The sequence below is a fragment of the Leptopilina heterotoma genome, unplaced genomic scaffold (genome assembly GCF_015476425.1).
Source record: "Leptopilina heterotoma isolate Lh14 unplaced genomic scaffold, ASM1547642v1 Lhet_16, whole genome shotgun sequence".
In the NCBI taxonomy this organism is placed as follows: domain Eukaryota; kingdom Metazoa; phylum Arthropoda; class Insecta; order Hymenoptera; family Figitidae; genus Leptopilina; species Leptopilina heterotoma.
The window spans coordinates 150,390-409,814 of NW_025110874.1; the positions used below are offsets into that span (position 1 = coordinate 150,390).

The 259,425-nt window shown below is 29.8% G+C and overlaps 10 protein-coding genes and 1 long non-coding RNA gene across 20 annotated transcripts; 3 read left to right on the forward strand and 8 right to left on the reverse strand.

The window, feature by feature from the left end:
* Window positions 1-969: 969 nt before the first annotated feature.
* On the reverse strand, window positions 970-106,352 carry LOC122498817. 2 transcript variants are annotated; one of them, XM_043606750.1, is made up of 8 exons: window positions 105,772-106,352; window positions 91,253-91,348; window positions 89,592-89,775; window positions 87,343-87,505; window positions 14,974-15,109; window positions 12,005-12,219; window positions 9,587-9,697; window positions 970-1,662 (listed from the first exon to the last, which is right to left on the reverse strand). In XM_043606750.1, the coding sequence occupies exons 1-8, from the start codon at window positions 105,922-105,924 to the stop codon at window positions 1,515-1,517; spliced, it is 1,206 nt and encodes a 401-aa protein (XP_043462685.1). In that variant the 5' UTR covers window positions 105,925-106,352; the 3' UTR covers window positions 970-1,514. The 2 variants fall into 2 exon arrangements, with proteins under 2 accessions (XP_043462685.1, XP_043462686.1); XM_043606751.1 differs by lacking the exon at window positions 91,253-91,348.
* LOC122498825 lies at window positions 24,695-35,544 on the reverse strand. Of its 2 annotated transcripts, XM_043606769.1 has the most exons (5): window positions 35,126-35,544; window positions 32,872-33,208; window positions 27,663-27,820; window positions 25,241-25,348; window positions 24,695-25,103 (listed from the first exon to the last, which is right to left on the reverse strand). In XM_043606769.1, exons 2-5 carry the CDS (start codon window positions 32,983-32,985, stop codon window positions 24,989-24,991), a joined length of 495 nt encoding a protein of 164 aa, XP_043462704.1. In that variant the 5' UTR covers window positions 32,986-33,208; window positions 35,126-35,544; the 3' UTR covers window positions 24,695-24,988. The 2 variants fall into 2 exon arrangements, with proteins under 2 accessions (XP_043462704.1, XP_043462705.1); XM_043606770.1 differs by lacking the exon at window positions 32,872-33,208 and having other exon boundaries at window positions 35,126-35,182.
* LOC122498822 lies at window positions 47,439-58,040 on the reverse strand. The gene is made up of 4 exons (XM_043606763.1): window positions 57,725-58,040; window positions 53,263-53,558; window positions 47,773-48,066; window positions 47,439-47,693 (listed from the first exon to the last, which is right to left on the reverse strand). The coding sequence occupies exons 1-3, from the start codon at window positions 57,911-57,913 to the stop codon at window positions 47,913-47,915; spliced, it is 639 nt and encodes a 212-aa protein (XP_043462698.1). The 5' UTR covers window positions 57,914-58,040; the 3' UTR covers window positions 47,439-47,693; window positions 47,773-47,912.
* A 2,962-nt stretch (window positions 106,353-109,314) lies between the features above and the next one.
* LOC122498821 lies at window positions 109,315-125,810 on the reverse strand. Its single transcript, XM_043606762.1, has 3 exons — window positions 125,613-125,810; window positions 119,746-119,923; window positions 109,315-109,963 (listed from the first exon to the last, which is right to left on the reverse strand). Exons 1-3 carry the CDS (start codon window positions 125,769-125,771, stop codon window positions 109,653-109,655), a joined length of 648 nt encoding a protein of 215 aa, XP_043462697.1. The 5' UTR covers window positions 125,772-125,810; the 3' UTR covers window positions 109,315-109,652.
* An 88-nt stretch (window positions 125,811-125,898) lies between these two features.
* On the forward strand, window positions 125,899-166,856 carry LOC122498820. 4 transcript variants are annotated; one of them, XM_043606758.1, is made up of 6 exons: window positions 125,899-126,071; window positions 126,603-126,729; window positions 127,018-127,211; window positions 128,044-128,151; window positions 164,729-164,845; window positions 166,183-166,856. In XM_043606758.1, exons 1-6 carry the CDS (start codon window positions 126,052-126,054, stop codon window positions 166,346-166,348), a joined length of 732 nt encoding a protein of 243 aa, XP_043462693.1. In that variant the 5' UTR covers window positions 125,899-126,051; the 3' UTR covers window positions 166,349-166,856. The 4 variants fall into 4 exon arrangements, with proteins under 4 accessions (XP_043462693.1, XP_043462694.1, XP_043462695.1 ...); XM_043606759.1 differs by lacking the exons at window positions 164,729-164,845; window positions 166,183-166,856 and adding an exon at window positions 138,427-139,126 and having other exon boundaries at window positions 125,921-126,071; XM_043606760.1 differs by lacking the exons at window positions 125,899-126,071; window positions 126,603-126,729; window positions 127,018-127,211; window positions 128,044-128,151 and adding exons at window positions 151,808-151,908; window positions 152,598-152,821; window positions 154,602-154,792.
* Window positions 157,103-166,223, reverse strand: LOC122498826. Of its 2 annotated transcripts, none has more exons than XR_006301262.1 (2): window positions 162,572-162,772; window positions 157,103-159,533 (listed from the first exon to the last, which is right to left on the reverse strand). XR_006301262.1 is itself a non-coding variant. In XM_043606771.1 (2 exons), exon 2 carries the CDS (start codon window positions 159,362-159,364, stop codon window positions 158,954-158,956), a length of 411 nt encoding a protein of 136 aa, XP_043462706.1. In that variant the 5' UTR covers window positions 159,365-159,533; window positions 166,200-166,223; the 3' UTR covers window positions 157,103-158,953. The 2 variants fall into 2 exon arrangements, 1 of the variants encoding a protein (XP_043462706.1); XM_043606771.1 differs by lacking the exon at window positions 162,572-162,772 and adding an exon at window positions 166,200-166,223.
* Window positions 166,857-167,618: 762 nt separating the features above from the next.
* On the forward strand, window positions 167,619-192,693 carry LOC122498816. 3 transcript variants are annotated; one of them, XR_006301261.1, is made up of 6 exons: window positions 167,619-168,331; window positions 169,139-169,348; window positions 183,060-183,268; window positions 189,434-189,541; window positions 191,068-191,800; window positions 192,295-192,693. XR_006301261.1 is itself a non-coding variant. In XM_043606747.1 (5 exons), exons 2-5 carry the CDS (start codon window positions 169,202-169,204, stop codon window positions 191,222-191,224), a joined length of 621 nt encoding a protein of 206 aa, XP_043462682.1. In that variant the 5' UTR covers window positions 167,619-168,331; window positions 169,139-169,201; the 3' UTR covers window positions 191,225-192,693. The 3 variants fall into 3 exon arrangements, 2 of the variants coding, with proteins under 2 accessions (XP_043462682.1, XP_043462684.1); XM_043606747.1 differs by having other exon boundaries at window positions 191,068-192,693; XM_043606749.1 differs by lacking the exon at window positions 167,619-168,331 and having other exon boundaries at window positions 168,937-169,348; window positions 191,068-192,693.
* A 675-nt stretch (window positions 192,694-193,368) lies between these two features.
* LOC122498784 (myosin regulatory light chain 2-like) lies at window positions 193,369-213,901 on the reverse strand. Its single transcript, XM_043606696.1, has 5 exons — window positions 213,752-213,901; window positions 212,442-212,681; window positions 211,135-211,316; window positions 199,497-199,574; window positions 193,369-193,874 (listed from the first exon to the last, which is right to left on the reverse strand). Exons 1-5 carry the CDS (start codon window positions 213,752-213,754, stop codon window positions 193,724-193,726), a joined length of 654 nt encoding a protein of 217 aa, XP_043462631.1. The 5' UTR covers window positions 213,755-213,901; the 3' UTR covers window positions 193,369-193,723.
* Window positions 195,113-196,774, forward strand: LOC122498785. The gene is made up of 2 exons (XM_043606697.1): window positions 195,113-195,493; window positions 195,721-196,774. Exons 1-2 carry the CDS (start codon window positions 195,385-195,387, stop codon window positions 195,960-195,962), a joined length of 351 nt encoding a protein of 116 aa, XP_043462632.1. The 5' UTR covers window positions 195,113-195,384; the 3' UTR covers window positions 195,963-196,774.
* A 3,330-nt stretch (window positions 213,902-217,231) lies between the features above and the next one.
* LOC122498786 lies at window positions 217,232-224,005 on the reverse strand. Its single transcript, XR_006301260.1, has 3 exons — window positions 223,706-224,005; window positions 218,842-219,455; window positions 217,232-218,472 (listed from the first exon to the last, which is right to left on the reverse strand). It is a non-coding gene; the product is annotated as an uncharacterized LOC122498786 (long non-coding RNA).
* A 495-nt stretch (window positions 224,006-224,500) lies between these two features.
* On the reverse strand, window positions 224,501-236,734 carry LOC122498787 (pyridoxal phosphate homeostasis protein). 2 transcript variants are annotated; one of them, XM_043606699.1, is made up of 4 exons: window positions 236,586-236,734; window positions 233,872-234,232; window positions 232,585-232,826; window positions 224,501-224,731 (listed from the first exon to the last, which is right to left on the reverse strand). In XM_043606699.1, exons 1-4 carry the CDS (start codon window positions 236,664-236,666, stop codon window positions 224,705-224,707), a joined length of 711 nt encoding a protein of 236 aa, XP_043462634.1. In that variant the 5' UTR covers window positions 236,667-236,734; the 3' UTR covers window positions 224,501-224,704. The 2 variants fall into 2 exon arrangements, with proteins under 2 accessions (XP_043462634.1, XP_043462633.1); XM_043606698.1 differs by lacking the exon at window positions 224,501-224,731 and adding an exon at window positions 230,383-230,591.
* Window positions 236,735-259,425: the final 22,691 nt, after the last annotated feature.

The window sequence follows — 259,425 nt, forward strand, 5'->3', positions numbered from 1 at the left end:
TTCAATGTTGTTATTGTTTATTGTTAAACAGGTTGATGATGGAGGTTTTTAAAAAATTTTCAGTTCGTTAGCTTAACAACACGACTATTAATCTTTATCACGTACAGTTAATTCATAATTTTTAGAATATATAAGACCTATACAATTACACCTTCACAATATATAAGACCTAAAATGTTGGAGAAATTAGTTTCCTGCTTATGGTAGTTTACTTTAAGTGATAACAAATGGGGATTATTGCTGCAGCAGTTTAGCAGTGACAATATCATTTATGAAGATAGACTTTTTAGATGTAACTTTTCTAAGATTTATTTTTGTGATTTTAGTTAATTGAGTTGCACGAATAAAATTCTTGTAAAGCGATTTTCAATGCAGAATTCAGTGATGAAGACGATGTTGTAAATGGAATTGCAATATTTTTAATATTACGGGTTTTGTGAATGTTTTTTTAAAAAAGTACTCTTGGGGTTAGTCAGCCAACGCTAAATTGTTCGTCTTTTTGTGTTGATTCTATTAGTTTTTTTAAATGTTTTTCCTTTTTTCCTACTCTAATTTAATCCTACTCTAACAAGGACAACTACCTTGTTATGTTTCACTAATTTTAACTTAAAGTTAACCGACAGATTAGCTTAGTCGGATAGATGCCTCGCTTGGCGGTCGTTTAAGGACCAAGGTTAACTACCCTTGGTTCGCGCCCATTTGGCTTGGTATTTTTCCGGCACGTGAGATAATCTGAGCGGGAGGTTTGACGTCGAGGTATAATGATGTGCACTGTCGATTATTGTCCGGTACACACCACTAAAACTCGACTGTCGATAAACCGGTTGTACTCAGGAGAGGTTTTCTACAGTTTCCCTCTCTACTGGCGAGAAAACCCATTAGACGGGTGGTCCAGGCAAATGCGAGTACTTCTAATTTTCAAGTCGCTCTGTAGGCGCAAAATTTAGTATTTAAGTTTGTCAGGGAAAATTTGTAAGAGAAATTTACGAAAAATGTAAAAACACTTGTATAGCCAAGTATGTAAGGCTAAAGACAGGTGTATAAACCAATAAAACTTAAAGTTATGTTTTTTAACTATATTAAAACAGTTGGCCGCCTCACTCCACGTTTTTGAAAATATGCCAAAAACGTGGTCCTTTGGAAAAACGGTTGTAGAAATTTTAAAGTGCAACTTACGTCAAAATGTTCAATGTTGATAGATTACTTTATCAAAACTATTATTTAAAAACAAAATTTTAAACAAATTTCAAGAAATATTGTGCAAGACAGAATGCCAAGTCACAACACATACATGGGATGCAACATGATTATTTATATTTTCTATCTTTAGAATATATTTGTAAAATTTATTTGCAAAATACAATATGTAATTGAATCAATATGAAAAAAGTAAAAACATGAGTTTTGTAAGCGATGTCCCTTAGTATGTGTATATTTATATATTTCGAAAATGTTCGCGCGCAGTTAGAGTGTTCTTAACATATTTATTCAGCAGATGTAGGTGTACGGCCTCACTATTCGCCAGTGGTGAATGTATCCGTTATGTAGTCATAAATTGTAAAGGGACAGCGGGAGTAAATTGTTTCACAATCGCCCTCAAAGCCCACTTGCTCTGCCCTGACGTACTCAATGGGTAGACCCTCGTCACTGGTAGAAGATGGCCTGAAATTACACACCTTCATAAACATCGATCACTCACTCAAGTCTAATTGATGTGTTAAACTCATCAGCATATACCAGACGGACGGTAATTCAATTAGTTAACCAATAAATTTGCATATATAGACACTATCGTACACACATAAATGAGTTCTCCCTAGTCTATTATTTCGATTCTCACTGACTCCTCTGTATATTTGCGCGGTCGTTTTAATATCCGTTTTCATATTCTACCTTTTCTGCGTCAAATGTATAAAAGGCCATCTATCAGAAAATATCAACAGTATTCTTCAATAGCTTTTAACGTTTATAAGTATTATTCTCATGTTTCCTACTAATTTACTGGTTCTTTTTAGTTACTACCTTCTTTTACATTCTGTAACAACTTCTGTTATCGAAATAAGATTAATATTGGGGCCGGGAAAAAATGTAGAAATCTGACGTGTATTGAAATTACAGAGGGTAATGGATAACAATGACTTGGGTAGCTGATTAAATGACGGTCACTTTTTTGAAAAATTCATCGGGTTTGTGTGAATCAAGTTATTTTGGGGTGTTTCGGTGTCGTTAAATTCGAATTCAATGTCCATTAAACTCTTTCTCTTTAGGATTCATCCATATCCGCTGTACATAGCGAGGAGATTGCATAATAGAATTTGGATGTCATGTAGCTCTTAAAAGGGCTGATTAGTAATACCAATGACAACGGTAAATTGTTTTGTTGCATAAACGTGAAAATATGGACACTTGGATTTTTTGAGGATATGGTTGAATCTTTAAGTAATGGAGATGAATGGGCTTCGGATTCAGTTCCACCTTTCCCAAAAACCAACGAATAACGATTTGTAAGCTAATGCAGGGGGTCAATTATGTTAGTTGATTTGACTTTGAAAGGCATTCAATTTTTTTCGTCAGCCACGAGGAGAAAAATGTCAAAATAATACGAATTGTTATTAAAAAACTACATGTCTGACGAAAAAAATTGAACGCTGGTCAAAGTCAAATCAATTTACATAATTGAGCTCCAGTTTATTATTTGAAAAAGTGTCCATTGTATTAGATTCTCCATTTTCAATTTTCTGAAACGAAAATTAAATTCGCAATTTGCGACCCTAAAAACTCCCAAGGTCACCAGTCTGAATCAAATCCGATGAAATTTTCATAAAAATTTTCTCCATTTTGAATTTTTATGGTTCTGTTATCCATATTTTAAATAGTTCTTTGAGTTAATTGGTTGCCGGCACTGTGGTGTCATTAGTGAGTTTTAAAAGTATAAGTTGGTAGTCATGTGTGGACGAGAGAATCAGAAGGTCTAAGATAGACTAGCAAGCGAGACGTCGCGCAAAAAGAAGTATCTGTAAAGCAGAAGGGCAATCGTGCCGTAATTTGTAACAGTAATCGTAATTGTTGTTGAGTGTGAATTGCGAGAATAGAGACCAAGTTGGGTCGTAATCGAGGACTTTAAAGTGAACGTTGTATAGTATCGGTTAACCAAATTCTTAAGTGTATATCAAAACTGAGCACAAGCCACCTTTGTTGTCAATAAATATTAATTCCTATATTACTATTCTTACACACGAGGCTTTTAATTAAAACAAAACCATCCTAACAATTCAGAAGTGGGATACGGTGGATGCGGTTATGTGAATTCTTTGTGGATGTGGATTATTATTGAATTGTGCGAACATGTGCTCGTGGAAAAAGAAAAATGGCCGTCGCGAAAAAGGTCTTTCTTTCGGCGACTGCTAAGAAAGTGTTACTGTGTTGTTCTGAAGTTCTGTTGATAATAGTGACGTATGCCATCTAGTGGTAAGAAGAAGAACTTCTTAGAAGTGTACAGTACCTGTCAAAATGTCACAACAACAACAACAACTTGCTGCCAATGCTCTTGTCGAATTATCTTTATCAGACCAATTGCCACCGGGAGCAATTCGCAGAGAAGACGGAACTGTGGTATTTCTAAATGGAGAATCTATTATTCCGGAAGGCCCCAATACTAGACCAGGACAGGGAAGTAACGGAGGCCCGTTACAAAATAGTGTTGTTTCTCCGGGAGTGGTAGATCAATCGCAATTATTGTTGGCATTGACTACTATTTTGCAGCAAAATGCAACATTAATAGATAGAGTAACTCAGAGCCGAGATCAACAGACACATCATTACAATGTATTACCGGATTTGTCCCACAATATCGTCAATTTTAATGGAATCTCGGGTGCAGCTAGTGCGAGAGTGTGGATTAAGCAATTGGAATCGACGGCAACATTGCATAAATGGACAGAAACGGTTGCTTTCGAAACCGCCCGTAGTCACCTAGAAGGTGCTGCCAAAAACTGGTATTTGGCCAATATCGATGAAATCAGAGACTGGAAATCATTCAGAAAAGCATTCTCGAATACTTTTTTATTAGAAAAATCACTTACCGAGAGATTTCAAGAAATGCAAGCTAGAATTCAACAACAGCAGGAAAATACCACGGAATATTTTTTTGACAAGTTGCGACTATGCAAAGCATTGGGATTTACGTTGGATGAAATAAAGAAGCAAGTCGCTATAGGACTACGATCACGAGATTTGAGTGTAGCTGTCATGAGCAAAAATCATGTGGATGTAGACGACTTACTACGTAACATAATCGAATTTGAATCATTGGATACGGCAAGAAGACAGTTGGCTGATTCGTCGAGAGATCAACGTCGAGCACCAGAGAGTCAACGCAGAATTGGATCGAACTTACCACGACAGTCTTCCTATGTTCCTGAGCATCGTGGAGCAATTCCAAAATCATCAGGTAACGTCAAACAAGAGGAATCCAGCAATATTGTTTATTCGAATGAGGTAAGCTCTGAAAGAAGTTGTTATCGATGTGGTAAAAAAGGTCATTTCGCGAAAAATTGTTTACAAAAACCGATTAGAAATTGCTTTAATTGTTCGGAACCCGGTCATTTGGCTAAGGATTGCCTAAAGCCAAAAAGAATGATGAAGGCTGAAACTAATATTATTTCGGAAATTGAAAGTGTAGAGACGATTAATAAATATATCAAAAATGTAAAAATTGGCGGGAATGAAATATTAGCTTTTATCGATCCAGGCAGTTCAGATAGTATAATGAAGGAATCCGTTGTTGAAAAATTCGAATTTTGTTTTAATAAACAAGAGAATGAAATTGAAGGTTTTGGTGGGGGAAAAGCATACTCAAAGGGAATAACTAGACAAGACGTGAAAGTCGATAATTGTGAAATTAAAAATGTACTTTTCAGAGTTGTGAATGATATGGCACTGCGTTATGATGTCATTATCGGCAGAAATTATACTGAATTACCAGAATTAGCTTTTTATCGTTACGGAGACAAATTTGAAATTATTTCTAGTGAAAATTTTCCCTTTTCTCATTTTCCTGAATTACCAGTGTCAGGAAAACCTGTGGTGAAAGAATCAATATGGTTACCACCTGCGTCTATTAGTTTTATTCAAGTGAAAATCAGCGATTCGAATGAAATTTTACCTGTCAAAAATTATAGTAGCGACGTGATCAAACTTGATAAAGGTTATGTTTTTAATCAAAAAGTGACAGTTTCGGAAGTTAGAGAAATGAAACCGCGAAGAGAACCGATTACAGAGAATGAAGTAGTAGATATATTAGAATTATCGAAAGAAAGAAAATTAGAATTGCTCGAGTTGTTAAATAGATATAGAATGTGTATAGCCCTTAATCTGTCAGAACTAGGTTGCACACACTTAATTCAAATGGACATTATAGAAAAGCCAGGGACGCAGCCACCTTATTCGAAACCGTATATTACAAATACTGAGAAGCGAGAAAAAATAAAATCAAAGGTTGCAGAATGGAAACAAAATAAACTGGCAAAAGAAACTGTAGCTGCTTATGCCAGTCCATGTTTACTCGTTGAAAATCCAGATGGTTCTACACGCGTTGTAGTAGATTATCGAAAAGTTAATAAAAATACAATTCGCATGAATTTTCCTTTACCAAATGTAGACGATGGGTTGGACGCGTTATTCGGGGCTAAAATTTTTGCGGTTCTAGATTGCGCACAAGGATATCTGCAGATTCCCTTAACTGAGTCGGCTAAAGAGAAAACGGCGTTCATAACGCAAGATGAAACAGGGCAATTTGAAAGGGCGATGTTTGGCCTAATGAACGCGCCCTTTTATTTCGCTAAACTCATGAAAATGATTTTTGGACCGTATGGGAATCAGCTAGCTATAACGTACTTTGACGATATTCTCGTTCACGCAGTATCGTGGGAAGAACTTATGTTAAAAATCGAAAAAATTCTAATTTTGTTGCGAGACGCGGGACTAACCTTGAATATAAAAAAGTGCAAATTTGGTCTTGACCAGGTAGAATATCTAGGATATTCGTTCGGAAAGAACGGTATGAGCCCGGGAGACAAAAAGATACGCGCGATTCTCGAATTTCCGACACCCACCGATGTTCATACTGCACGAAGTTTCCATGGGTTGGCAAGTTTCTTCAGGCGATTCGTGCCCGGATTCGCAACGATAGCAGCCCCCATTGTAGAATTGTTTAAAAAGGACGAAGTTTTTCTGTGGAATGAACGACGTAATAACGCATTTCAAGAGCTTAAATTGAAACTTGGGTCACAACCGGTTGTAGGATATTACAATCCACAGGCAGTTAGGACGGAACTACATACCGATGCTTCGTCGTTAGGTTTAGGTGCGATGCTACTACAGGGAGATAAGAGCAATGAGTTAAAATTAATATACGCTATCAGTAGACGCACTTCGGAAACTGAAAGACACTATCATTCGTCTAAATTAGAACTAATGGCTATAGTCTGGTCGATGATTCGACTTCATCGATTTTTGATAGGAATAAAATTTCACGTGATAACCGATTGTCAGGCCCTAGTGCACATTGATTCTTGTAAAACAAATAACCCTCAGATAGTTAGATGGTTAAACTTAATTTCCGAGTATGACTTTGAAATTCATCACCGTTCGGGTGAGAAAATGAATCATGTAGACGCGCTGTCACGTGCACCAGTGGAAGAAGCGAACGATAATTTGATAATGGCTACGAATTTTAATATTTCTGTACGCGAGGACGAAATCATGATGTATCAAAGATGTGATGAATTGCTTGAAAGAAAGATTAAAATTTTAGAAAAAGTCGAGAATACAAGAACGCGTCGAGAGAAGGGGGAAGTGGTCGATTATGTTCTGAGAGATGGTATATTATTTAAGAAAGACCCACGAATTACGGAAAAAGAATTGTACGTTGTTCCGAGAGCGATGCGCAAAGCGCTCGTGATTAAAAATCACGATTTATCAAGTCATTTCGGTGTTGACCGCACGATAGCTAGAATAAGTGAGCATTATTATTTTGCACGAATGCGAAATTATGTGCGCAGGCATATCAATGCATGTGTGGAATGTTTATTTGCGAAACGTAAACACGGGAAGCAGGCAGGGGAATTGCACCCTATTCCTGCAGGAAAGAGACCTTTCGAAATCGTGCACATAGATCACCTCGGACCATTTGTAACATCGTCTAGAAAGAACAAATACATTCTCGCGTTAAACTGTAATTTAACAAAATTTTGTCAATTATACGCAGTTAAAGATACTAAATCTAGCACGACGGTAAGAAAAGTTGAGGAGTTTGTCCATCGTTTCGGAGCGCCGAATCGAATAGTAACGGATCGTGGGACAAGTTTTACCGCCGAGAATTTTAAACACTTTTGTGAGTCTCATGGGATTAAATTGACGCTTAATTCAAGTCGACATGCACAGGCAAACGGTCAAATCGAGAGACTGAATCAAACCATTTTGCCTGCATTACAATCCAGTATAACGGATACTGAAGGTCGTTATTGGGACGAAAATGTCCGCAAATTAGAGCGTGATTTAAATACAGCTGTATGTAAAACAACAGGGCGTACTCCGTTCGAAGCTCTTTACGGATATGTACCTCGATTTAATGAAGGGCTCGCACGAGAATTATCTGAGAGATCGGAAACGTATTGTCCGCCGGAAGATGTTCGGGATGAAATTTGTGATAAGATTGAGCGTGAAAAATTGATGTGGAAAGAGCGATATGATAAATCCCGATTATTAAATGTGAAATTTCAGTTAGGTGATATTGTTGCCGTACGATCTTCGAAAGTCGCTAGTGGAGAATCAACCAAGTTGCAAGCCAGGTATAAAGGACCTTTAGTTATAACGCAAATTCTTCCTTCCGATACATACAGAGTCCAGAGTCTTGCTGCTAAAGGTGATTCGAAACGAGCGACTACAGCTCACGTCAGCCAAATTAAAATCTGGAGTGCCTTTAATAGTGTAAGTGATGATGAGAGTAGTTCCGATGAGTCAGATCCAAATGTAAGTGAGCAATCGATGAATGTTAATGATAATGTGCTCGAAAACATTGTAAGCGACGAATCGAACTTAAGAAGTAAGCGTATCATTCGAAAACCTCGACGATTGATTGAAGAGTAAAGTACGTATGAGTAATAATTACATTGTTGTGAATGAAACATATTTTTATTGCAGCTTGGAGGACCAAGCTTAAACAAGGATGGCCGATTGTTATCCATATTTTAAATAGTTCTTTGAGTTAATTGGTTGCCGGCACTGTGGTGTCATTAGTGAGTTTTAAAAGTATAAGTTGGTAGTCATGTGTGGACGAGAGAATCAGAAGGTCTAAGATAGACTAGCAAGCGAGACGTCGCGCAAAAAGAAGTATCTGTAAAGCAGAAGGGCAATCGTGCCGTAATTTGTAACAGTAATCGTAATTGTTGTTGAGTGTGAATTGCGAGAATAGAGACCAAGTTGGGTCGTAATCGAGGACTTTAAAGTGAACGTTGTATAGTATCGGTTAACCAAATTCTTAAGTGTATATCAAAACTGAGCACAAGCCACCTTTGTTGTCAATAAATATTAATTCCTATATTACTATTCTTACACACGAGGCTTTTAATTAAAACAAAACCATCCTAACAGTTCCGTACACCGTAGGTGTACCGACAGAACCCTATTGGTTCGTGTCCCTCCCTAGCAAGTGTACTATTTGACCTAGAGAACTAAAATTTGGTACATATATGTATTTTCTCGTGTAGATTATAGGAAAAATATAGCGAATGTGAGTGAAGGTGACAGTCATACTGTTGACAAGGAATTTGTACGATTTTTGGCCAATAATGCATAAAAAGTGACCATTCCCCCTTTAACTTCTTGACTATTCAAGATGGAGAACTAAAATTTGATATACTGGTGTATTTCAACGCGAATTTTACAGGAAAAATGGAGAGAAGTCGCTATCTATATAATAATGTCAATAGCGTTGTCAACAAAAAACTAAAAAAAATTTGAAGAAACATTTTTTCCCCTAACTTCTACGTTTGAATAAAGTTTAACCCAAAAGTTCTGGCACATCCAAAACCATAAATATGTATGTTGCCAAGACAAAAGATGTTAAACTATGTTAAACCCCGTTTAAACTTTAACTTTTAGGTGGCACGGGTTAATATTGATCGATTGGGCTGTCCTTGTGCGTAGCTCATTTTTTTACATTCTAAAACAAATTCAGCCCGGCAACCTTAGAAATTCCAACTTTCGCAAAATAACGGTCACCCTACAGGACAGAAATGAATTCATTAAGGACAAAATACGTATTTTGTAGCGAAAAAGCTTTTGGTAAACTAAACTTTTTGTGAAACATGTAGAATAACCTAGAAAATATTTTTAAAAAATAAAATAATTTGAGTTCTCCTTCATCGATTATTTTCGTTTATGTCTTAAAATCATTGTGAGACATCACAGAAAAAATACCAATAAAGAACTGCCAACTTTCAGAACTTTTGTGTTAAACTTGGTTCAAACTCACTGTGTAAAGATAATATAAAGATGAAATCTTATGCATTAAATTAAGTCTTACGTTAACGTGATATGCAACAAATCACCGATGAGTCCATTGTTTTCATATATATTCTGTTGTGAAGTTTCACAAATGCACCTTAAGAGACAATGCTTACCAGGAAATCCTAATCTGTAATGCAGAAAAGCAATCGATTAAAATGTGTCTCACTAGGGTAATGAAAAAAAATTATCAAAGAAAAAATAATATTATTTTTAAAAATATAGAGAAGAGTGAGGCAAAGCGGCTATACTAAGGATATTGCATTGTAGTGATCAATGAAATTTTATTCAATGTTAGGTTGTTTGACAAATTTTCTATTTACGCATCTTTTTCCAAAAACAACTATAGAAAAGGTGATCCGGTTTCGTTACTACAATCTTTTAAAAAAACTCTCAAAGTGAGCGGTTTGCCCCACTCTTTGAGGAAAAACTGTTATACTTAGTTTTTGCGCTTCTTATGGCGCATTAATATATTTTTCATTAACAAATTTCAAGAAAAGAGATATAAAGGGTCAAAATATGTTTAAATTTTGATTTTTTACACTTTTAAATAACAACAGTGTATATTTTTTTATATTTAGCTTCTGCTTATTTCAGATTTTTTGCAAGAAATGGGAGCGTCATATAGGTACAATGTATAAGAAATCGAATCTATAAAAATTATCTGAATTTTCTAAATGCGTATTCTATAACGTGTCTCAGTGCATTCGAATTGTTAAAATTAATGGAAACTAACAATAAAATGCTGTTCAACTTATTACGAAAAAATCGGGGATTACAGTATTATTAAAATAATATCAATATATAATATATAATATATTTATATTATTATTCTATGCGTAACACGCAATCTAGGTCAATTATCCAATTTCTCGCCGTTTTTTATTTTAAATTACGTACAGGAAAATCAAATAAACTTCTTGCCTCTATATTAAATATAGAAAATGAGCAAATAGTTTCTGATTATTTTTCGAGTGTAATTAAATCTTTTGAAAAATATATTTTGCCATCTAGATTTGGCATAACGTTAATTGATCGAAATAACGTTATTAAAAACCATACAACTGACATTGCCTATTCAGGACAAAAAAGTTCTCCTGTGCTCGCCTTTTACTGCATGCACAACCGATAGGTTTCTCATAGACATGCTTGTGTCCTATATTGCTAATGCAAATGATGCGGAGATAATGAGAATTATTATTGATGATCCAAACGATTTATGTATGTTTCTTAAACCCAGTGACCTTTTTATAGTTGACCGTCGTTTTAGAGAAGTTTAGAACTATTTAGAAGATAATAATTTTTAAGTTCTGATGTCAGCCTTGAAAGAAAATCGTTCACGGTATTCTTAAGCAGAAATATCGATCTTTAGATCAGAAAATTGATAATAAGTTGTTGCCAGAAATGTGAATCTTTTTAAAATTGTAGTGTTTACAAATAATAAGTTTGACAAAATACTGCAATCTGACGCAGAATTAGCAGATGTTATTTTAACAAGAGTGCACTGTCAAAATAATGTGCAACATACTTTATCCATAAAAGAAGAAGAAGAGAAATGATGGTACCGCCAAAAAACTCTTCTAAAACCTATTACATCTGATGAAATTCCAAGTTTTCCGGCAATGACAAAGAGTGATTTAATTTCTTTCTTTACTCGATCCTATCAGTTTTCACAGACAGTGTCCTATGTAGCGGAAATGGTTAATGATGACGATAAAATAAATATGGAGTTGAAATCTTAGATGACTCCACAAGTAAGTCAGGATCTGACAGCGATTGAAGCCAGAGCCAGAGAGAGGATATGAGGACAAACACATCGAGGTCAGGTTGAAGATCTAAATAGATCAAAACACTAGAAGACTGGGACCTAAATTTTTTTTTGAGATAATTACAATAACGAAGGATTTTTAGACCGGTTAGAGGACTGCAAATCTTGTTCAGATTTCTCTGATCGAGAAATCATACAAGCATTGCCCTTTATCCTCCAGAAAAACGCCAGTAGTTGGTTTAGGTCGTTAGGCAGGAGGTATATTCATGATGATCGTTCCAGAGGGCATTCAAAAATAAGTATCTGCTGACGGTCGACGATGACAATGTGATAGACAAACTAAGGGCCACAACACAGGGTAAAGGAAAGAAAATATCACTAAACCTGGCCATCTTTAGGTTAATCTTGGGTCACATGAAACTACCTTTAAGACAGAAACAAGTGTATAAATAAAAATTTATTGATTGAATGTTTAAGAAAAATTTGAAATGAAAGTTTTTTTCTTGAAATGAAAGAAATCGTTTATGAAAATAAGTATGAGCATATTTCCCAATTTTTTTGTTTTCAAACAACTATTAGTGATGTTTAAAACAAAAAAAATAAAACTATAGTTTATATTATTCAAGATAATAATAGTTATATATCGTTCATAGCACACAGAATACTGACGACTTGAACTTGGACTCCAATACAGCGTAGATCGTTTTGCGATTTATGAAATATCGTTGACCTGCAGATCGTTTTTTCTGATTTTTCTTTGTTACTTTGGATTGAAATTCCGTGTTGTTACTGCGTAATTGATAATTTGCCTCGAAGAAGAACGCAACGGAAATCGCTTTCGTCGAAACAGGGTCGTCCAAGGGAATAGCAAGTGCAAAAAATAGCTACAACACACACAAAATTTTGGAATGTGATCAATAATTTTTAGTATAAAAATATTTTAATAGTATTAAAAATTTCTGACCCATAAGCATAGAACGTTCAAGGTACTAACAGACAGCGCAACTTGGCCTTCTGGAAACCTCTTTTTCAAAACGTTATAAAATTAATATGAGTTTAGTTAAAAACAAAGTTAAATATATGGTTGAATATGAAATTTTACAGACTTTTTAAAGGAGGTAAAGAATAGAAGAAATTAGAAGAAGGTTTTAAAAAAATTATAAAGAGAAAAGATGGCATAAAGTGATTAAATCAAAGTATAACAACTGGTAAATATGATAATGAAAATTTTTATCAAACATTTTTTTGTGAATTTTTGTTCTATTATTCTTATAAATTTTTTATTTCTCTAAATAAAACATTATTTTACAAATAAACTGATATTGTGAATAGCATGTATTATTTAAATTTATTATTGCTTCCTCATGGAGGAAGTATTATAATATTAAAGTTTTTTAAGTTCGATTTTTTGACATAGGTATCTTTATGATATTTGACCTTAGGAGTTCAAAACCGACATTTTAAACAATGTCATTCCGCATGTGTGTGTAAGCATGACATTTTCATAAATATCTGGAGATCATGTAGAGCTTTTGGGATAATTTTTTTTTAAATTTGTAGGTCTCACGTGCTAACATAAAATGAGAGTACTTTGCGATAGATTTCACAGGACCACAACATTTTTTTAAAGGAAGTATTGACCGTACCATGTTTTTTATATGTTTTTTGGGTCGCTGAATTCAAATCCGAACTCAGTTTTCCGCCATCACGTCAAGTTTCTTCACAAATTAATAAAATTCGCAAAAAACTAACTGTAAACAAGATATTAATTAAAATAAGCAGAAGAATCTATTAAAAAACAACTTTAACGCACTTGAAAAATATTATATAATGTTAAACAATTAAAAAACTCGTAAATATTCAAAATTTAAGATGACGGATCCAATATGGCGTCAATTTTTTTTAAATTCACCCAATTCACATGAAACTTGTTACTCGGGGGTTTTCAGGGTTGCTAAATACGAATTTCAACTTAGTTTTCAAAAATTCAAAATGGCGAATGCAATATGGCTGACCAATTTTTAAAAAATTTATTAGATTTACCTGAAACGTTATACTCGGGGGTTTTTGGGGTCGCTGAATATGAATTTCACCTTAGTTTTCAAAAATTTAAAATCTGCTAAATTTTTAAAAAATTCGTTAGCTATATTGGATACGCCATTTTGGATTTTTTAAAACTAAGGTAAAATTCGTATTCAGCGATCCCAAAAATCTCCGAGTAACAAATTTCAAGTAAATCTGATAAATTTTTAATAAATTCGACATCTATATTGGATCCGCCTTTTTGAAGAAACTTGACGTGATGGCGGAAAACTGAGTTCGGATACGAATTCAGCGACCCAGAAAAACATATAAAAAACATTGTCCGGTAAATACTTCCTTTAAAAAGAATTTTGTGGTCCTGTGTTATTAAAGTTTAACTATATTTTTTTGGAATTTTAATTTTGCAAAAAAAGGTTTTTGCCTATAACTTTAAAAAAAAGTTAGGACACCTATTAATGTTTTTCTCTTATTTTGTAGAGTTTTTTAGACGCATTTTTTAGCCATAATTGAACATTTTTCGTCCATATTAACCGAAGATATTAAACTTTTAAAAATCTAAAATTTTGGAAAACATGACTTTTTGGAAATTTGGTTGGAAAATGTAAAAGTAACTTTAAACTTATCATCACCATCTTGTAGAGCATAAAGAAACGCTTCGATTGACCTATTTTTGAACCTAATTCAATCATAAATTTCGAAATTATTGGTATTTTAAAAACCAAAAATTATGGAAAATGTCATTTTCTTAACTTTTTGGTTTGAAAACTTTTCTTTAACTATTAAACTGTTTAAGTATCTTCTGGGGTATTAATAAATACATTGATTTATTCAAAATTTAATAATTTTTACCATATTTATAAGTTATGCATATATATTTCTATTATTATTATTATCTTTGAGGAAGCAAAGTGTTAATGAAATGAGCACCAAAATTATAACAAAAATGTTCAACTTGGCAGCGGTTTTTCAATTATTATTATTATCTATATGAGGAAGCAAAGTGTTCATGAAAGGAGCACCAAAATTATAACAAAAATATAGAACTTGGCAGCGGTTTTTTACTAATTTAAAGTTCGACATATTAGATCAGTCATTTTAAATTATTGAAAACTGACTTCCGATCCATAATCATCAATTCAAAAAACATCTCAATACTAGATTTTAAAAAAATTCACTAATTTTTATAATTTAATGTTTGCGTTATTCGATCTACGATTTTGAATGTTTACAAACTGATTGTAAATTCGTAATCAGAAACCTAAATACTCCTAAGTAACAATTTTTTTCAAAATGCATTGAAGAAAATTTTTTTGTCCAGCTAAAATCGAGTTTTTAACCATTGTGTGATGTGTAAATTACTCGTACAAATAATTTTTCTGCTTCTAGGATGAAGTGTAAATTATAAAATTTGTAAAATATCGATACCTATTGATGCCAAAAATACATATCGAAAAATAAATTTCTTATCAAGATACAAAAGAGTGCCCCGCGGCAAATTCTAATTATTTTTCGACACTAAAGTATGTGATAGAGTGTAAATGTATGTGCGATAAAATTTCATATTATACATCAAACGTGTTATTAAATTAACTGACCCCCATTTCGCTCTCATCCGGAAAGGACAAAGCTCTGATATTCCGGTGCACCGCATTCGCAAACGAACTTTTCAAAACATCTGCTCTGGAGGACATTAAAGTTGCCATTATCAGTTTTATTAAAAGCAGCTTCATCCTGTAACAATATATATATGTATGTAGAAAATAAAGCAACATTATACAATTTATCAAACCATAAAATATTGCATTTCAACTCCAACAATATCTCGTAGGTATAATTATAATTTACTGCATTTCGATGAAAAAAATTAAATAACTATAATTACTTTTCAGCATTTTGAAGTACAAAAAATTAAACGAAAAAATGTTTGTTTGAAAGAAGCTTATTATTCTTCTTTTACCGAAAAAAGTATACAGTGTCCTCTCTGAACTGGATATACCACGATATTATGAAAACAGACTGTCGATATTCTAAGGATATTGAACGAAGATTTCATTTTTTGGAGTAAATGCACACTTCCGATTTTTTGTATTTAGATTCCTTATCTTCTCAGAATTTAAAAAAAAATTCATGGAGACTTTAAAACTAACCGAAATATTGAGTTTTTTGTCCTGCAGTGCATATACTTGCACTAACGCGAATGCGTCACATCTGAGTGGTTAATTCTTCATACCCTCTAAGCAAAAGGATATCCCAGGGATATCCTAGAGATATCCCGCGGGATATTGAGATATCCCAGGGAGATCCCTGGGATATTTGTGACATCTCACTCTCTAAATTTGAATCAGCGAAAAGTCGCTGATTCACCAGCCCAGAGTATGCAGCTGATGAAACAGCGTATATACGCTGGAAAATCAGTGCATATACGCTGTTTCATCAGTGTATATACGCTATTTCATCAGCTGCATACTCTGGGCTGGTGAATCAGCGACTTTTCGCTGATTCAAATTTAGAGAGCAGAGATATCCCTGGGATATCCAAATTTCCATCCCATGGGAGACTCGCGCGGGATATCCAAATATTCTCCACACGGGATATGCTACGTGGTAAATAGTAATATGTTGAAAAATAATTAGAGCTTTAATGAGTTGAAAAACCATTATTAAATTATAACCAGAATGAGAAAAAAATTATTTCAAAAATAAAAGATTATTTGACTAATATCAAAGTTATTTTTTTGTAATTTAATAAACATTAGTTGAATTCAATAAAATGTCTTTTAAACGCTAAACATTTATTGTGTGTGGGTTTAAACTAATTTTGGTCTATTCATTTTATCTATTACTGATAAATATTTATTGGTTAAATATATTTACAAGAAACTAAACAAGTTGTTCATTTCATGATCATTAAGCTTCCTCAATATAATATATACCAATTGTTTAATTTTTTATTTTACAATAATTATTTTAAAGTGTTAAGATAAAATGTCAAAAAATACAAAATTTCAATTTTTTGTGAAAATTTAAAATATTTATTAATTCTATAAATTTTGATAAAATATATACTTTATATACATGAATCGATTCGTTTTTATGTCAGGAATGCAATTTTGACAAGAATTAATAAAAATTTTAATATAGAAAAAAGTTACTTCAAAAAATCCAAAAATTATTTTTTCAAAAATTAAAAAATTGTTGAAAATTTTTTTTTTTTAGATATTTTTGAAAATCCTTTTGTCTAATTTTTGGTATTCGTGATCGTAATACACCTACAAAATTTTATCAAAATCCGTCAAGACGTGTAAGAGAAAATTTGTCCACAAGAATCGGTGACATACACACACACACACACACACACACACACACACACACACATACACACACACACATACATACACACATACATTCGGACATTTGTTCCTCTCGACGAATTATATATACTACACTTGAAAATTTGTAAAAATAATTGGTTCTAAAAAATTCGGAAATCGACATCACTATAAGGCTTCCTTTATGAGGAAGCAAAAAATGTGAAAGTTAAACATATTAAACAGCAACACTTATAATCACACACTGCAAAACACACGCTTCTGATCTAATGACGCGACGCCATGATCGCCATGACACTCAACAGCTGGGTAGGTCGACGCCTGCGCGTGTAAGATTATATGAGTACATACATATAAAATTTTATTTCTTCTTGTTTAAAGGGAAAAATATACTGGATTTTCAGTAATTAATCTAGTAATTCATGCATTATTTGTTTAAAATGTAGTTAGAATAAATATTTGAATAATTTAATATATTATCTACCAAAAAAAGTAACTAAAAAATCGTACACTTTAAGCTGAGTTTATAAATACACTAGCGCCTCCGTCGACCGCTACGCGGTCGACTACGTTGCTTCCACTTTCCATTTAACACGTAATTATTCTTAAAAATTTTTAACACGTAATTTGCTTTTTCATGTTTTTCCTACCTTTAAATTATGATTTTATTGTGATAAAAAAATGTAAAAACAACATATTTCATTTGTTTAAATAAATTTTGAAACAAAATGTTTTTGTCAAAATTCAAAAATTATTATATTTGTTCAAAAATAATAAAACATTAAAATATCACTTCGAACGAAAACTGGTTTATAAACAATAATAAAAAAACTGTTACCCTACGTTTTTTTTAATTTTTACTCATTCTTTAGCAAATAAATGTTTATTTATTATTTATACGTATAACATATATGGTTATTTTGTTGTATTTTTAGTCGGTTGTTGTTGTTTGTTGTTTTTAGCAACAACAACAACAACAGAAATTTGTTTTGTTCCGATTAAGGGAGTATTCTGGTCTATAGGCCTCAATTTCAGGCGTTTTTTCGAGTAGAATAAAAAAGAAAGTTTAACATTTTTAGCATTTACTTTTCTTGCAAGTTGTTTATTAATGTTTAAAGAGTACAGAAAAAAATTAGGAAACAAAATAATAAAAAAATTTAAAAGTTATAAACTGATGAAGTGGGGACTGAAAAAAAGAAAGTGCGTACTGGTTGACAGTGTGGAGACTTTTGTAATGTTCTAAAACAAAAAACTCAAAGAAATTCTTGATTATTAAAGGCTTCGCTATGATCGGTACCTTGGAAAAAAAAATAAAATTTTTTAGCAAAATGGCGACGTTTTAAAAAAATGGTGTTTTTTGATTCTGTTTTTTAACTTTTTTGAATTTTTTAAAAATAGTAAAAAAAATATTTTTCAAATCCAAGGTTCCGACCATAAAGAGATATACAAAGAACATTTCTGCAAAATTTGAAGTAAATCGGTTGAGTATATTTTGAGTTATCGTATTAACAAGAATTTTGTTCAATTCCCACTTCACCAGTTCATAACTTTTAAAATTTTTGATTATTTTTTTTCCTAATTTTTATCTGTATTCTTTGAACATTAATAAAGAACTTGCAAAAAAAGTAAATATTAAAAATGTTAAACTTTCTTTTTTATCCCACTCGGAAAAACGCCTTAAAATTGAGGCCTCTAGACCAGAATACCCCCTTAAGTAACTAAGTTAGTGAGGTTACATTTGTTTACAAAGTGCATACCTTGTACATTTAGCACTAACCAGAAATACTACAACATAACACATTCAACACATTATTTTTCAATTGTAGACGCAGCCCAAAAATTACAAAATTAAAAAACATTTAATAAACTTTTATTTATAATATAATATTAAAAAACAATTATTTGCCGAAAATAAAATAAGAGTTCAAAAGAAAACAAACAGTGGCCATCTTTCTATCTTGGTTTGACGTCATCCTGCATTTCACGCGTGCGTAGTCTTTTTTAAGAAAGTTCTGTGATGACGTAATATCGATATATCTCTAAGGTTTCGAGAGAATCCGAGTTTCAATAGAAATAGAGTTTCGAGCTAGTTCTTCGATTTTTCTCGAACTTTCTTTTTTAGGAAAGGATTTATTTTCCACTTTCGTTAATTTAATGCAACAAATATCTAAACAAACTTTTTCTAATTTAAATGCGTTAAATATAATTTCTCAGCCCTTTGACACTTGGAACGATTGCATTTCGTTTCCTGCGCATGCGCTGACATATCCCATGCGGGATATCCCACACGGGATGACCCACGAAAGAAAACTCTGCATATCCCGTGGATATCCCAGGGATATCCAGTGGATGTCCTTAAGATATCCAAATTTCCGTCCCGTGAGATATCTCATGGGATCTCCCTGAGATATCCTACGGATATCACAGGATGGAAATGGGATAATCGCAGGATATCCCGTGCTGTGAGAGTATTATCTTGATTATTAAGTTTTTTATGTTAGTATTAGCGGAAAAGTATTTTGCGCCCGCTTGTTAATTATTCGATTTTCTTCATTAAAATGCGACATTTTCGACTTTCTTTTTATGTTGACTATAGAACTGCAAACATTTTCAACTTGTTTTATTTTGTCTATAAAAATTTGCAACTTTTTTTTATTTTCTCTAAAAAAATTATGAGACATTTGGTTTTGTTCTCATTTCGTTTATCAAAATTGTCAATTTTAAAAGTTCTTGTTTCAGTTTTGTTTAATTATTAATTACTACGTTCTAAAAAAATACTATGTTTCCAGAATACATTGTTTTTTATTTCTATTTTAAAACTTCTATCATTATAAACTTCATTCGATATAATGTTTATATAGAGCTTAATTTTTAACTTATATGAGCGTTTAATCGGGCGTGCCCTCAATGTCATACTTTCCATGCAGTTAGTACAAAAAATTATGTTCGCATCATGGGCGCAAAGGTGATTACGACTTTGGCGAAATTTCGGGACCTCGGGGACACTTTCGCTCCTTCGGCATCGCCTCGAGCGCGAAATTGTGTCCCCTCGGTCCCTTCATTTCGCCATCGTCGCAATCACCTATTTTGCGCCCTTGTTACGAAAATAACTATTTTATGGTTGATAACTAATGAATTATGTGACTATTCTCTCTTTACTTATAGGAAAAATACGCAATCTCTTTTCCGAATTCGATCTCAACAATTCGATATATTTGCGAAAAATGTATGTTGTGATCTACCTATTTATCTTTCTTTTTTTTTTGTCTGTAAATTTTGCGTGCAAGCCATGGGACAGCGGCTATTCATGGACCATCGGAAGACCAAGGATGGAGGCGTCCTCAGCTCATATTAGACTATATGTTCTTGTTACTCAACTGGTACTTTTCCATCTCGACTTTCAGTTTTAAAGAATGATCTCATAATCCAATTTAAAAATATTTTAAACCATTTTTATTGTATATGATAATGTAAAATTTAATTTTCTTTTTTACATATAGATTGATCATAATCATAAGATTTTATTTTACCATCTCTCTTTATCATTTACTCTAACATATTATTATGGTTTCATATTGAGAGTACCTGATTTAAAATTTAAAAAAATTGAACGTCAAATTGAGAAAAAAATTGAAAATTGTAATGTAAAGAATTTTAAAAATAGATTATATCAAAATGAATATTTTCCAAAATGGAAAAAATATTCTTAAGAAATATTAAAAAATTACTATTTAAAAAAGAAAATAAAACAAAAAATGTTGAGGAATTTACAACTGACAGAATTTGGTAATATTTATCAATTTGTATTTGATACTAATTAAAATAAACCTAGTATGCTTACTTACTATTTTACTGATTAACACTTTTTCCTCTCTGAACTTTAAAATGTGCATATGTTTAAAATATATATTACTATAACATCCAAAAGGTAATTTAACCTTTGCAGTTTAGTTCCTGACACATAAATGTCTGCAACATACAATTAACTTATTTTTTGAAGAAGCGAAAAACTCAAAAAGGATGATTTACTAATTGAAAAATTTACTTTTTTACTTCACACGAATTCCTAACCCGTTATTTAACTAAATCTTTTCTTTAATTTCTGTCCGAAAAAACCGGTTTCTTTGGAGCGCTATATTTAGGTAGAATTTTTAAATTATTTTCACTATAGTTAAAAAATAACCTTTAGTTAATGTTTTGGGGAAAATTATTAGATTTTTCTCAATTTTTTCATACTACGCCGCAAATTGTTATATTTTTTTATTTAAATTTTTACTGAAACGTGACTGAAATTAATATTAAATAACTCTTTTGAATATTTAAACAAAAAATTTTACTCACGTCAAATTAGTGTCTATAAATTTCGTTTTGGAAACTAAAATTGCAATGTTTTAAGGTTTTTGGTCTATTTGGAGAAAAATAGCACTATAAATTTTTCTTTAACTTTATCACTTGAAATTAAAATCTTAAATTTTTATTTTAATATAGTATATATAATTTACGTAACATTATTTCGAAGCTAAATTCGATTACGTGGTTTTTATCGCCGAAATCAGTAGAAAAGTAAGAAGTATCACATTTTTTAATTATTTTGTTGTAGATTAAAATTATTTTAAACATACTACATTTATTTGTAAATATTTATTACCAAAGATATTTAAAACATGCGCGGATCTTAACTAAAATAGAAAAGTTGTCAAAAAGGCACGATTTACTGACCAAAAGCTGATTAGAGCGATTATTCAATAAATTACTGAATTATCAAAATTTAAAATTACAATAAAAAACAAACGGATACTAATTTTTCAAAAACCTTTAGGGGTTTTACTCTGCTGGGTAGTACTTTCATCCCATTATAGTTAAGTCTTAACCCAAAAAAATTTTTCAAAAATTGTTCCACTGTGTAATATACCTATCGTAATTGTTATATTATACATAATTAATTATTTCTAAATAATTAATTCTAAATATAAATAGGGAGCTTAATTTTAACTTCAAAATACAAACGGTATTTTCAAATATTTTTGCTATACACTGAAGTCTTGGTTATACGGAATGTGATGGCGCTGAAACGGGATGAGGGGTGAAGGGAAGGGTCGTGCTTGACTCGATGATGTCAGTAGCGCACCTATCACTGGATCCTTTTTTCCCCTTGATATAACCTAACCTCAAAATTGTTAGTGAGCTATCAGACAATATTAATTAATTTATTTATTTGTCTACAAATGTAATTTAATAAATTCAAATTATCAATTTTACACTATATTAATAAATTTCAAAGATATAAAAAAGATTAGCAGGCGATTCTATTTCAACCGAGGGCAAAAAGAATCTTCGTACTGTCCTGCATATTTATACTTTTTCGTCAAGGTGACCTATTTGGATTATACGGACACACACCCGAGTTGTCCGTATAACCAAGACTTTAGTGTACTATGTTCCTTTTAAATCTAGCTCAGTACAATTCCTCCTGTACAATGTTGTCCATAATAGTTGATTTGTTTATTGTTGACACTTTACCAACGATCAAATCAAAAGAATAATGATTAATAATTTCAATTATAAATTGAAAACGATTTCAGTATTATAGCAAATTTATTCGAAGGTACACGTAAATATAATCATGGATACTTTTGACATGAAAAATTATTTTGAAAATAAATTGAAAGACTTGCCCGTTACAGATAATTCGGTTTCAATAAGTGACGAAAAAATGTATAATAAAATAATACAAAAAGTGATCGATTCAAAAAATAAAATTAAAAAAAGTTCAAGTGATTATCGGCGTTTGAGAAGATATGACGTATTAACAATTGAAGATGAAAAAAATTGATAGTTCCTTTACATAATAATGCCAGCGAAAGTGTAAAATATTTCGTTCATAATAATGAAATTTTTAATATACTAAAATCTGCTCATACTATTACTGGTCATGGTGGAATACATAAAATTCATAATTCGCTAAAGGACAAATATGCCAATATAACGCGGCAAGTTATTTCATTGTTTTTAGGCGGTTGTGAAACGTGTTTAAAAAAAAGAGCGCATCCAAAAAAGGAGTAGTCGTCAAACCAATTTTATCAAAAGAGCCTTATGCACGTGGTCAGGTGGATTTAATTGACATGCAATCTACCAAGGACCGGGATTATAAATTTATTTTCAACTATCAGGATCATTTGACAAAATTTACTGTATTGAAGCCGCTGAAAACAAAAACAGCGACTGAAGTCTGTTATAATTTAATCGATGTATTTTGTACCTTCGGCGCTCCTTCGATACTTCAGTCAGATAATGGACGAGAATTTGTAAATTCTGTAATAATCGAGATGAAATTAATGTGGCCTGATTTGAAATTGGTCCATGGTAAACCCCGTCATTCTCAAAGTCAGGGCAGCATAGAGAGATGTAATAGAGATGTTGAGGAGATGATTAGAGCATGGATGATTGACAATAAGACTAATCAATGGAGCGAAGGTCTGCGTTTTTGTCAGTTTCAAAAAAATAATAGCTTACACTCCGGAATAAATCAATCGCCATTCAAAGCTTTGTTTGGGAGAAAAGCACTTGTAGGACTGACAAGTAGTAATTTACCAAATTCGATTATTGAAAAACTGAATTCTGAGGAGGACTTAGAAGCATATCCATTATCTGCTGTAAAGACTACAACGCAAAGTATTTTTACAAATAAAGAAGTTGATTTCACAGCACAAGCTTCATTAAATTTGTTCTTGACTATCCATATATTTTTACCAAGATGGATCTGAAATGAAGAGAAATTTTATTAGTTATTTCATAAAGTTATTATGACAAGTTACTTTAGTATGGATAAGGATTTCGTTGACTGCTTGATTTTTCTCATAGTTTTACTAATAATATTAAATTATAAGAGTAGAGATGATTCTATCACTCAGTCGTATTTTCACTATTTATTAATATTAAATTATGTTAAACTAATTAATTTCAACATATGAAATGCAAAAATATATTTTAGCATACCTTGTTATTCTTCATATCGGTTTTCAATTTTTGTGTGGAGTTCGTCATTTCTCTCTTTTTCTAGACGCAGTTCGATTCTTTGTTTATCTACAATTTACAATTGATGTTCCAACAACTTTGTTAAGTTTTCAACTGCTGCCTCTGTTCTCAATAACCTTAAAATGCAGTGGACATGAGCAAGAAGCTAGTTGCTCTGATTGGGAAGATAATGATTCTACAAATACAACTCCATCAAAACATACTTCTGGATTATTTAATTTTTCCATTGGTGGAACTAGTAATAATCCTTTCTAAAATGTGATATTTCGCTAACTGATTAGTGTTTGTAGAGTATTTATGATCATTATCTGTCAATTGTTGCACCTTTTCCAATGTACTTGAAAGGATAGTTAAATTCGAAGATAAAATTTGCTGTTCAGATTAAAAAGTAGTTATCAAACGCGTTAGTGAAATATTTTCTTTTTCTTCAAACATTTTTTTCATAGAATGTGAAGGTAAGGTTCTTTCTGAAACTGAAACTTGCATTAATTGATCGGTATTTGAAATAGATTCATAAGCTTTTCTTTCGAAACGTTGAAAATTTTTTGAGGAAAATATTTCTTCTTTGATCGAAGTGCATTTATGACTATTTTCTTTGAATTCTTCTGTATGTTCTGATTTATGTACTGAAAAAACTGAATTTATTGATTTCTATAAATTCTTCTTTTTTGAATCAACTAGAATAAGATCATTTTGCTTTCGTTTCGACCGCAATATAACTTGTTTTACAGCAATTAATTTATTTATTTCTAATCCTCTATCATTATTTCTTTTTCTTCTGCAAACTAAAAAAACTAAAACTAAAAACTAAAATTTCAATAAAATTTTAGAAAAAAAAGAAAAAAATGTTAATTATTTTTTTTCTAATATTTGAAAATGGTTAATTAATTTTAACTGGCCATGTATATATATACAAAAAAGATACAAGTCTTTAAAGTTGATATCTGCTCCGAATAGCCCCAGTTTACGGTATTACTTTTGATCTTTTTTGAATTATCAACGAATTCTAACAGAATTAACTAGTTGATCAGTAATTTTTAACAAATTTTTCTCATATATACCGCTCTTGAACAAAGTCAGGTATGTTTATTGAATAACTTTTTCAGTTGATAATGTCATTTTTTCTGGTAATAATATTTCATGTCGATTTACAATATTTTATATTAAATAATTCGATATTCGATGTTTGATTTATATCTAACTTGTAACTTTATATTCGTTATGTTACAAAATATAAGTAGTTTTCTCTATCGTTCATACTGTGAAAAATCATTAATTCCAATAAACTGTAACGGACACTGATTGGCATAATGATCGCATGTGAGTGGATTTGCATTCATAGTTCCATTTTCAATGAAGGACCTAAAACCAATTCGTTTAATGCATGACTGCTTCGATAGCGTGACAAATAATTGACATGAACTTTGCATCTTTAAACAATCAAATAATTTAATTAATTTTTAAAACCTTATTATTAAGAATTGTTCTATTATACCTACCGTAATAGTAATTTTAATATTTTTTCAATGACTCCATCTTGTTTTTTAATATATTCAGTTGCTTCGCAAAAATTCTTCATTAAACAAGCCTGCCCATTAAAGCCATGACTGAAATTAAGAAAAAATTATTAAATTTTTTTAGTCAATTTATTTTAAATTCGACGAAAATGAGTGGTGTTAAATTGATTGTTTGCCTTACTAAAAACGATTTTTATATTATTAATTTAAAGTTAAATGAGAAACTAGTCTAACTGATATTGATTTTTACTACCTAATTTAAGTGTTTTAGCTAATTTTTATCTACACACAAAGAAAATTGGTTAATGATGGCGACTGTTGGTTCGTCTCCGATAACTGAACATTTTAGTTAATATTTGACGGAAAAACTGTAATATTCGGATTTACTAAACGAATGATAGGACATAGTGAACCGACAGAGGCGCTATTATCGCTTTCCCTTGTACACTCAATAACATAAATGCTTTCCTTTCGGTTTGGACAACTTTTTGAAAATTGGTGTGCCTTCTATAAGAATGTTTTAAGTCTATGGCGTATGATGGAATTGAGACGCCATAAACTTAAAACATTCTTATAGAAGGCACATCACTTTTCAAAAAGTTGTCCAAACCGGAAGGAAAGCATATATATGTTATTGAGTGTAATTTCGTGACTAAACATGTTTTGTAGCCATACCATACAAAGTTGCTTTGCGGTGTACGCTGTAACTCGCAACATAATCATTTAAAACAAAATAATCAAAGTGTATTTATTAAAGAAGTTGTTTCTTGAGGTGACCCTTGGAGGATTTCTTTTCATTTTTCAATTTTTCCTGACACTAGGAAGCTAAAATGCCGATTGTTTCTATAAAAAATTACTTGAAACTTTTTAAAATCGATTTTAATTTTTGTTTCATGAATTTAAAGCGTTTTTCATGCACTTTATAAAAATTAAAAAAAATTTTTTTTAAACTTCTACTATAAGATACAAACTATACAATGACTCATTAAAAAAGTTATACCAAATAAACTAAAAAAACAGTCCTTTGTCACACACGAGAAACTGTCGTTCCCTACCTAATTAAAAAGATTATTAATAATAGTAATAGTCATAATAAAAACAATAATAATGATGGAAGGAAATTAATTTATTAACTTCTTAAAGTAAGTTAACTTCTTTCAAATTTAATAATAATGATATTTTTATTGCTAATTTCTATTTCTTTTTTATACTAATAGTTGTTATTATTGCCATTACAATTAATATATTTGAATTTTGCCTTGTTGTTTCTGCGCTTCGGTTGAGACAGAATTATACAATGAGTTCCGAAGTTGCGATTCCACATGAAGATCATAAAGCCCCCCTAGATTATCACTTTGTTTATGCAACAAGAAATATAGACGCGAAGGTTATCGAAGGTTTGGATTCACAAAAGTAATAATTAGAAAGCAATATTTTTTAAAGTTTAAATTTTACATATCGCTAATTTAAAGGCTAACATTTATTTATTTATAGGATTTTGGTCCAGGCTTGCTTAATTGCAACATAATAAATTAATTCAAAGATTTAGGAGATTTTTAACCCTCCATCCGTAGCATCTTTTTTGTAACGCGGTTGGTCGCAGGTGAACAAAGTGCTCACCATCATAAATTAGTCCAAAAATTTTAACAAATGCCAAATTTTTTTGGAATGTTCATTAGAATTTCTAAAAACAACCTATTAGCAGTAAAATTTACTTTCCTTTTCTATTAATTATTTGAAAGGTCTTGTAACTTTTTTACCTCTAAAATATAAAGATTTTAAAAAAATGTTTGCTCAAAAGTTTTAAAATATAATTGATCAAAAGTTTTTAGATGTCATTGTGTCTGAATAGAAGTCTTAAAAAAGAATTTCATATTTGAAAAAATATAGGTATATTCCTAACACGAAAATAAAAATATAAAAAACACAAAAATTGGTTTAATAAATAGAAGAAGAGTGCTGTGAGAGGTACTGTCAATTTGGAATTATAATTTTATGTATTTTTAAATTTATAAATAAAAAAAAACTGGGTGAGGAAACTCCTCATCATGCGACGGACGGAGGGTTAATTATATTTTTAAATTTTCGAGTTAGAAGAATCGTTACAACGTATACAAAAGATGAATATTACAAAGCTGTTCGGCGTCTTGCTTTAAGTTTCCGGAATGTGTTACATTGTAGCAAAACTGCAAAAGAGAGATATTCATATTTTACAGCGAGAAAAAATACAATAGAAAAATTGCAATAAGTTCCCGAATACCACAGCATTGCAGCATTGGCCAATGCAAGAAGAAGTAACTGTATCTTGCCAGAAACTTCTCTTCACACTATTTCTCTTTTTACCACTACCATTAAGTGGAAAGCATTCTATACATTATTCACTGACTATTAAACTATTTATTACCTTTCGTACATTAGCTTTGCGTTTTCATGAATATCTCGAATGGATCTATGTTCTCCAAATCCCAGGCCATCGGGAAGTTTCCAAACAAGTTTGAAACCAGTGGCTTGTGCAAAAATTGTTGTGTAGCTAAAGGAATTGATTTTGTAGTTCATACGATACTGAAAATTTTAATAGGGTAAATTAGATTTTTATTGCATCTTTAGGATAAAACAAACATATTAGTTATTAAAATGATAGTTGGGTATGTGTGCGTAGATGCCGTTTTTTGTAAACACAATAACATAAAGAAGTTTTAATGAAATTGCGTAAAAATTTCTAGATATACATCACTCCACTGACACGAGCAGTTGAAAAGTAAGCTAAACGTGACTGACGACCACTAGGGGCCCTAGTAGAAAATGAGGCCTGGTACATGAATGTGATTGGTTATTTAAGTTGTCCATAATCATAGAAATTTTAAACAACCAATCACATTCATGTACCTAGGCCTCATTTTCTAGTAGCGCCCCTAGTGGTCCCAGTCACCTCTCATCATACTTTTTGTATTGAAATTACATTACCGTGTCAGAGGGGTGATATGCATGGAAATGTTTTTAACCTGCTGCCATCTCAAATGAGGTAATTTGTTTTTTTGTATTAAATTTTTGATTTAGATTAAACGGTCTAGCCGTAATCTTGTCCAACGATTTACCCTGCAAAGAAGCGAGACCAACTTTGTCGCCCTTTATAGGCAACAAATTGAAACTTTTTAAAGTATAAATATATATTGTCGTAAACATAAAAAATTCACAAATAAAGTCCTACAAACCAAATTTTATTTACTTTATTCCCGCCTCTTAACAAAATTAATGAAATACATGTTCAAAAGACATCTCAAAGTCAGGACTTTAAAAAAAAATTAAGGATGTAAGAGCTGTTATTGAAAAAAAACTTTTAAATAACTAAAAATTGATCTAAATCCAACGGATGATATGCGCATTTTGTTACCAGGGTGTTACGACACTCTTGCTTGGGGGCATTATAAAATAAAGGAAAATTAAGTTTGTAGATATTATATATGTCAGTTATGAAATTGTTGTAAGTATAAAACCAAATAATACTTTACGTAGTGAAATAAGAAACAGTTTTAAAGTAAGCTTTTAACAAAAAAATACTATTAGAGAATTATTGGGGTTTGCAATACTATCACATAATAAAACGTATATCTCTGATTTACCAGTAGCTATCCTCAAAGTAAATTTGATCCGTGTTGAATGCAGTATTCTAACTGGTGCATACATTAATAATATAAAAGTACAAACTATTCGCGAGTATTTTCTAATAGTCCCTGATAGATATTATTTATCTCCCAGTTGCCGTGAAGAAAATAAAAATGAAAAACTTTATCTAAAATTTTTCAGATAAAAGAAAAAAAAGGTGATCAGTTTTCAAAATGAATTTCGAAAAGTGTTTAACTTTGTGAAATGAGTTTGTTTATTCTTTTGTCTATCAATGACTTTTAAACATTTTTATCATTTTAACATTTTTAAGCATAACATAATAGTTAATAACTACAGAACAAATGCTGACCTATTTTCAACACCCTAAAAAATGTAATCTCATAGTTAGAGGAAAAATCCTCTTCTAATATCCTCTCAAAACAAAAGTATACTACTTGAATAAAGCCTATTTTTATTCTTCGGTGGTTAATAATAAAACAATAGTACATTTCGTAACAAGTTTAAGCAGAATCATATGTTCTTGAATTTTTTTGAGAAGAATTTCTCGTTCTCAAATCTATAAACGTATACACTTTACGTGATAGTTTCAATTTTTTGTTTTAGTTTTTGCGGTAAAAGGAGATAGAATTTTATTGGTTTTTCATTTCATACTTAAACTTTTTTATTTTAAACATTTACAATATAAAATTATTATAACTAAATCTTCTGTCACAAAACGTGTTCTCTTTGCGAGAACTCTTTCAATTCTAACATTTTCGTCCACTCACACATCTCAGTAAAAAAAGGTGGCGGTACGGTCCCAAGACGCTGCGCAAACAATCGAAAATGAAATTAGTGGGAAAACATTTAAATTCAAATTATTGCTTTATCACAATTAAACATTTTAGATAGAATATTTTATAAATTTTTATTATCTTAGGTCAATTACACTGTGCGACACATTTTTCTTTCCCGGTTGGCTCTTGTGCTAAATGATAGTACAAATAAACAGTAATTTAACCCTCCAAGGGTTTTTGAAATGTAGCTCAAATTTATTTTTTATAAACCTTTGAACTTATGCTCATTTTTGTGAAATTTTCAAAAATTTTCAATCTTTTGCTATATTTAAGTAGAAATATGAATTAAGTAATGAGTAAAATATAAGTATTAAATAAATTCTAATTAAAAAGGTGTAATTATAGTACTTAATTGGAAAAGTGATTATAAAAGCTAATTTATCGAATTTTTCTGTATTTTTTTAACAAATTTTTTATAACCATAATGTAAATAAATAATAATATTTAAATTGTTTAACAATTTTCCCAAGGAAAAAATATTCAAAACAATTTTTTTTAACAAACTATTTTTAAAATTATATATCACAAAAGGTGCAAAATTTTTTTTTAAATATCACAAATTGTAACTTGAAATTTAAAATTTCATAAAAATATGAAATGAACTAAGTTTGCAAAATCCTTTTGGAGTTTCATTATTGGATACATCTTCTTCAATTTAAGCCAACACTTATTTGGGAAAGAAACAATAAACTGAAAATTGTTGCACAGTGTTATTTATCTTATCTATCTTAGGAATCCATAAGTTCTCGCTTTTTCATTCAAGGATCACTTAATAGTATAGATTTCATTACTTTAGATTTATAACTGATTACATATTGCCTTTGGGGTTGTCCATAAATTAAGTAAGACATTTTTTGAAAAATTTGACCCCCCTTCCTCCTCGTAAAATATTTTACATACATTAGCGCCATTTTTTGTATTGTTCGTAAGAACATTATGGACGGCCCCATTCTTCTTTTTTAAAATAATTTTTTCCCATGGTTAATTATCAGTTAAAGAAAAAAAATAAATTTCACTGTGTAGAGAATTATACTTTTCATACGTCAAGATATCAACTGTGTGCTTCCAAAGGGATTTACACAGCTCACTGTTGCCTGCTGACTGTCCTCTGTTTCAAACATTGTATCCAGGGCTCCGGAAACATTCACATCATCTACGACGAACTCTGTAGCGCTGTAAATTATCTCCTGCATATCATTTGGAAAACTAACATCGTCGTCATCGGAAATTAAAATAATAGTATCAGCTTGGTTTCTCTTTCGCTTGCTCCACCAATGACCATCAAACCTGGTTCGATCAGGTTCTGCTAGACCAACGCTTCTGCTCCTGTTTATATAGGCAAATCTGCCCTTTTGTCACTAAACCCACTCACATAAAAATATGTTGGTAACACATTACCGACACTTGGCTCGGAAACTCAAATTCAGTAAGCAAATAATGTGTTGTAAAATAATTTAAAAGTCCCCAAGCAAGAGTAGTCCAATTGTACAATCGGTCAGTAAAACAGTGTCATACCCTACAGACCAATGTGAATTTACCAACAGAAATCTACATTACCAATCGTCGATGAGGTAGGAATCTTCATCACCGACATTTGATATACTGACGACAGGCGACATGACGTCATAACATTGCCGTGTTTGCACTTTCGGTATACGTGTGATAGGAAAAAAAGTGTGTGAAACTCTGAAGGAAAATGATTTCTAACTTGTGTTTTATAGTTTTTGGCTTAGCTCGCAAGTACTGGCCTTTAAATTATGCGCTCACTTCGCCTCGAACTGCAACCCTATACTAATGGAAATAAATTATTTTCCACCCTAGATTCACAATATACTATTTCCTACTATATCGGAAAAGCGGCGTATGAACGTATTTTCAAGAAAAATTTTTTTTCTAAGGTGTAAATCTACCTTTATGGAGCATTTACACCTTCGGTAAAAAGTGTGCAAAATGGAAAATCTATATTGGAGTAAGAGAGGCAGGCGGTGCATCTGTCCCTATTACTCCAATGTAGATGTTCTGTTCTTGACAATTTCTACCGAATGTGTAAGGGTGGAGTCCCACGTGAACAGAAAGCAGAAAATAATGAAAGAAAGAGAGGTAGCAAGATAGTAGTAAAGCTGTTTTTACAATGGCTTAAACTTGTTAATTATGGATGGACTACAAATGGCTACAGAGAAGACAGAAGCTTTGCTTGTCACAAGCAAATAATTGTTTAAGTTCCCGAAGATTCGTATAGGATAGACTGAAGTCTCCTATGGAACTAACGGAGAAAAATCTCGCAAAAGCGGTTATCCGCAAAGAGGCGAAATGTAGACTCGTTGAAAGATGGCAAAAGAGATGGAATAAGGTTCCCAAAGGAAGGTGGACATATTGCCTGATCCCCATCCTCGACATTTGGCTCGGAAGAAAGCACGGAGAAGTTGGCTTTTAGCTGACACAAGTGTTGTCAGGTCACGGATGTTTCAGACAGTACCTTCATAGGTTTAAAATTAAGAGAGAAGCATAATGCCATGTTTGCGTCAGTTCGCTTTGAAATCAACGTCGATAACATGGTGTCTAACAGAGTTCAAAACGTGGTCTCCTGGAGGCAAAATGAATTCTTTATTATTAAAATAATGGGCGAAAAAGATAGAGATGGAAGACAAGGTTGAACTGAAGAATCCAGTGCTTAGTAGTGTGTGAGCGTGGAAGGAGGAAAACATTTAGCTTTTCCTCCCGCCCTCGCTCCCACATTGCATAAGCGGATTAATGACAAGTTAAGGAGCAGGACAAGTGGACCACCACTTGAGAAGTTCAAGGCCTGACGGTAGTACCACAGGTGGATCAAGTGTCCCAGAATAAGACGAGAGTAGTTTTCAGTGGATCGACCAGAACAAAAGCGATCATCCCCACATAACCGAGGATTTATTTATTTTGTTTTTCTGAGACATGAAAATCATACATTTCATTTAAATTGGATTTTGATAAAGAAAAATGTACCTACCTACATATATTATCAATATCAACAGTCAGCCTGAAAATGAAGGAAATTTGAAATTTTTGACCCAAAAAATCGGATTTAACGCGGTAAAATATTTAACAGCCTAGAATGAAGCATATGAATTTTATTTGCTAAAGCAAGCATCTTTTTCATCATGATTGGTTACTCACAAAAAACGTGCTACCCTTCCTAAATGCAAGGATCCTTTTACTCCTTGCATTAGCTGCAGTGTCATTGTATGACGTCATGATGTAAAGTAGAGTTGTCCAACATAAAAATCTCATAACTTTTTTAAAATAAATAATAATTTATATTGAATTTGTAGTTCATCCGTTTTATATTATATACCAATTAGAATCTGATGGTTGACGTTAATTCCTTTAGGTACAACTAGACAATTAATTTAATCGAATTGCAATTAAAAACCACGATGTTATATTCCCTTTACAGTGCATTTTAAAACAAATCAGTTTTTTTAATTTCGTGAGAATTTTTTGCACGTTATTTCTGTAAAAATTAACAATAATTAATTCTTGTGAGAATAAAACTAAAAAGAAGAATAAAAATGTATTATTAGTTGTAAACAGTCTTCTTAAGTTCTATAAACACTTTCCATCGTGATTTTAATATAATTATCCGAAAGTGTAGGAAATAAATGTTTTCCTTTTTTGAAATAATAATATAACATTTTTATTATTTTATTTTTTAGATATAAAATTTAGACAGATAAAATTTTACATTTTATAAAAAAAATTTTGTGGTCCTGTGTAATTTTTAAAAATCAAAGAAACACATTATTAAAAATATTTTTTCAATTTTTATGTATAGCGTACATTAATCAATTTGATTACTAGGCAACATTAAACAATTATAGTAGAAAATTTTAAGGTTTCAAGGTTATTTTTAATATACAAATAGAAAATCATTGCAGGGTAAAAAATGCCCTGTCTTTTGCTTAGTATTACAAAGCTGAACCTAACGCTACCCAGGTTAAAAATTGTGTACAGCCTACAAATCATAATGGATTTTTGAAATTTTTTTAAACACTCAGCACTAAATTTTGAAGAGATCTCTCGAGGCGGATTTTAAAATTCTTGTATATTGTTTAAACAAACTTCTTTTAAATCATGATAAAATGTATTTTCGATTACCGTACATTTTCCCGATTCTGATTCCCCGAAAGACGTCCTCCCGAATTACAATTTTCCCCAATACATTTTTCACGAATCTAATTTCCCGAATAATAAATTTTCCGAATAAGTAATGTCCGTTTTTTTCCGAGAAGGAAGAGAACAAAATTGAATTTGAAAAAATTGTCAATAGAAGAGATATTTGTTTCCATAGCAACGAAGCAAGTACTTTGTAAACTGTCATAGTAGCGAGTCATTTATTTTTTTAATTATGTCAGTTTTGTAAATGTTATTTTTTATTTGCATGCCTTATCTTATTACATAGCACTGTAAAATTTATATGTTCATTTTTATAGTATTTTATTTTTGTGTTGTCTATTTTTATAGTATTTTATTTTTATAGCTTTGTACTGTATGTCATATTATCTAATAACTTTTTTACTTATTTTTAATGAAATATTTTTTTTTATTTTTCGGGAACATAGACAGTCGGGATTAGTCGCTGATTAGGACTTCAGTGTTCCACAGTAGGAGATTTAGTGTTTTGTATCAAAATCATAGAACTCTAAATAGAAACATTATAAATGGATAAAAGCTTTTGAAATAAGTATAATATATTAGAGTCTAGATAAAAGAGGAAAAATCGGGAGAATCAGCAAAAAAATGTTATAACCTCAAAAATGTACATGGAAGTCATCAGTTTTGGTATGAAATCTCTATTATCCATGATTGTGTAAGTTTTAAAGTTGTGTTTCTTGAAAACAACTTTAATAAAAATTAATAAAATATTCTTCTGTTTTAAGGAAATGAAATTATAAATACCATACTTTATCACTCCTCTCTTATGCACTGTAACGACATGTCTTGTGCGAGCAACTTAAACAAAACGAATCAAATTCTATCTCAGACTTTGTTAGATTTGGAGCAGAAGTTGTCGGTTTAGATATGACAGAACATAAAAGTCCTTAAATATTCTTTATCAAAACCTGACAGATTCTAAGTTCTAGTTCTATTTTAATACCGAAATCAAATAGAATTTTCTATCCTATTGTTTTCAATTGTTTTTAATCGAGTTTTTCGCTTTATAATAAATATAATCTTATTAACATAATAATAATATTATTTATATAATAATTTATATTTGTTTAATATTATTTTTAATAATAAAATAATATTAATTAATATTAGATTTTTTACTGCATTAATATTAAGTAAGAATAATTTTCCTTTTTATTTTGTAAGATTTTTTCTATTATAATAGAAATGGGAAAGTGAAAGAAAATTTTAACTTTACCGATTGTGATGTTTATTTCCGTGAATAAGAACTTAAATTCTTTTCTCCTTTTAAAATATAGAAGAAGACAACTAAAGCAAGCAAGAAAATTTTCGTTTCTTTATTTGGTCGTTTCGTCTTTCATTGATGTAAAATTTATTGTACAAAATTATTAGTATTTCCTTGTTACTAAGTAAAAAAAGGCTGTTCCTTTTGAGTACTGTACTCGTTAGACAGTCTGTAAATGCTAAAGTTAAACACCGTTGAGAGAAGGAGACTCCCGTAATTTCTTAATATTTACCAAGTCACTATTCTACTGGAAGCATCACTCGACAAACAATAGTAAATAATAATTTAAACACATTATTTATCTTATTATATTTAAATGTATTAACAAATTTGATTCTTATAAATGGTAATTATGCTTGCATGTTTTTGTACTAGAAAAAAATGTATTTTATTATATTCCTTCGAGTTTAAGGATTCGGAAGTATATCTGGAAACCATATTGATAATCTATTTATTTGCACTTTTACTTATGTAATAATGGCACTATTATTTAGGGGAGACCGGGGCTAAACCGGACGGATTTGGTCTTTGACCAGAAAACTCATCGAAAAAATATTTTTTGCTAAAGAGTAATATACCGTTTTGAAGCTTGTACCTTCACCTACAAATCGCACTTCTTTGATTTTGAAAAACTACAGTAGCTTTGGAGATATATTGCTTCAAAGGTGACTACCTCAAAAACAAAAATCCGAAAATTGGTGGGGCTAATCCGGACACCCTATGGGGCTAAATCGGACACGGCTAATTAATTAAAGAATGAGACACAAATTTTCGTTTTTTTGTAGAAAAGTCAAATCAATTCTTTATTTATTCATTTGTAGATAGTTCTATACAAAGAATATAATATAAAATGTAAAATCGGTAATTAATATAATATAAAATGAATTACTGTTTTCAGACTTGTCTGTTTGTAGCAACTCGCTTGCGAATTCGAGTTTTAAAATAAATTCTTTATTTATTTACTTATGAAGTGGTTCTATGCAAAGAATATAATATAAAATAAATTAAAGAATTCAAAGATTTGGTTGTTTTTTTATCACGATGTCCGATTCAGCCCCACATCGTCATCTAATAATTAACCTGCAATATATTTTTTCCTCTTAACGTTTTCCATTAAACTTTTTTTCTACTAAACTCAGTACACCTTGGGCTATAAGAAAAATTGCCGTATGATATTTGCACTTTAATTATAACGATAAAACCTCATGCAGCATATGAGGCATTCCATTTCAAAACGACCCCCTTCGTAAACAATTGCCAATGTAAGACTATTTTTAAATGAATATTTCTTCCATTCTGTAGAACCAAATTACTTTTTATATTAGTGATTTCGAAAGTAGAATTTCTGAACTTTCTGATAATAAAAAAATATATTTTTTATATAATTTAATTTAAATAGAAAATTGAGTTTAAAAGTTAAACTTTGAAAAATCTCAAAACACGTTACCTCCGATTTTAATAAAATTCATATCAAACGAAAGCTTGAATATTCTTCTTTTTATTTATCAAACGATAATAATGGACATTTCAGTGGATTTTGAGAAAATAATTAAATTTCACAAACATTTCGAAGGTTATATATGAGAAAACCATTTATTAAGTATAGGGCGGCATTTGTTTTTCCCAATTTATGCATAATAACCTTCGAAATGTTTGTGAAATTTAATTATTTTCTCAAAATCCACTCAAATGTCCATTATTATCGTTTGATAAATAAAAAGAAGAATATTCAAGCTTTCGTTTAATATGAATTTTATTAAAATCGGAGGTAACGTGTTTTGAGATTTTTCAAAGTTTAACTTTCAAACTCAATTTTCTATTTAAATTAAATTATTAAAAAAATATATTTTTTTATTATCAGAAAGTTCAGAAATTCTACTTTCGAAATCACTAATATAAAAAGTAATTTGGTTCTACAGAATGGAAGAAATATTCATTTAAAAATTGTCTTACACATTGGCAATTGTTTACGAAGGGGGTCGTTTTGAAATGGAATGCCTCATATGCATCACGAAATTGCGCGTTCATAGGTTATTTACACGATTTGAAATTCTTCACGGTTTCGGAAATATTTGACTTGTCCGGTTTAGCCCCGGTCTCCCCTACTTCAAATTTTAATATATATATTACATTTTTCCATATTATAGAATAATATTATTGTATCCATTTAAATAGAGTTTGTACAAGAAAAGAAAATTATGATTCTTATACAGTTAACATGATCAACCCATTAATGCCCATGAGCATACTGATAAACACTGACGCAAACTAACTAATGAAATGAGGATATTAGGTCATAAACGACAAGAAAAACAGTTAAAACAATTTTTTAATTAGCTTAAACAATTATTTTTTGTTTATGTACAATTTTATACCTTGAAAAATGTTGTTTCTAGTACAGTTTAATAAATATAATTATCATTGATTTTAATTAACTGAATTTCTGAACTGGAATAAAGAAACAAAAATTAAGCCTTTGTAACCATCCCTTGCCTATAAAACCACCCTCAAATTTTGTTTAAAAGGGATTAAAAAATATTTTTTAAAAATTCTGCTAACTTCAAAATGATTTACGAACATTATTTTGTTGCTTTAAAATCTATAACAAAGGTAAAAAACCCCTGAATTACAAAATTACCGATAAATGTTTACAATTTATCTTACTAATAAAAAATATTTATAACATCCAGATGATTTAAAATTGTAAAAGAATATTTATTTAAAATTTTAAAAGTCTATTAATAGGACTAATTAATCAATAACAGTGTAATTTAATTAAATGCCAATGTTTATTTATTTAATGTATATACGGGCTCAAAGGCCCTTTGAAGAGTAATATATATATATAAAAAAAAGAATACAATGATGACTTAATCCTAAACGTACTAATACGCTCAAACACAACACACCGCACACCAATAACACATCTATCTAGTGCTGTCCATAGACAATAACAATCGGCGCAATGAGGTTCTAAAAGCTGACAGAGAGATCCCAAAAAAATCAATTTTATCATTATATACATTAGCCGCTCTATGAAGCCTTTCAAAAACTGAGTAATAACCATAATTAGTTCTATGGAAATTAACAACAAAAGGCGAATTATATCTTAATAACCCATTAGGAGCAGAGAAATTAATTCTTTCAAGAATAGAAGGACATTGAATAATATTATTAACCCATTAAAGCCCATGATTAGACAAAAGAAAATATCATCAAAATTATTATTGGAAACAGGACTGCGGATCAAATAATGACTTTTGACGTCAAAAATTGTTTAAAAAATAATTTGTTTATAAAAATTGTTATAAACAAATGAAGAAAATTGATAAAATTTTAAAAACTATTAGCGCCATTCGATTCTACGTGAAAAATTACTAAAGGAACATGTATGACTTTTTAAAAATTTTCACTCGATTTGTTGTAAATAATTTATAAACAAATAGTGCACTCTCATGTACCTATTTGGGCCCATCATTAGACAACTAAAAATTTCAGCAAAACTATTACTGGAAACAAGACTGCGGATCAAATGAAGACTTTTGACGTCAAAAATTGTTTGAAAAATAATTTGTTTATAAAAATTTTTATAAACAAATAGAGAAAATTAATAACATTTTTAAAACTTATAGTGCCATTCGATTCTAAGGGAAAAGACTACTAGAATATTTTTTAAATTTAAAAAATTATGAATCAACAAATTCTGCCTGCATTTGTTCGTATGAAATATTTAACCTTTAGAATTACTGTCACTATTGTTAATTTGTTTATAACAATTTTTATCAACAAATTATTTTTTAAACAATTTTTGACGTCAAAAGTCATTATTTGATCCGCAGTCTTGTTTCCAATCATAATTTTGATGAAATGTTTAGTTGTGTAATGATGGGCTCAAATAGGTACATGAGAGTGCACTATTTGTTTATAAATTATTTACAACAAATCGAGTGAAAATTTTTAAAAAGTCATACATGTTCCTTTAGTAATTTTTTACGTAGAATCGAATGGCGCTATTAGTTTTTAAAATTTTATCAATTTTCTCCATTTGTTTATAACAATTTTTATAAACAAATTATTTTTTAAACAATTTTTGACGTCAAAAGTCATTATTTGATCCGCAGTCCTGTTTCCAATAATAATTTTAATGATATTTTTATTTGTCTAATCATGGGCGTTAATAGGTTAATCATTTTGAACAAAAACAAAAGGTCATTATATAAAAATCTATTCTCAATTTTAGGTAAGTTCAGCTGTGTTAAAGTGTTTAATGTTAAAGTGATATTAAAGTAATATATACTTTACAGATGCTATTTTGCATTAAGACATGTAACAAAAAATTTTTTATGAACAAATTAATTTTTTTTAAATTTAGTCAGGATTTAAAAAAAAATTTTAAATTTATTTATATTTTATAATATAGAGGAGATTTTTCAAAAAGTCCCAAATTGTCCCTGACGAGTTTAATGAGTTTTACAAAATTGTATAATCAAATCCAACTTTTGTAATTTCGTTTTTTAATGTTTATTTCAAAAATTACTTGCAATTTTCGAGAATATTCTTTATCATCATGGAATCCCCTAATTATCATAATAAATCAGAACTAAATATCTCTAATTATTTAGAAGTGAGACGACATGCGGGAAAACACTTTTGGGGGGCGATTTTTCCGAATGCCCTTAAACATAAACATTCTATCAACAAAACAATTTTGGGGTGGTCGTCTACCCCAGTTGTATTTCTACGTATGAGTCAGCTATGTTGTACTGTCTAGGGTTAAGACCTGCGAGATCCAAAAGAATCTTAGTATAACAATTAAGGAGGGACTAAAAAGTCTAAAATCGCTCATTCAGGAGGTGAGAGAAAGGCATGATGAAGCGAAGAGGACGGATGAACGTCTCTATCAAGGATTGGTCTGGTCAGAGGAGGCTCGACAAGACCGTAGACTTACAAGAGATAGATTCAATGCAAGTGCATTAAAAAACGATCCTATGGTTTCATATAAAATAAGATTAAGCAGTCCTGAAGCGTCGAAGGACCTTCAGAAGAAGAAGAAGGAAATGAAACCTCCTAAACTGTCTGCACGTAAGGTTGACAGGGATTCTAACGTAAACCAAGACAGGAAGTACCTAGGTTGCCCCTCGATCAGCTATGGATGTAAAGGTGGCTAAGGGTGTTAGTTATTCTGATGTCTTAGGAAAGCTCAAAAGAGAGGCTGCACCTGTTTCCAGCCAGACAAGAGTGGTGAGGGCAATGCCCACAAAGAAAGGTGACCTTTTTTTAAAAATTTAAGGCTCACTAGGGAAAAAGAACTTCACCGAGGAGGTGACAAGGATTGTGGGTGAGCTTGGTAAGTTGCAGATACACAGGACCTACACAGACTAGAAAATCGCTCAACCTTTAAGGATCGGATGACGCATCTCATGTATGATATAGGTGGATAAAATAGTTGCACTTTCGAACTGTGTACTTGAGAACTTATAGTCTTCATAGTTTTAAGCAAGTTAGACTGTATTTTATTCATTTTTTAGTAATCTGTGTATTTCCGTCTAGATTTTTGGGTAAGTATTTGTTGGTTTTATTATAGTATAATTATTTTTAATAAATCTTCGTAAGCAAATGTCATTCTTTTGATGAATTATTTTATCCTATTATGTCAAAACGTATCCTCAAAAATTCGGATGAAATTACTGCACCTAATCAAGAAAGAAGGAAACATTTAACACTTAGTTTTTAATATGAAAGATACCAAGCAAATGATAATTATGGCACTGCAAGAAATTGTGCGCATCCACAATCCGCGCGCACTTGAGTACCAGTCCTGGGACTGATGGTGAGATTTCCAGTTTCCGGCCTGCTCACATGGGGGTTCCTTCTTTGAATTTTGTGAATCCATTTTTTCTTGCTGTTTGGTTGTCCTTTCGTGAAAAGCTCCGCCACTACGGCAAGATCTACCAAACATATCCATGATGTCAGTCGTGCCTGTCAGCGGGCCCACTTCTCCCAGTACATCAAAAACATCATTGATGTTTGGCAGTGGACCCGCTTCTCCCAGCACATCAAAGACATCAATGATGTTCGGCAGTGGACAACCAGAGGCGGAGATTACTATAATCATTATTGTTCTTTATATCTTTGTCCTTTTTATTATTAATATTATTATTACGACCTTATTATATTATATTATTCTTCGTTTCTTTTCACAGAGCAAATTATGTTAATAATTCTATGTTTAATAGAATCACTAGAGAAGCAAATTTAATATAAAATGAATTAAACTTCTTTGATAATAACGCATTGAGATTTAACACAGCACTGCGTAGAATTGTGTTCGGTACTAGTCATACATAAGCTTGCCTAGCGTTTGGTAAATATTATTGAGTTTGTATATTTTTCTTAGATTGTAAGAGTACTTAATGTACGAAAGGGCTTGACCCGTTTATTCTGAATAAATAAATAAATAAATTACTTGATTTTTAACGAGAAATATATGTACGAGCATGGTATGAAGACCGGCTGGCAATGGCTAATTTCTGATACCAGTTGAAGTATGCTGGGCCGCTATCCAATCGACTTTTTCAAGTTGGTGATTTAGTTTACGCAATAAATCATAAAATATCGAACGCAACAGAACGGTACATCGACAACCTGGATTTAACCCGAACAAGGCGAAACCAAATCATCGAAGTAGCATCACCAGAAGTATACTGGATACAGGAAGAAGGAGGACGGCACAAAGTTCACCAATCGCAACTTGTTGCCGCCCCTTGTGTGGAAAGGATGTCAGTTCAGGAACACTACGTTTTGGACAAGGCCAGCAACCACAGAATCACCATCAACCAAATCTGCAAGTTGCACCATTGGTCAGCTCAGAAGAGATGCCCGTTGAACCAGTGCCTGTGTCTGAAGAAGACACTGCACAAGAAGAGGAGCAGTCCTGTGAACCACCATCTGCCGTTATCTTAAGAGAGGTAACTCGATCAAAGCCTAATGTGGCTAAAAAAGCCGAAACCGGAAAAGAAAACGACGAGGAAGATCCAAGTGATAACGTCCGGAGAAGTTATCCCCGTCGACCACCAGAAATTGTCAACTACAGGGACGCACATCAATATGAGCCAAGGAGAAATAAAATAGTTACAACTTGTAGTTTTGCGATTAACATTACCTGCAAAAATAAAGCAATTAACCCAAACATCCTAAGCTGAAGACTAAAAACATTTAGAGCGTCCCCAAACATATATTGTTATAAGCGTCGACAACGACGCGGGGAAAACCCAAAACAGTCTGGCGCGCGGTGAGGAAAACCCGTGACGTAAGCTGTAGCATAAGGTTTTTTCAACTTTGCATTTTTATTAGTTGCTTTAGTTGATTTAATTATTATCCATAATAATATTCGGTTTTATTTGACGGTTACTGGACACTAGTTTATTCTGTTTAGAATAAACTGATAAATTGCAGGATAAATTATCTTTATAGAGAACATTAATCAATATTCTACTATTAAATGTTATTTAATCTCTCTTTTAACTTTATACTTTATCGTTTTATAATTATTAATATTCATTACTCTTATTATATATCGACATTTATATTAATACTTGCTAATTTAATATTCTATTAATTCAATCTTTTTTCTTACTATTTTCTTTATGAATTTTTCGACGTTTCTAATTATTTTATGTTTATTCCAAATAATTATTCCTATGGCATTTTAACTGTGAAGAAAGCGCGTCTGACCAGTTTCGCTGCTCCCGCTCTCGGTTTTTCCACCGTACCGCACATGCGTTACCGAGTGGGAGTACCTCCCGCGCTAATTGGCTCCTGCCTATTAGGAAAGGGAATCCACGGATGCGAATTAGTAGTGGCGCATAAATACGCTGCATTTTCCCTGTCTGACTCTTACTCGACCATCGACTCCCTAAGGAAGACTACCGCCACGAAGCCCTTGCGAATCACCGCTGCCGCCTACACGCTACGACTTCGCAGGAGCGAATTCACTTGTTTTGCACCTATACTGACCATGACGCTCTATTCGTTCTCATCGCCACGGACAACGCTGTTTCTGTACTCTCGCCAGGGCAAGAGACCACCTTCATCACTAAATCTGCCCTTTTCAGGGCAATTTCTACGTTTGATTCAAGACAATTTGCTCTTTTCAGGGTAACAATTTTACGTCAGAATATTTTCACTCCTCTTCGGGAGCTATCCGAGGTTCCGAGTTAACGCGCAACTTCGTTAACTTCGCAACAAAGCCTTAAGGCTTTGTGACTTTCTGAAACACTTTCGGGTTCTGTGCCAAATTAGACTGCCCCTGAGTAAACGAGCTTCGGTGACGCATGGCCAAGAACTCTCGTCAATGTCGTGAAAGAGCTGTTGCTGAACCGCCGCCTGTAGCCGATGCCTCCAAAATACTGTCCGCCACCGACCAGGAGCCGACCGTCGAGTCAACCCCGAATCGGACATCATCACCGGGTCCACCGAAGACGTTTGCCCGAACATTTACTTTTACGCCTGTGTTCAAAACCTTTGCCTCTTGGATGGATCGAGTAGCCTAAGAGAAAGTTGGGTGGACGCAAGCTCCATTTCCAAGCGCCCCGAGCAACCTTTGCCTCTTAGGCACCGGCCCTTCTCATTTTCAGGCAAGTTAAATCAATTTTTGAATATTGATCATATAATTATTTTTTATTTATCAAGTATTTTGCACTAATTTTTCTGCTAATTTGGATCCGACATTTTAAAAATGTAAGTTACTTTACTCTCAATAAATTTGTAATAATTTTTCTTTTACGCAGGAAGGTGTGAATAAGGAAAATGAGGAATTCAGATTTCAGGAAAAGGATATAAAACGAGAGCAGGAGCAGTTGCGGCAAGCAAAAGAGATATGGCGGCAGGAACAGGAACAATGCGGCTACAACAGCAGCTACTGCATGCAAAAAATAAAGGAACAGAAACAGTCTTCTTCTCTTTAACCGATTTTCATACCATCAGCTTTCACCGTTTCCAAAGCAGTAGTTGACAATCTGATACCAACCAACCATTTTATCTGCCATATTGGCCAAATATGAACCATATGTCTCAGGTTCTACCGCCGTAAGAACAGTGTTGGCACTGGTCTTCATATTACCAAGACTTAATTCTTCTTGAATTATAGTTAATTTGGGGATATCAAAATGCATTGCAGATCATATTAATTCAAGGAAACGATCAAAATGATCCATATATCGTATTAAGTAACTACAAGAGTTGATAACATTTGTTTGTTTTGAAGTGTCATTGTACATCTGTTAATATGCAAAAGTATGTGCTCTTGAATATTCAGGAATTCTATTTTTTGTTTTTAGGAATATGAAATAAATCTGTTTTTAATAGATCATTTTTCAAAAACAAATTTCAAAAAAAGATGAAATTAAAAAAAATTTGTGCGTGTCAAATTGCTGCGTCACATTTTATAAAGATAGGAATTATTATTTTTTTTCGGACAGTTTTAAAATCTCTACAAATTCGTCTTGTTTTAATATTTATGCAATAAAACTCGTATTTTTATTAAAAAAAGATATTTATATACAATAATATATTTATATACAATAATATAATACAATAATTATAATAAGAATTATAACAATAATATTAATTATTAAATTTGAAGAAGTTAACAATTTTTCCGAATCAATCTACACATATAAATTAAATATCTTAAATAAACTTCTTTAAATTTAATATTTAATCACCGAATGATAAATTCACTTCCTTCAATTATAATTTGCCTATAAATTGTAAAATTAGGCTTACCATCTTTGAGAACCTTCCTACGTTATCATTAAAATAATGTAGGAAGGGATAGTATATTTCAAGGAACTCGGAGAGTCTCGGGGTGCATGTAGCTCAGTGGTCAGAGCAGTCTACCGGCAATAGAAAGGTCGTGGGCTCGTATCCCACCATGCTACCGTTTTTTCTGAGTTCTTTGATAATTTTGAAATTATTAATTAATTTCGAAAATATTTTTCAAATTAAGCAGGTTTCTGTATTAGGGCAGCTGTGCTGTCGATACATTGAAGCCCATGAGCTTATCGAGATTTATTTAAGATATTTTTTTTTTTTACTGTTTATACTCCTGCCCTATTGGCCTTACGCACTTCGACAAGAGTCCCCGAGAAATACTTTTTTGGATTAAGCATAACCATTCTACTTTAGAAATTTTCTATATAGGGTAAACGTACCAATTGTCGAGGATGGTTCCTGTTGTCGAGTAAACAAACTTTGAATTTTATTTAAACAGTGTAGCACATTGTAAATTAAAAAAAGTAATAAATTTTAATTTTTTTATGCGTTATAAATGTGAAAAAAATATATTAATATTATATAAACAAACAAATGAGACATTTTAGACAATATTTTTTGGTTATTACCATGGTAACATCGACAAATGGAACACCCTCGGCAATTGGTACACTTACCCTATTAACCTAATTTTGCGTCTACAGCCGACTTTATTAGGAGTACTCGCATTACGCCTGGACCACCCGTCAATGGGTTTTCTCGCCAGAGAAGAGGTTAACTGTAGAAAACCTCTCTGAGTACAACCGGTTTATCGACAGTCGAGTTCTAATGGTGTGTACCGGACAATAATCGACGGTGCACATCATTATACCTCGACGTCAAACCTTCCGCTCAGATTGTCTCACGTGCCGGAAAAATACCAAGCCAAGTGGGCGCGAACCAAGGGTACTTATACCCTTGGTCCTTAAACGACCACCAACGCCAGGCATCTATCCGACTGAGCCAATCTGTCGGTAGATTATTTAAGATATTTAATTTATTTGTGTAGATTGATTCGGAAAAATTGTTAACTTCTTCAAATTTAATATTTAATCACCAAATGATAAATTCACTTCCTTCAATAATAGTAATTGTTATTATTAATAATTATTATATTTTATTTATTAATTATTAATATTTATTTTTTATTTATTACATGATTATTATTATATTATAATATTGTATATAAATATATTTTTTAAATATAAAATATGAGTTTTACTGCGTAAAAATTGAAAAAAAGTAGAACGCTATTTGTTGAAAAGTGGTAAAAATTAATTATTTTAACGTTCGAAGAAATATTGAAAATCTTAAAAACTGAAATTTTTATTGTATTAATCTTGTTCCCTGATGTCTAAACTATAGAAATATTGCTTTGTAGAAGTTAAAAGTAGTGTACACTCTTTAAAAATTAAGTTTTATTAGCAACGCCATTTCGGTGTTGTTGCCAGTCTGGGCCTCGGTGCGTGGAACGCCATTTGGAACACCCTGCCAGTGAAGTGGTTAAAATTGTTAGTACAACAATTATTAGTCTTATAAATATAAATAAAATCAATTAAAACGATCAATTTACACCAAGTTCCAGAAAAATTTACAGACCCATTGCCAATATTGATTCTTTTGAAAAAATTAGACCCTATTTCTACATTATAAGATTAAAAATTAAGCACATTATATAAAAGAACTCTTAATGTACTTAATACTAAGTAGTAATAATTTATTTGATTTTAATTAAGATAATTAATTTACTCTGATATTTTTAGGGCTTATCTTTATGTCTATATTTGTTGCTGGTGGAGTTATTCGTGTAGGTAGAATTGGTCACAACCCAATAAAATATTTAATTTTCATAAAACAAACAAGTATTTATTCCAACAATAAAAAATATCTTAGTAATTCGCGCAAAAGTTACAAAAAAATCTTTTTGGCGATGATCGCTTATCACAAGTCTCTCTGCCCAAGCGTCGCCAGAACGTGCTTATTGCATTTTTATCTGTGAGACGCTCTGCGTGTCATCTATAACTTTTTGCGTCATTTAGAATAATAACTAAATCTGTTTAATAATAGAGAACCAGAAGCAGCATTTTACTTTCAATAATTTTGTAATTTATGGTGTATGTCACATTATATAATCAATTAATATAAGTTAATTAGTTATCAATAAATATCAATCAAAAATTTTTACTATCTAAATTATTTTCATGCTTTTCAATTAAAAATTCTACAGCAGCCAAACTGAATTTTTTTACATTACAACTCTACTCAAAAATTAAAATGTTGATAATAATTGTGTGAATATTAAAAATCAATTATACGAATAATCAGATTTTTTAAAAAATACGACACAACGACTTTTGGTAAAATGTAATGAATTAAAAAAATAAATATATAATGAAATATATTAAAATTAATATAATGAGAATTCAAAAATATTATAATGAATTGACCCTATTGTATTTATTTATTTTAATTCTTATGTACTGAGAAATCTATATGAAATTATTATTTTTCTAATCAAAAATGCAGGCGCTAATTTTAATTTTATCTGTTGCGAATGCCGTAATATACAAATAAATGCAAATATCTCGTAAGTAAAAGCTACAAATATTTTTCTTCTGAAGTGTGCCAACAATGGAATTCTATAATTTTTGATTTAAAACAATACTAGCGCGTTGGTGATGCTTTCACTCTATGTTCTCTCCTTGACCTGTACGAAGAGAAAAATTAATCCTTAGGGAGAAATTCCATGAACCAAAATGAGAAGTTTAAAAAGAGTCGATATATACCTGGTGATAACGATCCGCAAGGAAGCTTTAACGCTGCCAGTGTAGATGTGGTCAGAATTCCGTCCGCTTTTATTGCTCTCACTTCTACTTTCTACATTCTTCCTCTATTTTTCTTTATATTGTTCTCTTTCTTACGAGTCTTACAAGTCTACTCTGGAAAATACGTCTAGAATACTTCTCTCGCATTCTGTATATAGGGCGTGGCAGTTTTCACCCAAATGTTGTCCTAGTCGTTCTGCCACATGATATTCTCTATCCTCGTGTTGCTCGTAATTCTCGTTTGTGCTGGAAGGTCTGAAAAGGTTTTCGATTCGATTCAACGAACAAATACAGAAAAGAGAAACATTTTTCAATTTAAATTCATAAAAATAACGAGAATATATTATATAGGACAAAATGTATCAACTGTAGCAACCTCAAATATAGATATTGTCGAAACAGCAGATTTTTGACAATTTATATCTAATATATACTAGCATGAAACAAATTTTCGACCTTTAAGTTTGTTATTAAATTCAAGATTTAACTCTTTTTTCTAAATTAAAAATGATTTTGACTTTTTTAAAAGAAAGGACCCATTTTTCTATTCTTAAAATTAAACTGAAGATGTTGTTACGTTATTTTTACGTTTTTCGTCACAATAGCACTAATATAAGAACATTTTTCTAGTATTTAAATTTTGGTTATATGAATTGTTTAAGCTCTCGTTTGGAGTTAATTGACAGGTTCCTATGGTCAAGAAGTTCGCAATCTTGCCATAGGAAAAGTCGTTTTAGTTTAGGTGCCGTAGTATTAGTTATACAGAATTCTGGGAGAAGCAAGGTAGGATAAAAACCCCTTTTTGTAAGAAAATATCGAGAATACCATACGTTTTTATGTAAAATCACTTTTGAATTTTTTTACAATGTAATATTTATCAAAATATATTGTGAAAAATTTTATAATTATGAATTTAGTTTATAATGTATAAAATAGGATAAATAATTAACAATATTTTAAAATATCTTTTTATAAGCTAAAAACAGAGTATGCAACTATTGATTCTGTGATTCTAAGCCACAAACAAAACATTTCATATAAAATTACCTTAAATGGATTTTTGCAACTATTTTTTTAATTTTTCAGGAAATTTTTTAATTGTGGCCACATTGGGACCACTTTTTTTAAAGCAAAATTTCAGCTGCTTTTCCAAAGTCGTCTAAGTTTTATTTTCCTTAGTAAAATATAAATTTTTTTGATAAAAAGTTAGCTAAGAAGATACAGTTTCAGGGCATATATTATTAATTATATGTTAATTATGAATAATTGTTTATGATTAATGTTCTATATTTAGTTTCCGTATAATAGGCTAGAAAAAAAGCGTTACAATTTGGCGCCCAACGTGGAGCGCACAAGTTAATATTTCTGAGAAGGTAGTCCAGCAAGAAGTAAAAAAAATATAAAGAGTTTTAGAGAAAATTATTTTTGGTCATATTTTTAAAGTATGTTACAGATAAATAAAACAAGTAAAGTAATTAATCTAATTTTTTAAAGTATAGAGGAGAACAGGGCGAGGCAGCCAAGATTGCACATTTTGGTTTGCGAGGCAGTTATTTAAATAGGTTTTTTCAATTTTAATATCGCGTTAGAAAGCTTGTCTTATTGGCTAAAAAATTGCCATAGAACATTTTGACGTAGGTTGCACTTAAAAATTTCTACAACCCTTTTCCCAAAAGACCACATTTTGGCATATTTGAAAAATCGTGGGTTGAGGCGGCCAACTATTTTAATAGTTAAAAAAACATAACTTAAAGTTACAATTAGTGAAACATAACAAGGTAGTTGTCCTTAACTTACTTTTATTTTGTTAGTAAACTTCAAAAATTTACATTTAATAGTTATTTTCGTAACAAGGGCGCAAAATAGGTGATTTCGCCCAAGTCGGAATCACCTTTGCGCCCATGATGCGAACATAATTTTTTGTCCTAACTGCATGAAAAGTATGGCATTGAGGGCACGCACGATTAAACGCTCATATTAGTTAAAAATTAAGCTCTATATAAACATTATATCGAATAAAGTCTATAATGATAGAAGTTTTAAAATAGAAATAAAAAACAATGTATTCTGGAAACATAGTATTTATTTAGAACGTAGTAATTAATGATTAAACAAAACTGAAACAAGAACTTTTAAAATTGACAATTTTGATAAACGAAATGGGAACAAAACCAAATGTCTCATAATTTTTTTAGAGAAAATAAAAAAAAATTGCAAATTTTTATAAACAAAATAAAACAAGTTGAAAATGTTTGCAGTTCTATAGTCAACATAAAAAGAAAGTCGAAAATGTCTCATTTTAATGAAGAAAATCGAATAAGTAACAAGCGGGCGCAAAATACTTTATTGCCCGCTCGGAGGTAGAGGAAACGGGCGAAAAATACTTTACCGACCGCTGACGTCATACAAGTGGGCGCAAAATACTTTTCCGCCCGCTTCCCTCACTCCCGGGCGTAATGTGTTACTTTGCTCCCGCCTTAAGTGCCCGAAATGACATACTTTCATACACTAAATTCTGCATTAAAAATCACTTTACAAGAATTTTATTCGTGTAACTCTATTAACTAAAATCACTAAAATAACTCTTAGAAAAGTTACATCCAAAAAGTATGTTTTCATAAATGATACTGTCACTGCTAAACTGCTGCAGCAATAATGCCCATCTGTTAGCAACTAAAGTAAACTATCATAAGCAGTCTACATTATCAATAGCGCACGATTTGAAAAAATTATGCAGAAATAAGAAGCAATTGGCTGACTCACCCCGTTGGCTGCCTCGCCCCGTTCTCCTCTACTACATAAGAAAATCCGTCAATCTATCCATTTTTTATAGGTAAATTTGATTTTTTTAATTCATAAAAATATATTATAATTGACTAATATTAGTCTCGTGAAAGAAAATTAAAATTAAAAAAAAAAATTTAATATCTTTTGAATCTGTATTTTTCTTTCTCTCTAAAGAATTTTTAATTAGAAAATTTTATTTTGGAAAGAATGATGATTATTTTGTTGTTGGTCACATGACTCAATCCTACCTCTAAAAATTAAAAATTTTGGGAAAATTTGAGAGTGGGTACACCCCTCCTTACCTCAGGAAGGACCGTACCCCTAACAAGTTTGTCGAAGACATGAATACCTAAGGAAGGACCGTACTCCTTACAAGTGGTCGAAGTCATGATCATTAGTTTTCCGGATTACTAAATTGAATAGTCGCGTTTTTGCACTTTAAATAGTTCTCCTGAATACTCCCGTACTACAGTCATGACTAATAGTAATTAATTAAAAATTAATTGATTTACTTGCCACAGTGGTGCTATTCTTTTTATTTTTTCTTTGAAGTTACAGTTAGTGAACAATTAAATTAAAGATTTTTTTGGCTATAGACCATAAAACTTGTGTGTGGTGCATCTAGTTACTTGCTCTCTAGTTAGCATGTAGTGGTTGATATTGGTAGAGATTCCTACTTGTTAAGTCAATATAAAAAGATTTCATTAACATTTTTCGTGGGTTTAATTCAATTTAGTTTATAAATTTCCGTATATAAATTTTCTTTTTCTCGACATGTGCTAGCATCCTACTTCAGCGTTATGGCTGATGAGAATTTTTAAGAACAATTGTATTCTCTTGAAACTGGTCACGCAGGTGTTTTTGAAGTAGCTGATTACGAATCTAACCTCAGTTTGAAAAAATTATAAATGTTGCATCCAATATGATGGAAAAAAATATTTAAATTTAGTTTATATAGTAACGTCCTTCTTCCATTAGAATATTTAAAATATATTTTTTAATGTTTTCTTATTCTCACTGCGTCAAGGTAAAAGTATTTTGGGTAATCTTTTTTTAATTTTTTCATATTTTTTTTGCTTTTATACATATATTTTTTTATATTTTTTGAACATTTTTTAGGAAAATTTAAATCTATTTTTACTTTTATTAAATAATTTTTCCATGTGATTCTAAAAAACAATCTTTTCAAAAATATCAATTGCATTGCTGAAATAATAAAAACGTTCTTACTTCACAAGAATCCTTAGAGCAGTATTTCCTCTTTTGCGACGTTTCTACATTGTGAATTTTCATACCATGAGTTCCACATTTTGTCAATTTATGTCTGACAATATCTAACACAAAATATTTTCTGAAACCTTTTTAAGTTATTTTCTAACAGCATTTGACAAAATGTAAAACTCATTTTGTTTTTAAATTTTTATCACATAGCATTCAAAGCCATTCTCTCACAGTAAATTTTTCACTTATGGAAATTTTTTTTATCAAAATCTGTACTGGACAGAGAGATGGCATAATTGATATGGAATGACTCATATTCAAAACCGTTATGTCTTAACAAGTTGATAAATAATATCAGTTTGATAAATTGCAAAAATTCGAATAATTTCTCAAGATATCCCTCCAAGCAAACTTTAGAATTTTTAATTGTTTATAATTTTTTTAAATTAAAATTAACAAATTAATACTGTACTTTCCTTTAAAAATAAAAGTTTATTTTTTATTCCGTTACTACACATGTCTTAGATCAGTTTAAATTAATATAATAAGACCTTCCTATAAATAGTAAAGCATAAAATAATTTATATTATCTGATATAAACAATATTAGTTAACAAATAAGTTAACTTTGCTTTCTCTCCATCAACAAATTTTGTTCTTTCATATTTATATTTTACTTTAGGTTCATTTAATAAATATATTTTCTTTTTGTTACAAAGGAACTTTTTTAAATTGTTACAAACAATATTAGTTATATATAATTAACTTTTCTTCCGATGCACTAAGTTACTTATTAATTTAAGGGGGCTGGTTAAACCTAGGGTTTTTACAAATGTGTTTTTCTAGTGATATTATTATATTTTTATTAACTAAATTTTTTTTACATAAAAGTAAACATATTGAGAAGAAAATGTAAGCAAAAAAATTAAAGGTGGAAGAAATTAACAATCTCTTCAAATCAATTTCTCACTTATAAGATTCTTAAATTTCATGTATCAATAGCACCGCTGTCCGAATACAGAAACCTGCTGCTTTTTCTGAAAAATATTTTCGAAATCAATTAATAATTTCAAAATTATCGATGAACTCAGAAAAAACGGTAGCATAGTGAGATACGAGAGAACGACCTTTCTATTAATTGCTGCGCCGGTAGATTACTCTGTCTACTGAGTTACATGCTGGTATCCCACTATGCTCTCGTTTTTTCTGAGTTCTTTGATAATTTTGAAATTATTAATTGATTTCAAAAATATTTTCCAGAAGTAGTAGGTTTCTGTATTCATACAGCGGTGCTGTTGATACTTCCACCTTTAACATTAATGTCTCTTGAATGCAATTAAAAATGTTAGAATCCTTTCAGTGTTATTGAAAATTCCACGTACTTTTTTCCGTGTAGTGGAAGAATTTCTTAAATTTGATAACAAAATTTTTTATATATACTTACGTTAAAAATGTTTGGACGAGTTGTCCTAATATGCCGTAATGTATGTTAAAAGGTGCGAATGCAGCTTCGCATATTGCACGGAGCATACACTCTTTACCTTTAAATCCATAATTCTCTATTACTTTTTGCACTATTTTGTATATATTCCATCGACTTTTACCAGTCCGACTATAGTGAACGCCAGGCTCAGTGAAGTCCGTCGAGTTCACAGGTAAATTATAAATGATTTTTGAAAAAGTTCCAACAATTACACTTTCTCGTCCAAGTTGTAGTGGAGTGCCAATGCCAAAAATAAGCTGCATTCGAATCAATAAGTAATTATTTTATTAGAATTTAAATCTCAACAAAAACATCTTCAATGCAAAAAGTTTCGCCAAGTAAAAGTTTTTATAATTGTCCAAACAACTATTGAAATAAAAGTTTACCAAGTAAAATTTATAACCAAAGTTTTAATATTGATTAATTTTATTTAGTGATGCACTTCGAGTCAGTCTCGTCTCGGAAAATTGACAATGAAAACAATTGAATGTTATATTTTGATCTCTTTTCTTTAATGAAAGGACAGAGTCTCGTTGTGCATAACTAATAATATTATTAATATTACTAATTACGTTTCCGAATTGAGACAATGTTTCACGTTATATTTTGAATTGCAATAAATATGAAATTTAATTTTATGATTAACATAAGCTAAAAATGAAATCTAATTATTTTTCCTAATAAAAGAAAAGAGGCTCGAAGTGCAACACTAAATAAAATCAATCAATATTAAAACTTTGGTTATAAATTTTACTTGGTAAACTTTTATTTCAATAGTTGTTTGGACAATTATAAAAACTTTTACTTGGCGGAACTTTTTGCATTAACGATGTTTTTGTTGAGATTTAAAAACTTTTTGCGTCATTTCAACTTTTTAATAAAAGCATAAAGTAATATTAAAAGGGAAACATTATTACAAGTAATTAAATGATATACTATAGTATAGATTATGATGACGTACAGCCCTGCTCAGGAAATTAAATTAATTTAAAAAATTGGAGCAATAGTTATGCTCATAAGAAATTTAAGCATTAATAACGTCTTTGTAATGAGACAGGACTTAAAATTTTGGAGTTATATAAATTTAATATAAAAGTTGAGATAATTACAGAAATAAAAGCAGGAAATACAGCTGTCATTCCTAGAATAACTTTAGATACAGGGGAATTTTCTTCATTACCTTATATTTTATACAGAAGAAAGTTTCCAGTAGTTTTAGCTTCTGCTATAACTATTAATAAATCACAGGGATAAAGTTTTGAAGAGGTAGGTATTTATTTTCGCAGACCTTTATTTTATAATGGCCAAATGTACGTAGAATTTCGAGATGTAAAAACCAAAATAAATTATTTGTTGAAATTGATTCTGAAGAATTTACAGAAATAAAAAATATTGTATGGAAGGAAGTATTTAAATAAATTATTTGAAATATTTCAAAAAATGTAACTTAAATTTTTATTTAATTTTACAATATTATTAGAATATATTTACATATTATATTATTAAAATATATTTACTTCGAAAAAATTAATAAATATTTTTTACTTTAGGTGAGATGCTAAATTAGTTTGTAATAAACTTTAACCAATTTTAATTTTATTGTACCTGCTCGCGGTGCATCTTGGAAACAAATTTATTAAAACTCAAATTTCGAATTTTAAAATACGTCTTTAATTAGGGGAGAGTGGGGCAAACCAGCCATACTAATTGTTTTCTTACTCTTGTGACTAAATGAATCAACTGATTTCATTTTTCATTGGCTTGTTTGAAAGATCATTTAATTAAGCAACTTTTCCCAGAGATACCTGTACTTTATCTTTTATTAATAAAAACGATGAAATAGTCGATCACTCCTAGTCAGGATTTATCTTTTATTGTTTAGTTGCTGTGTTAACTTTTAAAATTTTTGCAAACTGGCCCCTTGGGGTAAACCGGCCAATTAGGTTTTTTAAATATAATATTGCATTTGTATAATCTCCAATAACAACAAACATAAAGAATCATGTGAATAATGGTTGTAATAATGTAAATAATAATACAGGATTAAATTTTAATGAAATAAATATTTTTTTAATAACAAAACAAAAATATTTGAAGTTTTCAGGGAAACAATATTAATGGGTATAATATTCTTATTGGAAGATAATTATTTTTCATTGACACTAAATATTTTAATGAAAAAAACATTCTAACTAATAATAATTTTCGTTACACTCTGATAAAATCGAAATATTCTATCGCCGGTTTACCCCACAGGCATATTTTGAGAATTAATATTTGTCTATAAGAAATTCTTTGTAAATTCATCAAAGTATTTAGTGATAAATTATTCTGAGGTGTGTAGCTTCAAAACCTAAGACAGAATATTTGGAAATATTACATTTTTTTCAGAATTACCTTAAGAACAAGTTCGTAAAAATGTATAACGGAACTAAGAAAAAAACTTTTGCTCCCAGCGTTGCCATTTCGTAGATATTGAAACCTGGCTGGTTTGCCCCACTCTCCCCTACATTTTATATAAATAAATGTACTTGACTTTGAATCGAAAATAAAATTAGAATAGTATAAAAAGTTTTTATGTATAAATCTTTATACATAAAGAATTAAGCATACGAGATTTATATTCACGCGTTAAAAAGAGAAGAATATTTCAAAGAAAAATCTTATTTATTGAATATATCTTATTTATATGAAATTTTGAAGTAAACACAAACTGCTTTTTAATTATTAACAAAATCATATATGTGAGGGTAAAACTGGAGGAAATTGGATAACTTTGTGCCGTAGAGCATATGGGAACAGTATATAAACATGGCGTGATAGAATAATTTAAAAGACATTTCTCATTGGTATTTCACGGTGCTCTTGCTTGGTTATCTATCCTTTACGAATAATTAACGAAAAGATTACGTATATGAAAGCTCGCTCTCCCACCCATGTTTAAGTAACATACTTTGTCATAAGGGTTCTTGAGGCTTTTAAGCATCCTGTATCCTATATATGGGATTTGGATTATTTATGTCAACAATAGAAGAAGATTTTTTAACTCGATTTTGAATTTAAAATTGCAAACTTCACTTTCTAAAGTATTACAAAGACAAAAAAATATGAGAGAAAAAGTTTTTTCATATGTGCCCTGACGCGGTGAAAGGGACCTTACACCCAAAAATTTAATTTTCTGTCCTTTTTGCACGGAAAGTATGTCATTTCGGGCACTAAGAGCGGGCGCAAAACAACACATTACCACCCGGGAGTAGGGTATGTGATCACAAAAGTATTTTATGCCCGGTTTCTCTTGAAAATGTAAAAACGCATCACGATAACATAAAAATCAGTTTTTACCTAAGTAAAGAACAACTTCTTTCACCAGTAAAAAGAATTTACTGCTCATGCCTTCAATGCCATACTTTTTAATTTGCTCCATCACGTCAGACATTTTATTAACGTCAAACAACATTCCTAATCAAACAAATGACTCAAAATTTTTGTGGTCTTGGGATTTAAGGTTTTTTAAGAAATTATTATATTTTAATGTAAATCAGTATCTAGGGGCTTTTGGTTTTGCTGATTACAAATCTGTTCTCAGGTTTTGAAAATTCAAAATGGTTTAGTAAAATATATAAATTTTGTAGATACATAAAAATTCAAGAAAACTTTTTAATAATGTTCTTATTTGATTTCTAAAAGTTACACAGGACCACAAAAAATCAAACTTTTTCCAAGGCAAACCCCAAAAACCCTAGATACTAATTTGCATGAAATCAGAACCCAAGTCCAAAAATTTTTGAATTAATTGTTTAATTAGGTTTTTTTTTTTAAATTAGAAAAAAATCCTAACGTAATGGTGCAAATAGGACTTCAGATTTGTGTTCAGCGCATCAAAATAGGTCATAAAATCATATTTCCGGTTGACTTGGAAAAAGTTCGATTTTTTGTGCTCCTGTGTAATTATTTAAAAATAAAAGTAACAAATTATTCTTCTTTTTAAGGTTTAAGTTAATTAAATATGGGAATTTTTTTTTTATTTCTAATAAAATATTATTAAATATTTTTATCATTTAGAAAATAAGAACTTAAACTATATTTAAAAAAATTTAAGCCAATTAAAACATTAGAAAAAAATGAATACAAAGTTATGTTTTGCAAAAATGAAAAATATGAAAAAAAAATTTCTCAATTTAACTTTTCAATGAAATTATTTTTTAACAATTAATATAAATTTTTTCTAAATTGAAATTAAAAATTTTTTTTAATAATTAGCTTAATTTTTATTTTTCTTCTTTTTCCAACAGAAAAACGAAACAAAACACCAAAACTGTTAATTAAAAAATCAGTTTTATAACGTCGTATTCAGCGTAAAACAAAAAAACAAAAAAAAATATTTATGAGGAAAATTTTCCGGAAACAATCATCAGTTACGAACCAATAGTGTCGAAGGCTTGGGATAAATCAAAGTTCTTCTTTTTCGTGTAAAAACCACATTGACTGTATCGTATTTTAACGCAAGATCGCGTTTGTCAATGTACGTCACATTGTTATTGGAAAACTGTTCACATACAGTTTTCAACATGCAAATAGAGAATATCCACGTAATGCTCAATGCTAGCTTCATAGTCTTTGTGAATCGTGATATGACAAATGCGTGAAAATAAAAAACGTGTGTGCTAACGAATTGTTAACTGAAAAAAAATGAAACGAAAAGCAAGATAAAAAATGATTTTTTCTATTAGAACCTGATCGTTACTTGTTTCAGAAAAATTAATATTTATTTACAACTTAGCGTGTGTTGCAGTCTCATTATTAAACTAAAAATTTGTAACGGTAACTCAATTTAAGAAGAAGGTAACGAAAAGATTGATAAATGTTGAGAAATTTCTTTTGCTTTTATATAATAAAATATTTAAAAATTATGACAAGCAGTAAATTTAATCTTTTCAATAATAGTTAATAATTGATTTTTAATTATAAATTCACTTATAATTATTTTACTAATTTACTAACTTAATAACGTCTTGAGCAGAAATTGACCTACTTAATTCGTATTTCTGATGAGAATCAAACCAAAGTTGCCAAATGTGGCTCACATCAGAGAAATTTTAGTGCTCACATCAGATCGGGTCCATTCTGTCGAAAATGTGACTAACAATTAAGTTTCATAAGTGTTTGAGAATAGTTATATTCTAAATAAACAATAACTTCACAGACTATTGATCACTTCACAAAAAACATACATCAAACTATCTTTTAACACAAATCTTTGTGTTTTAACAGTGATACTATAAACACATGGATAAAAACGTTTTTAAACGCACTTTAGGTTAAAGAAACAAACTTTTAATATAGGATCAATGCACAGTAGTGTAAAACCCCGATCTAGCTGGACAAAACTGTTTCCTCCAAATTACTTTGATGAATTTTTATGAAACTTTTTACACGGGGGTTTTTAAGGTCGCTGATTACGAATCTGAGGTCAGTTTTAAAAAATTTAAAATGGCGGATCCAATATGGCGGACAAAAAGTTTAAAGAATTGATGGATTTTAATGAAATATGGTACTCGAAAGATTTTTGGGTTGCTGATTACGAATCTGAGATCAGTTTTTAAAAATTCAAAATGGTGGATCAAATATGGCGGACAGTAATACAAAAAAAATGATTGGATTTTAGTAAAACATGGTATTCAAAGGTTTTTTGCCTTGTTGAGTGCAAATATTAAGTTAGCTTTTTTTAATTAAAAATGGCAAATCTAAAATATTCAACGATCTTTTAAATATATAATTAAAATTCATCAGATTATTAATTCTGTGCTTAAGTTTGGAGTATTTATTATATTAGATGTAATTTATATAATTATGTTTATTTATAATAAAGTTTATTAGTTAACTGTCGATCATAACATTCTTAATAAGATATAATTATTTTTTTAATATTATAGTCTTAAAAACTTGAATTCCTAACATTTAAATTGTTAAATTTGTAAAATGAAAACACTTTTTTTTGAATTTTCTTTACATAGAAAGTTCTTTCTAACATTACCTTCCTGAAGAATTATTTTATTTGTAAACATTAATTTTTGAACTTACTGTCTGACATATTGGATCCGTACTTTAAAATTTTTTAAAACTAATTTCAGATTTGTAATTATTGATCAAAAAACCTTTGAATACCATGTTTTATTAAAATTCTTAAATTTTTTAAACTTACTATCCGCCAATTTTAAAAATATTACAATTTTTTAAACAATATTTTTAGTTTTAATCATCAAATATTTTTATATAGATTACATATTGTGGTTAAAACGTTAAAAAATATGATGTTATTATATAGAAAACGAGACTTTGGAGATGAATTAAATTTTAACTCTCATTGATAATACTATTTTAATTAATAATTATAATAACTTTTTATATATCATATTTTAAACAAATAAAAATAAAAAATAAACGTTATATTCTTAACTTTAATTTGATATATGTGACCGGGTCTGAGAAAAGGGACCTACTTACCAAAATCAACTTTTCGAGAAAAACGCGTTTAAAGTTTTCTATCCAAATAAATTAGATTTCTTGAAACATTTTACATTTTAAATTAACATGATGAGTGTTCTTTATGTATTTTTTTGTGCTGAATCCGATTTTCATGGTTAAATAATTGTTCAAATAACCCTGTAATTGTTATAAACGATTTACTTTGCAAAAGTCAAATTATGGAATTTTCAAAATTAATTTAAAAGACTTCCGGATGTCCTAGAGGTCTGAGATTTTTTATGCAAGTTTAGAATTATACAATAATCTGAATAATTTTGAACTCTACAATAATCCATAGTTATTTTTTGACTTGCACAACCAGGTTGCCGATGACGGGTATACTTGGGGATCATCTTCGAGGAATTAAGTCGAATTTTTTGTAAATGGTTAAGGCATTCAATTTAAGATTAAGGGGAAATATTCTTGACACTTAGACAACCAAAAAAAAATGTTTAACAATCGGGACTGATTGCATTGTATTTCTAGGACCTTAAACTGTAAGAAACCATAATAAAAAAATCGATTTTTTGGTCAGTAGGACCCTTTTCTCAGACCCGGTCACATATATTATAAATTTGTTGAAATTATTTAATTATGTTAAAATATAATTATAAAATATATATTTTGTTTAACAAAAAATTTAAAGACAAAATTATATGTTTTTAAATAGGAAGAACTTTAAATATAAGCATTAGAAGATTATATAAAGATAGATAAATCTTCGCAGAATATAAATAAATTTAAAAAAATTTAAACTTAATAAAATATTAATAAAAAATTAATTAGAATAATGAAACTCATGTTGGAGGCACGTGAAGTGGTCCCTTTTAGAAGAATCACCCATATACTTCTTAGAACAACCTCTATATTATCCAAATACCTAAAAAAATTTAAGACAAAAGTAATGGGCCCTTTAACTGAAGTAAATTTTTCTTTGCTTTATAAATTTTGACCTGTTATGCTGGCATGTCCACTTTGACGTTCTGTTTCAACGTTTATTAAGTGAATCTTACAGGGTCATTAAATGCTCGTTTCGGTCTTAGGGCGCCTACGGCGCTCTCGATCTCCACACGTGTCACAAAAACGACCGTAAACAAATGGCTGCCTTTATCCCGTTATTGTTTAATATATTATTTCCAACGATGAAAATCCATTTAATAAACTTTGGTGAAATAAGATAAAATTCCATTTTCACATTCAGGAAATATAAATTCACATTGGTTTGGATCTTTTTTGCCAATAAACTCCGCTGCATGGTATTCTTGATCGTAAGAAGTATCAAATTTCTCACTTGTAGTGGAAGGTCTAAAAACATTTAAATTCAAAATTACAAAATTAAAAAGTTACTTTATATGTGTGAATTAGCGGAATGTCGCCGAATGAGTAGCGATAAGTAAGCGGCTAAATCCGTCATTGTATATGTCGTAGGCGAAAAGAAAAATCCTTCGTTTAGCTTAATGCCTAGGCTTTAAACTAAACGCGGTCAAATTGGAAAATATACATAAAAATTGAAATAGATGCAAATATTTCTTATTAGCCTGGATTTATTTAGTCTTATTAAAAATTAAAAGAAAAGACTAAATTTTTTCATATAATGTTAACATTAATTTTATTGTTATTAGTTACATATGCACAAAAATAATATGTATGTCAAATTATTTATTGTAGCAAGATATATTTTGGTGGCTTCGCGAGCTGCAAGTTAATTTAAATTTAAAGTAGGTACACCTGTTCGTTTTACACTGATTTGCAGCCACTTTGCAATTGCATTTTTTAAAATCCTGTCCACCACACATTGATTGGTGAGCTGCTGCTTCTCTTAAAGTTAATGTAACATTTTTATCAAATTCTTCGCTTTTTACAATTTCTGTCCCTGACTCTTTTAAATCTGTACGTGAAAACCACCCTTTAATAACGCCGCTTTTTGTCCCAATTTTGATTTTGGATGTCAAATATGATGCCAACAATTGTACCAAAATCTAGTGGCCCACGATCTACACCAGGAACTGACAAAGTGACGCAAGTACCGATTGTTAACAGAGGAAATTGTATTTCAGAGAAGGTTTTTATTTTGTCAGCTGCAATTTTTTGCCGATTATAACAGTCCTGTTGATTACTAACTAAATTTGTTCCCCGAATGCAAAAAGAACATATGAGACTATTGTCAGTTTCTAAGTTTAGTGTTCCGCAATGGATACTAAAGTCACATTTCATACAATTTATGCTTTCGTTAGAATTTTAATTATTAAAAAAATAGTTAAAAATAATAATGCTCTTTAATAAAAGATTGTAAATTTTGTACTCTTTAATTTACCTGAACTTCAAAACTACCGCGGGACCAGTTATTTGATTTGTGGTCCACTATCCAAACTCGCAATATATTCGGCCATTATCGCTTTGGAGGATAGATGGAGCGCCAAAATTAATTTTTTTTAGATAATTCTTCTATAACGTTGGCAGCATGCTTTGATTTTAATGTTCGCAATCGTAAGAATTTGGTCGCATGGTCCTGGTAATTCTTCACTTCCTATCACAAGTTTGGCAGCAATTGACAAAAATTTCGACGGACAGTCTAGAAATGCGCCATTTTTTTGACAAAGTATATCATTTTGTCCCGTCCTCCATATCCAGTACTATTGTGCGCTTCCAATAGTTTTGGAAAGAAATCTTCCATCGGCACCATGTACACTAAATTATCTTGTTCACTTTTACGTTTCATAATCACGTGACATTCATCCCCGATTTGCAAAATTTCTTACTTTTTTAAATAATGGTAATGAGCCGGATCTTTTTTCCACTATTAAAATACTTTTTACTTATTCTAAATAATTTCTACTCCACATATACCGGTTGCTAAAAGTTTTATTAAGTGCGTCCTTACATTTCTTTTCAAATTCATCTCTAATTACCGAAACGTTTTCCATTCTCAATAAAATATATAAATTATAAAATTCGACAGTCACTTGAGTAAAGCAGAGTGAAACTTATAAAAAATACGCATCTATTTCATATACATTTTCCTATTCGACCGCGTTTAGCTTGAAGCCTAGGCATTAGACTAAAAGACGGATTTTTCTTTTCGCCTACGACATATGTAGACTGAAAAATCAGTGATTTATTCACTGTTTTGTTAGTGTATACAGTAATGTATACGTTTCATGTCTGACAAATTTACAGTTTAACCTTTACGCTGCTATGCCGGTCTGACAGACAGTTACAAAAATTTTCTTTGCTTGTAACTTTTTTTCAAAGTACAATAAGAACTTAAGCTTTTCAGTAGCTTCATATTTTATAAAAATCTGTTAAATGACAACTTTTTCAAAAAAAAAATTTCGTTAAATTTTGTTTTGTAACATATGTAAAAATAAAAAAATTGAATCAAAATAATAAGGGAGATTGGGAAATTGTGGGCCATACTTTGTTTAAGCTCAATATATTACACACAAAATTTCTTTTTTTAAATTTTTCGTGTCAGCAGGAGATATAAACTAACATATATCAGTCAGTATCATATATTGTGACGTGACAATTTTGGCACGTCACATCCGAGTAAAATTGTCATTATTTAAATTATTAAAGTTATAAATTTTGACCTTTGACCCTCCTGTTGGACACTTTTAAAATTAGAATCTCCGTTCCACAATTCGACCTCGACTAAAGAAATTTATTTTGTATTTTGTTTATTGCCTTTGCTTTTCTTTTTTTTTGAGCGATTTTGGACTACGCTGTAAACCTCGACGCTGCTGACGGAACTTTACTGAAATTGGCCGTCCGAAGACCTATTACACTGACACTTGGCTGTTTGATGCTGTACAATTACAATTTTGACGCCACTTTGGATGTTTGATTCCACCTTACTTGGCTGTTTGATGCTATTTTTGCTTTTGGCTGTACGTTTGCTGCACGCTTTATTTTGCTGTTGGACGCTATTTTGTTTTTGGCTGTATAATTCCAGCACGCTTTTTTTTAACGCTAATTTCGCTACTCTGGATGTCTGATTCCGCTTGCACTTTGGCTATTTTACGCTATTATGCTTTTGGCTGCACTAGCGTGCATTATTTATTCTGGCTGATTTGATGTCGCCATTACGCTATTGGTTTGGCTTATCAACGTTTTGATGTTCGACTGCACGCTTATTCTCACACACACGAGTCAATGGACATCACCCTGCTGGTTGTTATCGCCAAATTTACCGTTGGACGTTCCAACTATTTCGCTGGCCTGAATAACTCGCCGCGATCCTACTTCGAAAGCATCGACAAAATTTTGGTGATTAATTTGGTTCACCAACTGACGGGATGACGACGCCAATTAAAGTAACTGTTCCGTAGTCAAAAGAAGAGTTCCAGAATCCAAAATTTGTAAAATCGCTCATTTCAATTTTCTAAATTTCTTTTATAGCAATTATTTTGAATATAATTCGTTATTTTTAGTAATTATTGTTTATTTTGCGTTATTCTAATATTTTTTATAGTTAAAATTATCTAAAATATTATATTTGCTGATTTTGTGTTACAGTTATCAAAATACTTTATATTCTGTCATTTTGATTAATATAGTAATTTTTTATTTGAATCAAATTTGCCGCCACGGCGCCGCTACGAACTTAATGCGCGCGCGAGCGCAATCAGCTTAGGTTAGAATTTCTGTCCCGCCGCGACCGGCAAAAATTGTCGAAAACGTGCTCGACACTCATAGCGACGACCCGGTAGCGACCACTTGTTTTTCTTCGAAAACTGTTCTCTACGACAAAGGTGTCCAAGACGAGGAAGCCGTTTTCCCCTACGCGGACAGGTCGCCTCCTGGACTCCTTCTTTTGTTAAATTATTGGTGAGTTGACAAAGTTTCCTTTTAAGAATGCACATTCTCGTGTAAAATTTGTTTATTTCTCGCGAAGAATGTGAATTCTGTATTCGAGTGAAATAACGCCACTATTGACCGTTAAATTTAGCGTAATTTGATTATTTGTTATTATTTATCGTTTGTAATTTTGGTAATAGTCTAAAGGCGTTCATTTCTAAAAATTATTTATTGATCTTTTTTGCTGAAATTGTTGATTTTGTGAATCTCTTATGTGTCTCTCACCATTTTTCGTCATCGCTTCCCTCGCGTGTTCTTTATTGAAATTCGAGAAATATTTCGTAGTTTAGTTCAGAATTTTTGATTTCTTAAGAATTGTGGAAAATAAAGGGTCGTCTTGAGTCCGATAATTTTGTATTTGCGTTAATTTTATAGTAAACTATTCTTTTTAGAACTTTTGAAAATTAGCATTGAAATCCTAATTAATGATGTAAATTAAAAATTTCTTTTGAATCTTATAAATTATATCGATCGTGGAATAATGTCGCGTTACGAAAGAATTGAATAATTTAATTATGTATTTTATCAAAGAAGTTTCTCAATATTTTATTATCGAAAAATTGAATAAATTTAGTTGTTAATATTAAAATGTCGTTTTATTGAAATTTTGCTGAGGATTATTGTCGTTAGAAACCCTAATCCAAATGTTCTTGGTAATTTGCTAGCCGAAATGTGATTTTATAATATGTACCGGTAAACAATTTTCAAGCCCAATTTTTGTTGATAATTTGTTACGAGTTTTGCAGAATTTTGATTAATTGTAGTTCAAGTAACGTTAATTTTGATTATTATTGTTATTGGATTAACCTGGTGGTCTCGTTCCTTTAAAATAATATTCTGTTTCAGTTTTGTAAAAACCCTTTTTTTTATAATTTTTGCTGACGTGGTTCACTTTTGAACCTGGCGCTCAACATTTTGTAATTTAGTTTCTTTTTTTTTAATTGAGCTTGAATTTTGTTCCGAAGGTGATCGCTTAAATCTTTATGGCAGAAAGATAGCGGTAATATTTTGATTTTGCAGAAAATGGTCTTAAATTATTGATTTGAAATAAAATAAATTTCATTTTGCCATTGCGAAATTAAAAATATCTCACAATATATCAGTCAGTTTCCCAAAATTATCACTTACCTTAAAAAATTTCAAATTTACCAAAGAGTTCAATTTTATGATTTTTAAAAATGTTGGGAACTTGTGAGCCACTGCCTGAATTGAGTTCAAAATCGAAAATAACGATGAAATATATTTATTAAATGGTTAGAAATATTAAAAATGTTATAAATGTTTAATTATTAGTTTAAAATTAGAAAAGAAAAAGTAAAAAAATGAAATTGATCGTAATCACAATTTGGACAAGTAAAATAGGCTCCATTAATTACAAATTTTTAAGTGAACAGCTTTATCGCTTGAATCGCAATGAATCGAATTGTTTTTGTTAAATTACTACACTGAAACCTCTGAACTTTAGACTGCTCGGTACTTGTGTCTAAAGTTCAGAGTGGACACCTTGACGATAAAATGTATAAACACTCAGAGCCGTACGGTGCATAATTGCAAAATTGTGTTTAATATAAATTTTATTTTTCTTTAAAATGTTTTTTTTATTAACTCTCTTGTCTATTTTCTTTAATATTTCACTTTTCTTTTCAATATCGAATGCTACGTATTTTTTTTTTGATTAATTTTTAAATTTTTATACGCAAAAATAATGCCACAAAAAAGGAACACTTTAAATTTACGCTACTGGTCCTATCCTAAAATCCGCCATTACATTTCCTCGACCTCTCTCCCTGCCTCGCCCATACTTGATGTCAACACAGTCTAATGTTCGGAAATCTAAAGTTCGGGAGTTTCAGTGTATAGCTATAAGTGAATTTAATAATATGAACCTGCATTGTGCAATTAAATTGCCAAAAACAAGCATTAAATACTTTCCTAAAAAAGTGGCTCACGATTCCCCAAATGCTTCATTTTACAAAAAACTTTGTATTATTTATTTATTTTAATTTGATGCAAAATTTCTTTTGGGAGTCAAAGTACCAATGCTACACAATAATTAAAAAATTATTTTCCATAATTTATTCTTGAAAATCCTTGTAAAAACAATAAAAACATGAAGGACCAGAATAAATAATTGAATGCAATTTTTCAGGTGATTTTTGTTCACCGTTTTTTAGGTAATTGTAATGCTTTGTAAAGTAATGAAATACTAATGAAAAATTTACTTTGAACAGAAAAAAATTGGGTGATCAAACTTATAAATATTATTACATAATTGAGGTGTCCCACAATTCCCAAATCTCCCCTATAGAAATGACTTTTTTATGTTAAAAAGTAAAAAAATATTTACAATAGTTGTCTTTAGAAAATGTCTTACCTTGAAAGGTACACTGTAAGAAATCCATATTATGAAATATGTAAAACTTTACTAGGAACGACGAATTAATGAAATTTAAATGGTCAGTTCATGTAACTTTCAATCATTTATTGAATTTAATCACTTAATAACGATTGACTTAAAATTACAACGGAACCATTTCAAGTAAATGTACGCGAGCAGTACAAACGTAAAACGTAAATATGTGGTGACACACCGTGCAGGAAGACGAATATTATCAACTTTCTTTGTGGCAACTTTCTGTTATTATTTTATGATTCTACAAACCTTCCTGATGAAAATGCTACTTTGACCAAAATCGTAAGAGCTAATTTATCGAAAATAAATGAATATGAATGACTTTTATTTTAATAAGATTGCGTAAAAATGTATTTTAATTATATTTACTATTTGTACTTTGCAAAAGGTTATTTTCTTTATTTTAATTACAAAAAACTTACCAAATTTTACAGATTTAAAGATGAAAATGAAATGACAGCGGACTTTAGTTGATTAATGTAGGATGGATTATCAAAGGAAGACACTTTTCGGCGATTCCAGTGAATTAAAAACTCATGATGGATCGATTCGCCGGCTTGTTCAGACCAATTTCCCAGTCCATCTCCATCCAAAAAATTGACACAGTCCATAAAATGATCTAGCAGAACATGGATTTTTAAGGTCTTCGAAATTTCCGTTGCTGGTAGAATTTTGTTTAATTTATTTAAATTTTGAACAGTTTCTGGTTCGATTTTCTTTGTTGAAAAGCAGTTGCCAACTATCTTATCCATAGCTTTAAAAGCGTTGATGAATGGTAATACACGTAGCTCACCAACTTCGCCACATATGTCCTTGTCCTTAAGCATATCAGCCGATTTAAGCAGAACACGACAGGCGTTACCTTCAAATTGGCGTCCATGGTAATTTTTAGTAACAAGGTTAAGTTTTTTCGGCCATAATAGTGCCACTGGTTCTGTTAAGATGGGTACGAGTCCATCCCAAAACAAATGATTAACAAAGCCCAGAAGAACATGTAATTCGGGTATAATGCATTTCTCAAGAACGCATACATCATCAGCTTCGGTGAGAAGAGGCAGATTTACAGTGCTGTGGCACTCAGGAGCAAATTTTTTAACTTTCTTCATACTCTCAAATTTATAAAAGTCTTTTCTCAAATCTCCGTATGTTTTAAGAGAAACCGATTTTTCGCAATCTGCATTTTCAGAATGATCCTCTCCGATACAGCGCAATTCTTTCAAAGTAACGAAGCAGTACGGACACGGAAATGTAGATGTTGCTGTTTGCATTCCGTTGACTAACAACATTAATTTAAAATCGCAAACCATTTTGAATGAAACATCATTAATTTTCGTTAAATCAAATAAAATTTTCACATTTTCATATGTTTCCTTTATGTCTGGAACGATACCAAGAATAATAGTTCTTTTCACACTCGTCAGTTTTGCTTTGCAACCAGCGGACCCACCCTCAGCGTACAATTTCGTTCTTTTTTTCGATGGTTCTTCGAAGCAATCTTGTTCACATTCTTCAGAAGAATAATCTTCTGGAAGTATGGTTAGGCAAAGTTTGAAAAAATCCCCACCCCCATCTGCCATTAATTTTACGGAGTAAAATCCAATGAATTTTCTTGCTTCTACTACTGCTTCTACTAAATCTGTAGCGTCAGCCCAAATTACAGGCCTCTGCTCTTTTGATTTTGACGTATCAAAAGAAAACGTATCACTTTTATAGAGGTAATCTAACTTTCTTTGCTTCTCTGTAAAATGCTCGGCATATCTTTTAGGAACTGAATTACGGCCTACCTTAGAACGTATGAAATTGGTTAATTTTCTGAGTCCGCGGACTGAAGAATTTGAGTTAACTGCGAAATTGTCTAGATCATCGTTAGAGAACAAGTCATTTTTATTTGAAATAGATTTTGTATAAAGAACTGTCGGTTTACCTCTTTCATTACTCAGCACAATTGACGATTTTTCTGGGACTTCCTTACTTTTTAAGTCTTTCACAACTGAACTAACCACTTGTTCCACTTGCTTTTGAGGTAAATTTTCTAAAATATTTTTTATCGAGGCTACAGACATGCTCTTATCACTGCAAGAATGCATTTTGCCTTTTCCAAATGGTTGATAACATTTACTACACAGTGATATACTTTTCGAAATTTTATCAATTTTAACGGGATTGTTGTCGTCAAATGAAGCAATCGATAATTTACTATTTATTTCTTTTCCGTATTTTCCGTTATGCTCATCAATTATTGTATTAAATTGGCGACCTTCATGACGAGAATATTCTGGTTTTTTGTGATAATTACATCTTGCCGTCAGACAAATGTAACATGCGCAAATTTCAAAAGTTCCCGACCGCGTATCCTTTTTTAGATGAATATCCTCGTAATTTATCCTTGGTGGTAGAGGCCTTTTATTGATACCTTTTTCGTGTTCAACCAAAGTTGTAGAACATGTTGCACAAATACCAATTGGAAATTTACTGTTTTGAGTAGAGAAATCAGGATCGATGAAACATTTTATTCTTTCACAAATTTTATCAGTTATAAGAAAACGATTTGCACTTTTTCCTCCGTATTTGATTTTCTTACCACACGGAGCGCACACTTTCCCTCTATTTTCTTCATGAGTTTTTCCAAGAAACTCAGACATGTTAATAACTATTTTAGAACTAGCTACTTTATAGAATTAAACGAGCGCTACTCAAAAATATTTCACAAATTGATTTAATTAACTACAGCAATTGCCATTTTTAATTTTGACAACTAAACCATAATTTTTTTGTCTAAACACAAAGAAACATTTGACGAACGATACGATCGATATTCGAGACGTTTGTTTGTTTAAAAGACATTAAAAAACATATATATGTATATAATTTTATATTCTACGCTAACTTGCATCGAAAATTTATATAAATATTCAAATATTTTTGAAAAATTAGCTCTTACGATTTTGGTCAAAGTAGCATTTTCATCAGGATGGTTTGTAGAATCATAAAATAGTAACAGAAAGTTGCCACAAAGAAAGTTGATAATATTTGTCTTCCTGCACGGTGTGGTGAATTTTGAAGCAAAACTTTTTCTTAGTGTCAATAAAGATCAATTAAACAAAAAGGAAAATGCAAACAATAAAGTAAGTTGATGAAATTTATTCATTAGAGTGTTTTAATACTTTGGTATGTTATTTGGTTTTTATATCGTGCGTTTATGTCTGTGTACTAAGAAAAGCAAAACGACGCGAAACATATATTAATTTTTTATACGATTAATAAAATAAAAAATTGGTAAAGAGTAATTTTTATATAAATTTTATATTTCTTTTTCCCATTGTCAAGTGCATTTTAGCATTCTTCTGTAAATTTCGGGACGTTTTTAGTAATATTCCTTCATATCACATTGATTTTCTACGGTGGCCCGACCGTAATATTTTTTTTCTTTTTTAAATGTTTATAACTTTTCCAATTTTTGTCCACACATTTTCTGATGTACAGAAGAAACATTTCACTTTAGAAGATGTTTCCAACCATATGTCAGAAAACGTGAAATTCGGCTTAGAACGGAAGTTATAGGCACAAGTCAAAAAGTGGCCCAACCGTACTGACTCTCTCCTATAAATATTCATTTATATTGAAATAAAGGTAAATTACTTTCAAAACAATAACTAAAATGTTTAAATTAAAAATCTCATTTTCATACAGTATTCAAATTTGATTCATCTTCAAACATTAGATTAGAACACTAGATAAAAACAGAAATTAACAAAATTTTTTGTCCTTTTTTTTAGATAAAATAACAAATGCATATCCGATTTAGAGTAAATGATATATTTAAATTGAAATTGTAAAATTCCAAACAAGTTTATTGGAAACAACTAAATTATAGTTTATTTTATTTTCGTTAAAAATGTAATAAAAAAATAGATTAAAGGAACTACATATAATTTATATTTAATATTGTAAGACTCAATGTAACTCTTTTGTGTGAACCTGTGGTTCAAGACAAATAAACTAATAATTTATCTTATTTGATTTAAAAAACCGATTATGATTTTGATACCGGTCACTGTGTGGAGGGTAGTGACTGGCTCAAAGGAGAGAGAGAACAGTGTCTGACGGCGGCAAGTTAACCTTGCCGCTATAAGCGGCTTCAAGTTGCAGAGCCGATCGGTAACATTCGTTATAGAACCCAAGCATGGTTCGAGTGCCGAAGTCCCGTTCAACTTAAGGTGTCGGGCGGTTGCAACCTCTGAGGTGACGTCGTAGGTTTGACCAGAAGTTCAAACGGTCTAAGGCCTTGAGTATCTGTCCCTGGTTAGCAACAAATCAAAAGGTCACGAAGCCTTGAGTCACGTCCTATGTGTCAAACCTAGTCGGTCGATGTTTGATTAAAACAAAATTATTCTTTCGTTAAAAGGATTGACAATTTATCCTGAAAAGGACTAATTGTCAATGTTTGCGTTGTTTGTCCTGAAAGGACAGGTCGGTAGAGATGGTGAGAGGTAAGACTTCCGCGGCCAGTGGAAAAGTGATAAGACGTTGTTTTTAAATCCAAATATTTATTCCCAAATATTTCCTAAGGAGGACGGCAGGCAGTTGGCAAGGCTGGTGGCGACAAGCGATGGCGTGGCAGCGCCTGAGAGCGTCACTCGGCAGAGTGACAGTGGCAGGCAAGAGAGTGTGGCATCAGCGACGCCGATGCAGGCAATTCGTAAAAATGATAATTCACAAAAATGATTTTTCTCCAAAGTGACAATTCGCAAAAATGATATTTCGTAAAAATGAAAATTCGAAAAAATGACATTTCGAAACTATAGCGATTCGTAAAAATGATATTTCGCAAAAATGACTTTCCGTAAAAGTGACATTTCGTTAAAATAACAGTTCGGTCAAATGACATTTGGAGAATAATCAGGCACCTCATATTTGTCAATTACACTTCGAGGAAATTTGTTTTTATGACAATGAAATAAAAGTTTTAAGTGATATAAATAAAGTAAACTTGTCGGAAAAATTACTACACAAAATTAAAACCTGGCTCTGCCGCTGGTTGTCCACTGCCGAACATCATTAATGTCTTTGATGAGCTGGGAGAAGCGGGTCCACTGCCAAACATTATTGATATCTATGATGTGCTGGAAGAAGTGGGCCCGCTGCCAGACACGACTTGCATCATGGATATGTTCGGTAGACCTTGCCGTGGTGGCGGGGCTTTTCACTAAAGGACAACCAAACAGCAAGAAAAAATAGATTCACAAAATTCAAAAAAGGTACCCCATATGAGCAGGCCGGAAACGGGAATTCTCACCATCGGTCCCAGGACTGATGCTCAAGTGCGCGCGGATTGAGAAAAGAAAGCGCTTCGAGTCTTCTAAGTGTGTCAAGAGAGAGAGAGAGCGTTCCTATAGGAAACGGAAGAGAGAGGGTGACAGTCTAGAGAAGACTTAAATCCAAACAAATAAGAGAAAACAGGAGGAAGCTCTTCCAATGGAAACAGAAGTACCAGATCCAAAGATTCATCACTTGGAAAGAATGAGTTTAATAAGATCCGCAGTTCTAATGCGAGTCGATCAAGGATTAACGTAAGCTGACGTTCTAAGTAAAGTTTGCAAAGAGGTCAACCCGGACGACTGCCATACAAGAATAATTGGTTTTATGTGTTGCCCAATTAATAAAAGAGTAATGGTCGTCCTGTGTCATCGATGCTTGGAATACGGTGATATTGGAGCGAAATGCCAGAAGTACAGATTGGCTGCGTGCTTTAAGTGCGGTGAAGCCGGTCACAAGTTCTCCAATTGTAAAAAGAGCCCAAGCTGCTTTTTGTACAATGAAAAGTTTGGCAATAAGATGTCTACCACCCATATTGCAGGCAGCGGAGGATGTGGATTCTTTAGAATGGCCCTTGAGGAGGCGAAGAAGACTCTCGCAAGAGCTAAAAGTAAATAAGAAGTATTAAAAGGAGCAAATAATTTTGAATAATTACAACAGTTCCGAGGGTGGGTAAAGGGCTTCAAAAGCGGGTTTTAGTGGGTCGGGGCTGGCAGTAGGTCACCAGTTTATTAAATTTATTATTTTATTTGGATTTGTAATTTTAGTGAGATATTATTTTGTTTTTTAAAAAAATCCAAACAAAATAACATCGTAATATTTATTATTTTATATTTTCTTTTTTTATTCTACTAGCCCCGCATAGCCTTGGAGTGCAGAGTCCAGGGTGTCTGTATGCTGATTTTCCAAAAGTTCCTAAGCAATTAAAAAAAATAATTCAAACCTGGGAGCGAGCCATCAATATTAAAGGTTTCTTTAAGGTGTTACGACACCCTGATGGCTACTCACTTTGCTCAAAATTTATCCCTTTTTAGGAAAATTTTTTTTTACTTGCTTAGATAAAAATTGAAATGCTAATCATACACAAAAACAAGAAACCTTGCAACCTGAAAATAAATAGTTAGATGTTGATTTGTTTTTCGTCCATCAACGATTAAAAAATAATAAACAAATCAACATCTAACTAAATTATAACAATCCAAAAAACAAAAACATCTTATATATATAATTTCGACATAATATAATGAAGACAAGAGTTTCTTGTCATAGTACAAATATAAAAATTGTTATTTAATTGACGATTTTTAAACGAAGAAAATTCTGCATAATTAATTGACTTTTGGAATATACATGCAATTTTTAGACTTGGATTTTTATTGGTCTTTTATTTATCACTGACATTATGAATGCCAATGATTTAAATTAATGTTTTTTGTATTTTTGTGATTTTATTTAAAAAACCTTATAAAATTATTAGTAATATATAATGTAATTTAAATCAGAACATCTTTTTGACATGTAATTTATGAATGTTAATTTTAAGTGTAAATTGTTTGTAAAAGTTAAGAAACTTTTTACAGATTTTGAATTTTCGAATTTCACCTGATGAGGTCCATCGTTGATGGACGAGAAGCTTCGTGCTTGAAAATGATTTTAATATGGATTAAAAAATAATAAACAAATCAACATCTAACTAAATTATTACAATCCAAAAAACAAAAACATCTTATATATACTGAAAATAAATACTTAATAGAAAATATAATGAACGACTGGAATTTTAGAAATTTGCCTTACTTTCCAGATCATTCGGCTATGCACAACGATAATAATAGAATTTTATTTGTTTACATTGGAGATGTAAATTAATTTTGAAAAAATTCATTAAATCAGATTTCAGAAATTACAAAAGACTTTAAACATATATGAAACTTACGAAATATTAAAATAATATAAACAATTATTTAGATTATTCTCATTTTATTTCAGATTATGGACTTACAATCATAGGGGTCGTCCATAAATTACGTAATACGTTTTTGGGGGGGGAGGGGTGGGTCTGCTAAATCTTACGAACCGTAGAAAAAATGGCGCTAATGTGTGTAAAAAATCTTACAAAGGGGGTGGGTGGTTAAATTTTCCAAAAAAGTGATTTACGTAATTTATGAACAACCCCATAGTAACAAATGTAAAGATTGCCAAAGAATCTTGAAAAGAGATAAATATATATTTTACGCCAAAATATTAAAAACTTTTCTATTGAAAATTGTTGAGGACAAGTTGCTCTACAATATTGGTCTATATATTTGCATGTATTTGCATATATTTGTTTATTGCCTAAAAAATATTTTTGCAAAATTTAACATTTAGCCCCAGTCATCCCTAAGATTTTTAAAATAAAATTTCTTTTTTAACAATGTATATATCGATCAATTTTTTAAAATATTTTTTGTAAGAAACTATCACTAAATTAACCATTTTTAAGCCTTGTCTGATTGTAGAAAATGTGTAATTTTCAAAGCAATGATTTGAAAGTACTAAAAAGTCATTTATATGCACATTTTAAAAAGATACAATATATGTGTATTCTGCCCAATTCCAAATTGTCCTATTGCAAACAAAAAATGTTTGTTCTCTAACTCTTTGCGCATTCACATTTGCAGAATTCATCGTAAATGTGATGATTTAATTGTGACAAATTTAAATAGTAATGTTTTGTCAAACAGAAAGTGAAATTGCATTAGAAGATTTTATTTTACATGTAGCAAATGAAAGTGAAAGTAATATTACATTAGAAAATTCAATTTTGCATCCAGCGAATGAAAGTGAATACTGACTTATCTGATAATCACAAAGAAAAAATTGCAAACATTTTTAAAAATAGTTTTTCGTCTATTTTCGAAGCTCACAATTCCACAACTGGCTTATTAAGAACAACTTTTTGTAGAAAAAATATTTTTAAAAAATTTCAATACATTAAACCCGTACACTTGTCTTTTCCAGTTTCCGAAAACGAAAAAATATGTTAAAAAGAAGGATTCTGCGAAGAATAATGTTTTTTCCATACATAATGTAGACAGTTTAAAAATCTTATTAAATCAAGATGCTTTCGAAATTTGCAACCCCATAGGGTCTTCAAAAGGTAAATATAATACACGGTGGTCCTCAAGCACTTTTAGGTTTACCTAAAATGAGTCAAAATTGTGCTAACGCAGTTTTATCTGGAATCGGTCCAAGATTACAAATTTTCATTTCCGAAAATCGTAGCTGATTCTTTTTTCGAAAAAAAAAACCAAAAAAACATATATATATGGGAAATTGCACGTGAGATTTTAGTCGACCTCTTAAAATCGGCCAAACATATTTTTTTATATTTTGTATAGAAAAAAACAGATACGTGTTTTTAAATTTTTGTTTAATTGTCCAAATTTTCGAGTTATGAATTTTCGAAATTTTGGACTTGTAATTGTAGAATGTAGATCTTATATTCAGTAGCTTATAAGTCCGAAAATATTGAGTTTAGGAAAAAGCTGTCAAAAAATGAAAGTTTTCGTTTTCTTTCGACTTTTAAGAAATGTACATAAAACATTTTTTTTAATTCTGTATTAAAAATTTTTTTTTATAAACAAATTAATTTTTTTTAACTTTGGGCCAGATTTTTTTTATTTTTTTAAAATTTATTTATACCTTATAATATAGTTTTGTAGGATAATGAAAAGGCCTAGATACGGTTATTTTATATGATGTTTATTTTATAATCCCGACTAGTTTCGAACCATATGGTTCCTCATCAGGGGATGAACAATTTTACAGAAAATTATCCAAATATTGGACACATCATAAAAAGATTTCAAAAAGGATTAAAATATATAGAGAAATTTCCTTTGGTTCTTCCTTCGAGCGATCCTATAATTAAGTTTAATCCAATTTTTAATTTCATTCAGAGTGTGTTGTCCAAATTGATGGAGAATTCGTTCGTAAAATTCTTTATTCATGTTGATTGATGTAGAGTCTTATTGGTTTTAAGGCCAGTGTATAATAGTAGTTTTTGTTTGTTTGACCGTATTATATATTTTGTAGGATAATGAAAAGGCCTAGATACGGTTATTTTATATGATGTTTATTTTATAATCCCGACTAGTTTCGAACCATATGGTTCCTCATCAGGGGATGAACAATTTTACAGAAAATTATCCAAATATTGGACACATCATAAAAAGATTTCAAAAAGGATTAAAATATATAGAGAAATTTCCTTTGGTTCTTCCTTCGAGCGATCCTATAATTAAGTTTAATCCAATTTTTAATTTCATTCAGAGTGTGTTGTCCAAATTGATGGAGAATTCGTTCGTAAAATTCTTTATTCATGTTGATTGATGTAGAGTCTTATTGGTTTTAAGGCCAGTGTATAATAGTAGTTTTTGTTTGTTTGACCGTATTATATATTTTGTAGGATAATGAAAAGGCCTAGATACGGTTATTTTATATGATGTTTATTTTATAATCCCGACTAGTTTCGAACCATATGGTTCCTCATCAGGGGATGAACAATTTTACAGAAAATTATCCAAATATTGGACACATCATAAAAAGATTTCAAAAAGGATTAAAATATATAGAGAAATTTCCTTTGGTTCTTCCTTCGAGCGATCCTATAATTAAGTTTAATCCAATTTTTAATTTCATTCAGAGTGTGTTGTCCAAATTGATGGAGAATTCGTTCGTAAAATTCTTTATTCATGTTGATTGATGTAGAGTCTTATTGGTTTTAAGGCCAGTGTATAATAGTAGTTTTTGTTTGTTTGACCGTATTATATATTTTGTAGGATAATGAAAAGGCCTAGATACGGTTATTTTATATGATGTTTATTTTATAATCCCGACTAGTTTCGAACCATATGGTTCCTCATCAGGGGATGAACAATTTTACAGAAAATTATCCAAATATTGGACACATCATAAAAAGATTTCAAAAAGGATTAAAATATATAGAGAAATTTCCTTTGGTTCTTCCTTCGAGCGATCCTATAATTAAGTTTAATCCAATTTTTAATTTCATTCAGAGTGTGTTGTCCAAATTGATGGAGAATTCGTTCGTAAAATTCTTTATTCATGTTGATTGATGTAGAGTCTTATTGGTTTTAAGGCCAGTGTATAATAGTAGTTTTTGTTTGTTTGACCGTATTATATATTTTGTAGGATAATGAAAAGGCCTAGATACGGTTATTTTATATGATGTTTATTTTATAATCCCGACTAGTTTCGAACCATATGGTTCCTCATCAGGGGATGAACAATTTTACAGAAAATTATCCAAATATTGGACACATCATAAAAAGATTTCAAAAAGGATTAAAATATATAGAGAAATTTCCTTTGGTTCTTCCTTCGAGCGATCCTATAATTAAGTTTAATCCAATTTTTAATTTCATTCAGAGTGTGTTGTCCAAATTGATGGAGAATTCGTTCGTAAAATTCTTTATTCATGTTGATTGATGTAGAGTCTTATTGGTTTTAAGGCCAGTGTATAATAGTAGTTTTTGTTTGTTTGACCGTATTATATATTTTGTAGGATAATGAAAAGGCCTAGATACGGTTATTTTATATGATGTTTATTTTATAATCCCGACTAGTTTCGAACCATATGGTTCCTCATCAGGGGATGAACAATTTTACAGAAAATTATCCAAATATTGGACACATCATAAAAAGATTTCAAAAAGGATTAAAATATATAGAGAAATTTCCTTTGGTTCTTCCTTCGAGCGATCCTATAATTAAGTTTAATCCAATTTTTAATTTCAATTTTTCAATTTTTATAGGATCGCTCGAAGGAAGAACCAAAGGAAATTTCTCTATATATTTTAATCCTTTTTGAAATCTTTTTATGATGTGTCCAATATTTGGATAATTTTCTGTAAAATTGTTCATCCCCTGATGAGGAACCATATGGTTCGAAACTAGTCGGGATTATAAAATAAACATCATATAAAATAACCGTATCTAGGCCTTTTCATTATCCTACAAAATATATAATACGGTCAAACAAACAAAAACTACTATTATACACTGGCCTTAAAACCAATAAGACTCTACATCAATCAACATGAATAAAGAATTTTACGAACGAATTCTCCATCAATTTGGACAACACACTCTGAATGAAATTAAAAATTGGATTAAACTTAATTATAGGATCGCTCGAAGGAAGAACCAAAGGAAATTTCTCTATATATTTTAATCCTTTTTGAAATCTTTTTATGATGTGTCCAATATTTGGATAATTTTCTGTAAAATTGTTCATCCCCTGATGAGGAACCATATGGTTCGAAACTAGTCGGGATTATAAAATAAACATCATATAAAATAACCGTATCTAGGCCTTTTCATTATCCTACAAAATATATAATACGGTCAAACAAACAAAAACTACTATTATACACTGGCCTTAAAACCAATAAGACTCTACATCAATCAACATGAATAAAGAATTTTACGAACGAATTCTCCATCAATTTGGACAACACACTCTGAATGAAATTAAAAATTGGATTAAACTTAATTATAGGATCGCTCGAAGGAAGAACCAAAGGAAATTTCTCTATATATTTTAATCCTTTTTGAAATCTTTTTATGATGTGTCCAATATTTGGATAATTTTCTGTAAAATTGTTCATCCCCTGATGAGGAACCATATGGTTCGAAACTAGTCGGGATTATAAAATAAACATCATATAAAATAACCGTATCTAGGCCTTTTCATTATCCTACAAAATATATAATACGGTCAAACAAACAAAAACTACTATTATACACTGGCCTTAAAACCAATAAGACTCTACATCAATCAACATGAATAAAGAATTTTACGAACGAATTCTCCATCAATTTGGACAACACACTCTGAATGAAATTAAAAATTGGATTAAACTTAATTATAGGATCGCTCGAAGGAAGAACCAAAGGAAATTTCTCTATATATTTTAATCCTTTTTGAAATCTTTTTATGATGTGTCCAATATTTGGATAATTTTCTGTAAAATTGTTCATCCCCTGATGAGGAACCATATGGTTCGAAACTAGTCGGGATTATAAAATAAACATCATATAAAATAACCGTATCTAGGCCTTTTCATTATCCTACAAAATATATAATACGGTCAAACAAACAAAAACTACTACTTATAATATAGTGTGGAGATTTTCCAAAAAGTCCAGAGATGACCCTGATGTGTTAAATGAGTTTTAAAACATTTTCAAAAATCACTTGGAAGCATCACAGTGGGATTTTTTTACAATTAACTTTTTAAAAATGTTTACAGCGTATAATTTTTAATCAATTTAAGTGTTCTTTTTTCAAATGAAAGGATCTACGCTGTAGACAGTTTTAGAAGTTAATTGTAAAAAAATATCCCACTGTGATGCTTGCAAGTGATTTTTGAAAATGTTTAAAAACTCATTCAACACATCAGTCCCACCTCGGGATTTTTTGGAAAACTGCGTTAGCACAATTTTGACTCATTTTAGGTAAACCTAAAAGTGCTTGAAGACCACCTTGAATAAAGTAGTAGGAGTGTATATGATGCTAGGTAATTTACCGCGTTATTTAAGATCTAAAACAGATAATGTCCGCCTCGTATTATTGTGACCTGAAAAAGATCTTAAACGATTTAGTTGAGGTATATTTTTGAATCAGCTAATAGAGGATTTAAAAATGTTAGAAACTGTTAGGGTTAGGATGTCAGTAGATGACCAGGGAATTCTATTTAAGGAAACTATTGTTTTTGTCTACAGTGACAACTTGGGCAGTAGGGTGGTCCAAAAATACATGGGAAAAAAATAAAATCGGCTCTCACCCCCTAGGAATGTTCTATATGGAGAAAAAAAATACCCCTATTTTTTTTTATAAAAAAATATTTAGAGGTCGCTTAAAGCGCTCGAAGTTTCCCTTGTAAAATGCATGGGGAAAAAACACTTTTTCGTAGAATTGGTATAGAATCCTTGAAAATCAATATTTTTCATTCATCAAACTCTGTTTCTCTTCAAAAGACTTCAAAGAATAGTGCTAAATTGTTTATTTAATAATTTTACAAATTAACTATTTTTTATAATGCCCCAAAAAAACTCCATAAATTTCAAAATTACAAAAAAACCATTAAAAAATATTTTTTACTATTTTTATTATAGTTTTTTCCTAGATTTTGAATTAATAACACAAATATTGATTTTTAAACATTATTCCATGTAATTGCTAATTTGTTTAAACAAATTATTATTGTTTATTTACAACTTTTTATCAAATTGAGCTAAAAAGTTTCGATTTTTTCTCAATTTTGCAACTTTTCAGGCCGAATGTAACCAGTCACTATCAACTAACTAAGAATATTAATTTTACCAATTGTTTAAACAAATTACTATTGTTTAATTTTATCTTTTTATCAAATTGAGCTGCAGAGTCTCAATTTTTTTCTTAATTTTGCATTTTTCCAAGCCAAATGTAACTAAAGTTACTAACAACAATCTAAGAATTACAATTTTACCAATTGTTTAAACAAATTGTTATTTTAAATTTGAAGCTATCGCAGTAGTAATATCAATGACGTAAATAAAAATTTGTGTACTTATCATTTTTATAATAATAAATTTATTGTTCACAATTTTTACTCGAAAATTAAGTCTTACATTAATTATTTCCTCACAAAAAAATAAAATGTACAATTAAAAAAAAGTTTCAACTCTGTAGCTCATTTTGATAAAAAGATAAAATTAAACAATAGTAATTTGTTTAAACAATTGGTAAAATTAATATTCTTACTTAGTTGATAATGACTGGTTACATTTGGCCTAAAAAGTTGCAAAATTGAGAAAAAATCGAAACTCTTTAGCTCAATTTGATAAAAAGTTGTAAATAAACAATAATAATTTGTTTAAACAAATTATCAATTACATGGAATAATGTTTAAAGATCAATATTTGTGTTATTTATTCATAATCTAGAAAAAAACTTTGATAAAAATAATAAAAAATATTTTTTAACGGTTTTTTTGTAATTTTGAAATTTATGGGGTTTCTTGGGTTACTACAAATAAAGTTAATTTAAAAAAATGATTAAATTTAATCCTAGGGGTCAAGAGCATTATAATTTCCATTTTACTGTTTTTGGACCACCCTATTGGGCAGTAATGGCGCTGGAGAATTTACTGAATATTTTAGTAAATCTAATTATTTCTGTCGTTTTTGTAAAATAAATCGAAATCAATTTTCAACGATGAAATAAAGATTTTATTATTTAAAGATAATAAAAGCTTTATTTACTTAATTTTAAATTATTATCTATAAATTACTAATAATAATTGTTTGTGTTTTATTATAAAAATTAATTGTTATGTAATTAAATGTTTGATTTACATTTTGTTCATTTAAACGTTTAGAACTTTAGTGACATTAACTCGAGATTAACTAGTAAATTGCATTCTTATTGTTTAAAAATGGGCTTAGGCGGAGAAAGTGTGTTTTTCAAAACGGATGAAACACTAATTGACAGTGATGAAATTTTTCATCACCCTCAAAAAGAAGTTTTTATCTTATTAACCCAGTGACTGTAGCTGACGCATATATGCGCAAAACTAAATTGGCCAAAAGTATTCATGACGCATATATGCTCAACTTAAAAAAGGTGATTAAAAATTACGAATTATTTTGCACAGCTCTAATAAAATTTTTTTTGAAATATGGAAATTATATGATACTTGTCTACTATCAAATAAATATTTACTTTAATCATATGATTTAAAAGTAAATGAAATAAACTATGTATAAATAAAAAATTTCAGTATTTGAAGCAAAAGTATGTTATCTATCTGTAAATCAAGGGAAAACATCAATTTCGTTATGTGAACCCAATTCTAAATTTTTCTGTTTTGAGCAGCGTATTAAAAAATGTTTGTCCTGAATATTTAACAAATATTTATATTCTAAATTTGTTTACAGTAAGTAACGATATTACTGTCTATCAATTGATGTTCGACGCTGTACATGTATACTATACTTTCGATTTTGAAGATGCAGTGATTTGGGGCTACACCTCTTTCTACGTTTGGAACATAAATTAGCCTTTAGGTTACGCTTGCTCTGTAGAATTTCTTTAACGATATTGCTTAAACTTAAATCTGGAATCTGGAAGCAAATTTTCGAATAGTGCTCGTGTCTTTTTAAAAGTCAATACTTTTTGTAACAAGCTAAAACAATTGTGCATCGCCCCTGATGAATAAAATGTACAATTTCTCTAATCAATCTACTGTGATAAAAGTGTTGTCTATTTTTTATTGTATAGTCTAAATTATAATTTGAGCTATACTTATATAAATTTAAATTAGTTTTAGGAGATTTTAATAACTGATATTAATTAATGTTCAATTAATTAATTAAATCAAGTTTAATACGTTGTTCAGTTGTAATTTTATGTCAATCGTTGTTCGATTAAAATTTTAATAAGAATTTCTTACAGTGTACAGTAATGCGAACTGATGCATGCGTGGATCTGTATTTGGACTTTTACACTACGAAGAAGTTATGGATATATTTTAACAGGGATGGCTTCATACATAGTCTATTAATATGTACTGTAAATAGTATATTAAGCAACAAGGGGACTCGTGACATAAAAGTCATCTTAAACAAATCGGGCTGCATTTGTTCCCGTGTCACTTACGATACTATTTATTCCTTATGCATACGGTTGAACAAATAAATAACTGTACTCCCTGTCTCAGCTATCTGCGCCATTTTAGTACATGTGGAATTAAAAAAAACTTTTAAAAATTTGTTTTTAAAAATGATTTAACAATGTTTCACTTAAAAGTAAAGTGAACTAAGATTTGGTTACTTTCTAGGAAAGAAGGCTTCATATATAGTCTACTTTACTATAAAAGTTTCTTTTATGGTGTACTTAAATCGTTATCCAAACAGCGCCTTTTCGCTGATTCTAAAGAGAGTACCCAGATAGCACTTGACGCAACAGTAATTTTATGGTAAGGTTACCGTGTATCGTTACCAACGTTACAGTGTAAGGTTACTGTAGGGTTACCGTAAGGTTAAAATGGCCCAATTTTCCTAAGGTTACATTGTAAGATACGTTACTAGTTTCGAACTATATATAGTTCCTCATCAGGAGATGAATAATTTTACAAATATATTATTATCCAAGCGTCGGACATAAAATAATAGCTTCTTATCTTTTAAAAGAACATTATAAATATGAAATAATTTTTTTAAATTTTTTATTATTAAAGAAACTCTAAGTTTCTCATGATTAAATTTTAATTAAATTAATTTTAAAGATTTTGTAGAAGCACATTTTTTGTTGGAAATGTGCTTCTATAATTAGAGAGTTTTGACAGAAGGTTAGGTTGTGTAGTAGGGTGCAGGTATAGTTGATAAAGTAGATATCTATGTTTTTAGACTTATTTAAATTATGTTTTAAAAGATGTAATTAAATTAGGGGAGGATGGGGCAAGGATAGTTAGGTAAGACCTTTTCGGATCTAGCGGCCAAACTTGATTATGTATTTGCAAATGAAAAGTATTTTTGGAAAGCCTGGTTATTTGGCTATAATTTTGCTGTACATTATTTTACTGTAGACTCAAATCCCTACGAGATACGAATGAAAAAGTAAACAAAAATTTTTAACTATCCTTGCCCCAGTACCGGGGCAAGGATAGTTAAAAGAATTCGAATGCCAAAAATGTTATAGAAAATCAGTAAATTTTTGTTTTTTTTATTTTACTGGATTTAGACTATTCAATATTGATATCCCAAGTATTAAAAATATGTATGGAACATTTTCTGAATTGCAATTATTATATTAAAATTCATCTGAACTAGAATCAGAAGTTTAACCAATTTTTTTCAGACGACCACCTATTTCTTGGTCATAAGCTTCGTTTTCCGTATATAATTACGCAAAATTATGTATATCAACCTAAAAAGAACAATTAAACAGTTTTTTAAAATTTTCAATGGTATTAACACGCTTTTACCGTGCCGTATTATCTCTAACTATCCTTGCCCCATGAGCCCATATTTCAGTTTATTCCAAATTTTAAGGAACGACGTGAATTAATTTGAAAATAAATACGATATTCGTGTTCAGCAGGAAATTCCACTCCGGAAAACATTTTACGTAAAAAATATTCTGAAATTCTAATGTAGAAAACAATATGATAAACATTACGTTGACATTTTAGCAAAACAGACTTTTTTCAAAAATAATCTCCCAACTTCGCAAATGGTGACAGATTGACTTGCAATTTTTACAATCACCTTTTGGTGTTAAAACGCGAATATACTATGAATTACGCGATTTTTGAGCAAGCCGTCTAAGCATAACAGCAACTAACTATCCTTGCCCCTTAACTATCCTTGCCCCATCCTCCCCTATAGAATTATTAATACTATTAGTGTTATTTTTAATATAGATCATTTCTAAATTTTTTCCTTTAAAGTTATTTATTTCAATTTGTAAGATATTAGTATTGTCAAAATCATATATTATAGTTTAAAGATGTTTAGACTTTTTTGGATTGTTCTAATATAGTAAAAGATGTTTATTTGTTTTTTTTAAATTCAATCCACATTTATTCAAACAATTCTTTTTTGTCATATGTGAAGCTTTTCGTCCATCGACGATGGACCTCTTCAGACAATATATGGAAACTGCAAATTATTTTTATTTTTTAAACATAAGTTAACGAACGGTTCATAAAAGTAGAAAAACAACATTGTTATTATATTCCATTATAGTAACATTATGTACATAACCTCAACTTACCAATGTGGATAACTTTCCTCACACATAAAGTTTTAATAAAATTTAACAAAACAGTCTTCATATAAAAAATCCGTTTTTTGCAACCAAAACGTTGAGATTCTTGAAAAGGTCATATTGGCGGGTATTTTATCCCTTTAAGGTTCTGAACAGGGATCAACACGTGCCTTGATATGACAGATATGTATATCGGTTAGTTAGTAGAGGACAGAAGAATCTGAATGTGATACATTTAAAAGGTTCAGTTGATAACTATATTCATAAAAGGTAAAAAAGAAACCCACTATATCAATCAGATTTAAAATGAAAATATAACTTTATTTAAAAGATTAAAATTTGATGAAGTAAAATGAAAAAAATGAAAATTAATCAATTCAAAAAAGGAAAAGAAGGAAACAAACTAATAACTTCGTATGTTGTTATACATAAAGATTTTATGAATTAGATAATTAGTATTCATGATAAGTGTGTGGTATAATCTAATTTAATATCATATATTATATATCATTTATCAATACGGTAAAAAAAATTTTTTTAAAATTAATTATAATATATTAAAATATAATTATATTATTTAATAACTTAATTATTTAATATTTATTTTGCATTTAGTATAAAACAATATAAAATTATTTCTATTACATTAATTATTAAAATAATTCTTAATTTCTCCAAAGAATTGGAGTTGTGTATTATTATCCGTGATTAATGGATAATAATAAAAATTGTTAACGTCGTAATAGACGTTAACTATTAACATTATCGGTCAAGATAATGTTGTGAAGGATCTGTTCACGAGACGGATACTTATACTCTCCGTGATACTAATCATACACAAGAAATGTAGTTCGAGCCATATGTCGAAGAGTCACAAAACTAATAGAGGATTCTCTTATAATTCCCAAAATTTGTGACAGATGGCTCGAACTACATTTCTCGTGCATGATTAGTATTACGCAGGGTATAAGTATCCGTCTCTTGAACAGATCCTTCACAATATTATCTTGACCGATAATGTTAATAGTTAACGTCTATTACGACGTTAACAATTTTTATTGTTATCCATTGATCATGGATAATAATAATACACAAATCAAATTCTTTGGAGAAATTAAGAATTATTTTAATAATGTAATATAATAGTTATAATTGTATATTGTTTTATACTAAATGAAAAATAAATATTAAACAATTAATTTATTAAACAATATAATTATATTTGAATATATTATAATAAAATATATTTAAAAGTAAATAAATTATTTGGAACTATAAAAAACAAAATTTTGTAAACTTACATTGAAATGTTATGGTATCCTTACAATGTAACCTTAGGAAAAGTGGGACATTTTAACTTTACGGTAACCCTACAGTAACCTTACACTGTAAAGTTGATAACATTACACGCAACCTTACTATAAGATTACTGTAACGTCATATGCTATCTGGATAGGGGAAAAAGTTTTGTGAACTTAATTTCTTAATTCAATATTCTCTTTTCATTTAGAATATAAAATTTAATTGTTTTAAAAAGTATTAAATAGTTTTAATATAAGACAGCAACTATTCGATAATATTAATATAAACATAAATCCAAAACACTAAAAAAACAAATATGTTAGATTAAAAGATTTTGAATTACGAAAAGTTAACAACTATTTAAAAAGAAAAATATCCCATTGAATATGCAAAATTTACTGACAGATTGTAGTCAAATATTTGTTATTTATAAAATGATAAAAAATTTAAATTAACAAAACAATGTAAAAATTAACAAAACTTTATTCTAAAAACAGAAGCAGAAAATAGTATATTATGCATCTAGAGAGAAAAATGGTTTATTTCTACATATGTTCAAGTTCATGTTCTACATGAGTTCAAGGTATATAACTGATTCAAATATAAAGAGTATTAATAATAATATTACCGTGTAATGTCACTGTAACATTACTTGGGATGGATGTTTCAATATTGTTGTAATGTTACTGTAATCTTATGTGATTATGTACATAGGTAGCGAGTGCCAAAACCAAAGTCTTGCGAGCAGGTGTATAATATATGCAAAAAAACAAATTTTTAATTCATAATTTAATCATCTTACGTGAAAAATATGTGTAATAATTGAGATAGAACACCGGAATATTTATTAAAATTTGTTCCAGCTGATTCGCAAATTGCTCTTAATAGACACACCTTTCCTGATTGAAATGCACTTTGAATAAATCTATAAATTTCATATCGTGTCATTGATGGCTGATTGCGGCCTGAAGAAAATAAATTATTTAATTTATATATACATACAAAAATTGAATAAAAAGTTTAAGGGTCACTTTCACCAACTCCGATTAAAAGTTAATCAATGATTAAATCCTTAACTGACCAATCATGGGCGGTTAAAACGACTTTAATCGTTGATTGACTTTTAATCGGAGTTGGTGAAACTGGCCCTAAAGAAAGTATTAAGAAAAGGTTCGTTAAAATGTCCATGATCATTTTTTTAGACATAAAGTATGTGGAAGTATCTATGGTTAAAACAACAACATACATAAATTCTAGCGATATTAGTATCAGTCACAATTAAGTTTTTCCTAGCAATATTCTTTTTAAGAAAGCCATTACTTCTAAATTTATTCAACTTGTTGAAAACTATTTTTTGTAAAGGAATTAAGGGGATCGTACACCACTTTTCAACATTTATTTTTTCATAGTAAAATGTATCGAAACACTGGGCTCTTTTCACACATATTAACACACATATTGAGGATTAAGAAAAAAATATTTTTTTATTTATTCTGCCCTTCCTGGCGACAAAATGGCGGCTGAAGTGATTCTCCGGAAAAAACTGGTTGACGCGATATCTCTGCTTCAAAATGTCGGAACCAAAAAATCCAAAGAATTTCTTAAAATATATGTCAGTGGCTATGGCCTGAACCAAAAAAAATGAATTTGAAAAAAATAAGAAAGTAGCGGCGGTTTGAATTTTTTTACCCCTTTTTCACCCCTAAAACGGTAAAAAATGGGGTTAAAAATGGATGTACCGTTCTCAATGGTGAAAAAGGCATGAAGGTGGGAAATGTTTTTTCATATACGGAAATATTTTTCGAATATCTTTCATGTTTGAACGTCATGGAAATATGACTTAGAATATGCTTATATTACTCGTCAACTGATTTAAATGTTTTTAAGTGGAACATGGTGGTGTGTATAAAATGCATATTAGTTTAAAGGACAAATCGTCGGTTGGGTGCAGAAAGGTGCCAATTCAGACTAGTCGTGAAAAACGTGCGGTTTCAAAAAACACGTGAGAAACCTGCCACTTCAGCTGCGATTTGGAAAACATGCCAACTCAGAATTAGCACCTTTCTGCACCCAACCGACGAAATGTGCTAATATTACTAGTCTACTGATTTTATTGTTTTTAAGTGGAAGAAGTAAAAACTAAATGTAGGATTGGCTAGCAGTAATTTGCCAAATACAATTATTCTGACGTTAAATACTGAAAAGCAATTAGAAAATGTGACAACTGCTATTTTCGAAATGAAGAAAATGTCGAGGTAATTCTGGAGTGCAATATTAGAATTACACCAAAAGTTCAGTAAGATAAACTGCATGAAATATTTTTACGGACTTCGGGTAAAAAAATATTAAAAATTTATTGTTAAATAAATAAATTTAAAAAATTAATTTTTTATTTTTAAATAAAATCATATTAAAATTAAATACTTTGCATACAATTTTCATATTGAAAATTTTATTGTAACTATCATAGATAACGAAATAAAAATTGCTGAAAAAAGTGACTTAAATGTTTAAACAACGAAATGGCAAATTATGAAGGAAATCTGTGATTCTAAGTTTGCCCTGTGTATAGAACGCCCCATATGAGCGATTCTATGTCAAGTGATCCAAGGTAAAAAAAAATTTTCTCCAATCGTTCCTAAACTTGAGGCTTTTGTAGATAGTAATTTTTTGTGAAAATATATTTTCACTTAGTCCAATATTTTTTACTAAAAGGATATATAGGTGAAGAAGTGAGCCTAGAATGTATAAACACTGAAAAAAAAGTTTTCTACTGACCGGAGCGTAGCCTACGATTCTAAAAATCCTAAGTTTCGAAAATTCAGGCGGTGTTTGCATGCTTGCGTTCGAACGCAAGCATGCAAACACAGCCTCATAACTCGAAAATTTGGGCAAATCTACAAAAGTAAAACCTATTTAATATTTTTTTATAAGGAACGAGAAAAAAATGTTTAACCGATTTTAAAATATCATATGGAAATTTCACGCGGAATTGACCACCTATTTTTTTTCTCGCGATATAATAATATTGTAAATTATGAAAAAACATACCTTTTTCATTAAAAGAAGAAGAATTTTTTAATATTTTTTCACCATATTTGATCGATCTGCTATACCGAATATATGGATTCATCAAGTACGAAGCGTTGAAAGGCAAAACGTAATTACACTTCATCACATAGCCGATAATCGTACTGACATCAACTTCCATTGGTAAACCCAGACCAAAAATCAACTGAAATAGCAATAAAAATTTAGATAAAAAGAAGAACAAAGTTGTACAAAATCGTTTTTTTAATATTTTAAATTTCTAACGCATGTATTTATGAGAATGTTTGCGCAAGAAGCACGTAATATAACTGAATTTGAAAACTGAAGTATGTAAGTACAATTTTTGTAATGTTAAATTTTATTAATACAATTCAATATTATCATGATCACTCATTCGTCTTCAATCGTATTAACTGGTTCCGCAATATACTTTACAATATCTCTATTTTTCTTCTTCTTAAATGACTTGAAGCTAGGCCAACTGTCAGAACACACACTCTTATATACCAACTAGTTTTGCGTTTCTACAAAACGACTTTTGAGGTTAGGAGTACTCGCATTTGCCATGCAAAATTTACTATTAACATGAAAAATTTTTTTCTTTTGAAGATAAAATTATAATAAATAATGCGGAATATAATATAATATAGTAAATATAAAATATATAATAAAAATAAATATAATGATCTATTATAAAATCGAAAGTAAATATATAATAAAAAATATTTTAAATATAATAAAATCAACTAATATTGTATATGATGAAAGGATAGTAAATTGTTTGCAAGCTTTTAACACGAGGCCATCAAAATTTTTTGCATCACGGGACATAATTTGCTTTAAGAGAACCTTTAGTGCAATCTTGAACGATCCCTACGTACTACATTTTTCTTGTACAAATGCAATCCATTAGCATTTTTAATTTGTACGAACAATTAATAAGAATATATAAAAGCATTTGTTACCTAATAAGTAGAATAGATAAAAACATTGTGCTTCTTTTTTGCTCCAAATTAGTTTGGAAATTTTTTTTGTTTGCGGGATAGCTATTGAACCAACAGAAATCATGTTATTGGGAAATTTGATATCTTTTTCGGTATTCGAGGACATTTTGACTTTTTCTGATTGAGTATTAATTGCTTTTATCATGTCACTAACGTGCATAATATTTTCTGAATATTTGACTGCTCTGTCACCTACCATTCGCGAAACTATCAAATTTCAATTTGCTAATTATAATAATGCAAAGATTATATGAATTTTCTCTTGAACTCGAATTTACTCAAGAGCTCGAAAAAATTCGAGTACTTGACATTATTTGAGCTTTTTACACAGCTCGGCTCGGCTCGAAAAATGAAAAGCTCAATCAAGCTTTTTGCACACCTCTACAATTTAAAATTTTGAAGATAGTCCGTTCTACAAGTGACACTCAAAGATTCAGCATTTTCTAATCGGTTCGTACCTTATTAACCACTATTATCATGCTTATTAAAGTAGTGGTAAAGAATATTTTTGATAGCTGTCGACATTAAAGAATTCTGCCCTTTCTTTTGAGATATTGCAAAACTAAAACTTCTTTGTATCGAGGTTATAAAATCTTTGCTCAGTTCTTTGTACTTTCTTTGTAATTTGAATAGCTTACTTGTAACACCTTTATTCACCTGGTTTTTGTCAATATGTTTAACAATTTCATTTTCTGCTGCACTGTGTACATGATCTACAGTTGACGGATCCTTGTCACCTACTATAACTCCTAACTGTAAATTATTTTCTTTTAAAATGGATTTTTTTAATCAGCTCAATTGCAGATTTTGGCTTCATGGCCTTTGTACTCCCTTGAAAATTAATGCCACAATCATGATTGTCTTTCGGATTACTAACGTCACTTTGGCATTAAATACACATAGATACATTTTAAGTCAACTTATTTTAGTGAAATAATATTAAAGTATAAACAAAAGTTTCAGTTAGTTCCTGGTGGTCTTTTGCACTTTTGTGACTATTTTATTTTTCTAACTCTAGCTTCGGCGAACTTCAGAAAACCGTTTTGAACGTGGAATTATCAAAATCCACGTTACAAAGGGCACATAAAATTTTTCAGTCTCCTCACCCCCCTCTTATGTAAGATTTCATGTGAATTTTTCTAAAAAGTACTAAACAGTTTAATGGCGTTAAATTTTTATTTATTGTAAAATATTACTTAAAAGCATTCGACGGTCAATGAAATTTCTAGGTTATGTGCGACATACACTTGTCGCCCTACAAGAACGGTACTGCCTGGTTTAAATGACGTGAAATTGGTAAACAGTCATTTTCGAACGAGTTTTTCTTTGCACACAAGCACTTTTTATTAAATCTACATTCAAACCATCGACACAAATCTTTTTAATTACCTAAATCCGAAAGACTTTTTTAATTCATGCAGAAACGCGTTAGCAAAATGGGAAACACAACAGTAATGTAATGACAGGCGGCAGGACGTGTGTCAATTTTTAAGTCTGGGTGGAAGCGCTTTCCTTGTTCCTTACTAAAATCAGCTATAATACGATGAAATTCATTAAAATGACTGTGCAGGTAGTGAACTTTAATGCTCATGTTACATTTTAATTCATTATAGAAGTAAAGCATGCTTGTAACTAAATCATCGTTTTTGATAAAGTCATTGCCATCCAGCAAGTTTTTAACCACTTGAAAAAATGATATCCATGACAAAAATGGAAAATGACAATCCAAAAAGCGAAAAGATTGTTAACATTTTATGTGCTATGGTAAAGTTAAGTAACCCAATCTTCAAAAGTTTCATTCGTAATTTTGCAAAAGAGATATGTCAATGATTTATAATCGTTAAAATATTGCATAAAAGATTAAAAATTACAAATTGGTTTTAAATAATATAATTGGTATTTCGTCAAAATAAATCAATTATCAAAGTTGTAAATAACAAATTATTTTTTTATTCTGCATTAAATTAATTATTGTGAAAAATCATTTTAGTATTTCATATTTGATTGATTAGTAAAACTGTTATAAAAAGCGGAGAAAGTATTACTGAAGTTATCCGTACATGTGTTTGTACAAGGCCGAATGAAGATTTCTCAAAACAAGAAGTTCATTTATTTTTTTTCTCTGTTAGCCTGGTATTGTGATAGAACATCCTTTTTTAAATTTTGAGCTGAAACATTCATATTTACTCAATAGATTTCGGGAATATATAGCAAGAGAATTGACTCGAGGTTCATTCCATAGGCACTTCTTGTCAGCCGATGATGCTTTATCTAAATCATTTACGTCTATTCTAAAAATAAATATATGATATATAATTTTTCCATATATTTTGCACAAATTAGGATAACAAATGAACAGATCATTTGTTAACTTAAATCGTTTGTAACATAAACATATTATAACTTATGAAAAATATTATTAGTAGCATAATTTTAAAACCATTTTCACTTACAACTTTCACTTTCAATGTGACCCAAAAAAAATTTTACTTTTACCCTGTACTTTTACCAGCAAAATTTTCACTTTAAATTTCATCCATATATTTTTTTTTAAATTTTATCTAAAAAAATCCCACTTTCAATTTTACAATAAAAATTTTCATTTTTACTTACACTACCGGCAAAAATTGTGCGACCACTAACACCTGGAGCTGTTAATAACACACCCACACAAAAACAGTAATAACTCCGTCAAAAATGAAGCTAGATGCTTTTATTAAATTGCATTGGAAAGCATATTAAATTTCCAATGAAATAACACTATTTTCATTTGTATTGCATAAATAGGAAGCGATATATCATGTTATAAACACAACAAAATAATTATATTTTTTTGGAAATTCTGACCCTGACTTTGACTCCTGGCATAATTTAAAAAATTGATGAAAATATTGTTACTTTCACAGACTATTCCTTGTAATCTAAGCTTTAAATAAAGACAAAGAACAGCAAAAAATATTAACGGGTTCCCGAGATTTAAAAAAAATAGTCTGATCGTGCGAAGCAGAATTTTCAATCATTGATTTCTTTAATTTGCCGTTAAGTCAGTTGCGTGGCCGTGAAAAACGTTTCGAAAATGAATTTTACCAAGTACATTCTTACTGGGATCCACTTTTTAAATATCATTATATAATAAATTAAATTAAAAAGTGATTCCCAGTAAGAATGTACTTGGTACAATTCATTCTCAACACTTTTTCACAGTCACGCAACTGACTTAACGGAGAATTAAAGAAATCAATGATTACAAATTTTGCTTCGCACGATCAGACTATTTTATTAATATCTCGGGAACCCGTTAATATTTTTTGCTGTTCTTGGTCTCTATTTAAAGCTTGGATTACAAGGAATAGTCTGTGAAAGTAACAATTGAATTTAATAAGCTATCCAATGTAATTTAAAAAAAGCATCTAGCTTCATTTTTGACGGAGTTATCACTGTTTTTGTGCAGGTGTTTTTTAATAGCTCGAGGTGTTAGCGGTCGCACAATTTCCGCCGATAGTGTACAACTATCACTTTCAATGTCACACAAAAAAATTAACTTTTACGTTGCACTTTCTCCAAAAAAATTTTCAATTTCATCCAAAAAAATTTTTACTTTCAATTTTACCGAAAAAAATTTTCACTTTTAATTGCACAAAATAATTTACACTTTTACTTGCAACTTTCACTTTCAATTTGACCTAAAAAAATATTTATATTTGATTTTACCCAAAAAAACTGATTAATTTTCTATGTTTTCTTAATTTAATTTCTAATTAAGTTCTAAGTTTTCCGCATAACAAAAACATTTTTTCACTTCCGGGAATTATACCAAAAAATTTCTGGGATACTCCCGAGAGTCACTCCCGGGAATATCTCAGGAGTGACTCCTGAGAATGTCTGGGTCTAATTCCCGAGAACTTTTTCACATGAGTATAGAGACTACAATCTTTCGGAGTAAGATGTACAAAGACCAAGAAGAATTATTTTCTCTTACTTTGTCAACATCGAGCAAAAAAAAGTCTAACAAAACAGAGCATTTCAGAAGCTGACATTTTTAATTTTTGCTTCGTTTGAATGTGTTAATTCTCTTTTATTAATTGTAATTTTATTATAACTTTCGAAAAAACTATACTGAAAGCACTTAATTCTTTTATTCAAAAAATCTGGAAAAAATAATTTTTGATCGTAAATTAAATATTTAAGAATGTTTACCATTGTGTAATTAGCACTTCCTTCCAGGATGTCGTACATAATATTTAAAATTATACAAAGGATAACATGTAAACCAGTTACTTTATTAAAAACACAATGTTCAACAATGCCAGTAACAGATGGGTCATTTAAATCGCAGTCTTAGTTATAAGATTTAATTGTTCGCAATATGCTGTCATCTTGTTTTGTTAAATTTTGAATTAAATTATAAGCACAAGTTTTAAACATTATATAAACATTTAGAGTTTAAAATGGACAAACAATTTTCTTAATTAGCAGGATTTTAAATTTTCTTTTCCCTTCAATGCATCTATTTCTGCAATGAGTACATTGACAGAAGTAAACGATTTCAAATTATTTAATTTAACTTTGTATAGGTCAGTCCACTGAATTTCGTCTGAGAGTCGTTGCGACCATATTTTAAAAAAATCTTATTTTCATATATAGCGGGTTCTACGTCAAGTGACCCAGGTCAAAAATTTACATGGAATATTTGAAAAATTTGTAGTTTCTTTAAAACAAAACAAAAATACGTTTTCTATTTTGGGTTTTGCTGCTGTTTTTCAACACTTTCTAATAGTGTGAACATATGTAGAGAGAAAAAATTGTTTGACCTTGAAAAATTAAATTAAAAAATAAAATTTAATTTTTTTATTAAATAGGCAGTTTTTATTTTAAAAAAAAAAAATTTTATCATAAAGGTGACGTTTTTTCCTAAAAAAATGTATAGGTCAAAACGTGGGACAAGAACTTTTAACTGGTCAAATTAAGCATTTACTTCTGCAGTGCACCGGCCCACAGTGGAATTTTTTTTTACAATTTACTATTAAAAAATGTCTATAGCTTACAATTTTTAACCGATTTAAGTGTTCTTTGTCTTAAATTAAAGAGGAATAAATTCTTAAGACATCCTTCGAGGCCGATTTTGGGAATTTTAATTATTTATAATTTTTTTAAAATCAAAGTTAACAAATTAATACACTTTTTTTAAAAAGGACGTTTATATTTTTATTCCGTTGCTGCACGTGATCTAATTCAATTTAAACTCATCCAATATGACCACCAGATAATTATTAAAGCATAAAATAATTTATTTCAATTGTTATAAACAATTTACAGCCCAACAACGCGCAGGGGCGGTGGATTGCAGAAGTAAATGTTTATTTTTACCAGTTAAAAGTTCTTGTCCCACGTTTTGACCTATACATTTTTTTAGGAAAAAACATCACCTTTATGATAAAAATTTTTTTAAAAAAATAATAACTGTCCATTTGATGAAAAAATGAAATTTTATTTGTTAATGTAATTTTTCAAGGTCAAACAATTTTTTTTCTCTACATTTGTTCACACTATTAGAAACTGTTGAAAAACAGCAGAAAAACCCAAAATAGAAAACGTATTTTCGTTTTGTTTTAAAGAAACTACAAATTTTTCAAATATTCCATGTTAGACCAAAAATTTAAACTTTGACCCCCTCCAGTTTTTATATTTGTTTAAATAAATTAATAATATTTGGTGTTTTTAATTGTATCTAATAGGACTACTGTTTGTGCAAACTTTTAACCCGATCCCGAACATTTAAAATTTGGACCTGGGTCACTTGACGTGGAACCCGTCATATGTAAAACTCGATTATTTTCTGAGTTAATTAACCATAATATTATTTTACAAATTTTATTTCGATTAATCATCAAAAGTAGATGGTTCACGATGTGATTTTGTAACCTTCAATTTTTCATGTTTTTAAAAGACGTTAATATTTAAAAACTATTAAATATTAGGTGTTGGAACTAACTACAATTATAAATATTTCCATTCTGCACGTACTAAGGACCAAAATGAACTAAAGATTTTATTATTTCGGAAACGAAGAAAACCACCTTTGTCAAATTTTAATAGAAAATAGATTATGTTCTAAATAATATTTGCAAAACCCTAAATTTTTTTAGAGGTTCGACAAAAAAGTTGTAAGTGAAACAAAAAGTGTAACTTTTTTGAATAAAAAAATTTTTTAAATAAATTTTCGTCCACAAATAATAAAATTTTTAGTTTATTTTGGTCGTTAGAATGTGTACAATGGAAAGATTTATATTTGGTACCAACATCTAATATTTAATAGTTTTTAAATAATAACCTCTTTTAAAAAGTTAAAAAATGTAACGTTACGACATCGCATCGTGAACCACCTACTTTTAATAACTAATATTATTAAACGAAATAAAATTTGTAACATAATATTATGATTAATGAACTCAGAAAATCATCGAGTTTCACATATATGAAAATTAATTTTTTTAAAAATATGGTCACAATGACTTTCAGACGAAAGTCAGACGGATGATGTTCCATGAAAATGCGAGTACTGCTAATTTCAAGATTTTCTGTAGACGCAAAAATTTACTATAAGTTATAGTATGTAAGAAAATTTCCACGGGACACTTGTAAACGCTAGTTTTAAGGAAAAAAGACGGGTGTATAAATAAATACATATACAAAATAGAGTTGAATTATTTAAATCTTTGCAGAAAAGTCCAAATGTGATTGTATTCATTTGAAAAATCAAAATTTAATTTTCTATCATTTTCTTAAATGGCATCTTTAATTTCGTTTTTGATTCCTTTCTCTAGATCTCCTACAGAAGCAACGTAGGTATGGTATTTTACTTCCCGTAGTTGAGCTACAGTCTTCTCGCTTACTTTTAAAATCGGTAAATTCTTCTTTTGACTACACATTTTTTTTAATAATTATAAGTCAAAGTAACTTCATATATTGAACATTTTTATGAATGTTTGATATCAATCAAATTTTCCTTTTTTGTAATGGAAGTTATCAATTAAGTAGGGGTTTCCCATTTGTTTTCTAAATCAATACCTGCAGACTTTGAATATGTTGCATTAAAATCGAATTCTAATAAAATGTGTCCGAGGGAAGAAAATAAAAATTTATATGCAGCCAAGTACCTTGAACAATTTTTGCATCGGTCTTGGTGTGGAAATGAATCTTTCCATTTCTAAATTACTTCATCTTCTGGACTATCATTTTCTTGAAACCATTTAATTATAAGTTCTTAAAAACATGCCGGTCTATTTACTATAAAATAATAATTTTTATAATAAATAAATCAATCATATAATGATACATAGTGAGGAAAAATAAACAATAAAATATTAATAATTAATTATATAATTTATATATTCAAATTTTTATTAATAAATGAATTGTAATCAATGAAATTTTATTACTGCTACATAATTAAGATTTTTATCACGTCTCGTTCTCTTTTTATAGGGTTTCAAAAAGTGTCAAAAATTGCATATTTTGACACTTTGATCCCGTTTTTTTGAAAAATGAGACGTGATGGGACAATTTCACTTACAGATTCATAATCTACGTCAAAAATCCTGAAAGAATCACTTTTGTTTATTCTTGTAGCAAAATTTTGTCGAACAGTGTAATGATTACACAAATAAAATTAATATTATCTGGATTCGTAATGCGTGGACCCAGACAGATAACCGAAGCTTCCTAGATTGCGACAAAAACAAAAACTTATTAATATGCTACATCTTAAACTTCATCCAGTACAAAATGCTGCAATTCTATAACGAAACTAAGTGTTCTTATCCATTAGTCATAGATGCTACAACAGCAACAACTGAATCCTCTTCAAACACAAGTAAATAAAAAAATCAAATTAGCAAAAAATACTCCAGCGTTGAACACACAAAAACAAACACAAAAAACAATAAACCAAACAGACACAAGTAAATAAAAAAATAAAACTATCAAAAAAGTCTCCAGCGTTAAAAACAAAAGAACCAACACAAAAAACAATAAACTAATCAGACACAAGTGGATAAAAAAATCAAATTATCCGAAAATTCCCCAGCGTTGAAAACACAAAGAAAATATGTAAACAAATAAAACGAGTCAAAAGATCATCATTTGAAGGAAAGAAAACCAAAATGGACACCACGAACACCTTCACTACAGGAAAGATAAACTTTTGTTTTACCGCAGAATTCTTTCCACCACCTCCTTTACTAATCACACCGGTGAAAAAAATACCGACAAAAAGTAAAAAGTTGAATTACAGGAATGATGATGACGATGATAATGCTCTAATTTTCGAATGAGGTTTCTTTAAATGTTTTTAGTTTCTTTTTTAAGAAGACAATTTTTCTCCAAGTGAAAATTATTTTTCTCTCTATTTGCAAATATTATTTATAATTTTTTAAAGTAAGTTGATAAATATTCTGCAAAAATAGATGCGCAGAGGGAAATAATTGCGCAAATAAATATACAACATTTGTTTAAAGAAATATAACAAATTAATAAAAAATTTGTATTTTAAATATTTTTACAAAGTGGGAATTCCCCACAGGCGGTCGACCGCCAGAGAGAAAAGGAGTTTCCTCTGAGGTATGCACAGATATTCAAATCAACGCAGAAGTACGGTTCACGTTGCGCGTGCAATGAATACCGTTCTAAAACGTGTCAAGTACTTCCAAAACATTCATTTGAAATCAAAGATTATTTAAAATTATTTTTCCCTTCTTAAAAAAACATGGAGTGAAAATATCGAATGTATCGAAGTATGAAATGAGCAATGACTATGTAAAAAGTAAATAGAAGGGTGATCTCCGCCGCTAATTGTCCACTGCCGAACATCATTAATGTATTTGATATGCTGGGAGAAGCGGGTCCACTGCCAAACATCATTGAGTTGTCTCGACAAAATGGAGTTGGAAGTTGCTAAGATGATGAAGTCTAGCGACATTCGCAACGACTTCGTTTTGGCATGCGTTCTCAGCGGTGCGAAGTGTAACCGCAAGGACCGTAAGGGAGAGAGAGAGAGAGAGAGAAAGAGAAAGAGTCTAGAGGAGACTTAAATCCAAACCAATAAGAGAAAAAAGGAGAAAGATCCTTCAATGGAAACGGAAGTACCAAATCCAAAGATTCCTCACTTAGAAAGAATGAGGTCAATAAGATCCGCAGTTCTAATCAGAGTCGGTCAAGGATTAACGTAAGCTGACGTTCTAAGTAAACATCGTAGAGGTCATCCCGGACGACTGCCATACGAGAATAGTAGCAGCAAAAGCTACAAAGAAGAGAGACTTTCCGATTAAGATCAGAGGAGACTCCAATAAGGACGTTTTCACTGCTGATGTCACCAAGGCGGTTGGAAGCATGGGTAAGGTGCATTCGTTGAATCGAAAAGTTGTACTCAAGATCCGTCATTTGCTTTACCCAAGAAGCCGAGGTGCAACAAGTGTTGTCTGAAGCGATGGGAAAGCCAGGAAGCAGGAGAGTGACGGTCTTAGGACCCAAACGCAGAGGGATGGAGCTTGCGGTTGAAGTCACCAACCCGGAAGAGGCGAACAGGCTGCAGAAATTGGGACACGTTAAATTTGGTTTTATGTATTGTCCAATTAAAAAAAGAGTAATGGTCGTCCGGTGTCATCGATGCTTGGGATACGGTAATATTAGAGCGAAATGCTAGAAGGAGGACAAATCGGCTGCGTGCTTTAAGTGCGGTTAAGCCGGTCACAGGTTCATCGACTCGATGAGATCTTTCCATCTTGCGGAATTAAACGCGTTGCGTATGTCAATTGCTACCAACGCGCAGAAGCTCTTCTTTTTTCCAGGTCCCAATTTGTTTTTTCTTGCTTTGGCTATGTCCACAACTGCCTGGATGGCATCAACTGTGGAATTGCCTTTACGGAAACCAAATTGGTGATCGGATAGACGATTCTCTTCGGTCAAGTGGCTCTGCATTCTCTGCAGAACCATATCCTCTAGAAGTTTACCCATCGTATCTAGCAGGCATATAGGCCTGTACGATGAAACCTTATCTAGAGGTTTTTCACCTTTCCTCAGGAGGACTAACCTCTGTCGCTTCCAGTCGCGGAATAACTCTCCTTTCTTAAAGGCAAAGATTGAAGCATCGAAGCAAAATCTGGGGTGAAGTGTCGATTACCAACTTTAGGATCTCGTTACTTATCCCATCGATTCCAGGCGCCTTGCCTGTTTTCAATCTTTTGACTGCTTTTTGCAGTTCACTAAGTGTGAAGAGTTCTTCTTCTTTGACTTTGCAAAAACTCCAGTCCCTTCTGAGGTATGGCTCTGCAGGAGGAAACAAAGAATTTATTATCTTTCTGACCCAATTGGGATTGTCCAGGCCGGGGGTCTTTTGCCTCGTCGCTAATTTCTTAGTAACGATTTTAAAAGCCAGACCCCATGAGTCCTTATCGACTTTCTCGATTAGGTCCTTCCAGCTACGGCGTCGCGACTTGCGGATCTCTTTCTTGAGGTTCTTTTTCGCCTCCTTGAAAGCCTCTTTGAGCAAGGGATCTCCCTTAGATCGGGTATATGTCCTTCTTGCTTTGAGGCATTCCTTCCTCAAGGAGGCTAGCTTCTCTGACCACCAGTGCTCTGACTGCTCGGCCTCTTCACCCAGCCCAAGTCCTCAATTAAAAGGGCTTCTCTTAGGGACCGGCCAAACTTTTCCTTGTCGAGTCTCTTCATATTCCACGAGGAGGTTTTGCGACTAGGAGCATCCTGTCTTTTTCCTCCTCGTGTGTCTCCTATCGAGACTAAAAACTCAATGTACTGGTGTTCACTTGCGGTATATTCCTCAGAGACCCGCCAGTCGGTTATGCGGCTAAATAGTTTAGACAATGCGATTGTTAGATCTATAATTGATCCGATCGCACCTCGTCTAAAAGTCCATATATTTCTCGGTTTACAGCTAATAAGTCGTTTCTGGAGATCATTTCTCCAATACGAATTCCTCTCTTGTCGAGTCTCGTCTCACCCCACTCTAACGACTTTGCGTTAAAATCGCCAGTGATGATGACATCCAGCCTGGATTCTGTGAGGCTCGTTTTTAGGTTTTCGATATTGGCTTCGAAGTTTGTCAGTGGGTCGTTGGGTGAAAAGTAGCAGCTATACATACGTATATTAGCTACCTCTATCCACACGAACCCACTGCTCGTCTCCAGAAACTTGTCAACCCGCAATTCTGGGTTGCACAGCTTTATGGCGGCTCTCTTCGCCTTATCCTGATACCAAGGGGCGAGATCGCTTCCTTTATACTGCTCACTGCAGAACAGGATATCGACCTCATTTTCCCTTGCTGTTTGCAATAGAAGCAACTGTGCATCCTTACTTGTATGCAGGTTGACCTGCAAAAATTTTAAGGATTTGCCCTTTTAATCTTTTGCAGTTCTTCCCTGTAAACCGGGCAGGCTCTTTTTCCGGAATCATGATCCGTTTCTGGCTTCCCCAGGTCCAAGCACGTAAGCCACTTCGACTTAACGACACAGCTCTTCGCGAGGTGTCCCTCTCCGCCGCATCTCCGACAGTTTTTGCTTCTGTCGGGGCCTTTGCAGGTTCGGGTAGAGTGTCCGTAGGCTAATCACTTTTGGCACCTAGCTACTTCAACATGCTCGCGAATTAGAGCATTTATCCAGCCGATTTTGATTCGGCCAAGTTTAAGCAGAATGTCACTTTCTGCTTCTGCCAAGCGGATTAGAGCAACCTTAGTTCCTCTGTAGCGCGGCAATAATTTGCACTCCATAGTCAGGTCGGATTTACCCAGCTTTTCTTTCAATGCTGAAGTCACCTAACTCTCTGTAGTGGCTTCATCCAGGTCTTTGATTTCTAGAGACCTCTTATTTACTAGAGATATGACCTCGGCCTCGCCATGCCATACTCTCATAATATTTTGGGCTTCTTGCCGTGATCTTTACCGCTTCCGTGGTTCTAAGCTTTAAAGGGTGTTTTGAGAGCTCTTTTTTCTCGCCTAGGGGCTTTTTTCTTGGAGGCCGTTCCCTTCTCTTTCCAACAACCTTAAAGCCGTCCTCATTGTCCGCTCCGTCTTTCAAGACCTTCTTTCAAGGCCTCATTGGCCTTGGAGTTCCTACAGCTGGAGTTCGTGGCTCCTGATCCCTGAACGGTTCAGGGATAAAACGCAGATTCATACAAATTGTAAAAAACGCACCCTCTAAAACCGCCACGCCATCCTGGTTGTCACGACTGACGTTCTTTTGGCGTTTGAATGCTTGACGCACACTCTTGAAAATTCCGGGAATAGCCAGAAACTGATTTGCGACATTTGATTCGTAGCATGTAGCATGTTTAAAAAATGTCATTCCGTATGTGTGTGTGTAAACATCACATTTTAATAAATATCTCGAAATCATAAAGAGCATTTGGGCTGAATTTTTTTTTAAATTGTAGATCTCACATGCGAACATAAAGCGAGAGTACTTTCTGATATATTAATAAAGTTTAACTAAATTTTTTTTTATTTTTAATTTTGCAAAAAAACGTTTTTTGCCGATAACTTTAAAAAAATGTTAGGACACCTATAAATGTTTTTTCATAATTTTGTAGAGTTTTATTAGACGCATCTTTCGAGCCAAAATTGAACATTTTTGGTACATATCAACCGGAGTTATTAAACTTTTAAAAATCAAAAATTTTGGAAAATAAGACTTTTTTGAAAATTTTGTTAAAAAACGTAGAAGTAACTTTAAAATTATCGTTATTAACTTGTAGAGCATTAAAAAACGCTTTGATTGACCTATTTTTTAACCTAATTCGATATTAAATTTCGAAATTATTGATATTTTAAAAACCAAAAATTGTAAAAAATGACATTTTCTAATCTTTTTTGTTTGAAATTTTTTTTAACTATTAAATTATTGTAACTATCTTGTAGGGTACTTAAAAATACATTGATTGACCCAAAATTCAATCACTTTTACCATATTTATAAAAAGTTATTCATATATTTCTATTATTTTAATCTCTATAAGGAAGTAAAGTGTTCATGAAATGAGCACCAAAATTATAAAAAAATATACAACTTGGCAGCGGTTTTTTTAAAAATGTTTGAATACGCTTAGAATTTTTTACTCTGGGGTTTTCGGGGTCGCTGATTACAAATATATTGCCAAATTTTTAAAATTCAAAATGTCGGATCCAGTATGTCGAACTATTTGTTAAAAATCAATTCAAATTGCCTGAAACTCGTTATTTGAGGGTTATTGGGATCGTTGATTATAAATCTAACCAGATTTTTTATTTTGACATAATATTTGTAATTAGCGACCCCGAAAACCCCAGAGTAAAAAATTCTGAGCGTATCCAAACATTTTTTAAAATAGTTGTATTTACTGACAGTGTGAGTCCATTTTTATGCTTATAACTGTTAAAAAATCATTTTTGACGATTAATTTAGTTTGTTTGATGCCTTGGATGTCCATGATGAAATCCATGATTGTAGAAACTGATAATTTCTAGCTAAATTATGTCCTTTTTATACCTTGACATATCCCCCCACTACTGAAGTAGTGACGACTAGAATAAATTCAAATTCTAGTCGTACATCTACAGAAGCTTGTTTAACGACGTTGGAAGGTCTCTGAAATTTCTAGGTTAAAAAACTAATTTGTTTTAAACACAGATACTTTTTACAAAATATGCCTACGACTTATTTTGTAAAAAGCGTCTGTGATTAGAGAAAAATTGGGTAGAAAATGTTTGTTTACCTACTTTAAGTCATTTAAACCACAAAGTGCCGTTTTTGTAAGGCGATAATCGGAGGTTTACGTTACCTAGTTTTACAGACCTTTTAACACCGTCAAGAAATTCATTTTGCTTTGTGAATTTAAAAATAGTTTAAAATTTATGAGATTGCAGTTTCAAAAAAATTTAAATTATTAAAAAAAAATTTTTTCAATAAAGAAGGCATTATTTTAATCTCAAAAATTAAAAAGTTACATTACACGCAACTCTATGAAAAAATATGCCCTCACTTTTTTAATCATATCTCCGAAATAAAAGGAGATACAAAAAAACTTAAATACCTACGATAAAAAGCTAATTAACTTTTGCGTAAAATAAGCGGCCTTTGATGTCATTTCGTTAACAATTTTTTGAGTTGTAGAGTGAGAAAGAAATATAAAAAATTATCAAATATTCTAATTTTGGTCTCTTAACTTCAACTTTTTTGAAAATCCATAAAAATTTAGATAATTTTTTTTAAACACAGAAATCTTCGTTAGAATTTCAGCTTGAAAATAAGGTTTGAAAAATTAAAAAAGGTTAATCCGCCTTCGATTTATCATTAAAAGTGTGAAGCCGTGTTGCGACCGATTGGTGCATTGAAATTCAACTGTGAAGACTCGATTTTTGCATCGCGCGGCTGCGAATGAGAGAGAAAGCAGGGACGAATTCATGCGGGGGAACGATGAACTTTCGAGTTTCTTTATATTTCTAATGAAACATCATTATTTATTATTCTTCAGCAAAAATCCGTCCTTGTTTTCTCTCCCATTCGGTCTCAACACAGCTTCACACTTCTAATGATAAATCGAAGGCGGATTAAAAATTCAATTAGCTTTCTAACCGTATTTAGGTTTTTTTGTATCTTTTTTATTTCATAGTGCGGTAGTGTAATTTATTTAAACAAATTATATTTTTTAAATTAAAATTTTAATCATTTATATAAAGTACAATTCCTCATCTATCTTTTATTAAAATCGGTTCATCCGATCGCGAGTAATTGGCTATTTACTAAAACGCTACAAATAACTTTGACCTTTAATAACTTTTGCAAATATTCGAATTCCGGAAATCTATTTACAGGTTTTTATTATACCATCATAGGCTATTGAAACATATAAGAATGAGAAAAATCCACATATCAAAAAAATTTAGGGTCCCACTTCAGGAATTCTTACCCGCAGTTAAATTTATTAACAAAATGCTTATACCAATAGTAATTGTTAATTTTTATTAAGGAATACAAACATCATGGATACAAAAAAATACAACCACCGTGTATACCTCATGCGGAAAATAGCTTTTCCGACGAGTTTGATTGCTGCTCATCGCGACGCTCGAATATCAACTACCAAACTCGTTGAAACAGATTATTTTTTCACCGGTGCACAATGTACTATTACCTGTACTTTAGTTGGGGTGAAAGAACCAGGAGGTGGATAAACAAAGAAACGTTTTGTTCTCAAATTGTGTGATGATCCATGCTCGAAATGAGGAAAAAATAATAACAAAATCACTACTGGTATTACGACGTGAATTTTATTAGTAGAACACATTTTTAACTTTTAAACGTTAAGAAATTATAATCTAGTTTTCCACTGTTGAAATGTTACTAAAGCTGCACACAAGAAACTAATTTTAAATGCCACTTATCAGAGGTACTAACAAATTTATTAGCATAAGATTGCTACAAAGGAAGTAATCTCTAGGTCTAAGTGATAATTTGCTTACATACCATCTTATCTTACATATATATACACACACGATATATATTGGCTATTCCATATGTATTTTTGAAATTTTTGATTAGTGAATGTTGTTTCTGTTTTTAATGAAAACAATGTTTTAAAAATTATTAATGATAATAATTATTTAGGTTATAAAAACTAAATATACTGCGACAACAGAGGGGAGTTTTTTTGTGTCGATGAACACTGACAAACTGAAGATCATTTTAAAACTGATTATTTTCTTTTTTTCATTATTTAATGCATTAACCATAACTGTAACAAATATTTTACTTTATTCTTGATGAATCAATTACAAATAAAAAATAAGTAGATATTACCCCGAAAAAGATTGTGCCATGTTTGCTGTAAAATTATGCCAAGATTGCTGTCAGCTTGTATGTTTAGAATTTATTTTTCTGTTATATAGGGGAGAGTAGGCTACATTGAATAAGAGTCAACAGTGAACCACTTCAATTTTCTAAGAAATGACTCAGTGAAATTTTTTCTTATTCAATATGTAAGTTAGTATTACCGAGACAGACTATGTCCAAAAATTTCCGGTAGGTAGGTTTATTATTTACAAAGAAAAACTAAAAAAACTGTTTTTCACGTACAATACAAAAAATTTAGTGGAATTATAATGACGTTTTTTGATTGAAATAGGAAGTTTTAAAAATTAGTAAACTTGTGATTTATTTTGCCTAGGGTGTCAACTTCAATATTCCGATGTGATAAAGAATTTTAAATATTACATAAATTTCTTATAAACAATTTTCGTTGTGAATGTCATGTGTATACAGTGAGTGCGGCATCATTGAACCACCCGAATTTACAGCATACTTTAAATTTTAAGAGTGGTAAAGTTGTCTGCTCTTCTAACTAGTAAGAAAAATACTGGAAGACATGCTTTCATTACAATTGTCAACGTGAAAAACTTAAACTGTCACTTTGCTACCTAACCTGACATCAAAACATATTAATCTCCTATATTAACAACAATTTTTTATTTTTTTGAGTGGAAAATAAGATTTTTTACAATGTGTAAGTGGAAATATTATTTTCGAAGTAAATTGTAGTGTTTTATTAGAGGTGCTTCAATGAAGACACACATCCTTCAAAATAAGAAAAGTGTAACTAGTTAGAAAAAAATTAATTTCATTATTTAATCATAATAATTTGTATTTGTAACGTATGTATTAACTAAAGGAGTACTTCAGTTTTATTTTGATACAAAAACCTGATCAAAATTTGTAAAATTTAATTAGTTCTTAGACTTTATAAAAAACCTGGTTCAATGTAGCCTACTCTCCCCTATTTTAAAAAATCCTGCTTTTACTGCAAGAAGTTTCATGTAATTCAAAAATTTGGATTTTTCTTTAAATCAAAAGAAACATTGTTACTACTTTTCTCCTTCGCGAATAATATCATTCAGATCAATTGGCGAATTATAATACTTGTCAGATATGTAATAAATTGAGTTTTCCTTCAACATGTACATTTTTTATATTTACTATTTTTATTATTGTTTTGTTTTATTTTAATTTTCCATAAACTTTTTTAAATTTTTTTTAATAATTATTCTATTAAATTAAGATTTGTTTTGATTTCTGTATAACAAACTTTTATTACTTACTTTTGTCACTAAATATTTATCAACCGGAGCTTCAGAAGGGAACTGGTGTATAATTTCTACGGACAGAGTCTTTGATTCCTTAAGTTTGTTAACACTTGATTTTCGTTTCAAATAAGTTGTAACCTTTTAAAAATTACCCTCGTCAATGTTTTCATTATTTTTAATTGTACACTTTAACATCGAGTACGTTGACTATAACGTTGGCGGTTTAAATTTTTATGCTAACTCCATCAAATAGGCCAAAAATTACATTTCCGTATCAAGGGCGCAAAATATGTGATTGGGACGATGGCGAGATTAAGGGACCGAGAGGACACAATTTCGCGGCCGAGGGAGCGGAAGTGCCCCCTCGGTCCCTTAATCTCGCGTAAGTTGTAATCACCTTTGCGCCCATGTTGCCAACGTAATTTTTTGTCCAAACTGTGTGAAAAGTATGACATAGAAGGCACGAGCAAAAACTTTTTCTCCCGCTTGTGTGACGTCAGCGGGCAAAAATCAGTTACTTTGCGCTCGCCTTAATTGCTTAAAATGATTTACTTTTCGTGCAGGTAGGAAAAAAAATTTTTCTTCCGCTGACGTCACACAAGCTTGCGGAAAATAAACTTAATTATAAAAGAATAATAAAATAACAAATACAAATAACGTACCTAACAATAAATAATAGGAAATAAATATAATAAAATATTAATCATAATGTTTTGTATTATCCATTTCATTTAATTAATTGGCGTTAAGCCAATAAGAACTCTACTAGAATGACTACAACTGTAACGAGTGTTCTTATTGGAACAAACATTGCAAGCACGTTTTGTTTTGTTAAACGCTTGTATTCATAAAATGAATAACATCATAATGATGCTCACGAAACCAAAGAGAATATAATAACGAATACGAAACTCCTCCGGAAATAAAAGAGTCAGTAAAGGAAGCGCAACAAAATGTTTTGCCATTAAAGGAAAAGCACAATAATTCGTACTTAACCTTCAAAGCTTGAGCAAGTTCAAAAAGTTTTAAAATTATTAACGAAAATAACTAGTTTGTTTCTCTTTAAACAGCATTTTGCATATCGGTGACCACGATTTCTAAAACAACTACTACACCGATATTTTTTGTCAAAAATAAATTTTTAAAATCCTTGTATTAAAGACTAAATTGTCTTCTACTTTAACAAAATTCGATTGAATTTTGTGTTTCTGATAAATCAGGTCCTTGTAATGGTGGTCACCGCAAAACATATTTCATATGAAGACCTTGACGAGATCCAGCATCACAACTGTATTTTTAAATATTTTTTATGAGAATTTTTAGTTTGAGTAGTTTCAGTTTACAGAATAATTTGTTTTATTTAAAAATGTTGGTTGTTTTTCTTAAAGAAATTCATAAAAATGATCAATTTTTACGGGATACAGCTAGGATTGTCCCCTCATCCCCTTAAGAAAATCCCAACTTGGCGGCGAAAAAATGCTTTTATATAATAGGGGGTTATATGTATATAATAATTGGCATTTTATTGTGAGCCTTTGGATTGCCTTTGCTTACCACATTAGTCTGACCATTTGGACCATGTTGGGACCTAGGAAGGACCACAATATATTTTTATTGTTGAAAAACTGTTACGCATTAAATAAAAACCCTATTATTATCAGGGACTTTAACAGAAATTTCTACACTGGGTGAGAAGGGGGGGGGACTATGCATAATCATTGTGTGCTTAATATAATGAAGAAATCAGCGAAGCAGTGAATCCAATTAAAACTTTCTCTGCAGCTTGTCAATAACCAATTTGCATGGAGAAAGTGCTCTTTTATCGTTGTTTAATTAAATTTCGAGTTTTCGACGCAAGAGCAAGAGAGAGAATGAGAAAGAGAGGAAAAGAAAAAAGTTGTGGCTTGAATTAGTTTCAATTTTCAATTTGAGAAGTTTATCTTTTGCTTGAAAAATAATCCAAAGGACTGACGATGCACTCTGAATAGAGTGATTTACACATTCCATTCGTGGCATATCCTATGAGTTCCGCTGCGTGATATTCGCGATCCGAATAAACTTCGTATTCCTCGAAAGTTGTCGATGGCGTAAAGAGAACGTGTACAAGTTCTCCTAAAAGCCCGTGTCCTTCTTTGAAAGGTGTTTCAGCAGCTTCACAAACCATACGCAACAGACATGCCTTTCCTGATCCAAAAGTTTGAAATGCTCTCTCCAATATTCGGTAAAAATTCCATCTTGATAATTTACCTAAATTATAAAAAATAAAAGTAATCAAAAATTAAAATATTCACTAAGTTATTATTGAAACAAAATTTTTTTATTCAAAGCTTTCATTAAATAAAAGATTCTATTTATGGGGAATTTTCTTTAAGGAAATCTATGTTAAATGTACCTAATTATTATTTGCGACTGCAGGGACCTTTACTAACTACATTTGTCCAGGTAAAAATGATTCTTATGAAATTCGTTTAGAAGTAATACAGAAATCGTCTTAAATGCCGAAAAGAATTCTTGAGGTATTTTGAAACAGAAATGGTTCGAAATTTAATAGTAATTTATGCGAATTTAATTCGCAAAAACAGATACAGAACAATTAAAAACATTCTACATAGAAATTAGAATGGAATGCTGCCCATAATATTTACAGTAATTTTTTTTTTGCAAAATACGGATACGAATTTTGGACATTTTCCGAAAGTACTTCAGCTTGCAATTTTTGCTTAAATTTATTTTTAAATTGGACTAATTATAATTAGTTAATTAATTTTAATTAATAAATTAATTATTTAATAATTATTAGGGGAGAGTGGGACAAACCGGATCCCCTAACGGTTTTTTGACTCTTGTGACTGAACGAATCAACCGATTTTATTTTTCGATGGCTTGTTTGAAAGATCATTTAATTGCGCAACTTTTTCCCAGAGACACCTATATTTTATCTTTTATTGTTTAGTTGCCGTGCTAACTTTAAAAATTTTTGCAAACGGTCCGGTTCTCCCCACCTCATGGGGTAAACCGGACCGTTTGGTTTTTTATTTATAATATTGCATTTACATAATCTACAATAATAAAAAACATAAACAATCATGTAAACAATGGTTCTAGTAATGAAAATAATAATACGGGGTCTGGTTTACCCACCGGTCCGGTTCGCCCCACTCTCCCCTAAACATTACATATTGGTCAAATTTACTTAAAAACATCAATGTTGGTAATGAGTCTGTCGATTTCTCTGAAATTTGGTGTATATCTAGTGTTGTGTAAAAGAAGAAAGAGGAACATTTTTTTCAAAATTTTAGGTTTTGCTCGGCATTAAAATTTAAAGTAATTTTTTTCAAAACTGCATGACTCTGGGACGATCGACTTTGTCATATTTATGTGACTAATAATTGTTATACCAACAACTTAAATGCAATAAAAAATAAAACAAAAATTTTAAAATTTGATCCAAAAATGCTTCTGCATCACACCATTTTTTGTAATTTTCCTCTACATTCTTAATGGTTCGATATTCTCCACAAATATGCATTTTAGTTTTTTCAGCGTAACATCAAGTGCATGGATACTTACAACTGTGTCCCATTATGCCAACCAAAATGATTGCCAATTTTAAGTCCGTAGCGATGTTTACTCTGAATTGACTTATGAATCCACGGTGGGCTTGAAACATTTTAAATACTTTTGACACATGCCCTTTCTAATTTTTTCAGAAAACGTTTCTCCACTACCTACAGAATTGATTTTAACTTGAATTAAAATCGCGTATTGGGCTGATTTTCTTAAACTGTATTTTTTTAATTCAATAAAAACTGTAAAAAGAATTTGTCAAAATATAAAGTTATGACTCTAACCGTTAAATTTCGCTTAAAATAGAATGTCAGTATATGTAATCGATTAAAAATTTCCAGTTAAACATATATTTGACGTTAATTGACCAAAAAATGGTAACAAAAAACTAGTAAAATACCCAAAAAAACAAAAATCGTGTTCAATAACTCGAAAGTGAATTAATTTATTCAACGACTCAGTTTTTTGTATTACAGTTGTTAAATAAACATTAATTTAAATCTTTGATGATTTACATTTACATTAAACATGTAAACTATTATATTCACATACAGCGTTGAATAGAAAGATAGGATACTTTTTAGCTTCGCATTTAACTTTATATTTAATCTATGTTTTATTGAAATCTGCGTGAAGAGATTCTACAGTTTGTTCTGGGTAATATCTCAATCCTTTTTGCTTATTGGTGCAGAATTCCATAGCGTGTTCAAAGAGAATGTGAGTTTTGGGAATTATTCTCAATTCGGCAGTTCAGTAAGCACTACGAAAACTTTGAATAGAACTTCCAAAATTTGGCTTCAAGTCTTCAGAGAAACAAGAATCCACGACCAATTTTAATTTCGAAAAACAATTCACGTACTTCAAACATCCCAATGTACATTTTGCTCGCAAAATGTCAATGTTTTTTAGTAACTTTGAGCAGCCATTGCCAACAAAAGCTGGAGTTCCCCCATAAGTAACTTGTCTTGATACCCTACAGGATTTGGCCCATTCTGAAGCATCGGTTTCAAACTCTTTCATCATTGTGTCAAATATTAAATTTACTATTCCAAGTAGCAAGTGTTACTCAGGAGGAAGTATGATGTTTATAATTTTCGTACTTTCATTAACAGCATCTCGAAAAACAGGATAATTAACACAATTTTTATAATTCTTGGCAAACTTTTTGGTAGAAGAATTTCGTTAAAAATTTTAAAAATTCTGCGAGATGTTAGCTATAGTACGGGCATTACCTTTTTGTCCCAAATGATTTCAAGATGTCTCACAATACAAGCAGGGAAACGTGTTTGCACAACTCATTCATCCCGATAATATGTTTGCTACTTTTAAGTCGGTTGAGATAGTGAATTGAGTTAGTAAATTCAAATTATGTTGATTTCACAGAAGAGAAACGTTTTCAAAGTTTTCTTGAATGCCTTCTGCTATTTCCAAAATAACAGATTTTTTAACACCAGAGTCCTTGAATTTATTACACGCGATTTCATCTTTGTAGCTTTGTCGATTTTGATTAATTTCTCGTAGCGATTGTTCGGATTTTTCTAATATTGATAAGCAAATTTTGAAAAACCTGCCACCGCCACCGCCATCCAATCCAATCTTCAAAATCACATCTTCAAAACCTCGTCGTGATTTTACAAAATTCATTAAATCAGCAACGTTGTTTCAAATCACAAAAGTTTTAGTACTGATCGAACATTTATTGTTTTTATGATGTGAAAATTCGTCACTCTTAACGGTAATATAATCTTGTAATGTGTAAGCTCTTTCTCGCAACTCAGCCAATAAATTGCTTTCAAAAAAGTTTCGATCATTCAGGGTCACGCGCAATGATGATGCTACATTTGTGCAATCATTAGCAGATAAGCCTAAATTTAATTTAATTTTTAACATATCATCAGTTGTGATTTAAACTTTTTTATTTGAGCTACTTGTGGTCTTCGAACGTAATTGTATTTGCATTGCTTTACCGTGTGAGCGAGACAATTTTATTTCTTTGTTATTTATCGAGTTTTTCTCAATTAATTTACAAGCCAAATGCTCTTCTTCTGACTTTGTCAATTCGCATTTAACACGATTAATTACATTTTTCACTTTCGTTGAGTTAACGCCGATATGTTTCTTACCTTTTCCTAGTTCAGGCAGACACTAAGGACACACTTTTTTGACTTGTATTTCTTTCATGGCGTTCTTCTTTCGGAACAGCAAACCATTTTGTGTTGCTAATTCGCAAAGAGTACAGGTGCATAAATTTTTAACATTTTTTCGAGCTGTTTTTAAGGCATACGTAAATTGTGAATACATGCGAATAAGAATTATCCTTACATGAACTCATTTTTAATTATTTTAAAAGAATTAAAAAATAAACATTTTTTTTAAAACACTTAAAACTGACGCGAACAGGCCGAAACAAGCTCAAACAGGAACTGTATATGTTTTGCAAATAACTTTTACACAATTATATGATTTATTAAATAAATTAAATTATTTAATTCAAGTGAAAATCAATTCTGTAGGTGGTGTAGAAACATTTTCTAAAAAAAAATTGGAAAGGGCATGTGTCAAAAGTATTTAATAGTATATTACATTATAAGGGCAGAAAGTTCGAAATTCCTGCACTGCGCGAAATGATGCCCGAGGCGAAGCCGAGGGCATTATCGCGTAGTTTAGGGCTTTCGAATTTCTGCCCGTGTAATGTATACTATTTTTCTTTATATGCGGTCGAAAGTACGCTGGGTAATTTATTTTTTAAGAAAATTGCAATCGAGTTTCATTTGACAGCCGGCCATCTTTATTTACTTTTGCTCCTCGCTTCAACGCCTCTAGCGGACACTCGTGAAGCTCTGGTTTTTTCTCTGTCTCTCTCTTGCAAACAATATTCGCCTGCCCCGACATTTGATGCACGAGCGAAGCGAGTGCTTCTGGTCGGGGGCAGGCACGAAAAAAAATGTGAAAGATAAATTAATATTATATTTTCAAAAGAATTTTTCTGGTGGTACAAAATTAATTCTATGTTTCTAAAATTCTAAACATTCTAATGAAAACACTTTCATTATTTCTTCAAATTATTACAATTTTATAATATCATTTTGGTACGTATTAAAAAAGAAATTACAAAATTATTAATTATTTTATTTTTGTTTTTACTGTTTATTAAAATAATTTTTGAAAATAATTATATCAGCAAAAGATTTCGTTCATTTCAATATTCAGAGCTTGTGGATAATAAATTTATAAAGTATAAAAAGTTTTCTTGATAATTTTTTTTCTTATTTTATATTGCGATAACAATTACTCGTTAAATTGTCATTGAACTCGAAATTTTCTTATTTACCGACAGTGGTGTTTTTACCGACAGAGAATTCTTTTACTCCCGCTGTAATAGAGGTTGGGTATGAAAATCAGCCAAAGCACAAATGTTTAACTTTCTGCTGCGAAATCGCAGCGGGAAATACGTACTTTCGACCGAGGTATGAAGAAAAAATTTTTTAAGCCCACCGTGAATCAAAACGCGTCACCGTGAATTAATGCCTTTATATTTTTGAAAAAGTCAAAACATTTATGAAAATCTGTAGTTTACAACGAAACAAAAAACCACGTTTCACTGAAAACCCCAGAAAAAAGAATTTTAAATTAATCCGGTAATTTTTTTTTTATTTTTTTCCGTCATTTTGAATTTTAAAAGTCTGAAAACTAAATTCAAATTCATAATCAAAGACCCCAAAAACCTCCGAGCAACAAGTTATTAAAAACGTAACTTCAGTCGCCATTTTGAATCGGCCATTTTCATTTCTATTTAAATCTATCACACTATATCAAAACTCGAACATTTTTGACTCAATACTTTTACCTGACAGATGTATATTAAAGTGGCAAATTATCCTAAAATAATGTGAAATGAAAAATTACCTTGAACATTTGTTTTTATTAAATAACAATCTGTAATTTGTTTATTTTTAAATTTGCAATATTTTCCGATACACTATTTGAAGGTTGATCTCTAATTTTTGAAGTCCGTGTACGTCCTAACTCAAAATCTACTGGACCAATTGTCCTGAAATTTGGTACAGTATTTCTTTACATAATTCCTCAGGTATTATCGGGAACTTTTAAAACAAATAATTACTTATTTTTAACAATAACAAATTAGGCGATTTTTTGAGTGAAAATTGTCTTTTTAGCTTACAAGTGCTACGAAAAATTGAAAAAAAATCCTCTCGTGAATACCTCGAGAGATATCTCCTGTAACAAATGCATTTTGATTTTTTTGTTTTAGATGATTCTGTTGCGAGTTTTTATGTACACCGCAGAAAAACTTTTTTCCGAGGCGTCTTCGTAAATTAACTATTATTTGTTAAATTTTCAATATTTTTCAATAAAAATTTAGGAAAATATTCTTCAAATGTTGCATTATTATATGAAAATTGACTTAATAAACTAACACTCTCTGTGTCGACAAAAAATTCTTAAAAACATGCATTTTTTTCCACCGAATTAACTACACCCCACCTTAAGCTACGAGAGGAAGAAGCAGAGTGCATTGATATGATTGCAGAAGAGATCATTAAGATGCTAAAGACTTGCGAGGTGTAGAAAAACGTCAACATGACCATAAAGGATGGACTGAAAGGTCTAAAATCGATCATTCAGAACGTACGAGAAAAGCACGATGAAGCGAGAAGGAAGGTTTCTATCAGGGTTTGGTCTGGTCAGAAAAGGCCTGCCAGGGCCGAAGACGCAGAAGGGATAGATTCAATGTAACAGCATTGAGAAACGTTGCTATTGCCTTACAGAAAAGAAGATTAAGCAGTCCTGAAAAGGAGATTGGACAAAAAAAAGAAAGAGGAAATGAAACCTCCTAAACCGGCTGCGGGTATTGTCGACAAAGCGACGAATGCAAACCAAGACAGAAACGTACTAAGGCTACCGCGACAATCAACAATGATTGTCAAGGTGGCAAAAGGAATAAGTTATGCTGATATCTTGGGAAAGCTCAAAAAAGAGTCTAAACTCACAAACAAAGGTGACCTTCTTACAAAAATAGAAGGATCACAAGGTAAGGAGAAGTTCATCGATGAGGTTACAAGGATTGTAGATGATCTTGGTATGGTGCAGGTGGCGGATCGAAAGGTAACACTGGAGATCCGTGATCTGGACTACCTTGCCGACATTGACGAAGTCCAGGAAGTACTAGTGCAGAATTTGGGAGTACCATCAGCTGATAGAGAATTGACGGTCCTAGGACCCAACAAGCGTGTCTTAAAGCTCTCTGTTAGAAAAGAAAAGTGCGGTGACAAAGTTGACGTCAACCATGTTGCAGGCAGTGGTGGATGCGGAGTCTTTAGGTCGGACCTTGAGGAGGCCAAAAATACTCTCACAAGTACCAAAAATAAAGAAAATGAAGAAAAATAGCACGGAAGGATCACCTTGGCGACAAAATGGATTAAAGGAAATAGACTTTTTTAAATTTTTATTTTTTGATTATCTTTTAGAACACTCACACAATCCTTTACTCCTGGCATTAATCTGCTGGCGTAATCCGACAAACAGAAATTCCGTACATTTTCAGTGGTGTCATTTGCAATCGTTTTAAATTTTTTTGACAGGCTGAGATGCGTAGCCGGAGTTTTTAATTGTTTTTTTGCAGCTGAAGCTATGCGCCACGAAACTGAGAACGTTTCACTTATTTTATAAATAGTAAATTCATTTGGAACAGTGGTTAAAACTTTTACATTATCGGATGTAGTTTTCGCGGCAGCTAAAGCAGTTTTACTATTTTCGAAGAATAATGAATCACAATTGTTGCTGTTGTCATTTTGTTTATTATTTTCACTAGTTCCGATAGATTCGTTTATTGCTGCAATTATCTTGTGGTCATCTTCAATAGTTTACTTTCCTACGCGTCTTTTTTACGTTAATTGACAATTTCATTACACTCAAATGTTGGATCTAATTTCTCAGAATCTGAAGTCTCATCATCATCCACTTTATCACCCGACGCTTGATTTGACAATATTTGTGCAACATTAATAGAGAAAAAAACTTTATTTCATGTGTAACAAACCGTGCGAACATATACTTGTGTGTTGTGCGTTTTTGTAATTTAGGCTTTAAAATAAAAATTTTGCAAAGGCTTTTTTGAGGTGTCAAAAAAAGAGAACTAAATTTAGAAGAAATTTGACAATGATAAAATAAGTTTACTAAAATGCAGAAGTTGTTGATAAAATGTTGATAAAATAAAAAACCTCTAGGCTAGGCGTTTAAATAGGAACACATTTGATGAGAAAACCAAGTCCCCAGAGAGTAACTGATTACAAAGGCTCAAGCCTTTGCAAAAAAACTGTCGCTCAAAACCAAGATGCAATTATTGCGGAGAGAGAGTTTCTCATGATAGAGCCAGTTTCCAGTCTGACTGCATAGTCAGGCGTACAGACAGGAAAGTTCAGTAGTTTCGTAAAAAAAACAATTGAAACCCTTCCATGCACTCAAAAAACATCAGACCTCATATTTGACAACCGTATAATAAAATACTTAACGAAAAACTCTAAAATAACTTGATAGATTAATTCAAATTTAGTACTGAGCCCATTGCGGTATTCGCTGTTTATCTCCATGATTAATGAGCAAGTAAATATTCTCGCTCCTAACTTCTCTCCCGAAACTATAAAACGCATCAAGAACATCCTTAAAACAATCAGAGACCCTTCAAACGCTGTTTAATACCAGAAACAATAGCCAATTTACAAAGACTTAATTAAATGCAATGGAATTGTCGTGACGTCTTTAACAAAACGCCCGATCTCAAATAACTCTCCCACCAATTTGACATTCTCTTACTTAGCGAGTCCTTTTTAAAGCACCATAAAAGAGACAATTTAAATACATTAAAACAACTTAATGTGATCAGACAGGATCGATTAGTGCACAAGGGTGGTGGTTTTGTGATCGCCATTCGCAAAACCTTGACTTTTACCAGAATTCGTAATATTTTCACTGCAGAGGATAAACTTTAGAATCTCGCAGTCTTAATCAACTTCTCAATAGGCGAAATGTTACCTACTTATATCAATTTATAGAGTCCTTGGTAAATAAACTGCTGTCAGATACTGGAATCTCCTTTTCAACTCAATTAAAAAGTCCATTTTGTACATCTTGTAGATTTTACAATTAACTTAGTTTGTCCCCAACACAAAAACACACACAACAATAATAATAGCAGAGGCCACCCAAAAAACTATTATTCCAGCATCGTGATGAAATAATAAATATAACGATGCTATGAAAGAGAGAAAAATAGGAATTCAAAATTACAAACTTCAGTCAAACTACGAAAATTTTTTCAAATACAAAAAATAGAAGCCATAGTTAATAGCCATTAAGTAATGCAAAGTGAAGACATCTCTAGACCTTGATAAAATAGCTTTCGACACTATTTAACATTTTCCGAAAGAAGCCTTACTAGTTCTTTTATTAATTCTCAACAGAATTATTTCTAACGGTCTCTTTCCTCCCTCTTGAAACAACTTTCTTATTTTCTTCATTCTTAATCTTCGCCAGGCAAATTCCGTCATATTTCCTTAGCCTGATGCTTACTTAAAGTTACAGAAACATTAATTTACAACAGACTTCTTTGACTCATTGAATGCGACAAAATTCTTAGTCCTTATCAGTTTGGTTATAGGAAGGGTAAATCCTGCTCGGACAACCTGTCATTGATCTCCACAGACAAATGGTCAGTTTTATCAAAAAGAGAAATCATTGGTGCATTGTTCCTTGATATAAAGGGAGCATTTCCTAGCGTAGTTCCGAATATTTTAATGGAAGATCAGAGAACATTGGAATTCCTGAAACAATAGCTCGTTATATTTACGAATCGATCAAATGCAAAAGCATGTTTAACAAAGTCAATAGCAAAACCATTGGCCCAAGTACTAGTTCTGTTAGTCCCACAGGGAAGTATCTTGAACTCGATTAATTTTGGGATTTATACTAGAAATTTTAACACTATTATTCCTGAAGATTGTAAAATCTACGAATTCGCTGATGACTGATCCATTATTACTCGCTCGAAAAATATTAACAAAGTTATAAGCACCTTACAAAATTGTCTTGACATAATTTCACCGTTTCTTTCAAATAGATACTTAGAAATTTGACCGAATAAAACTCAACTTGTTATATTCAATAATCAAAGGCTCAATACTAATGACCCCACACTTTTTTCCCTTAAATGATTCTATCATCCGACTTGACTATGTTAATTTCAAGGACTTAAAACTAATGATTCGAAAGTGAAATGTCCCTTAGTTGTAGCGCTAAAAATTTAGCATCTTTTATTTAAAATCCAACGCCGAGAGCATTCACTTGAATTTAAATAAAATAATTTATATGAAAACAAAGCAACCTTTACGTTCACAGTTTCAAATAAGTGTATATATGTATGTTTTTGCATACATTGTAAATACCTTGAGTTGCTTTCACGTTTCTTGGCTCTGAAAATACTACATCTGCCGATTTTTCGTATCGAAATTCTTCTTTTTCGTAGATGGATGAATTGTATGGTAGGTTGTAGTTGCACTTCAACACGTAACCGAGAGTCATGGATACCTCACCCTCCATCGGCAAACCCAATCCAAAAAGTACCTTTCACAGAATTTTTCTTAATATTTTCATCATAATTTTTATTACTTACTACCCAAGTAACACAGCGTATCATCTGAATGCTACTGAGATATTAAGAGGATATTTATTACGGTGGGCCAAAAAATAACTTTTCTTTAGAATCCTATTCTAATAATAGGAAAATGTTGCCTTTTTTCGCTCAATAAAATATGTGCAAAACAACAGTTTGATCCATGAACATCTTTTGCAAGAGCAGAAAACTAACAATTTTTCTTGACAATACAAAGATCATACATTTTTTTGTTATGAAATTATTATTATTAACAGCTTTTTGCCGACTTTTTAATGTCTTAAAGTGTTCCAAAGCAAACAATCATCTCGTAGTAGTTTTTTTGATGAATATGTTGATTTTGATATAATTCGATCTGGAACATTTTTGTTTGCAGCACTTAACTTAAGCATCTATTTTGCTCGTTGCTTTTGACTGAACTTCATGTCTTTTGTCACAAATAATCGCTATAAATATCTTTCGCTCAATGCATTCAAACGTCTGAATCCGTCTTTAAACAACATTGGAACGTCAACGCGTAGTAAAAACTCAAAAGATCTCTAAGAGGAAAATAGTTAAAAACAAGTAGTTTTATTGATTTTGTCAAAAAAAGTAAACGAAAATATTCCAGAGCGAAGTTTACCAAAATTAATATATTTAGCAAAAAACTACTTCAAGATAATAAATTGTTTGTTTTGAGACACTTTAAGATATTAAAAAGTCTGCAAAAAGCTGTTAATACTACCTACAATTTTATTGTTTTGCACATGTTTTATTGAGCTGAATAGGCAACATTTCCCCACTATTAGAATAGGATTCTAAAAAAAGTTATTTTTTGGCCCACCCTAATATTTAGGGGAGATTGGGGGATTGTGGGCCACCTCCATTACTTAATAATATTTATGAGTTTGATCATCCAATTTTTTTATATTTTTTTTTGTTCGTCCAAAGTAAATTTTTCATTATCATTTTATTACTTTACAACGCTTTATAATTACCTATAAACCGTAAACAAAAATTACCTAAAAAATTGCATGCAAATATTTATTTTTGGCCTTCATGTTTTTATGGTATTTACTAGGATTTACAAGAATAAATTATAAAAAATATTATTTTAATTATTGTGTGGCATTGGTACTTTAACTCCAAAAAGAAATTTTGAATCAAATTTAAATGAATAAATAATACAAAGCTTTTTGTAAAATGAAACATTTGGGGAATTGCAAAAAGCTCAATTTGTGTGCCACTTTTTTTAGGGAAGTATTTATTGCTTGTTTTTGGCGATTCAATTGCACAATGCAGAAACATATTATAAAAATCACTTATAGCTACAGTAATTTAACAAAAACAATTCGATTCATTGCGTTTCGTTTTCTTACTATTTCTTTTCTAATTTAAAACTAATAATTAAACATTTATAACATTTTTAATATTTCTAACCATTTAATAAATATATTTCATCGTTATTTTTTATTTTGAACTCAATTTAGACAGTGGCCCACAATTCCCAACATTTTTAAAAATCATAAAATTGGACTCTTTGGTAACACTGAAATTTCTTAAAGGTAATGCATATATTCTGTCCTCACGGTTTGACTGAATTTTGAATGATACTAAGGAAGAAAAATATTCACGGAGAAAAATAAATAGTAATAATTATACTTTTTCGATGAAAAATTACTACTTTCAAGTAGTAATTTTGAAACTTTTCAAGAAATAGTAACTTTTGATTCGTTCTTAAAGAATTTTTATTTTTTAAAAAGAGTATAATTTGCTTCAAGGAATATAAATTTTATTAAAATCTGAGTAATATTTAAAATGTCTCGAGCAATTAATACTCTAAGCGAAGCAACTTTTATTATGAATAAGAGCAATTATTACTATTTCGTAAAGATTTTTACTCAAAAAAGTAGTAATCCGTACCCACACAATGACGCGCTTTATACCGACAGGTGTAGAAACCAGTGCCGAATTTACAAATCTTACCGCCTTAGGCCACATCAATGATCCGCCCTACTTAAGGCAAATTTTTTTTTAATAACTCGTTCATAGTAAATGAAAATGTAAAAAAGATATTTTTTTCGGAAGTTTGCTCTTGAGATTAAGGTGAAATCACACATAGTAAACATTGACCTACGTTTTAAACGTTTGACTTCTGCCTTGGTGACAAATGTAGAAAAATTATAAAAAATTTTATTGTTTCAGTCAATTCCTTTACCGCCCTTAAAAACTTAATAGGCCAAAGCCTTATTGGCCTCTATTATAAATATGTCACTGGTAGAAACATGATACATAGACAAGTATTTCATGGTTGAGATTCAAATTTTTTAATTTTGGTATCGCATTGTTAAATTTTGTTATTGTTATTGTTTAATAGTGTTATATATTTTATAAATATTGTTGTCAATTCTTCAATTAGTGTGTCAATGTTGTCATTTTCGTTTCTTTTGCATTTTGTTTTTAAGAATTTTATTTGATCCTCAGTAAAATTTGATTTATTTGATTCCTGTGATTGATTTCCTTCTATCCAACAGGTGTTATATGTGTGACCTAGTCTATGAAAAGGGACTTAACGTGTAAATCATTTTTCACTGTTTTATTAATTCGGATAGAGTTTGAAACGCTCTTTGAAATGGTTAAAACCAATAAGTCGTAATTATTTTGTTTTGAAATTTTTTAAAAGATTGGTTAAAGTCAAGAGAAACAAGAGTACAAATACAAAAAAACTAATTTTTTTGTTATCATACAAATTTAAATAACAAGGGTTTTTCTAAGTTTAAACTTTAACTGCTAGGCATTTCTACGAAAAAGCGGACATTTCTGTCCGTGCATTACGACATTAAAAATAGTATATCTTTGATACATTATACTGTAAAATTGAAATTGGACAATTTTCTATATGCGGCATTTTACATGAAATGTCCTAAGTTGAAATTTCAACTTCTTGAAAAAAATTGAAACTCAGGGAATTTGTTGTTCTATCAAGTAGAAATGTGCCCCAAAAACATTTTTGATTTTTTCGAAAATTATGAGGGGGTAGGAGAGGGTCAATTTGACCAATTTTGCTAATACGGCTACTTTGTGAATTTTTTCTGAACATACTTGTAATGGGAAAAAATTTTTAGAATATGTGTCTGAAAGGTTTTTTCGTCCTCTTTCCAATGGTGTATTTTATTTTTTAATATTTTAAAAATTTACCCTAATTTTTGATAATTAATATTTAATTTTCAATTTCCCAAAAATTGGTCCGTTTTATTTGAAAATAAATTATTGCAAACGAAAGCTGAGGTTTTTTCCTATCGGCATGTAAATTTTCAGAATGACCTTTTTTTGTTTTTGAGTTATTAAATTTCAAAGAATAAATTGCGTCGCGGGCGCCTCGCCTCAAGCCGGTTGCTACGCGGCTCAGTGCACCGCGACGCAGCGCGCCGCAATTTATTCTTTAAAATTTAATAACTCAAAAACAAAAAAAGGGCATTCTGAAAATTTACTTGCCGATAGGAAAAAACCTCAGCTTTCGTTTGCAACAATTTATTTTCAAATAAAACGGACCGATTTTTGGGAAATTGAAAATTTAATATTAATTATCAAAAATTAGGGTAAATTTTTAAAATATTAAAAAATAAAATACACCATTGGAAAGAGGACGAAAAAACCTTTCAGAAACATATTCTAAAAAATTTTTCCCATTACAAGTATGTTCAGAAAAAATTCACAAAGTAGCCGGTGTTAGCAAAATTGGTCAAATGGACCCCCCTCTACCCCCCTCCAAAATTTCGAAAAAATTAAAAATATTTTTTGGGGCACATTTCTACTTGATAAAACAACAAATTCCCTGAGTTTCAATTTTTTCCAAGAAGTTGAAATTTCAACTTAGGACATTTCACGTAAAATGCGTCATATTTGATAATACATCATAATTTAAAAAAATTTATTTTAATAATAATTAGAGAAAAAGATACAGCCTATTTAATAATAGTGACGCACGGACGTTTTTCATGGAAATGCCCTCCTGTTTTCTCAAAAAACTTGTTTTCGCACGTAAGGTTCCTTTTCATAGACCAAGTCACATATGTACAATTCTGATTTATTAAAGCATGTTTGACATCTTATTGTATCTCGATCATTGGTTTTTTCTTTTATTTGATTTTTGCAATATTGCATTAGATTTTTCTCTTATTGCTTGTTTTGTTTTTAAATGTAGTGTAATTTTTGTCTACAATGCAATTGTGACAATAAGAATTGCATTTGTTATCATTTTATTTTTTTTTATTTTCGTCTGTCATTTTTTTCTAAATATTCTATTACTCTGTTAAATAGTGATTGTTCTGGTTTCTTCTTCTTGTTCTTTTTTTACTTGTTTCATTATTTTCATCAGAAGATATTGTTATTACTTTAATTACGTTTTGCTGTGCTTCTTTTTTTAGCAATCTTCCTTTCACTCATGTTGCACTTTTTTGTTTTTTCTTATTCTTAATAGTATTTTCACTTTATTTAAAAAATTTTAAACAGAGATTGGTGATGCTTTGTTCGTTTTTATCCTGATAAAAATAATTATTATTATTTATGATTAAAAATGATTTTAATTACAATTATTTTTTCTCACATAAATAATTTTTTTAAAAAAATAATAAACGACAGTATTATTAACTTAACCATTAAATTATTAGATTTATTATTCTGATTATGTTTGTCTCTAATGTTTACAAATTAAAAAATAATTACGTCAATAAATATTATAATATTTCTATACAAGCAGTGGTACGGATTACTACTTTTTCGAGTAAAAAGTTTATTCTGCAATATTGAAAGTTATTTATTGCAGAAGCAATCTTTATTTTCTGCAATTTTAACTATTAGAATTTGTAAGTGTAATATTTAAAACATATTGAATGTAAAAAGTAATATAAAATTTAATAAAATTTACAATGACGATATAAAATTTAAAATTCTTAAATCAATTTCTATTACATCTGTAGCAATAATTAAAAATAACTGAAGTACTTTTTTGATTTTTAGTATCTCTTTAACATTTGCAGCAAAAATTGAAACAGTAAAATTAACATAAACGCTAAAGTTACTAAAATCCCTAATCGAGAGTTTTTGCAGTCGCTGATTTTAAATCCAATGTGAGTTATTAGAATTTCAAAATTGTGGACAAGTTTTTAAAAATCGATCAAATTTGTCTCCAATTCGTTACTCCGAGCTTTACGGGGTCACTGATTACGAGTCCGATGTCAGATTTCGAAAATTCAAAGAGGTGGATTCAATTTGTGCGAATTCGATCGATTTTTAAAATATCATGCCCACCATGTTGAATCCACCTCTTTGAATTTTCGATATCTGACATCAGATTCGTAATCAGTGACCCCGCCATTTTGAAATATTAAAAACTGTTATTGGATTCGAAATCAGCGACACCAGATACCCTTGATTAGTGATTTTAGTAACTTTAGCGTTTATGATAATTTTACTGTTCGATCAATTGCCAAAAATCATCAACATTTTTCATGAAATGTAATGTTTAATCGACTGTAACTCTCTCAATTTTTGTTAAATTTTATTCTATGACCTATGGACCAAAAGGTAATTTAATTAATTAAGGGTCTGATTTTTGGAAAATTATATAAAATAATATTAAATAGAAGATGAAAGACGTACTTGAACTTTTGTTTCACTGCCTTGGGGGTTCGGAAAGAGCAAATGCCTTTTATTCCTGAGAAGATGACCGATATCATATTTCTCAGTGATTTCCGATCCTGAACACAAACTCCAGAATGTTATATACGTAGAGAAAAGCGAGATCAACCAATTTGTCATAATAGTGAATGATATTGAATTCTTTCCTTTCTTTCTATATATTCGATTATCGAAACAAATTAAAAGAATAAAAAATGAAAATATAGAGGCTAGTTAAATATTATTATTCTTATTACTATTGCTATTATTGGAATGTCATTATGTGCGCTTCACTTAACGTTCGCAAAACCTCTTTATAACTGTACTAGTAAGAAACGAATACTGGTTGTACTTTGTCACTGAATAAAGACCAGTTCAAAAATTTCGTGTCCTGTGATGACATGGTCTTTAAAATTAAAACATGGTCCAACGGCGGATTACGTAAGAGTCTTTTTATTTTGTCTATACTGTTTTCTATAAATTCATTAAATAAATTTTAGAACTAGGTCAGTCCATGCTTAAAAAATCAATGTTGTGTACTACTTTTTCGATTTTCTTAAAACTTCGAAATTTTGTGGTGGAATACATGCCAGTAAAAAGCACAAAATTGATTTTAAAAAATTTTAGATTTATGAGGTTTTTAAAATTTTTTTTAAAATTTTGAAAATTATATATTTCTAAGAAAAATGAACGAAATTTAATGAATTTTTCAGTAAATTTTTATTACTTTTTAAAAATTTTTAAAAATTTTTAAAAATATTTCGTACAAAAATTTTTTTAAACAAATAAATTAAAAAACAATTTTAAATAAACAAATTTTTGAAAAATGCAATTTTTTTTAAAAGAGCACGTGGGGAATTCTGTCATGTATTTCACCGCAAAATTTCAAAGTTTCAACAAAATCGAAAAAGTAGGGAACACCCTTGATTTTTAAGGCATAAAATATTCTGTAGGAACTAATTTCTGTTTCAGAGTTATCACAATTATTGCAATGATAAATATTCTAAAAATATTGGGAAAAAATCAAAATTCAGAAATGGCCAATATTCTTCATCGACCAATTAGATCTTTGACGTTTCCCTCCACGAGTACAATGGGTGTTTGTATTTTTTATTAATATTCTACAAAGTAAATGTAAGCACACTAAGTCAGAAATAATACAATAGCTAAAACCAAACTAAAAATTAAAATTTTACTGCAAATTCATGAAATATTATTCTAATTTTAATAATATTTTAATATTTTAATAATTTTAACAGTAGAAATTTTAATTAATTTTAATTACTAATCAATTTTGTACTCCTTCTGTGTTAAAAAATAAATGTGTGCATGGAAATTTTTATCACGATTCTTTTGAATTAACAATAAAATTATCAAATATCAACAGATATTTTTTGCATTAGCTGTACCATTAGAAGCTCCACAAAATTCAATTTCGATGTCTTACTTTTTCGAAGCCACTTACGGTCTTCCAAACAACCTAACTGATTTTGGTTCTGTAAGTAAGTCCTATTCTCAGAGGAAGAAAAGGAGCATCGACAGGAAAACCATTTATGAACTCATAGAAAATAAATTTACAAGGTAAAGTAAATTTTTATTTCATTTATGTTATGAATTTTAATTTAAATGGTCTTTTGCTTTAGCTAATACACATGTTACAAACACAAATTATTATGAATAAATAATAAAATTTATGTTTTATCTAACCTGTTACAATAGTCTTATTTTGAAGGCCCTCTGTTTACATTAAACCACCTCTATTAAAACACAAAAACTTATTTACTTCGAAAATAATATTTTAACTTACACTGTGTAAATAAACTTGTTTTTCAAGTAATAAAGTAGGAAATTATTATTAAACAATTATTAGTTAATAAAATATAAGATTATTATATTGAAAATTCCTTGTTATTTCGTGAAATTCAAAATTCAATACAGTGACTCATATTCACTGTATACACATGACATTCACAACAAAAATAGTTTATAATATATGTAACACTTTAAATTCTTAATCACATCGGAATATAAGAGTTGACACCAGAAGCAAAATAAATCACAAGTTTACTAATTTTTAAAACTTCTTATTGCAATGTGAAAACATTATTGGGGTGTTCTATGCACAGGGTTAACTTCGAATCTCAGATTTTCTTTATAATTTGACATTTTGGTTTCTTAGGGGATGTACATAAGTTGTAAAAAAAGTTTTTCCAAATTTTAATTTTGCAAGATATTGTTTTTTAAACTTTTAAGTTTTTTTATTTATTATTTTCTTCTCCTAAAACCATAAACACATAATGAAATATAAATGATGTTCGAAAAGTATTTAAAGCGGTATTCTTATTTTATATTTTTATTAACAAAAATATATAAGTACCTTAAAAAATTAAGTGTATACATTTTTTATTTTTAGTTCTGGATTTTCCGGAAGAGGATGTCTATTGAGGTCAATCTGTGAAACATCTGAGCAGTCACTACGACACAATGGAGTCTTAGGAGATGTATTTCATGTTCTTTTCACGTGAGTTTCTACATGAAAATTACCTATTTTATAATCCTGCTTGCTCTCTAATATGAAGATATTTTTTCAAGAACATAAAAGTAAAAATTCTAGAAGTGTCCCTCCAATTTTTACAAAGTTGCAAAACTTAAAATAACCTTCTGTATTTTTAAGTACAAGTAGATAATAACAACAATTCATGTCATTACTTCATTTATTAAATAGACAACGTTAACTGAGAGTAGGTTGCACCAAATTAAATATTTCATTCTGCACGTACTAATGATGAAAATAAAGTAAAAATTTTATTAGTTGTGGAAGAAAAGTAATTTTGAATATTTTTTTCTTGAAAAAAATTTCACATTTTTTTCCACTTACCCGCGTAAAAAATGTTGGCTACATCAAAGCTACCCCAAGTCTACCTAAAGGCTACCTGAAGGCTACTTCAAGGCTTAGACTTAAAGTTGATGAAGGCTCAAAGCGTACCTTTAACTAAAATTTTGCTCAAGACTCGCTTAACCCTTAAACCGCACACTTCTGAATCCATCCTTAAACCGCACACTGGGTGTGCGACACCCGGGGACTTTAAAGTGTGTTCTCCAAGCTGGAAAAGGATATTATGTTTCAGAAAAATTATCTTATGTACCTCAGTACATATATTTTGAAGGAAAATAAGTTTCATAATGATTTATTTAATCTTAATAATTAAAAAAGTGTTTTTTAAATCTACTGAAATCACCTTAAACCGAAAACTGGGTATCAGCCACCCAGAAATTTTTTGCTGTTAACTACATAAAGTTATCAAACACACAAAGACACTTGGGAGACAAATCTCCCTCACGGAACATAAAGTTAAGTACAAAATGTGACGTCCAATAGCGACATATGTTCAATTTTTACGACTTTAAACGAGATATTAGAGTAAAAAGCTAGAATATGGGTGTCGCACACCCAGGGTGCGGTTTAAGGGTTAAATCTCTAAGCTGACATGAAGCTTAAAGCGAACCTGAAGCTAAAAATTTGTGTAAGATTTGAAAATCATGTAAAGCTCAAGGCTTGGCTGGAGCCTAAAACTTAAGACTCATTTGAGACTTACAGTATATGCCGTACCTAAAAATAAAAACTCGCGGAAAGATTTGAGTCTCGCTTAAGGCTTACTTAAAGCTTATGGCTTGCTTAAAGCTAAAAACTCGCTGAAGACTCGTTGAAGACTTACTTAAACGCTTAAGTTTGCTTCAAGCTTATATTTCATTTAAAACTTAAAACTAGCTCAAGGCTCGAATTCATGATTGGTTCAAGTCTAGCTCAAAACTAGTCTAGTTAAAAAATCATTTAAAACTTTAAGCAAAGACAACAATCACAAACTACGACAACTTTAATTTGCTTATGTTTTAATAGAAATGAAAATATTTAGCAAATCAAAATATTGATTATTTCATTATATTTTATTCCAAATAAAGGTTTAAAAAACTATTGATATTTTTTAAATTTAAAAAGCTTAAAAAGTTATTTAATTTTAAAAATTGTTAAATTCCTTCAAATTTAAAAAATTATAATTTTGTAAAAAAACAGTTATTCAACGTTAAAAATATTTTTTATTTTTCTAATCTTAATAAATTTAAATAATATAAGAAATTATTAACTTATTTTTAACAATGTTTCCGATGATTTCGCAAATTATAAAGATTATTTATTTATACACTCGTCTTTTTCCCTTAATACAAGCGTTTACAAGTGTCCTCGAGGAAATTTTCTTACATATAACATTTTCTTATATATTATTCTAAATTTTTGCGCCTACAGAACGACTTGAAAATTAGGAGTACTAGCATTTGCCTGGACCACCCGTCTAATGGGTTTTCTCGCCAGTGGAGAGGAAAACTGTAGAAAACTATATATATATATATATATATGTATAACGACGTCTAATATACTTCAACGTCGAACCTCCCGCTTACATTATCTCACGTGCCGGTAAAATACCAAGCCAAATGGGCGCGAACCAAGGGTGCTTACTAGGGTGTCCCAAAAAAATAAAAAAGTTTTTTTTTATTGGGTCTTATCCCCTAAAATCCTTTCAAATTGTGTAAAAATAAGAACACAATATTTGTAAATAAAAATTTTTAATATTAACCCGTTGTTCAGACCCTTTGAACCATAAAAACGCTAAAAATTTAGTGTTTTTTCATTTTTAACATAAATATAAATGTCAAAACATAATGAATAGGGTGTCATTTTAAAGATAATTAAATTACCTTTCGATCCATATGTCACAGTATAAGATTCAATGAAAATTAAGAGTGTTACAGTCGATTAAAGATCAAATTTCATGGAAATTTTGATGATTTTTAGACACTTAAGTAACTTGTACTTTTTTCACATTAAACAGTAAAAAATATTAAGATTTTAATTTTTTTATTGAGAGTCTGCAACATTACAAAAAATTTTAGCCCTTGCGGACCTCGATTTGATTTAAAATGACAATGATACAGTAGATTTAGTGAACGAAACTATTTTTTTCATTTTTATCATTCCGTCAACATTTGCAGCAAAAATTAAAACAATAAATTTGGATATAACCACTAAAGTTACTAAAATCAGTGATCAAGAAATACTGAAGTCGCTGATTTAGAGTCCAATGTCAGTTTTTCAAATTTCAAAATGGCGGAGAATTTTATAAAAGTCGATCGAATTCGTCTCAAAATCAGGTAACGGATTTTGAGACGAATTTAATCGACGATCAAATTATGGATTTTTGTAATGTTACAGACTCTCAATAAAAAAATTAAAATCTAAATATTTTTTACTGTTTAATGTGAAAAAAGTACAAGTTACTTAAGTGTCTAAAAATCATCAAAATTTTCATGAAATTTGATCTTTAATCGACTGTAACACTCTTAATTTTAATTGAATCTTATACTGTGACATATGGATCGAAAGGTAATTTAATTATCTTTACAATGACACCCTATTCATTATATTTTGACATTAATATTTATGTTAAAAATGAAAAAACACTAAATTTTTAGCGTTTGTATGGTTTAAAGGGTCTGAACCACGGGTTAATATTAAAATTTTTTATTTCCAAATATTGTGTTCTTATTTTTACACAAATTAAAAGATTTTTAGGGGATGAGACCCAATAAAAAAAAACTTTTTATTTTTTTGGGACACCCTAGTGCTTACCCTTGGTCCTAAAACGTTCACCAAGTGAGAAATCTATCCGACTGAGCTAATCTGTCGGTATTATAAATATTATAAATTATATTTAATCATAAACGTGTCATAGCTATCAAGTTTCCAGCGTCGAACATAGATAAGGCTAAACGTCTTGATTCGTGACGAATAAATGAAAGATAAGTGGGAGTATGGCTGTAATGCTAACGAAAACGAAATTTTGAATTTAGATGCGTGCGAAGCTACAACCCGCACAAATGTATTGCTTTTGTATAAATATATTGGAGTAAATTTCTTTATATTTCCCCTTCTGCTGTTTTCCTCAACTGTTTGTCTCAATCGCGCAAATTGATTGTTAACAACTTTGATGTAGTGTTCGAATTCAAATGGTGGACCTTCAATTCGATTATGCACAAAAACTAGATATATGGATAAAGATCGGAACAAACAATAGTATTAATAATAAAGAACAGGGTATACAATTAAATCTTACTAACTGTATTATGAGTACTCTCTAAATCTGAATATGTAAAAATTCACATATTTGTAAGTTATAAGTCGTTCTCTTGTTCAATAAGTGCATATACACTTATAATAAGTGAAATTTCACATATTCAGATTTAGAGAGTAGATTTAATAATTAAGAAATATTTTTTTACTGAACACCGCATTCAATGTATCTCTAGGTGTTCGCTCTCTTCCTCTTTTTTCCATAGCAGTCTTGATTGTAATTGGTCTTTTCTAATCAATTCTATCAAAAGACGTCTCACCATTTCTTCTGGATTATAGGTCAGACTCAAAACATCGTGAATGATAGAGTTTTTGACATAAATATTTTCAGTTTTTGTCAACTGCGTATGGCCTTCAGTTTTCACGGATATTGATGAGGGCTAAATAAAATTCGGATATTTAAAATTATTATTATTACTAACCATATGTAAGTGAATACATAATCATTATGTATTCACATTATATATATGCGAAGAATACCATTACTGTATTTGAAGAACAGTAATACAGTATGTACTAGGGTCGCCACAGATCAGGGAAATTAAGAAAAAGCCTAGGAAAGTAGAATTTATTAAGGAAATCAGGAAAAAGTCAGCAAATTTTATTCAAAGTTCAAGAAAAAATTAAATTCTTGGAATTCATAAAATAATTCTGAATTTTAGTGTTTAAAAAGATTTAAAAATTTAAGGGGCCATATAAAGTCATGAGGCCAAAAAAGTCCCTTTTTCTTGATTTTTTTTCTTAAATGGTTCAATATATTTATTCAAAAAGTTTTGATTTTTTAGAGAAGTTTAAATTTTAACTAGTGATTTTTGTTTTAAAAAATCGACTATTTTTTGTTGTAAAATGTGTCACAATAATTTTAAAAAAATCCTTCGTCCACCCCCAAGAGAAAGTATTCTAATAACAAAATCTTTTTTGTTTTTTGATATCAGATAATCCTGGCTTCTGTAATCGTGTCTACTGTTACGTCACCGTAACCTATTTTCAATAATAATATGCAGAATAATAATTAATCTTAATAATTAATAATAATAATCATGTTAATTAATAATATTAATAATAATCAATAATAAATTGTAATAATATTATCAAATAATAACAAACAATAATAAATTGTAATAATAAACATAAACAATAATAAATTGTAATAAATAAGTTAAATATAACAATCTTAACAACAATCTTTAAGAAATAATAATAAACAATAATAAATTGTAATAATAAATATTAACAAATAATAACAAAATGTAATAAATAGTTAAATATAACAAATATAACAACAAACTTTAACAAATAATAATAAACAATATAAATATTAAATAATAGAATTATAATAATAAACAACAACAAAATTGTAATAATAAATAACAAATTAAAAATTAACAAATTGTAACAAATTATAAATAATGAATTGTAACAACAACAAATTATAAACAATTAATGGAAATAACAAAATTATAAAATAACGTATGAATAATAAGCAATGGACACGTGCAATCTAATAGTGAGTCACCACAAGTGTTTCTATAACAAAGGGTTTCTCCAAATGCATGGAAAAGCGAACGATTCTCCAAATGTATGGCAAAGCGTACAGTTTCTTCAAATACATGGCAAAACGTACAGTTTCTTCAAATACATGACAAAACGTACACTTTCTTCAAATACACAGGAAAATTTGGGTATAAGAAGAGCCAGACCATCAACAGCAGTTCAGTCTAGAAAAGCAGTCAAGAAAATGTAGTCATCAATATTATAAGTCTCAAATTGAGAAGTGGTGCTCTGCACAAGTCAGTCTTAAATTTTTATCTATAACAAGTGGTTCTTCACGACCCAGTGCTCTAAACCCAGTTTCAGTAGTTGTCCTTTACTCTACGTATATTTCAAAAGTGCATTTTGGAAAGTCGATCTGGAAGTCAAATTTGCCATTTGAAAAGAGTGTTCCTGTTTCTCGAGACACAATACTGCATCCAATTAGTCAACCATTAAAGGACCAGTGCCATTATACCTGAACGTCTAGCATCACCCTTTGTCCCAAGGTAAACAATCAACCACTCTAAGACTCACATTAGAAAGCCTATGTCCATCTCTTATTTTCATCAATTTTATCTTATTTCATAAAATACACATACATTTGTTCAACTAAAGTAATTTCTTGTTATTTACTACCCCGTCCCTATTTTAATTAATTTTAAAATAAAATCGGGAAACATTAGGGAAATTATAATAATTAGGATCGTAACACTACAGAAAAAAAATACAAATTTTTAAAATAATAATTTATAACGAAGAAATTGATTAATATTATATTATGTAATAAAAAAATAAATTGTTATTTTTAATAACATTACAATCAATATGCAAAATTTTTTTAATAAAAATATTGAACCATTCCAAAGAAAATAAATACAGAAAAATCGCCTTTTTTGTCTTAATGACTGTATATGCCCCCTTAAAAAGAGTTTACTCGTTTCTAATTTTTTTTCAATATAAACTTTAAATTCACAAAAAAATTAAATTTTGTATTTCTGACAATATTTATAAAGAACTTTGTCAAAATATATCAAAAATAATTGATTTAGAGAATGAGTTTGAAGAAAATGACCCTTCTTTGTATTAAGGTGCACCAATTTCCTTGTCAGAAAGTCTGTTGTCCATTTTAGCGTTGACATCAAAATTTAATATATCAGGTGTTATTTTAGCATCAATTTTAACGTTAATTGCGATGCATTGCCCACAGCCAAATTTTTGCGTGGAATCTCTTTATTTTTTTAAAAAATATTTTGAAGACTATCAATCCCCTTTATGTAAACATTATTATTGTGAAAATTGCTTTAAAGATTTACAAAATGAAAACGATCAATGCACCAGATTTACGATGGCTTATTGTACAAAGAGTTAAGTCAAGAAGGTGGAATTTTATAAAATCAAAATAACATATCTTTTACCTGGTACACCGACGGTGTACCAGTATTCAAATCATCTAAATTCTCCTTTGTCCTGTATATTTAGTCATTAATGAACTTCCGTATAAAGAAAGGTTCAGGAAAGAAAATTTAATAATTATTGTTGGGCTTTGTTTTGGAGATAAAAAACCTATAGCGACGTTAAAACGAAAGGGTGTTATTAAGAATACTATTGTACCAGAGAAAAAACCAAAAATAAATCGAAATGTAAGAATTGAAAGTTTTTTTTAGAAAATAATAAGGAGAAAGAAAATATTAATTTTACGTCTCAAAATTCTGAGCCTGTTATTAAAAAACAAATTTTTATGAAAGGTCTCCTTTAATATTATTAACAATTACATTTTATTATGTGCAAAATGTTATGAACAAGTGCGTTTTACTTTATAATGTAAAATATCGACAAAAAAGTTATTATATTTTCATTATTTTATGTTTATATCAAAATATAATAAAAATTTTGTGAATTCCTATTTCTAGTATTTTTTTCTTTCAATTTCTCGACAACAAAATGCTACTATTTCATACTTTTTTTGCCTGCTACTAGACTTCGAAGCCTGTTCTCGTCTTCTTAATGAATTTCTGTCCAAATTTCGACAATTATATCGTCTTGAATATATGTCTTGTAACATACATTCTTTACTACACTTTGCAGACGACGTTCGGACGAAAGGACCAATATGGGTATACAGTTGTTTTCCCTTTGAGGATAAAAACGGAAAACTTAAAGCACTCGTGCAAGGAAGTAAATCAGCAAAATTACAAATATATTATGACATGTCATTCTTTATAAATACATATACATAAGTAATGAAGGACTTCAGGAAAGTTCAAAAGCACATACATTTTGTAAGACGTTACACGCACTTTCTAAAAAAATTAAATTAACAACAATAGGTAATGATTTATATGTAATTGGTAATGTTTCAAAGTTAGTTATACCACCTGTTATACAATACGCTATTATTCGTTATAATATCTATGGAGAGCAAATTAAAATCTTTCACAGACTATACAAAAGTCAAACTGTATTTTCTTCAGAAACATATAGGTACTCGCGCAAAGAAAACGAACTCCACATGCGTAAAATATTTCCATATCGGAATATTTAAAATAGGAAATATTTACTTTTTTATAAGAGTATTTTAATTTATTTTTGCTGACTCCAAAAATGGTGGTAAAATTTAAAAATTCAAAATGGCGGACCCAATATGCCGGACAAAATTTTTTAAAAATTCTTCGATTTCAATAAGACTTGGTACTTTTACATTTTTGAGGTCACTGAATTCAAATATGATGGTAAAATTTAAAAATTCAAAATGGAGCATCAAATTTAAATTCTGCATTAGAAAAACAATCAAATATTAAGTTCTATTGAAATCTAAGCACTTTTAAAAAATTGTTTCCGCCATATTGGGTCCGACATTTTGAATTTTTAAATTATTTTTGTCCAAGGTTCATTTATTTTGGTCAATTCCTTCATGAGAAATTAGGTTTTGAACGCGAAAATGCAAAAATAACACACTGTGAACCGCTCTTTCCAATGCATTAGTTTTCTCACAATTCCACTTCAAAGTTAGGTACTTTGACAAAAAACAGTGCAAAAAATCAACTTTGTAAACTTCGAAGTCGTTTTTCTCGAAATTTTTTTTCGGACCGTAGGCGTAGGTCCCTTTTAACTGTCCCTGTCACATATGCATAAAATTACGCAAATTCCAGATGCTTTCGAAAATGTAAATGTGAACAATTTACAGTGCGTAGGTTTTCAAATTACCTTTCGAGATAAAAGAGATTCCGTATTTCATTTTGCAGCTGAACCAGTTAATACTGTTGATTTCACTGTAAACAATGAGATATTAAAAAGCGTTGCATGTTAAATTTACACAAAAGAATTTAAAGAATCCACTTTTAGATTGATTACTGTTCAAACGAAAATGAGTTTTTTCAGAAAATAAAATTAAAAATGTGTATTTCTTTCTTCTTTTGTTTTCTATATATGTGACGCTCCACGAGAAAAGGGACCTTATTTACTCTTGTCATAAGGTCCCTTTTCTCGTGGAGCGTCACATATATTTTTGTAATATGTGTAAAAAATAAAGAATAAAATAGGATTAATTATAATTATTTGTGTAAGATAATTAATATTAACATATTTATGATTAATATAATAATTAATTAATAAGTATTATTTTGGCATTAATTTTTTTTAATTTTATAAGTTGAATTATCTTACTTTTGACGCAAGTTTAAAAAAATAACAAATGAAAAGACAGTCAATTCTTTACATTGACTGATACATTCATAATGAACTAAATGAATTAATAATAATGAAAAATTGATTGTGATTCTCAAGTTTTTGACATTATAAATTAGAAATAGAATTTGGCATTTTAATAAAAGAATAATAATAACGCTTCTTAATAATCACGCATGTTTTCAATGCATTTCATTACAATCTGTAGATGTGCTCCTAGAAAAAGGCAAAATTTAGTTATTTACGGTCAAGTTTCAGGTGATAATTATTTTAATATTTTCTTTATTTCTAAAGGCACATTATTTTACAATACGAAGATTTATTCGTCTGATGAAGTCGAATAAGTTTTTGATTGATCAAACGCCACAAAAGTCAGTGAAATCGACCGGTTCTGTGGATTTACCCAGATATATAAAAAATGTTTATTTTGCATGCTTTTCTAAATTTTTTAATTTCTCCGAAGCTAGTTAACATTTCTTCACGTTCTTAGACTTATTTTAATCGCTATTTAATGTAGAATCAAATTTATTTATAGGAATGTTGGTAGTTATTTATTTTTACAAGGTGCGAGCCGGGAAAGTCAAATTATAACATTTCGAAAAATTAAGTGATTTGCACATTGTAAAGAAAAATATTTACCAAAATACCGATAAATAAATTTAATTTTCCATTAAATAAAAATTAAAATGAGTCCAAAAACGTTTAAAAATGTTAATTAGCTTCAAGGAAATTAAAAAATTAAGAAAAGCATGCAATATCAATATTTTTTATATGGAATACCGTCCACGAGTATCAGGACGATTACATTCGACTCTATGAAAAACATGTAATTACTTTTTCAATCATATTTCGGAAATAAAAGGAGATAAGACGCCCCACGGTGAAAGGGACCTTAAGTGCTCTTGACTTAAGGTCCCTTTCACCGTGGAGCGTCACAGATACAAAAAAACTTAAATACAGTTAAAAATATTATTAAATTTTGCGTAAAATAAGGAGCCTTTGAAGTCATTTTGTTAACTATTTTTTGAGTTGTAGAGTGAAAGAGAAAAAAATTACCAAATTTTTCTCTTTTTGGCCTCTTGACGTCAACATCTCTTCTATTAGGTATCATTCTTTCATAATTTTATCAGCTTTTAGGAAAAAATAGAGATAATTTTTATTCTTTTTCTATTCTACGTTTAACGCTTTTTACACTATAATGAAAAAAGTGGTATCCACTCCATTATGGACGGCAGTATTAATATAAAAAAATTGGTAAAAATGCAAAAACAAAATTTTTAAAAATATAATTTTTTTAAGGAAAAAATTAATACAGTAAAAGTACTACAATAGTATTTACAATATTCATTTGAAAATGAAAATTATTAAAATTAATATGTATTTTTTTAATAGACCATCATCATCTCAAAAGGAAAATTTGCCTCAAGATGTATTTGACGCTGAATTAGCTGGACGCAATGGATCCTGCCTGAAATACAATCTTCTTTGTCCTATGGGACTCTTTGACTTGATAGGAATCTTCGACTCACATTGAAATTATGTCATATAGTAAATTAAATTTTCGAACATATCCTTCCAAATCCAATAATTGAAAAAAAATTATTCCATTAAATAAATAAAATAAAAAAAAAATTTATTTTTTTTTACAAAATTCTTTTCGTCTCTATAAGATAAATAAAAAAAATTTTTTTTAATAATTCCTTTGTAGTAAATAAATAATTTATTTTTTACAAACCCTATTAAGCTTTTACTATAGCTACCAAGTGTTTTTACAAGTTTTGGATTGGATAGTTGAAAAAGTTGAGGATAAAAATAAACCAAAACGCGTGCGAGAAATGTGAATATTATACTATTAAAGAAAGTTTATTAGGGCTTGCCTATCACCGTTTTCAATTTTTAAACCATTATATTATGGCATATTAATAAATAAACTAAAACCAAAAATGCATTTATGGCTACATTATCTTAGAGCCATATTATTAAATGGACCAGTAGTTAATTATTCGTCACTGAAATACGAAAAAAAGAATAGAGAACTCAAAGAAGCTGCTGTTGGAACCACATCAAATGTTAATTTACCTTGAACTTATTATACGGCTTATTATTATTTATTATTAAACTTTTATTACAAATACTGTATATAATCTTAATATCTTAATAAAAGAAAATAGTACAAGCTTTTATACATTTTTAAAAATTTTCTTTTTCTTTTAATGATTTTTTCACGTTTGATCTCTTTCTTTGGTTGATCATCTTCTGGCTGTAAATTTTTGGAGACTTTGGAGAATATTCATCAGAATGAAAAAATAAATTTCCAGACTGCATGGTAACTAGAATTGTTACAGAATAATTTGAGTTTTCAAACAATATGTATATTGATATTTCAATTTTAAAAATTCCACTGTACGTATTCTCATATTTATCGACGAAAATATAATATATATGTTAAATATAAAATCTAAAGTAAAATATCGCTCTCTAAATCTGAATTAGTAAGAGTTTCTACTAATTTGAATTAGTAACTCAGTTTTTACTGTTCAATTAGTACGAGTTTACTTTTCAATTAGTACGATGTAACTAATTAATAGTGAACTTTACTAATAATTAGTAAAATATTACAAAATATTATTAAATTTTTCACTAATTCAAATTAGTGACAGGTAAATCGAATCAGGAGGCAATTTTATTAATTTGCAGACGAAATTTATAAATTAACTATTTAGGAAATTTATTTTATTTATACACTCGTCTTTTTGCCTTAATACTAGCGTTTACAAGTGTCCCCGAGAAAATTTTCTTACATACTATAAACTTATTCTAAACTTTTGTGCCTACAGAACGACTTGAAAATTAGGAGTACTCGTATTTGCCTGGAACTGATTGGCACGCGATTTCCGAAGACGCCTTAAAAAACCATTTTGCGGTGTTCACTGTAAGTTGAAGCTGGATCATCTGAATTCAAAAACCCAAGATTTTTTTGTTAACTGATGAGTGTCCCGAGGTAACGCTGTCGAGTTTTTATTTTTTTTCATTTCTAGATTTTTGGCACGACTTTGAAGTCAAAAAATCGATTTTTGCTATAAAATGGCAACACATTTGTTATTGTAAAATGAGTAATAATTAACAAAAAAATAAAAACTCGACAGCGTTACCTCGCCATTAATGTGTATAAAAAGTGTACCAAATTTCAAAAGAATCGGTGCAGTAGATTTTGCGTGACAGTGAACACCAACTTTAAAAACAGCAAGTGTGGGAAAAACGGTTTAAGGAATGGGTATAGTTAATTCTGTGAAAAAATGGCATGTTTTCGTGATTTTTTTTTTGGCGCTCTGGACAAAGTCAGTGTACTGGACAAATTTTACATTTATAGTACATCATTTAAAGATAATTTAGTCAAAATTTGAAAGCTATATGATGAGAAGGAACTGATTGGCACGCGATTTCCGAAGGCGCTTTCAAAAAAACCATTTTGCGGTGTTCACTGTAAGTCGAAGCTGGATCATCCGTCAGTTTTGCTCGGATCTGCTTCAAATTTTCACACAATACTTGTGAAATATAGTAAATTAAAATAAAAAAATATAAAAAACATAAAAAAAGCTAAAATACTATCATCTGAATTGTCCTGAGGACGTCAATAGTGATCATCTTCGGAGAGTACTTCATTTAGTATCTTTTGTTGATTATTGTTTAATAGACAATTTCTTAATGGAGTACGTTGATGAGATGAATGATCAATATAATGTTGTGACTTTAGCAATCTATTATGCAATCAAATTTAATTTTCAGATTGCTCAAATCGTTACATTACTGTGTACAAGTTTTTCTAATATCGGTACATGTGTAAATGGTTTTACACTTCTACAGACAATGACACTTTGTAATAAAAGTAAACAAGAAATTCAAACTGCAGTAGAAGCCGGAATGTTCAAAAGCGGATATTCAGAAATTACGTATAATAAAGTCATTACAATTGCGTGTAAACAAATGATGAGAATGCGAAATGATTCTTCGATAAATTTAGAAAATTTTCTTGACGTCATCGAATACCTAATATGTATTGAACCAGATGAGCCCAGCATTCAAGATTTATCTTATCTTGCTTATATTTATTTTGAAAATAAAGATATCATTGTTCAACATAAATTGTGGGAAACAATAAAAAATTTGATTGAAAGAAGTCCAATGTTTGAACACCTCATGAAGAATTTAGAAATGTATGGTGATATAAGAATTACTGAAGAAAATGAGTACACCATCTTGTCGCTTTTAAAAGTAAGCGTTAAAAAATTGTCGATGATTCTTCAAAACGAAGAATTTGAAGATCTTTTAGATTCAAATCTACAACACTTAGAAATTTTTGGATCTCTAGTGCTTTGTCACTTTACAACGGCTAAGAGATTAGCAAATAAAATAAGGAAGGCAGTTGCAAATTTAGAAAAGTATTCTGGCCTTGATTATTATTCTATTTTAGAAGTTATTAAATACTGGTCAGAAGAAAATCTGGATGATTTTAATGAAGCGCTAAAAAAAGGTAAATTATATGCAAAACACTACTGCCAATTAATTAATTTTCTGTGTTCATTTCATAAACTCTTCGCTTCGTTATGAAGATTTTTTCGTTTTTATCAAGATTTTCTATTTTTAAAATGCCAACAACTTTGTATTATTTTAAAAGAAAATGTTTACAAATAAGTTAATAGATGCGTTTTTAAATATTCCTCAATTATATTTTTTAAAAATTTTAAATTTAAACAGAGAGAAAAATGAAAAATTTTTTAATTAAATTTGAATATTATATAATTTGGATACAATTACAAAAATTTTCTTTCAACCAACTACATTTTTTTACAGACTTCCATTAGTAAAAACTTCCATGAGGGCTACAGGATTCGATACAACTAATATTTTTTTTATATTACATAATATATAAATAATATTACATAATGAAAAATCAAAATAATGAAATGTTCTAATAAATTCTTTATATTAAATCTTTGATCTTGAATATTTTTAATAATTATCCAGAAAGTTCTATTTAAAAATTTTATTCTTATCCAGAAAATTGCTATATTTCAATTATTTGGAAATTTTTAAAGTATATATAATTAAAAATCTGTTATCGGTTATCATAAAAATCTGTCATTTATAAATTATTTTTAAATATTTTTAGAAAACTAATTTTATAAATTGTTTCATCATAATTTTTAATAATTTTGGTTACGTATTTTCAATAATTCACCTTAATAACTAGAAAAAAGTGATGAATTTACAATTATTGTAAAAAATTAAAGTTCTACATTTAAGTTATTGAATTCTAGAAAAACTTTGGGAAAATTATAAAAAAATAATAATTGATTTAGAAAATAAGTTTAGTTAAAAATTATTGAAAATAATTAAATTTTTGAAGAATTGCAATTTTAATTCTTATCGAAATAATTAAATTTCAGAATGAAATTGGAATTAAAATTTTTTAATTCTTGTGGAAAAATAAATAAGAATTTAAATATATTTATTTAACAAAAGTTATTAAAATTTTTAATAATTTAATTTTGAAATCATTGAAAGGGGAAAATCAGAAAAATAAAATATGAAATTTTTGGGACAACACTGAATAAAATAAACGACTTTTTTAAAATCTTTAATTAACTGAAGCGACTTTTGTCCAGCCTTAACTTTAAAACGTTTAAAATAAAGTATAAATGTTTAAATTCGTTAAATTAATATTTCAATTTATAAAAAAACTTCTAATCAGTATTTACTCCAAAAACCATTTGCAAGTATTACTTCTCTAAGTCTTCTCGGCATTGAGTAGATATTATTGGCTGCAATGTTAGGTGCTAGAAAGTTCATCCCAAACTGCATGTACCTTGTCTACAAGCTCTTGAAGACTTGTCGCTTCCCCAGTTCTGAATTTACTTTGCATTGTACTCTATATATTTTCAATGGGATTTAAATCTGGGGAGTACGGCGGATGAGGAAGTAGTATTAATTCTGGATGATCATCGAACCAGGTTTTAACAACATTAGATGTATGGATTTTACTATTATCCTGAACTACTTGGATATCAGGAAATTCTTCTTCAGGAAATTGCTGACGAAGATAGGGCAAAAATTCGTTCTCCAATAGGTCGATATACATTTCGCCATTCATCCTCCCAGGGATTTGACGAATTTGGCCTAAGCCTTTGGAAGTGATGAATCCCCAAAATGATGTTGATATTCTTCGACTGTGATTTACTGCAATAACATGTTTTGGTGACAGATATTGCCCTTTTTGTCGCCAAACTTTTCGTCGACCATCCTCTGTAGTACAGAACTTTTTTTCATCCATGAACACCGTATTTTCCCCAAATTCTTGTGGCTCAGCATAGAATTGGAGGGCGTACCCAACTCTTTCTTCTTGAGCTGTCTTAGATAGATATTTCTTTTTATTAACACGAGCAGAAATTATTCCCATTCTCTTTAATCTCCTTTCTACTGTGTTGCGATGAACATTTACACCAGTGTCAACTAAAAATTGGTTGACAGTATTGAAGGGTTCTTCTGTATAATACTGTCGAACTAATTCGTCTTGATCGGGTATTTTGCACAGTGGGCCAGGATCGTCGATTTTTGGCCAAAAATCATTATTTTAAAAAATACAAGATATTTACGAATAAAAAGTATGCTACCTACAGTTTTTGGGGTCGCTGATTACGAATCTGAAGTCAGATTTCAAAAATTCAAAATGGCGGATCCAATATGGCGGACATAAATTTTTTTATATGAATCAATTTCAATGAAGCATAAGTATCTAAAGGTTTTTTGGGTCGCTGATTACGAATCTGAAGTCAGATTTCAAAAATTCAAAATGGCGGATCCAATATGGCGGACATAAAATTTTAAAATCAATAAATTTGAATTAAACATAGGTATCTATGGGTTCTTTGGGTCGCTAATTACGAATCTGATGTCAGATTTCAAAAATTCAAAATGGCGGATCCAATATGGCGGACATAAAATTTTAAAATCAATAAATTTGAATTAAACATAGGTATCTATGGGTTTTTTGGGTCGCTGATTACGAATCTGATGTCAGATTTCAAAAATTCAAAATGGCGGATCCAATATGGCAGACATAAAATTTTAAAATCAATAAATTTGAATTAAACATAGGTATCTATGGGTTTTTTCGGTCGCTGATTACGAATCTGATGTAAGAATTCAAGTGGATTTTAGATTGGATGAGATTCGCCTACAATTTGTTGCTTGGGAGTTTTTAAGTTTGGTGATTACAAAACTAGTGTGTATAAAATTAAGAAAATAAACAAAATTTTCCTGTTATTAGCCTACAAAAATAAAACGTACTGTAGTTTCCAGAATCTACCACGAGGAGGTTACAGGTAAAGATCCCATTTTGTATTTTTTTTTAGATTTTTAAAATTTTTTTAATTTTTTTGGTTTTTTTATTTTTTTGGTTTTTTTATTTTTTTAATTTTTTTTTAAATTTTTTACTCTTTTTTCATTTTTTGCGCTGATAACTGTTTTTAATGTAAGAAAAATAAAAATGCTTCAAAGCAGCTTAGTTAATCTGATTCATCATTGCTAATTTCTAAATTGTCCAAATTTGCATAGAATTGGTTGAGGCCTGTAAGGTCGCTACTATCATCATCATCATCAGCATCATCATCATCATTTTCATTTTCATAATTAAAGTTCCCACTAGAAATTTCTGGAGATTTAAGCAATGCAGCTACTTCTACTGGAAGAGGTAACTTTTTCTTTTTATTTAATCTTGTTCGAAGGCTCAAGGTGGAAATATATGGATCAGATGTGTCCATTGATCGAAGGAAAACATCTTCTAGAGTAGCTTCACGACTAAATTTTCGACTGTGACTTTCTCTAAAATTTTTGTAGTTTTTATTTCGCGATTCTGATGCCTCTTCCGCAAGCATACCGACTGGTAACACACTAGTCCTAATTATCGTACCACCATGCTTTAGGATTTTATGTAGTGTAGCGCTCATGTAATACCAAGCGTAATCTTGAACATAAAGATTAGTAGTTAAATCGCAGAGTTCATCAAATTTATCTGGATCTATTGGTAGATGACAAGATAAAGCAATCAAAATTGTCGAAAAATTACGAATCAACATTGGATTAAGACCCAAACATTCTGCAAATAGCTCCGGGTTTTGAAAGGCACGACGAGCTGTGTTGCCATCGTTTGTAGAGCCACTTCCTCCAGCTTTAGGTATATCTACCTTTAACCCAAGTCTGTTCCACAAAACATCTTGAAGTTTGGTTTTTCGACGCGCACATATTTCCTTATCCGTTGTACTTCTTGCTTGCCACTTTTTAATTTCAAGTTTCTTTGAGATATTCACACACAATTCAAATAATCTTATCCATGCATGCAATGGACTGATTCCATACTGCAATGCATTAGCATTCGCCATAAAATCATTTGTTATGTCTTTTGTGAGATCATTGAATTGTGTGGGAGTAGCATGGCAAATTGGGCAAGACTGTGCTGATTTAGTACCAGTGATTGCATTTAAAACTTTACCGTCGATTAGAGTTAAATGCAAGGAGAAATGAACCTGAAGGCAACAATCTTCTACTTTAATTTCAAATGATTCTAGTTCTTCAAATTGATCGTCTATGAATTTTTTTTGTGCCAGAGTGGTTTCTTTTGTTTCTTTAAGCCACTTAAGAGAAATAGGTCGACAAAACCTGACAGATTGAGTTGTTGAATTATTCCACAATATTATTCCAGTCGATGTAATTAATCTTAGTGGGATGCACGTTGTAGCAAATAAGCTCGAATCACTAATGTTTGAACCATTTTCTTCATTGGAATTAGAGAACCGTTGTTTGTAAGATGAAAATCCCGTACTTCCATCAAACCCCCAACTAAAAATAAATACAGCATTAATATTAGTGCTTTTAACATTTCGTGCACTTTGGATTATTACTTCTTTTTGCATGTTGACAATTCTAGAAGCAGTATGATGCAAAAGTGCTTGAAGATCACAGTGAACTTCATTTTCACTAACATGAATGTATTCTTCTGGTGGTCTGCAATTGATTTTAGCTTCTCTTACAACATTGTAAGGTGGCCATATGTCAGCACCGCTTGATTTTGTCGCTAAACGTAGATTTGTATACACTTCCTTCGAAAGATTATTATCTAAAAGAAAAGAAAGAGCTTCTTCTGCAGACTTAACTCTAATCTTACAAGCCTGCAAGGATTGCTTCATGTCAGCAATATTTTCGTGATTCGATACAATCTTATTGAGAATTCCTTTTAAATCAAGCATTTTATTTTTCTTTGCAGCATAACATCCTGCCTGTAGAATCTTAAATGGGTCATTTTTGAGATAATTACTTATATTCGCAATCTCTCGTCGTTTAGATCGATTCGACATATCAGAGTAATCAACAGTTGGACGCCCACGTTTTCTAGAGAATGTTTGACATTTTTCCCTTAAATTAGGAACAACAAATGTAGAATCTAGCCACTCCTTGCTTTGTTTTTCGAATCTTTCAGTTTTTCTATTTGCAGCAGCAAGTTTATCTTTTTTCCTACTTAACAATGTTGTAACAGATCTTCTTAAGGTATTAAGATCATCAGATTCAAGAGTTTCTATGTCAATATTTAATTTATTTAAAATATAGTGCACAGCAGAATCTTTATCACCGTCTGTAATGTTTTTTAAAATTTCACGTTTTGTAAATGTCGTCATGTTATTTGAATTTCATTCAAAAAACATAATAAAATGTAAAAAGAAAGATCACTTACCTGACAAAAAATTTAATGAAAATATTATCCAGAAATGTTGCTTTAGAACTTACCTGCCTTTGATGTGCTATCAGTAATGTCGCTTTACCGTATTATATCAAATATACAGACGCAACGTCAGTATGGGCCAACGTTTATTTTTACCGTATTATGAGTGCCTTACTATGTTTCATTGAAATTGATTAATTTAAAATTTTTTATGACCGCCATTTTGATTTTTTGAAATCTGACATCAGATTCGTAATCAGCGACCCAAAAAACCCATAGATACCTATGTTTAATTCAAATTTATTGATTTTAAAATTTTTATGTCCGCCATATTGGATCCGCCATTTTGAATTTTTGAAATCTGACTTCAGATTCGTAATCAGCGACCCAAAGAACCCATAGATACCTATGTTTAATTCAAATTTATGGATTTTAAAATTTTTATGTCCGCCATATTGGATCCGCCATTTTGAATTTTTGAAATCTGACATCAGATTCGTAATCAGCGGCACAAAAAACCGTTAAATACCACTGTTCACTATAATTGATTAATTTCGAAAATTGTCTTTATATATTTATTGCATATATTTATATGTTTATTGCAATATAGTTGTTATTTTGAAAAAATATGAAAAGGCGCAAAATGGCACATATTGGCGTCAAAGTAGACATGCTAAGTAATCGTTCTATAACTTTTTTTCCCAAATATTATGCGGCTCGGAGGAGCTCGACTAACTGAAAGTCGGCACTCGATTGAAAAATCCACTATTTGTTAACTTCAATGGAGCTACATTTTAATAAATTTTATTTTTTTAAAGTAAATTTAGGTATTTTTACTTCAATATATCTGTTGATGAGAAAAAATAAGTACTTATACAAAAATAATTAATTTATTTCTAGATATATTAAGTATTTCAATCAAAAACATTTCATTATTTTATCTTAAATGTTAAACTTTAAATAGTTCTAGAAGACACAATTTTTTATTATTTAACAAATCCTTTATGCAATAAATTCCTTATTTACTATTAAATACTGTGGATAAATTCTTTTGTGCATATTTGAAAGTTGAAAAATTGTATTTTTGGCCAAAATTCGACGATCCTGGCCCACTGTGTTTTGATGGGACGTGAATTATGTACTCGATGGTCTGAGAAATCTTCTCCATTAAGGAATTTATTCCACCATCGGCGAACCGTCTTCTCCGAAGTATGTAGCTCCATTGAAACATCTGTAGTACTCAATCCCACTTGCATTAACCCCACAATTAACAACGATATCATAAAAACTGATATACTTTTAAAAATTTTAAACTTCATTTTCGGTTTCAACGGGTTATTTCACATGGAAAATGAAAGTCAAATCTCATGAATAAAAATCTCTGTAAACTAGTGCCATTTATGTACGAAAAATAAAAGAAAAAGGACTTATGAATATTTTTTAAAATAGTGTAAGAATAAAAGATTAGGTTACTTAAAATTAATGTTGTATTTAATTACTCACTGCAAAGATTAGAGTTTGGATGTCGCAACATGTTTAAACAAAACTTTTAAAATCAAATATATTTTTATAAATTTTAATACAAAAATTGTAAACTTATTTTGAGGTTGAGCGTATGAGAGAAACACTCTTTTATTTTCAGAAAATTTTTTTGTTATCATTTAAATGGAACTTCATATCTAATTTTCAATTGTTTAAAAAAGTTTATCATGTTCAGTTGTTCAAAATCTATATTTTTCTAAAGTTATTTTTTAAGTTAAATGGAAATTCACTAAAATGAACATTTTAAACAAAAAAAATTGTTTGTCATAGAAAATAATTTTTTGATTTAAAAGCCATTATTTGTAAAAAAACAATTTCTAACAATAAAAGAAAAAATTTTTTATTTAAGAGCCTAAGATTTTCAATAAAAATCATTTAAAAGATTTTTTATAACAGAAATTTTATTTTCATATAAAATATTTGTTTAATATTGAAAGAATTTTAATATTGTAAATTTTGAAAATAAATGAATTTTATGAAGAGTTAAAGTCATTTATAAATATATATACAACTAAAATTTTAAAGATACTTTAAAATTACTTAATTTTAATATTATTTTAGAAAATTTATAAATTTAAGATTTAATTCAAATGATTTTAAGGTTCATGTATTGTAATGAATTTTTAGATATATGGACCACCTCAAATTGTTCTGTAACAATCCTACTTACCATGCAGTCTGGAAATTTATTTCTTTATTTTGATGAATATTCTCCCAAAGTCTCCAAAAATTTACAGCCAAAACATGATCAACCAAAAAAAGAAATCAACCGAGAAAAAGTCATTAAAAGAAAAAGAAAATTTTTAAAAATTTATAAAAGCTTGTACTATTTTCTTTTATTAAGATATTAAGATTATATACAGTATTTGTAATAAAAGTTTATTTCTTACGTTTACAAATTTAGTGTGACTTAATTTTATCTTTAATCTTTGGTTTTTTTAATTAACTAATTTAGAGAAAAATACCTAGCATATTGACAGCAAAATTTTATTTTCAAAACACTATAATTTATTGTAGAAAAAAAGAGATAAATATTAAACATTTTTATATTCTTTATCCAACATTACAAAATTAAATTTTTTTAAGTGCATATACTCTTGAGAAAAAAAATATAAACGACACAAGTTGTCTAAAATTATCGATAACAACAAATTTAAATTCGAATAAATATAAAATGAGATAAAATCAAATCAATAGAAAATAATAAGAATTTTAATTAAGTGAAAAATAGAAATAAAAACAAAAATTAAAAAAAAGATAAAAAAGAACTAAATAAAAACGTAAAACTGTAAAACAAATAGTAAGATTGAAAAAGATTACCTTTTTAGTAAAACTTTATAAATAAAACGGTTTCATAATGCGGCGAAATCCTCCAATATATTTTTTATTTGCCATCTGCAAAAGACTAATTTCAATCTTGAAATTAAAAAAAAATTTAATTCAAATTATCACTTACACTTTACATTATAATTTTTAAAATACTCTTGACTTAAATCAAAACGAGCTGATTAAATTAAAAATATCAGATCGTTTTGATCTTTTTAAAAATATAATTTTTTTTTAATTCCTGAAGGTTAGAATGCCCGTTTGACAGCTGTTACAGTTTGTTACGCCTACGTCATAAAGTACACATTTCTATAGAAACGTCGCGACTTTTAAAAATGTGTAAAAACCGAAAGGACAGCATTAATGCACTTGGGTGTAACATAAGGGTTTTTGGGGTCGCTAATTACAGATCTGAAGTCAATTTTTAGAAATCCAAAATAGCGTATCTAAAATGGCATAAAATTTTTTAAAAATCATTCGACTTTCATAAAACATGATAACCACGGTATTTTGGACTTGTGGAATACGAATTTGAAGTTAGTTCTATAAAATTCAAAATTTCTGGCAAATTAAAAAAAATTAAATTTTTACAAAATTAAAATTCATAATATGCAGAATTGAAATTTTAATCTGTGTTCCTTATCTCCAAAATTAGTCCTATCGTTAATGCAAAATTTGTGTTGGAGATAAGGAATACAGATCCATATTTACCGAATGAAAAATTTACCTAATGACCATTTTACCGCAAGCACTTTTTCCCGAAAACTATTGTACCGAATGAATTTTTACCGACTTGACAAGATCCCGAAGAAAAAAATGTAATAAATAAACACATTTAATTATAAAAGTTAAAATTTATAAAATGTATGAAAATTCTACAAATAAATAATAAAAAATCAAAATGAATAGAAAATGAGCAAAAAAATATAATTTTAAATAACAATGTTATGTGCAATAGCGCGTAAAAACTGAAGATCGCGACCATCATTTCTGTAGTCGGCATATTCGGCAACAATCGACTTTATTCTATTTCGCAATTCCAGCCAGTGTTTCTACGGTGCTGCCTTCACTTTACGCCCCAAACTAAGCTCTGATATTATGATCTCGGTGTCAGAGATCGGGTGGTGCTTTCTAACAACAAGCCGAAAGCGGTTGTGCCACCCTCACTCAAGTTGTTTGTTTTATAAGAATCGTTAAGTGCAGCAATATGCTGATTCCAAATCTCCGGTGAATATCGGGGTGCAACTGCTCTCCTCCTGCCCCTTGGCGGTCTTCCGTTGACGTAGGTTTCCCCAAAATATTCCAATACTAAGATAAGATTTTCAGGTACCTCATTTTTGAGAAGACTGTATGCCCGACTGACTTCTTCCACAGGAACATAGACAAGCGCCAAAATCATATGCGAGTAGATTTTTACATCTCGATAATCGGGATTATTGTATTCCTGTTGCAATCCCTTTTCTTGAATTTTTCGATACATCGATTGCGAGAGGTGGAAAAAACAACAAGAAATCTGGATGTCGGGAAAAACCTCCAAACAAGCATTTCAAATAGCCATCTCAATGTCGCACATAATTTTATTCAGTTGGCAATTAATTATCCTAAAGTCCTCTGCTGTTGATTTCACTGCACGAAAAACTGCAGCATACTGTACGGTTTCCTTTGACGAGAGAAATGCGTATACAAGGGGAATACTGACAATATCTCGACTAGCACGTATATTCCTGTTAGCTGTTCCCAGTATTTTTAATATTTAGGTGAAAATAGTTGGACACACCTAAATTTAGATAAATTCATAAAAATTACAAACAATTCATAAATAGTTAAAAACTATGCAAAATATTATTTTAATGATTTATTTAATCACTTTAAAGGTTCCGTCCAGAAACCAACAGTCACTTCTACTGAAAAGCTCCAGGTTTCAACGTGTGGAGAAGACAAAGACTCTTCCATTTTCTCTCGAATCGAGAATCAAAAATTTTTCTCCGGCAAGTGTTCTTTGAAAGCGAAAAGCTTTTTATCTTTTCTTAATATTTTTAATAAGGATTTTCAAGTATACAGACTTATTCTACAGAGTTTAAACTATATTAAAAAAATTCTTTAGTTTGATTAGACGAGCAGTTTAAAATTGGCTGAGCTTTGAAAAATGGTCTAAAAAAGAGGTGTGTTCTCCGAGGGTTAATGGCTCGAGAAGTTAGCGGTCGCATAATTTCCGCCTGTAGTATACATTGAAGGTTAGTATGAAACTAGAATTTGTTAATAGTGAATTTAGATTCGTAATCAGCAACCTTATAAACCCCCAAAAATGAGTTTTAAACGAATCTAATCAATTGAAAAATTTGGATACCATATTGGATACCCCATGTTTAATTTCTAAAAAGTGACTTTAGATTCCTAACCAGCGACCCCAAAACAATTTAAAAGGGAATTGCATCAAATTTTAATATTATCCGCCATATTGGATCCTTCATTTTGAATTTTTTTAAAGTTATCTCAGATTCGTAATCAGCGACCCCAATAACCCCCGAGTAACAATTTTTATGCGAATCTGATCAAATTTGAAAATTTTGAAACAAACTATTTATTTTGTTTGTTTCCATTTATTTATTTATAATGCTGTATTGTCTTACAAAATTTTTAATTAAAAAAGGCCATACGGCAATCGAAACTACATATCCCAATCTGTAATTATTTAAAAAGAATGGTCTTTTATATTTAAACCCATTTTGGTCAGAGGGAGGTGTCCGTTTTACATAAAATGACCCAAAAGTAAAAAATTTAGTATATTAAAAATCCCATGTTTTCTGGACACGTAAATATAAATAAATAAAAATATATATTCCAAAAATTGACATAATTAATTAGTATGCATTGTACATTTACGTTTAAAAATTTCTTCTCTTCATGATAATGAATTTTTTAGTTAAAGGAACTCTTGGTGTGGGTCAATGACCAATGAGTTAATATTTGACACGAACAGTTGTACCAATAAAGAAGAAATACTGGGACAGAAAAATTAGTTTCAGTTAATGCTATTTTGACGTGATGTGCAGTATAAATTGTAAGATTCTGTTTTTATTAATTCTAACGACAAAGGCAATTAGAAATGAACCTGTCCTTCTGTTTCCAAAAAATACACTTTTACAGGTAGTAATTTATTTTATTACATTATTAAGAAGATTGCGATATAACCCTCACAGCATCTTTAAGTTTTCCTTTAGATATAATTAAATCAATTCTAGAAATGAAAATGATATTGTAAATTAAATACAAACAATAAAATATCTCAAGGATATCAATAATAAGTTATTCCAAATATGAATACAAAAAATTATGATATTTTTTTGTCACTGACTGTGAGTTTATGTTACCTACACTACCGTCTGAATTTATAGCTACGACTTTTTTATTAAAACAAATGTCATAAAATTAACAAACATACCATTCGGACCCTTATTATATTCTACGTTAAATGGTTTGTAATTGGAAATTTTAATAAATTAAACAAATATTTCAGCAATAAAAAAATTTTTTAAAAATTTTTAAATTGAAATCTCAATTTTTAAATCTCTGTCATATTTTTTAAAAATTGCAAAAAAGATTTAAAACTTATGTAGATTAGGGTGGTTCTTCTTTTGGAAAAGTTGGAATTTTTTAGGTCGCTGGCCGGAATTCGAATTAAAATATGACATATAAAGCTGCGTACAAGAACAGCCCATTTGATAAATATTTACCCGTGCAGCCGAAGGGTTAAAGTTTAGATGTGATTTAACATGGGTTTGGTGCACTTCTGTAAACTTTGTATTATAATTTTTCCATTTCTTAAAAATTTGACTTTCCATTATGTATTCTAATAGTTTTTAGTACTCCGAAAATGAATATGATGTTAAAAATAACTTCTGACAGCTACTGGTTGTCAACTTCTATAAAATTGAAAACGAATTAATTCAGGATTCAATTCAGTTTCTTATAAACTAAGTTTTGATTATTTTTGTGTCTTTATCAAACAGTTTACAACAGTTTACAAAATTAAGTTTAGGATATTATATTATATATTTGTGACAGGGAAACTTAAAAGGGACATACGGTTCAAAAAACTCAATTTTTTATTAATTAGGTAGTGATTCTAATAGAGACAATTTTTTCCTATCAGAATCACTAATTAATAAAAAATTAATTTTTTTAACCGTAGGTCACTTTTAACTTTCCCTGTCACATATGTAAATGAACTAAATTTACCCACAGAAGATAGATATAAAATAGATATAAACTGAAATTTTCACAAGAAACCTTTATGTTCGTGTCAGTTAATGTAAAAGTCGTTAAAATCTTCATTTTTTAAAATTTGACCGGTGACCTAAAAAATTACAACTTTTCTAAAATAAGAACCACTCTAATGTAGGTGTCATTCTTCAATTCTTAACTTTAACTTGATATCAAAGAATTAAAAAAATTTCATTTGGTTCGCGTGATATCTTTATAAGCGTCCAAGCATTTTCAGTTAAAAACCGTACGAAATCAACTAATTCAATGCATTTGTACATAAACATGCTCTGACGTTTACAATGATATCTCGCCAACAGAAAAGAGAATTTTTAACTTTTTTGGTTTTAAATTAAAGATGAGAATTGAAGTATGACATCTATATAAGTTTTTAATTTTTTCTGCAAATTTTAAAAAAAATTTTTAAAAATTTAATATTTTTCAAATATGTCAATTACTAAAATCTTTGCGTAATTTATTAAAATTTTCAATGGTCTGATGTTTAAAAAAAGAGCTTTTTTGTGAATTTTTATGAAAGAAACGGTAAAACTTTATATGTTAAACACCAATATGTACTTTCTTCAAGTTGAAGGAAATTTATTTTCTTGACAAAGAGAGAAGCAAAATGTTCTTGAAATAAACAACTGGTTTCTATTATGTCCAGCTAACATTTGGAGGCTCAACTCCTATCGAAATGAGCAAAAGAGGAGGTCTAGTATTCTCATCTGGATACCAATTCAATTATGCTCTGCCATGGAATGCCTCTCAATTCGAACACTTGACTGTATCAGCTAGACAGAGCCGCAATTTAGATCTACAAGATATATATTCCTCTCTTGAACAGTTACTGGAAAGGTAAATGTAAATGTATGTGAATACTTTTAATATTTTCATCTTCTCTTCTCAACATATACAGTTTTCTAATCATGTGACACAACTTTCACATAAAATATTATATCTCCTAACCAAAGAATATAAAAAATTAAATTTTGGCGTAACGTAATCTTCAAAATGGAGGACACGAATAGGGAATTTTAATTAACGTCCCTTATGTGTGTTGAACGCAATATCAAATTTAAAGTACAAAATATTTTAAGGATACATAACATAAATATTTTTTGCAATATTGATAATCTAAGAGCAAAACAGCTTTTGAAATGAAGATTAAAGCGCTTTCCAAGGTAAGGTTGGGAACCAGCATGCATATAGGTATATATGTAGTCACGAAATAAGGCTCTTATATTTTTCTCTATCCACTAAATGGATAGAGACTTGTATCAGATTGTCTAATTCCAAAGTCTTCCATAACTCCGTTTTCTCGCACTAGCAAAAAAAGTGTTTAATTTGCCCAATTTAATTTAGTCATAATTCCTTGACCTAGCCATTCTCATCAACCTTATAAAATACCGTCTTGGTAGCCTATTATTATCCATATTATTAATTTTTTTAACAAAGATAGTGTTCGTGAGAAGATGGTACAAACCAGACAAAAATGTCCAACCTCTAAAATTAAAAATTGACTTATATTACTGAAACCTCTACTTTTTCTCTAACCCCACTACATTTACGAACGCGCACGCAAATTTACCCTCACTATACATTGCGCACGCAGAAATACTTAATATGCGCTGAAGTCATGCACACTAAAATTAAATGGAATTTTTGATATAAATTATATGCGTAAATTTAAAAAAAAACATTTTTCATTTAAAAATCTAATTTGATAATTTTTATACCCTTAATATACTTCAAAAAGCTCCATCATCTAAAATAAAATAATATTTTCAAAATTAATTAAAATTTTTTTAGAACTTTTCAACTAAGTTCCTCAAGATTGATGTCTGTAACTAGAAAATCATCATCATCCTCATAATCATTATCGCTGATGATTATCGTCTTCCATACACTATCATATAGATCGTCATCGTCTTCCTCATAATTATTATGAGCGAACTCATCATATATTACGATCACAGAATAATTATCATATTTATTATCATCGTCATCATCAATATCATAATATTTATTTTCTTCCTCTAAATATTGATCATTTGGTGAAGGATTGCTTTCGTTCTTTTTTTAAAGAAAAGAAACTATTTTCGTATTATATCATAAAATTAACATTAGAAATAAAAAAATAATTAAAAAAATCAAACTAAACAGAAAGAAACGATATAAAAAGAGTAAACTGATAAAAACGAGAATTTGGAGCTGAGTTTGTTAATGGCGACGGGTTCGACATTTATTTATTTAGCGTTGAATTTATCGATGTCGTCCGGCTTGATATTGATGAAGACGAAGAACTTGATGATGTTGATGAGGAACTTGATGATGTTGACGAGGAACTCGATGTTGGAGATTGAGGTGACTCTTTTAATTTCTTAGGAGATGAAGGTGACTCTATTATCTTTTTCGGAGAAGGATTGTTTTCACAATTAAAACACATTCATCAACCGCTGTCCATAGAAAATTTTGGCTTTGGGCATTTTCTAGTTCTACTGCTAGGCGATTTGCAAAACGTGGTTTCGAGTAAGACGCGTTTGAAGTTATAGTATATTACATTATAAGGGCAGAAAGTTCGAAATTCCTGCACTGCGCGAAATGATGGCATTATCGCGTAGTTTAGGGCTTTTGAATTTCTGCCCGTGTAATGTATACTATTTTTCTTTATATACGGTCGAGAAAGTACGCTGGGTAATTTATTTTTTAAGAAAATTGCAATCGACTTTCATTTGACAGCCGGCCATCTTTATTTACTTTTGCTCCTCGCTTCAACGCCTCTAGCGGACACTCGTGAAGCTCTGGTTTTTTCTCTGTCTCTCACTTGCAAACAATATTCGCCTGCCCCGACATTTGATGCACGAGCGAAGCGAGTGCTTCTGGTCGGGGGCAGGCACGAAAAAAAATGTGAAAGATAAATTAATATTATATTTTCAAAAGAATTTTTCTGGTGGTACAAAATTAATTCTATGTTTCTAAAATTCTAAACATTCTAATGAAAACACTTTCATTATTTCTTCAAATTATTACAATTTTATAATAACATTTTGGCACGTATTAAAAAAGAAATTACAAAATTATTAATTATTTTATTTTTGTTTTTAATGTTTATTAAAATAATTTTTGAAAATAATTATATCAGCAAAAGATTTCGTTCATTTCAATATTCAGAGCTTGTGGATAATAAATTTATAAAGTATAAAAAGTTTTCTTGATAATTTTTTTTCTCATTTTATATTGCGATAACAATTACTCGTTAAATTGTCATTGAACTCAAAATTTTCTTATTTACCGACAGTGGTGTTTTTACCGACAGAGAATTCTTTTACTCCCGCTGTAATAGAGGTTGGGTATGAAAATCAACCAAAGCACAAATGTTTGACTTTCTGCTGCGAAATCGCAGCGGGAAATACGTACTTTCGACCGAGGTATGAAGAAAAAATTTTTTATTTTTAAACTTCAGAACTTCACCAGAAAAAATAATGTTAAGAACATTTCCAAGTTGTTTTCATGAAAGGAAAGTAAAGAGGGTGGTAGCGGGAAAATGAGCAAGTGCAAAAAAATTTCATGGTCATATTCGGTTTCAGCGACCCACAGTGGGCCAGAAATCTAAAAAGTTGGCTAAAAATCAAAATTTAATTTCATAATTTTTATTTTTTAAATAGTTGTAGTAGTACTACTGGAGTTATTTAAGATCATTAGAAGGGTTAGAGTTTTAATATAATGCCTTCCTGATTCGTTCATTTAGATCGCGCACGATAATTGCACGTTTTGCGAAAAAAGCAGTTTTCTTTGTTAGTGCACAGTATTCAAATGGCCAATTGACTAATTTTAAAACCTTAAAATGGATTCATCTTAGAAAACTAAGTATTTTCAGAGAAGTATTTGTTTATAATTAATGATAAAAAGTTTTGGACAATTGAAGACATTAAAATTACATAAAATAATTAATTGAGATCGCAAAGTTTTCCAATAAAGATTTATAAGTTTAAAGTTTTGCGAAGTATTTCCAAGTCTGATATACAAAAATGTTCGTTATACGCACATTTAAAACGTGTGTGAATATTAGTTGCCAAGACCTGCCAAGATAAGATAGACACACACTTGAATGTGAACAAACACGAATTACAAAAAACGAAGAAAATTGCCTAAAAGTGAAAAGAGCAAACAATTGTCAACAAAAGCACTTTCTTAATTAACCCGTTGATTGTTAAACTATAAAAATTAAATTTACAAGCTAATGTCAGTGTATTTAACTATATTTGATTTTATCAAAAATTGGCTTATTTTTCCAATTTTTCAAAACATAATTGTTGGAATGGCAATTATTAATGCAATTTGAATGAGAATTTGGCTTATTTGTCCAATTTTTAAAAAAAAAATTGTTGGCATGGCAGTATTTTTTAAATTTAACATTTTTGTTTGTTTTACATGCTATATTCCGCTTTATTTGATATGTCACATGTCATAATTTTATAAAAAAATTGAATTTGACAAAAATTTGTCATACGACATGTGTCAAAGATAAAATTTAATATTTTGATTCGTTTTATATACTACATTCCGAGTGTTTTGATACGTCACATGCTATACTTTAAAATAATTTTTTAAACTTGACAGTAAGTCGGGACGGTCCCAGGGATAGTGATCCGATAATGTCCCTGTGATGATGATCCGTGACAGTTATCGTGATACTGATCCGGGACCGCCCTCGTAACAATTTCCGTGATAGTGATCCGGGACCATGCCGTGACATTGATCCATGACAGTTCCCGTGATAGTGGTTCGGTACAGTCCCGTGATAGTGATCCATTACAGTTCCTGTGATAGTGATCCTTGACAGTTCCCGTGAAATTGATCCAAGATTGTCCCCGTGATGATAATCCGTGACAGTTTCCGTGATGATGATCTGTGACAGTTCCCTTGAAACTGATCCGGGACCATTCCGCGATAGTGAACCGTGACAGTTCACGTAACATTGATTCGGGACCGTCTTTTTAGACAGGATTATCACCGTTATAGTGATCCGTGACAGTTGATGTGACAGTAATCCGGGACCATGCCCGTGATAGTGATCCGTGACATTGATTCGGGACCGTCACTTTGGACGGGATAATTACTGTGACAGTTCCCGTGATAGTGATCCGGTACCGTTATCGTAAATCGACCCCGTGATGATGTTCCGTGACAGTTTCCGTAACATTGATTCGGGACCGTCTTTTTGGACGGGATTCTTACCGTTACAGCGTGACATTGATTTGGGATTATCATTTTGGATGGGTTAATCACTGTGACAGTTCCCGTGATAGTGATCCGGTACCGTCCCCATGATGATGATCCGTGACAGTTCTCGTGATGATGATCCGCTACCGTCCTCGTGATAATGATTTGTGACAGTTCCCGTGAAACTGATCCGGGACCGTCCATGTGATGATGATCCGTGACAGTTCCGGTGATGATGATGATCCGTGACAGTTGCCGTGATAGTGATCCGGGACCGTGTCCGTCATAGTGTTCCAGGACCGACCCCGTGACAGTGATCAGCAACCATCCCGTGATAGTGTTCCTGGACCGTCACGCGAGATTATGAAAATATCTGAAAAAATGTGCAATGGTTAGGAATCGAAACCCCGACCCTTAGCATAGCAAGCAGGTACACTATCCATTATGCCACCATCGCTATGGAAATATTTTTTTAAAAAATCATTCATATTCCACAAGGGAAGATAAACATTCATTAAATACTGTAACCGTGACAGTGTTCCGTTACAGTCACCGTGACAGTGATCAGCGACCATGCCGTGACAGTGATCCGGTAATGTTACGGTGACAGTAATCCGGGACAAATCTTGAACCCCCCCTCCCCCTACGTCATGTCACACACGTAAATTTCACTGTAAATTTTATACATTGGATAAGATATATTATATCTTACACTCTAAATTATTAAATCAGTTAAAAACACCTGATTTAGAAGCAAAAAGTCAGTCACTAATTCAAATAGTAATATTTTTTTTGACAATTAGTTAAAAATAACTAATGTTTCAATACGATTGTTTTTGATTGATTCAATTAGTCACGTTTAACTACCTACATAGCACCGAAACTTTTCTAAAAATTTACTAAAGATTTACTCGCAAGCTTCGAAATATTTAAATGCAAAGTTTAGTAAAAATTGTGTAAAGATTTAAATATCCCCCACTTCAATAAATGTTTAGCGCGAAACTTTCCTGAAAATTTAACTTAAGGAGGAATGGTATAGAAATTCAAAACATTCAGAATCTTTTGATATTTTGGGAAATGATTTGCTTTTATATAATAAAGTTACCCACCAAATTTCAGAATTTTTCACTAAATAGTTTACAAGTTAAAAATTATTTAATTTAACATTACCTCTTATGGGGAAAGCACGAATTTGCATGTTTATCATTAAAAATTTAATACTTAAAACATTCAGAATTTTTTGTAAAAATTGTATCTTGAAGGTCAAGATTTAAGCTTTATTAATCACGAAGGTTCTTTTTTATTCACTAATTAGTTTAAAAGTAATTAATAAGTTTCTGGAAGAAAACTAATTTTATGACAGACAAACAGAGAAAACGTGGCAACACTGCATATAAAAACTCACATGTGACAGCTGTTTAGTGGTACATAGAACCAAGAGATGGCGCCAAAGGTACCAAAAATGACAAATTTTCATTATTTTTAACCACAGAAATGCAAATCATAACACTTGACACTGTTACCAACGATCAAAAAACAAACTATTTGCATTGCGAGGTTGTCACGATTAAACGCCCATTACAAATTGTTATTTGACAATGTTTATAATTAATAACATTAATATTATAGCATAATAAGACACATATATACGTAATAATAGCATTTTTTCAAAGTTTGCAATGGAATACTCGATAAATCCGAAAATAATTTTTAGAAAATTTCAGTAACTTTTATTTTCTTAGGTTTTAAATTCGTACAGACAGTAACAAAAATTATTTTCTGCTTTTATAAAAAAAATTAATTTCATTAATTTATTATCTTTTCCTTATTTAATATATACTTTTTAATATTCATTGATGTCTACTTTTATGATTTCAATAAGAAAAACTGCTATATGTAGCTTAAATAACAAAATTACAAATTCCCCTAAGTGTCACAAACTTTTGGCCCGATTAGGTATACCATTCCTCCTTAAATTTTCAGGAAAATTTTCACGGAAGTATAGTCGAAAATGCAATTTAAATGTTCAGGAAAGTTTCAAGCTTTATTTTTAAGAAAATTTGACGATATACATTTATTGGAGTGAAAAATTTAAATCTTTACACAATTTTAAAATAAACTTTAGAAGTAAAATTTTCGAAGTATGCAAGCAAATCTTTAATATACATATTTAGAAAAATTTCGGTATTTTGTGGATAATTTTTCAGTTATTTTTAACTGATTCAGAAGCAAAAAGTCAGTCACTGCTGATTGTCAGTTAAAACCATAATTTTTAACTGATTCAAATTAAGAGAATATATTATTTATCATTTTATAAATAATATGACAATAGATGTTAAAAAGGTAAATAATAGATATTAAATAGTTTAAAGCATTTTAAACTTGTTTTATTTATAAAAAGTGACATTGTCACATATAATTTCTTATAATCTTTGAATTTAATAGATTGTGACGTAACACATGAGTTCATCCCCTTTCCCCCATGTCACACTTAGTCACAATTCTCAGACCCCCTCCCTCCCCCCAGCTGCGTGACGTATTATGTGTACGGCCCTGTAAGATTTTTTATGTTAAAAAAATTCAACACAAAAAATTTAACATAATTTGATTCCTACATTAATAAATATATCATTTTTATATAATTGAGGGGCTGGATGCTATAAGGGTATACGCGTGGATTCTGACGAATAGCTTGTCCAATAGGTCCATTTTTAAAAGTTTTTTAAAATGAAATTTTAATTATTGTTGTAGAGAATAAAATTCTACATCTTTTTCTTCTATAAAAATTGTTATATTTTTTTCCTTTTCAAAATAATGAGAAAAAACTGGATTTTTAAAAATCAAAGAGTTTTAATGTTTTTCAATTTTAACTCGTGATATTTTGCTAATTTTTGGTATTTTTTGATAAAAAAAATAAATTAAAGCTTAGAATGTTCTGAAACTGAATGAAGCATAAAAAACATTTTTTAAAAACCAAAAATAATAAAAAAAATTTCAAAACATATTGGATAAAAACTTTAAAAAATGAATAAATAAAAAAACGAGGAGGGGGGAAGGTCACCGCACAGTAATGGTCAATGAGAACAACATGACAAGTAGAGAACAACTAGATTTATTTTTATGATAAGGTTTACAATAGGAAAAGGTTAGGTGATTGGGGAAATTGAAAGAAATACAGAAAGAAAAGAAAAAAATTGTGAAACTACAACGTTTAAAAAATGTAGATTGCTTGCGAGGAAGCTGGGCTCACTTGATGAGGTCCACCAACGGAGGCAAGCAATGAAGAAGAGGAGAAGGCCCAGAAAATAACGTGGGCGATCACCCGTCGACAGTGTCCTTAAGAGAACACATTTAAGAAAAAAAGGAAAAATGAAGAAAAAGAAGTAGAAAAACAAACTGGATAAAACTCACAAAAGACGATTAGCACACTTTGTTTCGTTGACTGGTCGTGTGGTCCTCACTAGTAAAACTTCAGGCCACGTGTTTCCACTGAAGATCGGTGAAATTGATGGTCAAAAGGCGAGCCCCAACAAAACGATGTGGTTCCTCTGAGAGATCTGCAAGAAGAGAGCGCCTCGTTCGAAGCGTGTTCGCGTCGATGTGGGAGAATTGAGAAAAGTGATGGAAGGGGCGAGAGGTGGGGTCTTGTGTTCAGGCAAAATATGTTAAATAGTAGAAGCAAGGAGGGGCAAGCCAGTGGCGTAGGACAAAAAAGGAATAAAACCTTCAAGAATGAAGCGAGATTCCAAATCAATTTAATTGCATGAACAAAAACAACTGCGATAATTGTTTTTTATTTACCAGAAAATAAAACTTGAATTATACCGAAAAAATAAATGGTTTTTGACTGATCTTTTTAAACATTTGCCGCCCGCCTTTCGTTAAGCAACTAACGGAACAACCTGAAGATTCAGATATGTGTATAATTTAAAGTGTGTCAATTGGAATAGGAAGGAGACATAGTTTAACAATAGGTCTAGTAACGATTGTGGTGCCGGTCTTTACCGTAGCTACTCTGACAAGGCCATCTTTACCGGGATGAACATCCGTGACTCTTCCCAAAGGCCACTTGGATGGAGGGTATCGTTCGTCGACAACGAGAACCAGGGTTTCAACTTTAATATTATCCGTACTCTGATTCCACTTATACATTGACTGTTATCGTTGCAGACATTCCCGTGACCATTTACTCCAAAATTGCTGCGTCATTTAGCAGATTTGTTTCCAGCGGGAGAGTCGATTGATGTTCACATTTTCAATGTTTGGCTGAGGAATGAGTGTGAGTGGTTGGCCTATCAAGAAATGACAAGGGGTTAAGGCTGATATGACGTCAGGGTCGTCTTTAATGGGACAAAGTGGTCTAGAATTGAGGACAGACTCGATCTGTGCAATGACGGTTGGCATTTCCTCATAGGTAAGGGTTTTGTCGAACACAATCCTACGAAGGTGATGTTTAACAGACTTAACCCCCGCTTCCCATTTACCTCCAAAATGAGGGGCTGCAGGTGGGTTAAAGTTCCATTTAGCACCATCCTGTGTTAACATTATTAACATTTAAAGTCCCAATTGCATCATAACCGTAAAGTTTTTATGTTTTCCGCTTCAAATAAGTCGCCGTGGTTGTCATCTTTATTCACACATTTTCATTTTCATAACACAGTATTAATATTTATTTTAATCATTAGAATAAGTCAAAATTAATTTAAAAATTTATTTATTAACAATTAAAAATACTATAAATATTATAATTTGCTTGTAATTTAAGTGAGAAATTTAAAAATACCCCACACCAAACGACATTAAATTAGGAAATAAAAATTTTAATTTCCTACCACACAGGTTCGAGTTTACTAGTGGCGCCATCCTTTAATGACAGCTGCAAATCAGAAGGTCGGTAAAATAAAATTGTAATTTCCCACCAAGTGAGTTTGAATTCACCCTTAGCGCCTTCTCTTGGTGGCAGCCAGAACTTATTGGTCAGTAAAACAGAACGCCCTGACCAAACCACTTCAAAGTTATAAAATAAAAATTTTCCGCCAAGCGTAAAACAACGTGTCGTCTAAAATTGTATGAAAAATAATATATTTCCATAGAAATCGATAACTTAACTTATTTTTCCCTTCGCAATCGAACGTAAAATGATCATTTACGGTACGTAGTTACGAAAATACTGTGCATAACAGTTTAGTTCAAAAAGAACTTTGTTTGTCCTTGTTCACGTATTTTCGCAACGCTCGTGTAATTGAAATTCTTTCCAGTAGAGGCGTGGTAATGTTTTGCGTTGAGTTATCTACTTTTACTATTTCTTACAGCTGCAACGCAGCATCAGTTAAATCCTAAGAACCTTCTTGCAACTTGTCATTTTAAAACATGCCGTTATTTAAAATGTTAAAATTTATTATTATTCTTTTGAGTTGGCTTTTTATAAAATGCGAGTGGGAACCCTATCACGCAATAAGCTAGTAAAGTCTGATTGACAGTGGTTCTGTTATCCAAATTGTACACGCTTTTCTTAATAGTCTTAGAAGAGAAAAAGAGAATAAATTTTTTTTTCATTATTTGTTACAGCACTGGTTGGCAAAAAGGAAGAGAATGCCTTTTAAGAACAATTTGTGAGCTTGCCGAGACCCCCTTAGCAAGAAGTAGTCAGGACATTGTTGAGGACATTATTCATTTGCTTCTTACGTAAGTTGTATTTTTTCCTATTTTATGGTACTTTTTCAAAGTAAACTTTAATTAATGAATTTTGTTTGCGTGTAGGATAAAGTAAATTATATTTACTAATTTCATCATAATTAGGTATACAGTGAGAAAAAATATGACTTTCTTACAGAGCCCTATCTTGAGTATTAATTTATTGTTTTCCGTTAGTTTTACACAATTTTTTAAAATCATTGTTTAGAGTTTCTTTCGAGATAACAAAAAATATTGTTTTTGGAAAAGAAAATCGATTTTTGTGCGGAAGAAATATTTTATTTGAAAAAGAAAATTATTTTTAAAATGTTTTTAAGTTTGACAAACGAATCGCGCTTTTCGAAATTGCTAACTGATTCAATGAAGTAGAGTATTTAATGTTATTCACGAATGAAGAGAACCGCGGAAGGGGCCAACTGGTATCGGGTAAAGGAACTGTTGAATTATCATAAAATGCAATTCGTAGGACTCGTATTTTGAAGTAGAAAATTGTGCTTCTTTAATTTGATTCAGGAAATATGTTTGCAAGTTATCAGTTGAATTATCGAAGCGACGCGCCAACCATTCCGCCCGTAATTTAACACGAATCGGAATCAAGAAGATCTTCGACAAGAATTTTAATTTAAAATACGCAAAATTAAACAAATTATTCGGCTGCGATTCGAACCAGGCGTGTACAATCGATCTATTTCTACCCGCAATTCATTAATAACAATGGCATTATTTCCTGAATTTCCAGCGTTATTGAAAGGTTCACCCTGAGGGCACGTCATTTTGCACGTATTTTTACGACGATCAAATTTTAAACCTTCCAATAAAATTACCTTACGAGAACGCGTTTCGCTCCCCAGAATTTGTTTCATAAAATAAATACACAAAACAAAATTAACCATTTTCAATCACACAAAATATTTGGCACTTATTCAGGTCCCTGTTTGGGCGCCATTTATGTCACAAACTTACTAATAAGATCAAAGAAATGAATACAATTGAACAAATGGATAATACAAATTTACAAACGCTGAAATGGATAAGAAAAGTAATAAAATCAAATAACGAATTCCATAAATAACGTTATACATACATAAGTCAAATTAAAAAATAAGCTAGGCCAATATGCAATTAATAGATGATAAAAATTAAAATATACGTAAAAACGTTCAAAAACAAATTAAAATAAAATTATGTGCCTCGTTTTAGCCGCTTTTTCTCTTATATGTAAAAATTAACCATACGAGTTTTTGATAATAATTTACCTAAAAAATAAATTTTTTTTTAAAGATCATTAATTATGAACATGGATAATCTATTCAGTTTAAATTATGCAGGCCTTCCGAAGACTTACCGAGGACTGGTTATTCGAATAAATGGAGCGTCAACAAACTATATCATGAAGCTGAACGATTAGGAAAGTCTGGAGGTGACTGCATTCTCACTTACCCGAATTGCATTGAATCACCGTTGGAGTCATTTACGCAAATTGTATTTCCTTAAGGATTTTCCCCTCTCATTAATTTTCTTAACAAAAAATTAAAAGACAACACCCCATTAAAAGGATTTATTGGTAAAATTTAGAAATAAAAAATTATACACGAAGAGAAAAGTTGCAGTTAATTTGACGGAACACGTTTAGTAAAGAAATATACTTCGCTAATAGTGGTGACAACTGAATGTTTAGTATAACATACTATACCACCTTTCTTTTTAGTAAAATATACTGAATTCAGTTTTTAAAAAAACTGACACTACATTTTCAAAAAAAAATTATGACTAAGTTATGGAATTAAGAACAACTCCTGTAAGTTTCGTAATGGGCCAACATAAACTTTACGAGAACAAAAAAAATTGTTCTGCGCGGCATGTCTGGCGCAGCGCAAGCGATCTGGTGCCGCACATTTGCAAAAAAGTGTACATTTTCGTTTTAAATCACTCTACAGGTCACAATGTTTTATCAAAATGATTATTATTTTTTTCATATCTTCATAATTAAATTCTTTACCGATCTTTCGAGTCCGATTTTTGAATTTTTGATTTTAAATATATTTTTTTTAATAACAATAAGTATTACAAAATCCAAAATCGTAAACAATATGTTCTTAGCTTCATTAATTAAAAAAAAAATTAATGTACATATTAAAAAAAAGAAACATCCTCGTCGAAGCGAGTACGATTAGATACTAATTCGCAGTACAAGTAAAGAAAATTTTTTTTTCTTTTTTTTTATCAAAAACCCTATAAAAATAATTCTTGAGTGTTTTTGATGTACAAAAAAGTAGAACAATTTATGAAATTGTTTAAACAATTAATTGTTATTTTTTTCATAAACTGTACTTAGGGCTAGAATTTTCTATCTTTTGCCTATTTTTAAAAAATATTCAATTCCTAAATAAAAAGAAATGCTTATGAATCTTTATCTCTTCCGATTTACCTTAAAGATTATCTTGTCTTGCCTTCTGTTTAAAGATGTGTCATTCACCCCATCTTCATCGATTTACATTTGTCCATTCTTTACTTGTACTGCGAATTAGTATCTAATCGTACTCGCTTCGACGAGGATGTTTCTTTTTTTTAATATGTACATTAATTTTTGAAATAATTTTTTTCTATATTCTTACAGTAAATTTTTTAAAAAATTATATCTCTTTATCTTTATAACATTTACTATGCGAATCTTAATATTTATTTTCACTTATATATGTTTAATAAAATTGTAGTTTCTGAAGAGGACAGCTGTGCTTTTGAAACGTTAAAAAGAATTGTTCTTTTTTTCCTATCCTAAACCTTGACTCGGAGTGATCGTTAACTTTAATTTTTTAATTTAGTTTATTACATTAACATTTAATTAATGTCTAGTGTGAAAATTTGCCCAATGGACAATTTGGGCCAGATCTGGGTTCTCATTTAAGGAAAAATAATAAAATTGAAAACTTTAGTTAATTATTACACCTATTAATACTTAAATAATGTGTTCTATGAATAAATAAAATGTATGTACCCACGTGAAAAGGTTTCCTGAATTTTTGCTGATAGACAGTTGAAAATTTGCGGAATGACTGCGGAGTTACTTCCGGAATTTTTTTAAATAGTTAAAGTTGAGTTTTTATCATTTACGTCAAATTAAATCAATTATTTTTGGGAAATTGAATATTTCTGGTTAGTTTACTTTAATTCAACTCCAAAAATTTACTTATTGTTTATTGGATATCCAGATCAATTCGTATTAACTCATGTAAGAAAGTTTACTTAACAAGTCACTAAGTAATTACCAGCATATTCAGGCTTGTTGAGATCATCTTGTTCAAGGAAGATGATCTTTTTTTAAAGGTTAATGACCAAAAAATAAGTAGGTGTCTAAAGGATATTTAGATAAATATTTTAATCAACATTCTCAAGGAATTTAACCTCAAACAGACGTTTTTGGATATAATGGAGTCCAATTCATATTAATACTCTTGTCAGTCTCTCCGAGAATCAAAGGTGCTAATTTAAATACACTTCTTTTTACACTTAAAAATATTTTTTCCTTTTTAAAACATTTAAATTTTTTTGAAAAATTTATTATTTATTATTATTTTGTATTATTATTTATTAGAATCGGAATTAGTGCCTGCGGAATGGACTCGAAAACATGCATTTATGATACGTATAAAAAAGGGAAAAATGGGTTACATCAAATTATAGATCCATTGCCTTATTCAACTCTATTTTATTCCAAAATTTTTTACATAAATTAACTACAATCAGGCTTGGCTTAAAAATGGTTAATTTAGTGTTAGTTTCTTACAAAAAATTTTGGAAAAAATTGATCAATGCATATATTGTTAAACATAAAAATTTTGTTTAAAATTTTTTTAATGTTATCGCAAATTATTAAAAAAAAATTTTCATATTTTTATTTAAAACTACGTGTGAAAACAAAAATTTTTGCTACAAGAACGTACAATTTGATTAATTTTTAGCTGAGTTATAAGCACTTCAAACAAACAAAATTATTAACAATAATAATTAACAAATAATTAACAAACAAATTAAAACGTAATTTTTCAAAAATCTGTATCTTTTAAATCGCTTTATGAAAAAATTTGAAAAAATCATAGAAGCTCATTTCAACGGGCACTGAAAGAAAAAAAAATTTTAAAAAAATTTGAGATACAAAAGTAACATGATTTCCGACTTGGTATACTTACCGCTGGTAATCAGTGAAATTTCGCTAATTCAAAATTAGAGAGTATTTTCATAAAATAAAAGAAGAGTGTGTTTGTACAACTCAAATTTCATTTTCAGACGAGATTTGACAGGAGTTTCCACTCACCTGTTTGACAAGTGAATTGCGAATCAACTCGTCTGATGAAAATGAATGTCAAAATTATTATCGTGATTTTACTAAGTCTAAGGTGGACTTGGCGAATCAATGGTAAAGGAGCTGATGAGAGAAGAAAGAGACAATCTCTGTATTCACCACCTCTTGTATATCCTAACGGAGGTATTTTCAAGGTAGGGAAAAGCTTTTTTTGATCAAATTTGTACTTTTTTGTCATTGGTTTCAAAAAGATAAATCGAGAGAATGAAAATTGGCCGAATAATTTTACGTTAGAAGATGGAAGATGAACAAAAGCATTCGGACAAATAAATTATACAAATTAAAATTTTATAAATGAAAGAATAAAATTAAATAGTCAAGTTAAAGTTAACATACCTATAAAAGAATAATAATCAATTTCTGTTATAAATAAATTTATTTAAAATAACATTCAAATTATAATAACACACTACAGAAAAATGTTAAAAACTGTCAAATATAATAAAACTCTGTGTGCAAAGTCAACGTTCAAAATAGACTCCAAACACTATTGAGACAATCTTACTGAGCAATATTTCTGTATGATTACTGTGCAAAAATTTGAGAATGGTAGTACTCAGTTAGTACACAATACACTTCTCTATCAATCATTTAAAACAAAAGACACTTAAAATATCTGATTCTTATCTATTTCTGAAAGATATGTATTAATTATATGCTTCAATTTAGTGAAAAATTTATGCCTCCTTTATTAATTCATTTGTTTTTACACTCGTATTTAAACGTGGTCAGCAAAAGTGATATCAGGAAGGGGATACATTTTGCCATATTGCTTGATATTTAAGCAGCAACTGTATTGGGACCATTAAAACGAAAAACACATCATTGTCATAAAATTGGTATTCATTCATTCTTTCTTTCCCATTAAGTAACAGCTTTTCCGATTTTATTTTTTTTTAGTTTAATACTGTTTAAACTAACAAATATCTGATTTGCAGTTTAATCTAATAATCAAAAAGATCTAAAAGTCTTGTGATGGTGGCAATCCATTGAAATGAAACCAGGACACCAGCCATTTCTTTTGAATTGTTCGTATTTATATTTAAAAAGAATATTGGCACAAGTAAGACTGATCAATAAACAAAGAAATAGACTTTTAATTGTAAATAGTAAGGTTATAGTTTTTAAATGATTAATTCTGAAGAATTCCGACTTTAGACACTGATAATTTGTGTTTAGAATTATATTCTTGGTATAAATTACTACAAAATTTTCATGCATGGAAGCGATATCATCGGGTACTTCAAATTGCCAATTACATGGTTTTCAGAAGAAGCCCAAGAGGCTAGTAATAAAGTGTAATAAGATTTTTGATTTTTTTTAATTCTTCAATTGTAATCAATTTTATAAATTTTTAATAAAATCAAAACTTTATAGAGACTTATTGATTTGCCTTCGTACAAATAATTTAATTTTATCATATACCATCTTCAATTCATGTAAAGACAAATGTTTTTATCTAAAATATGAAATTTAAGTACTTTTTTATTCTTAATTTTTTGTGATCAAAATCATGAATAAAATTTGTTATTAATGTTTAAACCCTTTTTCCCTGTTTCTCAGGTCTGAAAAAAATTATTAATAATATAATAAAACTTTCCTGAAATTTTCAGCTTGGCGTTATTTTTCATTTTTGAGAAGAAAATTCTTAAACATTACAATGCAGGTGCAAAGTGCAGCCACTATTGGAGTTATTATTAAATATGGAAAGAAATGTTAATTTATACATTTAATAATATATACATATTATACATTTAATATGTTTAATATATAATAATTTAACAAGAAATTTTTTTTAAGTTTGGGAAAAGAGGGCCCTGTCTTCGCCCTCTTCAGTGAGGTACAACCAGCTCATTACTTTTAAAAAACATGAAATAATTTAATGTGCTTTTTAACTGTAATTTATTTAGCTATTTAAGTACTAAGGAATAAAAAGGAAAGGATGCTTAGGACAGATTTTATTTAACAGCACTTTTGGTTGATCGTTTTCATCAAGCTCTGATTGATATATTACGAATGGATGAACTGTAACTTGTTGATTATTCCAATATGGTTGATAAGACTTTTTAAACTTTATTCAGATTTGCTTGATACTTACTTTCAAGAGTTAATGCTTTTTAGAAATCTAAGATCAATTGGATAATTGTAAAAACTGAGTTGCTGACTAATTAGAAATTTTTGTTGTAAAATTAGCAGGAGTTTTATAATAAACATATTCCAGTTTATTAATTTTAAAAATTTCTCCGCTAATTATTAATCCACAATCTAAATTTAAAAATAGACTAAAGATTGGTAATCAGGGACTACAACAACCTCCGAGTAACAAGTTTCGTGACAAGCTAATAAATTTTTACATTTGTCATCTGTCATATTGGATCCGCAATTTCGAATTTTTAAAAACGAACATCAGCGATCCCTAAAACCCCCGAGTGATAAATTTCATGTAAAACTAACCAATTTTTAAAAAATCGTCTGTCATATTGGATCCGCTATTTTGAATTTTTATAAACTGATGTCATATTCGTAATCAGCGACCCAAAAACCCTCGAGTAACAATTTTTAGTCGATTTTAAAATGTTTTAAAAATTCGTGAATTTAAACAATAATTTATGAATTTTTTTAAACAATAGGAATTTTTTAACATGATCTAGGTTACATATTTTAAAATCCCTATTCTTCTTAAAGAGAACGCACTAAATTTGACTCAAAAATATTAATTTTCGTCAAAGATATTGAGGTTTTTGTAGGTGGGACGTATACGTTCCACCGCCCCTCAAAGAGTTACTTGCACTAATGTTAACATGGCCAAAATGTTCATGCCAGAGTTTCAGTTTGTTTATCTCTGTTTTCACTTCCTTATTCGAGATATTACACTCTGTTGGCATTTTAGTTTTAAACTACATTCTAAAAAGTTTACCTTGACGTACACCACACGACACATTACTATAACTTACACTTGCAGCACATAACAAAGAGGAGTTTTCGACCACTTTTGTATAAGTTTTACTATGTCCACTTTTATTGTTTCTTTTCTTTGGGCACTCTTTAAACTAATGTCCTATTTCTTTGCAAATTTTGCACTTGGTTCTCTTTTGCCGTCCTGATTTAAAAACACCATATCCACATTTTTTGTTGTTTCGAGATAATTAACAATATACGTTTTTATTTATATCTTCTTTAACATAATGTTTTTTTAAATTGTAATAATGATGCTTCTTGAGTAATTCGAGTACGCTGAATTTTATTATGCAAAAAAAAATTTCAATTTTTCATTGGCTACATGCAAAACTGTAGATCTGCTAATTAATTAAGTGAAAAATCGCGGCGAACCCTTACTAAAAAGCATATCTACGCAGATAAAAGCATATCTACGCAGATATGCTATTTAGTCAGGAGAACAGCTCAAGCACGGTCGACTTTCCTGATGCAGAGGTACACTAACTATAAACACCTAAAAAAGTTTAGTTTTGAAAAAATGGATTAAAGTGTACAATTTTTTTTATTTTGTGTAATTAAAATTCGTTTTTTAATTTCTAACAGGAAAAAATGAAAATACCTGCAGAAGGTAATGAATAACATAATTTTGATTAAAATAAATTAAATTTTATTCAATTCCCTGTTCACCTTTTTAATATAATTAAATGATTAATTTTTAAAACCTTAACAATTTTTTTAAAATCCCATTCAAAGATTAAAATGTTTAAATACTATTGATTCTATTTTGAGGAGATGTGTGTAATTTAAAAGTAAGCACTTATCTTTATGTTCTTTATTAATTAACTAACAAATGATACGCTCGCAAGCGCGCGGAATGTGGTATTCCATTTACTGTTATTATGCAAATTACAAAACTTTTTACTTCCAAATATGAAATTTTTTAAAATTTCAGATTCAAACTTTAAAAAAAATTCAATTATTAACTAATTTACTGATTAATTATTCTTGTTTATTAATTTCAAAATTTTTAATGAAATTTTTAATAAAATAAAATTATTTTTTTAAAGCAAAATCTTTGCAAAAATTTAATTATTTAAAAAAAATTTCACAAAAGAATTTAATGTTTTTTCTTAATTCGTTATAAAATATTTCAAAAATTAAATTATTTTCTAAAATTTTATGAAAGAATTCAATTTTTTATAATTTTTAATAATATATTTCGTAAAAATTCAATTACTTGCTAAAATTTCAAAAAATCCATCGAAACAATTCAGTTGTATTTATAAATAATAAAATTTAATTATTTTCATAAATAATAACATTCTTTGAAAGAATTCAATTATTTTTATAAATAATAAAATTTTTGGAAAAATTCGCAATACTTTTCAATAAAATTTTAATAAAATTTCACGAAAAAATTAAATTTTTTCAAATTTTTAATCAAATTTTTCTATAGAATCCAATTATTTTCTACAATTTTAATAAATCCTTCGAAACAATTCAATTATTTTTAAATATTTCAGTAAAATTAATCGCCAAGTATTAATTACAAAAAAGAATGCAAATATTAAAATGATACCGTAAGAGAGGCTAATTTCGCTCATGTAAATTAATTTTATTAAATTCGCTCAACAAATATCTATTTTTTAAAATTCGATTAACATACTTTTTAGACAGAAATATTTAAGATTTACAATTGTTTTGGTTAATATAAATAGTAAACATTATTTTTAAATTTATTTGAAGCAGATTCATTGATAACTTTTAATAAAAATTATATTTAAACCACAAGTTAGTAATTTTCATATTGATCAAGTAGTATGAAAACGTAGGTAATAAAGCTTTACTTCAAAATTTTTAAGTTGAATCCTTCTGAACATTACATTTCCTGTATCTCCAACATAATTTTCATAAAGCACAAAACTGAAAGCAATAAATACATTCTGCAAAAAATCAATTTAAAAAAAATTCAAATTTGTAGTGTAAATTCGCTCAGGAAATAAGTCTACAAAAAAGATGTTTGGGCCTGGATATTTTAAGTATGTTAATTATTTTAATTTATAATTCGATTTTTTTTAATAATAGTACTTTTATAATTGAAAATTAAACGATTTAAAACGGTTTAAGCACTAAACTGTCAAACTTAACCTTATTTTTTATGGTTATGAGTACGTTTAATTGAATAATTGAATTTAATTACTTATTGATAAAACAATATTAAAAATTTATTCCAAAAACTTTGGACATTGTTCTTAATTTTTTTCTTTATTGATTCTAAAGAATATTTAGTTTTATTTTTACAGATTATAATATATTTTCCAAGAATAATAATAGTGAGCGAATTTACCCTCATTTAAAGGTAAAGTCGCTCACAACAAAACGGCTTATAAATAATTTTCTGCAATATATTTTAATTTTTTTATGCAGTAATAAGAAAGAGAAAGGGTTAGAGATTATATATTTTCAGTGCCAATGTTTATTTTCATCGTTTCCCGAAGTTATTTAAAAAAGAATTAAAAAATTGAGCGAAATTTGTCTCTTTTACGGTAATTTAAGAGTTTAGTTGATTTTTTAATTTTCGTATTCATCAGTTAAATTACAAACGTCAGACTCAGAGAGGTTCTGCCAATACATTTGTCGATTCGAAGGCATAAGAGATAATAACTTTTTAATTATGTCGTTTTTTTTCTTTTTCTGAATTCCACGAGAACTTCTCGTTGTGCAGGTTTCGAAATCCCTGCTTTTACAATTTTTGATTGTAAGAAATAAAGAATTTTAAACTCTTTGTTTAGATCATAAGTTACTTTATAAAGTAATGAAGTTATTCCTCTTATTGATTTGATCTGCCTAATGCTTTAAAGATTTGGTCTGCCTTTTTTTGATTTTTTTGATGATGATGTGTAATCTTTCCAATCAGGAAAATCTGAGTGAATCATTGATTTTATGACGACCCCAGCATTGTCTTCTCTTACAGCATTTTCAAAATCCATGAAGTCGAAAATGTTCTTTTCCTTTTTCATTGTTTCTTCAACCTGATGATGGAAACTGTATACCAACATGAAAATGTGTCCGGTTTCAAAATAATAAATATTATTCGTTTCCGTCACTATTTCGTTTGAATTTATCATATATATTAAAAAATTCAGGAAGCACAAATTTTTGTTCTGAGCTGCGCAGTTGTTCAACCAGATTACAATATTTTTTTATCGCGGCAATGCAGCAAGAAGTGGTGAATGGTACTAATTATTTCCTCTTTCTTGCGGCCAGCTACGGGTTTACTCCATAAGACTGCAAAAGGTCTCTTTGGTCCTTTCGTTGATTGCAGTAGAATGAAACTTTCATTAAAAGGAATTGTGCGCCGTGTGAACATTGCTGATTTGAATGAAGGCATCCAAGGCAACATGATGACCTTCTGTAAATCAGCCAAATAATATGCACAATCTACTTCACAAGAGGACTTTTTTAGATGACTATCGTATAAAGTACGAGCACTGCCTGTCATTTTTATGATCCAACCATTCGTTGCAAGTTAAACAATCCGCTGATAAACTAGTTTTCGTGTGTAGAAAATTATGATTAGCGACAATTTCAAATTTCTCACACTCCTCGTTTCCGAGCTTGGTAAATGAAATATTCATGTCTTTCACAACATTTCGATAAATTTCATAGCTATAATTTGATGCGTATACAGGATTTTTTTCAATAAAGTCTTCAAACATTTCTGTAATAGTTAAAGTGTTTGGAAGGTAACGACGGTTAGGAGCATGTTGTCGCCTGTAGTGCGAAACAAATGGTTGAAATGATTCTATGTGCTCTTGAATTATTTTCTTTCGATCTTCGATATTTTCATTATTTCTTTTTTTCCTCTAAAGTCTTCTGCCGGTTTTAATGTTATAGAATTCCTGTGGTGTAATATTTTCATAAGAGTACTTGTGTTGTTCTATCTAAATCCCAATGTCGTGAGGAAATTTTTTTTGCAAACTTGAATTAAAATACCATTTTCGTTGGTAAAATTATAGGCAAAAGTATTGTTGCTCTTAGACACATCGCTTGTTCGTCTCATAATCTCCTTACGAACTACATAATTTGAAATAAAAGATTTCCTTTCTGACCACGATTTCATATTCAAAAATTCTGTGTTTATTATTTTTCGAATTTCTTCTGAGAGATACGCAGAACATTTCTACCTACAGTTTTGACAAAGAGGCAGAGGCGGATGAATTTTTTTCGATTTTTTACCGTTTCGAGGGTTTTTGGTATTAAGAGCATTATCATCATCAGTTTCATTTTCCATCAGATCTTGAATTATCTGATTTTCTTCAACTGATACGAGCATTTCTGAAAACATAAGATTTTATAATGAAAGGTAAGTAAAAAATAAACAAGACACGGAATATTATAAATATTTTACATACCTGAATCAAATGCTGAAGAACTTTGATGTGAAGAGCTCAATGAATTAAAATTTTCACACCGATCGTCAGGATTAATCGAAAGATTTTTCGGACTTTCATGAGTCGAGCCAAAAGCAGGAACATTTTTACATTGTTCTCCAAGATTTATCGATTAGTTTGTCGGATTTTGTTGAGTCAATCCAAACTCTAAAAAATTCATATACAAAAAATGCTCAACAAAATTCATGCTCAAAAAAAGTAAACTAAACACACTAAACTGCACAGAACAGAAAATAAACACAGCTGTGTTTACAATCACAGCCTAGCTCAGTTTTTTGCTCGCTTAGTCATTTACTTAATTAAATTCTTTAGGTTTCTCTTAAATTAAAATTAAAAAATACAAATTTTCAAAATATAATTCTAAGAAACTAAATTCGATTAAATTAATTATTATAAAATAGTATTTTATTAAGTCTAATTAAGTTGAATTACATAATTAAAAGCGTCTGATTAATTATTATAAACTTAATAATTGATTGAGTTTAGTTAAATTGATTATTATAAAATTAAAAATTGATCTACAGCTTAAAAAGGACAAAAAAGTACTAGGAAACACAATAACTTGAAAAACGGGGTAACTACTAGAAATCAGACTAACGCTTTCCAACCCAAAAATTAAATGTTGCGAACACCACTAGACGGTACCTAACAACCCGGGGAAACGAACCTGCGAGTAACGACTCCCACCGATGACCCCAACACCATCGCAGAAACAGAAAGCGCTCACAACGAACAGCAAAGCGATTCTGAAGCTCGTAACCTTTTCCCACAACTAGGCACCTTACCTAAAACATCAATTCACACAAAACGCAAAAGAAAACTCAAAAACATCTATAACGACAACCCAAATTAGACAATTTATTTTACGAATCTACTCAACCACAGCAAATCTGGAACAACAAAATCGCGTATTTAGAGAGCTAATATACTATAAATTTACTCAACATTTAGAAGAATCAAAAGCCATACAGGCTCTTAGTCAAAAAGTGTCCAACGTCGCTCTCCCCTGCGTGTACCACTATCACGCGATGCTGAAATACGACTTTAAACTGTGTTAGAAAAACGGAATTTTGTTGGTGACTATGTCGTTAAAGTAGTGGCAGATGGTGATAAGGTTTTTTAAATCTGCTTGTTAGTAATTCCTCTCATAACAACTGAGACTGATTTGAAAATTAATATACCTAAAAAGCAAAGAATTGATTCTAAAAACAATTTGACAGCACCAAATGCAGAAACAAGTGTTAAAAAACTAATTATGTTGTTAAATATTGTTAAATATTTTAATACTGCTTTTAAATTTGACTTTAATTTAAAACTATTATTGATCGGTAATGGGCAGCAAACGGATATGTCAATGTAGCCTTCCTCTTATTGTTATGCTAGTCTTTAAGATTTAAGAAAATCTGTTAACGAAAATCATATGTCAAAGAAAGTAGAAGTTTTACCTCTTAAAACATATGGTAAGTTGAGAAACGATTATTACAAATTTATTTCTTTCGTCAAAAATAAAAAGTTAGCTAAGAACTTGATAAATGTATAATTACGGAACTTCATATATTACAAGGATTTGTAAATCACTTATTTTGAGATGGTCTAGTGCACCTTGTTGTTCAAGAAACAGCTCTTTTGTCGTCTTTAAAAATAAAGTTAGTCTCAAAGAATTATCATGGAGAGGTATTTGAAGGCAATGACTGCAGAAAATTATTAAGAGAAGCTGACAAACTCTTTGATTGAGCGATTTATGAAGATGCCACCGCAGAAGAGTAATGTAAGACAAAGAAAACTTAGAAACAATTTTTGATTACTTTTAAAAATTTGCAGTCCATAGTCAGCCTCTTGGTTATACCTTACTGGAAATAGATTTTAATCACATGTATCCAAATCTTGATCTGAATCTTTTTTAAGATTCGACAAACTTTAAGCGAAAACTAAATCAGGTTTTTAACATTAATCAATCATAATTATATTTATATTAATACGGATTCTATGGACAGCGAGTAATACTTTTGTCACTGGATGAAATATAAAAAATGACGAGTATCGCATGAAATACAAAAATACGAAGAATTCGAATTTGGAAAATTATAATAATAGTTATAATTTCGGAAAATTATAATAATAGTTATAATTTGGGAACATTATAATAATAGTTATAATTTGGGAAAATTATTTCTTGAAAAAATTTGGTTTGTTATAGTTATAATTTGGGAACATTATAATAATAGTTATAATTTGGGAAAATTATTTCTTGAAAAAATTTGGTTTGGAAAACCATTTTTTAATTTTTTTTTTAAAAACGAGTCATTAAGAAACAGTTTTGAAGAAAATGGATTGGGAAAATTTTTTTAGGAAAAGTGACCCCCTACCTTTCGTTTATCGGTAAAGACAGTCACACACGAAAACAATAATAAGGATTGTGCCGCATGTGGTAAAACTTGCGAAATTGTTAATAGTATTTTAGACGCCGTTAAAAATACTTTAGAATCATTTTTAAGTGAGCATAAACGTTTTAAAGTTTTTAAATGAAACCAATTATTTCATTCATGCAAAGGATAATGGATAATAAATGGATAATAAATGATACAATGGATAATAAATTAACTCAAAATCGCCTGATTAAAGATCAATATTTGATAAAAGCTATAAATATGTATTTTTAAGAGCGGTACTTCATGTCTTCTTTAGTTTACCAAATGTATTAAAGAATGTTTTAAAATACGTCGATAGCCTGGAAAAGAGACTGATGTAATATAAAATTTTGTACAAGGAAAGTTATTGCGAGACAAAGTTAAATCTTGTTTTCCCGAAAAGACCGTTATTCCACTATTTCTTTACTTTGACGATTTTGATGTTAATAACCCTCTTGGAAACCATAAAGGCATACACAAGTTAGGAGCTCGCTATACTATGATTCCCTGTCTACCATTAGAATCTGTTAAATTTTATTGACACTGCATGTTCTCTTGCTGTTATTAGAGAACAACAACCACGGTAAGCCTCCTCGATATACCCCGCAAGAAAGTTAGGCACACCTGCTCTCACAAGGCATTTTCTAATGGCGCAGTGACTTACTGTAGCATATGCTTTTCTGATATCTAAGACAAATAAAATTCATCCGTCTTTTTTCTTCTCGCTTGTGAAGCCCTTCTGCGTTCAAGAAAGTCTCGTTATTTTATTTATTCTTTGGTCCAATAGTCCCATGAAGACCCTCGCTACCATTGAAGAGACGGTGATCGGTCGCTAGTTCATGACATCATTTAAATCCCCGATCATTGGGATTAGAGTTGTCCTGTTTATTTTCGAACTCTTTGGAAAATATCGGGTGTAGAGCATGAGATTGAAGAGTCTTGACAAGATCTCATCCACACCCTTTTTAGTTAGATTGACTAACAAAATGCCATCGATGCCAGGAGCAGATTTCTTATAGTAACGACGCACCCTCTTACGAACGTCATCCACTGTTATGGGTGCATGACGCTCGGCAAAGGAGCTCGCTCAATATTACATATAATGTTGTTTTCTGGAACAGCCGTCCCCCATAACTGATCATACAGATCTTTGACTGCAGCAGCAGCCGGTAGACGCTGTCTCGGCTTTAGTTCGGAATCGTCACTGAAGATGACGATTTCCGCCAATTTCGATGGAATTAATTTAAATAAATCTTGTCACTTAGCAAATAAATCTCGCCTCTTTTGTGAGCTTTGTATTAGTTTGAGAGATTGTCTTGTTGGGCAGATAGGCAGCCAACTTTTTATTTATGTAACTTGCCCCACAATACCTTGGTATCAGAAGGAGTAATTCAGAGACTTCAAATTCAGACAAATTCAAATGTAGTTAGAGGAGCACCTCCTACATCACACGGTCTTTCATTTACTTCTATTCGTATGCCCAGCTCATGGGCACTAAGGCCGCGCTGGGTCGCAAAAGAGACATCACATGCCTCACACACATATTCCAAGTTAAGGGCATCCGTGAAAAATCGAGCCCAAAAAGTGTTTTCCCGCGTGTCGTCGCACTCCTAAATAATTAGAGATATTTAGTTCTGATTTATCATGATAATTAGGTGAATTCATGATGATAAAGAATATTCTCGAAATTTGCAAGTAATTTTTGAAATAAATATTGAAAAACGAAATTACAAAAGTTGGATTTTTGGCGAAAGTTTCGGACAATATGGCGGTGAGCACACAGAAAAGTGGGTCTATGTGTCAGAGGTCAAGGAGGTGGCGCCAATTCTCGGAAGTTGTCGCGACTTGAACTAAGGAAATGTATTAATATCAAATTACTCCACTTTCAATCGTTAATAAAATAATTTCCTCGCAAAATTATTGCAAAAACGAAGAGGGCCGCTTCTCGGAGAGTCTTCCTCTATCACCCCTCTAAATATGAACCTAAAATATTTTATCCTTTCAAAATGAGACGTCTATACTGAACCGTTTAAAACCTCTTTTTCCGCATATTTAAAGAATTTTTTTCAATAATTATTTATTAAAATTTCTCTAAATTCCGAGAGGACCGCTGGTCCCAGAGCATTTCTCTATATTTACCAAAAAATCACGACTCAAAATATTCTTTTTTTTTTAAATGAGACGTCTATCACGAAACCATTATTTTTTCCCGGATGCCCTTAACCGCCTGCAAGAGACCCTTAAATTTTGGCCTATGCACCCTCAACGCATGATTCGATTAAAAATCTCTCAAACAGGTAAGGCATGCCCACTCCACACCGATCGCATCATGGTTACGGTAATGTGATTTCTCAAGGTCTTGACTTTTATAAATGAGGTGTTAATCTACTTTTTAATACAAAATGGACAATCAAATGCCGCCGGAGTCGGAATGTAGATTCGTAGAATCTTTTGGTTTTCATCATTCTGAGGTCCCCTACCTATATCCGACGAAGCGAAGCCAGCACCTCCGACGTCCGAGGCATCATTTGTATCCAACATTGTGTTTAATTAAATAATTTTAAAGAAAAAAACCAAAAATTGTCTGTTACAATATTTATTAGTTGCTAATACTAACTAAAGTAAGTTCCCCTTGCTAATAAAATGGAAACAGCAACTATCTAACTTTTTACTAATATAATAAAGTGTTTACAGTTTTAAAAGTTTATGTTGATCATGAATAAGTTTCTTTTATAATTACTGTTTATTCTTTTCTTGCATTAAAACAAATTATTAAAGAAATGCTTTTTATAGACTGTTACAGTGGTGTTACCCCATAAAAGCGTTTTTCTCAAAATACAGTTTTTAAAATTGGCACGCAGCATAACTCAAACAATTTCTAATACTAAAGGTGGAAGAAGTTAACAATCTTTTCGAATCAATTTCTCAGAATAAGCTCTTGAATTTCATGTATCGAAAGCATAGCTGTCTTAATACAGAAACCTGCTTTTTCTGAAAAATATTTTTTTAAATCAATTAATAATTTCAAATTTAACAAAGAACTTAGAAAAACGGTAGCATGATGGGATATGAGTCAAGGAACTTGAAGAATCTCGGTGTACATGTAGCGTAGTGGTCAGAGCAGCCTACCCTTAACCGCATTTTTGAGTTCTTAGATAATTTTGAAATTACTAATTGATTTCGAAAAATATTTTGCAGAAAAAGCAGGTTTCCGTATTAGGACAGCTGTGCTGTCGATACATGAAATTTAAAAGCTTATTTAAGAAATTTATATGTAAGACATAGATTTTACTACATCTTTATAATTAAATTTCAAAGAGAAATACGTAAGTGTTTTATATATGTTGATTTAAACAATTGTTATAAACAATTAATTGTCTTTCTTGGTTGAAAATAAGTTTTTTTATTCAAATGCTTGCTTGTTACACAAAAATTAATAATTTTAAAATCCCCTACGTATTTCTCTAGCTATTCACATGTACATTTAGAAAAGAATTTTTATTTCGTCCTAGACTAATATTTCCATTACTTATACTGCGTGCCACGGAGCTCCTGAAAAATATAGATATTACAAAAATTGCTCCAGTGCCGACATTTTGAAATATTTGTTAATACAAATTTGTAAATTTTTATTTGAATATACACTTAATAAGTTCCTCAAACATTATAACTGTATTTCCTTTCCTTCCACGCAATATTACCTTAATATTGTGCTTAAATATTGTCGTATTTGAATGGAGTTTTATAATAATAGTACACTGAAAAATATGTTGGGTGAATAGTTCCGTTAATGACTGTTGTGTCATTTACTACTTAATGTTTAATCTCACAGCTTATTCAAAATTGGGCGAGCTGCTCTTTTAAATCTTGGTGACGAATGTCATTGGTTGAGTTGCTGCTCGATTATAGTTCAGCAGCTCAATTAAAAAAGGAAAGCCGCTCGCCTAAAACTAAAGAGACATATGCCTTTACTTTTAACGCAGCAATAACAGTAACAAATTAAAAGAATTTCTATGTTGTTACCCATTTCTTTGTGATTTTTACAGCTTCTAGCAGGAGTTGCGGTGCCAATTGCGTTGCCAGGCAGAACTTTAGTCTTTGGTCAAAATTTTCAATTTCAATATGCAGCACCACCAAACGCATCATTTTTCACCGACTTCTTTTCAAGAACTTTACATCGTCGGCGTCGTCGAGAGAATGGAATATCGTTAGACCGTCAAATCGTTTACGAGTTTTTCGAAAGTGAATTCGAAAGGTAAAACTAAGATGTAACAAATTCTATTTTTTTTATTGTATATACTCCTGCCCTATTGGTCTTACGCACTTCGAAAAGAGTCTCCGAGAAATAGTTTTTGGATTAAGCATAACCATTCTACATATGAAATTTTCTATATTAACCTAATTTGCGTCTACAGCCGACTTTATTAGGAGTACTCGCATTTCGCCTGGACCACCCGTCAATGGGTTTTCTCGCCAGAGAAGAGGGAAACTGTAGAAAACCTCTCCTGAGTACAACCGGTTTATCGACTGCCGAGTTCTAATGGTGTGCACTGGACAATAATCGACGGTGCACATCATTATACCTCGATGTCAAAACTCCTGCTTGATATATTACGAAAGTAGTGAGAAAACACCGGGCTATAGCGAGAGTCGAAGCGCGGTCACACATCCAAGTACTAACCGCACTGGATGTCGCTTAACCTCGATGATCGCAAGCCACGGAGTCTCACCACCTTAATATACCATCGGTTAACAAATTTTATTTTATTTTATTATTTTTTTTATTGTTTACACTCCTGTGAATTCGAAAGGTAAAACTAAGATGTAACAAATTCTATTTTTTTTTATTGTATATACTCCTGCCCTATTGGTCTTACGCACTTCGACAAGAGTCCCCGAGAAATACTTTTTTGGATTAAGCATAACCATTCTACATAAATTTTTCTATATAATATTAATCTAATTTGCGTCTACAGCCGACTTTTATTAGGAGTACTCGCATTGCGCCTGGACCACCCGTCAATGGGTTTTCTCGCCAGAGAAGAGGGAAACTGTAGAAAACCTCTCCTGAGTACAACCGGTTTATCGACAGTCGAGTTCTAATGGTGTGTACCGGACAATAATCGACGGTGCACATCATTATACCTCGACGTCAAACCTCCCGCTCAGATTGTCTCACGTGCCGGAAAAATACCAAGCCAAGTGGGCGCGAACCAAGTATACTTATATCCTTGGTCCTTAAACGACCGCCAACGCCAGGCATCTATCCGACTGAGCTAATCTGTCGGTAACAAATTTTATTTATACATACGTATACTTTCGGATAAAAATAAACTTCGGATGAGAGGAAGAAACTGGTTCGTTTAAAAGTTTTCTCAATCTATAAGGAGGCTGCGACCAAATCAACTATCTAATTTCATAGAGGCTGAAAAGACTATAGATTACTCAAGACATGTAAATAACAGAAAAGCACGTTTAGCAGGCCGGTGCTTTTTCTGAATCTGCAATTATTTTAAAAAAAAATTCAAAATGACTGATCCAATATGGTGGACGATTTTTTTAAAAGTTAATGGCTATCACTACAAAATTTTTTGATCGTTTATCGTAACTTAAAAATAGTTATTATTTTTATAATATGACATAATATTGAAAACTAATGATATTTGAAATATATTTAAATGTATAGGTGATTTTTAAGTTTCCCAGTTTAACTTTTTCATGAACATCTTATAACCTTTATCATCAGCTAGTATATTTATTAAAAACATAAGTCTCCAGAATGCACCCAATTATGTCAAATTGGGTTCGAGGACGTTGACAATGATTGTTTTGAAATTTATCATAAATCCTAATTTTAGAGTTGTCCTTTATTTATTGACTTTGTGCGATTTTTAACTTTTATAAATTGTTACAATACTAATGTGTATAAGCTTGTTTCTATTAATTACGCAAATTAAATAATAATTATAAAAGAAATTTATGTACACTGCAAGACCTTTAGGTCAGCAGCAGACTTTCGATAGGCTGCTGCTGACCATTCTGTTGATATGCTATAGGACTATACTTTTGGGTTGCTGCGGTACAATTTTGGGCGCGTGACAGTCCTGAAATTGTTCAGCAGCAAACCAAAAGCGGCATCCCCACTACTTCTTTAAGCTGCTTACCCACTGTGACGTTGTAAAATTTGATATTTTACAATTCACAAGTATTATTAATTATTATTGAATTCGTTGAATAACCTTTATGATAAAAGCTTCCTTAAATCAAAAATTCCCAAACGATTCGAGATTCTGAAAATATTTATTTTATTAAATAATTTAGAATTAATTTGTTTGTTCCTTTTTATTCGTTTTATGTAATTTGCGAGCCAACTTTATGAAAATTGAAAATGGTGAAGACTTATTCTGGTGATCGGACAGTAATTTTTGGATAATTTGACCTAACCTAAATTTTGGAATCTCAATTTATATCTCTGACGTACCCAATTGTTTGGATTTTTCTTGGAATGCCAATTATTCTCAAGCTCTACTTCAAGTATCTAGAAAATAACACTGACTTAATTCCCTGGAGGAATATTCAAGAACATTCTACTTTTGGAAGGTTTCATTATATTTCAAACTTTATTTGAAACTCCTATTGCTACGTGAAGACAAGGCCCATATTACCTGTTTCTGTTCAAGATTTTATGTCAGTTTGGGACTGAAAGATCGTCATAGTCCAGCTTTTTATGCATAAGTGGTTATTAGTCTTTTTGAATTTCAACATTAATCTCTCATTCAACAAATAATTCTATTGGAGGAGAAAAATAATGATCTAACATCGAGCGTCAAATTCTTTTGAAGAAATTCATCATTTTAGAAGAAATATTCCAAATAACATTTCAAGCTATTTATTCTGTCTATAATCAAGTTTCTACTTTTCAAATTTCGTTCTACTTTCAATCACCATCAAGATTCATCGGAAGATTCCTTTTTGAAATATCCACCAATCAGAAGACTGTATTATGATCGCGAATTATGGTATATTAGAGTAACTTTAATTTTTTTTGGTTGGCAACAAATCTCCATGGGGATAATAAACAATAGTAATTTTGTCATTCTTTTTCTGGGTTTCTTGATAGAAGGACGCTTTGTCTCGAAAAAGTTTTATCTTTGCTTAAATTTAATTTTTTAAATTTCAATAATAATTAAATAAAAATTAATCAATTTTGTTGGGCCGTTCATTCGGAGATCTTGGTTTCATTTCTCGAGGGATATATTTCCGAGGAGTGAGTCGTTTGGCGTTTCGTGGGAATTTGTTGTCAACAATTTTTCAAAGTAAGATTTCTTGATGATTTTTAACGGTATTCTTTAGAATTCTTCGTTTGATTTCCTACAGAGGAAAAATGGATATCAATGTTTGAATATTTTATTATCAATTAATCATAACCTCACTTTTTCAAATTTATTTTTTTTGCTATTCAGAACTCGAATCATGAAAGGAAAAGAATCTTTTTCTTTCTAATTTTTCTTTTTGTTAAGAATCGCTGTTAAAATTATTATGTTAAATTCAATTGATATTTTGATTAATAAATTGTCATTATGGAAATTCATTTAATTTGTCTTTTCTTTCTTGAATAAATAATTGAATCTTGACATCGAGCCACCCCCTCTACTATTTTCCAAGTAATGGGACTGTAGTTAGCCCGGACACATTTTAGGAAGATTAAATTCGTGATTTAAATTATTATTGTGAGATTAGTGTGGGATTGTCGATACTTAGCTTGGTAGTCGTCGTGTATCGCCAATCAAATTATCTTGAGAATATTGTTTATGTTTATTTTTTTTTGTATTTATTGATCGACACTTAGCCTGGTGGCCTCGTGTGCCGATAATAAATAAATTCAATTTAAATAATTGCCGGTAATTAGCCTGGTGGCCTTTGTTTATTCGGAATTATTTAGAAATCTGTTTTGTCCCTTTTGTGAATTTTGTTGAGTGTCCTTTTAGGACTGGCGCCCACCCTTTTGCATCACATTTAATCGTTCCTAAGTAACCTTAAATTTTTATTAATTTTTGCTAAATTTTTTTGTTTGTATTTTGAAAAGAAACCATTGTTTGAGAAAAATATTGAGGTTACACCACATAGTAAACCATAGTAAAGCTGCCGTCACATACGTTGTTCCGCTACGGTCCAAAAGGTCTCTCAGTGTAAATAACAAAAAAAACTACAAGAATTTAAAAAATAGAAAAAAGAAAAAAACTATGATTCTAAATATTGTCAACCTTCTCGAACCCAATCTGACATCAGTTTAGGGTGTGCATCCTGGGAATGTATGTTAATTGTAAATATACTAGCTGATGACAAAGATTATAAGATGTTCATAAAAAACATAAAGAGAGACACTTAAAAACCACCCATACATTTGTATTATTTTACATATCCCTACTTTTCAATATTATGTCATCTTATAAAAATAATAACTATTTTTAAATTATATTGAACGATTTTTGAAAAAATTCGTCCGTTATATTGAATCCGAAATTTTGAATTTTGAAAAACCGACATCAGATTTAAAATCAGCGACCGCAAAAACCCCCGAATAACAAATTTCAACCGATTTTAGACATTTTTAAAATAAAAATGCATTGTATTGCCCATGGCAAAGATTTTGAAAAGTTGCTAAAAGTGTTGTTTTTCACAATTTTTAATTTTTTCATTATTTATTTAACGTAAAAACGGAAACTTGCGTCACATTCACTATAGCTTTAACATTTTAGAAACCATTTCGTTTTTAAATTTCAGCCATTTTTGACTTTTTTACTTTAATTTTTATCATGGCAAAGATTGTCAGTTTTCCGGCAGTTAGAGCAAAGTCTGAAATGGCAAACATCTTTGCCATCTGCAGTCAAGGAGTTAAGGGATTTTTGAGGTCGCTGATTACGAATCTGAAGTTAGTTTTGCAAAATACAAAATGGCGGATCCAATCTTCAAAAATCGTACTTTTTTCCTTGAAAGTTGTTACTCACGGATTTTTGAGGTCGCTGATTGCGAATCTGAAGTCAATTTTGCCAAATTAAAAATGGCGGATCCAATATCGTGGAATCATTTTTAAAAAATCATACTATTTTGCTTAAAACTTGTTTCTTAACCTTTAAAGTACACACTTCAAAGACTTACGTTCGATACACTCACGGGCGATTTGTACGCCGCAATACTTTAAAACCTTATATCCTTGTCTCAAATTGATGAAATTCAGTTGATTTTTTTTAATTGATAGGAAATATTCTGAGGAATATGAAAAATATAAGGGAACATAGTCGAGGTCGGCCCACTTTTTGACTTTTGTTTATAACTTTTTTAAAAATGAATTTGGACAATTGAAGTATATGGTTGGAAAGTCCTGTTTAATAGGAACATCTTTTCTGTAGAATGTAAATTGATTGGTTTTAAAATGAAAAAGTTATAAAGATTTAAAAAAAAATTTGTAGTCCAGGTTGGTCCTTACAGTCAAGGTCGGCCATGTTTAAAATTCAAAGGGCATTAATCGTAGAAAAAATAACATGTTTGGAGTTACGGAAAATTGATGGTTTATTGTTTACAGTTTGTAACTTAATGAAATAATAAAATAATAAAAATAAACAATATAAAAAAATAAATATAAATGAAAAAAAATTTTGCACTGAAATATTAATAAAATTAAATAAAAATATTAATAAGATGATGATATTATGAGTTATACAGAATTGCAGTTTTTGCAAATGAAGTAGCTCGTCCTCATCTTTGCGCATTTTAAACACAAAGTGGCCGACCTTGACAGAAAGTAACATTACCGAATTGTTGTAAACAAAAAGAAATACGTTTCAGGATTCGATTATTCACTTTGTTTTCTTTCAACCATGAGTCCCACAAAATTTCTGCATGCTTGCCTTGACGATTCAATATTTTTTTATTTTTTATTAATGATTTTTCACATGATGCACAAAACTTTTTTTAAGCTCTTTTTGTACCGACGTCACAGAAAACACAATTTTCGATTCTCCGAAAATGCAATTGAACAAAAAGTTAGGTTTTACTAAGACAAGCTTCGACAAGCATGCGCGTAGGTGGCGCTAGTGAACTTGACAAAAAAACGCGAATGGCCTACCTAGACAGTGGTCCAACCTCGACTATACTCCCCTATTTAATATCAAAATAAATAAGAAATAGTCAAAATTAATTTTAACAAAATTATAGATTTATTTCCTGCAAAATTAAAAAATAATAAAATCGTAGGAGGGTTATAATTCTATTTTTTCCATCAATAGAATTTTTTCATTTAATATAAATCGATATAGAAAAAATAATTCCTTGCAATCGATTTATAAAGTAGGAATTAATTTAATTGTCTAATTATAATATTAATTGGATTTTAAAATATAGCGAAGAATTTGTTTTGCAGAAGAGGTTTGAGTGGACGAGACTGTTTGAAGAGAAGCATATGTGAAGCAACTGAAATTCCATTAAAGGAAGAGGGCTTAGTTGGCGAACTTCTAGAAGTACTATTGGCGTAAGTTAACATCAATTTTATTCAGAATACGACATTTTCTCCATTAAAATTCAATTTATTCGCTCAGAACACTATAAAGATCAACTCTAATTATTTTTGCTATACTTTGCCTAAAATCTACACATGAAAATACTTAAAAAATGCAAAACTGCAGTTGTAAGCGCCAGGAGAGGTAAACACTTTTTTACTAAATCGTAAAAAATTTCTAGTTTTTCAATGAAAAAAATGTAAAGATCAACTCCAATCCCTTACGCTGTATTTTTTCTGTAATCTACACGTGATAATAAATAAAAATATATAATTCCAGCAGGCATTATTTTATTTTCGTGGTGGCACGACTTTATATGGGCTTCATATGTGCCATAGACTATCAAGGAGTTAAAGAACAATATTTAAATTACATGCATAATTACATGAATCTTTTGAATCATTCATAATTAATACCAAAGCTTATGGAAAATTAGAATAAAGTTAAAAAAATTATTAAAACTGATGTGTTGCCGAGGTGTTCTTTACTCTGCTGATTCTCAAGTGACTCGTTTTGACTCATGGGTGACTCCTAAGTGACTAATAGTCACTCATGAATTACTTTTGCAGGAGTCATTCAAGAGTCATGATGAGTCACTTGGGAATCACTGCGAATCAGCAAAGTGAAAAACCCCTCGTGTGTTGCACAACCCCTAATGACGTTGTTGTATAACCCCCAACTTCCTACATTTTCAAAACAGTCATATAATTACCTAAAAATTAATTTTTTATACAAAATTGCATTTAGTATATCGAATGGTTATTAACTTCTGATTATTTTTGATTACCTTCAAAAGTTTTATGTAAATGTCTAAAACCCTAAGTGTCAAAAAAACTTTTTGAATCACATTTTAACTTACTATCTGGAAAAGCACTGTAAATGCTTGTTGGGGTGACGAGTACTAGTACAAAAGTTAGATTTTAACGAAAACAGAAGTTAACAATAGTTGAAACATATTACTATAATTGTCATTTGACAAATATTAAGTTGTTGCACAACTCCCCATTCCCCCCTATTAATCAGTATGAATATTAATTTTAAATTGATTAGAGAGCGACATAATCCTTGATAGGATAAATTAAATTGAACAAATTTTAATGGTAAAGATTTTGCTTTCATGGTACAATGAAACCATTTCCCCTTCTCTACACTTTTGTGAGCATTCAGTTAAGTACGTGACCGATGATCTTTCCTCAATAAAGTGCTCAATTTTTAAAAATACTTCTGCATTTTATCGTTGATGTAGCCTTTTGAAGTAAATTTTTAAATGTTCTACTTTTTAGTGCAGTTTATGTATAATTAGAAAACTAGAGTACATTATAAATGGCTGTATTTTTTGAAGTTATTTCTCATTAGCAGGATGTTAGAAAAATATATAAACTATTAAACATCTTAAATTTTAAATATTTCAAGTAAAAAAAATATTATACCATTTACGTACTTTTTGAATATCCAATACATTAAATAGAGATGAAAACTAAAATTTTTGTATTTTTAGGCCGATTCATAAAGCGTTTCCTGATAACGATTATTCCGAGGCTATGAAAGCGGGAAAACAAGGGGTTGACTGTCTACAGCTTTACTCATCTTGTCCTCATGGATATGGAATATTGGATCATATATCGAGAGTCAACAATTTCGATCACGGTTTATGATTACAATATCGTACTTGAGTTTCATCATTTACATTAATTATTTTAATATTTCCTTAAATTTAAATTTAAAAAAAAAAATTTTATTGCTGAGTTTAAAAATACAAAATTAAAAAGTAAACATTCATCGCAGTAATTAACAAGCAGAAATGTTAATTTTTGTCAATCAGGTTTAGCAATTTTTCAGTTACTTTTTGAAAAAATGTTGCTGTTAGACCATCTATTGGTTTGCATGCATTAAAATTCGCTGGTAAAGCAGGTAATTCCCATGATGAATAAGATGCATTTCTATTATCTGATGTCCTAAATGATTTAACGTCGGAAAGGAAACCTGAAGAATTGTCCATTTCGCAGTTGTCAGTATAAGATATTTGCAAAGCATTATCAATGAGGGAGTTGAAAAGCAAACTTTTATAATAATTTGCAAACGCGACGCAATTTGGTTTAGTGTTTCGAAAACAATACTGTTTGATCTGACAATAAAAATTCTCTAAAGGATCTTGATTAAAAAAGCGTACACGGAAGTTTTCAAAACCATACTCAGCCATCATTGTTCGTGAAATTTTAAAACCTTTCAAAGTATGTATCCAATTGGTTAATAATGGGGGTCTTTCATGATCATTTTTACGAACTTTGATGTATTTTATGCTTTGAAAAACGCGAATTGCTATATTCCAAAGTTTCTAATGAGGACAATCGGCTTTTGTGTAGAAATAAGTCATTTGTAAATAGATTAAGTTTCCTTTAGTTTGACACTTCTGCCACTTCTTCTTCTTCCTTTAGTTTACTCATTTTAAAGCCACATTTTATTTTCGCACGATTGTAACTAGCTTGCACTAAAAAAGACTTAAATGTGTTACTAAATACTTCGGCGCAAAATGGTACTTTTATTTTTTTAATTTTGTCTATTATTACGTGGTTATCCGAAAAGTTTTCTCAACACCCTAAAATTACCGTAACTTGTATTTACATTATACCCAACAACCTATATCTTGCCACGAAGTTTCTTACTCTTTATTCTCATAACAAAATTTAAAATTTTTTGTTAATAAATTATTTCTTATACATTTTAGAAAATATGTCAGATCGAATATATGGACGACTTCATTGTTATCTACAATAATGGTAACGTCGATGTGAATTATTCCGTCTCCAAGTTGTGAAGCTTCTGTGTCAACTATTAATGTTTTAATCGCGGATTCATTGCATTTCTCCTCATCGCAAATAGATGCTACAATTTTAATTCCAGCTGAACTGACGTGACGGAGAAATCTCCTTGTATGTCCGAATTGTATCCACTACTTTCATACAAGTTTTGCAAAAAGAAAACGTGATTGCGCGCTTCCACGGTTTCTTAGCCATACCTTTCAATTCGTTAAGGGGTGAAGGTTCCTAAAGTGGCCCCCTGATTTTCACACATGTGATTAAATTTGAATTCAATGTTATATTTCTATGCTAGTCTATTAGATATACACCAGTTATAAATATTTTTTAAAAATTCAATTATTATAAAAAGTTATAAACAAATTACTTTTTGAGTAGCATTTTTTTTTAAATTTATATATGCAATTCCTATTATTGAATTTTAATAAAAATTTTATATAGAAAAATATAAACTTTCAAATTTTAGAAACATGTTCAAAAAATTTATTTTTTAATGGAAAATTAATTACTTTTAATGAACAATTTAAAAAATTAACATGTTCTGATCTAGTTAGCAACTTTTTTTTTGAATGCATCAAATTTATATCGATTCAACCCGCCTTTTATAGCACCTTTCACACTTAAATTTAAATATTTTTTTAAATTTAAGTGTGAAAGGTGACCCATCAGGAATCTTCACCTCATGACAAATGTTCTAAATGCGATAAAAAAAAGAGAATGCATTTTTTAAAAACTGTAGTGGTGCAGAAAAATGAAAAAACTGATCTGTGCAACGTTACACCTATAGTATAGTACTTACATCATGCTGTTGATCTAGAAGGACGAGGAGTCGAAATTAAATTAAATGATTGAACGAGCTTACCTTTAGTAATGTTCAGTCCCATTTGCGATTGAACATCAGTTACGGTAAGTTCGTTTAATCCTTGAATTGTTCAAAGGAAATACAAATAAAATCACATTATAATAAAATAACAAAACTGAAATTATTGGTCTTACGATATCTTTACAATTAATTTATTTTATGACAGATACAGTTTTATAAATTATGTGAGAACTTATGTATCTATACAAAGAAATGACAATGTCCGCTGGGGAATATGTCATATTGGAAATAAGTTTTTCTTCGACAGCACAATATTCAAATAACAAATTTTTTACGTCAAAAAGATTATTTTATCCTTATTTTTTGTGTCATTATTGTTTATGAAAATCACAGCCGTCGGTATGATGTTTTTAAATACACTTATTATGTGCGCATGAACAGTCATTATTATTTTAAAGAAAATATGAAAAAATTTTACCAGCAAGCAATCGATTTTTGTATGTAAAACTTTAGCATTAATCATCTTCATCTTCTTTACCAATCAACATGTTGATAAGACTCTCAATATCAATCCTACCCTTGTCATCAATGAAACAATGGTCGAATGCTTCATTTACTTCCTTGTTCGTGAATTTGTCACAGAAAACTGTCAAGGCGTGCCTGAATCTATAAATATAAATAATCCACATTCTATATTTTCATAAATTGATTTTAAAAGTTAATTTTTAAATTTTTTTAGATTCCCAAATAGCACAACATTTGGGCTCAATATTGTGACAACATTGCATATAAATATTGTTAACATTGACTACGTCCACCCTGTGGAACACTGTCTGGTAATGTTAACACACCATTGACAGGTAATATTTCCTTGCAATATTAAAGCAACGTTGACTATCAATGCTTAATAATATAATAAAATCGCTGCAAAGTAAAAACTCGTTTTTGTGCTCATTTTACGAAAATTTTGCTTCCTCATAAAAATTTCATTTTATGAATTTTAGAAATCCCATTATTAACATATATTATTGCAAATTTAGAACCAAGAAACCACAAAAAGTTATATTTTAATTTATAATTTTCCAATTATCAATAACTTTGGCTAACGTGCCCGGAAAATGTACAAAAAGATGTAGAAAGATATGTCTCGAAATAATAAGATGTAATACTGGCTATGACATTATTCGTCTGAACTACGTCTTATATACGCATTCGACATAATGAATGGTATTCTTGAATCACTCGTGACGTATCAAGAATAAGTTTTAAATGTCGCAAGCGATGTATATTACATGATATTTATCGCAGACGAGAATTCTCACATAGCTTCAAGAATTTGGCCCCTGACATTTAAAATTTCGTGTCATACATTACTGAAATTGTAAACATACTATTATATTAGGAAGTAAAATAATATTATTTTCATTAAATTAATTATAAGAATTAAAATTTTTATATAATTTCTAACCTCCAGAAAAATTCTAACCCATTCTTGCGATAATTTTGTCACTTAAAAGCTATTATATTCGTAAAGGTTTTAATAAAGTAAATAATTTTTACCTTTTGCAAATACAAAATAAGGATGCCTTTATCTTAAGGAGGAATTGTATACCTAATCGGGCCAAAAGTTTGTGACATTTAGGGGAATTTGTAATTTTTTTATTCAAGCTACATATAGCAGTTTTTCTTATTGAAATCATAAAAGTAGACATCAATGAATATTGAAAAGTATATATTAAATAAGGAAAAGATAATAAATTAATCAAATTAATTTTTTTATAAAAGCAGAAAATAATTTTTGTTACTGTCTGTACGAATTTAAAACCTAAGAAAATAAAAGTTACTGAAATTCTCTAAAAATTATTTTCGGATTTATCGAGTATTCCATTGCAAACTTTGAAAAAATACACGGAGAAAAAACGGGAGAAAAAAAACGGGGAGAAAAAACGGGGATTTGTAGCGCAAGGGCGATGCCATACGGCGAAAGCACGCACTCGTACGATTACAGTAAGAGCTCTTGCTGCAATCGTACGAGTTCGTGCTTACGCCGTAAGGCAGTGCCCATGCGTTAAAGACATAGACCACTGCGTGCTACAAAGCCCTGTTTTTTCTCTCCGAAAATATAAATAAAAATCAGCAATTGGATGCAGACAGGCTTGACCGACAAGCGAAACGGATGAAAATAGCAAGTGATGCTCAGCATTTACCATTGACAACATGGTACAATGTGACAATTCCGATATCTGATGTTGATAGAAGTAAAACTGATCTGCGAAATCTTATTGGTAAGTTTTATATTTTTTGGTAACAATGAAAATAATTAATTATAAAATAAAGAAATGTTAATTGAAAGTCGATATAAAAAATAATAATAAAGTAATATGTTAGAAAATAATAATAAAATAATATAAAAAAGTATTAACAATAATGATAAAGTAATATATTGGAAAACAATAATAAAATAATATAAAAAAGTAATAATAAAATAATATAGTATCTATACTATTTACAGGTGTTATAATCGATTTTACTGAAGATAATGACTACAAAGTTGGAACAAAGGATGGAATAATTGCTCAAATGTTCATCCGAAACCAGATCGCTTCAAAAAATAATAATTTTTTTTCGTTGAATGAAGGACAAGGCTTTGTAAAGTGCTCTTGCTTGCAAAAGTGCACCACTAAAAATGTGCGTGTAGAAAAAAAATGGTTTGTGCAGTTCGAAGTGCCACAACTCAATGAGTTGTACAAATAAGTAGCACTTTGTATAATAAAAATAATTGAATTTGAATAAAAAAATAATTTAAAATACCTATTTTGAAATATAATAATTTGTTCGATAAAAATATTTATTTATTTATTAAAGTTATTTTTTAGTTTTCCCAGTACACCATAAATAGTTTTAACAACATTGTACAAAACGCGTTGTACCGAGCTCCGTCAGTACAAGAATATCTGTATAAAGCCCAGGAATTTCAAGTTTGTACAAAATGACCCGTACCAATCGCGCTTTGTACAAAAATCGTTGTACACACCGCGCTCTGTACAATTCCAGGCTTGGTACGCAACAAAGACACTTTGAGAACTTTAACAGATTTACTCAGAAAAGACTGCGTTAAGCAATTTAAGACAACACATGATGCGAAGCTTCAGGATAGAAAAGATTTAAATTCAGTACTTTCAATAAAAAAATTCTAGAGTGAGAAGGTGCTTTGTTAATATATGTATGATTCACGATTACCGGAAAATTAATGGGACTTAGCATTGTCAGCTGCTGTTTATGTGTATAATTGGATCCCTCATAAATCAAATAATATGATCATTCCTCTACAAAAATTTAATCCTAATCATAATTTTAATATCAAACAAATTAAAAGATTCGGGTGCATTGCTTGTATTAAAGTACAAAGACGAGTAAGATCCAAATTTCGAGCAGAGGGAAGGAGAGTCGTATTAGTAGGATATACACCGACTGAATATTAATTGCTAAAGCCAAAAGATAGAAAATTTTATGAAAGTCAACATGTAAGGTTCAATCAAAAATTAGTATATGGTGACAAATATGAAAGGAGTGATATTCGCGATATTCCTCAAGTTGAAGGTGAAATTGACAAAAATAAGTGGTTTGCTAAATTTAATATTAAGCAAAATAAATACATTTATGTCTCATGTTCATAACCCACGAAAAAAATTTATAAAAAAAATTTTAGAATTAACTTGCATATTGAATCAATTTCTTTTACCATAAACTATATTTTGAAAAAATATTTTTTACTAGTGTCAATTCTTTCACTGGTGCAACTACCCTAGAAAGTTCTCTGTATTTTTCCTGTAATATTCGCGTTAAAATACAGCAGTGTGCCAAATTTTAGCTCTCCGTCGGTACACTTACGGTGTACGGTACACTAAAAATTAATATTTATAAAATATCCTACTGTTTTACCCTGCAGATAAACGAGAACTCTTAAAAAAATTCATAAAAAAAGATTCAAAAGAGACCTTAAATGTGTCACTTAAAGACGTCCGAAAAATCTTCTATGTCTTTGCCTAATGGGCCAAATCTAATGATTTCTTTAAGATGTATAAACGACTTTTTTTCTTTTAAACTTTAAAAATTTAAAAATTTAATAAATAGAAAATATTATTCTCTAAGTTCAACTTGGACTTGGAAAATTATTAATATAAAAGTTATTAAGTCAATTTTTTTTTAAAATATTAATTTTAGCAATGAGTCCGTCGATTTTTTTGAAACTTGGTGTAAATTTAGTATTGTGTATGAAAAGAAACATTTTTCGTACATGTTAGTCGAAGTTATTTATATTTCAAACATTAGGGGAGACTTGGTGCAGTTGTTACAAATGGAATATCTTGAAAACAGTGAATTATAGAGATTGGGTTCCAAAGGGAAAAATGTTTAGTTTCTATGTTCCAACTTGTTGCAATATGTTTAAAAATTAAATGCAAGCTTTACAAGTAAAAAAATATGCTTTAAATAGCTTTAACAAACTATCTTAGTTGTCCACATTTTGTGTGCATACTTTTTTAATAAAGTGATTTAAGGTAAAAAATGTACCTGTTGTGCCAAAATTCAGCAGATTCGTTTGAATTGTAAAATATTTGTCAAAAATGTAATCACACTATTGTTTATGAAAAATCTCATGTTTTTTCTAAATTTGACTTCAAGATTAAAGAAAAAACTTTTAAAAGTTTTTTCATTTCGAAACAATATTAGTGCTGCCATTTCTATGGAACTGTCACGTACTATTGCGTCGAGCCAAAAATTATGAATATTCAATAAAAATTGTTATAAAAAATTATTTGTCTTCAATTCACTTCAATTCACTTTGTGCAGTTGTTACAATTTACACGCTGTCACTCAAATGCTTCTAGTTAATTAAATAATAAATATAGAGCCAAATCAATTATGACCTTTTAAATCTAGATAATAGACCTTTGATTTAATCGTATGACCAAACAAATTAGAGTTAAACTCTAATTACTGTAACTGATTTTATCAAAATTGTAACAACTCCACCTAGTCTCCCCTAAAAATTACAAAATATCTTTTTGTATTTTTTTAGTATTAAATTTTGCAATAATATTTAACAATAATGCCATTTATAAAATTCTTAATATAATAATCTTTATGAGAAAGCAAAGTATTCATAAAATGAACAAAAAAAATCGCTACGTTAAACGCACCTACGTATATTTATTATACAAATATCTTAAAACTGAAAGAAGGATTTTTAAAATTCCTCAGAAATTTTTGTTTTAATTTTGAATGTTGAAGTAATTATATAATGAAATCTTATTATTTGCATCAAGACAAATCGATTGACCTATGTAAAGTATAAACTGTATTAGAATTTGGAAAATTAATCACAATTAAAGCTGAAAAATCCACGCATGTTAATGCTTTCTCCACAAGGAACCAAATATTTTTTATGATCTTAAAGAGGAAGCAAAATTTTCATGTAATGAACATTTGAATTAACAATTTGTTTAATATTGTAAATCTGCAAATAGATTTTATAAAATTCTTTGTTAGATTATAATTTATCAAAAAATTTGGAAAATCCATTTTGTAAAATTAATTTTTATAAACTATGAAAACTGATCTACTTTGAATAACAATAATACCAAATATTTTCCGAATAATTACATCATACCATTAAAATATTAGACTTATAAACACAAGAACATTGATTACATGGTTTCCAAAAGAAAAAGAAAATTAAAGAAAAGTAGAAGCTATGTAGGTAACTTATTAAATATGTTAAGCGTAAAATTTTAATAAGACCAGTGCTAGAATTGTTTTGTAAAAACAGATGAAAAAAATTAAAATTAAGTTTATAGATTAAAATACACGTATATCTGGCATGTGCACTCATAAGCTTTAATGTTTTCCTTCCTGTTTGACGGCGCTTTAAAAAGTTGAGACGTATGAACGAACTTATACATCACAAACTAACAATATTTTGATATATGTATCACGATCTTTCAAAACGCCGTTAAACCGGAAAGATATGTTAGTTGGTGACGTAAAAGTTCGTTCATACGTCACGAACTAACAACATTTTTAGAGATGTAGCACGACTTTTTGAAACGCCGTTACACCGGAAGGGAAGCATTAAAGCATTTGAGTGTACTTGGTGATTTCTCGTTTATCACGTCCGACATACAATACTTGTTTAATTGTCTTTTAAAGTGTAAATTTTTAATGGAGATAAATTTTGAAAGGGAAAGAATTTCATTTTGTTAAAAATAATTTACAGAAAATAAATACCTTTCGCCATCAATTTTTCCTTGACCATTATCGAATGTGGCGACACATTTAATTATGACATCATCATCATCGGTTCCTAAATACAAAATTTAAATATATATGTCAATAATGATCATTTATTATTCAAAATAAATTTTTATTTCATTCTGTACACTTACCTCCTATAAAGTGGAATTGTTAGCATATTTCATATTCCGCCATTCATGAAAAAGAAAAAAGATACATTTTAAAAATTTTATTGTTAACTTAATTCCTTGTAAAATTTTAATATTAAAAATGGTGAATAATTCATAAAAAGTATTAGAAATTATTTGACATTTTTTTACACTCGAATGCAATGAAAAAAGAAATTAAAGAAGTGAGAGTATAAAATTTTAAAATTTCGAAAGATATTCTACGTTATAAGTCAAAATATCGTAAGTTGAAAAAGAAAAATGATACATTGGAAAGAAAGATAGCAGTTTTAGAGGATAAAATTGACATCCAGGATAATGACATCATAAGTGTAAGTGAATTGGGAAAGCTGCAACGCGTAAGACATATTTTTAGATGAAAATTTAAAAACAAGAAAAACTTGTATCCCTATAGAAATTTGAAAATATATTTTCCTATTTTAATCTATTTTTTGGAGAAATTTTAATTTATCTCAAAACTGTGACGTGTTGGGGCAAAAGTAGACCCAGGTTTGAATTCAGCGCGTCAAAATACGTATAGAACACATAGTGCCATCAATGTATACTTTCCCGAAAAAAATTTTGTGGTCCTGTGCTATTAATCACACTATATTACAAAAAAAAATTGGCATAACTTCGTATCGGACCTATTAAAGGTTGTAGGTCTCAAAAAATTGAAAAATTGGTATATCTCGTAAAATGTTTATTTCTGGACCGATTTTAAAAATTTGTTTACCTTTTAAAGCTAAAAATAGAGCTTTTTAACCCACATAGAGTTTTTTGTTAATATTAATATTTATTTAAAAGAAAATTGTTAAGAAACTTTGAAGATTAGCGTTTTTCGCGATTTTTTAACTTTAACGGTTATTTTAAGCTTAAATTCTAATTTTTAAACATTTTTTCTCTGTCTGTGATGTTAAAGAGTATGAAATTCTGCGTTTAACGAGCCCCACTTTATTAGAATTAGTTATGGCAATGTTAAAAAAACGTTGTTACGGTAACCTCATTTACTTGATAGTTGCTTAAAAACAGCGCTATAAAATATGACGTCAGGTTAGCGCAATATCATACTTATTCGATAAAGAAAGCAAGAATATACCTATTCAGAAAAAATGCAAGAACGTGCTTATTGGGTTGCGGCCCACTTGCCCGACTTCATCCGCCTGACTCATAACGTCCGATCTTTAATTAGCCCGACAGGACATTTGCCCGATTCCTACCGCCCGACAGAACCTTTTGCCCGATACCAAAAACCCGATTCTATGCGCCCGGCCCGACTGAACCTTTTGCCCGATTCTGAAATATTATAAAATTAAATAATTTATTTAACTTACTTTTATTAATAATATTGATTGAAAGTAAAAATAAAATAAATGAAATAAAAATATAATTCATTCTTATTTCAAATACAACGATCGTCTGTTTTTTGTCTATAACTTCACATCATAACAAACAAAATTCTCAGTCTCTGTCTTTCTGTCAACACAAAATTTTTAGTGAAATATTAAATTTTTTTAGTGCTAATATGGTTTAGAAGAACTGCGGGAAATTCCAGACCGTTTTCAGAACACACTTGGCGGATAGCCTATTTTATTCTACGATTCGGAAAATGATAAAGAAGAGTTTGACGATTCTTCTGGAAGAGTCATAGTTTTTGGTTCCAGAAGAAATTTGGAGTTACTATCAAATAGTACTTCCTGGTATCTAGACAGAACATTTTCTGTTTGTCCGGCCATATTTACGCAGGTTAATTTTTAAAAAATTTAAAAAATTTAAATTAAAAAAATACTAACTAAAGTATTTAATTCTTTCATTTTCTTTAGGTTTTCACTCTTTCCATTTGTTTATGTATTGTTATTTTCAAAAGCATCGTCGCAATATGAAGCAGTATTAAAAGCAATAACAACTGTAGCAACAACTGTAGCAACAACTGTAGGAATAACAACTGTAGCTGACAAATTTGGCCTCCGTCATTGCAGACCTCAACGAATAGTATCCGATTTCGAACTGTCCATCATCATCGCGAGTTCTTCATGGTTTCCAAACACTGTAATCGCTTACTGCTTCTTTCACTTAGGACAATCACTTTATCGTCGAAGACAAAGTGAGGGGTTACAAACAGCGTATCAAGATACGACAGATAATACAGTACAAAAATACACTCATATGTGGACGTCCACATGAAAAGGGCCCATTTTGGCACTATTGGAGTTATTTATATGGGCGTATTTCTGGCAAAATTTGGAAAATTTTGAGTGGTCTTAGAACTTTTTTAGTTAAAAATTCGCTGAGTTACGGAATTTCAAAGTTTAGAACGCCAAAGACCTCATTTCGAGAAAGACGGAATTAAAGATTGCGATACAAACTAATTATTGTATCTCTGGTTCTTCTTGGAAGTTATTCAGATATAATTGTTTCCAGTTCAGGGCACCTTGAAGACAAAAAACCAACAGGTTTTAAATTTTTAAAACCATCCCCCCTCTTAATTATGAAAATACGAAAAATCGACAATATGGGCCCTTTTCTAAAAAGGACAGTTTTTCTATTAAAAAACCATTTTTTTACAAGACTAATGATTAGATACAATTTTATTGTGTCATTTGAAGAAAAAGAATAGATATTAAACTGATTTAAAATTTTTTGACAGTCTCTATTGTGAAAAAATTGACGCAATATCCAAATTTTCATTTCGACAATTACGAAAAAAAGACTCTAACATCAATATCTCTGGTTCTTCTGGGAAGTTATTCAGATAACAATTGTTTACAATCCAGGGTACCTAAAAGATAAAAAACCAATAGGTTTTAAATTTTTAAAACCACCCCCCCCCCTCTTAATTATGAAAATACGAAAAATCGACAATATGGGCCCTTTTCTAAAAAGGACAGTTTTTCTATTAAAAAACCATTTTTTTACAAGACTAATGATTGGGTATAATTTTATTGTGTCATTTGAAGGAAAAGAATAGATATTAAAATTATTTAAAATGTTTTGTCAGTCTCTATTATGAAAAAATTGACGCAATATCCAAATTTTCATTTCGACAATTACAAAAAAAAGACTGTAACATAAATATCTCTGGTTCTTCTACGAAGTTATTTAGATAAGAATTGTTTACAGTCCAGGACACCTTAAAGATGACAAAACATGTAGATTGATAATAAGAAATAAAAAAAAATTAAGATTTTGCTCCAAAATTACTAAATTGCGATTATCTCGAAAACTAGAACCGACAATATGGGCCCTTTTCATGTGGACGTCCACATATGCTGCTTGCTACTGCAATGGTTCCCATCGATGCCGTTGTTTCAGCTTTTGAGATAGTGCTCGAAAACGCGCCAGACGACTTTCTTCTAATTTGCTACTATTTCGATCATACTTATGTTAGAAGTCGTCCACGTCGAGGTCATGCAAGGACTGTATCACCAAGATATGCTATAGAATTATGAAACCAGTATGAGGCCACCCTTCAAGGTTTACATCGAACAAATAATATCAGTGAAAGGTGGCACAATCGATTCAGGTTGGTCGTCGGGAAAAACCACCCTGACTTGTATTCCTGCCTTAAAGAATTTCAAAAAGAGCAGAGTGACACTGACGATTGCATCATCGACATGAATCTCGGAAAATGTGTAAAAGCAGAACCGAAAAAAGCCTGGATTGCTATTCAAGAGCGAATGCGACGAATTGCTATGGATTATAACACTTACAAAGACGAAGACAGAATTGTATTTAATTTACAAATCGGGTAAAACGTGCTATCAGACAGATGGAATCGGGCAAAACGTAACATCGGGCTTATGGAATCGGGCAAAAGGTGTCGGGAATTTTTTTTTGGGCTCCTGTAAATCGGGCGAAGGTTCAGTCGGGCGGTTGAACTACAATCGCTTATTCAGAATATAAAGTAAAAACATACAAATTCGAAAATTAACCTTTTATGTCAATATTCAAATCTTACTTTTGTACAATTGTTTTAAGAATAATTACTTTTATTTCGTTTTATTGAGAATAACTTTTTTAATATTTTGTTTTTCTAATATGAAAAGTATTATTGATATATAATTGTAGTATTCTTGATAATTTGAAATTTGCCTGAAAAGGTTAATTTTCGAATTCGTTTGTTTTTACTTTATATTCTGAATAAGCATGTTCTTGCCTTTTTTCTGAATTTGCTTTCTTTTCCGAATAAGTATGATATTGGCCTAACCCGATCATGAATTGTGCAAATCGTAATAAGTTTTTTTACATTTTCATTTACGACTCCGATGACATAGTAACATCAACCGTATCACAAACAAGAAGATTGCTACTTCTGTCAAACCCAAGTTACAGATCATCATTATCAAACGCGTATGCGCATTACATACGATGATGTCTTTTCGGCAAAAAAAAACAGCATTTCTTGATGATTCTATTGTGGTGATGGAAACAGAAAAATCGGTTTGCATTATCAGTCATAAATCAGAAGAAGAAAAAGACATAGTTTGTTCCTTCTGGATCATCGTCCTTTGAAAGATACTTAATAACAAATCGCTGGGTTATTGGAAAAAAGGACATCTCGAATTTTGGTTCAAAAAGAGGACACCTCGCTTTTTAGTTGAAGAAAAGGACAGCTCGATAATATTAATTTTAAATGCATTTTTGTTTGACGATAATATGTGTAATGTAATTGATTTATTAGATTTTGCGCTCAAAAAACTATGAAGATAATATGTTCTTAAATCTTCTGTTGCAAAAACTCAAAAAACAATTACATTACACATAGTATCGCTAAACTAAAATTGATATAAAATGAATATTTTCAACGTGTCCTTTTTTTAGCTAAAATGCGAGGTGTCCTTTTTTTCCACTAACCCAGCGAAATGATGATTATAAGAATGTTATGCGTGATTTAAAACTATCACTAAGACAAACTGAAACCCATCACGATTGAAGCAATAGAACGTAGTGGATAATAGCTTTAAGGTTACCTTTCATCGGAAGGATGAACGGAAATCATTAACGACAATGGATAAAATTGTTTGCTCCATTAATTACGAGGTGCACCAATGGCAAATAGTTGCTGATTTAAAAGTACTGACGATTTTGTTTGGTATGCAAGGCGGGTACACTAAGAACCCATCTTACCTTTGCGAATGGGATAGTCATACAAAGAATACATACAAACAACTGTATGGATAACTCGAATATTATTCCAAATTCGGAAGCAAAACGTTCTAAATATTCCTTTAATCAAACCTGAAAAAATACTTTTGCCTTACTTTTAAAGCTTCGATACATGAAACAATTCACCAAAGGTCTTTCAATCGACAGTGAAGTGTTTCAATATTTCAAAACCAAGTTTTCTAAATTAAGCGATGCTAAAATCGAAAAAGTATACATTCCATAAAAAAATCTTAATAAATTATTATAATGAAAATTATTGAATATTCATCATATAAAATTTTTAATGTTTGAAAATCTTAAGAAAAACATATTAAACAAAATTTTTAGGTGTATTCGTTGGCCATCAAATTAGAAAAATTGTGAATGAACAAAACAAAACTTAATACTGTGGAAAATCGAGCTTGGGAAAGTTTTATTTCTTTGTGTCACAATTTTCTTGGAAACTAAAAAAGTTTTGATAACGTTAATGTGATTGAAGAATTTTTGAGCTTTTATTCTGTGATGGGCTGCAACATATCAACATCCCATTTGGATATTTTTCCTGAAAATCGTGGACAAATAAGAGACGAGTAGGGTGAAAGATTTCGTCAAGAAATAGAGTTAATTGAGAAAAGATTTCAAGGAAAAAGCACAGTCTACATGCTTTTAGAATATTGTTAGTCGATTAAACGACAAAAGGACGATTCTACTTGAAGAAGAAAAAGATTAAATAAGCACTTTTAAAATTGGCATAATTTAAATTTCCTTTAACATTAAATATATCGCAAATAATAAGTTTGATTTAATTTACGTTTTCTTATTCACAGTAGACAAAAATATTTGAAATATAATATTTATAGAAAGAAAATTGATAAATAATAAATTAAATAATATTTTATGAGTTCTAATAAACTAGGGCCCGTTGAACGCAGAATTTATTCCAAACAAAATATTTCCGACTATTTTCCGTCGCTATTTCGAATGGCGTGGTAAAAATTTCCAAAATATGAAATTTAACCCCATCTTTTAAAGAAACTTTCAAAAAAATGCAAGTTTGTTTTGTGCAATATATTTTTTTATTGAAATTTTGATTGTTATATCGGTTTCTACATATCGTCTAAGGTATATTCCTGATAGCTGTACTTGAAAAATATGCATTAGTTTTTTTCATCTTTCATTAAAAACTGGCTCCTAAAAGCTAAATTTTTTAAAATTACACATAAAAACTGTGTTTCTGCTCAAATTCGCTTAAAAATTGTTACTCGGGGGTTTATGAGGTCGTTAATTACGAATCTGATGTTAGTTTTTAAAAATCCAAAATGCCGGATCCAATATGGTGGACGAAAAAATAAAAATCATCCGGATTGGCTTGAAAATTGTTACCCCGGGGGTTTTTGGAGTAGTTGATTACGAATCGGATGTTAGTTTTAAAAAATCCAAAATTGCAGGTCAATTACACTGGACGATATTTTTAAAAATTGACTAGATTTACAATAAAGTTGCCAGATTTTGAAAAAAAAAAATATTTTAGAACCTAAAAATCAGCAGATTTAGAGTAGGTATAACATTTTTTAACATAACAGTAGTGTTGTTTTGATCCATACAGTTCTAAAATATAAATGTGCTAAATATTTTTTTTAATCTAGTCAATTTTTAAACATTTTGTCCGCTATATTTGACCCGCAATTTTTGATTTTTGAAAACTAACATCAGATTCGTAATCAGCTACTCCAATAATTTTCGGGTAATAATTTTCAAGCCAATCCGAATGATTTTTATTTTTTCGTCCGCCACATTAGACCCGGAATTTTTTATTTTTAAAAACAAACATAAAATTCGTATCAGCGACCCTGAAAACCCCCGAGTAACAAGTTTCAGGCGAATTTGGTAAATTTTTAAAAATGTCGTTCCCCATAATGGATCCGCTATTTTGGATTTTTTAAAACTAACATCAAATTCGTAATTAGCGACCCTATAAACTCCTAAGTAACAATGTTCAAGCGAATTTGAGTCTAGTTCGAGTTCAGTTATTAAATTATTAGTGATTTAATACGTACCCTATTTTTAGTTTTTTAAGACGAAGAAGTTATGATAGGTTTGATTTGAAGTAATTTTTAATGTCACAGTATTATCATTAACTAAATGTGACTTTTATAGGTTCTCAATATTAAATTGTCAATCGATACTGATCAGTTGAAAACTTATTTTACCCTATTATATCCACCATTTAAAATTTTTAAAATTTGATGTCAAATGTAATTAGTGTATATAAGCATTAAGGAATCTTTCTAGTCAAGGAATTCAAAAAAGTCGATTTTGTCTGCTTCAAAATGATCCTTAGTATCATAAACTTCTGCCCAAAACATTTTTGAAGGAATATAAAAAAAATATAGCAATTTACATGACCTTATGACTTAACCCACTATAATAAGTTAAAAATATTATAAACGCGTGTTTCTAGAAAAAACAGTTTTGAAAATGGGTATCTTTTCTTAAAAGTTACCAAACCGATTTTAAAAAATCTGAAAGCATTGGATTCTTTATCTAAAAAACTAGACATCAAATCTCTAAAACCCTACTATTATACATTTTGTATAATAAGAGTTTAAAAACTTGTTTTTATCAACTGTACCAGAAAGTTCCCTTAACCCTCAAAGCGCACACTTTCTTAAATTAAAAATCGTATTTTAAAATCGCTTTATTAATACAAAAACGGTTATTAATTTTACTTACGAAATATAAAGTTAAGTTCAAAATATATCGCTTTATGGCATCACATGTTGAAATTTTACGAATTTAAACGAGATATTAAAGTTCAAATATATTATAGTATGGGTGTGAAACACCCAGTCTGCGCTGTAAGGGTTGATGAAACAGCGAATAATTACTGATTTAACAATTTATATTATATACGTTGTTTAAATCAACTGTACACCACCACAGCACCGAAACTTTCCTAAAAATTTATTAAATATTTACTTGCAATATTCGGAATATTCAATTGCAATGTATATTGAAAGTTGTGTAAAGATTTAAATGTCCTGATTAAATAAATGTTTAGTGTGAAAATTTCCTGAACATTTAAATTATATTTTCGCCTAATTATAATTATAATTAGGCGCAGATTTTATTGAAATGTTCAGGAAAATTTCGCGCTATAAACATTTATAAACAAAAGTTGTAGAGAACATATTTCTCTACATTTTATCTGATTGGGCCACTACTGTACAACTTAATGTGCGAAAGCAAGAGGGCGCCAAAATTGCTAAGAATCAGTTTTTCTTCTTTTTCGTACCAAAAAAATCATTTTTGCGTTTTGGTGTAAATAGAAAAGTTGTAGAGCTCAAAAAACCTACAAAATTCATATACATAATTTTTTATCCCACATGCACAAAAACGGCGCTTTCTGATAGCAGCCGACAGGGAGGAAAGTCATTCATTTCTTCGACCGTATGAAAATGGCGGCCGTGTTTTCCCAAGGGCAAGAAAATTAGCTGTTCACATGCATTTTTCTTGCCCAAGGGAGAAATCGGCCGCCATTTTCATACAAATCGAACAAGTGAATGACTTTTACTCCCTGTCGTCTGCTATCTGAAATCGCCGCTTTTGTGCATTAGGAATAAAAAATATCGTAAGTAACACGAGAATAAAGGCAGCCAATTTCTTTACGATGATTTTTGTGACACGAGTGGAGGTCTCGGGGCGCCTACGGCGCCCTCGACCTCCACTCGTGTCACAAAAATCACCGTAAAGAAATGGCTACCTTTCTCCTCTTGTTGCTTAATATACTATTTTTTCACGTTGCACTCTTTTGGAGTTACAGGCTATTTATTAATTGTTTCGTATAGGTAATACATATAATTGGCGGGAATGGAATGACCGAAGTTCTATTTATTGTTCTCGAGGTTTGTGATTATAGCAAAATGTTAAATTTGGTTTACTATTTTAGCGGAAAAAAGCGTTTTATTGAAAAAATTACAGTTATTTGAAAATCATCCATATATTATAAATAGTAGTTTAGTAACGTTCGCGTTGAAACCGGGCGAGTGTAAAGACGAGTTCGTAGATCATTGTTCAAAGGAAAAAACGAGGTCCACCCTTGATTATACAATACTTTATGTCATATATGCTTAAAACCGAAAAGTCATCCTAACCTAAAAATTTCGACTGAATCGTAAATTTTCGAAAAGAATGCACAATTAATAATCTAATCGAAATTTTTAGGTTAAGATGACTTCACGATTTTGAACAATGTTCTACGAACGTTACTAAACTCCGCTTTACACCCTTGGTGCATAATACACTATTATGTCAGCGTTATATTTATATTTATAATATATGGATGATTTTCAAATAACTATCATTTTTTATTAAAACACTTTTTTCCGCTAAAATAGTAAACTAAATTTAACATTTTGCTGTAAACATAAACCTCGAGAACAATAAATAGAACTTCGGTCATTCCATTCCCGCCAATTATATGTATTAACTATAAGTAACAATTAATAAAGAGCCTGTAGCTTCAAAAGAGTGCAACGTGGAAAAAAATTATGTATATGAATTTTGTAGGTTTTTTGAGTTCAACAACTTTTCTATTTACACCAAAACGCAAAAATGGTTTGTTTTGTACGAAAAAGAGGAAAAACTGATTCTTAGCAATTTTGGCGCCCTCTAGCTTTCGCACATTAAGTTGTACAGTAGTGGCCCAATGAGATAAAATGTAGAGAAATATGTTCTCTACAACTTTTGTTTGAGAAATTTTTTAGTAAAACTTACGGTTTTGCACAAAATCGAATCCAAAGAAATTTTGAGTTTCTCCCCCTTCCCCAAGGGAGGGTGTCCCAACTTTTTGGTTATAAGCTAGTCACATATACCACTAACGATTTATGAAATAGTCTCGAGTAAGGTATTTTTTTCCAAAAAAACGGCTTTTTCAAGCTAGATTGACTGTACTATCACAGACTTGGAAGTATTTACTTGCAAAGTTTAGTGAAAATTATGTAAAGATTTAAATGTCCCACTTCAATAAATGTTTAGCGTGAAACTTTCGCTTATAATAGAGTAACCGAAAATGTAATTTAAAAGTTCAGGAAAGTCTCACACTAAACATTTATTGAAGTGGGACATTTAAATCTTTACACAATTTTCGCTAAACTTTGCAAGTAAATTCTTCCAAGTTTGCAAGTAACTCTTTTATAAATTTTCAGGAAAGTTTCAGTACTGTGTTTTTAAAACATCACCAAGCAGGAAGGAAAGTATTAATGCATCTAAATGGACATGAAATTACTGGTGTAGATTTATAGAGTTCATTATGTTAATTTTATGCTCGATTTTATATACAGTAGGGGAGACTGGGGTAAACCCGCTCACAGGGTAAACCCGCTCACTAGGGATTTTACGCCATGAACTCAACTTAAGATGAAGATATTGGTACTGTGAATAGTACTTGACATTCAACTTATATTAACGAACTTTCGTTTAGTTTTATGAACTGAACATAGAATCAGAGACGATCAAATGTTTTTAGAGGTGTCAGAAAAAAAACGTATTTTGGATTTTTAAGTTTTTCGATCATTATTTTTGAGTCTTAATTTATCTGGCAAATTTTTTTTGTTGCTATTGGATGTCCTTCTTCGAAGTACATATATAGTTTTGTCTTATTTTAAAAAGATTTAATTAAATTTATTCTGAAATGTGAGGAATACACTCGGGGTAAAGTCGCTCACGTGAAGTCGGGGTAAAGCCGCTCACTTAGTTTTAAATTTAAAATTTAGAATAAAATAATTTCACGTATTATATTTCAACAATAACACAATTTATGACTTATTAAAACCAAAATTGTAACTACATTTCACTTTCTCTTAATAAAATATAACACTATTTAAATCCATAGTTGTAATTCATGAAATCTATGTTCATTATTTATTAAACCAATTTGTTGTTTATAGAATTGTTTATAAAACTCATAAATTATCAATAATAATTCATACTTAAGACGGGAATAAGACGAACTTTAATATTTAAAAAATAAAACTCTTCCGTCTTGAAAAGATAAGGTGAGCGGGTTTACCCTGGAAAATTGTGATTTTGAAATTTGCTATATGTTTATTAAAAAGTTTCTCTAAGTAAAACTAAAAAATATAAATCAAAAACTCTTTTTAATTTTTTTAGTAGAAATCATAAGCTTTCAAATGATATAAATTAACTTGGATTTAGAGAATAATTTCCTAGATTTTAGCCGATCTGAAAAAAAGTGAGCGGGTTTACCCCAGTCTCCCCTAACAAAAATTAAGTGTGCTATTAGTGAAAATATTAATATACCTTGTGACAGGCGTCCTGCAAATAAATGAAGAAATTGTGTGAAATTAATAGGTACAGGTACTTCCTCTAACATTGCTTCTACATCACTCTCCTCTACCAATTTTCCAACTTGATCAAAGATCCATGTTAAGTCTTCCTTTCCAATAACACCATCTTTGTCATGATCTATCAGTGCAAATCCCTAAAACAATCAGTTGAATAATAATTAAATTTTTTCATTTTATTTCTATCTAATTTTAGAATTAGGTTTGTACCATAAAATTTATGGAAACTAAAATTTTTTCCTGTTCATTTTTTGATAGATGATAAAATTTTGAACAGAACAAGATTTTTCAGAAGTTATTAGCCCAATATTTCACATTATATATTTTCGTAGAGTTTTCGATACAACTGTTAAACTGGTACCAACTCTAATTGGAGTTGGTAACAGTTTAACATTTTTTTAATATTTCCTTATTACATTTGTTTAATTTCTTGTATTAATTTTACACGGAAAAAAATCCTTAGCTGATAAAGAATTTTTAAACTGTTACCAAATCTAATTGGAGTTGGTAACAGTTTAACAGTTTTTTAAAAGTTATCGCAGACTCTACAAAAATATACGATATGAAATATTTGCAAAATTTCCGTATGGAATTTCCGTAAAGCGCTTTTCGTAGAATCGTTTCACGTGGGATGTTTTACAAAAATTTGAATAAATTCTAAAATAATCAACGCTTTTTAATTATCTTACGCTTATTTTAAATGTAATTTTTTACAGAATGAGAATTACTTACAAGCATTAACGTGTAATTTTTTTCTTATAAAATGCAGATCGTCAAAGTTAGATGAAAAATTTCAAGAAATTTGAAATAATTTTGTTGTACTAAAAACTATTCTAGAAAATATATAAAACATAATATGGTGTAGATTTTTCAAGAGAATTTAATAAAAAAATATGTTTGAATATTAAAAATTGTTTTTCTGGTAATGATTGTTTCAGATTTTTGAATTTTTTTGGTCGAAGTTTGAAGACTTACATTTTCCAAAAAAAAAATTACATGTTAATGCCTATAAGTAATTCTTATTCTGTAGAAAATGACCTTTAAAATAAAAAATCGGTGGTCTCTCAATTTTGGCCAATACTGTACTCTCTGAATTTGAATCAGTGGAATTTACTGGGTTCTAGTTCTAAGTATACAACTTTTACTGCTTTTCTAGTGAATTTTAACTGATTACCAGTAAAAGTGGTATTCTTATAACTGGATCACATTGAATTCCACTTAATTCACAATTAAGAGAATACCAAGAAGAAAAATTTTTTCACCTCTTTAAACTCAGCGACTTGTTTTTGAGTAAACATAGAAAACACACTGGATCCTGTGCGTTTGACTTTTCTGCTTCCTCGACTTTCTCTACTAGATCTAGAGGACTTTGGAGTTTCTGCGGGTGTTGGTGGTTTTTCTGGTACTGGTTCAGGTTCGGGAGCTGGAGCTGGTGCAGCTTCTGCTGCTGGAGCTGCTTTTGCATCATCCTTCTTTTTAGTCTTTTTCTTAGTCTTATCAGCCTGAAATTAACGAAAAAACAATTTTTATAACGTAGTGACAAATAATGAAATGGAAAGTCATATATGGATTGCAGAATGTATAATGAAAAGCAGAATCTTTAAATAAGTGTTTAAGAATGTTCATCCAAAAAAAAGCAAACTTTAAAAAATAATCATTTAACATGTAAAAAATTAAAATTTTATTATTTTTAAAATTTTCTGGAAGAACATGTATTAATGTTCAAGAAAATATATTTAAAACCTACAAAATTTATTTGTTTTTACAATTTAAATGTGATGGCGGATGTAATTCTGTATCTGCTATGTTTTTAGAGAAGTTGAATTTTTAGTCTTGTTTTGAGTAAACATATTTTCGAAGAATTTTAAATTAAACTTTAAATTACTTTTATAATCTCTATAAAGAAGATATAACAAGAAATTTGGAACAGATGTTAATTGTATAAATGAAATTTTTCATTTTTTTGACAATTTATATTTTTCTTTTTCTAGAACATACTATTAACAATAATATGTTAATTATTTAAATGTTAATTAATTATTTTTCAAGATGTCTGGATTCTGATCGATTAACTACCTTAAACAGCTGTGATGATTGAAAAAATCATAAATAAATTGAGATGTTAAATAGTGAGATTGCTTAAAGTATCAATACAATTTAAAAGATGTTCGATAGTTGCTAAAAATAAGATAAACATCAGTATACAATAGTGGAGGCGAAGTGCCAAAAAGCGAATTTTTAGAATCTCTCTTAAAAGTTTCTTCTTACTTTAAAGCGGATGTCACTTTTTTAATACTGAAGCAACAAACATTAATTTTCCAACGTCAAAGCACGATATTCACAAAAAATATCACATCACGTAATCCTTCAGATCATATGAGTACACTACATAAAAAACTGAACATATTTTTCAATCAGATGTATTAAAAAGGTTCTTCATTTTTGGTCAGTGAGTGTCAAAGGTTGTTTTCTTTAATTTTCCAACAAAATGCACTTCTTTGAAAATTTGACTGCTTGATGTTTAATAATATTTTTCTCCTATTCTGTAATTAATTATTGCACTGATACTTACCATGGTTGAAAAGTTAGTTTTCAAAGAAGAATGTACAAGATGATTACAGAGAAACAACTGATCATGTGATTGATCTGAACTTCTCTATGTATCTTTTGATAGCCTCCCCCTCCATTACTTGATTAATTGAGTAGGGATCTCTTACCTGGTACATTGCCAACATCTATCAGACCATATATAGTGTCAGCAAACTCGAAATAGTACCCCTTATAATTGTCTCTTAAAGAAAAGTGTGTTGATAAAAGAACGTGATATTTATCTCTTTTGGTTTGTTTAAATAATAATACATTTAATTATATTTAGCTCTGAAATATTTAACATTTCTGTACCTTGATCATGCAGTATTATCACTATTAAGAATGATCTTTAATTTTAAAGTTTAAAAAAAGAAGAGTAAAATTTGTTACAGGTGTTTTTTTCAAAATAAGACAACTCCATATCATTCAAATACAAAAATTAATAAAAGCATATAAGTTTTTTCTTTTTACAAAATTAAACATTTTTTAAATAACAGTAATGGAGAAAATTATTATAATTAATTTTAATTAACCCCTTGACTGCCGATGGCAAAGATATTTGCCATTTCGGACTTTGCTCTGACTGCCGGAAAACTGACAATCTTTGCCATGATAAAAATTGATGTAAAAAAGTCAAAAATGGCTAAAAATTAAAAATAAAATAATTTCTTAAAAGTCAACGCTATGTAGAATGCGACGCACGTTTCTGTTTTTAAATTCAATAAATTATAAAAATGTTATAAATTTTTAAAAACAACACTTTTAGCAAATTTTTCAAAATCTTTGCCATAGACAATACAATGCATTTTTATTTTAAAAATGTCTAAAATCGCCTGAAATCTATTACTCGGGGGTTTTCGGGGTCGCTGATTACGAATATGATGTCAGTTTTTTAAAATTCAAAATGGCGAATCCAATATGGCGGACGACTTTTTTCAAAATTGTTCCAAATTACCTGAAATTTGTTACTCGGGGGTTGTCGGGGTCTCTGATTACGAATATGATAATGGTTTTTTAAAATTCAAAATGACGGATCCAATATGGCGAATGACCTTTTTAAAAATAAATCCAATTTACTTGAAATTTGTTACTCAGGGGTTATCGGGGTCGCTAATTACGAATATGATGTCGGTTTTTCAAAATTAAAAATGGCGGATCCAATTTTGCGGATGCTTTTTTTAAAAATTGATCCAATTTACAGGAAATTTGTTATTTGGGGATTGTCTGGGTCGCTGATTACGAATATGATGATGATTTTTTTAAATCCAAAATGGCGGATCCAATAAGAGCAGACATTTTTTTTTTAAATTTTGGATTCGCTTGAAAATTATCATTTGTGGGTTTTTGTGGTCGCTTATGACGAATCCGATGTCAGTTTTTAAAAATTCAAAATTTCGGATCTAATATGGCATACCGTGGAGATTTACTTTACCTATGAACTTATTGGAAAGGAGGAATGCGTTAGGACATTTCAATGGAATTTTAATTTTTGCACGCTCTTTATAGCTGTTCTATGAAACCGGCATTTGTAAAATTTATTCTGCTTTTATGATAAAAACAAATTTTTTAAAAAAAAGTGTCCGCTATATTGGATCCGACATTTTGAATTTTTAAAAACAGACATCCGATTCGTCATCAGCGACCCCAAACACCCCCGAGTGATAATTTTCAAGAAAATCCAAAATTTAAAAAAAATATCTGATATAATGGACTCTCCATTTTGAATTTTGAAAAACTGACATAAAATGTCCACCATATTGGATCCGCAATTTTTAATTTTTAAAAACTGACATCGGATTTATCATCAGCGACCCCAAAAACCTTCTAATGATAATTTTTAAGCGAATCCAAAATTTAAAAAAAATGTCCGCCATAGTGGATCCGCCATTTTGAATTTTAAAAAACCATCATCATATTCGTAGTCAGGGACCCCAAACCTCCTCGAGTAACAAATTTTAGGTAATTTTAATCTATTTTTAAAAATCCGTCCGACATATTGGATCCGCCATTTTGAATTTTGAAAAACCGACATCAGATTCGTAATCAGCGACCCCAAAAATCCCCAAGTAACAAATTTCAGGTAATTTGGATTAATTTTTAAAAAGCTGTCCGCCATATTGGATCTGCCATTTTGAATTTTAAAATACCGACATCAGATTCGTAGTCAGCGACCCCGAAAACCCCTGAGTAACAAGTTACAGACAAATTGGACGATTTTTTATTTTTGGCATTCTGGGCACATTCAGTATTTTTCAGCCGGCAGTTAAGGGGTTAAGAAAAATTTTTATTTTTCGAAAATGTATATTTCATGAAACGGGAAAAAAGTTGTCGTTACTCATTTGTTTTCAATCTGTAAATGTTTCTTTTTTTAATCTGTAGTAGATGTTCATTTGTTTTCAATCTGTAGTAGATGTTTATCTGTTTTTAATTTGTAGTAGATGTTCTTTTGTTTACAACATGTAGCAGATGATCATTTGTATTCAATATTTAGTAGATGTTAATTTGTTTTCAATATGTAGCATATGCTCATTTGTTTTCAATATGTAGTAGATGCTCATTAGTTTTCAATATGTAGTAGATGTTCATTTGTTTTAAATATGTAGTAGGTACTCATTTGTTTTCAATATGTACACTACCGTCGGGAATTATCGGTACGGCTGCACGCGCATGGCTAAAAAACGTACCAATCTTTAAACCTCAATTTTTTTGTAAATACAAATGTCAGAAAATTAACAAATATACCATTCGAAAGATTATTTAATTCTACGATTAATGGTACATAAGTTAAAATATTAATAATTTATACAAAGATTGCAGCAATCGACAAATTTGACAAAAAAATTTTAAAAATACAATTTTTTTAGAAATTTTTTCAATCCCTGCACATTTTTTAAAAATTGTAGAAAAAATTTGAAACTTATATAGATGTGATTATTCAAGTCTCATCTTTAATTTAAGACCAAAAGAGTTCAAAAATCTTAATCGGTTAGCGAGATATCATTATAAACGTCCGAGCATGTTTTTTGACAAATGCATTGAATTAGTCGATTTTGAACGGTTTTTGGATGAAAATGCTCGGCCGTTTATAATGATATCCCGCTAACCGATTAAGATTTTTGAACTCTTTTGGTCTTAAATTAAAGATGAGACTTAAATGATCACATCTATATAAGTTTCAAATTTTTTCTATAATTTTTAAAAAATGTGCAGGGGTTGAAAAAATTTCCAAAAAAATTTTATTTTTTAAATTGTTTTATCAAATTTGTCGATCGCTGCAATCTTTGTATAAATTATTAAAATTTTCAGTTATGTATCATTAATCGTAGAATTTAATGATCTTTCGAATGGTATATTTGTTAATTTTCTGACATTTGTATTTACAAAAAAATCGTGGTTTAAAGATTGGTATGTTTTTGGGCCGTGCGCGTGCAGCCGTACCGACAATTCCCGACGGTATCTGTAGTAGATGTTCATCTGCTTTTAATCTGTAGTAGAGAATCATTTGTTTTTAATCTGTAGTAGGTGCTCATTTGTTTTCAATATGTAGTAGCTAATCATTTGTTTTCAATTTGTAGTAGATGTTCATTTGTTTTCAATCTGTAGTAGATGTTCATCTGATTTTAATCTGTAGGAGAGAATCATTTGTTTTCAATCTGTAGTAGGTGCTCATTTGTTTTCAATTTGTATTAGGTGCAACGGTCAACTGCGCACCAAATTCAATTCCGAATTCCGAAATTTTTCAGGTTTAACTACTGAAATCTTCTATGGCGAATAAAAGCAAAAGTTAGGAAAGCAAATGAAAATAATCATTATGAATTTTGTAAGATGTTGAGAACATTTCAGAAATTACTATTAAACTTATTTTTAAAAATTACAGAAAAGAAAATTCTGAATTATTTTCAGGTTCTCTGGTAAAGTTTCGTACTTTAAATTTAAATTTAAATTATTATAACTATTACCTGTTTCTTTAATAATCTTTTTAATTTTCTGTTGCATGTTAAATTCATTGTCTTCAACATTTGATTTAATTTACGAGAATTTTAAAGTTGTTTCAAATGTTTTTCTATTTTACTTCTATCCAACTTAAACTGCCAATATATTGGCAGCCATATATGGACAGACCTGGGACAGACATGCCAACTGTAGTTGTATATCAAAATTTTATCTAAAGAGGACAACTTATTGACGGTGTGTTATCGATTTTGACCTTTTAAGATCCAGACATTACATTATTTTACTTTACAAGAAAAGGATAAACTTAAAGCTATAAATAAAAAAGAAATTAACAAAGTCTTGAAAAAGAAATCTCTGATTATTCATTTCTTCTTCTAGCTCGAAACACTGTTCATCGTATTCTTCACTTTTTTCAATAACTCTTTGTAAATCATCAAAATCTACATGAAGTTTTAGCAGTTGTTGTTGAAAAACTCTTTCGCGGCAAATTGGACATACTCTTGTTCTTTTTAAGGGGTTACATCTGGTTGGAGGCCTAAAAAATAGGCTTTTTCAAATTTTTTTTCTGAGCAGGTTTTTGAATAAACATTAACAAATACTATAAAGATCAATTAAGCAACTCGTCAGGTATAAGAAAAAAATTGTTTGTTGGCAAAATTAAACAAAATGGCGGCTTTCGGTCGATAAATATAAAGTGATGTTTGAAAATGTGGCTCTGCTGCACGCAGTAGAGGTCTCCTGCACCATCATCTGCAAGCATACAAATTTTTTTTCATAAACTAGACGAGTTTATCTAGAGAAGTACACACGATTATAATTTTATAAAATTTTTTCGAAAAATGGCATGACTTTGAAAAAAAAATTGATTTTTTGACTAAAAAATCGCTATTCAAATATCTCTAAAAAATTTTTTTTCATCCACTGTACAAATCGTGTGTACTTCTTTAGATAATCTAATTAAGAAGTTACAGTTAAAATTTCAAGTCATTTGGATAAAAACTCTTCGAGTTCTACTGCGTGCAGATTTCAAAAATGTGGTTTCTAGAAAATCGCAGTTAAAGTTTAAGAACACTACAACTTTTTGAAATCATGATAATATGGTCTGTAATAATTTTTTACCTTCACTTTGCTATCCCAGCACCATACAATTGCCCTTCCAAATTAGAATTTTGGTCCTCTTGTTCCTTTCTCGACGAAGTAATACTGCGTCTCGCCATTTTCTCGACTTCTAAAATCGAGTGTTCAGCGGCCTTAATGCGATTTGCGTCCGATTCCATACAGAAGTCGAGTAAAAAACGCCAAACTGTTATACCTAGTGCATCGTAGATGGAAAATAAGCCGGATAATTCCACGTTGAAAGTGATGGTGGATGTATCAGTCGCTATATCGAGAATTTTCTTTCCGCTTGACATCGATTTTGGAGCGATGGCCCATACGACTGAGTTAAAAGACTCATTTTGATTTTGAGTGTATCCGCCTAAGCAACCAGAGAGAGAAGATCGTCGGAGCTCAAGTCTTTGTATATGGGCTTGATAGCTTCAGAAACATCTTTATGCATAGCAGGCTTATGCTGATAAGAGAAAAGAGTGCCTAACGCTTTGCTCTTTTGCCAAGAGCACCAAGAATCGACTCCGACTGGACACTTTTCGTGCTGCGGTTGTTCGTCCGTAGATATTTTGTGATAGAGGGTTGCCCATATATAATTTCTCATATTCTCAACAGATGTGAAGTTTCTAACAAATCAAAAGAAGATCTTATTTATTCGTTTGCAATTTTATCTTTTTCCAAGAACTTGAGTCAATTTTCGCCTGCGTTTTGTCAGAAAAATTTACATAATTTCTATAATATTGGAGGTTACTCATTTTTCTTATTTTTAAATGAATCCTTATAGTTTTGCGCATCAATATATCGTAACTTAATCTGTCAAAAACATTGAGAACATTCTTCAATTTTCAATTGTTTAAAAGAATTGTTAATAACAATTATAAATTTTTATTTTTTAGCAATCGCTTCATTTCGTTTTTAAAGTATAGACTTTAAGCTTTAATTTAAAAAAAATTACTTAATTATCTTTATTTGTTTCAAAGTAATAATAAAATGAAAATAAAATGACCCAAAACTTCAATATCTGATTACTTCAAAAATAAATTTTTTTTGAATAATATTTTAGGGGGAAAAAGTGTACTCATATATCTACCAAAAATGATAGATAACTTGAAGATTGGAGACAAAAATTTTTCAAGTGGCCGGTTTCACTTATTTTGACCCTTATACTTAAGTACCAACAGTTTACAAAATTGCTAAGGTTTATGTGCAGTAACATTTTCAAAGTTTCATGTAAATTGTCATGCAAGCTTTACTGTACAGGAACCTTTACAGGAACATTTAATAGCTGAAATGAACTGAAATAACGATATCTCATTAAGAAATAAAGATTTTTTCAATTTTCAAAAGGCTATTTAAAGGGAAATAATATTACTTTCAGATGCTGCAAATAACCTTCAGAAAAAAAATGTTCTCTTGATTTTACAGGACTTCAAAAATTCCAAAAAACGTGTTTTTGGCACTTTTAGGTTAGAATATATTAAAAACCTGACGTGATGGGGCAATTCTTATGTCAGATTAGGATTCAACAGTTAAAAACCTTTAGTAAAGTAGGTATTGTCATATTCTAGGTTCTGAGATTCGCCAAAATTTTGTCGGCCTGTGTTATATTCAATAAACTCTTACTATTGTTATAATCTAAAATATATGAGTTTTATTTAAGTTTGTCCTGCCAACAAATTATATTACGGGCTTCCGGAAAAAATCAAGCCCAAAAAGTGTTTTCCCGCATGTCGTATCACTTCTAAATAATTAGAGATATTTAGTTCCGATTTATCATGTTAATTAGATGAATCCATGATGATAAAGAATATTTTCAAAATTTGAAAGTAATTTTTGAAATAAATATTGAAAAACGAAAATAGAAAAGTTGGATTTTTAGTGAAATTGAGAGACAATATAGCGGCAAACAAACATACAAGTGGATCTAAATGTCAGTGGTCAAGGAGGTTTGCGTCAATTCTCATAAGTGGTCGCGAGTTGAACTGAGGGAAATGTATTAACCTCAAATTACTCCACTTTCAATCGTTAATAAAATAATTTGATCTGAAAATTATTGAAAAAAAGCGAGAGGGACACTCCTCCGAAACTATTCCTATATCATCTCTCTAAATATGAACCCGAAATATTTTATCCTCTCAAAATAAAACGTATATACTGAACTTTTAGGTCATCCTTAGGACAACATAGACTAAGGAAATTAATTAAGGATTGTCCCTGTGGTGGTGAGGGGCAAAAGGGTTGTTCCCATTACTCCCATGTAAAACTTTGCATATTTGCAACATGAAAAAAATTCCATTTTCATAATATTAATAAAAAAATTATATTTTTAGTTTATTGAAAGAAAAAAACATTCAAAGAAGATGTAAAAATTAATAATTAAAATTTTTTCATTACTTATATCGTAATAATTATATTTTATTAATTTTCTGAAATTATGTTAAAAATCACTGCAATATTACTAAACAAATATTTTGGAATGACTGATTATAAGTATATTGTGAGAGGTTATCCTCAAATTTTATAGTGTTGAGAACACAAAAATTATGATAAACAAGTGAAAAATATAATTATGATACAAAATAAACATAAAAATAAATAAGGAATATTTTTAATTTTAAGTGTGCAGAACAAAATTTGTATTTTTTGAGGTTATGTGTTGCGATAATTTGTGTAAGCTCTCATAAGAACATATATATTAAAACAGTTATTTATTTTTAATTATTTCTAAAAAAAATACGTTGTAAAAAATGCTGAAAAAATCATAGATTATTAAATTGATATTATGAACAAATTGTTCAAGTTTAGTTAGTATAAATAATTTTGATAAATTACAGGTGACAATCCTTAATTCATTATTTTCCTAAGGTTGTCTTTAAGACGTCCCATGTACCAGCTTCTATAGGGAATATTTTCAGAAATTGTAATTTAAAAACTATAAATTTCATAATATATACAATTTATTTTAAACTCAAAAATAAAAAATATAAATTTGAGAAAAAACAAAGATTTATAACGGAAAGTAATTAAAAATTAAAAATGTAAATTGAATAATATTATGTCAAACGATATATGTGTTAAAATAATTTTATATGAAATTAATTTACTGTAAAATAAAAATTATGTAAAGGGTTAAGAGTTTTTGGCAAAATTTTGAGTATTTTATTGAAGGGTGGGTAGTGTAGTGTTTGAGATAACAAAGGAAAGAGTAGTGGTGAAAGTAAAAAGAGTGTATGTGTGCGAGTGGGTAAGTGTGAGTGATAAAAAAGGTAAAAAAGAGAAGTGAATGTTGTGAGGTTAGGTTGCTTGAAGTGAGAGAAAAGAGAGAGAGAGACACTGGGAAATATTGAATGATAAGGTAGATTTCTGGAATGGCTGAATTTGATTCAAGTAGTGTGCGAGAGAGTGAGGAAAAGGCGCGAATATTTAAAAGAGGGTTTGGGAAGAATGGAAAGGTAATGACGTGTGAAGACTGTATGGACTTGATGGAGCAAGTGGAAATGTTGAATGAGGCAATGGAAGAGCGTTTTGTGAGAGTGAGGAAGAATTTTGTAACGGTGTGTGAAGCAGGTGATGAGAGGGATAAAGAGATAGATGAATAAGATGAGGAAATGGAAAGGATGCAGGAAAAGTGGAAAAGGTTGGCGAGTGAGTTGGAAGGTATGAGAGAAAGAGTGGATGATTTGGAAAAATTTATTTTAGAGAAGAAGGAACAGGATGAGAAAATTAATGTTATGTTAAAAAAGGGGGTAAAAATGTGTAGTGAGGAGAGTGAAAGTGTATATTATGAACAAAAGGTGAATGAGTTGGAAAGAAGAGTGGAATGGATGGAAAAGGATAAAAGAAAGAGAAATATAATGATTAGGGGTATGAATGCAGGTTTAAGTGAAGGAAGAAGAGAGGTGGGGAGACTGGCTGAAAGGATCGGGGTGAAAATTAATATTAGGCAGATGAAAGCGATGAGTATGGATGCAAATGGAATTCCGGGGATGTGGTTAGCAGAACTGGGAAGTGAGGAGGAGAAAGAGGAGGTTATGAGGATGAAAGGAAGGTTGAAAGGATACATTTAATTTTCGTTAACTACTTTTTGCTACTTTTTTGAAAGTAATTATCGAGTGCGAAGCCTGCGGTTGTATCCGCTTAAATTTTGTACGTATTGCGTAAGAAAATTTAGCCTATAATTTTTGAAAAAAAATTTTAGCTGACATTTAGTGCAGAATTTTATACGAATTTCCGTGCAGAATTTTCTAAAAAAAATTCAAAAGAAATCCGTTAGTAATTCGTTTGAAGTTCGTTCAAATTCCGTACGGAAATTTGTTCAAAATTTTTTTTTTAATTTTTAACTGACATTTCATGCTGAATTCTATACCCGTGCAGAAATTTCTAAAAATTTCCCATGAATAATTTCGTAAGGAAATTTGGCAGAAATTTTTTTTAAATTTCTAGCTGACATTGCATGCGGAATTCCATACGTATTTCCAAACATAATTTTTTATAAATTTTCCATAAATAATTCGTTAGTAATTCGCCCGAATTTCGTATGGAATTCGTTCGGAAACTTGGACGAAAATTTTTGAATCAAATAATTGTAAAACGATTTTCCGTGCGAATTTCCATACAAGATTCCAAACGAATTTTTTTTCAAATCCGGGCATTATTCGCACGAATATTTGTGCAGAAAAACGTTTTAAAACACCACACGAATTTTACTAGTAATTTCATACGAATTGTACAGGAAATTTGTATGAATTTGGTCTGATTTCTGTGCAAAATTCGTACAAAGAATTTATATCTGGGTAGTACGTAAAAGAATAACTGCTATCTGCTATATTTTAAATGTAATTTACTAATAATTTTGAAATAGAAATGAATTTATTACATTTCGCCAATGTGGAGCTGTCTTTTTGGCCTTCCCCACAGCATTTAGTTTATCTGTCATTTCATTCTATTTTATGCTGCTGTGGACTTTTCTTTAAAATCCTATGTGAGCATAGTACATGGTCGCTCACTATATATGAAAGCAAGATCGATTGATGTTCAAAAGTAACTCGCACTAAAATAAAAAGACGTTTATCAATTATGTTTAAAATTCCTGAACATAATATTAAAAGACATTCTCCGTGAAATTGTCACTGAAAAATTTTTTTCATTAAAACAATTTTATGTAACTCAGGCATGATTATGCGTCTATTACTGCTTGTTGCTCTATTACATTTTCCCAAAATTCCTTTTCATTCACCAATGTAAGAAATGAGAAATTTTGTCAATATTTGGACTAATATTAGTCTAATTCACTTATTTTTAATATAGAATTCAAAGAAAATTACTTTATTAAACAAATTTTTTTTCATTGAAAATTTCACGGAGAATGAAATGATGATTTTAAGAAGTATTAATTATTTCATGAAATTATTATTACATCAACAAATTTCGATTGCGCAATTTGACAAATCGAAAGTATGCAAGTACTTTTTCATGATTTATAATAAAATAATATTACAAATTAAAAAAATTATAATTAACAAATAAAAAATTTATCCATTTTGTTTTTTAAATGTATATTTATTAATAATTATGGGGGTACACTATTTGAGGTGCGTAAAATGTTTGTGGTGAGTATGGTGGTTGGTAAAATGTCTGTGATGCGTATGATGGTTGATAAGCTGTTTGTGTTGTAGATGTCATTTGTTGTACCGGGTAGAATGGTTGTGATGGATGGTATGTTTGTGGTAAGCATGATGTTTGTTGATTGTAGAATGTTTGTATGGATAATGCGTATCGTATTTGTTGTTGGTATAATGTTTGTGGTTGATATGATCGAGTGTGTGGTACATAAGGTGTATATCGACTCATCCATCGTTATCGTCCATCATTTTTATTATAAAATTTCAGTTGCTGCAATTCTCTGAAAATTACAAATAAAATTTAAATTAATATTTTAAATTGAATAGAAAATATAATACGTTTTTAAGAAAAGAAGATTTTTTTATTTAAATAGGGAACGTGCACCAATTACCGAGGGTACACCAATTGTCGAGGATCATAATTTTCTTTTACAGATAAATAGTATAATATAAAATATTTAAAAAAAAAGATTTCAAATAATCTTTATATTTTTAATTGTATATTTACATATTCAAATTCTATCGCAATGTTACTAAAATAATTATTTAATTAAAATTATAATTTACTGTTTTTTACATTTTTCTCTCAAAATAACAGATTTTAGCAAATAATAAGAACATAAAATGTTTATTTTCATAGCATCTAAAACTTTTGTTAAAAAGATTTTTCAAAATTTTGCATTTTTTGCGAGTTATACGCAAAAAATACAATTTTATGTTTTTTTATGGCTTTTACCATGAAAATCAAATTTGCGCCATAATAGGGCTTTAGACTTAATAACGTCTAGGATGTCATTGATATAAAGGGTAAAGAGTGGTGATCCGAGAAAGGACTATTGGCTTATATTTATTTATTTACATTAAAACTGTGACGCTTTTCGATCCTTATAATTAAACAAAACGTCAGACAATATAAAAGGCAGAAATAAATAAACATGGAAACATATAATAATGTTCTTATTACTATAGTAAACCATTGTTAACGCGTACTCGGTTAACACGAATTCTCTCTCAACACGTACAAAAATTGCGGTCCCGTCAGAGAGATACATATAAACTGTATGGGGGCATTCCAGGCCAAATCGGAAATTATTTTGCTTTTGCATCTCAAATTTTTTTTAAACATTTTTTCTTTTAGTACTCTTTAAAATGAGCTACCTTGATTTTTTTCAAATTTTTTCATAAAGCGATTCAGGAGATACAGATTTTTGAAGAACGACGTTTTTTACGTACATTTTTTTAAAATGCTTATAACTCGATCAAAAATTAATCAAATTGGACGTTTTTATAATGAAAAGTTTTGTTTTCACGCGTAGTTTTTAATAAAAATATTTTTAAATAATTTACGCTATTAAGATTTTAAAATTTTTAAAATAAAATTTCATTTTTAAACATGTATGTATTAATCAATTTTTTTCAAAATTTTTTTAAAGAAACTAGCACTAAATTAACAATTTCTAAGCCTTATCCGATCGTGGGCAAACGATGGGATCTATTTATTTTGAAATTTTTAATTTTTATATACGCAGTGGTGGCCAAATGACTAACTTTCCATTTGACAAAATCACACAAATTTTTCACAGCAAATGTGTTTTCAGACTGAGTCTCTCCAAACTAAACCTTCTTTCTGTGTAAAATTGTGATTTGGTCAAATGACAAGTTAGGCCTACCGTTTTCACTGTATATAAAAATTAAAAATTTCAAAATAAATAGATTCCATCGTTTGCCCACGATCGGATAAGGCTTAGAAATTGTTAATTTAGTGCTAGTTTCTTACAAAAAATTGTGAAAAAAGTTGATTGATTTTACATACATTGTTAAAAATGAAATTTTATTTAAAAGTTTTTTTAGTTTTATCGTAAATTATTTAAAAATTTTTTTAAAATATTTTTATTAAAAACTACGCGTGCACGGAGAGAAGAGAATAGTGAAGGCGACTATCGGTTCAGTTCCGATAACTAAACAGTCTTGTTAATTTTCGACGGACAAATTTAACAGTCGCATCTACTATACTATAGTAGGAACGACTGTCAGTTTAGTCAGGGAAACTAAACAGGAACTAAACCGCCAGGGGCGCTACAATCGCTCTCCATGTGTTTCTGCTACTAAACGCGTTTTGTTGTCACGGCAATAACTCTTCTCTCAGTGTGAAAACAAAACTTTTCATTATAAAAACGTCCAATTTGAACAATTTTTGACCGAGTTATAAGCATTTAAAAAAATGTACGTAAAAAACGTCATTTTTCAAAAATCTGTATCTCCTAAACCGCTTTATCAAAAAATTTGAAAAAAATCAAGGTAGCAAAATAATTTCCGATTTGGCCTGGAATGCCCCATAGAGACTTCCTCGGTTAACACGAACAGTTTTTGCAGTCCTCATTTCGTTCTTAGGTCGGTTAACGCGTAAAAATTGGTACAATCAAACTTGGAGTGGGATAGTTCCACCTATTTTTTCACCTCTTAAAATATATTTAATAATATAATAATTCTATTAATTGTTTGATCAATTAGTATGATAACGTATTTTCGTAAAATAATATAAGAAATCATCGGTTGGGTGCAGAAAGGTGCCAATTCAGACTTGTTGTGAAAAACGTGCCGTTTCAAAAAACACGTGAGAAACCTGCCACTTCAGCTGCGATTTGGAAAACATGTCAATTCAGAATTTATTGACGTTCATTTTTTTCATTTTGTGTGAAACCTCTGCGGTTTTAGTATTTTTTAAATAACTTTTGTTTTCCTCATTGCAAAATAAAATCAGTTTCTATACCTTTCGACAATTTACTCCTCAACACATTTCTAAAAAAAAATTAAGTTTAAACATAATTAATATTTAATTATGAAGCTTCAAAGCCAGAAAAAACTCGAAAAAGTGAGGTTATGTTAAATAAAAAAATCAAGTTTTCCAAACAATTTTTGTTCTACTGTTGGTTAATGACAAAATTATATTATAAATATAATTAAAATGAATTGTTTAATGATTTTTTTGCTTATTTGTTAATGTTACATTATTTTTACATGTCAAGTGGAATTCCTTCGAAGATGTGCATTCGTGTAATTAATTTTTATTTTTGAGACCGAAAATTATTTTTATTAATTTTATAATTTAGAATAATTTACTACATATTTGTAAGTTTGTGTTAAAACTAAATTTTTGTTGATTCCTTTGTTTATGTTGTAATGCTGCAGTCGTATGTTATTTAAAAAGAGCGCGAATATATAAATTTTATTTTTGTTAAGAGAAAGTACTCATAATAAATCTTATTTTGCATTGTCAAAAAAAACGTCAACATTTCAAATATAAATAAGCAAAATATTAACTGAAAAAATTTGAATATTATTATTAATGAAATAATGGACTTGGACAATGGACATATAAAAACTAGCACCGTAGACGGCCGTCGGAGGAGCTAGTTAAAGTAATAAAATCCATGCTTATGTATAAAATTCATATAGTAATTATTTCAAATAATAATTATATCTGTCAAAAATTATGAAAAATAAATATTATATTTTTAACAATATCATTATATAGAATTTTGCAAGTTAAAAAATTATTAAAAAGTTAAAAACTAAATATTCTGTAATTAAGAAATTTAAAAAAATATAATTCAATTGAATGTAAATTATACCAAATAACTTTTTTGAATAATATTGAAATAATGTTAATGTTATGGTTGTAAAGTTAAAAATTGAATTAAACACAATAACAGTGCTGCTAGATGATTAAAACGACAAATCTTCAAATTTTTCTTATTTACCTTCAGAAATCTTTAAATTAGTCAAAAAACGTTCTTCAGATTTTGGTTATAATTTTTTCTAAAATACGATAAATGAAATTAAATTTCACAAAGAATTATAAAGAAATAAATTAATATTGCTGTGTTTGAATCTGTTTGCAATTTGAGAGTAATTTTGTTTGCTTCTCAACTTTTTAAATAAATTTTCGTTTTCAATGTTTTTAATTTAAAAAATAAATGCATTAAAAATTACTCAATTTTTGCAAAGTAGTTATCGAAAAATTTAAAAATAATTAGTCATTTAATTTTCATAAAAATCTTTTTAAAATAATTGAATTCTTTTGAGAAAATTTAATTAAAATTGTATTCAAAATAATATTGAATTCTCGCAAAAAATATTATTTATAAAAAGAGTTAAATACTTCCAAAAAATGTTATTAAAATTATTGAAAATAATTGAGTTCCTGCAATGAATTTTACTTAATTAAAATAAGTTAATTATTATTATTATTATCAATTTTTAAAAATAATTTAATTCTTGCGAAAACTGTTATTGACATTTTTGAAAATAATGAACAAGAATAGTTAATTATGTAGTTAATAGATGAATTTTTTAAATTTTGAATTTAAAATTATTCAAAAATTAATGTTTAGGTATATTTGAAAATATAAAATTTTTTAATTTGCAAAATAATAAATGGAACAGTTACAATTAGTATAGTAATTAATAATTATTACATTTATTATTTTTAATCATAATAATTTAAAGAATAAAAATTATAATTTATCTTTAAAAATGGTTTATTAATATTATTTAAATGTTTATAAACATTTTCATTATTATACCCACAAAAATTAATTTTCAAAACAAACAAATGAATGCAGATAATTTGCTAACGGAAAGGAAACTTACGATTATTATAATGTATTATTTATAATTATCATACTATTATTACTATTATTAAAATGTCTATTTTAATTTGTTTTTTAAAATCTTCATTTCAAGATAATTAATGTTTAGTTTTTTAATAATTATCACCAATAAAATTGGATCAATTATATGTTTCCTTCTATTATAGAAATTCAGCCAAGAGATTTTTAAAGTGAAAATTGGCGATTGGGTTGCCAGAAAATATTTGCCGTATAATTTTTTCGAAGATGATGAGACGCAACATTTATTCAATTTTCTAAATCCAGTTGCGCAATATGCAAAACGAAATCAACTAAAAAGCTTAGTTCAAGATAGTTTTATAAACAAACAAAGATCAGTGATGACTATTTTAAAAAAACCAATCAAGAATTTCATGCACCGTTGATGGTTGTACATCCATAGCAGGTCGATCGTATTACTGCATTACCGGACATTTTATTGGAGACGATTGATTGGCGTTTACACTCTCTGCTCATTGATTTCTAGTTGTACATCCATAGCAGGTGGATCTTATTACTGCATTACCGGACATTTTATTGGAGACGATTGGCGTTTACACTCTCTGCTCATTGATTTTAGGGATTACAGTACATAACGTATCTTCCAACACCAGTTTTATGTGGGAATTGAGTTTGCCTATGTATTTTGATCATAAAAATTAACATTTTCGCTGCAAATGAGAAATTGATGAAGCATTATAATAAAAGCAACTGGGTGTATTGCTTCGTGTTAATTTTGTATCCTATAGGCACAAATTTGAGTAATTTGAAAAAACGTTTTGGGGTCAAGAAATTGCGAAATATTTGCTATCGAAATTTGAAATTTACTCAAAGAGTGTGATATCTCAGTAAAAAAATTTTAAATTTTATAAATTTAATTTCGTTTTAAAGAGGTCATAGAAACCGCTTGACATAAATGAAAAAAACAACATCTGACTATTCCTTCACCCAAATCGTCATCAACAGCATTTATAATCCCCATCTCGAAATCGCTCATTACAAACCGAGGATTCGCGTTTAGTCCAAGCTTTTCTTCTTCTCGTAATACTACATCAAAGACTTTACTATATGATGATTGTCGCTTATTTTCTAGAAGCGCGTGCACAAAAGGTAATCTAATGGTTTGTGGCTTGCGATTGACGCCAACTTGATGAACAGCGCCGAGTATGGAAAACATTTGGAAAAAAAGAGCATGCGCAGTCTTAAATGTTTATATTTTTTAATACCCTTGTCTTCCTAACCAAACTATATCAAACAAAATGTACTGTAAATTTTTTTTATTTAAATAATAATATATATATGTAAACTAAATTTAAGTTTGGTGTGCAAAAGTACATTATTGCCGCTTTATGTATCAGAAAATATAATAAATCTTTTATTAAAAAATTAAGTAATTCTCTAGTTAAGTTTTCTTTGTTCTATCTCCAAATATCGATGTTCCAACTCTGACACTAGTACTGCCAAGATCAATCTAAAAAAGCAAATAAATATTACATTAAGGGCATCCGGGAAATAATACTGGTTTCGTGATAGACGTCTCATTTAAAAAGAAAAGAATATTTTGAGTCGGGATTTTTTGGTAAATATAGAGAAATGCTCTGGGACCAGCGGTCCTCTCGGAATTTAGAGAAATTTTGATAAATAATTATTGAAAAAAATTGTTCAAATATATGGAAAAAGGGGGTTTTGAACGGTTCAGTATAGACGTCTCATTTTGAGAGGATAAAATATTTCGGGTTCATATTTGGAGGGGTGATAGAGGAAGAGTCTCCGAGGAGCGGCCCTCTCCGTTTTTGCAATAATTTTGCGAGGAAATTATTTTATTAACGATTGAAAGTGGAGTAATTTGAGGTTAATACATTTCCCTCAGTTCAACTCTTGACCACTTCCGAGAATTGGCGCCACCTCCTTGACCACTGACACATAGATCCACTTGTCTGTGTGCTCGCCGCCATATTGCCTCTCACTTTCGCCCAAAATCCAACTTTTGTAATTTCGTTTTTCAATATTTATTTCAAAAATTACTTGCAAATTTCGAGAATATTCTTTATCATCATGAATTCTCCTAATTATCATGATAAATCCGAACTAAATATCTCTAATTATTTAGGAGTGAGACGACACGCGGGAAAACACTTTTTGGGCTCGATTTTTCCCGGATGCCCTTAAGAGACAAATAAAAAACGCTGCCAAGTTCCATCTTATTAGTAAGACTGATCAAGAAAATTTAAAGACAAATAATCATTATGTATAGCTATATTCTATTATTTAAAATATTGTATTTCGAAACAAGACAAGTACAAAGAAATTATTTAAAACAATCATTTTCTCAAAATGTTCTGAATTAAATACAGTTTTTTTTCAAAAATAAAAAAAAAATTTAAACTATATGCTACCACGTCTGAGAAAAGAGACATTATGATCAAAAAAATCGATAGGGTTTCTTACAATTTAAGGTTTTAAAAATATAATGCAATTAGTCCTAGGTTAAAAATATTTTTTTGCAAAGTAAATTAATTTTTTCCGGTTTTTGGAAGACGTATAAAAGGTAAAAGAAAAACACTGTTTTACTTCTTTATAAAATAGACAACATTTCGGTGGTCTGATTCGACACCATCATTAGGTCACTTTAATAATAATTGTAGAAGAATTTACTAAATATTGAATTTTTGTGCAATTGTCTTAACAAATTAAAAAAAAAAGTTTTATCACTTAAAAAAAATTTTTCAATGAAATTATACTTTTCTATTACTAAAATGATTGTAGGTATTTTCGCTTAAAATCAGTAATTTGAATGACAAACTTTAAATGCATTTTACTCGAAAAGTTGAGTTTGGTCATAAGGTCACCTTTTTAATTTTATTAATTACAAAATTCTGGAGAAGATAAGGAATCCAAATAACATAGTTACAAAAAAACGAAGGGGTGCTTATGCCCGAAAAAATTTAATAAAAAATTTTTTTTACTTTTTGCTATTTTTGAAAAAAAATTACTTTAAACTTTAATGCCCAAGTTTCAGAAAAATTGACAACCCATTGCCTACATTGATTTTTTGAGAAAATTTGACCCACCTGGTGATTAACTTTTAGTTTTTCTTAGCACTTTTATCATCTTAGTAAAAAGTTTAAACTTAATTATCTCTCAAAGTAGCTTCGGGATTAAAACGAATTTTTGTCCAAGTGTATCTATTTAGTGATCAATTAGTAGGTATTGTTCTTTCATATTCATAAAGAAAAAAGTCAAATAATAAATTAGATCAATCTTAATTAATTCTTTTTGTTTTTAATATTTTTTTTAAATTTTACGAACTTTGGGTTAAAAAAATGAATGTCTCTTTATCTTCGAACTTTGCAAATAGTTTTTAGTAATTACTGTAAATGTGGATCTCTTTGTATATTTCCACTTGGCAGCAGTTTTTTTGGGCTTACATAAAATAGTAAAGTCAAGTTTTCGAAATTACGTACCGCATGTTCATAGTCTGAAGACATTCCCATCGAAAGTTCTATATTATTGTTATTAAGTCCCAGTTCTTGACAAACATTATTGCGACATTCTACTAAAGACAAGAAGTCTGGATTTGGACCTTTAGAAATGTCATATCCGTATTGTCCAATAGTCATTAATCCAGTGAACTCCAAGTATTTACAATTTTCTAAAATATATTTTACTAATGACGATACTGCTTCTACTTTACAACCACTTTTTCCTGAAAAAAGTATTCTATATAACTTCGAACAAAAAATGATCCATAGGTATACTTAAGAAAGATTTTATTTATAGTTATATATTTTATATATATAGGAGGAAAAGTAAAAACTATAAGTAGGATATTCTTTCACTATTAGTAGGTCAATAATAGTTAAAAAAAATTCAATACTGGAAATGATGAAAAATGTTGTAAATTTGTTTATCTATAAAAAATATCTGTTTGATAACTAACAACTATTAAAAATTTTTATTTTAGAATTAACTCTTAAAATTTCTCTATTACCGAACTAACAGCAATTAAAAATACCTATTTCAGAATTTACAAGCAGCTAGGCTAAAATTTTTCATAATTACTACACTGTACAATTATTATTATTTAAACAATTTTTAAACAAATGGTAAATGTAAATGGTTGTTTTTTTGTTAATTAATAATGTTGAAAATGATTTAATTTTAATTTATATTTATTAATTTAATTCATAAGTTACACCTAATTTTTTGCAAAATTTTTTAAGTCTGATGTAAATAGTCATATTAAGAAAAAAGAACACATAATTATTGAATTTATTTCAATTTAAATAACCACATAAAACAAAGGATCAACTCTAACAGCAAGGGACATTCTAGGATATCCTACGGACGTCCTAGTCACATCCGGAAATTTGGATAACCCTAGGATGTCCTTAAGATATCTCAAGACATCCTACGAATATAATAGTTTCCAGATATTCTTGGGACATACTGAATATCCGGATGTTGTTATAGGGAAGTACGACTATCTGTTAAATCTATAATTTTAATTGATTATAACTTCATAATAATAACCGACTTACAAACTAATTCAATTGGCTGATAGTTCTCTAAATTGATTCATTATTTAAGAAAATTTTAACTATCGGAACTGAAAAGAAAAATTATATTTAAGGAGAAAGGGATTTGTGAAGAAGTAAAAGAGTATCAAAAATGCAAATGATAATCCAGGAAATTAAAGAAGAACCAAGAGAAACAGAACATCGACTAGGAGATGTTAATTGTTAAATTACCTTCTTCATTACTCGTATTAACTTGTACTAGAATTTTTAGTTTAGAATTTTCGTTTTTGATGTGTTTCATCCAACCCACATCAAGAGCTGAGGCGATTTTCTCACTGTCGACACTTTCAACAACAAATAGATTTGTAGTTTTAACAATTTTGTTAACTTTGTTTCCTTGCAAATGGCCAATGTAATGCCAACGAATTTCTTTACATTGTTCCAATATTTTTGGATCACTTGCTTTTTCAGCTAACTCGTTCACATAATTTTCTCCAAAATGTTTTTGACCAGCTTCGTATGCCTTAATTATATCATCTGCTGGTTTTAATTTACTAACAGCAACTAATCTTGGCTCTACAGTATTTAATTCCTTTAAAATTATAGCATTATTAGAATGTAGTTATTTATCTTTATTCAGTGGTTTTTATTCATCAAGCCTCACATAATAATATTATAGTAACAAATTGTTAAAGGTATCGATTTGAAATATATGGTAAATTAAAAAATTTATATTGTAAATTTAATTTAATTCTAAATTTTAATTGAAATGTGAGGAACTGATAGAATAACAACGGAAGTAAAAGTAAAATGAATCACATGGGAGCAAACACGGGTTAAAATTACTGTGTAATTTATTGATAACTTAATTATGTTAACGATTAAAAATATTAACAATTATAAGAAAAGACCTATTTATTATAATTAATATTTTGTAATCTTTAATATTGATAAATTTAATAATCATTTTAACCCTTTTTTCCTCCCAAATCAATTATCCTAATTTTTCTTTAGTTTTTAACTAAAATTAAATATGGACAATTCCACGTTAAATTTTTGTATGATATTTTAAAATCGGTTAAACATATTTTTTTCTCGTTCTTTATGGAAAAATATAAAACATGTATTTTTTTTGTATAATTGCCCAAATTTTCGAGTTATGAATTTTCGAAATTTCGTATTTTTAAAAGTACTTAGATCTATATTGAGAAGCTCATAAGTTTGAAATGTGTTGACTTTAGAAAAAAGTTGTCAAAAAAAGAAAATTTTGGTTTATCTTCAACTTTTAAGTAAGCCGTGTGGAAATTGCCAAGGTTTGTCAATATTGATTATTGGGTCTATAATGGTCCTAGCTTGGAATGTACCTTAACCTGACCCTAACTTGGAAATAGCTAGAACTTCTTGTTAGATTATAAGTTATAAATATATTTAACAATTTATTTAAAAATATGTATCAGTAATTGTTTATGCGTAATTTTCAGTAATATTCAAACATCACGTAGCAAGATTGAGACAATATTGAATTGAAATGTTTATAGGTATACTTTTAACTTTGAATTTGTAAAATTTGACAGATTATCATTAGAATTCTACTAATTGCTATTACCAGAATTGAGTTACTGATAATTAGTAGAAGGTTACTGATTTGATTAGCAAAATATAAGTTACTGATTCAATCTGTTGTATAAAATATGACATATAGTCAAATTTACTAATTTACTAGTTGAATCTAAAGGTTATGTTGGTTTTTCCTTGGCTACCAGCATATTTACTAATTAAAACTATCTGAAAATTAAAATGAACTTGACTGCAACCTTCTAAATCCTTAATTTCGAAGCTCATAAAACTTGAAGTTAATATTTAAATGTCTGCAGTTTTTCAATGTTTGGCGCATAAGTTGACTAAACATTGCATAAATGTTTACAATTTTTACAATTTTCTTAAATTTTTCAAAACTTTTAAAATTTTCTTTGAACTTCCTCCTTTAGAGAAAAAATTCATTTAAATTAAAAAAAATTTTTACTTCATGCAATGTTCAGTTAACTTTTGCGCTCAACATTGAAAAACTGCTAAAATTAAAAATTTATTTAAAGTTTCAATATATCTAAAAATCGTATCTTTTTATTTTTTCTAACCTATCCCAATCGAAAGCTTAACTTTTTTCCTATGAGCCATGTAATTTTACTTATCAATATATTAAATCAAAAAAAGATATTTTCAAAAAAATCAAAATTTTGAAATTCCACAACTCAAAAAATATTTTATCAAATTAAAAAAAATTATATTTACACTTCAACTAATAATAGTAACATTTTAGCAAATTTTAGAGAAAATTCATTTTTTGACCTGGGGAGTTGAGAAATTATGCCCCATATATAAAACCAAAAATGTCGAGTAGGGTTTTACGTCTGTGTAATGCGTGGTTGCCATATTATTAGGGGCTCAATTTTTTTGCAGCATAATTTTCAAAAGCCAATAACTTTTTTCCTTATGAATGTGTTTTTGTACAGAATTTCTTAAACTTTCAGATAATAATAGTTATTATTTTCAAAAATTTAGTTTTGTTTAAAAAAAATTATACAAAAATAAAAATGCGTATTTAATATGTTTCTATAAAGAACAAAAAATATGTTTAACCGATTTTAAAATGTCATAGAAAAATTTCACGTGGAATTGACACTATACTACATGCTAAAAATTTGTCTTTTTAAAAAGATCAAAAGCAAGATATTTGAGGTTAATTCTCATGAAACATAAATTTAAAAAAAATATAGATTTTGAAAATAGCTAAACATTGCCTTTTATTAATTTTTTATGTACATTACCTTGAAATATTAAATTGGGGGGGGGGGGGCATTTTAATATTTATACATGCATGATTAATGTAAAATTTAATAATATTACGAGTAATTTGGATTCATAATATTTTTTAATTATTTACTTACAGGCAATCTTTTAGCTGCAGCTTGTATGATTTTTTCTCTAACTATTTTTAAATTTGTTACTATTTCAACCATTTTTAACATAAATACTACTTAGTATCAATCTATGTTTTATTTATCAACCATTTTTAAAGATATACATAAACTCTAGTGGAATTTTTATTCAACTAAGTAATTAATGTTTGATTAACATCTTCTGATAAAAGAGAAACTATTTTGAGAATCCATAAATTTTATCCTTCATCTACATTAATGGAATATTTCGCAAATTCTAGATTAATTAAAAAAAATTCTGGAAAAAGAAAATCATTCTGATCTGGTAATTTTACTGAAAAAATATTTTTATAAAGAATAATTAACTTTAATAACCAAACATTGGAAAAGAAGATATTTTTAAATTTTAACTACAGTCGATAATGTAGAAATTTTATAGACTACTTACTAAAAAATTATTTAAAAGTTTCGAGAATATAGAATTCGTTGTTATAAAATTTGTTATCTTTTGCTATTATCAATAAATAGATACAAAGAGCTTTCTCAATTTTAAAGGAAAATTATTTTAAGTGTGTTATCTGTAGAAAAACTAGTTATCTACAATGAGCAGCTGGCGGATGCTGCCCTCTTTCTTAAAACTATATCATTACCAAATACTATTTCACTTTGGAAGCCCAATATCATGTGAAGGATAAAAAATAGAGGTTTAAAAATAAATATTAAATATGATAATTTTATATTACCTTTTGTTGAAATTAAAATAAAAGCCTTTAAGTAACTCTAAGATTACATGATAAATCAAATTCCATAATAAGTGAAAATAAAAAAAAATTTTCTTAAAATCAGTTATGGGCTAACAAAATCATGCAAACTTGGTAAGCTATTATCCGTTTGTAAAATATATCCTAATTTAAAAAAAAATTATGTTAATAAAAATTACTAAAAATATCAATATTAATTAATATTATTTGTGGAAGCATTGTTATATTTTTAGTCAATATTTTTTTGTTAAAATACTTAAATGAAAAAAAATAAATGTAAAATAGGTATATATTTTTTTACAATTTATCAACATTTATACTTTCTAAAATTTCCATTAAGAATATTTTTTAACATATTTTTAAAAGTCTTTTTTCATTATATGATAGTAAGAAACAAATATGAAATTAATTTGATTAGTGCTAGAAGAATTTACTATTTTTAAAAAAATAATATTTCTTTCTATAATTTATAGGCTAACTGTAGAGAATCTTCCATTTTCTGGACAATATGAAAATTATATATACATATATGTTCATGCAAGTCGAACAAGTGACAAAAGTTCAGTGCCGCTCAATAACTTTTGCCCACTGTACAGCGATTAACCCTAGAAATTGAATAATAATCACATGGGACGTTTAACACCCCAGATGAACATCTGGGGTTAAAGGCTTTACAAAAAGTTTTGTATTTCAGTTTATTATAAAAGTTAAAAAGCTCATAAAGGTCTCATTAGAAAGCACATTTCTTGAGCTTTAACATTTGTATAAAACAACAATTTTTAAAATTTTGTTTGTTAATTTTTAATTTATGTTACGTGAAAAAACAAAATTTTACATTTTTTAAAATTTAATACAGTTCTTTTCATAGTAATCAATTTTAATTATACGTATATACGCATTTGAAAGCTAATTTCATCACCTTTAAAACGCATTTCTTAAAATTTTTGTACGATAATATTTAACAAAAATATGTTCATCTGTTTAAAAAATTATCCATTTCTTCAATTGTTACTAACTCAACATGGGTTATTTATTATGTTTAATTAACATTTTCTTTGAAACTCCTAAAATAAATAGAGTCAAGAGAATTAAAATATCAAACTGAACGAAGCATATAGCGCGTAACTTTTAAAGTATAGGATAATGATCCTGCAAAATTAAACAAGGTCCTTTAGACCTTGGCAGCTTGAGGCCTTCCCAAATTAGAAAATAAGGACCATCTTAAAATTCCTAATCAATTTAATTAATTTAAATTACTATTATTTTCTTGTTTGTAACATTTATATATTAAGGGGTTACACCACTTTGACCGCATGATAAAATACGCGTTTTCAAAAATTTGTATTCAACAATGGAAATATTTTTATTTAAAATGAAATACATATATCTATATTGTACTACTATTAAAGTAAAAAAAAAATATTTCAAAATTTTTTTTTCAAAATGAGTTTGGCAGATGATTTAGCGCAACCCTGCAAAAATTTATGGGCAAACGGTGATTTGAGCTAGGACAAAAAACAAAAAAAAAATTTATTTCTGTAACCTAAAATTTATAGTAATACGTAGCCGTTTTTAAAAATATGCATTTTATTATTAATGATAAATATCTTCTTAATAACAAAAAACTTTTTGCAGGTTGAATTTCATGGAGCTCGATAAAGTGGAAAACAAGGTTAGAAAACACGGAAAAATCAAGTCGCCTTTCCCACAGGTTTTTGATTGCAAGTTTCACAATTTGTCGAGATATGTTCCTTTTTCTGCACAATATGGGAGCAAAAATATTGAAAAATTTAATTAAGCACAATGATGAGAATGGACTTAGTCTGAGAGAACATAAATAAAAAAATAAATCGTCTACAAGGGAGACCGTGTTGAGTTCTGATGACATTGAGAATGTTGTTCAATTTTTGAAGACATATATGCATCCCGAGTGTCTATTCCTTTACCTCGAGGACTTTCTCATTGTCGAAATTTCGAAAAAGTGGTAAAGCTGCCGTCATGCGATACAAAATCGGTCTTGTATAGAAAATTTCTAGATGCGGCTTCTAAGGATGAAAATATTCACACATTTGGCCACTCTTCTGTTTTTAATATCTGGAAGATATATTGTTCCGAAATAATGACGATGAAACCAGCGAATGATTTATGCTCAACTTGTCGAGAGAATAATTTAAAGTTGACGAATTTGGCAAACGTTGGAAAACTGAAGACCAAGTTACATTGCTGGATATGGCGAGAATTCATTTAAAAAACGTTAAAAACTAGCGCGATTTCTACAATTTATAACAAGAAATTGCAAAGAACGTAACCCAGTCATCGCTGCTAGTCATTTCATTTAACTGTGCTCAGTACGAGTCATATCCGAATAACCCACAACAAATCGGTACATCGTATTTTTTAGAGCTGCTCGAAAGTGCCACTTATTTAGCATTAATAATGAAGCATCTCACGTTCAAGTCAGCATAGCAATACATAAAGAATACAATGTCGGAAAAGGTGCTAATAGTACGGAATTTGCCCAAACCGATCAATTCTCGGCATCAGAAGCATTGGAAAGTATTAACAGATTAAAAAATTATGCTTTACATTCTACTTATTTATCTCCTCATTACGAAGTGCTTTCAGGAAATTTGAAATGTAAGAGAAAAGGAAGAATACATCTTTCCTACATATGTATAAGTATATGCCAACCAGGGTCAACAGAAACAAAGGTATTTCTGAATTATCAAAATTTCGAAGTTCTAATTCAGAATCAAGTTTTTTCCATGACTATCTAAGTGACTTCCTAAATAGTACTGTTGAAGAATTAGCCCTGAAAGTTGTTTACTTAAAGGTGTCATTCTCCTCTCCACACGATTAAAGACACTTCTGACTGGTGCAAATATGGCATCAAAGTTTTAGGTTTTGAAAGTTTTAATGTCAAATAAGATTGTTTATTGGGTAATGCGTATTTTCACCCGGGCCTAGTCAACAGTCATAATCAATATTGATTTTATTTTTTTATCATGCGTTTTTAAGATCGACTGAAATGAATCTAATTTAACTAATTTATCAAAATCTTGAGCATATGTTGCATTTGTGCTAGAAGAGTGTTTACCATTTCTAATCGTTACCTAAGTAGATCCCGAATATCCAACTACTTCAAGAGAACCAGAACCATGAGGTTTAATAGTAATGTCAGCATAAACGGAAGGTGTTAATTATTGTTTTGCTTCTATCACCCAGTCGTGATCAGGCAACTGAACTCTATATTCAATATGCATTAACACGGTGCGGTGGTTTATTTGTTAGCAACTGGAAGTCCTGTATAAAGGTACTTTTGCCTTGTCGTCTTGAGAAATCAATCCCACTTGTTTCGGACCTAACATTAACGCAAGTTCCTCTAGACTTTGAATTGTAGATTTCGCGAACTTGCCATCAGGATGTTTTTTTATTCATATCAGTTCGCGCCCTGCACAACCTAACTGGTTATTTTTAGGTAACAAACGATAATACGTAGCAGTTTTACTCAAAGTGAAATATAATTCAAATAATTGTTTATGAAGATTATCAAGTGTACGACAACAACCTATAATTTTAGTTCGAAGTTTCAGATCTGCTCCACTACAATTTATATTAGATTTCCGCAATACATTTATCTCTTTTTGACTGTCAAGGAAAGTAGTAATTAAGTCGTCGGGTTAGTGAAAAAAGAAGCCAATTCGAGTAATGATTATAAAAGGTGTCTTTAATATTATTATATGAATATTCTTAAATCGTTTAATATTTTGTGAAATATTTTAATTCGTTAAATATGAATTGTCATCGACTTGTTGTTACATATTGTTGAAAAAGAACAAAATAGAAGTCCATGTTTTTTAATTTGCTTTCATTAATTAAATCGTTAATTTCTATTTTTGACAGTATTTTGTTTTTCAAGTTAAAAGAAAACTTCAAAAACGAATTTCAAATGATACAAATTAAGTTTATGTAATTAATTGCAATGACTTAAACTACTAAAATGAATAGTGATTATTTTTTATGTCCTTCATCAAAAATACAACAGCGATTCGGTAAAAATTTATATTCACCATTAAATGAAAATACTTCGTACTTAGACATTTCACGAAGTGTTCGCATTATTTCTAAAAATGGTGAAATATTAACTGAGATTGAGGACGACAATGATACGCTATTAGAACTGCTTAATGGACAAAATTCGAAATCGTCACAAAATTCTGAAAATTCAACTGCAAACAAAAATAATAACAGTAGTCTGAATAAAAAACAGACACAGAAACGTAAGATAAGTTCTGAAACGTGGAACCGAGAGTGCGAAAAAAGCTCGAAATTCGGATATGGAGTATAAGTCTCAAGACACTCTCATAATGGCAAGAACAGTTGGTTCCACATATGCAATAAATGCCGTTTTAAATGTAAAACCAAAGTAACTTCAAAATATATAGTGTAATTTTATTTACTGAATATTGGCAACTAGGTGACCACACAAGGCAATAATGGGATTATCTGGATTATAGAAACCACAAAACCAAAAGAAACATCAAAAAATTTGGATAGTGTTCACAAGAAAACTATATCGCGAAACTTTTTCTTTAATTCATGTCGGGAAAAACAAAAGCGTGCCGTACAATATTTTTCAATACATTTGGTAAATTTTTATATATATATAAAAATTAGTTTTATAGTATATTTAACTAATTATTATTAACGTCATTAATTTCAATAAATTTAATTGTAATATGTAATTGATTTTATAAATTTTATTTATTATTTAATTATATTTAATATTGTATTTAATGTTTTAACAAATATCTTTTTTTAATTTTATCATAATAAATATTTAAATTTAAGAAAATTTGTTATAATGCATTACAATAATTTTATATTATACTTAAATAGATATTTCAAAAAAGGTGATAGAAACAATAACAAAGAAGAAAACTGAGTCAGTATTAGGAAAATTAATTCAGAAGAATATGTATCGGCTTTACAAAGAATTCATGGAGCAGAACAACCAAACGTCCATTGCTTCAGAAAGTCGCTATCGATATATTTTTAATAACGAGTATAATTTATTTTTTCATCGACCAAAAAAGCATCAGTGCGATCAATGTACTTTGTTTGATGCAATATCAAAAGAGGATAAAGAGCTCGAAAAATACTGAAATACTTATGATATCCACTTAGGCAATAAATGCGAAACGAGAGTCTTTAATTTTGTGTGCTTCTTTTGATCTGCAGAGAGTCTTAACATGTCCGAAATCTCAAATATCATCGATGTGCTACAAAAGAAAACTTTCGATTTACAACTTTAAGATTTTTAATATGGTTACCAAAGAAGGTAAATGCAACATGTGGAATGAATCAAGAGGCAAGAGAGGAGCGAATGAGATTAGTAGCTGTCTTTGGTTACTTATACGAGATCAATGCTGGAATCAAGGAATTCAAATTCGTCAGCGACAACTGCACTGGACAAAATCGAAACCAAATTACATTTTAAAATGTTAACTAAAATTGATATAAAAATAGTAATTATTATTTAAAAAGAAATACATATAACAGTAATTTAAAAATAAATATAGATAGCCATCTATAATTTTTAATTTATATTAAAATACTTTTTTTTAAATACAAATTTAAAAATTATTTATTATTCAGGTATTTGGTAAAAGGACACACTGAAACAAGTGAAGATTCTATGCATTCAACAATAGAAAGGGTGTCTAGAGATCAATTAATTTTTACACAAGAGTGATGCAATATAATGAAACAAGCAAAGTGGAAGATCCTAAATACTCTGTAAATGAAATTTCTCAGGATCAATTTTTCCTATTTTTAGAATTGTCGGACAAGAAACTTTGGAAAAATGTGAAAATTTTCCAACGGAAATGTCTAGTTCCTTGAATGAAAAATTATGTTTGCAAAGATGTTACTCGAGAAAGCTTCAATTAGACAATGAAAAACGAAAAGATTTGCTACCTTTTTCCACTAACCTGGCAAATTATTTTTGAACAATAGTAAGTACTGTGTGAAGAGCTTTCAGAACTTCGCAATTTAATTTTTTAATGCACACAGTAAACAGTGCTATGAAAAGAATTACTCAGTGCTTTCAGATTTTCTACGTGCCCAGTCGTGCTCAGAAATACCTTCCACGGACGAATGTGTCGCACTCATATGTCCCCATGGAAACATATGAGTGCGACACGTTCGGCCGGAGAAGGCATTCCTTAGCACAACTGTACAAACCACTGATATTTAAGTTATAAGTAGATTTAAAATATTCAATATAATCTTATTTTGTTATAATTATAAAAAACTTAGTAAAAATAAAAATAAATAAATTAAAATCAGTAAATCTAATATTTTTACTTTTTCTCTTGCTGGCAATTTTTTTATACTTTGAAATAAGTTCCTAATCAAATACATCAAATTCTCGTTTTAGCATTTTAAAAAACTGGTCTTGAGGGGTAAAAAAGACAGGAACAAAAATCCATTGAATATTATGTGAAATTTATTTGTTTTCTACTTAAGCTAACTTTCATATTTTACAAAATTTATTGTGTTTACTTAATAAAATTAATTAAACACGACGGAAAAATAGTTAAAAGTGCATTAAACAAATAAAAAACAAAAAAACGGTTGCAATGGAATATTAAAATAAATAAAAAATAAATAAATATCTAAATATAAAAATAAATAAAAATATAAATATCTGTCGTGAAATTTAACGAGGACTTTTAGAAAAGGTACGAAAAAATTGTCAGTGTAAATCAAAAACAGGTAAACTTAACATATTATTTAATTTTCCTGGCTAAAAACTTTTTAAAATTCATTAAAATATTTAAAGAATAAGATTATTTGTCATAAAAATAAAGTAAAACTAAGGAGCAATTTTTCAATAGTTCATAAATCCATTTTTCAAAAAAATTGAGATAAACACATATTAATCACTGTTCAATTTAAGAAAAAAATTGATTACCAAAGAATTATCAATTTAAAAAATATTTTGGCCTAACCTTGATGATTTTTAATTTTAATTTTTTTATTAGAAAAAATTACCAAACCTTCTAAATTCCCGTATTGCAATAGATTTTAATTACAAACAGAGCGTTTTAAAATAGAAAATATATTTAAAAATAAATTATTTATTACAATTTTTTTGCCTTAAAGTTAATTTTAATGGTTATGTAAGAATTGTCATTTGTTTAAATTTCTCGAAACGACAAAATTTGGATTTATCAGGTTTTGAAAACTTAGGGGAAAGGTGAACGAGATGATCCCCTGGGGCAAGATGATCCTTTTGAATTTTGGAAAGCCTATTAGCGTCACCTTTAAGGCAAATACGGTCATACGTTGCCAATGACATACCTATGAATCAGTCAAAGTGTCATTATAATAAGCGTCATTAAAAAAATTCTATTGGAAAATAAAAATTTTTTACTTTTGATCTAAGGAAAGCTTAACTTTGTACTTAGATAGTAGTATTTGTTGTAGTAGCTAAAATTCCATTTTTCTTGTACTCACAGTTTCAGTATATCTTCAATTAAGTGTTCTGATTGGTATTATGAAATAACAGAACTCGTAGGTCGAGTTACAAACAAATTACAAAATAGGGGCATTAGGGGCAAGATGATCCCCTCTGATTACCATGTATTTCGTCTCACCTGAAATTGCGAATTATCTAGTGTATTAATAAAAAATTTAATTTTTCTCGCTTCTTATATGTTTTTATTATGAAAACTAACTTATCTAAAACAAAAAATTGACATCTGCATCTATTTTATTAATTTTCTTGTTGTAGACAATGTCTCGTAATTATAAAATTGGAAAACGAATCGTGGAGAGTGGTCAAAAGCATTTATGACCTAAATAAATAATTTTTAATACTGATACACTGTTATTATTTCAATTTAGTCTCCTTTTCCAATAATTGGAGTAAAATAACCCTACGGATCATCTTGTCTATACCATGGGGATCATCTTGGATACCCCGGTATCCAAGATGATCCTTTTGTAAGGTATTAGAAAAATTAAATTAAATAGTAAAATATTAATTAGCTGCATACTTTCATAAAACTCTTATAACTTAGTCCTTTCATGGTATAAAAAATATTTCCGTCAAGAATTTTCAAGCTTAATAACTATAAACTTTCAATACTAATTAGAAATTTGAGAAAAAAAATTTAAATACCTACAGATTTTATAGCATCAAATGTAAAAATGTGGCTTTTTCACTCCACTCTTTTCTATTTCCGATACTCGATATGTGAATTGGGTTTTAGAAAAAATCAAATCTTGACAACCACCCAACTCTGTTTGTTACCGTTAAGCAAATCACATCTAGAGTATTCAAAAAATTCTATAATTTAATGAAAACTATCTGTTAAAAAAAGTTAGGTAACTCTTCAAAAATACCCCTATCTCCCCCATGTAACGCGTCGTAATATAATTACAATCTCCCCCTTATTTAATGCTACGTAATTTGTGAACGCTCCCTTAACAGACTGAGGTGCACAGAAAAAAACTGAACTCAAAATGAGTCGGAAAAGTGACTCATTATAAGCTGCAACAAAAATGAGTAGGGCAGATGGCGCCACGTTCTATGTCATTTAACATAGACTCATTTTGAGTTGCAACAAAAATGAGTCCAAGTTTTTTCTGTGTGCGTATTTTCAGGGCGATAAGAACTGCTAAAGAAATCTAGCAAATTTGATGCATTTTTATTTATTTCTCTGAAATATATAGTTGATTTTTTCTCTAGAAGTTATGAAAATCTCATTTTGAAACTTAGTGAGCACCTAGAGGTAGGTATATACTATCACGACAAAAAAATTAACCAAAACAAGTGGAATTTTTTCAAAAAATAAATTTTTTTTTTATTATTAAAATAACGAATAAATTTTCTTTCAAAAATTTTTCAGTTGAAAGTGTGTCTTTTTATAGAGAATTTAAAAAAATTGACCTTAATATCTTTTACTGATAAAAAGAGAGAAAGAGAGAGGGAGAGAGAATTTTTTGAATCACTTAATTCATTAGTTTCACATTGTCGAGTAAAGGAGATATAAAGAGGAAAGAAAACCAAACAATAGGGGGCAAAAAATTGCATTCAGGCTTGAGTGTATTCTCTATATATAAGCTTGTCAATGTGTCATCTATTGTTTGAATCCTTTCATATTTCAAACTCGACAAATGCAAAGGATAGTCGACTACTGGATGCTAGAAGTCAAATTGGCCCACGACTATTCATGTCAAATAATTCAAGAAGTCTTGTTTTGTTGATTCGTCTCAGTTGGCTTTTCATAACGTACTTTATACTTTTAAAAAAATCTGAAATCCAATTCCATAACGTATTTCTTCTGTTATTTGCTTAGTTTTTTAAAAGAGAGAACCTCCTGGTGTTTCTGAACTTCACCATTTCACGAAATGTTCTTAATTATGCGATTCATTTTCATTATTGAGTTCACAATTAGAATAGGCAAATGGTTATGATTTTACATTTAAAAATAAGGCTTCTTTTTTTAATTTTATTTCAGCTACATTGCTATTTATTATATAAATTAATTAATTTTTCCAATGTAAATCATGATTTTTGTTAAAAAAATGTAAAAATGTCTTCTAAATGTAAATAACAGTAGAATTTGAAAACGCAATTGTTATATGCTTCCCTAATTGTAAATTTGCAAAAAACAGTGGAATTGGTTTATATATTTCAGTTTGAAATATTTTCCATGTAATGAATTAAAAGAATTTCTATATTTATTGATAGTGCATATACTATAGTTCATAATTTTTATCTTTTAACATAATTTATAGTACATAAATAAAGATATGTATATTCAACTAAAAAGTTATCATTTTTTATTCATATATTTCGGGTTTTTATCTTTTTTGAATGTTATAAATTGATCGTAATTATAGAACTGGTAATAATTGGACAGATAATAAAATAACAGTTTGAAAAGCTGATTGACAGCTATCAAGTTTTAACAGGGGGTATCGCCATCCTAATGACGGGATCCTTTCAAAATTTTGAGCTAAGTAGATCAGACCGAAATTATGGAAGTGCTTATTAGATACTATGAGAAGAATAGCTAATTAAATATTAGGTATAATAACAAGTATAAATATATTATCAAAAGTTAATTTTAGGCTTATATTAGACATGATTCATTAAACATAATAAGTTTTAGAGACTAATGTCCTTATTAGAAATCATAAGAAGAGAATTTTAACTTAAATATCATTTAGATCGTTTAAAGGATTTTCCAGTTATTATGCAACCTAATTTATTTACTAATTGATCGATGGTATGTAGGAGCCTCATCACTGAGCTCGTAACGTATTACGGATCTGAAGGAATTTTTAAAGTTTGTAATAGTGTTGCTGGGTTAGCTGGTTGAGTGAAGCCGCTCATCATCATCATTATCATCCTTGTAGCGTGTTTGCTCTGTAACCCTGCACACGCGGCAACCGAGAGGAAAGAAATAAAAAGAAATTTTCTGTTCGAACGCGTCATTACCTAAGTATTTGAGAGGAAACAGGGCCGCTTCAATGTAATGAATAAAAATTCTCTCAACCCTCGAATCGTCAACCTAGGGTTATGAAATCTTATTTACTCTACTTTATAAATAATTCCAAATCTTTTCAAAGGCTCATTAAACTTAATTGCAAATTTTACTGATAAAAAAAATATTCTAATGAATAAATCAATATATATCCAACATGTATATATATAATTCTATTTTGTATTTTTATAACAAAATAAGGTTTTGTGAATTACTGATCATTTTAAAAGGATAAAATATTTGGGTTTCAAATTTAACCAAATTTGTTTAAATTTTTATTCGATTCTGACGCCAGAATCATTTTAATTTTGGCGTCAAAGAAATTCGAATTGGAAATCAAAATAAATTTGGCACAAAAGTTAATTTAAATTCGAAATTAAAATGAATTTGACGTTAAAATTAATCCCAATATGAAATAAAAGTAAAATCAAATGACATAATCGCGCCTATCGATTAGAAATTAAGATATAAATCTTTTATGTTTATCAAATTAAAGTTGGAAAATTTTAAAATTTGTAAACAATAAGGATCGTAATCTTACATTATTAGAATTTTATTTAAAAAATAGTTATAAGCTAGCAATGTAAAATATAAATGAAACTTAATCTTACAGACGAGCACAATATTTAGTACATACTGAAGCCTATAAAATACGAAAATTAAATAATTAAAAATTCTTTATTTTTGAGCAAATTTTTGACAAAGTTGTAAAGTAATTTGATGAGTTGAGAGGAGATCTAATAGGTCTAGATTTATTCTAGAAATGTTAAATATAGATGTCAAAGTTATTTGACTTCAAATATGTTTGTATTTGTCAATCAGTGGCCTAATGTAATTTTACTCACTAATGCCAGTCTAACAGACGTATTTGCAATTACTTATAGATATCGAATAGATTGTCTAAATCGTCCATTCTACAGTTGTTCTCGGAAATGCCTTCTCTCAAGGAATGCACTAATTTCATGAAATTTACCTACCTCCTATATTGTCTAGAAAATCAGTAAATGGTAAAGCCGAATTTCGTTGGAATTATTGGCACGAACTATAAAGAATATCGAAAGTGGGCAAAACGCGTCAAATTAGTGCTATCCCTGAGAGAAGGAATTTCTGAGCACGACCTCTCATTTCTTAATGGTGCGCATCTACAAGAATTAAGTTGTCTATTCGAAGTCCTAGACAGCGATTAGACATCTACTTAGCATCACATGCGATAACTGTTAATAATTAATTTGCGTCTAATTAAACAAAATGGTGAAAAATATTAACTGTTGACGCCATAAGAAACAACTAATATTATTATTTTTGTATGTTAGTTACTCAACTAAGAGCCAACTCTACTTTATTTATTTAACCCGTTGACTGTCGCTGACGCATATATGCGCAAAACAAAACTGCCCAAAAGTGGTTCATGACGCATATATGCGCAACTTAAAAAAGGTGATTAAAAACTTCTTAAATGTTCCTGAAACCGGTTACTCGGGTGTTTTCGAGGTCGCTGATTACGAATATGATATTCGTTTTCCAAAATTCAAAATGGCGGATCCAATATGGCGGACAACAAAATAAACAATTGATCAGATTGACTTGAAACGTAGTCCTCGGGGCTTTTTGGGGTCGCTGATTCCGAATCTGACATCAGTTTTTCGAAATTCAAAATGGCGGTTCCTAGATGGCGGAAATTTTTTCAAAATTCGTCGAATTTGCTTGAAACTTGTTACTCGGAGGTTTTAAGGGTTGCTGATTACGAATCTAACATTAGTTTTCCAAAATTCAAAATGGCGGATACAATATGGCGGACGACAAAATAAAAAATTAATTATAATGGCTTGAAACTGAATACTTGGGGGTTTTTAACGTCGCTGATTACGAATCTGACATCAGTTTTTCAAGGTATTTATCGAAATTTGATTTCACCAAAAATTATCATACTGATGTCAGATTAAGCAGTTTCAAACAAATTCAATAAATTTTAAAAAACTTTCCGCCGTATTGAACGAGATATTTTGAATTTTGAAAAACTGATTTCAGATTCGTAATCAGCGACCCTGAAAATCCCCAAGTATTCAGTTTCAAGCCAATCTGATCAATTTTTTATTTTGTTGTCCGCTATATTGGATCCGCCATTTTGAATTTTGGAAAACTAATGTTAGATTCGTAATCAGCGACCCTTAAAACCCCCAAGTAACAAGTTTCAAGCAAATTCGACGAATTTTGAAAAATTTCTGCCATCTTGGATCCGCCATTTTGAATTTCGAAAAACTGATGTCAGATTCGTAATCAGCGACTCCAGAAACCTTAAGGTACCAAGTTTCATAAAAATCCATTAAAAATTTTTTCAACACACTTTTGGCCCAAACAGTGGAAATCTCGTTGACAGCCAAGGGGTTAACAAGCAAAAGTACCAAAAATTGGAGATAATTAATCCTTCGAATGCTTCACTGAGTCTTTTTGGAAGACTATATACTAATCGTGCTATCACTTTGAGTAGCGACTAATTAATCTAACCACACCTGCTTATACATTAGTTTTAAAGGACTATGCGATAGTCCCTACTCTTTACGCTACACACTCATTCTACATACTGTCGACACCTTCTCCCTTTAAATTATCGATGATTTTTAAATTAACATTTATTTAAAAATTCGATGCAGGTTTCCTTCTAGGATGTTTCGAATGTATAATTCAAAATTTAATACTGGTTGATTTTTCTCAATAGCTACATGCTGAGTTTGATCTGTATTGTTAAAATTATTATACAATTTGTGTAACAATTCCCATTACAATATTTTATGAAATTTAAAATACACTATATAATTCTCGTTTTAAACGGAACGCAGTAAGGTGGTCTGCATTTAAATTGTTAGAATATTGTCAGCATCGAATTTTAATTTCTATAAACGTTATTTAACATAACTGCAACAAGTTCAATTTCAATTTAAGTAAATTTCTATTGATTATAAATAGTATTGAAATTAATCCTAAAGTGAGTGATTTTTAATTTAACCGAATTGCAGAATGTGAGGATTTTCTCTTAAAAGAATTGTAAAAATATTACATAAAATGAAGTTGAAAAAAATTTGGAATACTTGAAACTTTAGGAAGTGAGTAATTTTACTTATATAAGAAATTTGATGTAAATGAATTATTGTTAAAAAGAATAGTCTTGTATAAGATTTTCTGCTTGTTTTAACTGTTGTAAAAATCACAAAGGGTGTCTGTCATTTTCTCTTATGTGATTTCTTATCAATATTTGTTTTTTAACTGCAATTGTCTTTTTATCGGTCAGTATTTGTTTTCTTTGATATTTATTGATTTTTCTTCTTGCAACATGTAATTTGTTTTCATCTTCTAATTGTTTTAATTCGTTTTTCTTTATGAGATTCGTTATTTTGTTTGATGTATCAAATGCATCTCTTGCTTTTCTGACATTTTGTAGTTCAAACGGAGAAAATCCTGTAACCCTGTTTATTGTCATATTGAATGTTAACATTGCTTTAGGTAACTCTATATCCCATTCATCTTTTTGCGCATAAATACTTAAATATTCTTTAATCTTCTTTTGTGAACTTGCTTTCTTTCTATTACTCTGTGTGTGATAAACTGAAGTCTTTACATGTTATATTTTCATATTGGTCATTAGATCTGAAAATTCGTTATTAATAAATTCTTTTTCATTGTCAGTTACACTGAAAAAAAATTGGGCAGAGTGCGCCTATTATTTTTTACAGTGTAGTAATTCTAAAGGTTTTCCGTTCTTTTTTAAATATCCTTTTTACATGTTTCTTCTTAAGTGATTCAAATTTCTTTTATCCTTGTCGGTCCAAATTTTCGTCTTATGATTAACTGTCCGGGTTTTTCAATTTTATTTCTTTTCAATCTTATTTTATTCACGTCATCATTATCTATATCAGGGATATCTCTTATCCATTGTACTTCTGTTTCCTCGTTATAGTTTCTTACTACTTTGTATATAGCTCATTTTTTGGGTATTATTTTTCTCCTATAAACTAATATCTTCCAAATATAATTTGTGTCTCTTATAGGTTACGTATACCTCTCAAGTTACTTATCGGTTCCAAAAGAAAATAATTTGCATATCCTTGCCGTTTTTCTTGAGTACCTGTAATCAATTTTATAGTTTTCATTACTTTGAACTAATCTTTAATTAATGATTAATCACTTTCTTCTGTTTGTGAATCTATTTCCATATTTTTGTATTTATTTTCGTCATTAATTATATTATTGAATTGTCGTCCTCTGTTTGCGTATTCCATGTTCTCATTTTCCAAATTTACACTTGTAGTATGCACGTTCTTCTGTTCTAACGTGTCATTATCACACTTAACTATCTAAAAAACATTGAAATTTTATATTTATTAAATTTATATATTAAAATAAAACTTAAATTTGTCAAAATTTTTTGTATTTGGCTTTGAGAAATTAGAACTATTTTGAAAATTGAAATTATAAATCGTTTGTTTTACTTGGAGAAGATACTGGCTTTCGCGAACGTGATTTTGATACCAAATTTGATCCTCACAATCTGGCGTGTCTGGAACTGTTTCTTCACTTGATACAAACTCTGCAACAACATTGTGTCCGTCAATGTTTAATTCGGACCAAATTTCGGCTAGAGCTTGTTCTGCATACTCGAAATTTTTAATGCTAAATCATCGTCGGTAGTTTTACCTCTCGAGTCCAGATGACTTCCATAGTAGTCGTGCGGAAGAATTACACCTGAGAGAACCCTGCTTAGTGGCGCCATTCGCCTTTCTGCTCTATTAAAAGCAGATCTTCCAGGTGCGTTTGTAAATATAAAAATTGCATCGAGATCATATTTCTTGAAATTATCAATAGCTTGTAATATATCTTTCTCATAACGGAAATTTTCATCCGGCCCCCAACAACCGACATCATAACGATTAGCTTGTTTTTCCCGTCGATTCCTCTTATCAGTGGTTGAAATTCTTCTACTTTCGATAATCTTTTGAATGAGTAGCAGCTGTTGAGCTACTGTTTTCCACTGCGTATGGCGATATATGTTGGTCCCGAGTGTGTAACTGCATCTTTTCTTACCATACATTTTTTTTATAACTATACCGGCATACACTGATGGCGTTAACTTATGACAGTTGGCTACTACCCAGTCATAATCAGAAAGGTAAACTTTATACTCCACGTGCATAAGAATCGGAGCTTGAGCTTTTGCAGCAGTTATTCCAAGGGGAACCTTGGCTTTATCGTCTTGCAAAAGAAAGAAAACCTAAACTTTGTTCCAGTGCATTGATGGTGTCTTTACAGAACTGTTGATCCGGGTGATTTCTGTGATGATCAGATTGAGCTCTACACAATTTAACAGGCACAGTAGACATGTGTCTTTTTTTCTATAGAAGATGAATTTCGCGGAATAAGTCTCAGATATGTTGCAGCTTGTAAATATAATATAATAGAAATTAGAGAAAAATAAATAACCGCACAATCAATTAGCAAGAAATTTTTTTTCCACAACCGTGCTTAGTTCTGCATGCATAATTCAAGTAAATGATGTTAAGTTATACTTACTTGTGCAAAGTAGTTTAACATCGCTTTTCAGACCTACGAGCATCTTCTATATTGAGGTCCTCTATTTTTTGCTCAGTATATTTATTTAAATCTCCAGAAACTTTATACTGAGATTTAAAATTTTTCCAAGTTTCATTACACTTGTCTTGTATAAATTTCTTTGACATTTCACCATTGTATAGCTTTTGAAAAGCTGTATACAATTTTTCGTACAGGCCAGACATTTTCAAAACCATTTCAAAACACGGAAATAACAACTTACAAAGGAAACATATTGTTAAAAAACATATTGGCATTATACTGTAGAGCCATCTATCAAAAGAATGTGTAAACTTTTTTAAAATCTACAACTTAGTGTCTGTGTATATGATTTTCTTACAATCCAAGCCATTTCACTGGTAACGTTACTTCGAGATAACGTAGTTTATGGATGGCTTCAATGTACCATCTGTTGTCATCCGAACCCTTGAAATTAGCGATAAGGCATATCTTCTGAGTCACTGTCCTTACATGTTCCTGCACACAACTCCACAGTCTTTCGTTTTCATCAAACTATGCCCCTCTTCTGTTCCAATGTTTTAATATTGTCGTATATCAACTGAAGCTGTAATTCGATGTCTTCCTCCTCACTAAATATGTCGTTAAGATTTTTGGCCAGGACAAACATTTTTTCTGAGTCACTGTCCTTACTCGTTCCTGCATCCATCTCCCCCGTCTATCGTTTTCCTCAAACTATGCCCCTTTTCTGATCCAATGTTTTAATATTGTCGTATATCAACTGAAGCTGTAATTCGATGTCTTCATATCCACTAGATATGTCGTCAGAATTGTCAGCCATGACAAAAGAATTTTCTGAGCATGTCCGCTCTTAGTTTAGTTTAGTTTATTTACGGTATAATACACTCTTAATGGTAGTCAGCAGAAAAAGGCCTTTTGAAGTGATTCTAAACAATAATTTTCTTCAAATGAAATTCGCAATCTCTCAAAATAATCGGCAAAGGGTTTAACTGACACACCCTATGAAGGTCACTGTTCGACGTACGTGAAGTGGACTTATACTCTTGTTCTAAAGATTTGTAGTTTTGTTTGATATACCTTTCCTTAATGTTGCTTATGAATGTTGGTCTGGATCGTAGTACTAGATAATCTCGAACTCTGCTGGGTTATCTCTCTGGATAAAACTTCGTAGATTTGCATATCTGAATCACTGCTTAGTTTAAACTCTGGATATCTGGATCGCTGCTTAGTTACCACTCTCGATAACACTTCGTAGATCTGAATAACTCTAGATACTTCATTCGAAAATATCTCCTTTCATACATGGAACAAGTTGTAAATCCAAATGTGCATTACATTAACATTTTGCTTCCTCTTTACGATCAGCAAAAATATTTGCTTCCTCGTGCAAGAAGCATTAGCATTGAAAGAACAATTTATTAACTAATTCTTTATGCAAAGAATAAAATCTTATTACCATGTAACACAATTCTGAATAATAAAAAAATATTTAGTAATAAAGCGAATTTTTTAGCTTAAATTGTGATTTATTCTATTGATTTTAAATACAATATATGCATTTTATATACCAATCGATTCATCTTGATGTAAAGAATAAGATTTTTAATCCTCTTCATATAAGGAATAAGATTTTATTGTACAGAATTGAATTGTTAATAAAAATGCGAATTTTTTCAGCTTTAATTTTGATTAATTTTTTAAATTCTAATATAATTTATACTTTTTATAGACTAATCGATTCATCATGATGCAAAGAATAATATTATATTGTACATTAACATCAATTTTCAAAATAAAAGATTTTTTTATAAAATTAAAAAAATTGGTTAAACTATTTTTAAAAATTTAATAAATTAAAGGACTACAAAGCTCATCTACAAGAAAGGAAAAAGATAGAGCTTACCTATTCATTTTTTGCAAGAATTTTGTACAAGATTCTTCTTATTTTTCTTTTTACGAGCGATTAATTTTTTAAATTTTCTCTGCTACAAATATTTCTTACAGTAAATTTTGATACCCATAAGACCTTGCTCTAAACAATTCGATAAATCAGAATCTGATTCTAGAAAAATATCAATCGAAAGATCAACTTTCTTGTTTTGTTTTAGCGTCTGCCAATATTCCACATAATATTCCCCTTTTCTTTCTCGTTGAGTCTTAAGATACAAGATTTATAAAGCAAACACCGTGTGGCACCCTGCAATCAACCTTCCCATGGATCCGTATCAGCAATCTTATATACCTCGAAGCGCATTTACACCGCACTTAGAATAAATTAATAGTCCGCAGCAACAGCTGGCTTAAATTGTTAGATTGTCAGGGACGCAAGATTAGCGAGAAATATACTTTTGGGTACATTTGCGGTTTTTTTTTGTTTATAACTATAATTTTTTCCATAACCTTAGTAAACTATTCGAAATTAATAAATTCCACACAGCCTCGAGATATTTTTAACATAGATTTAATCCTATTTTATCGGAAAATTAATTAAAAATATCACTTAAAAATAAAAAGACCTGCAGTTATAAGTCTTACATAATTTCATCAGTTTTGGAATAATCATTTTATATTTTAATTTTATAAATATTAAGGGGAGAGTCTGGTCAAACTGAGGGTTTTTTCCAAACTGTTTTTTCTAATGATATAATATATTTATTTTTATTAACTAAAATTATTTACATAAAAGGGAACTCTGAATACCACAAAAATCGTCTTAAACATAAATTCTAAGAATTTTTGATTAAAATACGATAGTAAAATAAGGATCAATTATGGAATATGAAATTATAAATTACGGAAGGATTTAACTCTACTTAATTATTAATTTAAATATTTATTTTGATATCTTAATCCTATTTTTAATTTAACAAAAATCAAATAACTAATTTGACAATAGATTAGAAATCAGCTTTATCTACACTTTGAATTCAATGATTTTAATTTTAGAGATGTTTTTTAGCGCCAGGATATTTTACTCAAAAATATCCAAAAGATAATTTTTTAATTTGAAACATTTGCCAGACTAATTTAAAAATTGATATGAAAGTTCCTAACAAACCGCGGAGAGAGGGGGTAAGGAGATCAACACAGTAATTATTACACTGTTACTGAATTTAGATTTATCACAATTTTATTCAATTCAATTTACTTTAAATTTTAATATTAATTGATCAATTTATTTATTTGTCAGAAGACCGGATTTTTAGAATTCGAAATACCACATGCAAGTGCGATGACGAGCATCACTTTCTTTACTGGAAATTATTAAACAATTAATTTATGCCCATTTGTCGAGAAACAACAATTATTGCACAAAGAAACACTTCCCCTCATTAATTCGACAAATCGTCGGGTTAGCGCAATATCGTACTTATTCAGAAAACAAAGCAAGATCATACCTAACCACCAATGAAGGCAAAAACATACTTATTCAAAAGAAAAGCAAAAAGATGCTTATTCAGAAAAAGGGACAAGAACATGCTTATTCAGAAGTCATATTTTTTATTAAATTTTAAGTTGGCAACAGTTGCGATATATTATGTATTTCAAATCAAAAACATTGTAGAATTATTAGAAATTTTATTATATTATAATAATTTAATATATTTTATATATTTATATTATATATATATATATTTTACAATAATATAATATTATATATTATAATTAAATTTAATTATTAGAATTACATACGCATGTATATAGCATTAATTGCTCATTAATTGGATTTTAGATTGAATATGGATTATTTTTCACGGTGTTTAAAATGTGCAAAATTCTAGGTTAAAAACAGTCAAAGTGAGAGTTTGAAAAACTACTTTTAAAACTAATGAAATCTTTAAAACATTTAATCATAAATAATTTTAAAAAATTATAATTTTGTTACGAAATAATTTTTAATATATATTTTGATTGGACTAGTTATACTGCGTGTTGCTCTTTGTTTAAATCGTGCAAGTACATCATTGAAATAATTTAATTCGAATTGTAAGTAAATAAAAATTTAGAATAAAATTAATAAAAATTAGTATAATAATATAAACAATTTTACTATTGTAAAATAAAATAGATAACTTTCGGTAAACTTTAATTTATTAAATTATTTTATAACAGTGATTTTTTAAAGGTAAACGATTTTCAATAATTAAATTTTAATTAATTCAAGTACTAATTCATTATGTCTTTGTAAAAATTGTGACAGTCAGAAGGTATCAAGCCCTTTTGCATTAATTCCATCAGATCCTTCTGTTTCATTTGGTCTAATTGTAATTTACTTTTATAACAAATGTCTAGTTCTTGATTTTCATTAAACAAAATATTTTTAACGTTAACGACATTGTCATAATCATAAACAAATTCAATTTTCTTGTCTGGATAAACTTTAATTTCACTAACAGTAGAAATTTTAATCCAACTCCAAAATTTCTTTTCTGTCAATTTCGCAAAATCATAGATCTCATCTTGTTGCATTTCATGAACAGTGTATTTAGGATCTTCTGTTTTTGCTTCTCTCATAATATCACACCAGTGCGTTTGAGTGAAGATTGGACGCATTTTAGAAGCTGATTTTATTCTCGAATGCATAGAGTCTCCTTCACTCTGTGTATGTCCTTTCACTAAGTACCTAAAAAATTTAACAGGGTGTCTATTATTTCCGTTCAACAAAATTCCAGGTTATTTCCAGGTTTTTCCCGGCTATATCCTAATTATTTCTGGTTTTTTCTCATCAAATTTAAATTTAAATTTGATTTCGAACACAAATGAATCTTTAAATTTTTTGAAAATAATGTTTTTTTCAATTCTTTTAATTGAAAATTTGGAAAATCATTTAATTAAACAAAGAATTATTTCAATTTTTTAAAAATAATTCTATCTCTTTATAATTACTTTTGAAAATTTGATTTTTCAATTTTATTAAAATTATATTAATAATAATTGAATTTCTGCAAAGAATTTTACTATTTTAAAAAATAATTGAATCCTTCCAAAGAATGCTATTATTTATGAAAATAATTTAATTCTTGTGAAGAATTTTATTAAAATTTTTGAAAATAATAAGCATCAATAATTAATTATTTACTTAATAAGTAATAAACATTTAATGACTTTTAATTTTAAAAATAAAATTATAATTACGGTCACTAACTTCCATTGATTATTTTCGAAAAATTTAAATAAAATTCTTGAAAAGAATTCAATTATTTTTCAAAAAATGTAAATAAATTTCAATTATTTCAAAAATTTTCAATTATTTGTTTAAAAAAATTCAATTATCTTGAAACAATAGAATTGGAAAATTACAACAATCTTATTTTTCAGAATTAAAAAAATTTTTTGCCAAAGTTCAATTTTATTAAACAATTTTATGTATGTATGGGACATTCCACGTCACCACGGACAGAGCTCTAAACAAAAATTGCTTTGATGGATTTAAACGTTCTAGGGCTTAAAAGATTTCTACGTTCATGTACTTTAAGATCCCGATGGGCGTTTTTTGCAAAATTCCATTTCCGATGCCAATAGAAATGTCAAAAGTCAAAAGGTCCAAAAATCTCAAAATACTTTTATGAATTAAAAGCAAAAAACGAGGTAAATTATTCTGTAACTCATTCTTTATCAGTTTTTAGGGTTCCCGAAAATAAATCTAAAGTTTTTTTTAAAAATCCAAAATGGCGAATTTAATATGGCGGACAAAATTCAAATTTGATCAGATTCGATTAAAACTTGTTACTCGGGGGTTTTTAGGGTCGCTGATTACGAATCTGAAGTCACTTTAAACAAATTCAAAATGGCGGATTCAATAAGGCGGAAAAAATTTCAAATTTGATCCGATTCCCTTAAAACGTGTTACTCGGGGGCTTTTGGGGTCGCAGATTATGAATATGAAGTTACTTTGTAGAAATTCAAAATGGCGGATCAAATTTTTTAATTTGATCAGATTTA

Excerpts from the sequence above, each read along its gene's own strand:
- LOC122498785 (XM_043606697.1), top strand. The coding sequence starts at position 195,385 with ATGAAAATAGCAAGTGATGCTCAGCATTTACCATTGACAACATGGTAC. Across the intron at positions 195,494-195,720 it reads TGATCTGCGAAATCTTATTG|GTGTTATAATCGATTTTACT; the intron begins GTAAGTTTTATA and ends TACTATTTACAG.
- LOC122498787 (XM_043606698.1), bottom strand. The coding sequence starts at position 236,666 with ATGTTAAAAATGGTTGAAATAGTAACAAATTTAAAAATAGTTAGAGAA. Across the intron at positions 232,827-233,871 it reads TAATACGAGTAATGAAGAAG|GAAAAAGTGGTTGTAAAGTA; the intron begins GTAATTTAACAA and ends TACTTTTTTCAG. Across the intron at positions 230,592-232,584 it reads CTTCAGACTATGAACATGCG|ATTGATCTTGGCAGTACTAG; the intron begins GTACGTAATTTC and ends TTGCTTTTTTAG.
- LOC122498816 (XM_043606747.1), top strand. The coding sequence starts at position 169,202 with ATGAAAATGAATGTCAAAATTATTATCGTGATTTTACTAAGTCTAAGG. Across the intron at positions 169,349-183,059 it reads CTAACGGAGGTATTTTCAAG|CTTCTAGCAGGAGTTGCGGT; the intron begins GTAGGGAAAAGC and ends TGATTTTTACAG. Across the intron at positions 189,542-191,067 it reads CTTCTAGAAGTACTATTGGC|GCCGATTCATAAAGCGTTTC; the intron begins GTAAGTTAACAT and ends TTGTATTTTTAG.
- LOC122498825 (XM_043606769.1), bottom strand. The coding sequence starts at position 32,985 with ATGAGATTTTTATGTTGGACAACTCTACTTTACATCATGACGTCATAC. Across the intron at positions 27,821-32,871 it reads GGAAGGGTAGCACGTTTTTT|TATCGTATGAACTACAAAAT; the intron begins GTGAGTAACCAA and ends TAAAATTTTCAG. Across the intron at positions 25,104-25,240 it reads ATATTAAAATTACTATTACG|GTCCTTCATTGAAAATGGAA; the intron begins GTAGGTATAATA and ends AATTGGTTTTAG.
- LOC122498784 (XM_043606696.1), bottom strand. Across the intron at positions 211,317-212,441 it reads AAGTCGCTGAGTTTAAAGAG|GGATTTGCACTGATAGATCA; the intron begins GTGAAAAAATTT and ends TGATTGTTTTAG. Across the intron at positions 193,875-199,496 it reads GGAAAAATTGATGGCGAAAG|ATTCAGGCACGCCTTGACAG; the intron begins GTATTTATTTTC and ends TTATATTTATAG.
- LOC122498820 (XM_043606758.1), top strand. The coding sequence starts at position 126,052 with ATGGTCCAACGGCGGATTAC. Across the intron at positions 126,072-126,602 it reads ATGGTCCAACGGCGGATTAC|AGTTATCACAATTATTGCAA; the intron begins GTAAGAGTCTTT and ends TTTCTGTTTCAG. Across the intron at positions 164,846-166,182 it reads ATTATTCATTTGCTTCTTAC|GCCTTCCGAAGACTTACCGA; the intron begins GTAAGTTGTATT and ends TAAATTATGCAG.
- LOC122498822 (XM_043606763.1), bottom strand. The coding sequence starts at position 57,913 with ATGAAGCTAGCATTGAGCATTACGTGGATATTCTCTATTTGCATGTTG. Across the intron at positions 53,559-57,724 it reads CCAAGCCTTCGACACTATTG|CTTATTTTTGGCATTGGCAC; the intron begins GTTCGTAACTGA and ends ATTCGAATGCAG. Across the intron at positions 48,067-53,262 it reads CTCGTCCAAACATTTTTAAC|ACCTTCCAGCACAAACGAGA; the intron begins GTAAGTATATAT and ends AAACCTTTTCAG.
- LOC122498826 (XM_043606771.1), bottom strand. The coding sequence starts at position 159,364 with ATGGACGGTCCCGGATCAGTTTCACGGGAACTGTCACAAATCATTATC.
- LOC122498821 (XM_043606762.1), bottom strand. The coding sequence starts at position 125,771 with ATGACAAATTGGTTGATCTCGCTTTTCTCTACGTATATAACATTCTGG. Across the intron at positions 119,924-125,612 it reads GCAGTGAAACAAAAGTTCAA|GTACTTTTTGGATTGGGTTT; the intron begins GTACGTCTTTCA and ends ATTCTGTGAAAG. Across the intron at positions 109,964-119,745 it reads AAACGTGAAAGCAACTCAAG|GTAAATTATCAAGATGGAAT; the intron begins GTATTTACAATG and ends TTTATAATTTAG.
- LOC122498817 (XM_043606750.1), bottom strand. The coding sequence starts at position 105,924 with ATGTGTTCTACTAATAAAATTCACGTCGTAATACCAGTAGTGATTTTG. Across the intron at positions 12,220-14,973 it reads CGGATGAGAGCGAAATGGGG|CTATTTTTTGCACTTGCTAT; the intron begins GTCAGTTAATTT and ends TGTGTGTTGTAG. Across the intron at positions 1,663-9,586 it reads TTGTTGCATATCACGTTAAC|GCCATCTTCTACCAGTGACG; the intron begins GTAAGACTTAAT and ends GTGTAATTTCAG.